General features: G+C 38.5%; 3 protein-coding genes, 2 long non-coding RNA genes and 1 pseudogene across 11 annotated transcripts; 4 read left to right on the forward strand and 2 right to left on the reverse strand.

The window, feature by feature from the left end:
* The first annotated feature begins 2113 nt into the window (after positions 1-2113).
* Positions 2114-3299, forward strand: LOC148854780 (cell number regulator 2-like). Its single transcript, XM_088941015.1, has 4 exons — positions 2114-2337; positions 2505-2576; positions 2696-2908; positions 3045-3299. Exons 1-4 carry the CDS (start codon positions 2202-2204, stop codon positions 3119-3121), a joined length of 498 nt encoding a protein of 165 aa, XP_088797141.1. The 5' UTR covers positions 2114-2201; the 3' UTR covers positions 3122-3299.
* Positions 3300-16223: 12924 nt separating this feature from the next.
* Positions 16224-17984, forward strand: LOC148854781 (putative carboxylesterase 6). The gene has a single exon (XM_088985203.1). It carries the CDS (start codon positions 16688-16690, stop codon positions 17723-17725), a length of 1038 nt encoding a protein of 345 aa, XP_088841329.1. The 5' UTR covers positions 16224-16687; the 3' UTR covers positions 17726-17984.
* A 4625-nt stretch (positions 17985-22609) lies between these two features.
* Positions 22610-29899, reverse strand: LOC148854782 (uncharacterized). Of its 2 annotated transcripts, XR_016094819.1 has the most exons (7): positions 29599-29883; positions 29306-29474; positions 23992-24340; positions 23848-23920; positions 23648-23694; positions 23461-23547; positions 22610-22827 (listed from the first exon to the last, which is right to left on the reverse strand). It is a non-coding gene; the product is annotated as an uncharacterized LOC148854782 (long non-coding RNA). The 2 variants fall into 2 exon arrangements; XR_016094818.1 differs by lacking the exon at positions 23992-24340 and having other exon boundaries at positions 29599-29899.
* LOC148854783 (pentatricopeptide repeat-containing protein At1g01970 pseudogene) lies at positions 25042-26075 on the forward strand (annotated as a pseudogene).
* A 13414-nt stretch (positions 29900-43313) lies between the features above and the next one.
* LOC148854784 (uncharacterized) lies at positions 43314-44630 on the reverse strand. The gene is made up of 2 exons (XR_016113050.1): positions 44216-44630; positions 43314-43764 (listed from the first exon to the last, which is right to left on the reverse strand). It is a non-coding gene; the product is annotated as an uncharacterized LOC148854784 (long non-coding RNA).
* A 269-nt stretch (positions 44631-44899) lies between these two features.
* On the forward strand, positions 44900-212834 carry SWEETIE (HEAT repeat-containing protein). Of its 6 annotated transcripts, none has more exons than XM_088985204.1 (49): positions 44900-45373; positions 45540-45747; positions 57016-57122; positions 61340-61576; positions 61721-61810; positions 61891-61978; positions 68510-68574; positions 69466-69570; positions 74394-74483; positions 74630-74710; positions 82861-82929; positions 97501-97626; positions 100116-100219; positions 109833-109965; positions 110046-110152; positions 129403-129543; positions 129635-129745; positions 129900-130067; positions 130201-130287; positions 130422-130515; positions 134072-134140; positions 134243-134365; positions 134458-134526; positions 134637-134741; positions 134917-135005; positions 135914-136070; positions 161222-161371; positions 161484-161533; positions 161711-161810; positions 161900-161956; positions 167284-167351; positions 168595-168688; positions 168837-169054; positions 169712-169856; positions 169964-170032; positions 182735-182791; positions 183000-183086; positions 183235-183363; positions 183541-183744; positions 183820-184278; positions 186004-186069; positions 202944-203041; positions 203168-203264; positions 203438-203573; positions 206782-207089; positions 207183-207329; positions 207411-207575; positions 207656-207781; positions 211489-212834. In XM_088985204.1, the coding sequence occupies exons 1-49, from the start codon at positions 45209-45211 to the stop codon at positions 211936-211938; spliced, it is 6468 nt and encodes a 2155-aa protein (XP_088841330.1). In that variant the 5' UTR covers positions 44900-45208; the 3' UTR covers positions 211939-212834. The 6 variants fall into 6 exon arrangements, with proteins under 6 accessions (XP_088841330.1, XP_088841334.1, XP_088841333.1 ...); XM_088985208.1 differs by having other exon boundaries at positions 129418-129543; XM_088985207.1 differs by having other exon boundaries at positions 61897-61978.
* Positions 212835-220503: the final 7669 nt, after the last annotated feature.

Consider the following 220503-nt stretch of genomic DNA (forward strand, 5'->3'; position numbering starts at 1 on the left):
GAGGGGGGTGTTTGTCTAACGGTAAAAGTTCATGGAATCTTTGTCGCAAATTAAAATATAGGGGTGTATTTGTCACTGACTCTATAGTATAAGGAGTCTGTCATTTATTCAAAATGTTTTAAAAAAAGTACGAACCGACCCAATGTAGATTTCTGAATTCCTCTATACTTATAATCATTCAAATTCTATACACAAATAATTCTGACCGGTGAATTAACATCAATTCCGAACTGGCAAATTTTTTTCATGGGTAGTGGCAAATAGAACTTAATCAATGAAATCTGATCAAAAGGAACCAGCAAGAGGAGGTTCTCAATTCCATATTTCTCAAATCCCTGGCAACCAATTGGGTGCTTCTTAATTTGCATTTGCACGTAGACGTAACCATCATCCGCTGAATCCTGGTCTGCTCCTCACAGAGCACAGCTCGCACCGACGTTACAGCCCCATCTCACCATATATATGGAGTATAATATAAATATGTATGATGCAAATCTTATATTTTGTATTATTTTATATCTATTTATAAATTACATATTTGTATTTATAATCTTTCTAAACTGAGCCGCAGAAGACATTTGAACAATTAAAGCATTTCCGTGAATTATATTTAATGAATACCGTTTGATTGGTCACATTTTGTATGACATCAAATGATTGGCTGTAAGTTTTCTAATTAGATGATTATTAATGGGCCCCCGTGTGATGCACGTGAGAACTCAAACCGATATGTTAGCTCGTTTAATTTCAGTAGAAATCCACTACTTGAATTTTTTCCGAAGCCTAAGGAAATTCATTATGATGGGCAAATCAACCAAGTCTACATCCCATGAAGAAGTCCATACTTTGCTAAACAATGTGCGGCTGAATTGGTAGAGTATAGAACAAATTGTGCTGAGCAATGGAATAATCTCTGAATGTAAGTTCTGCAATCGGCTATAACAGTACTTATACATCAAGGAGGAGGAGACGTAGTCTCCACCAAAGCTTTTATCACCATCAAAGCATCTCCCTCAACAATTATAGAAAATATGTGAAGTTCCAACAAAAACTACAAAGCTTCAAAGAGCGCCATAGCCTCAGCCTCGAGTCAAGAGCCAAACAAGGAGGTATTTGGAAAACGCGAGCATAGATAAACTGACCATTGGAGTCTCGAATAAGAAACCCTAGACCAGAAGAAGGACAGACAAGAAGGTTGTGTAACATCATCTATCTGAGCTCGTGTAGCCAACCTATCAAGCAATGAAATAGCTTCATCAGAAAGCTCATCATGATAAATCACAATCAATAAATAGATGTTGTAATGTTTGGTCGTGAGAATTGCAAAGTGAACAAACAGCTGCAATTTTATGACTGAGGATAATGTATAGGGTGACAACCATTTAATTCTTCAAAATACCTTCCATATGTAATATTGCCAATTAAATGCCGGATGGACTGAGGATGATTGACAGTTGGTAAGTAACATTTCCTTATAGGCTGTAAGTATACTATTCTCAGTTCTAGTCCAGACTAGGTTGTCTTCTTTGACTCATCGTACATTCCGGAATCCACGGACCAGTCATCGTATGGATTCCCCATCCATTTCCAACTACTAGTAAAGTTCCCCGCCCTCAGGTCCACGAAAATACACTGCTTGAATTTGTTAGCTTGTTTGATTTCTATAGAAATCTAAGGCATTGATCATGGAAGAAAGTAGAGATTATTTCATTTGAAAGATTGAAAATTTGGACTCATGCTAAGCAAGACCTTCCTTTATTAAATTACCAGGTTCGAACATGATACCAGAAGGACATCACACCAGAAAAACTTCACAGCCAAAATCAACTGGTATCATACGAGAGGTGTCCAATGGCCTACTCTCACTAGTTACTTGGAACAAAGATGTTCATCATACCTGGTTGAACTGTTCAGGGGTTAGTTTTTCCCATCATAACGGTCAAACAGATCTCAGCTAATCATCAACTGCCACGTACCTAGTGTTAACCGTTGCCAAACCGAACTTCTAGTTGGAAGAAACATACGAACGGTTGCGCCTCTCCAGCACATTCATATGATCTTCTCTTTCTAATACGAATCGCTGAAATCTCACTCTCTCTCCCTCTGCAACCACGTTTCCTGGTGGTGACATTCAGGAAATATCTGCTCCACTGCCTTCTGCACCTCCCCCACCACCCCATTTCGATTGTCGACCACCACCAATGGCAACCGGCGTCGCAGGAAGTAGTAGTACTGCAAGCCAAGTTAACCGTCCAAAAACCACTCTTCATATTCAACCCCAAACTCCAGCACCTTGGTCCACCGGACTCTATGACTGTTGTGATGATTTCTCAAGCTGTAAGTGCAATATTTCCTTGCAGATAATATAGATACAGCGTGCTATATATAATTACACTTCACAGTAATCTAATCTTGGTTTGATAACAATGTCATGTTCTAGCTTTTAATCAGTATGGTAATCCTGTTGATGTTGTTGATTGATGGGCGATAATCTATATGTACAGGTTGCTTAACGTGCTGGTGCCCATGTGTTACATTTGGACGAATTGCAGAAATTGTTGATAGGGGATCGACGTGTAAGTGTTGAGAAGAGCAAATGTTGAATAGCGTTTAAGTACTCTGTCCTAGTGTGAGGTCGTCTTTTATTTTGGTTCTAATATAATTGTGAAATTTATCTTTTGGTGCATGTGGGCAGCATGTGGAGTAAGTGGAGCACTGTACACATTAATCCTGTGTATGACGGGCTGTTCATGTTTGTACTCGTGTTTTTATCGGTCCAAATTGAGAGGGCAATTTTTCTTGGAGGAAAGTCCGTGCACAGACTGCTGCGTTCATTGTTGTTGTGGGGAATGTGCCTTGTGTCAAGAGTACAGAGAGCTCAAGAACCGTGGTTTTGACATGTCTATTGGTGCCCTCTCTCTCTCTCTCTCTCTCTCTCTCTCTCTCTCTCTCTCTCTCTCTCTCTCTCTCTCTCTCTCTCTCCCTTTGGACTGAATGTTTGTGTGTCAAATTTTCGTTCTGATATATTTTATTTGAATCTGCAGGGTGGCATGGGAACATGGAGAGACAGAACAGAGGAGTTGCAATACCTCCGGCGGTCCAGGGGGATATGAGCCGTTAAAGCGAACGATCTTTCCAAATATATACACATTTTTCATTGTGTAGATGGGCTGCTCTTGTCTTGATTCTTCCATGCTCATTTATGAAAGTATAAAGAACTCATCATTATGTTGAGTACCAGTCACAAATATAACTGCAAGAATTCTACCCTTTGTTTGGTACAAATGAAATTTCTCAAATCCATGATTCATGCAAAGGAGTATGTAATAGGCCTATACATCGCAGCGTTCATGCAACCAAAGTCGGGTCATGGCTAAACCGGAGTTCAATTCATGCTGAGATTCAGCGGAACCCTTGCCCAGCCTGAATCGATATTATTCTCTGTGCAATAAGTTCTAATACAATTCATAGTTGATACAAGGAATCTAAAATCTGTACTGCCATCCTACATAAACTATATCATATACCGTGCATACTTATAAGTTTGGAGCAGCCTAGGCCCTACCCAAAGCCATTTAATGTTGATTGGGCTGGGTGATATTGTTTGCACTATTTCAGGCCCAGAACTTTTATGCCAGATTCAGGTCCAGGCTGGGATAAGAATAATCACCATCAGGCCCATTTTTAAATACAAGCATAATCCTCAGAATCCACCATTCAACGATGCATTTATCTCATGCGGGAAATTTATTCTCGCCCAAAGACACTTTGAGCCCAATTCGGATTGTATCATCATAGTAACTTGAGAATGCAACACGAGGACTTTGCAGGAAATCACTCATCATAGTAACTATTCTCGCCCAATTCGGATTGTATCATCAACTTTGTGAAGTCCAACGTTGTGCTGAAGTGTTGTTGGATCCACTGAAAAAAGTGTGTTTCTCATTTATTTGCAGAAATTTATATTTGCACTTTATTTCTGTTATGCCTTGCCCCTCTGTTAAGAGGCTACCAAGCAGGATTCAGCTGTAGTGTTGATGAATTGGGTAGTCAGCAGTAGCTATTTCAAACATGAGTATGGTTCAAATCAAGGTTTATAAAATTGAACCGTGAATTGTTTTGGGTTTGGTTTCTGGGTTGAACGGTGTGACCATTCGGTCTGAATGGATAGCTCGTTCTGACAAAAAATAAAAAAAAAACAGTCAAAAATTATTGTTCAAGTCAATTATTCGATGATTCAACCACCTAAGTCAGTGATTCATTGACCAAATCAATGATTTTTGTCTAAAAAGCGATTTTTAGATTTTCTGGTCCAACCGTCCAATTCGATCAGATTTTGAAAACACTGGCTCAAACGGCCACTAACACTGCAGGTGTGTTGAACGGATCAAACTGTTGTCCCCTCATCTCGAGATGAAGTGCAGTGATTTCTGGACAGCCTATAAGCTGAAGTGTAGACCTTTAAATTTGCTAAACAAATAAAGTTGGGAAGCTCACAAATGGGCAAGTAAAATGCTACGCAACTTTATTGCAAGTCAATGGATAAAAAAAAAAAAGAAAAAATAGATAGGGTTTGTTTTGACAGGTATCACAGGGTATTAGAACGTGCAGACAAAATTATGGTGCTTGTTCTTTGAGCCCGGATTCAATTTGTTACATAGACATGTGAGATTCCTTTGTGAAGTGTGAGTGCCTATGCCTTTATATTCTAGTTACGGAATTCTAGCCTGATGCACAATTAATTAATTAGAGGCGGGACGTGAACGCTAGAATGGGAGAATCAATGTTTAAGGCATCTAAGGTGCTTGAATTTTGCCACCAATCAATTTTGGGGACCCTTGACATTTGTAGACGGTGGATATATGCTACAAGAAAGGCATATTCGTCCATTGCTTATTGCTTTCCTCTATACGTAAATTATCATACGATGCAAATACTTCTTATTGCTTTCATCTATACATGATACATTATTTCTGATGCATGCCACTCATTCGACGTCTTAATTACTCTCTTATTACTTTGTTGATAAACCCAAGGAACATATTGAGATGTCTTAGAAGAATCAAGAATGAAGTGAGTATAGTATTCGCTATTCGGATCAGTCTCGGTCTCCGTCTTTCATCCGCATTTCTTTCGTTTAATTATCCATTTATCCTTTTTCTCTAATCAAGAGAGGAGAGGAAAGGAAAGAATATTTGAATAGTAAAGATGTCAACCCTTGATTCGACTTTTCAATCAACGAGATAATCGAATGAAGTGGACCCTGAGATACTGACCGATACAAGGTCGTCCTTTGTGCCCAATTCAATCAACTTCCCAGGATGGGAATTTCATTTCAGCCCGAATTAATGCTTAGCATCAGCAATCCAGAGCAATAATAGGATATTCCCCCAACTATTTAAATCGCTTGCTTCACGTGCATTGGCCGACGTGGGGCGTCACCATTGGTTAAACTACCCTAACACAGCAGTGGAACTTATCGAATTTCCCTTGAAATTTGGAAGGAAAGTCATTCCTTTTAAAGCATGGCAATTGGCATACATGATGCGTAAGATAGATTAGACCATAATCCTCCAATGTGGAGTAGTGGGTCCGATATTATCCTAATCTCTGGTTTGGACCATCACGACACGAGGTTGGATTCTTGATTCTTAGCATCAGATCTCTAAGGTGGGACCTATTGAAGATTGCATGCACGTAATAATCTTTCTTTTTCAGGGATTAACTTTTCTATGTCGATAGGCCTATTTTGGGGAGAAAATACTACGGTTTGCATGCACGTATGGGCGCTTGAGTGTAAGGTTCTGAACCGGCCGGTGCATCGAGATTCGAGACCGGTCTGGATTCTAAAGAAAAGGAAGCCCTTCACTTGTAGTTGTAGCTACTGAACCCCAATAATTGTCCAACAATTGGCATGTTCAAAGGACTAAGGAGGTGTTTGGGATTGATGATGATTTTATGATAAGATTTTTTATAAAATTATACTAATTTTTGAGATTGTTGATTTTTTCAAAAATCAAAGAAATTGTTTGTTTAATACCATTGTTATTATGTCTTCCGTTTTTTTTCCATATTCATTTTTGAATTTGTTTGATAGTGATTATTAACAGTGATTCTCTCTTATCCACATCAAATGCCACATCATCCAAAATAATTCAAAATCGGCCTGCTCTGAATTCTGAGGAATCGGTATCAATCCCAAACACCACCTAAAACTTAATTTCCAATTTCCCATTGAACTGAATTCACCTGATAACAAAATAGTTACGTTTTCATTCTTCACATCTTGACAATGAATTAAAAGGAATCGAGGGTAGCCATTATTTTATTTAGCTTGGTGTAATGGCAAATCTTGAACCAGCAAGTATGAGATCGTGGATTTTGACTATAAAGATGGTTATTTTGTTAAAAAACAATTGTCAAAGATTAAAACCGTACCCAATTTATATCTCTGAAAACCCTATACCCTAGATAGCTTGGACCAACATTGAATAATATTTTTTTTAATGAATTAAAAGGAATGAATGGTTTGAAAATGTATCTGGTTGAGAAGAAAAAGGAAGAATATGATCTGAAAAGAGGCTCTGGTTGACCTGAAATATATTGGCTTCAGTGGGATATCAGCATCTTTCTTATGGGTCTAAACCCCCAATGACTACCCACTTGAAACATCTTTAGATGATCCGACCCTCTATTTTCATGGATCTTGGTAAGAGATTGCGTACCCTGAAAAGAGAGCTCGGCGATCTTAATTTTTGGATGAGGCAATCTCTCGAATGCGACCCAATGGAACTTGTGACGAATTATGGATTCCCAGAGGATAGCATGCAATATCTCAGAGCCACCACGGTTTCAACACGGTGACAAAAATTAATGTAAACAAGATGAACTCTAACCAGTTTCTGGATGCATCCATATAATTCCAAACGCGCTTTGGTAGAACGGTAAGTTAATGGAACGCGAAAAAAGGTGTCTGAGGTATGATTCGAAAATGCTCCAAAAGAGAATTAAATTAAAGCTTCTTTTTGTATGATACAAGAAAAACTTCAAACGGGGAAGAAGCGAGGAAGGACAGAGAGGTAGAACTTTCAAGTCGATGTATCCACGTGCCTACTTGTTCTGCCTCTCGTGCATCTTTCGAAACTACAGAAGAGAGTCAAAAAGAAGAAGAGTGGAATGTTGGAGAAGAATAAAGATGGCCACTTGCATGTTGTTTGGAAATTGGAATACACACTTAGATTTTGTTTACTGTTCCAACCATCAGTTTCAATTTGGATGGGAGGATAAGGACCATACTTTCCTTTCAAATTCCAACCCCATTTATGTAGATAGTGGGGATTGGATTCTTTGGTGTGAGATATCTTGTACTGAGGTGATTCGACGAGCGCTCTCTCATCAGGAAAGCCGTGAGCACCCTATCGTGTCCGTTGCTATTTGACTTTTTACTCTTAAGCCTAACAATGACTAACACGATATGGTGCTCGTTATTTTTCTCGACGAGAGTGCATTCGTTGGATCACTACTCTCTAAGTGCGTACTAACGGTACTCAGCTATTCTAGAATTCAGTCTCACAAAATCCCTTCTCATAGCCCTTTCAAGTTTCAAGTTTCAACTATCCATTGAAAATATCTCCCGACAAACACAAATATACATGTAGGAGACGTTCTCAATGCACGGCTGAAGAGGTGTGAGGACAGTGCAAGGATGAATTTTGAGAGGACAAAATCTGAATCAGCTAGCTCGTCGGTCATATCCTCAGCATTAGTACTAGTGGTGCAGAAAACTTTCCGCTCCATCCAATAACAATCTGACACTACGAAGAAAAGTAATTTTAATTTTCAAATTGAAAAGGACAATTTGGTGTTATGTATTGCTATTGGTTTGGTGCAGAAAACCTTCTTTGATGTGAAGGATGTGCTCAAGTACAAGCCTAGCCGAAGTTGGCAAAATTAAGCTCGAGCAGTTGGGCCTGTAGCATAATTTATCTAGGAGCTGAATTGAGGCACGCTTGAGATTGATGACCTGGTTGGGTTCGGTTAAGCCAAATTATGAAATTAGGTCCATTCAGGATCAAGTTTTGCATATTTAACCTATTACTTTTTGGGGTTTATATTTAAATTATGGGTAAATTATTTAAACTACCCTTATGGTTTAGTTAATTGACTAAGTGTACTCTTATTGTTTGTAAATTGGCTGACACTATCCCTAGTGTTTTTGACAATTGACTAATTCTACCCTTGTCATTAACATCCACTAGTATTCCATCAAAACCCGCATACATGTGAGACCATGTGACGTTTAAACTTCTTTTAAAATCCAATATTACCCCCTCCCTTGACCCCTTCCTCCTCATACCTCCGGTCTATTCTTTCTTACCTCTCTTTATTTTTCTCTCTTACCTAGGGTCAGAGGAGCAAATCTGGATTTCCTTTAGAAAATCAAAAAATCCTAGCACCGGTTGTTGAAGCTGGAATATATACACTTACTTCACTCTTCCACGGGAAGGCTCCACATAGGGAAAACACCAAAAAGGTCTTGATTAGAAACAAATCAAAGTTTGAAAATTTTAGTGTTGGGATTTCAATCGAAACTAATTGAAGTTTGAAAACTAATTTAGTGCTAGGATTTCAATCGAAACTAATCTGAGTTTATCCAAATGACTTGAAATCAGTGTTGGGATTCTAATTGAAGTTTGAAAACACCAAAAAGGTCTTGACTAAAAAGGCTCCGCATAGGGAAGACACCAAAAAAGATCCCTTATTTTCTTTTGCTAGATTAGACCTTCGAGCTATCTAAAAGATCACACAAGCAAAAGAAAAAACAAATCCGCGGGTCCAAATGATCGCCACTTTGCCAAAGCTTACTCTTTCATCTATGGAGGATGCTCTCCAGACATATACCAATCCACCTCAACTCCTTATTGTCTTCCATTGCCAGTTTCTCATCTCAGTCTGAGTACAACAGCCTTGTCGTCAGCAATTACAGCTCCAATCGACTGATGCAGTAGTTTATGGTTTGTACCAGTGCAGGGGTGACCTCAAGACAAGTGACTATTCTAGATGGCTCTCCTCTGGGTGGCTCCCAAATGACTTGAGTATGCTTCCAGTGAGTTTGTTTGATTGGAGCATTAGTATTTGCAGTATGTTAAGGTTTGCGAGAGAAGCTGGGATTTTCATGTTAGGGTTCTTCAGCCCGAGCTCTTCCACTAATCATTATCTAGGCAGTTCCTATTGTCAAGCACAAAACCTATCTCTCGGCGATGGGTGGGGATCTCACGTCTCTCTCTCTCTCTCTCTCTCTCTCTCTCTCTCTCTCTCTCTCTCTCTCTCTCTCTCTCTCTCTCCCCCCCCCCCTTCTTCTTCAACCTCACCTCCCTTGTTTTTCCTCCCCTACCATCACTGCTGCAACTCTTAGCAGTGGCAATTTGGATCGAACCTCCTTCATTGAACAACATGCATATGAAATCTAAACAATACAAGACGATCGTTTCAAATCTAGGTTTCAGATAAAAAACAAGTAGCTTTTTCTCTCAGAAACAATACAAGAGATCATTTTTTTCTTAGATCTCTATTGTCATCGATCTCTCCGATGGCTCCATCCGGTTGAATTTAATGGTAAAATGATCATTTTACATTTTTTGTCCATATTTAATGACCCTGGTAATGTTTAGACAATTGCCAAAAGCAGTAGGGGTAGCGTCAATCAATTTTCAAACAGTAAGAGTACATTTAGTCAATTAGCTAAACCATAAGGGTAGTTTAAGAAATTTACTCTTAAACTATTAAATATTGTTTATGGAGTGTTTGGGAACAAATCGATGTGTATCATATAATATGTATCAATGATTTTCTAGGTTGTCAAGTCAAAAGTTCAAAACAATAAAAATATAATAGAGTTTCGATTAATCAAATTTCTCAATAAGAAACTTTTTGGTATCGAGAGTATTTGAGTATTAATACTTTGTTGGTGAAACTATTACTGTCAATATAGTTTATTGTTAAAGTCCAAAAAATGTTCGATAAAATACTAACATAGAATCAGAAAATAGGCAAGAAGATCAAAACATGGAAAAAATGTTGCTCCTAATGAAGGAAATATTGCAATGATTGAGGTCCCAATTGTTTTCCATGAAGACAATCCTATTTAGCAATGTTTTCGAACTACTGTTGATACAGACGGTCGGACCGTTCGGCCCGGGAATCGTCTAGGCAACTGGTTCTGTTTTATCCCAAACCTAGAATCTGGTAAAAAACTGTTGAAAAAGTCAAGAAACCATTGATCTGAGCAGTCGAACCATCAACCCGCCGATCCGTTCAACAGTTTTTTACCATTTTTTATTTTTTTATTATTTTTTAATTTTTTTAATTTTGCTGTCAAAATGGACCTTCCATTTGAACCAGGAAATCGGACGAATGACTCGGAAATCGGTGCCCATAACGATTTTGATGAGGGTGGATTTGGCCCTCCAATGACATTGTGACACCTAGCATCTCGGAACAACTAGGTGACATCTGGAACAACTTAGGCAACAACTTGCCTTATCCAAGATGATGGTGTCCTAGCTGAAGATCTAGCATAGGTGCCAAACTGGCGGCTTGGCACAGGCGCCGACCTGGCAACCTGGCACAGGCGTAGACCTAGCGACCTGCAAGACCTGCTCGTCGACAAATTCGGCATGCATATCCCAACACTCCCACAATCCTTGAAAGTTGGCCCACGTACCGAACGATCTGGAGGGTGGTCAACGTGCATGGCGATTGCCTCCGGGAATCTTGGACCACTTAGGCGACCTCTCAAATCTCGGATGCGGTGCATAAAGCCACGCCAAACAATTCCTATATAAAGGTACCAACCCCTATGGCATAGGGGGGCAAGTAAGCATATTCTATCTCTCATACTTTATCATTTTTAGCTCACAATCTACTATGAGAGTACTGACTTAAGCATCGGAGCGACCTCGCCGGGTTAGATACCCCGGGTCCTCTAACATTGATTCGTTGCAGGTCTCTAAAGAACTACGAAGCTCAACAATCAATCTAACTCGGCCCTCTGGTAAGTTCGGCACTTGACCTGCCCAACTCGGCCCAGTCAATTCGGCACCTAACCTGCCCAGCTCGGCCCAGTCAGTTTGGCACCTAACCTGCTCAATTCGGCTCAATCAGCTCGGCACCTAATCTGCCCCCAGCTCGACTTGATCAGCTCGGCATCTAGGTCCTCATCCAGCAGAAGTTCTCCACTTCGACCTCTGAGTCATCGGCCACTTGAAAACAAACCAAATGACGAGATACTTAACCAAAAAATTGATACATCAGATTCTATTTCCAGGTCATTTTTTAAAACATTATTATTTAGAACCAAGCAATAAAAATACAAAGGGTTTCAAAACAGAAAAACGGCCAAAATCCGAATGTTTCACAATCTACTATGACAATTTTTTACTGGGATGATTTGATGATTGGTGTTAGATAGAAAAAAGGTGGCAGAGAAAATTAGTTTTTCTCATCATTTCAAAGTATAAAGAGAAGTTGAAGTAATACATACAACTGCTGACATCAAAAGAAAACAATGACCCAAATCAAGGTTGGGTGCTGGTGGAGAATAAGAAGGAAAAAAAAATACTAAATCTAAAGAGGTCCACAAGTCATGCCAATCAGAAGTTCGAAAATCGTCAAGAATAAACAAAGCTTATCATTCTCGTTATTCAGGATTTTGATTTGTTTCTTGATTTTTCTCTCGTTGGTTTATAGGGCCTTATGGTTTGTGTAATTCTTAGGGTCAGGCCTTATGCCCCGTGATCTTTAATAAAACCTAGCTCCTTTCCTTAAAACAATGGAAAAAAAAAAAAAAAAGTGAATAATAATAGTAATAACGAGTAATAATACTTTGAACCTTACTCGGAAATGCCAATAAAGCATTAGATGTTTGAGAAAAACAGCTCAGGTTGTCTTGGGGCTTCCTCGGCATGACACATCACTCCACTTAGTTCCTTATCTTTTTGGTCAAAAGAATATTAGTTGCAAACATTCTTTTACCCCACAGCCATGACAAAGTGCCATGCATAAGAGAAGCTCAAGCATCCAATAGGTTTTCCAAAGAGGATGCATCCTTCATGAGAGGAGAGAAATTAAACTCACATGGGGTGTTGGTACTTTTTTATTTGGTACATGTGATGCGGTTTTGGCCCTTACTAGGACCCTAGGACGGGCTGTGATATACAAGGCCCAGTTAGGGATTAGTGGGTTAATGGTGGATTGATGGCAGGGTAAATGTACAGGTCCACCGGCATTCATTACACAGAGGACCTGCCCTTTGGCAGATTTGAACACATGCTTCCTTGAAGGAGAGATGTCAATTGCCGATTGACCAACAATTGAACTAAGGGTCCTCAGAGGGCCGAGGGGTGTTAGTACAGAATTCTGATTTGCTCATCAGAAAATTGGTCCATACCTGGACTTCACGGCACTCTCAATAAAGCATTGGAAATATCTTTAAAACATACAAGTGCTGAGTTTGGATTTGCTCGGGATCCTCGCACCAACCCTACAATGCCTCCCAGCCACACATTGAGAATATCTTCCGTATTTAACGCTATTATTTATAAAGAGATGTTTCAATACACAGTGGGATAGGGCTGTAAGGTGCACTATGTGAGGAGAAAATCAAAACTTGCTTGTACCTTATTTTGAAAACCAAATATACTCGTTTTGATGAACAAAGATTTGCTATTCACATAAAACGGTGTAATTGGCTAACCAAAAAGGCATGTGTTTTGTAATTATCAATGCTTTTAAATTCGGACCGGACCAGATGGTTGGACTGGAAAAACCAGAAACCAGTCATTTGACTGGTCCCATTTTATCTCAAAACCGTTGATTTGGTCAATGAATCATTGACCCGAGTGGTCGAATTGTCAAACTGTTCAACTCAGAAACAGTTTTTGGCCATTTTTTAGGGTTTTTAAAATTTTAAATTTTTTTTATTAGAACGGACCATCTATTTGGACTGGACATTTGACTCAAGAAACGGATGTTCCCTCTCCGATCTAGTTTTAAAAACCTTCGTATTTATTACGATCATGTATATAGGTCCTTGCATTCATGCCCCAAGAGATGTTATTTTAGCCAAATCAATTATGGAGCTTACCACGTTTTACTGATATGAAGCTTCAGCAGTAGATATCCATGCTCCATTTTCATACCCCTATAATTGACATGTAATCTCTTTTGACGCCCAATAACCATATAGATTGGTCACATGTCGGCATTCCACTGTATTATCAAAGATTGTATCCTCCATTATTCATGTTTTGCCTGGTGCATTGTAAAATCTAGAGCTGACAAGTACAAGATGTTGGATGGAGTCTTAAAGCAGCCATTAGTAGGTTGCGAGGGAATTATTAATGTTCAATTTTTCGTAGTCTACCTATTGTTAATAAAATATTAATAGGGGTCATTTGAACATTTGATAATAGATCAAGGAGCTATTTGGTAGTATAGCTCAATAAAGCGTGATTGTTTCAATAATGGATTAGGCCCAGGGGCAGAGCCAGGGGTGGTGGACGGGGGCCATCCCCCACCAATCCTAGCTCCGCCCCTGATTAAGCCCCATTGTGGTGGATTGTTGAAACATACCACACTTTATCAAGGTGTTATACACTATAGTGTAAATGAATGCTTCTTATATCTAGGGGTGTCAATGGACCGATTTTGAGTTGACCCTTATCCAAACCAAAATCAACTTGAATAGATCGGACAGACCAATAAGATATATTGAATTGAATCGATCCAGACATAATAGTCTAAAGTATTTATTGGATTGGATTGGACCTCGTCCATCCGTAATGAATTTGTATTGAGTCAATATCTGATCCATTGATATAAGATAAGAATGTAGGTGTTAATGAACCAGATTTGGGTTGGAACGAATCTAAATTAAAACAAATTTGAATAAATTGAGTGGTCTAGATCATGGCTTTCAAAACTGGAACAGACTAGATAGTCAGACCGAAAAACCATGAATCAGCCAGGTGACTGGTTCCGTTTTTCCAATAAACCGGATTTTTCCCAAAATCGTTGATTTTGGTCAAAAACCGCTGACCCGGGTAGTTAACTGTTCAAACGGTTGACTGTTTTTTATTTTTTTATTTTTTTTGTCAGAACAAGCCGATCATTCGGTTCAAACAGTCAGACCATTCAACTTAGTAATCAAACCCCTGACTGATTCATTCTCTGGATCGGTTTTAAAATCCTTAATCTAGACATTAAATTGTACTAGTCCAAAATGATTCAAAATATTCATTATATTGGATTTGATCTAATCCATTTATAATGAATTCACATTAGAATGGATCATATTCGACCAAATCCAATCAAATTTGACAACCCTACTTATACCCTAACATGGATCCCAACCAAATGATTCAAGCTACCTTCAAAATAAACCACAGTAAAAACAACTTAATTGAATGACTTATTGCTTTGTATTTCAGTAAATAAGGTTGCCTTTTTAATATTTACGCTTTTAAGCTTTCTTTCCGGGTTAATTACAATAAAATCAAATATTAATTTTGTGATAGAAATAAATCATTCAGTTTGGCCACTTCAGCCGTTATCAAAGAGCTCCTTGGTCGGGCTTCAAACATATAAATTCTGTAACGCATATAACATCGTAACGTTTGAACTTTAAAGTTTAAGCAAGCCGAGCCCACCAAAGCACGCCTCAGGCTCGAGCTGAGTTGCAGCAATCCGCTCGGATATTGACATATTCCTAGCGAGATGCCTACTTGGGAAGTGGCAAATCAATGAACTCAAATGAGCCCAACAGGGTGAAATCAGCAAATTTTTCTCTCTATCTATTTGACTTTGGTTAGAATCATCAATTAGTCAATAGTTGGTCCATCCATGCGTACACGGTTCATTGACAGCCCCTAGTTTTGCGAAGGTGTGATGTCGACATGATACAGCAGTAGTGAGCTTCCATGGTTCGTAGCTTTCTCTGACATGTGGTTCTTCTACAGTTCTACTTTACGGAAGAATACAATTAATGGATCAAGTAGCTAATCTCTCAAGTGCATACTACGTGGCTACTGTAAGCAACATTGAATTAAAATGGGCTACTTCGGTCTTCAGGTAAAGGGTTTCCGATGAAATTCTGATATCATTTTACGAAGCAAGAGAGTCATCTGATCTGTGGGCCTTGGCCAATACTCAAAAGAATCCGGCCGGTCTGACATCTTTTTCTGTGTGATTTCTGATTTGGTTTGGTTTGGATTAGATGGAAAACTAATCGATCTGTGTATTCGGTAATGACTTTTCATTCTCTATTCTTTTATAGTTTGAATAGGTACAGGATGCATCTTCCTGGAAAAGACCGTTCACATGTCTGGTGTCTCGTGAAAAATGTGATGCCCACAAAAGGCTGTTGCTTTCACTATCTAACCGTCCATGTCTTAGACCACTCCATGGATGATGGATGACGCTTCCTTCTTTCTTATTGTTTGTTTCTTTTCCTGCCCACCACCTACTTTAATTTGACCCAAATTGTTTTATAGGTCACACTTTTGGTTTTGTAGAACATGGGACAGATCTGGGTAGATTTTAATCATAATTTTCCTTTTCTTTTCCTTGAATTCCGATGTAATTGGGTGCCTACCTAAAGACTAAAGTTGAGCTGGATTATGTTGGCTCTAATTCATCCAGAACTGAAATTAAATTATTAGTATGCAAAAGTTTTTCCACTTAAAATACATCTAATTTAAACCGCACATTAATGTTTGCAATTTCTTATGAGATGAGGCCTGAATGGTTGGTACCTCTTTAGATGAGCAAAAGAAGAAATAGAATCATTTTATTCAATTATTTGTTAATATCCGGAAGCACAAATGGATGTCCAAAAACAGATTCGTTGCACAAATGGATGTCAAGATCTTCATTAATGAATTTATTTTTGGTTTTGGGGTGTGTTTAGTTGGATATGAAATAAGGGAAAATGGATGATTTTTTTGGTCAGAAATGTTCAATCGGAAAATTAATCATATTTCAACAAGAAATTAATTCTCTCTCTCTCTATATATATATAGGAGTTTCTGCAGCTCTTGGAAATTAAACTTCGCCCCATAGAAACTAATGATGGAACCCATGAAAATTCATTTAATTTTTCCTTCATTTCCATGAAGAATCTAATCTATAATTATTAGCTTATGCTTTGAATTTTCAATGGAGAGGTTCAATTCCATGTGACTTCCTAGATGTGCCCCTTTGTAAGATGGACTATTATTCCACAAAGCCATGCATATATTATGCATCCATGATATATGATATCATCACAAGACGGGGCTAGTCGCTAAAGTAGGTCATGAAACATGACTTAGTGTGTCAACATATATTGTTTTCAGAATGGTTACTATCAATTGTGTAAAAGCGTTGAACAATGGGAACAAATAGAGAGGGCTGGAATCCAGTAAAGAGAAGGGGGATGGAACTCTTCATTCTTCACTAACTTTCGGCTTGGCTTATCTCTTCTCTCTAGCTAGCTACCTCTATATAAGGAGATCTCCAGGGCCAAGAGGGGTCACACAGCATTTGCACTACTTCAAGCTAGACAAGCCACAGCTAGCCATAGTGATCGAAAAGCATCGATCGATCGATCATTTTTCCTCTTTCCACAATTCATAGCAAGAAAAGAAGAATGGCCACCATTTCTCTCGATCCCAGGCTGAACCTCTCCATTGCAAAGGACCATCGCCAACACGGAGTTGTCACAGATGAGATTGAGGGGATCATCAGAGTGTACAAGGACGGGCACGTAGAGCGTCCTCCGGTCGTCCCAAATGTTGTATGCACAGTGGCTTCAGAACCCGACGTGGCATCTAGAGATGTAGCGATCAACAAAATCACTAACGTGTGGGCTCGATTCTATGTGCCCAGATGCCAGCAGGGGAAGCTCCCCTTCCTTGTTTACTTCCATGGCGGTGGATTCTGCGTAGGCTCGGCCGCCTGGAAGTGCTACCATGAATTCCTGGCGAAACTAGCAGCCAGAGCCGGCTGCTTGATTATGTCCGTCAATTTCCGATCGGCGCCCGAGAATCGTCTCCCGGCCGCCTACGAGGACGGCTGTAATGCCGTGCTGTGGGCCAAACAACAAGCGCTGAACGGGTCTAATGACCAAAGGTGGTGGTGGAGCCAGTGCAACTTTACGAAAGTGTTCCTCGCTGGCGATAGTGCTGGAGCCAACATAGCGCACAATGTGGCCATCCGGCTGGGTTCCCTCGAATCATCCGAGGCTGTACCGAAACAATTCTGTCTCAAGGGGACTATACTGATACAGCCATTCTTCGGTGGAGAGGCACGGACTCATTCAGAGATAAACACAGCACAGTCCTCTAGCTCGGCGCTGAGCTTGGCAGCCTCGGACGTTTACTGGCGATTATCTCTGCCCGTGGGAGCCAACCGCGATCATCCTTGGTGCAACCCTCTTTCCAAAAGCTCGACCAAATTGGAGGCCCTGAAGCTCCCCCAAGAAACCTTGGTTTGCATCTCAGAGATGGATATACTGAAGGACAGAAACCTGGAATTCTGCACCGCAATGGCCCGCGCCGGTCATAACGTGGAGCAGCTGATATGCAAGGGTGTAGGCCATGCTTTTCAAATTCTGCACAACTCTCACTTCTCCCAGGCTCGAACCCATGAAATGATCTCTCGTATCAGTGCCTTCATCAACCGGTGACAACCGACCCATGATTTGTTAACCTTTTTTTAAAATCTATATAGGCGTCTGTTGTGTAGATTCTTTAGGTCGAATGTTTGTATGTAGTATCTACACCCGAATATGGAGAATTTTCAAGAGAGAAGAAGGAGGTGGAGAGAATCAAGCTCTTGACAACCCAATAACAAACAATTACCAAGGAGTTGAAACTTGAAAAGAGACCCGTAAAGTTGTGCTTTCTCTTCAGTTCACAATGGATTCCAATCTCTTTTCCTTCTTCTTTTTCCTTCTTTTCCATGGACGGATCCTTTGAGATCTTATCTGAAAATAAGACCAATTGTACAAAGATGGTGTCCGGCTAACTTTTGACCAACTCTCTCTGTCGTGTTACAGGACTACTTGTGTGATACATATAAGGAATCTAAAACGGGTCACATTGATCAAATTAAAGCATCAATCTTACCCAGCAAAAACATTAAGGTTCAATTAATGGTTAGTATCAGATAAAACTGATGCAAATTAAAAAAGAAATAAATTCATCCATCAAGACTGATCGTAGAACTTAATTACTGTCATTTATTCTCGATCAGAAAATTATTATAAAAGCATGGATTATTCAAAAGCGGCCAACTATTCCTCACAAAGGGGAAATGGAGAATCTTTTCCAGGGTCTAAACGACAAATACGTTGCAGATAGAACTCAGTTACTCATAATGCACATCGGAAAATAGTAACTGGTATCTCAACTACAATGAGATTTTCAGCTACAATGGCATGGAATTTCAGTACAATGAGATTCTTGTAAGTGGGTCAATACCAGATCTGAACCGATTTTATTCTCTTTATTTATAGAAAATGAATACTTGTGTTTTTTGAGGCAAACGACCGGATCAGATCGGATGAGCTGGACTACTCCGTAGCATCCAAACCCAGTCTTACCAACCGGACCAGTCCAGGCTGGCCGGACCACCAAGAAGCTGTATTAAAGTAATTGAATGAACCGGGCCTGGTTAACCAAAAATTATTCCATGATAACTTATCATTTCTACAATAAGATAAATTAGTATTAATTGAGACTTTGCTTAGCCAGTACCAATATTCTTCCTAAGTAGAGCTTTAAATGAATAAAGCTGTATTGGGTTTGAAAGAAAAAATAAGTAAAGGAGGGAAAGGTAGGCAAATCTAGGTATAACCTACACTTCATTATCTTTTGCCATCAAATCTATGACCTCACTAAAGCCTTCCCTAGTTAAGCAATGCTTTCAACCTGCAGTCGAACCAACTGGTCAGACCAGTCAATTCATCACCCAACCAGATTTTTTGGTCTGTTTTATTCTGGAATGCCTACTTGCAAAAAGATTATTGACAATCAATGATTCAGTGACCCAACCAATTGAACCACTGAACGGTTTGACTTAGCTAGGATTGGGTCATAAATCATTAGTTCTCTTTTTTCTAATCATTCTATCAGCAACAATGATAATCTTTATTTATTATATTTGTTTTTATTTGATATGATAAATATATAATATATGTCAAAAACATATCTTTGATAAATCTCTATGAATTGGTGACCCACCCAAGAATATTATTTGTTGTGTGTGTCTAAGCCCTTGTGATTGGGTTATTTTTCTGGTTTACCACGATAATTTTGAGGCATCATGAACACTAGTAAATAGCAGTTTGTTTGTTTCCCCATTTGCAGACTTTATTGAAGGTTCTCTTGGTCCCTCTCATGTCGTCTCTTTCTTCAAGGACAAGTGAGTTTATTCTCCCATTTGTAAAACGTTGGTTTTGTTGTCTGCATGTTTTCGGTAAAAAAAAAAAGATACATCATCAAATTCAAGGCGCATGCACTAATGCCTTGCAGGGGTGGACCTCCCCATACGGCCACACTATATAATTCTGAGTACAAGGATCAGGTGGGCCATTTAGCCACACTCCGTGATAAGGATAGTCATTGTCCAAATCCGCCATGAAAGCTGCACATAATGTAGCCATATTGTCTTCTCGAATAGTGTGAACAAGTCAGAAATTGGAAAATGAAGGGAGGCGGCAATATCTCAGTCATTCTTGGGAGAATCTCCCATTTAATGAACCTGGCATGGACTCCGATTCAGTCTGGTTTGAATCATGGATCCTTTTTTTATAACATCCAAACATGCCTAACATGAGCATGGAGCAGGGTCATCATTATTATTATCAAGCCTTCTAACCCCTTCAACATGTAATAGAAGATTTTTTTTTTTACAGGTGTTGTTCTATGTATATGATCTATGTATATGATCAAACTATAAACTGTTTATAATTTATTTTGAATGATTTCATTTTTATTCCTCCTTTTCAGTTTTTTTTTTCACTCGCCTATCTCAATACATGCATTTTTATTACATTTGTTTTATGATATGATGTTCCTTGACTGCCCAATTAGTTTCATATAAGATACAAATAGCTAGCTTACAATTGTTTTATAAAAGTTTCTTTTCAATCTTAGTGGTATTCATCTATCACGTGTTTGGGTTATGGTTTATTTGGCCCGAAGTGTTATGTGTCATTTCTGTGACTGCTTTATTACTTTGGCCATGTTGGTACTATGTCATTTGGGTTATGGTTTATTTGGCCCGAAGTGTTATGTGTCATTTCTGTGACTGCTTTATTACTTTGGCCATGTTGGTACTATGTCATTGGATAGGCACGACTAAAATAGGAGAACATCATACAGATAAGAAGTACAGCTCCACCGGAGATTAAGTCTTATCTTGAAAACCTCAGTGCATAACCTCATCCCGATAATCCCAGAAGCTTTATTCGAATCGGGCACGGATCTTCCGCTATAAGTAGGTAACCCTCGTTCAAGATAAGGGACTTTTGGACTTTCTAGCATCTGTAATGTTACTTTGCTCAGACCAGCATTGCTCTCTCAACTGCTTGGCCTGATCACCCATTCTCTTCACTGACTTAAGCATCAGAGTGCCTATCCGGGGATTAACTCCTCGGGCCTCTAACTCTATTTTTGGTTTCAGATCTTGTTGTGTGGATTCATCCTTCCACCTCGACTTCGTCCAATTGGCAAAATTATCTGACTACGACCTCAGTTCAAAACGCCTCGGATCGAGCAGCATCAACATGTATAAGACTCTGATTCAAAATGCACCCCTCCATGTTTTCCATCCCACTCCAATTCTATGGGCAATATCCTCCCCAATCCCTCTTATTATGAATTATCAAACCTAGGTACCAGAAAAAGTCACGTTAATTGCATTATCTCTTGATCTCCAATATTCTTAATTGTGTTCTTATTTGCACTCCAATTATTATTAAAATTACATACCATATATCTTATTTTAATCCTTATTCTAAAACTTGTTTCTAAGGTATTTGTCCATAAACTTAATTTTGCATTTAATCCTTTATTAATTTAGTTAATTAAAACTATGTCATCATCAAACAACATGCACCATGAAACCTTCTTCTAAATATGATTTGTCAATTCATCTATATACAATAAAAATATGTAAGGGTAAAATGTTGAACTTTGATAAAGAACCATGTAATTGCAAAATTTAATGTCTCTCTCACAAGTATTCTAAAGTTGGAGTGTGGTGCTTTCCCAATTTGGCCCATTCCATTGCATGCCTTAAGACCTGATTGTAGATGATTGCTCTAGGTAAATAGGGGTGTCGATTGGATTGGATTTGGTCCTATCCGATCCAGTCCAATGTGAGTCCATTACGAATGAACCAGGTTCAATCCAATTCAATGAATAATTTGGACCATTTTGGTCCTATTCAATGTTGGGACCATCCAATTTGTTCAAATTTATTTTAATTTAGATTGATTTCAACTCAAACCCAGCCCATTGACACCTATATTCTTATCTTATATTAATGGATTTTGGACTGAATCGGTCCAATCCACTATACCTTTTTGGTCCGTCTAAATTGATTTTGGATTGGACGGGCGTCCATTGACACCCTTATAGGAAAACACACCACAGGTAGAGTGGTTGTAGACTCCAACACTGAAGGGCTAGTTGAAAACAATCACTACTATAAAACTAATTATTTATCATAAAATAATTTTGTATTGGGATAACTTTTCGGATTTATGCTTTTTCAAGCCCAAAAGCACAAAGCCCGAATTTAAGGACTATATTTTGCCCTAGTATGTTTTTCAAATTAACTTTTACCAAACGTCCAAAACAATTCTTTGTCTCAACCTTATCTCCCACAATCCAAATCCAAATGTCTAAATAGAATGCAGTAAGTTGCTAATTTATTAGTTGACAACTGAAACTGAAATTCTTCAATTACTATACCATAAACTATTAAATTATTTGGTTTCTCTCTCAAAATAAAGGCAAATCGAATACACAATCATTGAAAATAAATAGCATTACAATAGTATAATCTCCAATAATTATTGAAAATCTATAGTGAAAATACATAACTATTGGAAATAAATTTATAATGAAAATACAATACATTATTAAAAAAATCACCTACAGAGGCAATAAAAAATGCCTTTAAAAACAGAAAAAAAAAATGCCTCTAAAAAGAATCAGACACTCAGGCACATCTGATAAGTGCTTCCAAAAATGAGATATATATGCATATAATATTGCCTCTAAAACACTGACACAAAGCATTTTACAGGCATTTATGAATGCCACCAAATATACATTTTTAGGGGCATTTTAATTAAATTTGAGGCAAATTTATTTGCCTCTAAAAGTAATTTTAAGAATTTTATTTAAGCTTCATAGCAACACTTAAAACTGCCACTAAAGTATTATTTGGTCTTATTTAGAGGCACTTGTGACTGGCTCTAAAGATCATTTATTTGTGTTTTGAAAGTTGTTTTATCATATGCAAAACTTATATAAACCTATTTACAAACATTTAATTTTCTATCTAAAACAATTCATTCACATATCTATTGAAAGATGATCATTGTTTCTGAATATTGTTTCATATTGATTGATACAAATTCAAAGAGAAAAGAACAATCCATCTACAAAAAATATGGAATAAAAAATACAAAAAAGAATTCACTTCCTACTCTAAGAAAAGAAAAAAATGTATTTCATCTTGACACCATCTACATTCTCTTTCTTCTACAATCTGCAAGAAAAAATAACACAACAAAAAGCAAAAAAAAAAAATAGTCAAATTAGTAACTATAATGTTTCAAAAGCAAAAGACCTTTAACCAACTAATCACATATACATTGCATGATTTTTACCTGAATAACAACATTTGAAATGTAGCTTATTCATAGTCTTGCATTAAAACCTTAAATCCATACCCTAATATATGTCAAAGTAACTTTCCATACCTTGTAGTTAAAACTTGAACCAAAAACTTATAAACCACGAATCTTACTTAACGATCAGATATATTTGTTTTCTGATTGTTTAGAAGGATCAATCCATTAGTGCTACTAAAAGCAGTATTTGATAACCTTTTGATAGAAGTTTTCTCGCATTCTAGGAGTAAAAAATAGATGTTTTCTGTTCAGGAAATCCAAACTCTAGAAACGTTCCATTAGGAAGTCATCAAGTGCCACCTATATTGAGTAAACTATTTAATTAGACTGTGGCTCAATCACACAGATTGTATGACATTGTCCATATTTAATTAGACTATGGCTTCACTTACACTCTGGCAAGCAGGAAAGAAAAATTACCTCCCCTGACTTCCCATCCCAATTTAACCATATATCCAACAAAGTATGATAGACTTTGCCATTCGTACCTGGAACTGTTGCGGAACAAATCGAAAGTTGAGAAACTGGAAAGGTATCCAAAGTTGCCAATTTGCCAATACTGCAGAAAACCACTCCTACAAATGGTGAACATACAAAATATAAGTATAAAACAGAGGCAAACTTCCTTGAAAGAAACTAATGCAAAAAATAAAAACAGAAATGATAAAACTGCACCTGTTGAAGCTTTGGCACTACTTGTGATGGCCTCCCCTCTAGAGTAACTAGAGTAGATAAGAAAATCCCAATGAAAATAGGAGAGAAAAAGAACTGTATCAAGTTTAGAAAAAAAATATGTTCCAAACCAGCAATTATTCGTTATAAAACAGTAAAGCAATGTTATGGCAAGTACTATCTCAAGTTGAAGAGAGAATCACCTGATCAAGGAGAAGGCGTAAGAAAGCACCTGATGCTCCTTGGAGAGTCACCAATTTACTCAAGTGCAGGTACCTATAAACCCAAATTTGAATTTCTTCAATGAAATTTCAAAGTAACTAGGTCACAAAGGTGATCAAATATACCTGGATCAGAAGGGCATATGGAATAGAGCAGCAATCATTTCGGGCATATGGAATAAGAGAAATGAAAGTATTTAATGAGAAAAAGCAAGAACTCCACAACTCAACATTGATAGTTGCTACTTGGGCAATCCAGGTCCACCTGGATATGGAGTAATCAGAAATTATGAAAAGGAACTCCTACTTAGTTACTGCAGACCATCTGGATAAGGAAACTCTGAGAGCTGAAACGTTAGTTTCTCCATTTGATATCACACTGAGTAGATCAATGAGCTAGACTGATTTATCCATTAAAGGTGACCGCCACATTATGATTGGATAGCTCACATCAGAAGACAAAGGCCCATGGAACCTGAGGTATTTAATAAGAGAAATCAAGCTACTGGTATCCACAATAAACCACACATTCAAATGGATTCCCAGGTTTGCATACAACCTAGAAGATATGCTACTCAGGAGGAAGTAAATAAAGTTTTATTGGACTGGGATATGCCTTTTCCTGGGAGGGACTTGTACAAAAATCACTTTTAAAGGCATAAAACTTTCTTTTCAGCACTGAGTTGTTTGTACATGTCCTTTGTCCTGCATTCCTTTCTGGAATGTATGATTCTTTTACATATTAATTAATTTTCTGATACTGATAATAAAATATCCAACTTACAAATGTAAAGAAAATATAAGTTCTGAATCATTACCAGAAATGCAATGTTGGGCCCACCAATGCAAATCCTAAAAATATAGGTACTTCATTGTAATGGTATCGGAAAGTTGTTCTTCATTATGCTTTTTCAAGTAAACATTGAGCCTTTTGGGTCCTGAACTGTCACTATCATTTTCATCATTGATTCTGTCATCTCCATCATCTGATTCTTGTCACTTAACACTTTGAGTTTGGCTGAAGTTTCTTGTTCCATAATTCTAGTCTATCTCCATCATCTGATTATTATGGTCAAACACTTTTTCTGGGTTTTAAAACCCTTTGTGTAATTTGAAGATACAGAGAGAGTTCTTCTTTCATGAATACCTGTGTTTTGAATAGTGGTCAAATTTATAATGGCTGTTTCATTTGGCACCCATGTTTACAGTTCCACTTTAAGGTTCTCCCAGAAGTGTTTTATTCTGACCCATGAGCTTGTGTCAATTTTTGTGCATGCATGCAATGTATTATCAACCATCAATCACCTAAACCTTCCACTATTATTGCCTGAACCAAAATTCTATAGCACAATCAATGCATCCCAGGTAATGGAGCTTGCCCTTGTACAAGAATCATTTGAAGCTAATGTCCGCGACTACACCAAGATAATTGATGGGTATGGGAAGCAAAATCGGTTGCATGATGCTGAAAGTGTCTTCCAAACCATGAAGAACAGAGGCTTTACCTATGATCAGGTAATCTTAACTGCTATGATTCAGATGTACAGCAAGGCTGGTTGTCTTAGGCAGGCTGAGGCAACATTTGAGGAGATCAAGTTACTGGGCTTGCCATTAGATAAAAGAGCATATGGGCCAATGATCATGGGCTATGTCAGAACCGGAATGCTCAGCCATGAAGAATGTTTGCTTAGAGAAATGGAAGCTCAAGAAATCTATGCAGGAAGGGAAGTTTACAAGGCATTGTCAAGGCTTACTCCACAATTGGTGATAGAAAAGGGGCTCAAAGGGTGTTTGATGCTATAAAGTTTGCTGGAATCACCCCTGATATTAAGTTGTGTGCACTTCTTATCAATGCATATGCAGTGGCAGGGCAGAGTGATGGTGCACGCAATGTGTTTGAAAATCTGAGGAATGCTGGGATTGAACCTAGTGACAAATGTGTGGCTCTGATGTTGGCCGCTTATGAAAAGGAGAATAAGCTTAAGAAGGCATTAGACCTCCTTATTGACTTGGAGAAAGAGGGTATTATGGTTGGCAAAGAGGCATCTGAGATACTGGTTGGATGGTTTCACAGACTAAGGGTAGTTGGTGAGGTAGAGCTTGTATTGAGAGAGTATTCTGCAGAGGAAGTTAAATATGAAATACACTTCATACCAAGTGAAGTGCATTTGTGGAAAACCTTGCCTTGGGAGATTGGACAAAACTTTTGATTGGGATCAAAAGTTTCCATCAACTATTCTAGAACCAATTATCAGGTTCTATGCCTTGGGAGATTGGAAATCTTTTGAATTTGTATGAACTTGATTTATCTAATAACCTTTTAACTGGTTTTATTCCCCCCCAGCATTGGGAACTTGTCTAGGCTTGCCAATCTAAGTTCGATGAATAATCAGCTTAGTGGAACCCTTCCCCATGAAATAGGTAAGCTGAAAAGACTACTATTTCTGGACCTGAGTTTGAATAAACTTCATGGAAACTTGCCTTCATCTATAAGCCATTTGGAAAACCAAAATTCCCTCTATGTTCACTATAACAATTTCTCTGGTAATATACCAAAAGATTTTGGCCCCAGTTCTCTCGGAAGTGTAAGTTTTTCCATTAACAGCTTCACAGGCAAGCTTCCTCCTCAAATTTGTGTAGGTGGAAAGCTTGTCCACCTGACAGCTGATCAAAATATGTTTGATGAACCCATCCCTCCAAGCTTGGGAATTTGGTGGGGACTGCCAGCAACTAACATCCTTGAAACTCAACCACAACAAATTAAATGGGACAATCCCATCCAGGCTTGGGAATCTGGTGGCCTTACAGTCTTCTCTAGACCTCAGTCAAAATTCACTCACTGGAGGAATACCACCACAGGTTGGAAGCCTTAGTCAATTAGAAAAATTGAATCTTTCTAACAACAGGCTTCTGGTTTGGTACCTCCTGCCCTACAAGGTCTGAGGAGCCTTCAGTCTGTTGAAATATCGAATAACAATCTTAGAGGTCCACTTCCAGATAGTATCGCCTTTAAAAGAGCTTCTCCCAAGGAATTAGTGGGTACCCAGGTTTGTGTGGCGAAAATGTGCAAGGTTTGCTCCCTTGTACTTGTCATAACAGTTCTTTCACAAGCAATAACAAAAACAGTAGACAAAAGACATTGGTTATTGCTGTAACTGTTTCTGTTACAACTATTGCCATATTTCTTTTGGCTTTGCTTGGATTCTTCATTTTCCATTGTAAGACCAGAGGCAATAACAACCTCCATTTTTCTCAGCTACTCAAGTTCAAAACCCCAATTTCATCCTCTGCAGTAGGGGTGGTGGGAACTGGGGACAAAGATGATCGAGGCAGATCCAAGCAGTTGATCTATTCAAAGGCCTACTCTCGGGCTCTGTAGATTATTAGGGCTATGGAGCTGCTGCTTCTTTTACAACTGACAACATTATATAAGAAACTGGAAGGAAGTAGATGATTCTGCCCCAAGCAGGTCAATAGTACAAGTGTAATGGTGTCCACCACAGTCATCATATAGCAATCTGAATTTTGCCAGGCAACCTAGGCATCAGGCACTGTAGTGATTAGAAATCACATAACAGACAGCATGATTATATATTCGGAACCTATCAGTGTTGAGGATTCAATAGTACAGATCTAAAGGTTGTTTTGACAGGTCTGAAAAGGTCTAAAGATATGAAGTACAAAAATATAATAAACAAAGAGGACTCTAATCTCTTAATAGGTTGCTTTGTAAGTAGGTCTGCTAACAGTCTTGTAGATGAGTGGGAAAAACAGGGGAAACAAGGAATTCAATGTATATGGAAAATTATACAACACAGGATGAGGAGGACTTGTGCTTGATACTGAATCTCACAAGGTTAGTTAAGTCGAGGCTGACAATCCCTCGCGAGACCATGGCCATGGTCACAGCACAGAGAACTGCCGGAATCTCCGCGACGAGATCGAAGAGCTCATTCGCCGCAGATACCTAAAAAACTACATCCTACGCGAAGAGAAATGACAGGGGGACCGGCAGGGTGACCGAAGGAGAGACGCTCCAGAGTCGAGCAGACAGAACGAGCAGCCACCTCGGCAGCTACCAGAAGAAAGACCGATCCGCGGGATGATCAACATGATCACCGGTGGATCCATTATAGCGGGGTGTACTACAGCGGCAGGGAACACCTCAGTCAGAGAACTGAAGCACGAAGCAGAAAATCCACCAAAACAACCTCAGATATTTAGGTTAAGAGGCAATTTCCTAGAAACCACCAAGGCCATAAAAAGATTAGGTTATGAGGCACTACCCAACTCATGGATAAGTGTTAAAAAATTGAGAGAAAAAATAAACAAAAGAAGCGAAGCCAACTTTTACTACATATTTAGCATAAAGATGTAAGAGATATTAAGGGCTGGAGTTTCATGCAAAACCAAGCTTTGGCAGAAACTTAAGGATCAAATCAAGGCAATTCCCCCAACTCAACAAGACCAAGCTATACACCCTGACAGAAACTACACCATTGCTTTGGCAGTACACTGGTCATGGAAAGATCCTTCACTTCTTTTCCTTTTCATCCCTCACTTACCTTGCTCCCCTAAAATTCAACCATTTTTTTATATAAGTATGATCACCTAAATACTTGGTTAGCCCATAAAATACTTGGTGTCTGGCCTCCCAGGCAAAATTAGCCACTAAGTTAAATGGTGAATGTAGGCATAGACTTAAGAGATTGTATTGATAAAAAAAATAATAATAATAATAAAAAAATAGACTTAAGAGATGGCTAAGTACCTCTTAAGTGTAAATGGTACAAGGTTGCTTTGGAGGCTTGGTATTACTAAGGCCACATTAGTTTCACTGTTAAAAGAGAAAATAAATTTTCCAGTCCTTAAAATCTCTGTTTTATGGCCCTTCTACATGGAAACAAACACAGAGGCATTTCTCAAGCAATTATCAAGTGTGGTAATTTTTCTTTGCATGGACGGAGTAATTTGGTAATTTGGAATTTTGGGTTTTCTTTTCATCCCCTCCCTCAATTTTCCATTGTTTCCATGCATCGTTAAAGTTGTATTATCAGGTGTGGTAATTTTTCTTTGCATGCTTCAATTTGGGAGGGAGGAATGCCAGAGTCTCTAAATTCCTCTCTCCTACAAACCCAGTTCAGCTTATTGTAATCAAGGTAGATAACTAAGTTGTATGAGAGAGGAGCTTAGAGATTTCAGTATTAATGCTGTTGTGAGAGGATGGGCAAATGCTTCCTTACAGAGCAGGATTGCTTTTTTTTTTGACAGGTGCAGACCAGGATTACTTCTCCATTTAGATTCATCATTCTTAATTTTGATGGATGGTTTTCTGGAATACTAAATCTGGAATAAGAATTTGAAAAATAGAAATTCATATAAGATATCAAGCAGACAGTGCAAAGATGTGAAGGAATGAAGGAGAATTAAAAGAACTCACGGAGCTTCTTGGAGCTGTGCGTAGACAGAGATGTTAAGTCTGCAGATCCGAGATTTGGAATCCTAAACTAGCACCAGCGTCCATTCTTTTAATCTAGTGTCTTTCTTCAAGTCTGCTATAGATATTGCTTTGGCCTCATTCTGCATTACAGCTTCCTATCCGCTAAATCCTTTGGAATAGAAAATGGTTATTTGGAGGGGGAGGAGAAAGATATTAGAATCAATTTGCTCTCAAAAACAAACTTCAAATGAACTAAATCAGAAAGAAAAAAACTAAAATGTCCAAGCCCTAACCTATTCGCTGTTGTTGTGTTTGAGGTGATTCGTTCTTCTTATCCACTCAAATCTCAAAAGAACTAGCCAAATCGATGATTGTGAGAAGGAGAAGCCGAACTCACTGCTTCAATACTGAATGGAGGAGGAGAAGGTGAAGCCGAACTCACTGCTTCGATACTGAATGGAGGAGAAGGTGAAGCCGAACTCACTGATTCGATACTGAACGGAGGAGGAGAAGGAGAGGCCGAAATCACTGCTTCGATACTGAATGGAGGAGGAGAAGCCAAAGTGATTTTGGGCAATTGGGCATAATCGTGATTATTAATTGATATAAGTGAAACTAGTTTATAACATTATTTTATTATTTAAATAATATCATTATTTAAAATATTAAAATATTAATTATTATATTGAATTTAATAATCCATAAAATTATAATTTACACTATTATTACATAATTTTGTTATTAATTTTGTAAGATATTATTAAAATATTAATTATGAAATTTATTATAATTATTGCTACTTTTAAGAATTTTTTTAAATTCGTTACATAATTTCCTTATTTTAGCTATTTAAAATTTAGTTATGTTATAATATTTTGTTATTAAAAATGTTTAGTTATTTAAATATTTTAATTTTTTGTTATTTGAATTTTATTTATTTTAAAGTTATAATGTTAAATATTTTGTTATATAATTATTTAGTTATTCTTAATATTTTGTTATTTAATATATTTAGTTATTAAAATATTTAAATAATATTTTGTTTTTATGTTAAATTTTTATCATTTGAATAGCATTCTTGTAAAATTATAATTTATATTGTTAGTACATAAATTCGTAATGAATTTTGTAAAAATGAAAATTATTAATAATGTGAATATTATTAAATCTATTATAATTATTTTTTATGTTTTAAATAAATATTTTAAAGTTATTATATAATTTAATTATAATATTTTAATAGACTTTAAATTTGTTAATTCAAATTTTCTTTAGATAGATATAAATAAAAAGTGGGGGAGAGGATAAATAGGAATTAGAGATAATTTAGGAGAAAGTGGGGGATAATCATGCCACTTGGCAAAGTAAGGTTTTGAACTGTGTAGGGTGCAAATTTGATTTGCTTATATGTAGGGTGCAAATTTGATGCTAGAATTCTCTTGAATAAATGCTCACACGGAAATGGAACACTTTCTCAAAGATGATTAATGGATGGAAATTGATAATAGTTAAATCTATAACTGTGTTCTATTTGGAAGCCAGTTTTAGAATTCTTCTCCAGTTGTGTTTGGAAATTTAACTTACCTAATTGAGTTGATACCACGAACATCGAAATCGCCAAAGCTTGCTAGGCATAAGAGCTTACTTGTGGAAGGTTTTGAAGGAAATAGCAGACTTGGTAGGCATAAGGGCTTACTTATGTAAGGTTTTGAACAAAGTACTTGGTAGGCATAAGGGCTTACTTGTGACGGGTACATCTCTTGTACAAACCAAGAATTTATCAATTTGAAACTAAAACGTATTTGACTCAAAAGTTTTGAATAGACAATAGATCTTTAAGTTTTATTTGTAATTGATGTTTTGATTTTTTGTGTTTCATTTTAATTTAGATGAATATAGAGAAAATAGATTATTTTAAGAAAATTAGAAATAAATTAAAAAAATAGGTTATATATATAGAGAGATTTAGCCGTTTCCCGTAGTGTTTGTAGATGAATATCTATTTTTATACATTTTTCTATTAATATCTCATTTATTTTACATTTTCTAACAAATTATATGTTATTATTTGCAGGTTTGATCATTATGTTAAGTGGATTTTCATTCGAAGATGTGCTATATTATTCAACAAATCGAATTTTTTTAAAGTCCTTGTACTTTTTAGATCAATTGGATATTATATTTGAATAATTTGTTTTGGATATAAAAAAATTATTTTTTAAATTGAAACATTTTTGTTTTAAATTACATTTTTTTATTTAAGTTGATTTTATAAATCAATTGGCATGAGATTTGTAATAAATAGGTATTAATTAAAGTGTGAATTAATGAAAGTGCAAGTGCAAAAAAGTTGTTAGTACTAATTCGGTATAAATAAAAATAAAAAAAGATCTAAGCCTAAGCCAGTGCTCATGTAACTGCCGATTTAACCATAAATAACATCTAATTCAGCGGTCATATATTATCTAAGCCGACAGTTCAAACCACCACCTAAGGATACCAAAAAGAATGGCAAAAAGCGAAGGCATCGGTCTTAAACTACCTAAGCCGGCAACCAAAATCATCGCCATAATAACCCTAAGCCAACGGTTCTAAGTGATCGCCGTTGTAGAGCAATTTGAACCATCTTCAACTGACCATCTAGCAGGGCGGCGGTCATTTGTACTTAAGTCGGTGGTCTTGATCTAAGGTGGTGTCCGATGTGGGGGTGGACGCCTAACCGCCGTCTTAGATCTAAGGTGGCGCCCTTGACCATTTTTCTTGTAATGGAGAGAAGCAAAGGGTAAAATTGTCATTTGTGTCAATATAAGCACTTATGAGAAAAATAACTTATCAAACATTCCCACCCCAATAAGTGCTTAAAAATATAACAAGTGATTTGAAAATTGGATTACCAAACAACCTTAAGTGGTTGTTAAAACAAGTACTTCTAAGAAATACATGTTTTACAAGTACTTAACAAGTACTTAATCACCAAACAGGACCTTAAACAAACTGAACATTGAGTTGGACCGGCCCAAAATGCTCCAAGATATTCATTGGATAGGATTGGACCTGATCCATTTGTAATGGACTCAAATCCGATCCAATTGACACCCCTAAATCTCATCACCTTATAGTTCGGCCCATTTATCTGACACCGCTCTCTGCAAAGAAGTATGCAACCCCAGACAAATTATTAGTTACAAATGTATCCCATCACCTTATATTAATGAAGTTGGTTTCTGGTCATTGAATTCTACCTTTTCTATTATAATTATAGGGGAAAATTCCCAATAGGTACCCTGTAATTTAGGCCGAGTGCCAATTTAGTATCCAAACTTTAAAACCAACAATCTAATACCCGAACTTTCATTTTGCGACAATATAATACCCGGTGTTAACCAGCCATTAAGTGGAATGCAAAAAGATAAAAATGCCCTTCAAGTGTAAACTCCCAACTTTTCACAATTACGAACCATTCTTCCATTAATGTATCCTCCCGCATGAAGCAACTGTCTAAGAAGATGCCACCCCATTGTAGGGGAAACACTGGGGAAGGATGGTACAAGCCTCAGCATAGCACAATACATAGTCAAGCAAGGAGAGGTCCCCATGGCATTGGGAAAGGACGAAGTTAGCATCAGGTCCTGAGCCCACGACTGAGGTTACTAGTAGTCCGCATTTGGTTACTGATGTTCTTCATGGTGGCGACGAAGTCGGGGACAAAGGCTGTGGTACTACGCTCTTTTTTATGCCCGCAAAATATTTTCACTGTTTGGGTTCTTGGGTCTCCTACTGCTGTTTTCAGTAGTAGAGATACTATGAAAAAAAAGAGGAAAGATAGTGAATGAGCTAAGGCCGACTTCCTCATCTTTTCCTAAATTGAGTGCAAAGTGCTTTGCTTTCTTCTTCTTCGTTCTCTTTTGATGCTTTCGTCTGTGGCATAGACCAGAGAGAGAGAGAGAATAATCAGCCTAACCGAATCGATAATAATGAACATTGCTGTGTTTTGTGATCGATTCCTGTAATTGAATATTTTATACAAAAAAAAATCCTATTCAATCATCATGAAATTAGAAGAGTGATAACTATGCCATCAGCGAGGATGGGATTGAATTGTTGATCCAGGGTCCCTTCTCTGATAATTAAGGGTGTGTCAATGCTAAGACAATTGCTTATACAACCCGAAATTTATTTTTCCGTTGCTCATTAAAGTGGATTCAAGTTAAAGAGTAGTTGGACATTCCTCTCTATATATTTATATTTTTATTGAGAAATTTATTCTAAGGGTTTTGGGATTTTCCGTTCACATGGATTCATTCTTCTATATTCCGTGTTCATGGACTAGGCTCATCAACCCTAACTCAGAAACTAGATTTGTTCCTCACGGGCCACGCTTCACATCGATGGCTAAGTTGGCCTTAAGAGACACGTGGCCATCCACTTATCGCTCATTCACTTCAACCACGTCAGCACGGCCCGGCCAACTCCGTGGCATACACCGACTCTGCGGCCCCGTCTGCACTACGCTATTACTGTATCCCCCCATCCTATCCTCTCAACCACGTCAGCTATGCGTCATGCGGATAAGCACAACTACGGAGAGGAGGAGAAAGGAGGACAACTCCGCTGGGGAGTAGAACTCTATCCCAAAAACCTCGGCGGTTAACCTCATCCTGGCAACCCCGGAAGTCCAATTCGACCAGGACACAGATCTTCGGCTATAAAGAGGGATTCCCCGCTCAAGGTAAGGGATTCGAACTTATGACAACCAGACTGTTACTCTGCTTGGACCAGCACCCTTGTTGCTCGGCCCGACCATCCACTACCTTCTATTGATTTGAGCGTTGGAGTACCTATCTAGAGATAACTCTTTGGGCCTCTGACTTCCCTTTCTTGGTCACAGGTCTTGAAGCACAGTCTCGTCCTACCACCTCGACACCGCCCTGTTGGCAAGGACTCCCTGGTTACTCTCCTCAATTCGTGCACCACCTCAGATTAAGCAGCATCAATAACTAATAAGAATTTTGCATTCAAGTTGAAACAAGTAAACAAGACACGTTGAGAACGTGTTCGCTTTGCCGTTAGTGGAACCCTCGCCATTCTCACATCAATAAGCTCTTTGCTCATGACGATTATCAATCTTTATCATTTCTTGAATAATGGCCTCTCCTCTGAACCATTTGAACAATTTTGGAGTTTTAGCTTTCTTCTCTACCAAATTTTGTGTATGTGTTGTCTCCAACCAGAACTGGTGGACCATTTGAAGGTTTAAACTCAAATCTTATTGAAAGAGGACACTACGATAGGATTTGATTCAATTCATCTTTTTTTTCAAAACCTGTTAATCCAGATCCACATGCAGATAATGATGGTTGATGCATGGAAAGATGCACCATTTCCAGGAAATAGAAATTTTCTTGTTGCAAATCTCCAACCCTATAAATTCAGGACAGAGCTATTAGGAAACAGCTACCACCTCCCAGTTGTTGTAGAGGAAATGGCAGCATTTGAATCGTCACAGTTCTCCAATTGCATGAACAACTACAATTTATAGTTCCTTTTCTTTGAGTTCTCTCCAATTAATGTCTTCGTCTTAGAAGAAAAGGATCCTTTGTTCCAAAAGAGAAGTGTTGCTGAGGCTGCGTTTTGATCAATGTGGTGTAAATACTAGACCGGAGAAGTTATACAACATTGGAGTTCTGCACTCATTGGTTTTAAAAAAATAGCGGTTATAGATGTAAAGATTTACATTGTTTTTATGAGAGAAAATTTCCTCGATTGTCAATGTAAAATTTGACTTATTGTGGAGTCAAAATTTACATTGACAATCGAGGAAATTTTCTCTCATAAAAACAATGTAAATCTGGGAGAACTACACACACTATCTCTTGGGGCAAGATATGTAGACATAAACAACAAGGTGGACAGGACTTCAGATCTTATGGGATCATGAACAAGGCCATGTTTGGGAAACAAATTTGGCGGCTCTTATGTGATAACAAGGGTATCTGGAGCAAGCAAATAAAAGCCAAATATTTCCCTCATGCCTCTCTATTTGTTGCTCCAAAAACCAGAACTAGCTCATACTAGTGAAAACAAGCTCACTCCATGCTACCACAGTTAAAGACAAACTTACTGTGGTCAATCAAAGATGGCTGAGACACCCTAGCCATTACTGACCCGTGGATACCCACTTTACCGGGGCACATCCCAAGTCTGAACCCCTTGATATCTGAACCACAAGTCAAGAACCTGAAGGTCTCAGAACTCCTCACCCCAGAAGGTTCTTGGGACACTTCCAAACTAAACATTCTCTTCCAAGAGTCTGCAGTTTCTTGCATTTTGTCAATAACTCCAGATACAAACCAGTCGGTATATAAAGTAATTTGGAGGAAGAATAAATCGGGTGTATACTCGATGAAATCAGCCTATCAACACTTCTCCTCATTTGAAATCTCCAGTTTCGGTTCTCATTTCAATTGGAAACTAATTTGGAAGCTCAAAATACCGCACGGATTCCAGGTTTTCTTATGGAAACTAATATGGGATGGCTTGCTAGCTAAGCGGAAATGCTTGGCTTGGCTGTAAGAAGAGGACTGAATGTGCAACTTCTGTAATGTTTGTGAGGAGACAACCTTCCACCTGTTCTTTGAATGCACTTTTGCAAGAGCAATTTGGTGTGAAGCCTAAATTGGGTTAAATCCATCCACAATATCGGGAAATCAACCCCACACCATCATCACCGAATGGTTTACAAGCCAACACTAGGTGAGCAGCAGGCGCTTTTGTATTTTAGCAGATTCAGTATCATCTGCTACTTCATATGGAAAACAAGGAACAAAAGCATATTCGAAAATAGACAGCCTAATTCCTATCATGTCATACAGACAACATCCCAATTCCCCCTAACGCATATCATCCAGCATAGGCAAAGCCACCACAGTTCATGCCAACCCTACATGTTGACGGCTCCTTTGATCCTAATACAGGCTATGCAGGATGAGGGTTCATCATCCATCATGCGTAGCGTCAACTCTACATTGCAGAAGGGAAGTCTTGCTGGGCCATCAGCAGTTATGATGCCGAAACAAGAGCTCTCCTAGGAGGGCTGCGAGCAGCACAATCGCCTGGTATTAATCATCTTTTGGTATTCTCAGATAGTGCAGTCTTAATGGAGTTTGCTACTACAGATAAGCCAATCCAATGGTCCGATCATCTCCATAGAAGTTATTTGCAAAGACTGATATCATCTTTTGAAGTTATTAAGTTTGTACATATAAGTAGGAACAACAATCAAGCGGCTCATCTTTTTGCTTACATTTCATGTAAGGGCTGCATATCATTGCACTACGATGTAGCTAACTCCCCTCATGTAAGACTCTATAACTAATTTAAGGCTGTTTTATTATTAAAAAAAATGTAAAATTTGACTTATAAAGAGTTTTACATTGATTTTTTTTGATCATTTATTTTTCATCCAAACGGCTACAAAATCGGAATGAAGTGTAAAACTCCTCCATTCACAGCACAAACAATTGCAAGTATAGTTCCCTATACTTACAAATGATAAGATGATCACTTGGGAAATCTCATAGTCTACATACTGTCAATATCTTGTTTTGATCCCAATCATTCAAATGCTCACAATTTTGTCATTTAGATTGCATGTAAAGCGGGCATGGAAATCTGGGCCCACTTTGCATTCAATTGAACGGGATATTATTTTATTAATTATAAGGAAATTTCCCAAATAGTACCCTGTACTTTGGGCCTATTGCCATTTTGATCCCCAAACTTTAAAATGCAACAATTTAGTACCCAAACTTTCAAAATATGTCAATCTTGTACCTACTATTAACCAACCCATTAACCAACTTTTAAGTGGCATTTGAAAAAATACAAATGCCCTTCAAGTGTCATCTATTTTTCTTTATCAATTAGGGCTGCAAGTCGGGCCAGGTTAGGTCGGGTTGAGGCCAACCCTAGCCCAACCCTAACCCTAACCCTAACCCAACCCAACCAGCCCAACCATAACCCTAACCTTAATTAAATTCCTTCAACCCTAACTCAACCCAAACCAAAGTCAATTTCAGGTTGTTTGTTGACGTTTTTTTTTTTTGTTTTTTGGTACACAATCCAAAAAAAACAAGTGTTAGAAATAACTATAGTTTATTGTGAGTTATGGCTTATGATAGATCTTTCTTGAGCGGCAAACAACATAGAGGAGATGAAGAATAAAATTTTCAAAAAAAAAAATATTATTAAGGTTTTAGTCTTTCTGATTAGGATTAAGTGAAGTGACTATCTTAAAAGAAATACATGATACTATGTGGTGGGGGCTATACAAATATCATGTATCTAAACAAATCAATGTATGTTATACATTACATATAAGATATATTTATATATGACATGTACTATAGAGTCGGGTTCGGGTTGGATAAGGGGTCAACCCTAACCCAACCTGAAGTAAAATCGGGTTCATAAATTTCAACCTTAACCCTAACCCAAACATCAACCCGACCCAACCCAACCCAATTTTTTTGGGTTGGGTTCGGGCCAGCCTGGCACGAGTTGCAGCCTTATTATCAACCATCCAAACATTGATAAAAAATGTATTGTCCCAAATCCTTACCTCTTCTATTCAAGTAAGTTAGGGCCATCAAAATGTTCATTGAGATGTAATCCTAACTTTCTTGAATAGAAGAGGCAAGGATTTGAGACTTTTTTTTTTTTTTATATCAGCATTTGGATGGTTGATAAAGAAAATTAGATGACACTTGAAGGGCATTTGTGTCTTTTCAAATGCCACTTAATGGGCTGGGCTGGTTAGCATCAGGTACTGGATTGGCACGTTTTAAAAGTTCAAGTACTAAATTATCGCATTTTAAAGTTTGGTGACCAAAATGACACTAGGCCCAAAGTATAAGGTATTAATTGAAAATTGGATTCCATTCATTTTCTTCCTCACTTGAAAATAGTGGCAAACAAAAACAAGAGAACCGTTAAAGTTGTTCATGCTCTCTCTCTCTCTCCCCTCTCCTCCTCCTCCTCTTCCTCCTTGTTCCATAAACATATGATATCAAGGAAATGAACTTGAACACTAAAAAAAGGCACGCGCATATCTCTTTCTTGTATGGAACCCTTGCTCAGTAATTTCTTTCATGAACCCTTTCTCTTGACTAGCCGGCTTTTTCTTGTCTAATATACTCCATGTTCATGAGTTATAGGGTTTCCTTTTTAAAGTCGAAGCCCTTTTGATTGTAGTTTTTGCTTCTAATAAAGTTATGACGGAATGTGACTTCATTTCTCCTAACACTAGTTTCAAGGGTTTGATACTATTTATTTCAACAATGTTTACTTCCCTCTGAATTTTTCCATTATCTCATTGCAAATACATGCATTTAATTTTCCGTCAATGTATTAAAATATTAATGTTTAAGTTAAAACTTAAATATTGAAATAAGATGAACAAAATATATAAAATAATAATAAGAGAAAAATAGATATTACAATAGTCAATAACACAAATAGTAAAAGTAAAGTAAAAATTTAATAATTAATTAAAAACCTTGTTATAATTACTAATAATACAATTACAAAATTAAATATAGTTGATTAATTAAGTAGAATTAATTTCTCTCAAATAATTATCGTTATTCATTAAATACTTAATCAATTAAGTAGAGTTGATAATTAATTGCTTAAATAATTGTGGCTAATTAATTAATGTTAAAAATTACTATTAGTAATTGGTAATTAATTATAGTTAATTAATTACTAAACTTTTTGAAAAAGTAATTTAATTTTAAATTACCATATGTAATGAATTATTTAAATTATAATTATTATTTTAATTACTATATAAAATGATTTTATAATAATTATGGTTAAATTATTATTAATAAGTACTTAAATTATTAAGTAAGCATATAATTATTAATTATACTAACTATTATTGAAATTTGTCATAATTTATGTAAATTATGTTACTTAATTAGTTATCGAACAGATTGAAAAGGTAAGTATGTATTAATGTTATAATTCAACTAGGCTATAGTTGGGGTAAGGTCAGGTTGGGATCATGTTGTCAAAGGACTAGGCTAAGAAATCCCAAACATTTAGGCCCGTGCCCAACCCAATGACCAAAAATCCAAGCCCAACCCATGTAAATTTATGGGCCTGGTTGGTCTAGGTTGAGACCCATACTACATATGGCTCCATATGTTATAGAATAGCTGTAATTGCAAATTATTTAAGAGGCCCGTGCTTTAAGTTACCTATTTACTTGGGTAACTTATTTATGTGGTTAAACAATTCTAATTAAATTAATTAAGTTGTGTAATTATTAATTGTTATTAATAATAAAACTATAAAAGTTATAATTTTAATCCATTTAAGTCATATTAAAAATTATAAAAAGAAATTCAAAATTGTTAATAATACAAATAGTAATATAATTTGTGTTAATTGAAAGTCCAATTAAATTACTAGTATTATAAATAAAATTAATAAAAATTGTAATCTTATAAAATTAATTTTGATATGAGAAATTTACTAATTTGTATTAATTTAAATTATGTTTAAAATAATTACATTAATAAAGCTTTATAGTAGGCCTATAGCCTAACATGTCCCATGATTACACCTAATTAAGAATGTGGTGCTCTTTCTACTTCATTTTCTCTAAAAGAAAGTCTACACATAATACAAATTAGAGTATATGAGAATAAGAATGTCAACCCAATTACCCATAATCCATATATCAATTTCCAACTTAAATTAATGGCTCTTGAGTTTTGAAAACGTGTCACAAAAAATACAATTGAAAGACTGTGATACGACTTGGATTGGTATCAGGTTGAACCCTGTATCTTTAGGTGGGTCGGATGGATTTGACTCAACCCTAACCCAACCTTCTGCTTCCACTCAAACCTAACCCAACCTGATTGAATATTATGCAATTTTTGAACCTACCCTAACCTATAGGGTTAAAATCGATACCGACTCAACCCAGTCTTATAGTCTTTCAATTGTATTTTTTATGATACTTTTCGAATACTCAAGAGCCATTAATTTAAATTGAAAATTAGTTTATAGGTTTCAAGGTATTGCAAACAAATCATATATTTTAAGGTTAGAGATTAGAAATCAGACCAAATTACAAGATTACCCACCCAATGGGCAGGGGTTAGCCAAACCCGAATCCGGTTTTGGTTAAATTATTAAAACTCTAACCTAAACCTACACTCAGTTTGGGTTAAAACAAACATTGAACGAAAATCACAAACTTTAAGTTAGGGGTTAGAAGGCATACGAAATTACAAGAACACCCTTTATATGTGTATGGTATTATGATTTATGACTATGGGCCAAATCAGACAAAACTGCACTTGATTTTGGTTGAATAATCAAAACTCTAATCAGACCCTACACCCTAATAAGCCTGACCCTAACCTAACCATGTATGGGTGAATTAAGTTGAATTTACTGTTTAACTTGACCTATTGGCATCGTTATATGAAATTAGCCATTCTCACTAGGGATTCAATTTGGATTGTGGTTAGAACAACTAAACTTAACTCAAAAAAGAATGATACTTGAACTCGCTTGGATTGAATTGACTTAATTAGAAACGTCATTAGACTCTTTCTAGTTCAACTTTGCATAACAAGGCTTGTGTATTTCACAGGTCCCAACTAGTTGTTATTTAATTTTGGTTTTCTTCACCCACAACCATTGATTAATTTCAAATGGACTTATCAATTTCTTGGCTTCTATCTCATGTTAGGACAAGATGAAAACAATTAGTAAGGTCTGTGACATATGAGTCTTGAGCCCAGACCTAATATAAGGTTAAAGTCCAAGCTTGCCAACCTAAAGTGGGTTTGGACAGTCTTGGGTGGGCAATTCAGGTTTGGGGGTCTTTTACCTTTTTATTTGAGAACAAGTGATGCTTTTTCTTTGAATTTTAATTTGTTTATTTAGTTATATATAATCATTTATTTTATTTTTCATATATCATAATTACCTAAATACTATAAATATTTTATGATTTTTTGTTAAATTTTCAGTAGTCCTCTAAGCTTTTTTTATTAAGGCTCTGTTTGGAAGGAGTACAAATACAAATATGTAGAGTGCAAAATCTAGTATTTTGTATTTGTTTCTACTGTACATATTTGCTTTTGTACTCTTTCCAAACTGAGCCTAATTGTTATACTCATACCAATTTTTTTTTTTATTTATACTATTGCAAGTTGAATGGTCCCTCTTTGACTTTTTGACAATACTGAGCTTAATTGTTATATTATTTTATTTGTACTCTTTCATAGGGGATTAAGGAATGATGAAATTGAATCCCTTTTTGACTTGCTTTGTTGCCTTAATCAAGTTTGTTTGGATCCCTCCAAACTAGACAAAAGGGTGTGGGCTCCTAGGCCCAAAGGGACCTTTACTTGTGCTTATTCAAGTCCATATCTTGGTCTTTTGTCCAACAACTTTTCCCGCCAAAAGAAATTTGGTTCCCCCAAAGGTTATGGTTTTTTATTGAAAAATGTACTATGGGAAAGTAAACATTCTAGATACCTTACAAAGGAGAAGATCTTTCCTTTATATTTCTTCCAACTAGTGTAACCTCTGTAGAGCTCATGGGGAAGATTGTTACCATATATCCATTTTCTGCAGACCTATGGGCTTGATAATTATTCTTGTTGTTTAGGAGTAGTTGGAGCTTATCAACAAAAGTTTGCATAATCTTTGACTTCTCTACTTTCTCTTGGCCTACAAAAAGAGGGAGAATTATGTAGAGATGTGCTCGAACAGCCCTGATTTGGATGTTATGGGAAGAAATGAATGATATAATTTTTAAGAGAAGGAAAAAGAGCAATTAAGAACTAAAAGGCTATGTGTTGCATAGGGCAACACTTTAGTTGAAGACTTTGGAAAATTTTCACCAATTATCACATAATGACTTTTAGAGAAACTGGTCAATAGTAGTGAGGTGTTATTCCTTTAAGAACAAGACAGTTACAAGGTAGTGTCCTCCGTTTGAAAGCTCACCGAAGCTAAATTTTGATGGAAGTAGCTTGGGTAACCTAAGGTTATTTGGAACGGAAGAGTGTTTTGAGGAATGAGATTGGAAGATTGTTTTGCTTTACTCGGGTCTTTTAGGATTCAGAGATTCTATTAGGGCAGAGCTATTACCTTTTGTACAAGGGGTGCAATTTGCAAATCAATTGGGGTAGAACATTTAATAATTGAAGGGGATTCCAAGGTAGTAATGGGCTGATTGAAAAACCCTGAAGATGCTATATGGTGCTACAAGAATGAAATGAAGAAATTTAATTGGTTGACAAGAAATATATTGGTTTCCATACAAAGGGTGGGGAGATCAACAAATATTTTGGATGATGTGTTATCCAAGCAAGGGGTAAATAGGAAAAAATTGTTTTGGCCTCAACTTTGATTTCTATAATTTATTCCTAGTTCACTTGTAATCTTCTAGGAGGGGCTGCACTTCACGCCTCTCTATGGGATGTCGTACAAAATTACAATTATAATCCAGCTTGTGAATTAATAAAATTTTACTATTACTCATAAAAAACATATTCATTCTATTATATATATTATATACATTAATATATATTATTAACAATGCAATTAAACTTAATTTATACTTTGATCTGATTTCTAAAATTTACAAACCCGACTAAACTAGAAAATTAGTATATGCTATCAACCAAATCAAAAGAACCAAGCCACCAATTTAGTTTGGTTTTGTGCTGTTTGATGGCATGCATAAACTTTCATTTGGGTGAAACCGGATTCAGTAAGTGCAAGGTCCGTTCTAACAACTTTTATAGTCTTGCGTCGGAAATATCTCCCATGAAATAAAACACAGAAAGCATGGAGATGTTCCCAATGCAAGGCTGTAAAGTTCAAACAAGTCTTGCACTGATTGAAGCCGATCTCTGTTTGGGTAAAGCATTTCAAAATTATTCATCTTGCAAAGAACTCACCAATATTGGCATGTATCTTTGTGGTTTAGCAAATTGACTAAATGTGCCATCACATGATTATTATAACTTAAAAAATAATACCCAATTTACCCTTTTCTGTTCAAAAATACCCTTTTTGTTTTAGAGAGACAATTCTGGTATTAGCTTGAGAGGGAGAGAGGGAGGGGGCTCAAAGTTGGTTATCTCTGACACCTGCACCGGCATCTGCATCAATGTATCAACATGAGAAGGAATGAAATTAGAGAATGTTTCTCTCTCTCTCTCTGTGCTTGGTATGCAGCCTTTTGTTCATTCCCTTCTCTTGGAAGACCCTGCGGGATTGACTGGTTTGTAGGAAGAGGAGCCATATTGGAGAAATACTCATTTGACACGACCCCCCACTCCAATGGCAAGCTATGAGCAAGCGGTAGGTTTATTTAAGTGCAGAATTCCCTATAAGAAGCTCCATTAGTTTACCTGGTACAGGAGCAGGCCACGCAAGAAGCAATTTGCTTTAGAGCTCTCTTACCAATGTAAACAAAAAGAGGACTTGAACACATACGAGAACGGACAATAAGACAAAATGATCACAGACTTTTGCTCTCCTCGCTTTAGCCTCTCATCCAATGGGTACCACTCCTTAATGACCCGACCCTGCTCAAGATTGAACCTAATGATACAAAAAGCGACACCCCATCGCTTCAAAGATTTTGGGCCAACCTTACAACCGGATTCTGTCTTCAACAAGAAAGAAGGAGACCAACTCATCTCACTTCAGTCTAACACCATATATCATCGATTGAATACGTTGACAGGATTTAATAGAAGACCTAATCCTAACATCTTTGGTTACCTATTAAAAACGTTATGGGTTTTGAACGTCTCGGAGGGTTCGCAAGATAAGATCTAAGGAGGGTGTTTTGTTTACCTGAATCAATGCTTCAATCAAGATCGGAAAACAAAAGCTCGACAATGGATCAACTACAATCACAATACATGAGAAATGCCCTTTCTTCTTCTTCTTCTTCTTCTTCCGTAGAAATGGAGATTGTGGCAACATGCTCACTAAAATCACTGGCAACAGCGGTAACCACCGACGAAGAACAGCGTGGACCTGCCCTTCTCCTTTTTTTTCCTGTGCGTTTTGGCCGGACCAAGCAATAGATCGAGCAGCGGCGGATCTCCCCTGTCGTCTTGTTGAATCTCTCCTAGAGCCGACAGATTCGCCGCTGCTCTCCATCGCTTGGTCTGGCCAAAACACAGCAAAACAACGGCAGATTTCCTGTGTTCTGTTACTTTGTCCGTGAACCCAATAACGATGGAAAAAGGAGAGGGAAAGAGAGAGGCCAATGGGGAAAAATAATGAGAGAGAGAAACAAGGATTGAGAAAGAAACAGATTTAAAGGGTAAAATAGTCATTTTATCTTTTTGTTAACGGAAAATTAAGGGATATTAATGATAAGAGAAATATTAATCAACTGCCAAAAACAATAGAATTAACATTAATCAATTTTCAAACAATAATAATACACTTAAGTCATTTCACTAAACCATAAGAGTAGTTTAACAAATTTACCCTAAAATAAATTTGCATTTCGTTTGTTAGAGTACTGGATCTGATTCGTGTGAATAACCTGTTCCGTCCATCCAATTGTATAAGGTTCGAATTCAGAATTTCAGATTGCCTTGTTCGGTTCGTATTCGAATTCGAATTCGAATCAGATAACCGGATCATTTTATAAACCATTTGTTTGCAGCCCTAGCCCCGTATTGATTACAGGCGGTCAGGGGGTCGTTACTCCCAATTTTACGATCTACAACCCTCGCAAATGCAGTGAAGTTTAAGGTTATCTGTGTCGAATTGCTGACACTTCCTCGTCGTCACGGTGGAGTAGGTTTTGGTGTTCACTTCTCCACTTTAATGGCGAAGAAGTACGTACGAGAGAATGTTCCTCTTTCCAGATTCGGCGTTTTGGTCGCGCAGTTAGAATCAATAGTAGCTTCTGCATCTCAACAACCTCCAGATGCTCTGCTCTGCTTCGATCTACTTTCGGATCTTATCTCTTCCATAGACGAAGAACCTAAGGTGAACTTTTCTGTAATTCATCTGTTTCGTACACCCAACTTATTCGGATCCGAAATTCTTTCAGCTTTCCATTTGGAGTTTTCGCCATGATACAGTACAGGTGTTTGTTTAACATCTGTACTCGATTCCATTGTCAGAAGGTGATTTGGAAATTTATCAATTTCAGGAATCCATCATCCTGTGGCAAAGGAAATGCGAGGATGCTCTGTATTCATTGCTCATTCTTGGGGCTCGTCGGCCAGTAAGACATTTGGCATCATTGGCAATGTCGAGAATTATATCTGAGGGTGACAGCATTTCGGTATACTCTAGAGTAAGCAGCCTCCAAGGCTTTCTCTCGGACGGGAAAAGAAGCGAGCCCCTTCATGCTGCTGGTTAGTACCTGTATTAAGAACTGTCGTTACGCTCTTTATTCTCGCATTTTTTAATTGCGAATTGCCTGTGAACTTCTTATATAAAACCTTACTCTATGTTTTGGAGGAGTTTTATGTTTTAAAATGTTCATGCCTACCCCCTCCTAAAATCTTTCAAGCCACTAATATGGACACAAAACATTTCATCAACTTGACCACTCCAGAAAATATTCTTTATCCACCCTGTTGTTTGTTGTCTAAGTGTAGGATTTCAATCATTTTACATCATGCCAGAACCATGGCCTTGACTTCAATTACACCCTAAGCGATTGTCACGTCATTGAAAGATAAAGTTGGTTGGGATTGGGAGCTCTGTTGTCAGTAAATAAATGCTTTTTTTTCAACAAGAAGGAGAGAACCATACAGAGAATGCAAAATTAATACCTGAAAACTCCTGCTATCTTTAAACCCTTTTTAAAATGGATAACCATTAAACTAAAAGCCAATCCCAGACCATGGATACCCTTGGAAATTGGCACAAGCCTAAAAACATCCTTTTTAATTTTCTGTTACCGAAGGCCCAGCAATAGTCTTTTTCTACATCTAGTGGATGTATCTAAAGAGACAAATCCCAACAAAAAAAATTACATTTCTAACTTCAAAACATCTTCTTGGCCAAGATGTGAATGTATATGCTAGCTTCATTGATATTGAGTGAGAGAGACAACAATGATCTCTTATCAGTTTGAAGGAAATATTTTTATTGTTTATGAGAAATGAAGGAAGAAAGTGACAAGGTTGCAATGTATAAGTAGATATGTAACGTTTCCGTTATAATACTTGCAAGTTGCAACATGATACATCCATTTAGCACAACATATTCCATTATGGATAACGTGATCAACCATTAAAATCTTATGAAGCATTATTGGGCAAATGAAACCCCAATTGTTTAAACCATATTTCCTCGAACAATTTCAAATTGTAGACCTTTGTTTCAGTTGACTCTCGTGTGATCTAATAGAAGGCTCTCTTCCATTGCTTGAAGACATGCATCTTCTAATCACTAAAGCATGAGGTCAACTGACCAAGTTTTCTAATATGGAGGAAGTGTTTTTAAGAGATCAAGTTTTCTAGTTGGATAGATGAATCAAGTTTTCCAATTGGGTCCAAAAAATGCCCAATCTCTTCCTTTGTGGAGTTTCATCTTGGCAATTATAATGTATTGGCCTTCTGTTGGAATGCAACCCTAGAGCTAGGCATTTTTGGGACCTAATTGTTGAAAGATTAACACAAATACTAGCAGTGTGGAAAAGGAATTATATTTCGATAGGGTCCTGGATCAAACTAATTAATTCCACATTGACTTACTTGCTTGTTTATTATTTATCCATTTTTAGAATCTCTACATTTGTGGCAAAGAAATTGAAGAAAATAATGAGAGAGTTCCTTTGGGAACTAGGAAAGGATTAGTGAAGTAGGAAATAAACTGGCATAAATTTCTGTGGAGGTTACCTATGGAACTAGATAAACTGGCATAAATTTGTGGCCAATGTGCATGATAGAGGAATGGCTGGGGTGCTGAATTATCTATTAGAGAAACATTGGAATCCCCTTGAGGGCAGGAAAGGTCTGCGAGTGGGGGAGGTGGCATTTTGGTTTCAGAGCTTTCTGATATAGTTTGCAGATTCTTGTCACATTGTCTTTCTTTGAATACAATCGTTGGGCATGCTCCCAAATTTCCTTGGCAGTGTCCAGAAAAATGAGATTAACACTGAGTAACTTTGAGCTTAATGGTAGTTGACTGAGTGTTCATAAAGTCAGATTGCACTTCTACAACAGACTTGGAGCTATTACTAGAGGCTTCCATAGGGAGAATAAGACACCAAACAGCAAGGAATAACAACTTCAATCACCAACCACAAGAGGTAAAAAGCACTACAATAACTTTAAGCCCAAAATAAGGTTACTACAGTACCTTTCTATAGTAGTTTGTATCCCTAAAAACAACAAAACTCACGCCACCACTTGTAGGGAATCCAAAAAACTCCACACCATAGGAATTGAGTTCCCACACCACAACACACCAAACTCAACAGCACACACTGTTGAAAAGCAGCCGCACTACACATTACCTGTACTCATGTCTAGGGCTGCAGCAAGGGAGGCTTAGTACACCATCACAAACACCTTAAACCAGCCAACTTAAGGCACTGAAGTCTCTTTTCTGATGGACGATGAGTCCTTTTAAGTTCCTTTTGCTGCTTGTCTCGAAAAGGAGTTCTTAACTCCTAGGGCGCAGAAAAGAGGTGTGAACAGTGGCAGTCGAGTTCACAGCTCTGATACGATATTACAACTAGAGAATAAAGGGAGAAAACAGGAGAAAAAGAAGGGAAAATGGTCGAGAAGCTGTCTTGTACGGTAGGGAACAAGAAACAAGGAAAATAAGAGAGGAAGGGTCTAAAGGAAGAAGATATGAACTAGTTTCTTCTCCTTATCGACCTGCACTGTTATTTGCTTCTTTAGAACATGCCAAAGTTAAAAAAATGCCCCTGTTAAGTGATTCTTAACAGGGGAAATACAATGCTATATTGAGAGACTAAAATGCCTCTTATGAGCATACATTTCAACAATCTCCTCAAGGAAGTCTCAGTCCACAAGATAAGCATTAGCTGAATCCCCTTAAATGACTAGAGACGATTTCTGATTGTTTTGTTACATAAATGCATGCCCATTTGGAGGGCTTGCACCTCAGCCTCAGAAATCAGCATCTCCAAGGGGGTGTTATTGATGGCCAGAAAGGTAGTTTCTATAACTTATAAGAAAAGAGGTTGCTTCCGTATGTCTTGAGTAAAACTCCTCCATAACTGGTTGGACCTTGGTTTCATCTTTAGCTGTTTGAAATCTCCATTTTGGAGTGAGATGGGTTACTCTCTATAAGGTGGTTCTCAAGGTGAGGTCTAGAGAATTTCAGGTGGGTTCTTTTTTTGGCCAGTAATCAATGGAATTCATTTCATTATAAGGAAGAAAAATAGTACAGATTATGAGAAGCAAATCTTTTCAAAAGTTACAAAATTATTCCAATCTGCCCACAAAAGTTGATCCCTATGTACCCCTTGTTTTGCCAAAGTAGCAGCCATCCCATTTGCTGTTCTCTTGACCCACTTGAAGCTTGCTTCGGGATCCTTTGCTAAGCTCTTTATTTCTCTAATTAGATGTCTGAACTTCCACACACCTGGATTGCTGTCATTTATTCAGTAAATTACTAATTTTGGATCACCTTCCATTTCCATGTTCTTAAACCCCTGCTGTTTTGCTAGTTTCAGGCCTTGTAGTAAGTCTGTTATTTCTTCTCTTGCCAAGTCCCCTACTTCTATCAGTCCTGAAAATAGGGTTTCCACTTTCCCTTCATCGTCCCTGAACCATCCTCCTATTCATGACAGCCCAGGATTTCCTAAAGAGTTTCCACCAAAATTTCAGGTGGGTTCTCCCTCAAATTGTTGCTTGAAATTCCTCTAAATTCATCAATGGTTAACATCCAAGATAGGAGGAAAAGAACTGTAGTGAGAATGGGCCGAATGGGCCTTAGTGTTCTTTATTTCTTGTAGGTAGTATTTAAAAGTTATGTTTCTTAGTCATGGGCCTTCTTTTATTTTCTTTAATTATTTCTTTAGTACTCAAACTTGGAATTATTAATAAAAGTGATGAAAGGGGGCTAGAGAGAGAGGTCTGAATTCTTCTTTTCTCTCTTCCCTTCTTTTCTTCTTCCACAACCTATTGCTGAAACTTCTTTCTTCTTTTTTCTCTTTCTATATTTTCTTCTTTTCTTGCATTATCTGAATCACTGTAGGTGTAATTCAACTTGGTATCAGAGCAGGTTCTCACTTTTGACTTTTTTCTCATTTCTTTGCCCATACATAGTGTGTATGGAGAACTGATCGGTTAATCAATATGCATCCCAGTTAGGAAGGCTTTTAGAGAGTTTTGTGGAGGTTTTTCATCCTTAGTTGAAGCCCAGGACAGGTTCTTGGAGCTTTTTCTTGAAAATCCTAGATAACTGGAGAAAACTTGTTATAGGTCGTAAAGATAGTTTTAACCAGGCGCTTGGAGACCAAAGGTAAGCCTTTTGATTTCTATTAGGGGCAGTTTTGGTTGGATTGGATTTTGGAACCTCTGGAAGGGTTGGTTAAAGTTTCTCTCTTTCTTCCCATTCCATAGGACCCTGTGAAACCCTAATTTTGGAGGGTTGAAAGGTTGGTCTTTGCTTAACACAGTAAATTTAGCCTAGTAAAGCTCTAATTTGATTTTTATTTGCATCCGTTTACTCAATGGTGCAAACTGGAGGAGAGACCAAATATTCCACAGATTTCGGGTTTGGACATGGTGGGTTAGTGGAGAATCTTTTTGGGGCTATGACTACTATGAAGCTAGATGGGACCAATTATTTACTTGGTCTCAATCTATTAAGATACATGTTTGTAGTAGAGGAAAATGGAGTTATATTACCGGGAGCAAGAAGAAACCAGAGGAGGATGATCCTACCTATGAAAGGTGGATGTAGGAAAATTACACAGTAGTGGGTTGGTTAGTGAAATCTATGCAACCACACATTAGTAAGCATTACTCGTGGATGGAAACTGCAAAAGAAGTGTGGGATAGTGTCACAGAGACCTATCCCTAAAAGCTTAATGTTACTTGGGCCTATAAATTGAAGCATGATGTGAATAATCTTAGATAAGGGGAGAAACCCTTAGCAGCCTACTTCTTTTTGCTGAAATCTCTTTGGCAAGAGATTGATTTGATGGAGACTATTGTTTGGAGTTGCACAAAGGATGCAGAAACATATAGGAGGTTGATTGAGAGAAATCGGGTCTTTGAGTTCCTCACCGGACTCAACTCAGAGTATGATATTGTGAGGCAAAATGTTTTAGCAAAGGATGAGGTGACTTTGTCTCAGGCATATGCTATGGTGAGCAGTGAGGAGAGTAGAAGACAGGTTCAGCCTGTTGAGCCGTAGGTTGAACACTATGCTAATGCTGGGATGAAGCCGAAGGTTAACACTGGGAAGAAAGATGTTATCTATGAATACTGTCAGAAGCCTAAACACACTAAAGACACATGTTGGAAGCTGTATCCATAGCTCGTTCCTGCCAAATTCAAGAGAGAAAATGGTGGAAAAAGGGTTGAAATTGGAAAAGGTGGAAATGCAAATGTAGCCACCTCTTCACAAGGCCAACAAGGACAAGGTGGAGAGAAGTCAATGGGAGAACAGCTTGCAGCCGCTAGGGCTGAATATGAGAAGTATGGCCGAATCATCAGTCATTTGGAGTCCACTGCTACAACTCCTTCAAAGACTGTTCCTTACTTTGCATATGCTCACTCAGGTATTCGTGCCACTGCACATCATGCTTCTGTCTCAGGTACTCATAAAACCTCTTGGATAATTGATTTTGATGCTGACCATATGGCCAGTGTTTCACAGTTATTCACCTCTTACCAACTTCTTTCTGGTCGGGATTAGATATCCCTTGCTGATGGCTCCCTAGCCCCTATCATGGGAAAGGGAGACATTAAGACCTCTAATGCCTTGACTTTATCATCTGTCCTTCATGTACCTAAACTTAATACCAATTTGCTTTCAGTTAGTAATTTGACTAAATCCCTGAATTGTAGTGTGACCTTTTCATTCCATCATATTGTGTTTTTTAGGACATGGAATCTCAGAAGGTGATTGGTAGTGGCCATGAGGCGAATGGGATCTATCAATTAGACATGCCTGAGCAGAGCCAAGAACAAGCTAAGAGAATTGCATTTGTTTTAGAGTCCACTAGTCGTATTATATTATGTCATAGTTGTTTGGGTCATTTGTCCTTTTCTTCATTGAGTCAGTTGTTTCCAGAGTTATTTAAAGGAATTAGTCTATCGAGTCTTCATTGTGAGCCTTGTGAGTTCTCAAAGCATTGCAAGGGCACTTATCTTTCAAGTAATAAAATATCAACTATTCCTTTTAATATTGTTCACTTTGATGTATGGAGGCCTTACCTTTTACCATGTATGGGTGGGTATATATATGTCATCTTGTTTATTGATGATTTTTAATGATATACTTGGATTTACCTTATGCATTCTCGGGCTGAAGTGCCTAAACTTGTGCAACAGTTCCATGAACGCATACTCGCTCAGTTTAACACCTGCATCAAAATATTTCGGTCAGACCATAGTTCTCGAGGTGACGCCTAGGCGGATGCCTAGGTGACAAGGTGCCCTTTGAGGCTCGCCTCGCCTAATCGCCAAGCAACTTTGTACTATGTATTGTAAAATATTTTTCGTTCTTTATTTTTTGACATTATAATTATAAAATAGGCACTATTACACTAAAATATTCATTTTGTGTGTTTATATACTAATTTGTTTTCATTATTTTCTTATTTGTTAGGATTTAATCAATACAAACATTGCTAAATGCTGTATTGAACCCTCAAAGACTTTAAAACCTGAACTACTTTTAAAAAAAATCCATCGCCTAGGCGACAAGGCGACAAGGCACTCCTCTAACACCCAGCCTTGCCTTGGCGCCTTGAAAACTATGGGTTAGACACTGCTAAGGAATATTTTGAGAAGGACCTTACCTCCTATCTTGAGAAGTTTGGGGTTATTCATCAGAGTTCTTGTGCCCGCACTCCACAACAAAATGGAGTAGCGGAGAGAAAAAGCAGACACATTATGCAAGGAGCATTCGTTTTGCTACCCATGTTCTTGTGAAGTTTTGGAGTGATGCAGTTTTAATAGCTACTTACCTTATTAACCGGATGCCTTCTCGAGTCTTGGGGTTAGAATCTCCTTTTGGAGTCCTCTTTCTTGATGTTGAGATTTTCTCTATTCCATTGAGAGTCTTTGGTTGCACTTGTGATGTCCACATTGCCAGTTCCAAAGGACATAAGTTTGACCCCAAGGCTCAGAAGTGTTTCTTCCTTGGTTACGCCTCCACACAGAAAGGGTACCGTTGTTTTGATCCCATTAGTGACACCCAGTTTGTTTCCAGGGATGTCACCTTTGCAGAGTTAATTCCTTTTTATAGCCATCCTTCTGAGGGGGAGAGATCTCTCGACTTGTTTTCTTTATCCCTTTGCCAACTCCAGTTGAGTTTTGTGTCGAGCCCTCCGCAGTTACCCCCATTCCCATGGAGGGATCCTCTCCTTTGAGGTCTTCCCCTCTTGCTCCTCACTCTCCTCTTGCTAGTCCTCAAGTTGTTTCCACTCATCCTATTCTCCAGAGGTGGTACCAACAACAAAGGCTAAGGCAAACACAGGTTGATCCCATACCTCCAATTGAGTATCAAGCGCTCCCGATTGTTGAAGAGAGGACATGTCCATCACCTCCACCAACACCCTCGTTTCCATACCTTAACCTAACCATTTCTTTGAGAAAAAGTAAGAAGAAATGTACAACTCATTGTATTTCCAAACACCTTTCCTATATCTTGTTGTCCCCATCCTACTTTGCATTTCTAGCCTCCATTTCCTCTCAATCCATCCCAAAGTTTGTTTCAGAAGCTTTTGCCACACCTGATTGGAAGGATACAATAAGTATTGAAATAGAAGCCTTTCATAAAAACAATACCTGGGATATTATTGACTTGCCAGCTGGGAAGGAATCTGTTGGGTGCAAGTGGGTTTTCACTATCAAGTATCGTGTAGATGGGTCAATTGAGAGGTATAAGGCTCAGCTTGTTGCCAAGGGATATACCCAGGTATATGGGGTAGATTACATTGAGACCTTTTCTCCAGTTGCTAAGATGACTTCGGTGAGAGTTCTTTTATCCTTAGTAGTGAGATATGATTGGCTTCTATATCTATTGATGTTAAGAATGTATTCCTGAATGGTGATCTCACTAAAGAGGTTTATATGTCCCTTCCTCCTGGTATATATGACAAGGAATTGTAGGGTAAGGTGTGTAGATTGAAGAAATCACTTTATGGCTTGAAACAATCTCCATGTGCTTGGTTTGACAGGTTTAGGGCTGCTCTTGTTCAGTTTGGCTACACTCAGACTCAATATGATCATACATTCTTTGTTAAGAGAAAAGGCACTTTGGTGACATTTCTTATAGTTTATGTAGATGATATTGTGGTTACTGGTAGTGATATAGAAGAAGTTAGTGCTCTCAAGAAATTTCTCAATTCTGAATTTGAAATTAAAGATTTAGGGGAGTTGCGGTATTTTCTGGGCATTGAGGTTGCTAGGTCCAAGGAAGGTATCTTTATTTTTCAACTGAAGTATGTGTTAGACCTTCTTACTAAGATTGGAAAATTTGGTGCTAAACCTGCCTCTACCCCTATTCATATTTATCATAAACTCTCAGCTAATGATGGAGAACTTTTACTTGACAGGGGAGTGTTTAAGAGATTACTGGGGAAACTTCTTTATCTATGTATGACTTGTCTAGACATTTCATATGCTGTGAGTGTCATCAGCCAGTTCACGCATGCTCTTAGAGACACATATGGCTGCTGCAGAAAGGGTGTTATGCTACCTAAAGGGAACCCCCAAGCAGGGTATATTATTTGCTAAACATGGACACATTAAGGTAGAAGCATATACAGATGCTGATTGGGCAGGAAATGTGGATGTCAGGAGATCCACATCAGGATATTTTGCTATGGTAATTGGAAATATCGTTTCTTGAAGAAGCAAAAAGCAATTAGTGGTTGCTAGATCTTCAGTTGAGGTAGAGTATAGAGCTATGGCCCATGGTGTTTTCGAATTGTTATAGCTTAGATTTCTCCTTTATTAGATGGGCGTTTCATGTGATGAGCCACTGATGTTGTATTGTGATAACCAAGCTGCTATTAACATTTCTCACAACCCAGTTCAGCATGATAGAACTAAGCACATTTAGGTAGACAAGCAATTTATATGGGAGAGAGTGGCTTTAGGAGACGTTTGCCTACCTTTCATTGCATTAGAAGAGCAATTAGCAGACTTTCTAATTAAGGGAGTCCCAAAGGCAAAGCTTCAACATTATGTAAGCAAGCTGGGCATGATTGACATCTATGCTTAGTTTGAGGGGGAGTGTAGTGAGAATGGGCCGAATGGGCCTTAATATTTTTTGTTTCTTTTAAGTAGTATTTAAAAGTTATGTTTCTTAGTTATGGGCCTTCTTTTATTTTCTTTAATTACTTATTTAGTGCTGGCCACCCCATTAAGGGCATCCAAGTAATTGTACTCAGACTTAGAATTATTAATAAAAGTGATGAAAGGGGGCTAGAGAGAGAGGTTCAAATTCTTCTTTTCTCTCTTCCCTTCTTTTCTTCTTCTACAACCTATTGCTGAAACTTCTTTCTTCTTTCTCTTTCTCTCTTTTCTTCTTTTCTTGCATTATCTGAATTACTATAGGTGTAATTTTCAACTAGGTTTATTAGAGTCTAAAAGGATGGGTTTGTTGAAATGAGAGATTCTGCATTTCTAATTTGATAGCACTATGGCAAAACCTTTAAGGGTCATTTGAGTAATTTCACATACATCAAATTGCAATCTACAAAGGGATTAAATATCTTAGCTCAATTCAACTCTACTCAACTAAACCTTATTCCAATTATACACGAATCTTGTTCAACTATTCCATTGTGTTCAGTGCTATTGAAGGCATTATTTTTTAATCCAAATAATATTTAATAAATTAGAACTCAAATAAGTGGGTTGGCTAGTCTGCTAGCCAAATCATTAAAAATAAAAAGTATCCCGATTGGGAGTTCCCTCTCTTTAAGTGGGAGAGACAGGTGTTCATTACCTAGGAGGAGGAGGTAGTTATATTACTACCCCACTCCCTATTTAAGCTCCTTAAGGGGAAGCTAGAAAAACAAAGAGAGACTCTTCGGAGAAAATTTTCACAAGAGATTCTTAAGAAAAGCAAAGATAAGGAGAGAAGAAAAGAGAAGTGCTTAAGGGAAGGCAAGGAAGGAAAAGTCTCACTAATATAGGTAGAAAAAGGAAAGTCCTCTCTGTGAATACTTCCTATTTATGCCTTCTACTATGTATCCTTCTTTCTCTCTCTTTTATTTTTACTTTTGAAAAAGGAAATAGAGGGAAATAAAACATCTACAATCAGGTGCCTCTACTTGGTTGATTATGGTCCCTCTTTCAAGACAAAGTTAGGGGTTAAACCATCTATAGTCTAATTCTCAAAGGCTGATTATGGTTCCCTTCAAAGGAAAATGAAGAGTAGAGGGAAATAAACTATCTACAACTAGGTGCCTCTACTTGGTTGATCATGGTTCCTCTTTCAAGACAAAGTTAGGGTTTAAACCATTTACAGTCTGATTCTTGAAGGCTTATGGTTCCCTTCATATGAAAATGAAGAGCAAAGGGATGAAAATCGTCTACAATCAAATATTCAGTTTGATTGACTACGGTTCCCCTTTTCGTATGCAAAAATCCAAGGATTAAGGCTGTCTACAATCAGAATTCATCTGATTGACTATAATTTATTGTGAAGAAAGGAGTGGGAGGGAGATTTTCTTTGTATTAAAAAAAAGAGAAATATATTGCTGTATAGTTTCTCAATTGTATTTTCTTTTTCTTTCTTCCCATTCTTGTACACTTGATGTAAAAGAAAAGCAAATGAAAAGTTCTTTTTAAGTACCTTATTGTTCTTTTCTTTTGTTCTATGCATCCATTTCTCCAAGTCAGAATCAAAAGGTGTTCTCTACTTTCTTGTGGAGATGTAATTAAGGGGAACAATCCGTATGATTCCCTGAATGAGTCTTACCCAAAATAATAAAAACTCAATCACTTGATTGAGTGAATTATGTTGCATGAGAATTTATTAAAATTTTCACACCAACAAGTGCCAATGTTCATTATCTATTATTGAATTGCAGGCCTTTGAACCATTTCTCAACTCTCACTATTTTAACTCATGTCTTTTTTGGTCTTCCCTTTGCTCTTTAAGCCTTCCATCTTGTGACAGATTACTTTCTTGTCACTGGTGCTGTTGATGTTATTATTTGCAGATGACCAAACTATTTTAGTCTACTTTTCGTCATTTTAGCACCTATCTGAGTTACTTTGAATAATTTCATTTGTGATCCTATCCTTATTTTTCCCACTCATTCATCTCAACGTCTTTATTTTTGTTACATCATTTTTCTGAACATGTTGAAATGAATGAAATCTTTAATCTAACAAAATCGCCACCCCTTGGTGATTTTGGTGTTAACTTCTTTGGTTTTGTTTATGTTGTGATTTCTTCTTTGGTTCTGGTTTAATTTTCTTGTTATTATTTGATAGGAGCAGCACAGTGCTTGGGGGAATTATACCGACTTTTTGGGAGAAAAATTACTTCAGGTTTACTTGAAACAACAAATATTGCAGCAAAACTGATGAAATTTTATGAGGTAGTATTCTAATTCTTTCCCCTCCCTATTTTTCTCTCCTCATGCTCTTCGGTTACTTTCAGTTTTTGCATCTTTTACTTACATAATTGGATTTTTGGCCCTCTTTATTCTTTTGTATGAAAAAGTGTTTCATAACCTTTCCTTTTTTTATCTGGTATATTTTAAATTTTGGATCACTGGATATTTTTCCCATTTTTTAAGACTCGGCCCGGACCAGATGGTTGGACTATGAAAACCGTGAACCAGTGGCCTTTCTGTGTCCCAGTTAAATGACGGTTTTGGTGGATTGGACAGGCAAACCACGCAGTTAACCGGTAAAACTGGGACCCAGAGAGCATTCCAGTTTTTGCTCAGGTCTGAGTCTTAAAACATTGATTTTTTTTTCCATTACCACTCATGGGAAGATGATTTCTGTTCTCTTCTGCCTCCTCACTGATGTTCTTACATTTGAGCTGGTTTTGAGCAAGGATCTTCTTTATGATGTTCAAAAAGATAGGGGACATGCAAATCAAGTAAAGCTTAAGGATGTTACCTGAAATACTATTATTATTATTTATTTATTTATCTTTTGATTGGAAGTTAACTGAGGCACTATTATGCACTTGGGAGTCAAAATAATAGGGAAATGTGTGCAAAAAATAAGAGAAGGGGTGTCTATAGCTCACAAAAATTTGATTCAGTTTGTTTTTCATCCTTTCCCCCTTGTATTGTGTTTTTTTTTTCAGATTCATTAGATTAAAACAAAGAGATACAAAGAGAGATAATGGAAGAGATAAACTCTTCTAGTTCTCCCTCAATAGATAAATCATGTTACAAGTACAACAAAGCCCAAAATAGATGATTCCTTCCCACCCCCTGTTTAGCCAATGCATCAGTGAAGAAGTTAGCATCTCTTTCTTCCTTGTATTGTTAAGAGTAACATATGTCAAATCAGAATATAGAAAAGGACTAAGAGGACAAAATGCCCTCACTTGACAAAACTAATGCTAAACTTAACATGTACAAAAATGACTACCCAACAGAGAAATGCTGTCTCGTCAAAATATAACCTAGTTGAATGTCTTAAAATCCTTTGACATGAAGGTCCAGTTCATTACAAAGGAAAACTAAGAGAAGAGCATAGGGAATGTAAGCACATATATTTTTGTTTTTCCATGAATTCTGTTTTCAATTTTCTTTTGTCTTAAAGTCACTTGAATTATGAGTTCGCAGAGAAGCATATAGTCAGTCGAGGCATTAATTCCACATTCTTGGCCCTAGTTCCAAAGAAGGTTGATGCTCTCCGTCCTAACGATTTTAGGCCAATTAGTTGGTGACTAGTATTTATAAAATCCTGGCCAAGGTCTTGTCTTTAAGGATTAAAGAAATCCTCCCCTCCATTATTAGTCAGGCTCAAGGGGCTTTCATCCAAGGGCGTCAGATAATTGATCAGATTATGATTGCCAATGAATGTGTGGAAGAGATGAAGAGGTCCAAGCAGAGAGGCTTTGTTTGTAAGCTTGATATGGATAAAGCCTAAGATTTGGTGGACTGGTAGTTCCTACTAGAGGTTTTGAGGAAGTGTGGGTTTGGGGAAAGATGGTGCAGTTGGATGGCTGGTTGTGTTAGCTCTTGTCACTATTTCATCCTAGTAACGGGGTGGTGAGGGATTTTTTTCCAGCTAGTTGGGGAATCAAACAAGGGGACCCACTTTCACCCTTCCTCTTTACCTTGGTAGCTGATGTGTTTAGTCGAATTATCGCTAGGGCTGATAGGGAAAATGTGATAAGGGGTTGGAGAGTAGGCACAAACCGAATTCCAATTACTCACCTTCAGTTTGCAGATGACTTGATGATCTTCTGTGAGGGAGGTTTCAGTGAGAAGGTGGAAAATTTGAAAGAATTGATTACAGTTTTTTAAGGAGTCTCTAATTTGAAAATCAATCTAGGAAAACGCTGCATAGCCGGAGTAAATTTAGTTTTTGAGGAGGTTGAGGCGATTGCACGCTGTCTTGAGTGCTCCATTTCCTCCTGGCCTTTGTCTTACTTAGGGCTTCCGTTGGGAGCAAACCCTAGGGAGAGTAGGTTCTGGACCTCAATCTTGGAGAAGTTAGAAAAGAGACTAGCTGTTTGGAAGAAAAATTATATCTCTTTGGGTGGGAGGATCACTTTGATAAAAGCTACCCTCATGAATCTACCTACCTATTATCTCTCTGTCTTTAGGATACCGTCTAGGGAAGCGAAGAAGTTGGAAAAATTGATGAGAGATTTTTTGTGGGAACCGGGAGAAGGTAAAAAAGACCATTTAATTAAGTGGGGGGGGGTTGTGGGTAGAAGCAAAGAGGAGGGAGGGTTAGGGCTCGGGAATGTGCTTAAAAAGAACACAGCTCTGTTAGGGAAGTGATTGTGGAGATGGCCTCTGGAGCGGGATAGACTCTGGCACAAAGTAGTGAAGAGTATTCATGGATGTTCAGAGAGTGGTTGGGATGCTGGTGCATCAAGGAGGGCTAACCTAGCCACACCTTGGAAAGCAATTCACAAGGTTCTTTTGCAGTTCCTTAGCTGTGTCAGGTATAATGCTTGTTCAGGTTTTGGGAGGACATTTGGGTTGGAGATCTCCCTTTGAAAGACCTTTTTCCTTCATTCTACTCTGTTTTCTTGTATAAAAATGAGGTGATCTCAAAATTCCTTCCGTCGAATTTATCCTTACCAACTTTGTCTTGGGATTTTGGTTTCCGTAGAGGATTAAGGGTTGAGGAAATTGAGTGTTTGTCTATTCTTCTAGGTCTCCTTGATAAGGTTTGGTTGGATCCCTCGAAATCTGATAAAAGGATTTGGGCCATTCACCCCAAAGGGTGGTTCCTTTTTCAAGTTCCTCTGCCAATCTCTCTCATCAGAGTTTCCCTTTCAAAGAAGTCTGGTGTAGGCCGGTCCCTCCAAGGTTATGTCTTTGTGTTGGGAAGTGTGGCGTGGTAAAGTAAACACGATTTTGGAAGGATTGGAAGTAAACATGATGTCTTTATGCCATTTTGTCCAGGTCTTTACATTGGTTAAAGACTCTAGAATTATTTACCCATTTTACTTTTACTGATTGTTGGTAGCAAGCTGTTCCTCCTACAAGGGAAGGGCAGTGACTAGCTGGGTCCCCCCTCCTCTTGGTTCTTTGAAGCTGAATTTTGATGGGAGTAGCCAGGGTAACCTGGGTCCCTTTGGGATGGGAGGTGTACTGAGGAATGAGGCTGGATAGGTTGTCTTAATCTACTCTGGCCCTTTAGGAGTTGGGAACTCTATCTGGGCAGAACTGCTAGCTGCAATACAAGGAATACTTCTTGCAAAAGAAGTGGGCGTGGAGCAGCTTCTGATTGAAGGAGACTCTAAGACAGTGGTGGACTGGTTAAATAATCCAGAGGATGTTACTTGGGGCTACAAAAATGAGTTAAAGAAATTCAAATGGCTGACAAGAAATATGTCTATAACAGTACAATGGGTTGGGAGATCAGCTAATGCTTTTGCTGATGTCTTGGCAAAACAAGGGATAATTAGGTTAACATTGTTCTGGGCACAATTGTAACTATTGTTTTAATTTAAACATTCATGTTTTCTCTGTTGTAGTTTGTGTATTTGCTTTTTGGAGAGGCTGCTTCTCGTGCCTCTAAGGGGATCTTCTTGTATCTATTCATTATTTTAATGGAATTGATGTTATTTATCAAAAAAAAAGTCACTTGAATTATGTTTTCAAAAAGTATTTTTGTTTTTCTCCTTCTATAAATTATATTTTCTTGGTCTATCAGTTATGGCTCTTAAGTTATTTTATTTTCACCAAAAACCAACATGCTTGGTCAATAGCAAAGCTTTTTATTGATCTGATGAACCTTCTATTTTTTACCATGATGTATGGAATTTTTCTCATACTCCTATTTGAACTTTTATTCTTTAAAACCTTCACTGTTAACAACATTTTATTTTGATTGTTGTGGAGTTGATGCACTGAAGAGTGTATGGTTCTTCTGTTGGAATCCTTGTTTTCTCTTTTCCTTCAAAATTGGTGTCGTTTTTGTTCCTAATGAAAGTTGTAAGTGGTATACTTCATTTTTAGTTAATAATTTACTTAATGGTTTTGTAGTCCAAAGTTGATATCTTTTGATACCAGATAGTTATTCATTCTCATCTTACTATTTTTTCTTCTTTCTTCTTATTCTTTTTTAAAGTTTTGCATGATGCATATATTTGCAATTTCAGGACTTTGTGAGACAAGAAGCTCTACAAATGCTCCAGAGTGCATTGGAAGGTTCAGGTGGTAATGCTGCTTCTGCAGCATATTCTGAGGCTTATCGTCTCATCATGAGGATAGGTGTTGGAGATAAGTCATTTCTTGTTAGAATTGCAGCTGCTAGATGTCTGAAGACATTGGCCAACATAGGGGGGCCTGGTCTGTCAACTGCAGAGCTTGACAATTCAGCCTCTTATTGTGTCAAGGCAAATCTTCATCTACATTTCTTTTCCTCTGACCCCTCTTTTTTTGTTTGTTTGTGTTGATTGAATTCTGTTTAATTTTATTAAAATAGAGGTCCATCTTTTACACATTGGTTTCTCGTCTTAATTAATGCCTTGTTTCACTAGGCTCTTGAAGATCCTGTCTCCTCTGTCAGGGATGCCTTTGCTGAAGCTCTGGGGGCTTTGCTTGCTCTTGGAATGAATCCTGAGGCACAGGTATATGTTCTCAAGTGGATCTTAACTTTCAAGGTATTTTGTTCTTTTGGGTTTGTGTTCTTATAGTTTGTTCTTACTAGGTTCAGTCAAGAGGAAAACTTAATTCTACACCATCAAAGAAACTGGAAGGTGGCTTGCAAAAGCATTTAACCATGCCATTCATGAAAGGTATAATTATGCCTGGATTTTGGGGATAGATTTTTGGAAATTCTTGAGTTGCAAAATTGCAATTCTGAGTGTATTTTGTGAGTAATTGTGTTTATGCCTTGAGGTGTTGCTTTAACACCTTGTTTCTGGTTGTAACCAGAATTTTTTTTTTTAATAAAATTCCTTTTATATATAATTTGAAAGTGTGTAAGGAAGATATAAGTGCAGAGCTCCTAGGCTCAAGAAGAAATGCATACTGTCTGATTGAGTGATTGTGCATTGATGTGTTCCTATTCTAGACCTTTCATCCCTCTTTTTATTTTTACTCTTCAAAAAAAGGGATAGATCTGTAGTTTTTTTGCCAATAAGTCCCAACACTATTAGTGTGGATCCCATATGCATGTAGATTGACCAAAATACCCCTGCTATCTCAAATTACAAAAAAGACAAGTTTTGGAAATTCCAAATTTGACTCTTTGGATCCTGTACCAGAGACTGTATCCTTTCCCCTCTCTCCTGGCTAATCATGCTTTAAATGATTGAGTTCATTTGGAATCTACCTCAAGGAAGTTGGAAAAAGCTCAGGTTTTCTCTTTATCTTACTGAGATAGTGAGCTAATCTCCACAGGCTTTATTGGAATTGGCTGAACCCTCACATACAATTGAGTAAATGAGGTTGTGTTCTTTTAGCCATGCTAGACCTGGTCAACAAGGCTGGTACTTCTGCTTTGAGTGCATCTACATCACCTATGGGACCACTATAAAACCAGATAGGGGAGCCTCTTGAATCACTAAAAACTCCTCCATTCTAGGTGGCCCTAGATTTTCCTTGGAGCTACCATCGGTAGGGATAACTTTCCTCCTAGGAGTGGTAGAGGTGGGCCTCTTGGTTGAGGGGCCTCTTGGTTGAGGTCTGAAGTGTAAAGGACCTCTGCTAGGTTTCTCTAGGTAATATTGAGAAAATTATTTTAAATTGTACATTGTTCACAGTGCATGAATTAGCCATGTTTGCTGAAATAGTGCTGTCGAATGAGAGAAGAAGAGGAACAGAAATGAAATGGGCGGCAGTAAACCATTCGGCCAGCCCTAATCTATTATATATAAAGGCATTACATAATGTTACATGAATGGACAAGACTGCCCCTGATTAGTGATGGGACACCTAGTCGAAATAAACATTAAGTAAGATTAGGCCCAGTAACAAGGCCCACTAACTAATGACTTAAGACCCAACAAAAGGTAAACATACAAACTAAGACAGCTGAACCAACACTTCCCCTCAAGCTAAGCATGGATGTCAATCATGTTTAGCTTGCCAAGTAAGTCCATGAATTTCACTGTAGCTAGCCCTTTAGTCAGAACATCTGCAATCTGCATCTCGGAGGGAGTATAAGGAATGCAGAGTTCTCCTGAGACAATTCTTTCTCTAACAAAGTGACGGTCTATCTCAATATGTTTTGTTCTATCATGTTGCGTTGGGTTATTTGCAATGTTGATGGCTACCTTGTTGTCACAGTACAACCTGAGAGGGCACTCAATCTTTATTCCATGTTCACCAAGCAGGATTTTCAGCCATAAGAGTTCAGCAACACCATGAGCCATAGCTCGGTACTCAGCCTCTGCACTAGATCTTGCAACCACATTTTGTTTTTTACTCCTCCATGTAACTAAATTTCCTCCAACAAAGGTACAGTGCCCAGAGGTAGACTTCCTGTCCCCAACAGAGCCAACCCAATCTGCATCAGTATATCCTTCAACTTCAATTTTACTGTTTTTCCTGAACAGAATCCCTTTCCCCGAGCAAGACTTCAAATATCTGAGGATCCTTTCCACAGCTTTTATGTGAGGGATCTTAGGAGTGTTTATGAACTGACTGACAACATGTACAGCATAAGCAATGTCAGGACGAGTAAGGGACAGGTAAATCAATTTCCCCACCAACTTTTGGTATTTTTCCTAATCAGGGTAGTCCTCTCCTACTGACACCTGTAGACCATGATTCTGTTCTATTGGAGTATCGGCTGGCCTACACCCCATCATGCCTGTCTCTTGAAGAAGATCAATGATGTATTTCCGTTGACATATATAGATGCCCTCTTTGGATCTTGCAACTTCAATCCCAAGAAAGTATCTTAGTTGGCCCAGATCTTTGATCTCGAATTCAGCAACCAAATACTCCTCTAGTCTTTTAATCTCTTCCTGATCCTTCCCTGTAATTACCATATCATCCACATAGACAGTAAGTGCCGTAAGTTTGCCATTTCTCTTCCTTATGAATAGGGTATGATCTGCTCCACTTTGAGTGTAACCCCCTTTCTTCATGACTCCACATAGCTTCTCAAACCAAGCTCGAGGGGACTACTTAAGGCCGTAAAGGGCCTTTCTCAGTCTACATACCTTCTTGCCAAAGACATAACCTGGTGGAGGAACCATGAACACCTCTTCATGTAGGTCGCCATTCAAGAAAGCATTCTTCACGTCCAACTGATGTAGCTCCCATGAGAAATTTGCAGCTAAAGATAATAGAACTCGGATTGTATTGAGTTTTGCCACCGGAGCAAAGGTTTCTTTGTAGTCAATCCCTTCTTTTTGAGTAAACCCTTTTGCTATCAGTCTAGCCTTGTACCTTTCAATGGACCCGTCCTCCCTGTGCTTCACAGTGAACACCCACTTGCATCCAATAGTGCCTTTCCCTTCTGGTAGATCCACTAATTCCCAAGTCCTTGCTTTCATTAAGGCTTTCATTTCTTCATCCATAGCCTCTTTCTATTTTGGGTCAGGTACTGCTTCAGTATACCTGGTAGGAACATGCACAGAAGATAGAGCAGACACAAAAGAACAATAACGAGGAGACAACTGTGAGTAAGACACAAAATCAGCAATGGGGTATTTGATAGTACAAGAACGAGTAGACTTACGAAGGGCAATAGGAAGATTTAAGTCAGAGAAACTGATAGGATTACCTTGAGTTTCTGAGCCAGGTTGATCCGAGTCCAATTGGTCGCTGTCATGAGTTAGATGACCCTTCTTCCTTCTGTTGTAGGTGATTCTGATATCTCTTTGCAGCTTGCCGGAGTCTTCAGTAATATTTGCAACATCACTAGTAGTAGCTGGTACAATGGGAGTCTCACTAGATTCACCCGAGATACCACAATTAGGTGGATCAAGGGGAGAAGATGGAAGACCTGAGGTCGAGAGAGGTACAAAGAATGGGAAAACAGAAGAATCCTCTTCCATCCCACTAGTCTCCCCCTGAATAGGATTCTGGGAAGAGTGAAAATAGGATTGAGACTCAAAGAATACCACATCCTTTGTGACATATTTTTTCTTCTTGATTGGATCATAACACTTGTATCCCTTTTGAGTAGGGGAGTACCCAAAAAAGATTTCCTTTGTAGCCCTAGGATCCAATTTGGTCTTCTTCGGATCCTTGACATGTATAAAGCATAACAACCAAAGACTCTCGGTGGAAGAGAAAAGTCAGGAAGATGGGGGCAAAGAACAGAGAAAGGAGTTTTCATCCCCAATACCTTGGATGGCATTCGATTTATCAGATATGATGCAGTAAGGATTGCTTGAGACCAATAGCTTTTAGGAACTTTGTGCTGAAATAGTAAGGCTCGAGCAGTCTCCAATAGGTGCCTGTTCTTGCGCTCAGCAACCCCATTCTGTTGGGGGGTACTAGCACAAGATGACTGATGAATCATTCCAGCATCCTCCATAAACAGATTCAAAGACCTTTCAAAATATTCTGCAGCATTATCTGACCTGAATTGTTTGACCTTCGTACCAAATTGTGTTTTAATCATTTTGCAAAATGTCATGGTTACCCGCGACACTTCCTCTTGAGCTTTTAATAAGTATATCCATGTGCATCGAGAATAGTGATTAATAAAACTGATAAAATATCGAAAGCCATCAACAGAAATAATGGGAGAAGGACCCCAAACATCAGAGTGGACTAAGTCAAAAGAAGCTCGAATTTCATTACTTGAAGTTGAATAAACAGTTCTACATTACTTTGATAGTTGACAGACTTCACAAACTAACTCTTGACTTGAAGCACTTTTGAATAGTTCTGGAAACAATACTTCTAATGATGAAAAAGGTAAATGACCTAGCCTAGCATGCCATAGATGTAACCTAGCTATTGACTCCACATTGGACTGACTACACGTAGCAGATGTTTGCAAGGCCGAACTGATGTCTATATTAAGGTAGTAGAGACCTCCACACTCATGACCGCTCCCAATCGTTCTCTTCGTCAAACTGTCCTGAAAGACACAGTGAGTAGGAAAAAAGGTTATGCTACAATTCAAATTTTTGGTAAGCTTGGTAACAGATAAGAAATTTGAAGAAAGATTGGGAACATGCAAGACAGATTTTAGTGAGAGGTCCTTGCTTAGGTCAACCACTCCCTTCCTAGAGATGGTAGAGAGAGAACCATCAACAACCCTCATTTTATCTTGGCCAGACATTAAATGATAGGAAGAAAATAGAGAAGACATGTGTGTCATGTGGTTAGTTGCACCAGAATCAACAACCCAAGAGGCAGGATCAATAGAACTAGTGGCACTAAAGGCAGAGACAATACCTGATCTGGCAAGGGAGGAGGATGGAAGAGAATTGGTCCTTAGACGGGCTAGGGCCCGGCTAAGTACCTCTATCTCATCGGCAGTAAAACCCAAGGACTCGGTTCAAGGGGAATTAGAAGTCTGTCCCATGGAAGAGGAAGTAACTGTAGATGTGTGTTTTGAACCATCATCACTTTGACCCATAGCCAAATTCACACTTGCAGATTGACCCTTCTGATGCTTCTTATCTTTCCTCAATGTAGCTGGCTTCAGATGCGGATGGAGAACCTAACTGTAGATGTGTGTCTACTACCTTGTGAGGAATGAAGAGGTGAGAAGAAAAGAGATGCAGGTTGATACTCAAACAAAACTAGTTGAACAGCCTGTGGAGCATTCGGCCCTAATCTCTACAAATCAAAGGGGAAACAGGTACTCTGACAAGAGACATCTGAAGTGCACCCATCACCATTAGAGTGTTACATTGGGTGAAAACACTAAAATTATTTGAGGATGTTTTAGCTGTTGATTTGATGCGACGTTGGAAGTGGCTGATTCTGTTCCTTTGAAAGCTGTAACGAGGCTATCTTGGTCTCCTTTCCGCGGCTTCATTAAATTGCACTTTGATGGTAGCAATGAAGGAAATCTGGGTCATTCAGGCATGGGAAGAGTATTTAGAAATGATGAAGGTAAAATAATTGCTCATTTTTCAAGTCCCTTAGGTGTGGGAGACTCACTAAGGGCTGAGATTTTAGATGTCGTGGAAGGAGCTCAAAAAGCCAAGGATTTGAATATCTCAAAACTGATAATAGAAGGGGATTTGAAAGTTGGTTATAAATTGGCTTCATAAAGAGGAGTTGGGCTGGTGGGATTATATCAATGAAAAAAGGAAGTACAAGTGGCTGACACAAGGAATGGAACTGAAGCCTATTTGGGTGAAAAGAGAAGCTAATGGCTTTGCGGATGTGCTGGCTAAACAAGGGGTGGAAAGGAATCAAATGTTCTGGTCCATGTTGTGATCTTGTTTACTGTTTTGGGGAGAGTTAAGAGAGTTTCTCTCTCCTTTTTATTTGTAATACTTTAATTTTAATAAATGAATTTTCAGTTATTGATTAAAAAACATATTTGTCCAAGGATTGTATAGAGTATTGGTGCTGATTAAGGTTGCTTCCCCACCTGTTGGTGTTCAAGTCATGGTCGCTACTGATAGTGGCTGCCCAACAGCTGGATTACTTGTGAGGGAACCTCCAAAGCTATTTACCCATAAGTCCATTTTTTTCTTCAGGACACACATCCTAGACCCAATCCCTCATCTTTCTTGGGCTTCAAACTTCTTTCCATCTAACCAGGTGTTCCTCTTCCCCCCACCTTGCCCCATAAGAAATTTCTCTGAATTTGTTCCATGTGTCCTAACCTTTGCCTTCAATTTGAAAGAAAAAGAGGAAGTATACTGGGATATTGGTAACAAATGTTTTGATTAGTGTGACACAACCTCCTTTAGATACATATTTCCTTTTCTGTGAGGCTATTATCTGTTCACATTTCTTAATAACGAGATCCTAGAAATAGATGGGTTTTGGATCTACTCCAAAGGCATGCCTCGGTATAACTAGCCAGTTTTCCACTTTTCGGCCCAAGGTTTCCTCGTAATTCTCCTTCCCTTCTTCCATATGATTGCCGAATAGGCAGCTATTTGTTAGGCTTACTTTCAATCATATAATAGCTTAAATGCATCTTATAACATTTTTAGCATTCAAAATATTTTCTTGGGTTGCTTCTAGAAATATGTGTGTTTATTTTGATGTAAAAGATTATTTGTTAACTTTCACTTATGTTGAATGGGGACATTCATTAGTGAACAATTGCTAAAGTTCTATATTTTTTCATTACCAATATTTTTTATGTTGGTCCATCATACCTTAGTGAAAGTGTTTATGGCTTTTGGTCTTCAAATATTTCTTATAATTCATTCAATTTGCAGCAAGTGGTGCCCACTCAAAGGATATTCGAATTGGACTGACATTATCATGGGTATCCCTTTTACAGGTAAATGCTAATGTCTTGGAAAACAGTATGCTTACTATTTATTTTTCAATTGGTAACTAATCTGATCTTTGTTAGAAAATGATGGAAAAAATAAATTCATAAAAGAGGCATATAGTCCTCCGGAAGGTGGAAAACAGTTGATCTCTAACCTTCTTGCGGCTCACCCCTCGCCTTTTATGTTGTCTACTCTGATTATATAATTATACTTCAAAACATGAAATTAACATACATAAGTTGGACATATTCCAACACCCCAAACAAACAGAAAGTTTTATAATTATGCCGAGTAAAGTGCTGCCCAAGTGCCCTTGCTTGGCTAAGGAGTCTGCCATTTCACTCGCAGTACTCAGCCATCCGAATGTGCTACACATTTCCTTATATATTTTATATCACATCAGTCCTTCTACCAGGGGCTATCTTAAATGCTTCAAGCAACTTGCATGTTTAAAAGGATGCATGGCATTATCTTAAATCAGTAAAAAGAACCATAGACAAATAAAGCTAGAAAACAACTTTGTGGTTGACTAGGTTGATTAGCCATATATCAACTAAGTTGATTTAGTTGATGCTTAGTTGTCCCGGTGCCTTATCATGGTTACCAATTGACTGGTTACTGATGCAGTTGACATGGCCTACAATTGATAATACTGTCTTATAGTTCACTCCTTTCTGAGGGCAATTATTACATCCTTCTTTGTGTTGATGTTGTATTATTTGGAATTGCAGTATGTCTTGTATGAATTTTGATTCTTACATGTCTTTGAATTTGCTGCATTACCTGCAACTTCTATTAATAGAGTAGAATTATTCTTTTTCTGTTTTCATCAAGTCCTTTTGTTTTTTGACAATGCACTTTACAATTTTGGCTTGTGCTCTTTTTACATCTCTCAGGTCATTCGACTCAAGTATCTATATCCAGATACCGAGCTTCAGAGCTTTGCCATACAGGCTATGGAAATGCTTCGAGGTGATTCTTCTGTGGATGCACACGCGATGGTATCTCCTCCCTTACATCTGTGATATTGAGCCTTACAGTGGCAATTTCTTTTTTTCATCCTCTAGTTTTCTAACTGGTGATCTGTCTGATAATTCATTTAAATCCTTCTCAGAAATAAGAGGAAAAACAGAAGAAAAGGGAAGCAAGGATAAGAATAGAAAAGAATAAAACATCATAATAGCTTACTGTATTTATTTGTTCTCTATAGTTTCAGGTGCCACATCATCTGTTACCCCAAATTGTTAAGGCTCTGTTGATGGTGGCTTCGACATTCATTTTGTATTTCATTTCTATTTACAATTGAGGTTACCTTTCAACATAGCGCCAAGTGCTGGGTAAATTGCAAGGAACGGAATTGCATTGTAAAGCATGGTTTTTAAAAACGAACCGTTGACCGAACCGGTCAGACCGTTCGACCCGAACGACTGCCCGTTCTGACAAAAAAAAAAAAAATTAAAAAAATTGGAAAACGGTCAAAACTGTTCGAACGGTTCAAACGGTTAACCGGATGGTTCAGTGGTATGCTGACCAAAATCAACGGTTTTGGAGGAAAACGGAACTGGTCAGGTGACCGGTTCCCAGTTTTTCCGGTCCGGTCCGGTTTTGAAAACAGTGTTGTAAAGTATACCCTGCTAACCATTGTGTTTCGAGTTGGCCATGTAGCTAGCATTCAATTTTATGTTGTATAAGATCTGCATGTACTTGTCAAGCAGTACAATTAGAAAAATAAGGTTTCAAAGTTATCAAGTCAAAGAAAAATAGAAGGGAAGAGAGTAAAGAAGAGAAGAGTGCGAGAAAGAAGTAAAAAGAATATTCTGCTGCCCCCTGAGATAGGGAACAGGTTTGGACATGTGGAGGACACGTGGAGGGTGAGATATGTAAGTCATTGGAAATTCAAAGGTCGAGTGAAAGGGTCGGGGGAGGAGATAGGGAACAAGCGATAGCAGGTGAGATTAAGAATAAAGGTAGGGGTGGGGACAACTTTTGCAAGAATTTGAAAAAGGATTTTAAAGGGAGGAGCCAGAATAAAAGGTTAAAGGTAGTAAAAAGGAGGGTTGTTTTTGCAAAGGTGAAGTCTCTCTGAAAGAGTTTGAAGTCCCACAATGTTAGTGAAAACAGAAGAAGGGTGGGGACCTCAAAGGAAGAGTGGATTTGGGTTGTAACAAGGTTTGAGAAAGGGTGGAAAATTTTAGTGGTAGAAAGGAGAAAAGCTAAAGAAGAAGGGTGACTTCGAAGGAAAAGTGGATTTGGGTTGTAACAAGGTTTGAGAAAGGGCAGAAAGTTTTAGTGGTAGAAAGGAGAGAAGCTAAAGACAAAGTGACTCTCCTTGGATAGAAGAATTACAACTGGATGGAAACACAATAAGATCTAGAGAAATTTGTCGATAGAGGAGCAACCTCTGAACATCAACATCAATGTTGGGGCGGTAGGCTTGAGTGGTGGTGGATTCATAGATGTGGAACAAGACAGAGTGAATAAAATGCATCTGTTGCAGCTATGAAGGATAATGCGGAGAGACGTCTGCCAGGTTCAAAGCTCTTGATTTAATATCTCGATTGAATACAAACATGAGCTCTGTTCCTATTGCTTCTTCGCCTGTACTTGGTTGAAGAGAAAGTTCTCTAGTGTGGGTAATATGGTTGATCAACAACACAGGATGTATAATAGAAAGAGAAGAGCCTCGATATAGGGAGGTGGAGGGATTGGGGTTGAATGGTGAGAAGTAGAAGATCATGAGGAGTTGGGGGTAGAAATAAGGGGGGGGGGAGAGGTGATGGAGGGTCTCAATGGGGAGGATGGTTTAGGAACAAGAAGGGAGAACATTAACAGATATAGGGTGCGCATTGAACAAATAGTGGAGAGACAGCTGATGGTAGTAAAATCTCTTGGTTTATTCAGCTTCAGCTGCATTGTGGAAGCCAATAGTTGAAAGAATTGAAAGAAGATTGGATGGCTGGAGAGCAAAATATTTTTCTTTGGAGGGGAGGATAACACTTGTTAGAAATGTTTTATCAAGCTTGTCAACATATTATTTATCCTCGTTAAGGGTGTCATCAGAAGTTGCAAAGAGGGTGTAGAAAATCCAAAGAGATTTTTTATGGGAAGGAGTGGGGGGGGGGAGGGAAGGCAGGAAGTTCCATTTGGTCAAGTGGGAAAGAGTCTATAAGCCAAAGGAAGAAGGGCATTTGGGGTTTAGAAGGGTGAGGCAGTTATTTAAAACGTGCCTCAAGTGCGCTTAGGCACACAGGCGAGTCACATTTTAGGGTATGCGCCTCGCCTAGGTCCTAGGCACAACACTTTCAAAAGGCATGTGGTGCACCTTGCGCTTTAGCCCAAGCGCACGTCTTTTGAAAATTTACGCATTTTTCTGTTTTTTTATGCCTAGCAGCTGTGCTTGGGTTTCCGACCCTGGACCCCCAACCAAGCCCCTTGAGGCAAGCCTAAACAAGTCCATATTGGGGCCTTAAATTCTTAAATCCCTATAAAAAAGATTTTAAAATTTTAATTGTCTTTTAAAAATATCTTTTGTTAGGAAGATGATTTGTGTGGGGTTGGAAAGCTTTGTGAATTATGTCCAAGGCTATATAGGCTGGCTGAATCTGATGTGACTTTTATAAACTGCTATGAAAGGAGTGGGGAGCAATTGGTTTGGTGCCCAAGATTCAGGAGACCGTTGCTTGACAGAGAAATAGAAGTGCATTATTGGAAAAGTTGGAGAATGTGAAATTTCCGACCACTCAAGGGATGCGATGTGGTGGAAGGAGTGTTCAAATGGAAAATTTTCTGAAAGTCATTTTACTTGGCCTTTTGCAGGAACAAATTGGATTCAAACCAGGCCAAAAGCGTTTGCGGCAACCCGGTCTCTCTGGGGGTGGAAGCCTTTGCTTGGCTTGTTGCTATGGAAGTGTGGGTAATCTCTTGACTGTGGACCATTTGAAGAGTAAAGGAGAGGATTCAGCATGGCTAGCATCTGTTACCTGTGAAAAGAACAGAGGAATCAATTAGGCATCTATTTATACCTTGCATGATTACTGGTTTCATATGGAATCTCTTCACAGCATTGTTCGGTGTAAGAACTTTCATCCAAGGATTCCTTCAGAGATCTTTTCTTCATGACCAAAGCTCAGAGGCATTAAGAAGGCCAGGCTGATTTGGAGGTGCATACCTTTTGCTATTTTACTGGAATATATGGAAGGAAAGGAATAGAAGAGTGGTTGAATAAGGCCTGGAGTTTGGATAGGATGGTGGTAGTTGTTGTTACCTTGTTGGTAAATCTGTTTCAGAATTCAGATTGGGTTTTGGTGTTGCCAGAATTTGCACGAGTCAATAAAGAGGATACTAGGGACATGCTTTGGGATGTCTTGGGTTTGCAAATCTGTAATTTGGATGGTTTATTCTGGTTTGGATTTTATGTATTTGTTTTGTTTGAAGGTGTTGCCTTAACACCTTATCAGCTTGTACTAGTTTTTATTTTTTAATGAAAAATTTCCTTTTACTATCAGAAAAAAAGGGCTGGGATACCATTGAATCAACTCAGCCTTATGGTTGCTCAGTGTGGAGGGCTATTTGCAAAGCTTTCCATCACTTTATAAAAGGGGTCAGATACAGAGTAGGTGATCGCTGTAAGGTTAGTTTCTGGAGAGATAATTGGTGCTCTGATATCCCTCTCAAAGATCTGTTCCCTTCCCTGTGTATGGCTTCTTGAAACAGAGATTGAATAGTAGCAGATTTCTTGGATTTAAGTTAATGGGGAGGTGGTGTGGTTCCCTTGTCTAGAAGAAACCTCAGCGACTGGAAACTGGAGCTTGTGGCTGAATTGCTTCTTTTGCTTCACAATCAGCAACCAAACGCCAGGGTTTTGACAGTTTGAATATAGATGTGGGATCAAGGCAGAGAGTCCAGTGTTCAATCTCTCTTCAAACATCTCACCAGTAAAAGCTGGAGTGACTTTCCTTTTTAAATCAACTTGTGGGGGCTTCACGTTCCAGGGTTAAGTTTTTGGTTTGGACAGCAGCCATGGGTAAATGTCTGATGGTGGATAACCTCAACGTGACAGGTATGGCCTCAATAATATCAACCTTCCACTTTGTGAACAGGCTGAAGAGAACTGTAACCACATTTTCCTTCATTGCAATTACACAAGCAGAATCTGGCATCTTTTTCTCAGTGCTGAGCTATTGGTCTGCTTCAAATTCAGTGGACCTGATGTTGAGGTACTGGCAGACAAAAGGATCTAAGAAAAAAAGCAGGTTCTGTGGGCTTGTATTTCTTGCACTGTTTTGTGGGTGGCTTGCTTGGAAAGAAACACTCACTTTTTTGAACAAAAGAAGAGTCCTGTTGAAGCAGTGATTAATTCTTGCATTGAGCTGCTGTCTTCATGGCTTACAAATACATGTTTTATGCCTTTAATCACAGGAATGCGCAGAAATGTAGTCTTTTGACTATTTTTTGAACTTTTGGCACTTCACCCTGTTTGGTTTTACAGATTCTCATGGTATTGGGCTGCTTGTACAGTTTATTGAGTAATGCCAATACTTTTACCTTCAAAAGTAAAAAAGAAAAGAAGATGGGCCTTATCTACAAATGCTCTTTCGGAAGCGCTATGAGTCTTGATATGAGTGCAGAACTGCAGAAAAGTTACTTGTTTTATTTCTAAATTTTGTGTATGGGATCCATGCAGAAGTTTTCGAATGGCTAAAAACTAGAATATTCATTATCATCTCTGCATCATGTTGATTTTTTTTTTTTGTTGAAAGCATTGAGTTAATTGCGTGGTTTAATATATATTGAGACAATTTATCATATTTCCCTTTTTTTGAAGGCATGTGTCCTATATATTCTTCGGGTTGGTGTAACTGATCAGATGACTGAACCTACTCAACGAACCTTTTTGGTTCTTCTTGGAAAACAGGTATGCTGAAATGTCCCCATTTTTCATACACTCTCAGTAAATGAAGCATATTTCATATGAACTTCAAATGGTTAAAACACAAGAATATTTGTTTCAATTTTTTTTTGTTATATATGCACTCACAGAAGTGTTCTGGTATTTCACAGCTTGAATCTCCTGACATTAGTCCCTCCATGGTAGTTGCTGCCCTACGTACCCTATCATATACATTGAAAACTTTGGGAGAGGTAAGGGTGGTTAAGTTGAGCTTTCATAAATATCGGACTCTACATCTGGCTTGTCTCTTGCTTTCATGAGTTGGCTTACTATTGTTGTTCTGTGCCTTCAGTTTGTGGCTCCTTTTTGGTGGGTCTTGTGATGTGTTGGGTATCTTTTTGTATGGTTTGGTTTCTATAAAAGGTGATTTCATATCTGTGCGATGTATGGATTGGTGTGAAAATGCGCCATATGATTAGATTCAGTTTCCTAACAAAAAATACACTGAATTGGTTGTGGGTGAGTTTAAGCAGCCCTATATTTAATGTTTAAAAAATTAAAAACAAAAAATTTGGAGGAGTCATAGAGACCATAAAGGAGTTGTGACAACCAACAAAAATCCCCAGAGGCCCTAGGGTAGTAGCTTCCTTAACCTTGGAAATGATTTTATAGAAACTGCAGGCAAGACTGATTGGTCAAAAATCCCTAGAGTGAGTAGCTTCCTTAATCTTGGGTACTAGAAGCACAAAAGTTTGCATTAGCCCCTGCATTGATAATTACCCTATTAAGATAGTTCCCAAAAACCTCCATTAAATTATTCTTAACAATATGCCAATAGTCTTGGAAGAAAGCTTCAAAAAATTATTTATCAAAGAGTAAAAAGCTATCAAGAAACCATTAGGCCCAGGGGCTGTGTCTCTCTCCATGGAGAAGATTGCCTTTTTATCTAGCTCAAAGGGGGTTACCATTTCCTTTGCCAACTCTTTACTCAATGTAGGCCAATGCAATCTGTCTACCATCTATTTTTGCTGCGAGGGTGTGTCAAATTAGGTGATGATTTAATTTTAATATCATTAGACATCTAATCATATATTAGTTTGTTATAGTAAATAAAATTTCTAATATTTATAAATAGAGCGTTGAATTAATACTGAATAAAATTAAGAAATAATTAATGGGGGTTTCTATTAATGACAATTGAATTTATAGTCTTTTTCAATTAATGACAACTGATTTCCTAACTCCTTTTGTTTACTTTTATTTTTTTTTTGAATTAAAAAAGAGGGAATTTTAGAGGATCATGATGCTGCTAACATGGACCCAGTCCTTTTATATATATATATATATATATAATGTAGACTAGGGAGGAGATTTTGATATTATTATCATTTACAAGAAGTTCCTTCAATGTAAATATATATGTTTTTGATAAACGATGATAATTTTATTAAATTAAGGATAATAATGGATACAAGTGTCCCATGGAGAGGCATGAGCTGTTACCTCTCCAAGCAAGCAAATCAACAACAGATTACAAATATGCTCAATACAATCGATCCCTATTTGTCCCTTGCTTATCAGCCATAGAGTTAGCTGATCTCCCCACCCACTGTATTCTGACACACAGGTTCCTTCTCGGCCACTTAAATTTCTTAAGTTCATTCTTAAAGCACCAAGTCACAGATTATGGGTTCTGTAGCCACCCCACAACCACCTTGGAGTCTCCTATTAATAGGTGTTGCACAAATAAATAGAGGACAAGGTGACCTCCGACTATTCCATGGAGCATTAGGCAAAAAGACAAAATATAGTATATTTACTTTGATGAATCACAATTTACTCCTAATTCCTATTAAAGTTAATCTGGTTTATTTCTTAATCTTCTTTTATATCAATTATTAATCTTTTCTCTACTGGTTTTTACACAACAACTGAGTCTCCCGATAACAAACAGGCTTAGAAAAAGAGTTGTTTAATACCCTTCTACCTTTGCAGGATAAGAGTTGTAAACAAGAAATCTACAATTTTGTTTCTGATACCACTAAGAGGGCTCAACTGATTTGGGAGTTTGAATTAATAATGTTGGTTTGATTGTGGTCTAAAATGCATCTGGAGCTAATCAGGTGTGGTTCTATGAGACTGATTTATCCCAGCTAACTTAATGTATAAATTGCTGATGAAAACTTGGAAGTGATGGAAGAAATTGAATAAAAGAGGGCAGATGGCATATCTGCAGTTGCATTGTTTACTAGAAAAAGAAGTGATTGTTCAGCCTGTCAAACTTTAGTTGACTTGGCTAAAATTTGGTGGAAGTAACATACCCTTATGGTGCTTAAGACTGTAAATTTTCAGTTCAACCAGATGTGGTAGTGCCCCAACTGAAGGCTTCAGAATGACTGATTTGGGTTCTGCAGGTCATGGCCAATTTTGACCAGTGGACCCCACTGGTTGTTTTATCTATAGCAATGGAATCTTTTTGTCATGTTTGGTTCATGTTGGTTTTATCATTTGATAAATCTCAGCCTTCTAGAAATTATAGTATCTTTTGGACTTACTATTTTATTTAGTTCCCATTGTTCTTATTGATACTCTTCTGTAGTTACTATTTGTAGTGAGATTATGATTTATTATTTTTTGTAATTCTTGATTTCTTACATTAAGTTGGTTCTGTTAAGGGCCCAAGAATAGGATCTCGTCACGGGTCGGTCCACGGGGAAAACCTCCTGTTTTCCCTTGTTCCTCCCTTTTCTTGAGGAACCTATCTTGGCGCCTTAATGGTGATTTGTTCAAGAGATCACCAACTCTCCTTGCTTTTTCTTGACTGAAATTTTCGATGCCTTTTATTGAATAATATCAGCTCCTTAAATAGGAGATTACAAGAGGTAAGAGTCCTACTTTTAGGAAGACTCCTTATTAATCTATACTACTGAATAGATAAGATAAGAACACTGAATAGATAAGACTCCTTACCAATCCCTACTACTGAAACAGATAAGATAAGAATACTGAATAGATAAGGTAGAATTGTATCTAGCTAGAATTAGATAAGATGAAAACACCAATTTACTGCTGCTGCCGAATTGGATAAGATGAGAGCACCAAATTACTGTGCTGCCAGTGGCGGTATTTCCTTCCAATAAACGCGTCCACATCATTACTCCCCTCCTGGACTAAGAGCTTGTCCTCAAGCTCGAACTCAGGATGTGTCTTGGAACTCAGTCAAGGGGATCTAGGTGGCTTCGGCTATTGGTAAGCTGTTTCATTCCACCAGGACTTCAAGAATACCTCGATTGATTCTGGAGTAAACAAGAGCCCGAGTTGGGGAATGAGTTTGCCTTCTTTAAAGGGTGGCAAGGGGGGAACTTGGTCAGGAGGAACACCCTTAAATGGCTTGAGCAAGGAAATGTGGAAAATATCATGGATCCTGTTGTGCTCTGGCAGTTCCGGCTGGTACGCAATAGTACCAATTCGCCGCAAAACCTTGAAGGGGCCATAAAATTTAGGGGCTAATTTAGGAACAGCCCTGTGGCTCAAGGAGCGTTGCTGGTAGGGCTGAAGCTTCAACCAAACAAATTGTCCAGGGTCAAATGACAATTCTCGGTGATGTTGGTCATAGGTATGCTTCATGCAGAGTTGTGCCTGTTGTAAGCGAAGAGATACGTCAACTAGAAGGGCATCGCGCTCTTGAAGGGAACGATCAATCTCCCCCAAACGAGTAGAACCAGGTTCTTAGGATAACAAGCGATGAGGGTCCCGACCATAGACGACTCGAAAAGGAGTCATGCCTTGGGAAGAATGATAGGCAGTGTTATAACAGTATTCGGCCCAAGGAAGCCAATTCACCCTTCGTCGTGGTTGATCTCCAACAAAACAACAAAGATACATCTCGATTGTACGGTTCACCACCTCCGTTTTTCCGTCGGACTGAGGATGATACGTGGAGGAAAAAGCTAAGGTCGTACCATGTAGCCGGAAAAATTCCTTCTAGAAGGCACTAGTGAAAACTGGGTCCCTGTTGCTGACAATAGATTCTGGTAACCCATGTAAACGGAAAACATGCGTAAAGAAACTGTGGGCGACTGAAGTGGCACTGTACGGGTGTGACAGAGGGATGAAATGGGCATATTTAGAGAAGCGATCCACCACGACGTAAAGAACTGATTTTCCGCCAGTCTTGGCTAGTCCCTCGATGAAATCCATGGAGATATCAACCCATATTTGTGTTGGAATCGAAAGGGGCTGAAGGAGGCCGGCCGGGTGCAGGTTTTCCCATTTGTGCTATTGACATGTGGAGCACTTTTGGATAAAGTCCCTAATAGAAGCCTTCATACCTTGCCAATGGAAATCAACTTAGACGCAATGCAGTGTCTTCTGAATGCCTTCATGGGTGGAGTTATGAATACTGGAGGTGATGGAAGGAATTAAAGAGGAATCCGTTGGAAGATGTACCCGACCTTTATACAGTACCAACCCGTCATGAAGGGACCAATTGGAGTCGGCGGCTCCGGACTGAATTTTCTGCACAAGGGTCGTCCATTCTGGTGATTGTGGCATCGCCTTCTTGATGTTGTCTAACAAGGTGATTCGAGGATGGGAAATTCCACACAGAAGCATAGTGTCCTCATCGCGTCTAGACAATGCATCAACGGCGCGATTCAAGGATCCCGCCTTGTAGTCTACCCGGAAATCAAAACCAAGCAGTTTGCTAACCCAATGTTGTTGAGGAGAAGTGGTAAGTCATTGCTCCAACAAGTACTTGAGGCTGTAGTGATCGGTTTTGACGACGAAGGACCTCCCCCACAAGTACGGTCTCTAGTGCTGGACGACTCTAGCTAACCCAATCAGTTCGCGCTCATAGGCTGATAGTTTTAAATGTTGGTCAGCCGGTTTACGGTTGAAGAAGGCACTCGGGTGCCCTTTTTGTTATAATACGACTCCTATCTCTATTCCGGATGCATGGCACTCGATTGTAAACTCGAGGTCGAAGTTCGGTAATTGCAGAACTGGGGTGAAGAAGAGGGCATCCCTTAAATCTGCAAAAGCCGCATCGGCTGCGTCGTCTCAATGGAAGGCATTCTTCTTTAGCAGGTTGGTTAGCGAGGCCGCCAACAGGCCATAATTCTGCACAAATTTGCAGTAATATCTTATCAAACCCAGGAACCCGCGTAGAGCCTTGGCGGATTGGCGCTTGGGCCATTCCTTGATTGCTTGAATTTTGGAATTATCCACCGTTACACCTTGCCCGTTGATGACATGACCCAAGTAAAGAACCTGGCGCTCCCCAAAAGAGCACTTGGACCGTTTAAGGAAGAGCTTGTGTTGGCGCAGGTGCTCAAAATACGGTCCGGAGATAATGCACATGTTCTACCCACGATTTACTGTAAACTAAAATGTCGTCAAAGAACACTAAAACAAATTTGCGCAGGTGGGACTGAAATACCTCATTCATTAGGGATTGGAATGTGGATGGGGCGTTTGTGAGACCGAACGACATAACCAAAAACTCAAAGTGGCCATGATGAGTTCTAAAGGCAGTTTTCTTGACGTCTCCGGAAGCCATTCGGACCTGGAAGTATCCCAACCTAAGGTCTAATTTTGAGAAGTACTGGGCACCATGAAGTTCATCCAACAACTCGTCCACAATGGGAATAGGGAATTTATCTTTGACCGTCTGGTTATTGAGCTCTCTGTAGTCAACACAAAACCTCCAAGTTCCATCCCGTTTTGCTACCAGCAGTACCGGCGAGGAGAAGGGAGAACGGATAAGGCGTATGATCCCCTATTTCATCATTTCAGCACATTGCTTTTCTATCTCGTCCTTCTGCAGATGAGGGTAGCGATAAGGCTGGACGACGACTAGTTCTGAACCCATCACCAGAGGGATCCGATGATCGCACGCTCGGGAAGGAGGAAATCCCTTGGGTTCTTGGAACACATTTGAAAAATTGGTGAGGAGCCTTTCCATAGTCGTCGTATGTGTCGTTTCTCCCTGAAGCGCATGAACTTGTGGTTTTCTTGCTTTTACCCTATTACCCGCCAAGTAACTTGCTTCCCATTCAAGCGGAATGTCATTGTTAGGGCGCTGAAATCCCATAAAATTGGGCCTAGGGTGATCAACCATTTAACCCCAAGAACAATATCAAGTCCATCCAAGGATAGCACAAATAGATCAGCAGAGAAGGATTTAGATTCGACTTGTATTTGTACGCCCTTATAGATTCCCGGACTGTGAACCCTTTCACCGTTTGCTACGGCTACCTGCAATCGTGGTCTGAGTTCCATTGGCAGTTCCAACAGGAGGGCAGCGTGCTCACTTACGAAATTGTGTGTTCTTCCTGAATCAACGAGTATCCGTACTGGTCTTCCTGCTTCCCGTGCTTGCAGCTGCATGGTCTGAGAGGTTTTTATTCCGATGATTGTGTGGAGGGGAATCTCGGGTTTGAACGCTGAGGGTTCATCCTCGTCTTCCTCTTGTTCATCCACCAGGAGGTAGAAGAGTCTCTTGCACCTGTGTCCCGCCAAATAAAGATCGTCGCAGTTGAAACACTGTCCCCTCGCCTGGCGTTCTGCCATCTCGGCCTTGGACAAGCGCTTAATGAGGGGAGCCACTATGCTGCTTCCTACACTAGATGTTGATCTGGGAATGTTGCTCGTATGAGATTTCTGATCTCGGCTGGCTAAAGAAGAAGGGGTTTCTCCGAGTGTTTTCGGGGATGCCCATGATGTCGGTGGCCGCCCTTTACTGAAGGTCCCACGGCTGAGTTGCAGCTTGCGTTCAAACGCATGGGCTAGATTCATGGCCGTAAGCAGGTTGGGGGGATTCTGCATCTCCACATCCACCCTCAGGGGTTCTGCTAGCCCTGCGGTGAACATGTCTACCTGCTGGTCTGGTCATACTGATGATGCTCTGGTAAGGAGGGTCTGAAACTGGCGCTGATATTCAGCCACCGTTCCCGTCTGTTTAAGGTTGATCAATTCGCCTAAGGGGTTGCTTGTCAATGGGGGCCCAAACCTGAGAAGGCAGTAGGATTTGAATTGGGTCCAACTGGGCTTGGGTTCTTCCTATTCCAATCGATAAAACCAGAGCTGCGCCTCCTCCGTCAAGTGAAATGCGGCTAGACTTACCTTGTCTCTGTCCTCTGTCCGTTGGTTGCGGAAGAATGCTCACATCGGTACAGCCACTCCAAGGGATCACCCGCGCCGTTGTGCGAAGGGAACTCCAACCTGCTGTATTTGGGAATGACCGCGGCTCCCTGGGTGACAATCTGCTGTTCGCCAGATGACTCCGCCATGTCTGGTCGGCAGTCGTTAGTGGTTGCCACCCCTTCTGGGTTCCTCTCCTTGTTAGAAAAAAATAACTCCATCAAGGGCCGTAACTCTTGGACATAGTCCTTGATTTTGCGTACCTCCGTGCTGTTCTCCACGAGCCGGTGCTCCAGTTCGTGGACCCTTGACGTCAACTGCTCCATATCACTTATGACGCCTTGCTCTGATACCACGTTGTTAGGGGCCTGAGAATAGGATCTCGTCACGGGTCGGTTCACGGGGAAAACCTCCTGTTTTCCCTTGTTCCTCCCTTTTCTTGAGGAACCTATCTTGGCGCCTTAATGGTGATTTGTTCAAGAGACTAACTCTCCTTGCTCTTTCTTAACTGAAATTTTCGATGCCTTTTCTTGAATAATATCAGCTCCTTAAATAGGAGATTACAAGAGGTAAGAGTCCTACTTTTAGGAAGACTCCTTACTAATCTATACTACTGAATAGATAAGATAAGAACACTGAATGGATAAGACTCCCTACTAATCCCTACTACAGAAACAAATAAGATAAGAATACTGAATAGATAAGGTAGAACTGTAACTAGCTAGAATTAGATAAGATGAAAACACCAATTTACTGCTGCTGCCGAATTGGATAAGATGAGAGCACCAAATTACTGTTGCTGCCGGTGGCGGTATTTCCTCCCAATAAACGTGTCCACATCAGGTTTTATGGAATTAGTAGAGTTATAAAGGTGTCATAGTTTGAATAAGAATTTTTTTTTTTTTATAGTTTTAATACAAGTTGGAGTTAGAGTCCAATTACAAGTTGGAAGTTTCTGATTTTGGGTCTACAAAGGAGTCTCATCAGGTCTTGTAAAGAGCATTTTATTATTGCTTTTCTTTCTGCTAAGGTGTAAATAAAGTGTTCTTTTCTGTTTCTACCATTGCTAAATGCTATAGTAGGAATTATTATTGCTTCCTCTTCATTTTCTCTTCTTTATTTTCCTGTTAATACTTGTGGCTGAATCCTACTACATATTAGGAGTTTTCTGCTTTAATAGCACTTTTGGATTTCATACAAGATATATCTTTCTTAAGATTCCTTGAGTTATCATATGAACTTTTGTTTAAATTTACAGGTTCAATTTGAGTTTAAGGAAGTCCTTGATGACACAGTTGTTGCAGCCTTATCTCATTCATCAATACTTGTAAGGCTTTAACCAGCTAAGTTCTGTACTACAACTTAAATTTTTCAGTAACTTAGATGCTTTTCTTTTAACCATCAGGATCATCTAAGCCTTGTCCTAACTATATGGGATTGGCTACATGATTTCTGTTTTGCCATTCTATTCTGTTCAGTGCCATATCCATCATTAAATTATAGGTGCTTAAATCATTTCTTACTACGTCCACCCAAGTCCTTTTTGGTCTGCCCCTTGCTCTTCTAGCTCATTATACTTCTAACTGAACTTTTCTTTTTCCCTTTATAATTTGGTTGAAATTCCTTTATGAGATTTGTAATTTTGTTGACTTGTATTCATATAATTTTGCAAAAACAAGTGGTCATTGCAACAATAGCATAATTGTACTCATCTATTAATGTTTTTGGCCCTTTATTTGAAGCTATTCCATTATATGTATTATCTTGGTAGGAAGTCAATAAAATGTGGGGAAAAGAGAAGAGAGGAAAATGAGGAAATTCGATTGTTGACCCATTACATCACTTGCAGCACCAACCATTCAATTTATAATAAGGGCGACCTAATACAAATAATAAAATGGAGAAAAAGACTATTGTTCCCTTGCAGCATATGGTTACAAATTGTTCATACTTAACACTCCCCCTCAAGTTGTGACATAGATGTCAATCATGCAATTCATGCGCAACTTGTCATGCAAGTGATGTAGACCCTTCGTGAAGATTTCTGCAACTTGCTCTTCAGAACTAACATATGAAGTGGACACTTTCCCACTCACAAGCTTCTTGTCGATAAAGTGTTTGTCCACTTCAATGTGTTTTGTTCTATCATGGAGTACAAGGTTGGCTACAATATTGATGGAATCTTTATTATCACAATAAAGTGACATGGGGTTATCAACTATAAACATGAGTTCATCCAACAAATCTTTTATCCACATGATCTCTGCAAACCCATGAGACATAGCTCTGTATTTAGTTTTTAGACTGGACTTAGTCACCACACTTTGTTTCTTACTTCTCCACATGTCTAGTTTTCCTTTCATAGAGGTACAATATCCACTAGTGGATTTTTTGCCATCTACTGATCTAGCCAAACAGCATTTGTATACACTTGAACCTTCAAATGCCCATGGTTCTGGATCAACAAACTGGCTCTTAAAACTTCTTGAGATACCTTAGAATCCTCTTGAGAGTGGCCTTAGGGGTGTGCATGAACTGGCTAAGAACACCCACAACTAGGGGTGAGAGAACGGTTTATTTGGTTAAAAACTAAACTGAATAAAGCAAAATTTTTAAAACCAAATTCATGAAAAACCAAAGTAAAATAAAACCAAGAAAACCAAAACCAAAATTTTTCGTTTTAACCAAACGATTCTCACCCCTACCCAAGACATAAGCATTGTCAAATTTGACCATAGACAAACATTAGAGTTTGTACAAGTTTTTGGAATTTCTTCACATCTTTTCTGGTTTCCCCATAACAATCACCCAGCTTTGTGATTTGGATCAATGTGAGAATTAGTTGGCTTCATTCCTAGCTTGCCTGTATTCTATAATATATCTTGGATGTATTTTCTTTATGAAATAAAGATCTGTTTTTGTGAGATGGCAACTTCAATTCCATGGAAATAGCATAAGGGGCCTAGATCATTCATCTTAAACTAAGTAGTTAAGAACTCCTTTAGCTTTTGAATTCCAGTTGTCCAATCACCATTGATTACTATGCTATCAACATACCATAGTTATCAAGGCGTTGGCTAGGCGATTAGGTGTCCTTGACTAAGCACCTCGCCCAAATGCCCTAACTTATAGTAACAAGGTGTCCACCTACGCGACAAATGACAAGGTAGGCACCTTGTATTATATCATTTATATTCTTATATCTTATTATATGCTATATATATCTATATCATTTATACTTTGTTTTAATGTTTTTCTATTGAAATTTAAAAGATGAGAGGGTTTTGAGGAGAGAAAAAGAAAGAAAGAATGGAAGTATATAGAGTTTTTTTTTTCCTGTTCCCTCTTTCTCTCTCTTTAATTAAATAAAACAATAATTCCATCCTTGTTTTTTTTTTATTTTACTTCTTGAATATTTATCATATAAAGTTAATAACCTTTTTTAGCTGCTAATTGATATGAAATTGCTCTATTAATTATTTATTATAGTAGTATTATTTTTGAAAATAATGAAATTAATATATGAAAAAAGATTTTTATTTTTTAAATGTGGTGATCTGCCTCATTTTTAGAGGAATGTTCTTAATACAAAACTAGGAAACTAGCCAATATTAGTTCTTTATATTATAAAATTATTATCACCTAGGTGCTTGCCTCGATGACTAGTTACCCTAATGTTGCCTAGAATCACCTAGATGCCTTGAAAACTATGCAACATACACTATTAGGGCCACAATTTTACCTTCCCCCCTCTTAACAAACAATGTATGGTTGAACTGACACTTCTTGAAGTTTATTTATTGTACAACTAAATGAAACCTACTGAATGAAGTCCTTAGTGATTGTTTTAAGCTATACGAGGATTTTTTTTAGCTTGCACACTTTTTGCTCATTGCCTTTTGTACAAAAACTAGGGGGTTGAACTATGTACAACTTTTCTTCTAGATCACCATTCAAAAAAGCATTATTGATGTTTAACTAGTGAAGGTCCCAATTAAATTTAGCTGCCAATGAGAGGAGAACTTTAATAGAATTCATCTTAGCTATTGGGGCAAATGTTTTTGCATAATCCACTCCATAGACCTGTGTAAACCACTTTGTTGCCAACTCGACTTTATACCTTTTGGTTGTACCACTAACTCTATTTTTTTCACGATAAACACCCTCCTACATCTTGCCATGGTTTGTAGTTTCAATATAGATGTACATTTCGCCATATAGAGTGGAGATATTTTGGTAATTTTGCTAAGATATTTGGAAAATCTAAAAAAATCAAACGAATTTTGAAAAACATGGAATTAGTTAGTAAACTTTCAAGAGATCATTAGAGGAAATATGTTGTACATTTAAGGCTCAAAATCATAGCAAAGAATTGTATAAATCAAATAGGAAAAACTAAGAGATTGTAATAAGTATGTTTCTTTGTCTCCCTTCGAGTCTTTGGCCATCTTCTCTTCTCTATTTTTGTTAATTATTTTCCATTTAAACTTTTGTATTTATTGTTACTATATGTTTTGATTAGATTGAGAGTACTCTTTTATATTCATATACAATTTTCTTTTTCTTTTAAATTATAGTGACTCGGTAAGTGAATAATATCTGTAGAGAACACTGATGTGGGTCCCACTGCAATGGTCCCCACTGTGTTCGTAGGACAGCATGTGTAGTTATTTGTTCCAATTATAGTAGTGTCAGTTTGAGTCAGTTTGTTAATTCAGTTGTTATTTATTTCAGTTTTTATTTACTTTTTTTTATTATGTAAGTACTAAGGGCAGATGTGTCATTTCCATTATGTACTAAACATAACCTATAAATAATAAGAAAGTGGCGGCGGTAGATTAGTAAGAATCTGTCCCTCCTTTCAACCACTTGTGTTCTCCTGTTTCTCTTCTATTCTCTCTCCTTTTTCTCTCCTTTTTTTTCTGTTTCGTAAACCTAAAACCTATTAGGATTCAAGACTGATTATGGTCTTGATCTTCTACTTCGTATCAGAGCCTATCTAGGGCTTCTCATGTGTGTCTAGTCCAGCCGACCACATGAGGACTAGCTAGGGCTGGAAGCTTTGAAGAAGTATTCGGTGGCAGAATCTTGGAGATTACTAGGAGAGGTTCGCAACAGTTGAAGATTTGCCACAACTTGTAGAGAGTTGGTAATCAGGAAGAAGCAATGAAGGTTAGGGTTCAGGTAACTCTAGAAGACAGTAAACCGAGGTACATAAGTAAGTTTTTTTATTGAGTTTCAGAGACTGCAATCAGTCGAGATAGGTTGGACCTATCTAGAAGTAGGGGCCGAACTATGTTCAAGTTTGTTTCTAGGGTTTGACTTGCCGAACTGTGTTTAAGTCTGTTTCTAGGGTTTGACTGTTGGGCCGAACCCCTTCCCTCTCAGAGGTGATTAGTTTTTAGGGTTTCATATTGCCCTACGACAAGTCCCACTTGTGCGGATTGCTTGGAGAGTGCAGCTGAGCACTTATTTCAGACCCACGGTTGAAACCCTAATTTTGCTCTCGCAATAGTAGGCCCCACAGCAGTGATTTCAGAAAATAGCATCTCAGATTGATTTCAGATCAGATTTGAGTTGATTCGTTGCCTATACTGTGATAGGCGATTGATTTCAGATCAGATTTGGGTTGGTTTCAGATCAGATTTCGGATGAGATCAGATTTCAGATCAGATCAGATTTGTGTTGGTTTCGGATCAGTTTTCAGACCTGCTTGTTTGACTCTGTTTTCTGGTATAGTGACTCTAACAGTTTGTAGCCACTGAATCTTGATCAAAGATGGAGTTTAAGGGTCAGGGAGAAAGTAGTTTTGGAAACCACAGTTATGGTAGTGTATCTGAAACCGGGTTTCAGATTACAACTATGAGATTTGATGTGTCAAATTATTTGGAGTGGGCTCAATCAGCCATGATGGCTATTGGAGGAAGGGGAAAACTGGGTTACCTCTTGGGAGATGTGAAAGAACCTTCCAAGGAGGACCCGACATACACCAAGTGGGTTCAAGAGAACTATTTGGTTATGGCGTGGCTGTGTAATTCTATGCAGCCACATATCAGCCGAAATTACTTGTGGGCAAAGACAGCCTAAGAGATATGGGATGTTGTGAAAAAAACCTATTCCCAACCCCTTAATGTTGCCAGAGCCTATGAACTGAAGTGTGAGGTAAACAACCTTAAACAAGGAGAGAAGCTAGTTTCTGTCTACTTCTCTACCTTGAAATCCTTGTGGCATGAGATTGACCATCTAGAGACCCTTGAGTGGGAAAGTCCCAAAGATGCATAGACTCACAGAAAGCAAGTCGAGACGAATAGGGTATTTGAGTTTCTAGCTGGTTTGAATTCAGAATATGACATTGTGCAACAACAGATATTGACAAGAGATAGTGTGACCCTTTCTCAAGCATACTCCTTGGTGCATAGTGAAGAGACTAGGAGGAAAGTCATGATGCAGCCTCAACCCTCTTTCCCAGCCTTGACAGCTATTAAACCTAAGCCAGGGGGTGACTCAGAAAGGGACCGGAAGAAGGAAGATAAACGGGATCTGGTATGTGAACATTGCAAGAAACCCAAGTACACAAAAGATACTTGTTGGAAGCTACATCCTCACTTGGTCCCAGCAAAACTAAGAAATAAGAAGGGTAATGCTCATGTGGCTGTGAACACTGATTCAACATTCTCATCAGGCACATCCCTAGAGACTTTAGTTGCTGTTCTGGCTGCCCTCATACAGCTGGAAAAGGAAGTTGGGAGTTCAGCTCAGCCATCTCAGTCACCATCAGCTCCTGCCACATCTGCATTTGCACATTCAGGTACTCGAGCCTCAACTTACCATGCTTCAGCTCCAGGTAATATTGACCACTGCTGGGTAATAGATTCAGGTGCATCTGACCATATGACTAGCTTGCCATCTTTGTTCACTTCTTATCGCTTGTCCCATGGCTGAGATAGAGTATCCATTGCTGATGGCTCTCTTGTTCCCATTTCGAGCAAGGGGGACATGAAGCTATCGGATACTATCTCTTTATCTTCTGTCTTGCATGTTCCTAAGCTTGAAACTAACCATCTTTCAGTTAGTAGTATTACCAAACACATGAACTGTTCAGTAACCTTTTTCCCTGACCGATGTGTTTTTCAGGATTTAGAGACGAGGAAGGTGATTGGGACTGGCCGTGAGACGAACGGGATCTATCTGCTTGGAGAGGGTTCTCGTCGGGAGGAGTCAGTGGATAAGAAGTCTTTTCTTTCCCAGTCTTTGAGTTCGGTTATGCCAAAGCATAACCGATTAGGTCATTTGTCTTTTAAGTCTTTGAAGAGTCTGTTTCCTGCTTTATTTGAGTCTGTTGAGTTATCAAAGTTGAGGTGTGAGAGTTGTGAGTTTGCCAAGCATTGTAGAACCTCTTATTCTTTAAGTAATAAAAGGAGTAATTCCTCTTTTGATATTGTGCATACTGATGTTTGGGGGCCATATCATATCTCTTCTATGGGTGGGTACAAATATTTTCTACTGTTTGTTGATGACCATACCCGTTTTTTTTGGGTCTATCTTATGCGTTCTCGGGATGAGGTTCCTGCTCTGACCCAAAACTTCCATCAGATGGTTCTCACTCAGTTTGGGACCAAAATCAAAGTCCTTAGATCTGATAATGCAAAGGAATACTTTGCTCAGCCATTGACCTCCTACCTTCTCAACCATGGAGTTATTCACCAGAGACTTGCCCTTATACACCACAGTAGAACGGTGTTGCCGAAAGGAAGAATAGGCATATCTTGGAGGTGACTAGAAGCATTATGTTTACCTCCAATGTACCTAGTCGCTTCTGGGTTGATGCTATCCTTACGGCAGTTTATCTCATTAATCGATTTCCTTTCCGGGTTCTTGATATGAGAACCCCCTTTTCTCTTCTATACCCAAACGGGGAGTTGTTCATTGTTCCTCTTAAAACCTTTGGTTGTACCTGTTTCGTTCAGCTTCTCGGGCTTCATCATTCCAAGTTTGAACCTAAGGTCTCCAAATGCATTTTCCTTGGTTATGCACAAACTCAAAAGGGTTTTTGCTGCTTTGATCCGGTTTTAGGGAAACGGTTTGTCTCCATGGATGTCACCTTCTTTGAAGAGGCACCCTATTATCCTAGGGTTTCTCCTCAGGGGGAGAGCAGTAAGAGTGGGGCTGTTTTGAGTTTCTTTCCTCAGGGGGAGAGCAGTGAGAGTAGAAGTGGGGCTGTTCCTTTACCTATTCCACTGGATAATGAAGGCTGTAGTGGTGAGGGTGGTCAGACGGAGCCGAAGTTGAGAGTCTATCACAGGCGATGCAGGCAGGTTGATCCTAGTCATCGGTAGTCCCGGCCAGCTCCAATTCCTTCCACGGCTCCAGATCTAGAGCCTATTGAGATACCTCTCACTGTTGCCACTTCCCCTCTTGTGGATGACCTTGATCTCCCTATTGCCATTCGCAAAGGGAAACGACATTGCACCACCTCTACAGCTCACAGCATCTCACAGTTCTTATCCTATGATGGTTTGTCTCCATCTTACTGATCCTATCTCACTTCCATTGCCGATGTCCCTATTCCAAGAACAGTGCAAGAAGTCTTATCAGTTCCAGAATGGAAAGATGCAATGCAAGTCGAAATGGATGCCCTGTTGAAGAATAATACTCGGGCACTGGTTGACCCACCAAAAGGAAAGAAACCGGTGGGATGCAGATGGGTGTTCACTGTGAAGCATAATGTTGATGGCTCTATTGAAAGGTACAAAGCCCGGCTGGTTGCAAAGGGGTTCACTCAGACTTATGGTATAGACTACTTGGAGACCTTTGCCCCAGTAGCCAAGATGACCACCATCCAGTTTTGTTATCCCTTGCAGCAAATCAGTCTTGGCCCCTGTTTCAGATGGATGTTAAAAATGCCTTTCTGAATGGAGACTTACAGGAAGAGGTTTACATGCAGTTGCCTCCTGGATTCTATGATACAGAGACAGGTAAGAAGGTTTGTCGACTGAACAAGGCATTGTACGGTTTGAAGCAGTAACCTAGAGCCTGGTTTGATAGGTTCAGATTAGCCCTTGGAAAGTTTGGTTATGTACATGCCCAGTCAGATCATACACTATTCATCAAAAGGGTGGAGTCCTCTCTGACACTACTTGCAGTATATGTTGATGATATTGTGGTGACAAGAAATGACAGTCATGAGATTGAGTCCCTCAAACAGCTCCTTCATCAAGAGTTTGAGGTGAAAGATCTTGGTGCACTACGGTACTTTTTGAGTATTGAGGTTTCTAGATCCAATATGGGGATTTTTATCTCTCAGAGAAAATATGTTCTAGATCTGTTGGCGGAAACTGGAAAGTTGGGTGTTAAGCTGGATGATACACCTATCGAACAAAATCACAAGATTAGTGCAGAGGGCGGGGAGCCTCTTGAAGACAAAGTTATGTTCCAACGGTTGGTTGGAAAGCTCCTATTGTCTGCCTCACTCGGCCGGATATCAGCTATGTAGTTAGTGTTGTTAGCCAGTACATGCACTCCCCTAGAACTTCTCATCTTCTTGCGGCAGAGAGAATATTAGCATACTTGAAGAGATGCCCGGGTAGAGGTATACTGCTCAAGAACAATAATCACATGAGGGTGGAAGTCTTTACAAATGCCGATTGGGCTGGGAGTGTTGATGACAGAAGGTCTACCTCTGGATATTGTGCCCTTGTGGGAGGTAACCTTGTCTCTTGGAAGAGTAAGAAGTAGAGTGTTGTTTCCCGCTCCAGTGCTGAAGCGGAATACAGGTCAATGGCTAATGGAGTGGCTGAAATCTTGTGGCTGAGGTCACTACTTGAAGAGTTGGGTATTGACTATGAAAAGCCCTTAATGCTGTATTGTGATAATCAGACAACTATTAATATAGTCCACAACCCAGTGCAGCATGACAGAACTAAACATATCGAAGTTGATCGACATTTTGTGCGAGAAAGGGTCACATCACAAGAAGTGTGTCTTTCGTACATCACATCTAATATGCAACTCGCGGATATCCTCACCAAGGCTGTACTAAGGAAGAAGTTAGAGACAAACCTATCCAAGTTGGGAATGATAGATATCCACTCCCAACTTGAGGGGGAGTGTAGAGAACACTGATGTGGGCCCCACTGCAGTGGTCCCCACTGTGTTTGTAGTACAGCATGTGTAGTTATTTGTTCCAGTTATAGTAGTGTCAGTTTGAGTCAGTTTGTTAATTCAGTTGTTATTTATTTCAACTTTTATTTACTTTATTTATTATGTAAGTACTAAGGGCAGATGTGTCCTTTCCATTATGTACTAAACATAACCTATAAATAATAAGAAAGTGGCGGCGGCAGATTTATAAGAATCTGTTCCTCCTTTCAATCACTTTTGTTCTCCTGTTTCTCTTCTATTCTCTCTCCTTTTTCTTCTGTTTTGTAAACCTAAAACCTAGTAGGATTCAAGACTGATTACAGTCTTGATCTTCTACTATATCAAAGTAGTAAACTAATTATCCAATTACCAATTCCTTGTTGGTTCTTCTAGGAAAACATTAAAAAAAATTATGATGATTTTAATGAAAGATTGAAAAAATTTTGATAATATTCTAAAGTTTTAAATGTTAAGTATATAGTCAATCAATGAAATCGCATTGACGGGAGCCTCTTATTCTTGGTTGCCCTAGTCTATCAATGAAATCTAAAATCTCACCAACATATTGACAAAATATTAGGGATATTTGGAAAAAATGATTCCTAGAAGATTTCATATTGCCACCTAGCAAATGCTGATCTTTTGGTGATGTATTGCCAAATATTGCTGATATTGTGAACCATGCATCCTTTTGGATCTTTTCCTTCATGAAGATCCACAAACTCCCATGCATCCTATTGGAAGTAGTCTTTTGCATTGTCAGACTAGAAGATTTGGATTTCGGTCTAAAATAGGGTAACTATCAGACTATAAAATATTGTATTCCAGAAACATTAAACAACAAGGCATAGTGTTGAAAAGAAAGAGAGAAAGAGAGAAGAGAAGAGAAAAGAAGAGAAGAGAAAAGAAGAGAAGAGAGAAGAGGAGAAAACCATCGAACCATCTTTGAGATAGATTAGAATGTCTTAATTGCCTCTTAGCAGTCGACCCAGCTTTATATTAACTTTAAATAAAGTTGAGAATACGAGTATGCTTTTAATTATAAAAAAATAGTGTGCTGTAGTGCCCTTATTCTAAAAACTAAATTGGTCAACTACCTGTTGAGTGGACTGATTTTGACTCAAAAAGGATGAACCTCACTGGACAAATTGGTGTAAAATTTAAATCTTTAATCGACCCAAGAAAGGTGAAATTGAATTTCCTTGGAGAAATAACTTTTCTCCTAGAATTGATTTTGGATAACCAAGCAAATTTGATGTCCAAATTAGAAAGGGAATGCTACTTGATCTGGATGGCATAAAGACAGCTCCCAAAATGGTGATACACAAGCTGAAGATGACATAACCCAAGTGGCAAGAACTCGATCTGGTCTTTGTATGTGAATCAATGTGCACTCCAAGTCTTCTATTGAATGCTGATATTGATCACTTGAATTGTCTTTCTTTTTGCTGGAAAAATTCAGAGAGAGAAGAGAGAAAATGGTTCTCCTAATAGCCAATTCTGTCCTTCCAATCCACAATGAGTGCAAAACCTGACATTACCATTTCCTGCGTTGTCCATGGTCACCTCTACTACCATTATCACCTCTACTACCGAGAATTCCTGGAGAACCATGACCACCATTTCCACATCCTTCATAAGTTCCACAACCTCATCCACCACTTCTAGATACAACTAGTGCCGCTTGATCAGATGACTGGGTGGATTTAGATAACTTTGCACTTTGAAGTCTAGAAAACATATCCTCTATGTCAGGTAACTTTGAATTGTCCAAAATCTAAGCTCTCACTGATTCATACTCAGGTTTGATTCCTGAAAGAAACAAAGCTATATATATTTCTTTTCTTTGCTTCTCCATAACTGTAACATCATTGGTGATAGGTTGGTATATATTAAGTTCCTCACAGAGACTTGCCATGTTTTATTATAGTCCTCAAGAGACTTATCTCCCTGCTGTAGGCTTAAAAAATTGAAACAGAATATATCCGAGTAATACTATCACTTCCTTAATACATCCTCTTCACAACATCAGTCGCTATTCCAAAACACTATCACTAGTCACCTCCAAAGCTCACTAAATCTGGTCTGATCCCCTATGGCAGTGATTACCAACCTTCCAAAAAAATCCCTAGATGGATCGACTTTGAAAAGAAACCCTAACAGATCTCCTTCACGTCTCTTGCTTTAGTACCATGTAAAATATGGTACTGAGACACTAAACAACAAGATATAGTAATGAAAAGAAAGAGCGAGTGAGAGAAGAGAAGGAAGAGTAGAAAACCATCGAATTGTTTTTGAGAGAGATTAGAACGTCTTAATCTCTTCTTAGTAGTCAGCCCAACTTTATATTAATTTTAAATAAAGTAGGAAAGTTACTAGTATGCCCTTAATTAGAAAAAAACAGTGCACTAGAGTGTTTATTCTAAAATCAGAATTACTTAACTACCCTGTCACCCATGCACACCCAAAATAATGCTTTTTCAACACATATGTTGGAAATCTTTCACAATTTTTCATACTTCGTCTCTAGATCACATTGGATACACCCATGTATATCTAGAGTAGTCAGCAATAAGTGTAATGATGTACTTATAATCAACCTTGAATGGTAAAGTAGCTGGTCCCCAAACATTAGGGTAAACAATATGAAAAAGAAATTTAGATTTACTATTTCTTGAAGGCAAAATGTCTCTACAATGTTTTCTTAACTAACAAGTTTGACACTTCAATTCAGACACTGGCACGGACTTGAATGTGGTAACAAAATTTTCAATGACTCAAAAGACAAATGACCAAGATGAATGTGCCATAAATCGACCGACCCAACTCTTACTGGACTAACTCATAGACTCTATAGCTGCAAGGCGATCTACCATACTACTACTACCAATTGTCTTCCTTGAGGTCAAATGACTCAAATCCTTTATCACACAACAAGGAAAAAAAGGATGCTGAGTTCAATGAATTAGTAATGATAGAAAGTTTAAGAAAGGGCGATACATTAGAAAGAGTATGGCTAAAAGGGAGAAGTGATTTCTTAACCAGCTATGGGGGAGAATGAGCCATCAACTAGTCTCACTTTATCCCTCCTAGAGAGAAGGTTATAATACTAAAACAAATTTGATTTACCCATCATGTGGTTTGAGGTGCTGGAATCAATTGTCTAGGCAGATTCTGAAGTATGAAAGGATACATGGAAGTCTGTAGGAGAGTTACTTGGTGTAAACGCAAAGGAAGGGAGTAGGGCCAGAATCCATACGGTTGAGTGCCCTACCATATAGATCCAAATGGTCATGGAAGGAATTGATGATATCTTCCTTGGGACCGGAACCAAAAGAACGTTGTTGTTTCACAGTAGAGTTGGATGTTTGAGTCTCTTAAGTGGCCCTGTTTGCTGAATTGTACTTGTTTTGGCCCTATTGGCATGGCTTCTTATTCTGATATAATGCTGATATCTTACTTAACTCCTAAGCCCAATTCTGACTTCCCATTGGAGATCCAAATAGGTCTCACGAGTGTGCCTACACCTCTGGCTGCCAAAGCAACTAGCTCTCCCTCTTGGACTAAGGGGGGGCCTTTTCCCAAAATTTTCACCCTAATAGATTCATATACAGGATTCAGCGTCAAGAAAAAAACAAACACCTGCTGTTGGGAGACAGAGATTTGTAGGTTTTTGCATCCTCATCACATTTCCTATCCACATTTTGATATTGGTCCAATTCCTTCCAAATTGAATTCAAATCTGAGTAACACACTGGAAGACTTATCTCCCCCTACTTATAAGTTGAGGATTCAGCCTGCAACTGGTAGCTCTTTGCATGGTGCCACTGCTAAGAATAGTTGGACTTAGCTTATTCCCAAATTCATAAGCGGTCTCAGTGCACATGAAGTTTCTTATCACCTATGGAAGCATAGATACTAGAAGCCACGGCATCACCATACTAATTTTTTTTTGTCGTATTTGTCATGTTCAGCACTTTCAGGTTTTAGCTCCTTCACCTTACCATTAACGTAGCCTATCTTCCCTCTTGCAATATTATAAAGTCTAATTCCCATAACCCACTTTAGGTAATTAAGTCCATCTAAGGGATTAGAGGAAACTCCAGAAGTAGCAGAATCTTTGGAAGACATGGTAGACTTCATTATTCAATCACAAGAAACATGTCTAATACAGGCCAGCACTATAAGAATCAAGTACTACTACAGTCCACACAAACTCTTTCAAAGACTGAAACACAAAAAACAGCGCTGCTGAACCCAAAAACAACAATCTGAAGTCTTCTGAAACAATTCCAGCACCTAACCAGGTTGTTTTTCAAGTCAAACCAGAACCAGCAATCACAAACCATCCCTACCGAATATATACTACTGCAGTTACAGCAGTCATACTAGACCTACAGATACCACGTACCTGGTCACAAAGGATTGTGCGGTCAATGTACAGGCGTCGGAAAACTGTTAAAACTCTGTCACAGCGTCCTGCCGCCACAATCTTAGGAGTTTTCCTTGGCACATGACCAAGAGGAAGAGAATAAAAAACAGAAAACTTCTCCCAGATCAATCGAAGAAGTGTTTCTTGAATCTCATCTGAAAAGAAAGCAAGAGATGAAGAGGAACCCATGATCGATCTGTCCTCAGACCCAAAAATGCACTCAAATACCGTATTATCTTGGTAGAAAGTGAATAGAATGTGAGGAAGAGAGAAGAGAGAGTTTGACTAAGAATCAGAAAAGTTAGGCTGGCGGCACCAGCCATTCTATTTATAATAAGGGTGACCAATACAAATAATAAAAAAGAGAGACTGTAGTGCCCTTGTAGTACATGGTTACAAAATGTTGACAGTTAACAATTTGCATCTTAACTTTGGTGTGAAATTTGTCTTACAGAATGGATAACCTAAAATTTGTTTTTTTGTTGTCTTTTATCTTTGTAAGTTGAATATATCACAGGCACATCTCAACTGCCTCCATGGTGGAGTTTATTGTCTCGGTATCATTTTGCTGCTTTTTGATGTCATTTTTTTTGACTGGTAGTTTTTCATTGTCTTTTTTATGAATGAAGATATTTTGTTGATTGAGAAGTTTCTATTTGGTGTCTGTGATATATGCTTAAAGAATGATTTTAGATCTACTTTTTCTTCTCTTTTCAATGAATTCTTCATTTAAGGTAATGATTTGGTCCTTTGTCTTCCTCCCAATATGATACGTGCTTGCACTCTATATGGTTGAGAATGAAGAAGGGCAGTAGAATTTTGCATTGCTTTTCTGATGCAAATTTTACAATCCCATGAAGATGAAAATGGTGTGGTCTGAGTTTAAATTTTACACCTAGAGGCTAGAGGTATTAAAGGTATTTGCAACACAAACAAGGGAAACAAATGAACCTGTGGCAAAATTTACACCCTGTTCACTTAAGCACTCAAAACAAAATGCAGCCGTAATGACTTTAGTTGAAGTTTCTGATTTGAAATTGACTTTTGTTTCTCTTGCTTCTCTTGGTTTTAGCTTATTTTTACTGACTTGTTCATTCACAGACATTATAAATAGGGAACATAAGCCTTTATCTTATTTGGCACTGAAGATTAATATTTCCTGAGTTTTATTTTTTGATAATATCAATAATGTCTGAGTTTGGATACTATTGTCAATGTCACTACATTAGAGAAAAATACTATTGTGTTAATTGTCCTGGTGTCCTGGTTTATGTATTGGTAAAAGTTTTTACTGAATTAACATATTAACTAGGAACTTCATACCAGGTGCGCATTGAAGCTGCTCTAACATTGCGTGCAATAGCAGAGGTTGATCCAACATGCGTTGGTGGATTGATTTCTTATGGTGTGACGACATTAAATGCTTTAAGGGAAAGTGTTTTGTCTGAGAAGGTAGACATGAACTAATGAATGTAATGTCATAGTGAGTTATTTTGGATTTTAAATGTGTTGCTACTTGCTGCTTATTTTTTACATAAAAAATTATCTGCTGTATCGGTATCTATATGTGACAAAAAACAAAAAATTCTGAAATCTTTTATATTTTGATCAGCAACTATCATAATTTTATTAATTTTGATGAAAGGGAAAGTGTTTTGTCTGAGAAGGTAGACATGAACTAATGAATGTAATGTCATAGTGAGTTATTTTGGATTTTAAATGTGTTGCTACTTGCTGCTTATTTTTTACATAAAAAATTATCTGCTGTATCGGTATCAATATGCGACAATAAACAAAAAAATTCTGAAATCTTTTATATTTTGATCAGCAACTATCATAATTTTATTAATTTTGATGAAAGAATAAGTGAAAACAAACACTATGTATGCAATGTCAGGTTGGTAGAATGAAGTAGGTCACAACATGCCTAACCTTTTTTTTCTCCATCTTCTTATGCCCTTAAAATCCTGTTTCCCTTTTTTCCATTTTATCTAATTCTGGGATTTCATGGGAGTTTGGTTTTAGGAGAGGCTTAAAGTATTTTGAATCTGTGGAGGAGGTAATCCTGTGGATCAGTGCCACCAAAAATAAGGGATTTTCCATCTCAAAACCAGCACCTGTGATACTCTTCAAATGTCAAAACCCAACTGGTGCTTATTGTCACACATTCGTTTTCTATGTAAGTCAAAACCCAACTTGCCACCTGCTAATCTCATGCTCACCTGTAGCTAGTGTTTGGGGGAGGTTCTTTGCTCTCTTTGGTTGTTGGTGGAACTCTCCTAAGGTGGAAGCTCTCCTTAAGAGTTCCTTCTTTTCACAACTGTAGACAAGGGGGAAATTATCATTAAGATGTATGAGGGTAGCTATTCCTTGGTATATGGGAAGAAAGGAACAACAGAACTTTCAATTGGAAGACTAGATTAAAGGAATCGTGAAAATATCAATGAGTGGTTCATTGGACCAAGACGTTGACCATGTTTAATCAATTCTCTGGAGATGATATCTTGAGGGGATGGTACTGGGTAGCCTCAACCTCTACTTACAGGCCTTGGCCTCCATGTCAGTAGGATCCACTAAATAGTGATCAAGTGACTAGGCAACTCAGGAAGATCAGGCATAGGAGTCGTTAGAGATTGTTGTGGTTGAATATTGACAATTTTCTCTGGTTCCCATAGGGGTGGGGAACTCCAAAGGGCTGAAGTGATGGCAGTACTACAAGGACTGCTTATAAGGAAACCTTTGAACCTGAAAAATGTTTTGGTGGAAGGGATTTAAAAGTTGTCATACTTTGACTAAAAACATTGAGCAAGGAACATGTCACGGTAGAATTCTTATGATAGTGATTTTTTCATTTGCAAGGCAGCTGGAAGAAGGTTTGTCTTGGCCCATAGATTGGCAAATAGATTGACTGGTTCCATGGGCAAACAGGTGTTCACAGGCAGAAAATATTTTGGGAAAATATGATGGAAAATGTAATGTAAACTGAATGTGGGAGAGGTGGCCATAGGCCATCCTCTTGGTGGGCTGTTGAGATACTTGTGTATATCCATTTTTTATAATCTAACAAATAAATCTTAACAATTACTCATCAAATAAATAGATAATATCATTGGCTATTAATACTCACTGTGTATGCAATGAAAGATTGGGCAGATAATAGATAATATCTCTCTGCATCAACCAATGACTGTCCATCTTGGTCCCCTAAATGATGATCCTGCTCAGTAGGTGTCTAGTTGGAATTGACCTTGGATATCTTGTCTCCTTCAGAAGATCTAAAACATCCATTTTAAAGTGAAGATACCTTTTTTTGATTTAGCAATGAGCAATGAGCACCTCAAATTCCTGTGAAATACTTTTGAGGGAAAAAAATTAAATAGGTTTTGGAAAACAAATGCTATGGATTTTGCTTTCTTGTCTATTTTTCCTAATTATAAAGCTGCTGCTTAGTAAGTTGTCATTTCCATTGTTATTCACTGAAAGTGGAAGAACATAATCTATTTTTTGAAAAGCAGAAGAAAATAATTTATGGGTACTCATGTTAGCCTGTATCCTTTGATGGTTCTTTCATTTACGTATCTCTGAGAACACAACCATGCGATAGTGAACCTTAGACATAAGGGGCCATTTGTCTATAAAACTTAATTATTATGAAAAGGTTTTGTTGCCTAATTTGCATGCCATGTTTTTTTGGAATGTTTCATTTGTCAGACTGAACATCATATTTATTATCCTTCTACGGATGTTAACATGATTGGTTTGAATTTGGCGAAATACATGGCATAATTTTCCTTGGCTTTTTTCTTATCAACCATTATAGTTTTCACGGTGGAGGTGTGTTTAAATTTACTGATTTCATTGGTTTTGATATGTGGAAATGTACAATGATACTCCTGGTGACTAGTCAAGATAATTAAAAATGGTCTTATATTTTCTTTTAGGGAGGGAATTTTAAAGTTGAGCTTGATTCATTGCATGGACAAGCCACAGTTTTAGCAGCTTTAGTGTTCATATCACCTAAGCTTCCTCTTGGTTATCCAGCAAGGTAAATGCTTCATTTCTCTGTATGGGGCTGCTGTGATGCATTCCTATTTAGATTTTCATGTTGTCTTATTTACCATTTAATTATAAAACTTAATTTTTTTTGTAGTTTGTGGATTCATTTGTCTAATCAAGTCAACTAACTTAACAAAAGTCTTATTCAAGCACAGGGTTTGTGAATTTTTTTCATCTATACAAGTAAAAAATGAAGTTGGCCCTGTTGTGTTACTGTTTTGGAATTGGTCAATTTTAATACGCTTGATACTTTTGTAGGGATACTGTGCTGAATGGGCCCTAGTGCATCATTATGCTATATTTTGTTTTTTAATTGTTATGTCTGTTAATGGGCCTATTAACTGTTCCTGTTTTGTTTTAAGTATGATTATAAGCTGGCAGCCTCTCTAAGGGCAGATTTGAAATTGTTCTTGTTGAAATAATTGATTTTATTTTGTTAGGGTCTGTTTGGCTGATTAAAGCTTTTTTATTTTAATCTGTTATTGTAACTTTACTTAGTAGGGGTACAAGGGTCATTTCCCTTCTTATTTTTTTGCCCTATATATTACAATGAAGCTGGCGCCACCAGCACTGTTCCATTGCCTCTAAACCTTCTCCTTTCTTCTCTTCTCTCATCTCCTCTTCTACTGTAATCTTCAATCGGATTTACTGTCAAGATGGTATCAGGGCCACTTTGACCAAGTGGTCTAGTGTTCGATTCTCATCACCCTCATTATAATTAATTAAGTTTCAGCACAAGGTATGGGTGGGCCTGTGCTTGTTCACGCTTCAAGCCCAATGGGCTTTCATGTGAGGGAGCATGTTAGAGAATAAAACCCATTTAAGGACCTCACTTAAGAGCTTAAGCTTTTAGGTTGAATGGTTCTTTGAGATGGTATCAGAGTGTGGCCATTGAATCTGGGGGATCAAGTGTCTTCTCTAAGCTGCTGAATCTGGGCGGAACAGAGGAGTAAATCTGGGCTGATCAAACCAGATCTGCAACTGGTACCACCCCTTTTTTCCTGTGTTTCTTTCTTCCGTTGGTCGTGTACCAAGAGGAAAACAAATGGATCTGAACCACTGAATGTCGGCAGACCCTTGTGAGGTTTTTTACCTCTGTTTTGGATCGTGTGATCCTGTACCTGTGAAAGGTGGCTGTAGGTTACGTATGACCTGTTTTCTCTACTTGTTGGCTTGATGTCTTGTGTGTAAGGATCTCTTCTTGTGATTAATGCTTGTAGACCTTCTGGAAAACTAGTAGGCTGGGACTATTATTCCGTACAAGTCTGAAAATCAGATGTCATATTAATTTTTTTTTTGGAAATTGGTGCTGGTCTTGTCCACAGATTAAGTCCAAAAAACTGAAGTGTGTGTGGACTGATCACTTGTTGTTTGTGGAGCCTTTTGTTCTGATATAAGGAGGGATTCTAAGTTGAGGTTTTAGATAAAAAAAAAAAATTCTGTGTTGACCATGTCGTTTGAGAATTCTGCTACTTCAGGGATTTCTGAAAGTCAAAATGGAGTGAGTGGGGGAATGGATATGAGTTTCCCCATGGCTGTTATTCCCTTTGATGGTCTGAGTTGCCTTGAATGGTCTAAGGGAATAAAACTCTACATCACTGCTAGGGGAAAAATAGGATACATCAATGGGAAAGTGAAGGAACCGAAGAGCGGAAGTGCTGAATATAATGGATGGAACCAAGAAGATAGTATGGTGATGTCATGGCTCTTGGATTCAGAGCAGAGACACTATGCCAAGATATAGTTAACTGGAAGTGTGATGAAGATGCAAAGGCATACAAATCACTTGTATCTTAGCAATGGGTATTTGCCTTCCTCTTGGGGCTGAATCCTTCATATGAGTCCATCAGGGTGCAGATCTTGGGAAGTAAAGACTTGCCATCAGTTCAGGAGGTTTATGCCTTGGTTCAGTCAGAAGAGAGTAGAAGAAATGTGATGAATTGTATAGAGGGGGAGCCAATTGCCCTAGCTGTCCGGGGAAGTTCAAATACTAATGTCGGAGGTGGTTTTAAGAAGGGTGACTCTCAGAAGAGAATAGATGATAAGAATAAGCTTTGGTGCACTCACTGCTAGAAGACAAGAAACACTAGAGATACATGTTGGGATCTCCATGGAAAACCTAAATGGCCACAGGATTTGGGTAAGAAGTCAACAACTAATCATGGAAAGAAACCAAGTCAGCAGAATCAAAAAAAGTATAACTCAGCTAATATGGCATCTCAAGAGATCGGTCCCATGGTGTTTTGACCCTAAGGAAGAGATCATCAACTCCTTCCATGACCATTTGGAGTTATATGGTAGGATTCTCCGCCCATTGGATTCTGGTCCTACTCCTACCTCCTTTGCGTTTGGGTAACACTGCCACTGCCTTCCACGCGTCATCTCATACCTCTAATTCTCCTTGGGTAATTGACTTCGGAGCTTCAAACCACATGACCGGTAAGTCAAATTTATTTCAGGCATACAATCTTCTCTTTGGGAGAGATAAGGTGAGACTAGCTGATGGTTCTTTCTCCACCATAGCTGGCCAAGGAACCATATATCTCCCACTCGGCCTTACCCTTTCTAATGTACTATATGTTCCTAAATTACCTATAAATTTGCTTTCCATCAGTAGTATTACTCACTCCTTGAACTGTTTAGTTACTTTTTATCCATCTTCATGTGTGTTTCAGGATTTGGCCTTGGGGAAGATGATTGGTAGAGGAAGTATGGTGGATGGTTTCTACGTGTTGAAAAATAAAGTTGGTCTTGTGGCTACAGAGTCCTTGAGTTTGTCCAGTGAGAGTCAAGTCTATATTCTTTTAAGCCGTTAAAAGTTATGTTTCCAAAGTTGTTGTCTTTGTCAGTGAGTCAGTTGCAGTGTCAGACATGTCAATTGAGTAAACATTGTAGAAGCTTTTTCCTTTGAGAAGAAAAAAGATCTGAATTTTCGTTGCATATTGTTTATTCTGATGTTTGGGGCCCTGTTACTCTACCTACTGAGGCTGGATATAAGTACTTCATTACCTTGATCGATGATTACTCTAGATACACCTGGGTTTACCCTATGCGATCTAGAGATGAAGTGCCTAAAATTGTGAAAGACTTTCAATGCATGGTGTTCACTTAATTCCAAACTGAAATCCATATTTTCCAGTCGGACAATGCAAAGGAATGCTTCCATAGCGATCTTACAAAATTCTTTGCTTTGAGTGGATCACTTCAATGAAGCTCTTGTGCTAGGACACCCCAACAAAACAGTGTTGTTCAAGGAAAAAAACCATCATCTTCTTGAAGTGGCTCGTGGCTTGTTAATCCATATGAATGTTCTGAAACACTTTTGGATGGATGTTTTGTGTGCTACGTACATCATCAACCGTATGCCATCTCGATTACTAGAGTATAAGGCCCCACATCAGCTTTTGTTTCCTACAACTCTGTTGTTCCCCATTCCAATGTGTGTTTTTGGGTGTCGTTGCTTTGTTCATAACTTGTCACCTACTCGGGTTAAACTTGATCATCGTGCTATTCCTTGCGTCTTCCTTGGTTACCCTCTATCTCAAAAGGGGTGTCGTTGCTATGATCCCGCCTCTTGTAAGTACTATGTCTCAATCGACGTGTCCTTCTTTGAGAATCAACCTTTTTTCTCGGTTTCTCCTCAGGGGTAGAGTAGGGTTGAGGAGAAACAGGCTCAGATTCAACTACCTACTCTACTTGACCAGAGGTTGATGCTTCCCGTCAGCCAGGTACACTTGCTCCTGTTGATATTCCTACTCCTCTTAATGTTGATTTCCCTGTCATTAATGATCTTGATGTTCCTATTGCTAAGAGAAAGGGTGTTAGATCTTGTGCCACTAATCATCCTATCTCTCATTTTGTGTCCTATGATCATATTTCATCTTCATATCGTGCATTCCTCTCCTCTGTTGGCAGTATCCCTGTTCATAAGAATGTGGCAAAAGCTTTATCCAAACATGAATGGATAGATGAAATGAAGGAAGAAATCGATGCATTACACAAAAATGGCACTTGGGAGTTGGTGGATCTTCCTAAAGGGAAAGAACCAGTAGGGTGCAAATGGGTGTTCACAGTGAAATACAAGGCTGATGAACTGTTGAAAGGTACAAGGCCAGATTGGTGGCAAAAGGTTTTACACAAGTATATGGAGTGGACTATGCTGAGACTTTTGCCCTAGTAGCCAAGATGAACTTTATCAGAATTCTCCTTTCACTAGCGGAAAATCTTGACTGGGAACTTCACCAATTGGACATCAAAATTGCTTTCTTGAGTGGTGACTTAGAAGAGGAAGTGTACATGACCCAACCTCCAGGTTTTTGTGACAAAGGCAGTGAACAGAAAGTGTGCAAGTTAAAAAACTCTTTATATGGGCTGAAACAATCTCCTCGGGCTTGGTTTTGTAAGTTCCACTTAGTAGTTCAACAGATGGGGTTCAAACAATGCCAGTTAAATCACACACTATTTGTGAAGAAAGGCGAAGGGAAAATTGCAGCTCTAATTGTGTATGTGGATGGCATAGTGATCACAGGAGATAGGGAGGCTGAAATGAAGAGACTAAAAAAGTTCTTAGCCACTCAATTTGAGGTGAAAGATCTAGGCCCCTTACGTTATTTCCTTGGATATGAAGTTGCTCGCTCTCACAAGGGCATCTTTATTTCCCAACGGAAATATGTACTAGATCTACTAGAAGATGCAGGCAAACTAGGGGTGAGACCAATTGACTCACCAATTGAACCTAACCATCAACTGGGAGATTGTCAGGGAGAGTTATTGAAAGATGTGAAGAAGTTTCAAAGACGTAGGGAGATTCTTGTATTTGTCTATGATTAGGCTTGATATTGTTTATGCAGTGGGTGTTCTTAGTCAGTTCATGCACAATCCTAGGGCAACTCATCTTGAAGCTGCAGAGAGGATCCTCAGATACCTTAAGAAGTTTCTTGGAGCTGGTTTGCTGTTCCAGAAACATGGACATTTAAAGGTTGAAGTATATACTGATGCTGATTGGGCAGGGGCAGTTGATGACCGGAAGTCTACCAGTGGATATTGTGCCTTTGTAGGGGGAAACCTAGTCACATGGAGAAGTAAGAAGCAAAGTGTGGTGGCTAGATCTAGTGCTGAAGCAGAATACAGTGCTATGTCTCATGGAGTTGCTGAAATCATGTGGATAAGAAATCTGTTAGGAGAACTGGGTTTTATAGTTAGCAACCCTATGTACTCTATTGCGACAATAAGGTTGCTACCAACATTATAGCTAATCTAGTCCTCCATGATTGGACGAAACACATTGAAGTGGACAAGCATTTTATTAGAGAGAAACTTGTAAATGGAGAAGTGTGCACCCCATATGTCAGCTCAGAAGAACGACTTGCAGACATCTTCACCAAAGGTCTTCATCATGTGCGGCATAATGATTTGTGTGACAAGTTGGGCATGATTGACATCTATGCTCCAACTTGAGGGGGAGTGTTGAAATAATTGATTTTATTTTGTTAGGGTCGGTTTGGCTGATTAAATCTTTTTTATTTTGATCTGTTATTGTAACTTTACTTAGTAGGGGCACAAGGGTCATTTCCCTTCTTATTTTTTCGCCCTATATATTATAATGAATCTGGTGCCACCAACACTGTTCCATTGCCTCTAAACCTTCTCCTTTCTTCATTCTTCTTCTCTTCTCTTCTCTTCTCTTCTCTCCTCTTCTGCTGTAATCTTCACTTGGATTTACTGTCAAGAGTTCTTATTAAGTTGAGTTTAATAAAGGTTAGAGGAGAAGAGGAGAGAAGTATCGAACTATCTTCTTTCTCTTCTTTCTTCTTCTTCTTCTTCTTCTTCTTCTTCCTTTGCTGCACTGTTTCTCTTCTTTCCTCTCACCTTTCCACATATATTCTGAGATTTATTTTTCTGGTATACTGGACTGAATCACATCTATTTTGTTGCATGAAGAAGAAGTGAATGCCATTAGTTTGTAAAAACGTTATAGTTTCTTTGTACAATATAATTGCTTGTTTCTTTCTAGCAGCAAATAAGAACTGGAGAATATAGGTAAAGAAGTTAAGAGTCTCAAGTAGGTGCCTTTGCAATTGATATAAGCTAGGTTAATATTTTTAGTTGCAGTTCAGGTACTAGAGCGATATGTTAGTAAGGCTTGTTTATTGATATCCAGGATGAACAGTTTTAGTTGATCCCAACTGTGGCTAACTCATTATTTGATAGCTTAACATGTAACAGATGTGGGAGAAGTGAATTGTGTTGGGTTTCATTTATGGAGAGTGTAGTGTAACTCCTTATTTGACAGCTTTTTCATCATGCATACTTCCTGTGTAAAAATGAGAATGGTTCTCTGGAGATGTATGAGAGCTTACATTTTTGGAGAATTTCTGAAGGGAATAACCAGATCTTCTCTTACAGGGACTAGAATCTCTGAAGTAGCTGATATCCGTTAAGAGTGGCACATAGGGCTAAAATGATGGGAGGGTTTTAACAATTTCACCACTGCTGACATCGTTAGTTGGAATTTTACTGCTGCTTCATCCACAAGAGGAGTTCCAGAACACCAGAAGTGCGATCCTCCACCTTTTGGTTCCACTAAATCAAATTTTGATGGCTGAAGTTTGGTTAATCTGGGGAGTTCAGGTTTTGGTGGAGCTTTTAGGAACAACCAATTATAGATTCTGGTGGTTTACATGGAGCTCGATTCGGGATGAACTTGTCCTTACCATTAATGCTTTGATACTTTAATAGTGATTAATTGGATGGGTAAGGAAAGGTCTCCCGGACTGAGGCATTGTGGCACTCTATATAGGAAGTTAAATCTCTTGCCAACTCCATGAACATCATTACCAGATGGGTACAGAGATCAGACAACTCTTTGAATACTGGGGGTTCTTGGATTTAGTAAAGTAGGTATCACTTTTATCATCCTTAAAAGCAAATTAGCAAACAGAATATCTTTGAATTTAAGGAGGTAAGATAATTTCATCATTTTTTTATGAGCTATAGGCCACTGCTAAAATCAAAATTTGAACAGGAGTCAAATAGAATGGTTACTAAAAAGTAAACAGGGGTATTTTTGAAGTTAGAAACATCTTATAGTCCTGTACTTCTCAGAAGAGCCCCCACCAGAGTTTCTAAGGTATCATCTTTTTGTACATGCTTTTGATGGTGGCTCACCCTTCTTTCATAATGGCAATCACTTTACACTTGCCTATTAAAAAGAGGCGCTTTGTAAGGAAGCCAAAAATGGGGAAGAATCATATGTAGAGTCACTAGAGTAGCTGTGATTTGGGCAGTTTGGGAGCAGAGGAGTAGCAGAATATTCCAGGAGAAGGTGAAAACCAAGGAGGCTATTATTTAAAATATAGTGCACTGGGTGAAAACCATAGATTTTCTTAAGGATTATACAGTGGATGTCATTTTTGGGGAACAAACAGTAGTGGATGCTTCTTCCATGCAGAGACCCACCTTACTTGAGGTTTGAACTCCAGGCACAATAAGCTTAAACTGAACTTTGATGGCAGTTATAGTGGCAACCCAGGTCCCTCTGCAAGAGATGAAGTGTCCAGAAACCATGAAGGCAGATTTATGGCTTTGTGCTTGGGACCAATTGATCATGGAGACTCCTTGACGGCAGAAATTGTAGTGTCCTGTCAAGGTTTGAGGATTGTAGAACAGCTAGGACTCAGTGGTTTTAGGTGGAAGGTGATTCATTATTAGTTGTAGACTGGGTGAGAATGGACAGATTAGGCATTTGGAGTCACAAACTAGCTAATGAGAGAGGTGAGGCGCCTAGCAAATGAATTGGTAGTCAGCTTCAGATGGGTTGGAAGATCAGAAAATGGCCGGGGTGATACACTTGTTAAACAAGAGTCTGCAAGTGAATTGGTAGTCTAGCAGACATCGAAAGGATGTCTGCAGAGGGTCTAGGAGAGAGGCTAGTCCTCCTAAAAGATGTCATGCAAGAAGAGCTCAGGACCTGCACTAAATTCCTCACCTTGGACCTTAATGTCACACCTATCCATCCTTATAGTTGCATTTGACCTATTAACTAAAGTCTCATACTTGTTTCTAATGATAGAATTCTGTAAACTACAATTCTGTCTATGGAATCTTCTTAGCCACTTCCAGAGATGGATTTCTATCTCTCATTCTCTGAGTTTCTGGGCCTCCCTATTCTTTTTTGTAGATGGTGCTTTCTTAATGAAATGAATATTTTTTAGATTTCCACTGTTCCCACAGAATTCCTTTGTAATTGCCTTTATGCTCTTTTCACCGCTTTTGCTGGAGCCCTAAAATAAAGTGTTAAAAGGCATACTAAACAAAGAGGTTTTGAGAATGTAGATTTGATCAGTGTTATTATACAACCTAAATAATTATAATTCTTTTTCTTACAAGGTAATTTCTTAGCAAATCTTTTTTGAAAAAGATAACAGATTTCATTTAAAGAAAGGGAGGAATGTACATGAGGAGATAAATTTAAAAAAACATCAAAGCCCACTAGTTACTTGACATTATATTAGCACCATACAAACAGTACCTTCCAACCCAGATTTTGCTAGAAAGTCAGCTACTTGGGTTTCGTTCTCTGGGAATCCATCAGAAGCTACAGTGCGTGCAATAGGAAATCTGACAAATTTCATCCATAAAATGGGAGAACTTCCAAGGTTCAGAAGCCTGTCCCTTGAGTCCCCTTCCACAGTGGAAGAAACCTCACAAATTTCTTCTACTGTATTTTTGTACATCTCTCTCTTTTTGGTTGAATAAAATAGTTACTTTCTTAAAAAAATTACTAGAGAGTATACAAAATGAACCACAAAATCTATACTGCAGCAATAGACCAAATATGCAACAAGCTTTCCAAACATATAAACACCTGCATATGCAAAATATAATAAAGACATCTGAGCTGACTTGCTAAACCGATTAAATACTGTATCACTTCCTACCTCTCCCCGCCCGACTTCTTCGTCTTGTGCAACTAATCTTCCCTTCCTCGGCTACCCTCTTCCGTTCAGTGTTTTTCCCTGCCCATTGTCATCTCAAAATATCTGCTTGATTGTTGCATCATCACATTAGTGAAGCCAAATCTTTCCATGTTGTATGGCTGCTCATTCAGATAGATTCCAAGGACAGCTAATTTATTCTGTAATAACCTGGCTAGGATGGAACTTTCACATTTGGGTTCAACTATTTCGAATGAGCCCTTTTGGAGTTTCTACTATTGCCATATCATTCTTTGTTTTCTTGCTGTGGGTGGAAGTTCCGTGGTTAGCAATCCTTGGTTGTGCTGTCCTTTTTATTACACTTTTTATATCATTATCAATCAAAAGAGAAAAAAGAAAAACATTGATTCTATCAGCATCATCAGCTTCATATTGTTTTAGTTTACTGCACAATCCTGACACTGTTAAAATCCCATGCTCCATAAGGTTTATATGGTGTATTAGCATTTTTTTTTAATCAATTCTTCTGGCTGCTTTATAATTTTTCTTCAATGTTTAGGTCTTTTAGATCATTGTGCTGTTTCCCATTTGCTGGAGATAATGATTCTTAGTACTGTGTAATATTCTACTGATTATAAGCTGTAACACTATCATTTTCATGCATAGGTTGCCCAAGTCAGTTCTTGAAGTTTCAAAGAAAATGCTAATGCAGTTCAGTCGGAACCCTATTGCTGCTACTGTTGAAAAAGAAGCTGGTTGGTTGCTTTTGGCATCACTAATATCCTCCATGCCGAAGGAGGTATTTAGATATCTGATTTCCTTCTTTTGGTAAACCTATCATGTAACGTTTATTATATCTGCTACTTGTGATACATGTAGGATCTTGAAGACCAGGTTTTTGACATCCTTTCCCTGTGGGCTGACCTTTTTAACGGAAATCAAGATTATCAAAATAAGCAAGCTGATGATCTGACATCTGAAATATGGTGAGCCATTTTATTAGTTTTGTGCCACCTATTTTATTACTTGATATGAGTTATATTGAAGCATTTGGTTAAAGAGTATTTTTCCCTGTTTTGCTCGATAGTAAAATGGATGAAAATGTAATGTGGAAGCCTCCTGCTGAAGAATTTGTGAAACTAAATTTAGACAGAAGCAGCCAAGGCAACCTAGTCCCCTCAGGTATAAGAGGGGTGTTGAGAGACAGAGAAGGAATTGGTCATTGCTTTATTTTTGGGTCTAGTGGGAGTGATCCATTAGGGTGGAACTGCTTGCTGCATTGAAAGAGATATAGATTGAAAGTGAGTTGAGCGTGACAAATATGGAGATTGAAGGAGATTCAGAATTGGTGGTTGGTTGGCTGAAGGATCCAAAGTCTATAATTTGGAGCTTCAGGGAGGATATGAAGAAATTTAAATGGCTTACCAGAAGTATGAATTTGAGGATAAATTGGGTTAGGAGGTCAGCAAATTCAATAGCAGATGCTTTGGCTGCAAGAAGTTAATAGGGATAGTTCCATCCTAGCCCGGTTATCGCATAAGTACCTGTGATTCTTCTTTGTTCCTCCCATTACGAGCAGGAAATCACTCTTTTACTTGTTTATGTGGATGATGTCTTCATTACTGGTGATGATGTACAAGGTATTCAGCAGTTCAAGTCTTTACTTGGAGCTCTTCCAAGATGAAAGACCTTGGGTCTGCGACTTTCTTCCTTGGTTTGGAAGTTCAATCCTCTCCATATGGGCCTTTTGTGAACCAATGGAATTATACATTCTACCTTTTTTTTTTTCTGATAGGTACATTGTACCTCAATCATCTTGCTTATCTCACTTACTTAAAGCAAGTTGAGGCTTCTATGGAACAAAGTGTGAAGTTTTCTCATGATGGGAGGAACTTCTACAAGATCCTTCATTATATTAGTGACTTCTTGGCAATCTTATTTACCTTACCTTGACACATCCTAATATTTTTCATGTTGTCCAATTTACTCAGATCATCTATGTAAAAATATATAGATTATTTTCTGGGTCATGTCAACACATTAGACGCACCCATACGCATCAACCTTTGTCCATCTTGACTTGCTTCTGGCATGGTATCAGAACATGTCAGATCCTAGGATTTTGAGGTTTCAATTGAAACTGTCTCTTAGATTTGTTGATGGTTGTTTGAAGGACAGTTCATTAGATTGGATGAGCATTTTCTGCTTTTTTGTTTTTCGTTTTTTGTTTTTTTTTTGGGAGTTATTTTGATATTGTTCTGATTGGATTAAGTTCCTGAGTTTTTTTCTTTGGTTCATGCAGTCTATTCTACCTCCAATTGTTGTTCTGCCTGGTAGGAGATTGGATTCCCTTTAAAACAGCAGGCTTTGTTTCACTCACATCCTTTACCATCTATTTTTCACTTATCTAGGACCAGATCTGATTTGGAGAGGTTTAGATCCTCTCTTCTTGCCCATAATAATGCCATTAGCAACCATATGTTTTTATCAATAACTCACTGATTTCATTAAAATTAGAGAGAAAAACACAGGTACAGAAGAGAGAGATAAACTCTCGTCTCACCTAATCAAAACAAGACGAGAAAATTACAAGATAGCCCAGAACAAAGAGTCCCTAGATGCCCCTTGTTTAGCTACCCCATCAGCAAAGGAGTTAGCACTTCTTTTAACCCAACTCATCTTCACCTCAATATTCTTGGTTAACCAATTAAATTTCCTCTTCTCATTGCTATAGTTCCAAAAATTAGCAGCATCATTTCTCAGCCAATCTACTACCAGTTTAGAATCGCCTTCTATGACCAATTTGGTGATATTCAGTTCAGTTTCCCTTTGAGTTCCTTCGATAACATCTGAAATCTCAGCTCTAAGACAATCACCCATTCCAATTGTCCCCCAAAAGAGAGCAATTATCACTCCCTCCTCATTTCTTAAGACACCCAATACCTGATGGACCCGGATTACCCATGCTACTTCCATCAAAATTAAGTTTGATAAAACCACTAGGAGGAGTCCAAGAGGGTAGGGATGTGTCTTTAACCGGAGCTGAACTTGCAATTTCCTTCCAATTTCTGAAAAAATATCCATTGACATGTCTTTAAAAAGAGCCAAAGACTTCAGCCAGCATACCACTCTGATCTGAATCAGCTCCAGAATTTCTGGTATTCTTCTTTCCCTATCAGAGAAAATTCTCCTATTTCTTTCTTCCCAAATAGTCCAGCAGACAGCAGCCCTGAGACATCTCCACATAACTTTTCCTCTTTTTTTTTAGACCAGCTAAACATGGATGGAGCAAAAAATCTCTAGACATCTGGTGGAAGAGACCATCGGCATCCAAACAAAGATGAACACCACTCCCAAATGTAATTGGTAACAGAACAGGAAATCATTAAATGGCAACCAATCTCACCTTCAGCCTTGCAAAGAACACACCAGTGGGGAGATAAACAACTCGTAGGCCTCTTTCCAGGATTGCTTCCCAACAGAAACTCCCGACCTTCAGAGAAATCGGTTTTCACCAGACTTCCTTTACTGGAAAAGGCTGCCCTAACTGACCCAATGGATGAACTAGAGCTTTGAAGTTAGAAGCACAATAAAAAGTTCCAGAGGCTGATAAAGTCCAGACCCTTCTATCTGATTTAGTGGGATCTAAGGAAATACCTTCTAGAATGTTAAGAAGAGATAAAGTACTATTCAGTTCTGACTCTCTAACTGCTCTTCTAAAACCCAAGTTCCACCCAAACCCTGAGGGAGCTTTTGAAGGCACCAAACTGGATATAGGCTTATTTTTCAAATCAGACAGGGCAAATTGAGAAGGGAATTGATCCTTCAAGGGAGAACCCCCGATCCAGACTTCTTCCCAAAATTTATACCAGAGTGCAAATCATACCTTGTCCACAGAATGAAGAGAGGCAAAGAAGCTTGGATAGCTCTCCATGGAGAAGCTCTTGTAGTCCTAGCCAAAATTCCAGCATCCCATCCATTGCTTGTGTGCCCATGAATACTCTCTACGATCTTTACCCACAACCTCTCTTTCTCTAGGGGCCCGACAAGGCCACATTCCTCTTCTGAATATCCCTAACCCTAGGCCTCCACTCTTTGCTCACTAGATCCCACCTAACCCTATGATCCTTTTTCTCCTCACCTTGGTCCCATAGAAAATTCCTCATTAATTTTTCCAGCCTTTTAGAAATCTTCCTTGCATTTTAAAAGCTGACATAAAATATATCGGAAGGTTGGCATGGGTAGATTTTATCAATGTGGCTCTCCCCCCCAAGGACAAGTAATTTCTCTTCCATGAGGCTAACCGCTTCTCAAATCCCTCTACCACCGAATCCCAGAAGTTCAGTCTCATTGGTTTATCCCCAAGAGGCAACCCCAAGTACTTCACTGGCCAATTGGATACCACACGCTCTAAAATGTCTGCACGACTGCACACTCTTCCACCTCTCTCTCCTCAAGATTCACCCCTACTATATAGCTTTTGTCAAGGTTCACCTTTAGATTAGACATTTGCTCAAACAGCTGTATGCTAAGTTTCAAATTCTTAAACCATATGCAATCACCAGCTTCACAAAAGAGGATTGTATCATCCGCGATTGTAGATAAGTTAGAGGTACCCCATCCTTACCAACTCTCCAGCCTTTTATTAGGTTCCTACAGTCTGCTCTAGTGACCAGTCTTCCCAAGACATCTGCTATCAAAGTAAACAAGAATGGAGATAAGGGACCCCCTTGCCTTATTCCCCTTATTCCCCATCACCCACTTACACCATCTCTCTCCAAAACCAAAGTTCAACATTACTTGGAGCAAAAATGACCAATCCACTGAATCAAATGCCTTTTCCAAGTCCAATTTACATACCACACCCCTCTTCCTAGATCTTTTGAAATCCTCCACACTTTCATTTGCAATCAGAATTTGATCAATAATCTGTCTACCCTCGTCCCTCAACTTTCATTTACAGTTACCTTTTTTGGCCTGCAACGGAATCTGGTGTTTTGGTTGATTTTCTTGAAACTTGGAGTTCAGATTGAACTGAATATTGATCTGTTAGCAGTGTTAGTTGTTATTGGAAGAGTTTGGTGCCTGTACACATCTCTGTTTTGTTCTATCGTAGATAATAATATTCTAATAAGGGAGTTGTTCTACTGTTTCTTTTTCTGAAACATTTCCTGAGACTCTGTTGAGGTTGTTGGGTGCTGCTTGCTTGTCTCATGGTGCTATTCACTGTCAGTTATTGTTATTACCTTAGTTTGAGTTGTGTTTTAACTGCTGTAATGGTTTCAAAAAACAGTGAAGTTCAGCCATTAGATTTGATGGAAATAATAACACCTTGTGGAAGTTTCATTCTCAGTTTTTTGTAGAGAGTAATGGTAGACCTAATGTGTCAGATGCTGTGGCTCTAGAACTATGGTAGATATTTTTTTTTTGATAAATGATAGAAATTTTATTAGAGCAGAACTAAATATCACATGATTACAGAGTACATCCAGTGGAGGCATGAGATGCTGCCCCAACCAGAAAGACAGATTACAACTGATCCCTGAATAATTCAGGCTTATGCACCCCCTGTTTTCCAAAGAAATCAGCCATCCCGTTAGCTGACTGCCTTTTCCATTGGACTGAAATTGCCATATCTCTGACCAGCTACTTAAATCTTTTCATATATTTTTTGTATTTCCAAATTACAGTTTCAGATTCCCTCAACCACCCTATTACCAGTTTAGGGTCACCTTCAACTAACAGTCTTTCATAATTTAATTCTCTAGCAATCTGTATTCCTTGTAAAACAGCTTGGAGTTCTGCAAAAACTGAGTCCCCTACTCCAATTGGACCTGAGAACACAGCAATAACATGACCTTCAGAGTTTCTAAAAACTCCCCCTATACCAGCCTGGCCTGGGTTCCCTAGGCTGCTGCCATCAAAATTCAGTTTGATGAATCCTTCATCTGGTGGTTTCCAGCCTACAACTGCTTTAACCCTTGTAGCAGAACTTCTAGCTACAGCTTCCAAATTTCTCCACATATCATCAAAGGAGAAATCAGAAAATAGCTTTAGGGACTTGGCCCGCATTAAAGCTCTATATAATATGCAATCCAGCACTGCTTTTCTTTCTTTATCATTGAATACTCTGCCATTCCTTTCCTCCCACACCGTCCAAATCAATGCAGCCCTGATACATCTCCACAAAATTTTATCCCTTCTCTTTGGCCAACCGAAAGTCATTGGTTCAAAGGGGCTTCTAATCTGAATAGGCAAGCTCCACCGTGACCAAGAAGTTCAAAAATCTTTTCCCAAAGACTAGCAACAGAAGGGCTGGATATCAGAAGATGGTTGCAGTTTTCTCCACTTGCTTTACACAAGGTACACCAGTTAGGGGACAGGCACATAAAAGGTCTTCTTTTTTGCAAAACATCCAGAGTGTTTATTTTCCCATGGAAAACTTCCCAGAAAAAACAAAGCAGACATTGCACCACAGAGGGTCACAATATAGCCTAGAACAGCTGCTGCCTATGAACTCCCTGTTTGACTAATGAATTAACCATCCCATTTGCAGTTATCCCGGTCCATGTGAATGAGGCATAGGGGATGTCTATAAATCCAAGGAGCATTACCTCTTGAATTAGCCCATGATATCACTACATTTGAGTCCCCTTCTACCTCCAAGTTCATAAGATATGCTTGCTTGGCAAGTTTTAACTTCTGTAGCAGAGCTAAAAGTTTAGCCTTTAAAGAATCACCTTCCCCTAAAGGTCCTGAATACATAGCTTAGAAGCAATCTCTAATCACACCACCAATTCCTACCAGTCTCTGGTTTCCAATAGAGCTCCCATCAAAATACAGCTTGACTTTGTTGAGATCTGGGGACTTCCACTCCATCACCTTTATTTCATTCTTCTTAGAAGAGTGCTACTTCATTCCATGCTCTTATATATCAGTAATCGAGAAACTTTGAATGAGCTCAAGTGTTTTCACCCAGTGTGCAACTTTTATCTTTATGGCCTCCCTCCACTAGATCTTCATTGACTTGAACTTCTCATTGAAAATTCTCGCATTCCTTTTCTCCCAAACAGTCCACACCACTACTGCCCTAACTGATTTGCACATGACCCTTCCTCTTTTTGTTGGCTACCTTAGGAACTCTAGGTTGAAGAGGCTTATTACATCTTGGGGAGTACTCCACCTGCAACCAAATAGAGAACAAAAAGATTCCCAAACAAAGAGCAAAGAATACACATTTGAGGGGAGAGGTATTTATTTGGCCTCCCTTTTAGAAGCATGTCACAAGCGTTCACCTTCCCAAGAAAAACCTCCTAGCACATAGCTTGAATTTTGGTGTAATGGATTTCTCCAAGTCTCTTTCACTGGGAAATTCTCACCCCAACAGGATTTTGCACCAGAGTATTAAAAAAGGAAGCACGAGTAAAGGTGCCATCTGGTGAAGTTGACCAAACTCTAGTGTCCTCCAAAGATTGAACCAATAAGGCATAGTTGTCAAGGCGACGCCTAGGTGACAAGGCACCCTTGGAGTCTCACCTCGCCTAATCGCCAAGCAGTTTTCTATAGCGTGTTATAACAAGCTTTTATATTCTTAATTTTTTGAGGTTATAATTATAAAACTGACATTTTTAAATTAAAATATTCATTTTGTGTGTTTATATACTAATTTCTTTTTGTTATTATCTTATTTGTTAGGGTTTAATCAACACAAACATTGCTAAATGCTGTATTGAACCGTCAAAGACTTCAAAACCTGAACCAATAAGTAAGAAAGAGCATGAAATGTTGTCCAATCAACACATTTTCTTCTTTTTCTTTACTAATTTTGTGTTTTTATATACTAATTTTTTTTCTTCCACCTTTTCTTTTCTTCTTTTCCTATAACAGAAATAGGGGTTCAGCCCCTATATTTTTCAAAATTTCTTTTCTTTCTTCTTTTTCTTCTCATGAATTTGTTGGAATATGTTGATTTTCTATACTTCAACATGAAGCTTATACTTTTCTTATGAAAATTATGGATATTTATTAAGGAAATATGATTATGGAACCTAGGGAACTACCATAGGATACATGCTTTTACTTGAAAAAACCCATTGCCTAGGTGACGCCTAGGCGACTAGGCGCCCCTTGTTGCCTAGCCTTGCCTTGGCACCTTGAAAACTATGCAATAAGGGACTCACTCATTATTCCCTCAAACCCCTTCTGAAAGCAAAATCCCAATTTGGACCAAAGTAAAAAAAAGTGACACAACTTGATATAGGTTGTAACTTGTAGTCAAAAACTGAATAAAGTTTAGGGAAATGAGAACAAAGAGGAATATATCCATCCATAGATCTTCCCAAAAGATCACCCTAGAACCACAACCCAAATCAAATCTAATGAGACTAATAAAGATTGGATATACCTCTTGTATTGCTTTCAACGAAGAGCTCAAGGATGATGTGGGGACTACCTTTGCATTCCAACCATTGTTCGTTGTTTGAATACTTCAACCCTTGTGATTAAGTCATTGGTTGAAAGAAGAAGAGTGAAAGAAAGAAGAGGAGGAAGAGAAAAAGGGCCCAGCCCCTTTTTTTATTTTTCTTTTCCTTCTTTTTCTTCTCATTGATATGCTGATTTTCTATACTTCAACATGACCTCTATACTTTTCTTATGAAAATTATGAATAATTATTAAGGAAATATGGTTACGGTACCTAGGGAACTACCCTAGGATCTATGTTTTCTACATAAAAAGATCCATCGCCTAGGCGACTAGGCGACTAGGCGACAAGGCACCCCTCCTGTCGCCTAGCCTCGCCTCGCCTTGTCACCTTGAAAACTATGGGCATCATCAATTGGAACTAAAAGAGGAACCACTAGAGAACTGTGAGAAGCATCAACACTAATAAAAGTAGGAACTGACTCAAAATAAAGGTAACATCAAGACAAACAAATGATCGCTGAGTAAGAGGATTATAGCACTTATATTCATATGGTGTAGAAGGGACTCAAGTAAATCACTATTCTTTTTTTCAATCACCCCATTTTGTTGTGGAGTGTATGTACAAGAAGTTTGATGAATAATACCGTGATGCTCCAAATATTGCTAAAACAAAGTAAGAGCGTACTCTTTGCCATTATCAAAACGAAGAATTTTTATTGGAACACCAAACTAATTGCAAATTTCAGCATCGAGCTTTTGAAAAATAGAGAATAATACACTTCTTTCATAAGATAAATCCATGTCATCCTTGAATTGTCATCAACAAAAATTACAAAATTCTTGTAACCATTATAGGACACAATTCTATTTGGAACCCGAACATTTGAATAGACTTAGGAAAAATGACTCAATACATGATGATCAGCTTTAGGACTGAAGGAAACCCAATGGTGTTTCCCATACTGGCACGACTCACACTGTAGTGATGACAGTTGATTCAATGACGGATGGCCAAGTGTGCAATTCCATTGGAGAGGTGTAAGGGAGGACTGGAATGCCATTTGAGAGCTTTTCACCCACCATCAAGATACTACAATCCTCTTGTCTCACTTCCTCATCTTGAGATCTTGAAAGACATAAGATGGGTAAAGAGTGATGGAACAATTAGGGAATTTGGTTAATTTACTAACTGACATAAGATTAAAAGGAAATTTAGGCACATGCAAAACAGATGATAAGGATAAAAATGCAACATCAACATTACCAACACCACAATGTGTGAGGTGGAGGGTTGAGAGAGGGAAGAGAACACACCTGGAGTCCTAGTCATATGATTAGAGGCTCCAAAACCGATAATCCAAGGAGAGGGTTTGGATGCCAAATAAACCATACTTAAGTGAGCAAGAGTAGTTGTGTTCTGCTGGGGCATAGCCTAAAGAGACCTTTCATATTCATCACAGGGAACAATCATCATCTCCTTCCCAGGAATAGATGTAGAAGATGCCGGATCAAATTGGTAGTTATCACCTGCTTCACCACCATTTGTTACATAATGATTGGCTCATGTAGATCATAGCAAAAGTTCACTATATGTCCCTCCATACCACAATAGGTGCACTTCCTAGGACCATTGCCTCATCCTCTACAACAACCTCTCGCTGAATCGCAACCATCACTACCTCTACCACCTCGGCTAAACATAGGACCACAATAGCCTCCTCTAACTCTACGACTACCACCTTGATTACCACAACCTCCCTCTCCTGCTACAGAAAATGCTGACCTATCAGAAGTCATAGTGTTTTCTGTAGGTCCAGGCGAAATCCTACGAAGTCAAGCAAACACCTCAAGAGAGAGATGAGCAGAACCCCCATATTTGTACTCTATCTTGCTCATTTTCCGACTTCAATCCCACCAAAAATATAGTCACCTCAAGTTGCTCCCTCTATTGTTGTTGAACCTTAACATCTGGAATTAAGGGATGGTAAATATTGAGTTGATTCCTGAGGTTTCTCATATTAGCATAGTATTCTTCAAGATTTTGATTTCCATGTTGCAAACTGAAATACTCTTGGTAGATTTGGGTATACCCTTGTAGTGTTATTTTGACTAGAGTAGAGTTTCTTAGCATGACCCCATATTTCTTTGGCTGTATCAAGAAACATAAAGTTAACATTTATTTTGGGCTCCATACCATTCCACAGCCATATCATAATCTGAGCATCTTCCCATTCACACTCACTTAATGTTGGAGATTCAGTTGAGGATTTCTCATTCTTCACATGATTCACCTTTTTCTTAGTCCTAAGAAAACCTCCACTGATTTGACCCATGGCACATAATTCTGACCATTAAGTTTGATTGATGTCATTCTTACACTTAGAAAATCAGGGGTTATCATCACATTTGATTTTTGATCACCACTAGTCTCTCCTATTGTTGCCATAATGCTGTCTACTGAAAGCTATCAACACTACTATTCTACTACCAACTCACAAAAACTGATTGTCACATACAAAAGAAATATTACCTGGTTATTACAGCAGTTCACCCACCTCCTAACAACACCTTCCAAATTCCATCCCACATAACATATCAAGGAGAGACATGCAAGAACCACACCTGGAATACATTCTGCAGCTTTCTCCACCACAAAGTTCAGCCACAGTTTCAGCCAGCATCAGTACTGTCAAATTAGGGTTTAAACCACCATTCGACCACTAGGACTGTCATTGTGACGGCAGTTCATAGGGTGCTGAAATAGGTTGCCGCAGCCTCTTCAGTCCCTTAACTCACTTTGTAACCCAGAAAAGATAGAAGGGAAATGAAAGGAGAAAAAAAACCACAGCTGTGCCTTCTCTTTTACAGCAGTCGTAGGTTGACAGAAGAGAGAAAGAAAGAAGAAGAGGAAGAGAAAAGAGAGAAAAGAGAGAGAAACTATGGTCTGGACTAGAGAGAATTAGTTCTCTCCTAGCTGACCCAAGCTTATATAGATGTGATAATATTACAATGACTAATATGTCTCTATTTAAGTGTGAGGACAGTAACTTAAAGTAAGACAAAACTGACAAAGCATAACTTAATAAGAAGATAAAAGACCAAATCACTCCTGTTTAGTCAATTCTAACAACTGTTATTCATCATCCCATGGATGCATTCTATAACCTTGTGCCACAAACTGTCTCTTTCCAATGGAAACCTCCAAAGCCACTTTCACTAAGTTCCGCAATCCTCAACCTCCCTTTGTAGGTGATCCCTCTTTCTTCCCTAGGTTCCCAGTGAAAATCCCTCATTAGTTTTTCTAATTGTCCTACTACTCTAGCGGGAATTCTAATTTTTTTTTGATGAATGAATGATATTTTATTAAATAGAGATAGAAATAGTACAAGCATGAAGCACCCTAAGAGGAGGCACAAGGTGTTATCTTCCCATTAAGGTGGTTCCAGACCCAACTCTTTTCAGATTGCAATTACAAATTAGCGAAAAACAGAGAATCCCTTGAAGCCCCTTGTTTAGCTAAAGAATCTGCCAAAGCATTTGGCGATCTACTAACCCATTGAAAGCTAATTGACATGGTTCTCATAAGCAAGGTTTAAAATGTCGATGTCGATGGAAATGTCGCTTACCAAAATATAGGACATATGTCGGAAATGTTGGAAATGTCAAGGGGAAATATTGTAAAAATTAGAGACATTGTGGAAATATTATGAAATATGTGGAAATATGCAAAGATATTTTCTAAAATGATAAAAGAAGCATTAATACATATTTCTAGATTATATAAAGCTAAGAAACTAAGATCAATAACAAATTAGTAAATGGCGATTTACTGATTTATTATGCATTTTGATGTTTTTACAAGGTTATCTGATATTTTCTTTTCTTATTTTTAATTCTGATTTATTATAATCTCTAATATATTTGTTTCACACTAGTAAATAGAAATACATTTATTCTGACTTTTTAAACATTGAAGTTATAATGCATTATGTTTAATTATAAATTTAATAAACTGATTCTCCTTTTTGTAGTATTAAGATTATGGTAAATTCTGATTTCTTACAAAACTTAGTGAATTTATTATGATTTTTAATACTAAATTTATAATAAATTATGATTTAGTATAAAATTTATTAAATTTATTCTGATTTTTTATATTAAATGTAGAATATGGTTTATTATAAAATTTAATAAACATTTTCTGATTTTAATAAGTATTTTAAAAAGTACTAACTAGTTAATATTTTATTACTTGAAAAACATTTTATGTTTTATATTGTAAAGTAATTAATTCATTCTTTTGTTTTTATATTTTGTTAATTCTTTTTATAAATTTTTTTTGAAATTTTAAATAGAAATTATTAATGGAATAATCTATTATTAATATACTGTATTATATTAATATAATATACTATTATATTATATTTTTAATGTACATTAGTCGACATTAGTCAACATCTTGTCGACATAATAGGAAAAACTGTATTTTTTTTTTGTTATTTGGACCGATTTGGTCGACATTTCCGAAATATAGGAAATGTGGACCGACATAATGTAATTTTTATATTACCATCCATTTTCATGTCGGCGAGCTTCGACATCGACATATGTCGGGCAACATTAGCGACATTTGGCGACATTTGAAACCATGCTCGTAAGCCATTTGACTTTTTTGATTATGTCCCTTTATCTCCAAACAACAGTTTCTGGGTCTGACATCAATCCCACTATCACCTTAGAGTCTCCTTCTACTATCAAATTAGTCACTCCAAATTGGTTGGAAATCTGTAGTCCTTGTAGCATAGCTAATATCTCAGCCCTTGTAGAGTCTCCATAACCCACTGGACTTGAGAATAAGGACAAAATATTGCCATCCTTATTCCTCAAGATCCCTCTAATACCCGAAGGTCCTGAATTGCCTTGACTGATCCCATCAAAGTTCAACTTTACAACTCCTTTCGGAGGGGGTAACTAACTTGCTTGTGTTCTGATTTTCTTGGATGATGTGGAGGCCACTGCTGCCCAACTCCTTCGAAGGTCATCACTAGAGTAATCCGCAAAGAGAATAGCAGTTTTTAGCCAAAGAATTGCCCTTGTCAGTATACAACCCTCTATTTCAGCAATGCTTCTCTCCTTCTAGAAAATTCTGGTATTTCTTTCCTCCCAAATGGTCCATAAGAGGGCTGCCCTAATACATTTCCACATTACTTTCCCTCTCTTTGTTGGCCAACCAAAAAAAGAGGGATCGAAAAGTAGATTTATTTTAGGAGGCAGGTTTCACCTGTACCCAAGCAACATAAAAACCCAATTCCAAATATTTACTGTAAAAGAGCAAGAAATCAGTAGGTGATAACAATCCTCATTCTGCACTTTACATAAAATGCACCAATTGGGGGACACACATGTATAAGGTATCTGTTTTTGTACATTGTCCACAATATTAATTTTACCATAATACACTTACCAACAGAAACCAGAAATATTATGTGGAATTGGCCTTGACCAGACTTCTTTAACTAGGAACAACAAAGGGGAAGGAGTAGAGCATATGGACTTAAAGAAGGAAGAACAAGAGAAGGAGCCACTCGAGGTCAAAGACCAAAATCTTCTATCTGGTTTAGGAGGATCCGAACAAACAGAATCAAGTAAAAGCAAGAGCTTAGAGGCAGAAACTGGTTCTTCATCCCTCAACCCTCTACAGAACCCAAAATCCCAGTTAAGAGACAATGGGAGAATGGGGGGAGGAAGTAACCTTGAAACATGCTCCTTTTTATAGAGGGGAATAGAAGTCTTTTAATGGTTGGTTGCCCACCCAAACATCTTCCCAAAAAAGCACAAAATTACCATTGCAGACATCATACCTTACGAACTTGAGAAATTTTGGGAGGATGCTGAAATCACCTTTGAAGGTGTAGTGAGTGTGGCCCGTCGAGATACCCCAGCATCCCAACCGGATTCAGAACAGCCATGGATACTAGCCACCACCTCGTGCCACAATCTCTCTCTTTCTAGAGGCCACCTCCATAACCACTTGCCCAAAAGAGCTTCATTCTTATTTACTAGGTTCCCTAACCCTAAGCTCCCTTGTTCCTTGCTTCGACTCACCACCTCTCATCTAACCAAATGGTCCTTTTTCTCTGCACTTGGCTCCCACAAAAAATCCCTCATCAACTTTTCTATCTTCTTGGCTTCCCTAACAGGTATCTTAAAAATAGACAAACAGTAGATAGGTAAGTTTGCTAGTGTGGCCCTAATCAAAGTTATTCTACCCCTAGAGAGATATAGTTCTTTTTCCAAGTCACTAGTCTTTTTTCAAACTTCTCTACCACTGGGATCCAAAACCTACTTTCCTTTGGATTTGCACCTAGGGGAAGTCCTAGATAGGTCAAGGGCCAAGCAGAAATAGGGAATTCTAAGCAGGCAACAATAGACTCCAACTTCCTTCCCTCCACATTTAGCCCCACCACACAACTCTTCTCAAGATTTATTTTCAGGTTAGAGACTTTCTCAAAGAGGGTTATTAGATTTCTCAGATTTCTTGCCCTCAACAAATCACATCCCTCACAAAAGATTATGATATCATCTTCAGGTGAGTAACTGAAACTTGATTTCTTCTTAATCACCATCCTCTTATCAATCCAACCCTATCTGCTTTTGACAAAAGTATACTAAAATCATCAGCAACCAATGTGAAAAGGAAAGGGGACAATGGATCACCTTGTCTCAAGCCCCTACATGCTGGGAAAAAAAATCCTTTACTACAATTACTAAAACTGAGTAATGGCAAGATGTCAGACAACCACTTATCCACTTGCACCATCTATCCCCAAAACCACACTTTTTGAGCACCTCTAGCAGAAAACCCCAATCCACTAAATCATAGGCCTTTTCAAGATCCAATTTCTAAACAAAACCTTGCCTACCCAATCTTCTCATCTCTTCCACACTTTCATTTTCTATTAAAATTTGGTCAACTATTTGTCTACCATGAACAAAAGCACCTTAAGCTTGACTTATGATGGGGGGAAGAGCCTTTTTTATCCTCAAAGATAAGATCTTTGCCAGTATCATGCTTTTTACCAAACTGTTTGGCATAAAGTCTTTGGGATATTTGGCCTCTTTCTTCTTAGGGACTAGGGCTAGGAAAGTGGCATTTACTCCACGGCTAATGATAGACTATTCCTCAAATTCTTTAAAACTTCTAACAAGTGTCCTTCAATTATGTTCAAACAATCTTGAAAGAAAGCCATAGTAAAGCCATTTGGCCTTGGTGCCTTAGATCTATCCATTGAAAAAACTGCTTGTCGGATTTCCTCCTCCTCAAAACTCCTTCCCAACCACAATTTCATCTCTTTAGACAGTGTAGGCCAATCCAACCCAGCCAACTCCATTCGACTAGCTAGAGGTTTCCTTAAGATAGATTTGAAGTGCACTACAAAACAATTGGCTATTTCCTCTTGAGAGTCCAACTCCACACCATCCACTTCAAGTTTAGTCACCAAGTTTTTCCTTCTTCCATTGGCTATCTCATGAAAAAATTTGGTATTCCCGTCACCTTCCTTTATCTATTTATGCCTACATTTCTGTCTCCAAGATATCTCTTCTCACAAAAGAACCTCCTCTAATTCCTTTTTCAACCTCCACCTTAGTTCTCTTTCCTGAGTATTCATGGTCCGGTGAGATTCCTTCTCATCCAGGTCCTTTATTTGGGTCATAAGATTGGATTTCTGTTCCTCTATTCTCCCAAAAAGGTCCTTATTCCGTTCTCTTAAGTTCCCCTTCAAGCTTTTCAACTTCTTATGAAACCTTACCCCTTTTCACTTCACCCTCCTCATATCTTGATTCTATCATTCCCCATTCTTTTTTTCAAAATCTGGATGTGTCAGCCACATATTTTCGAATTTAAAGGGTTTGGGTCCACTCCTGAAAGGTTCTTGTCCTAGCTCAATGGGACAATGGTCAGAGGTAACTCTAGGTAGAGGTTTGGATAGCAAGTCTCTCCAATGATTTTCCCAACTTTCATTAAAAAGGAATCTATCAAGCTTTGAGCAAGTTGGGCTTTCTTAGAAGTTGGACCAAATAAAAAGGCCATGCACAAGAGGAAGCTCCTTAAGCTCACTACAATTAATAAAATCATTACATTTTCTCATACTGGTTATAATGAGCTGTTGGGGGTTGTTTGTCTCATTAATGTAGCGTTGTACATTAAAATCACCACCCAAACACCAAGGACCCTCCCATAGTCCTTAGATTCCATATAACTCTTCCCAGATTTCATTCCTCTCTCTATAGATATTAGGGCCATACACATTGGTCAACACCCAAACAAAACCATTGTTCATCGACTTGAACTTTACAGACATCGAAAAGTTTCCTATTAACTCCAACTGATGATTTACAGATATTAGGGCCATACACATTGGCCCCTCACATTCCAACTGATGATTTTCATGGGAAACAAAATTTTAGAGCCCAACTAAGGTTAAAGGTTCCTACTTGGGAGTGTTTCTTCTTCCCCTTCTGCCACTAAACTCAATGTCCCCTTCTATATCTGAAATCAGCCTCTCTACCTCAGTTCTTTCTTTTTCTTTCTGTTATTTCCCACTCCCCTGGTGCTTGGATAATTCACCCAACCCCTCCCTTTGCATGTACTCCTCTAGGAGAGCACATATTAGATTCCAGATTCTCTGTAACTCCTCTTGCTTTTTTCTCATCTGAAGCTTTCTCTCTTTTTCAACACAACCATTAGCTATGCCCACACCTTCCCCTCTAATAGCTGTTCTTTCTGGTTGAAAAGCTGAGATATCTATTTCAAGCACAGAACCCACATCAGTACCAAAAACCAAATGAACAGACATACCTATACCAATATGGGTCGAGGACGAAGGTTCTGAAGTCCCAGAAAGGTAATCAGGGGCTGCCGCCAAACCTTGTGTCTGAGGAGAAAGTAGAAGTGTATTTGGTTCTATTAAATTTGTGTTGACTATAACATCCAAATCCACCTTAGCATTTTGTCCCCCAACCGCTGAATCTATGTTCTGTGAACAAAAAGATTCATGTTCCTCTGATTCGATGAAGAGAGTGTGTTGCTCTATTGGGAAGGAAATAGGCTTCAGGTTAAGTGTCTCCTGTGTTTCCTTTGTAGGTTCTGCTGGATTTACCACCAATTTTGGTGACTTGAGAGTTTGCAAAACTTCCTCCTGGACGTCTTCTGTTGGGCCCAAGGCGTCATCTTCTAAGAAAAGCAAGTCTGTGTGAAAGCTTTCATCCTCTAAGATCAACTTTGACAGCGACAGATCCACACTACCAAGGACAACTATGTCGTCTATGTTAGACTCTGAAGAAAATTCCTCCTCCTTGGAGTTGTCTTCCTCCATTTCTAACTGACTACATCTGAAACGTCGGGGATTGTGATGGTCGGATGAGAGATTTTGTAGCTTCTTCCACTGTGAAGTGCTCCCATTCTGGGTTGAGGCTGAAACCTGATTTGCAGGGCTTGAGGAAGAAGATAGACCACAGTTAGTGTCTATCGAAATGTGACCCTTTGGCATGTGACTACTTAAGTGATCATGTGCCTTTGAGGCTGGTGTGCCTTCTAGACTTGGTCCATTTGCCAATTTGACAGATGGGCCAAGTGGAATCAAAGTAATTGGGTCATTTCCTTCTGGAAAAATTGGCCCACACAATTCTGCAGGCTTATGAGTGCTAATATGGGCCCTCACATGACAACTTAAGTTAGAGGCCCCCCTGGTTCGCCCTTAATTGGAGACTCCCTTGTCTTTTCTGCAGCTAGATTAAATTTAAATTGTTTTCCTTTTGAGGAAAGACCCCCTAAAGTGTTTAAAAGCCTGTTCTTGGTGCCTTTAGCTGCCACCTGGGCATAGGTCTTTAAATAAGCCAGCCCATCAACTTGGTCTTCACGTTTTTGACTTTTTAATCTGCCCACTTCTTTTGGAGGAGCTAAAGCCTGCTTATCCATTTTTGTGAAAGTTCTGTTAAACTTCTGATCTTCCAATCCCATCCTTCTGTCAGACCTCTGAACTTCCAATCCTAACCTTCCATGTAGCACCTGTGCCTCTACTTGTTCATCTTTTCCCTCCACAATGCAGCTTCAATGGAGGAAACCAACCACACTGGGATGAACAGTCCACCCACACAAAATTATTTTCCTAGGGATCTCCTCTGGTTTGACTTCCACTCAAGAGGAGGGCTGCTGAACGAAGATCTCCCCAAAATTCACCATAGAAACGTGCGCCACAAAGAACAGCAATGAGAGAGGCTACTTCATGTTTCCATAGATGAAAAGACAGCCCTAATACCTGAATCACCACTCCATCCATAATTGAAAATGTCTTCGTGTTAGATGAGGGAGTCGAATGAAACACATCAAAAGGCCCCCAGGCTTCTTGGAAGTTCTTAGCAGAAACATCCACCAAATTATCAAGGGGATCGAGTACTGCTTTAAAACTGTCAAAAGGAGTTAAATATGAAAGTATTTCTTAACCTCAAATTATGTTGCATAAGATCAGCAACTTTCTTCCAATAGGAGACTGGACTTCTACCTTCAACTACCAGCATCCTTTCCCACACTTCTCTCCTGAAATTGATGTTCACTGTAGGGGTGGCTGTACTTTGAGCCAAAGCTATAGGGTCATACTTGGAGCCCAAAGGTTCAGAGGGAGCTTTCAGTACTTCCACTCGAGAGATCTCCTGTTTTTCTTTCTTTCAGTTAGTCAGAAGAGCCTTAAGAATTTCAGCAGCCCCCTGTCAACCTTGGCTATCCTTTCCTTCTGGGAAGCATACCAATTGTTTCTTACCCTAGGCAAAGAACTCTTAAGGGTAATGTAAAATCCTCTATAGTTCCTTCTGCATTCCAATATGTACCTTCTTCCTGTTTCTGTAACTCTTTCTTTCCAACTTGCGTTCTTCCCTTTGGTTGCAGACTCAACCAGAAAATCTTTGAGCCATTCCACTGTTTCTTTTCCTTCTACCAATACAGTTGCCTTCTGCTTCTCCCTTATCTTCAAGCTAAGTTGTCCCTTGATTTTTAACTCCTCGAACAGAAAATTCTTGGCCTCCACTTTCAGTAAGTGTCTCCACCTTGATGTCGCCATGAAACCTTCAGACCCACAGTCCATTTCCCCCCCTGTTCTCCTAAAATGGAGGGTGCATTCAGAGTCCTTCTGAAAGGAATGTAACTCTCTGCTAAGAAATCCTCAATATGTCTCTCCTAAGCGAACCAAAGGTCCTGGATGACTTGGACTGAAACAATGCAAACTCTTCTCAGTCGTTGGTCTTCTGTCTTCTCTTTTCAGTCACCTGTCTTCTCGGTCTTCTCTTCTCAGTCGTCAGTCTTTTCTGTCTTCTCTTTTCAGTTGTCGGTCTTCTCTTCTTAGTCTCGGTTTATAACCCAAACCCAAAAAACTTGTAACATACTCATAGTTCTGAAGAATCATCCGAGGTGACGTAACGACGAAGAAAGATGAATGGATGGATTTGAGTGGGCGAGCAGGGTTTCGGAGATTGAGAGAGAGATCTGGAGTTTAGGCGGTTAGATTGAGGAGGAGAGTAATGGGCGGGAGAAGAACATCCCGATCTCCAACTTTTCTTCTGGTAGAATTTTCTTTTGTTTTTGATAAGTAGGATTTTCTCTATTATTACCACCAAAAAAAAAAAAAAAAACTGAATGTTAGCCATGCTACTCTTATTTTATGCAACTTCCCAACCCAACAACCTAAGTACATCATATATTAGTTGGTGATGTTAGGCCCCCAATACAATTCTATCTTATGTATCATTCTAGCTGATGCAGCCACTATAACATCAGCAGATCGCAGACCTTGGCACCGTCTGAAAGGAGGCCTGCATGTTGTGTACCTAGGATCAAACCAGAAAGAAAGGAGAAAGGGGTTGTATTTATGTGCTTTTGTCTTGTAGGTGAAATTCCATCAGGGTAGGATATCAACCAGATTAATTCTTGAAGTTACAAAGTTGATATTTATGAGTTGGCATCAGTTGATTGAACTTCTGTTTTCCCTTTGTAGTGTATGGTCTGCTGCAGTTGATGCACTCACAGCATTCATAAGATGTTTTATTTCTACAACCACCATCAATAATGGGGTCTTACTACAGCCAGTGCTAGTATACCTTAGCAGGTAACATGAGTTATTTATTTATCCATTTTTGTACAGGATTATTCTTCCTTTGTTCTGTTTCACTGATAGGATTTCCAATTTACATTTACTTTTTCATGTTGGACTTATTTTTTTGTTGTAAGAATTTTATGTAGTAACCTATTATAATAAGCAGGGCCTTGTCATATGTATCATTGCTAGCAGCCAAACAACTGCCAAACATGAAGCCTTCTATAGACATCTTCATCATCAAAGTTTTAATAGCTTATCAATCACTTCCTGATCCAATGACATATAGCGGTGATCATTCCCAGATTATTCAAATCTGTACTGCCCCTTTTAGGTAAAGCTAGTTTTTACATTTATGTATATAAGTTCTCTTTTTATTCTGATTCTTGGTAAAAAATATACAAGTAGGGAGTTTTTGTTCCCTGACTCTGGTTTCTTGTCCTTTTTATTATGGTTGCTGATTAAAGGGATCCTTCTGGCTGTGAGGAAAGCTCGTGTCTGAGGCTACTTTTAGACAAGAGAGATTCATGGTTGGGTCCTTGGATCCCTGGGAGGTATTTTTTTTTTTTTTTTTGGACTTGCTTTCCTCTTTTTGTTGCCTTTTGAATATTGAGTGCACTTTTATTTGTTCTCTTTTGAACCTTCTCTTTTTGTACCCATCTTGCTCCCCCTGTTCATTGATTTCCAGGGATTGGTTTGAAGATGAACTTCGAGCTTTCCAAGGTGGAAAAGATGGCCTGCTGCCTTGTGTATGGGACAGTGAACTTTCTAGTTTCCCACAGGTGTCAGTCGAGCCCTTTTACAGAAAATTGTGGGTTTTTCTTCAAATGTGTGTTTGTTCATCTAATTGCCTCTCCATTTATTAGTTCATTTCAGTTATGATTGAGAAATTCTATTTAATCTGATTTCATTATTCTTCTTCTGTTATTATCGTTATTGTTATACCACTACTTATTTGATTCTTACAGCCTTCATTCATTGGTCAATATAGTCAATGCAATTGTCCTTAATACTGTACTCCATGGGTTTGTGGATTCATTGTGGTTTGTTTTTTGTACTTGGTAAACCTTATTCCTTAATAAATTATCCTACATTCTACACATTTGCATAGATTACTGTTAAGTCCTGAATTTTTCTGGACTGGGAGCATGTTATTAAAGTACTTCCAATCACAGCTTAAAAAAAAGAAAAATAGGCCTTTTTTAAGTTGGTCTTCTAAGCCTAGTTGTGTGAGTGGGCTGAAGTAATTTATTTAAGAAAGAAAGGGGCCTGCTGTCCATTTTAGCAAACAGCAGGCCCTAAATTAATTTGGGCCTTAATAATGAATCATTAAGCATTTAATGGGCCTGCAGTAGCAAGCATTTAATGGGATAACATGGCCTAAAAAATTAAATTTATATTAGTTATGAAAATATAAAGAGAGGGTTCTTTTCCCTCCTTTGGCCATTTAAGTGGGGTGACACATGGTACCCTAAGAAGAGAGTTTTTTCTCGCCTCAAACCGGTGACACGTGTCACCCTAGGAAGACGGTTATTTTCCCTCTTTTAGCATTTTAAGTGGTAGGACACACATCATCTTAGGAAAAAGAGTTAACTTTTCCCTCCTTAGGCCATTCTAAGTGAGGTGATACCTGGCACCATAGGAAAAGAGGGGTTGAGAGTTACCTAACCACCTCCCTCCTCTATATAAACTCCTCTGCTTGTAGGGCTAATGCCATTGTGTTGGCTAATACTATTCTACTTCTAAAATTTCTGGCAACAAGAGACAAGTGAAAGGAGAAGAGAAGATTGGGACATGAAGAACATAGAAGATAGAATAAGATGAAGGTAGGGAAGTCTGTCTTCCTCCTACACCTCTTTATTATGATATTCCTACAATCTCCTTTATGAGAAGGACTATATCTATTCCTCCTACTCATCTCACCTCATTTTTTCTTTCTTTCTTTATTTCTTTTCTTCATTATATTAGATTGGAATACACATAAGGAGATAACCATCTACAACCTTGTCTATGAAGGTTGATTATTTTTCCTTACTCCATCTTATTCCATAAAATCACTATTTAACATGTAAGGAGATATCCATCTACAACCTCATCCAGGAATCTCTTTGATAGCAGACTCTTTATCAATCTTCAACCTTGGTCATTGCTTTTTCAACAACTTTAGCAAAAAATGGTGGGTTAGGGTGTTGGGAGTGCCCATGCTCTGTGACTGTGAGTAGTAGTGGAAGGTGAACAGACATATACAAGAGAAATTTCAGGGTGGGGATAAGGCCAAGGGAGAGTGGCTTTTTGTTCTCAAGATGTTGAGGCATAGAGAACTAGAGGTCTATGATCTTGGCCTCTCTTACTGAGGTAAAGATGGAAGACCTAAAGTTCCATGAAGAAGAAGGGTTGCCAAGAAGAGTATCTCAAGATCTGTGAGAATTGAGAGGTTGAAGAAGGTGATGATCAGATGATGCGGACTTGGGGTTGGGTCCCTTAAGTGACATGCACCTGATGATAAATATAGGCTGTATGGTATTGTTAGGAGGTATTTAAATAAATTAGGGGGTCTTGGTTTGGAAATGTAAACCAGACATCAAACATGCGGATAAAAGGTTTCAAAGGGACAGGTTTTTCCAGAGTCCTCCATTGAATTGAGAGGACCCAGAAATGGTGGCTCATCTACAACCTGCTTGACTCATAATCTGGGGTTTCAGGTATGCTGGTTCAAAGAAAGGTTCTTGTGGACTTTGGCAGACTTTGGCAATCTATTTTTGGTATACTGATTGCTACAGTTCAGGAAAGGTTTTAGATTATTGAAGATCTGCAGGCCTAGGTGTGAGTTACTAACTTCAGCATGCCTGAAAAAGATCCAAGGGGACTGAAAAATAAGTTAGGTTGGCCAAACAATACAAAGACTATTGCTTCCAAGCTTGTCATTATTGCCCCTGACGATCTGGAAGAGGATACTGCTCCAATGGCTATCACCTTCAGCTGATGAGGAGCCCGGTCTGGGGGATAAATTTGATAGTGTGACAGTCCATAGGATAGATATGGTGGATGCAGTGCAACATTGTGAGAATGCTACTATGAGAATTTCAATGAGGATGTGGCAGTCAGAGATGTCAGCAATAACTATGTGAAACTGTGATATATGTGGATTTTATCAAGGTGTAGCAGGATGCCAAGGAAAACATCAATGGTATTGAATCCAATGTGTTAAAATTTTACAATTTACAATATGATTCATGATTTAAATTCTAAAAAATATTATGAATTTTGTTTGAATCCTACAGTTTGATTAGTGAGTCTTGCGATTTATGCATGTTGTAATTAATAATTATAATGCTCTGGACTGCCTAAGTGTTTCTTCTGCTCATTTTCTCATGAGTTTCAAATCAACTCAAATCTTATAGTTTTCCAATGTACAGCCCCTAGTTGTAAAAGTGCTTTTTGTTTAATTTTTTACCAATACAATAAATTATCTTATCAAGTTCTTTAATTTGTTATTTCTTTCTTTTTTTTTCAATTTAGTTTTGTCAAGCAAGACTTGTTTTAAAGCCTTTACTAGAAAATGACTTAATGAGGTTATTCAAGACCTTTTATAAATAATTGTGTTTATTTTCTATCTTATGTAGGTTAAAGAGTCATTGTATGTGGATTATTTTATTTTCAAGTCAAGTTTACCTAGATCATCTTGGTTTCTAGTGTACAAGTGGTAATACATGACAGATGTGGATTATAAGTAGGGCAAAATCACTTTTGTATATATTATTTAAATTTTAGTATATCTACTTCCAGTTTTTAGACAAGTTTTTGAAAAAGAAATAATCTTATGATGTATGATAGATTTATTTTTTAAGAACATTGATCGAATTGAACTGAGATTATGTGTCTCTATGCCAAGTGGTATAAATATGCTCTGAGTCTTCTCTGTAAAGTTTGCAAATGAATTTCTTAATGAAGCATAGAGAACTTGGGAGAAATTTTGCTTGTGGGCAAGAAGAGCCTGAAGTCCCTTCGTTGACATTATCCAATTTCAGTTGGCACAAATAATTATGTGACCACTGGATCATCTATAATGCAGTTGATTTTATTATCTAATAGTAATGGCTCCTTTGCTTTGACTGAAGACTAAGCAGCAATGTTTTGGTTAAGTGTGGTGTTTCTATTTAGTCTAAATTTTATTTTTAATGATGATGTGGACACTTTTTCTTAAATTGTTGAGCTGAGTTGTGGAAGCTTTGTTTTAAATACCTTTGTTGATTTGTTCTTCCCAATACCATATTGGTTGTTTTTACCGATATTTGCTGCATTTAGTTTCAATTCTAATATTTTGATTTGACCATGAAGCCGGAAACCATAGGCAAAATGCTGGTAAATCAGATGCTCCTTTGCTTTGGAATAATTTTTGCCACTCAGGTAGGTAATTGCAGTCATTGGCCTCCTTCTTTCTCTCTCTTATGTGTTTGTGGTTGGTTTCACGTCTACATATTGCTAAGAAAACTTAATGTACTATCCCAGGATAGTAGTGGGATGTTGTTACTGCTTGGCATGATTGAGCAGTGTCACAAAACTGGCAAAAAACAATCCTGGCATGCGTCCAGTATCACCAATGCATGCGTGGCCTTACTTGCAGGGTTTAAGGTTGTTATCATCCCCCATTTGTTCACTTGAAATTTACATTGTGTTGTTTTACTTGTTACAGTGCCTCATAATAGTGTTCTGTTCCTACTTAGGCTTTACTTGCTTTAAGGCCCCAACCTTTGGGAGTGGAAGTATTAACTTGTGCACAGGCAATCTTTCAGGTAGAGATGTAATTGGTGTTAGCAAAATCTTATTAGCTGAGTTTCTTTATTTATTAAACATTTTCTGGAATTTCACCTTGTCTCTTTCCATTTTTCTATCTCGCTTTTAGAATATTCTGGCCGAGGGAGACATTTGCTCATCACAACGGAGGGCATCATCTGAAGGTCTTGGTCTGTTAGCTCGACTTGGGAATGATATCTTTACAGCTAGAATGGTTTGTTCATCTTTTTTTTTTTTTTTAACAATATTTCTCAGGGCTAGTTACCATGTGTCTATTTGTGTTTTCGTGTGTTTGTTGTGCTGTTAACAAAATTCAATATGCTTCCTCTGCAACTTGTTACCCTAGTTTCATTTTTGTTTTTGGCTGAAGTTACTTTTGTTATGGATAGACACGAACACTTCTAGGCGATCTAGCTGGGGCTGCAGATTTGAGTTACAGAGGATCAATAGCTCTTGCACTTGGCTACATCCATCGCAGGTAAGGTGTTGACAATTCTGTTGGGACTTGTTTGGATTTGGGTGGAAATGGAAATTGCAGATTCACTGCTTTACAGATTTCACTCTTTGGATTGAAAAATAGAACTGAAGAATCTTTGCCACATTCTTCCGTTTTAGTGGGTTCTCAAATATGCAAGGGGGGAAGTCATATTAAATCCATTAATTTTGTAATTCTTTCATGCATTTCTAACTCTACCGGTCTACCCCTGAACCTAAGTGTGGCCCTGTGAACTTTTTCTTCAAAACTTAATCATTAGAGAAGGGCTTGGCAATAAAGAAGCTTATATGTTCCATTTTACTTGGACGGAATGAACCCAGGTACTAGAGTAATACCTATATTACTGATTTTTTTTCTTCATTTTAGGAGCTGGTAAATGTTCCTGCAAAAAAAATATAAATATAGCTAGTTGTATCACAGCAAAGGAATAAGTTACTCCAGCTCTTTCTTTATTATTTTATTTTTTGTTTGGTGAAATGACTATTGATTAGAACAAAGAATGAATAAAATATTTACAGATGTCAAACATCCCCACTTAGACCAACCGAGGTTTCCTACCCTTTTTTTGTACCACCGATATTACACAATATACATTGCTATTTTGTAGTTTTCTCCAAACAAATTTTCCTCTATCCATTGTCCTTTTTGCCTACACATGAGCCAATTTATTGGATGGTTTGTGACTCCAATTGTAGCTGAGAATTAGGTTCCTTGCCAGCAATCTTAACTCTCTCATAGTACTCCTGTATTGCCATTTGCCATTGGATTAAGCCATTATTTTCAGTCGAGTACTCTCTGGACACGCTCATTTATCTTTGAAGCTCACTTTTTATTTTTGTCCCTTTTTATTTCTCATACAGTTGATTTCATTTGATCCATCTTCAATGCAGCGCGGGAGGAATGGCATTGTCAACTTTGGTGCCTGCCACTGTGAGCTCAATTTCTTTATTGGCTAAAAGTGCAAATGCTGAATTACAACTCTGGTCTTTGCATGGGCTTCTTTTGACTATTGAAGGTGCTGGCTTGTCATATGTGTCTCATGTTCAAGTAAGTTGGAAATTGGTGACGAAGTTCTACTATGTACATTAGATTTGTATACATAAAGGCATCATACTTGCAATCATGCTGTATTCTTTTTTTTTTTCACACAAGATAATTGTGGAGAGGCCCTTATAGGGCAACAGATATTATAGAATTTACAAAGAGGCCCTTGCAGGGATGAAGAGAAAATAATAAAACAAGAGATACAATACAATATGAACTACAATAATATGGTACATCAAGGAGTTTCTTCACACTCCCCCTCAAACTGATGTAGAGGCATGTGCATCAGTTTGCTTGCTAGAAATAAGTGTCTAGACCTCGTCATGGCCTTTGTGAAGATGTCAGCAACTTGCATATCAAAGGCAACATGAGGGAGAGAGATAGAGTTCGCAAGAAACAGGTCGCGGATAAAGTGGCAGTGCACCTCAATATGCTTTATCCTTCCATGAAAGATAGGATTAAAGGCAACGTTAATAGCACTAGTGTTGTCTGCATACAGAGCAATGGGTGTAGGAGTGGAATGACCCAACTCCTAAAATAAAGATTGAAGCCAAACAACTTCACTACAAACAGATGACATTGCCCTATACTCTACTTTCGTAGAGGACTTGGAAACAATCTATTGTTTCTTGCATTTCCATGATATTAGAGTCACCCATGAAAACACACCACCTGGTAGTGGAGCGGCATATGTTAGGGCGTCCAGCCCAATCATAATCAGCATAGGCCCTCAGTTGGATAGAAGATGAAGAGAAGAAACGACCCTGCGATAAAGAGCCCCAAACATAGCTGATGGTTTGATGCACCGTAGTTAAATGAGTTGACGAGGGGTAGAGACAAGCTGACTAACAACTTGAATTGCATGTGAGATGTCAAGACAAGTCATGGTGAGATAGATGAGAGACCCTACAAGTTGTCGATAGAGGGAAGCATCAGGAAGCAGGGAGCCTTCTGATTTGGATAATTTGACATTCAGCTCCAAGGGAGTATCAACTCGTTTATCATCAGTAAGGTTGGCCAACTTAAGAAGACAAGAGGCATACTTGTGTTGGCAAACAAAATAACCCTGGGAGCTCCGTTGAACTTCAAAGTCCCAAGAAATAGTTAAGAGGGATGAGATCTTTCATGTGAAAGGAACTGTGTAGAAGAGACTTGAGGTCCTGAATTCCTTCTATTTCATCTCCAGTCAACAATATGACATCCACATATCTAAGAAAATGGTAAGGCCTTGAGACCTTTTCCGGACAAAGAGAGAGTAGTCCGACGGACTTTGGCTATACCCAACTTGCACGACAACATCTCTAGTTTTTTTCGACCAAGCTCGAGGGGCTTGCTTTAGCCCATAGAGGGATTTTTTTAGCTGACAAACGAGGGAGGGATCACTACAGTACCTGGGAGGAGGTTTCATATATATTGCTTCCTGTAAATGCCCATGTAAAAAAGCATTTTTCATGTCTAGTTGAAAGATAGTCCAAGAGTGTGCAACAGAGAAGGCTAAAAGAACACAAACAGTAGTAATCTTGGCCACTAGATCAAATGTCTCCTCATAGTCAATGCCATACTCCTATGGATATCCCCGTGCCACAAGCTTGGCTTTGTAATGGTCCAAGTACCCATCCAATTCAGCTTGATGGAATAGGCCCATTTTCTCCCAATAATAGAGCCATCTGAAGGTGCTAGGACAAGGCCCTTGGTGTGATTCTCATGCAAAGCTTGAATCTCTACATCCATGGCATCTCGCCACTAAGCTGATAAGAACGGGGAATATCTGTAGAGGACAAAACAGTAGAGAAGGAGCTATGGTTTGAAGGAAAACCATGGTGGTTAGGTGGTTTAGAGATACGGGTAGAACGATGCAAAGGTACAAGAGGAACAATTAAGGAATCTAAAGTTGGAGCGTTACTTACAGGGTTGTCTGTGATGGGGAAGGATCCAGACCAGGAGGAAGAGGGGTCGTAGGCATTGGAGCTGGACCACGAATCCGCTTGCGAGTGAAGATGTGAAGATCCTTCTCAGTAGTGGACGACAGAGTATCCTGTGTTTCAAAATCATGCAAAACTAAAACAAAGGGTGCAGATAACTTGGCAATTCCTAAAGAAAAGGAGATACGCTCAAGAAAAATCACATTTCGAGAAATACGAATACGATGTGCCGAGGGATCATAACAAAGGAATCCTTTGTAGTTAGGGCTATATCCCATAAAAGTACACATGACAGATTAAGCTGAAAACTCTGAACGTTAACGAGGAGGAAGATGAACAAAGCATAGACACCCAAAGACATAAAGATGGGAAAGATTTGGGGGGGGGGGGGGGGGTTCCAAACATCTTTTGATGAGGAGATATGTTAGCAAGAACAAAAGATGGGATACAATTGATCAGATACATTGTCGTGCTAGCAGCCTCTACCCAAAATGTGGGAGGCGCATGCGACTCTTGTAGAAGAGTCCTTACAACATTGATAATGTGGCCATTCTTTCTTTCTGCCACACCATTTTGCTGAGGAGTGTTCGGACAACGTCATTGGACTTGTATGCCATGATGCTTTAAATAAACCAGAAATTCTCCGTCATTGTATTCTCCCCCTGAGTCTAAGTGTAAGGTCTGCACATTCGCTTGAAACCGAACTCAAACCATGTTATGAAATAACCAAAATGTTGGAAAAACTTCTGATTTGTGTTTGAGACAGTAGATCCAAGTGTACCTGGTACAGTCATCAATGAATAACACCAAATACTTGTATCCCATTCGAGAAACAACAGATGAAGTCCAAACATCACTATGAATAAGCAGAGGATGATGCTGATTGTGATTTCTCAAACTCCAACACAAACAAGTGGCCCATCCTATACCCCTTCCCTTTCACCTTCCTAGTGCATTGGTACTGAATAAAACAACCATAAGAGGAAAAGGTTAAAATGTGACCATCATCAACTAGTTGACCAACGAAATAAGGTTAGCAATAAGTTTATGAACAAGGAAAGTTTTAGCAAGGGACAAGGAGTTTGAGGGGGGAAGTTTGATACACAAATCATCACTCCCAATGATGTCAAGTTTCTCACCATTAGCAGTGACAATATGTCTATGGTTGGTCTCAGACGGTTTGTTTGAGGGTTCAGGATAGGCCCCAGTCATATGATTTGTAGCATCGGAATCAATTACCCAAACGTGAGAGGGAGAAAAGCAATAACCAAAGAACTTACCAGATAGGCCAATAACAGAAAAGGCAGATGAGATAGAAGAGGATACCAATTGTTGTATCTCTTCCTTATTCATGGAAGCAGGGGATTCTCCCTTGGCAATAGAGGTATCAGACACTTGTCCATATCCTCTTACATTCATAGCATTGAGTTAGAAGGGTCTTTTCCACCAGATTTCTTATTCCCTCATACAAGAAAAACAGTATCAGTCCTAGAATCAAAATGTTTCTCTTCTATGTTTGCAGCAGTTAGGAGTCTAGTTTCTTCCCTCAGTAACTCTCCCATCACAGAGTCTAAGTCTTGAAGAGTTCCCCTTCTCAAAATATTTGACCTAATCATTTCATACTCAGGTCTCAGCCTCATGAGAAACTGGTTCACTTTTCTATTTTCAAAATGCTTCTGCAAATACTTGACACACGTAATGGGACCAAAAGGTTCAGTATGAACTAGTTCATATTCAGCCCAAAGATCAATAAAGCCTACATAGTATTCTTGTATCTTTTTGTCCCCTGGCAATAGGCAAAGATCTCAGTTTCAATCTGGTATTGCCGTGACATATTGGACTGATGATAAACCTTCTTCAGAACATCTCATAGGCAGTTCTCAGTCTTCTCATGGGAATACTAATGTGGAGCACAATGGAGCTCAAAATCCAGGAGACTAACTTTCTGTTGTCTAGCTTTGATTGTGTATAGGTTTTACTATCAGCCCCATCAGGTTTACATACAGTTCTATTCAAGTAACCTTCAAGTCCATTTCCCTCAACATAGAAATCGAAATGGAACTTCCACATATTGCAGTTAGTTCCATCAAATTTTAAAAGGAGAAAGTCAATCTTTTCAGCCATCATAAATGAGCAAAATCAACCTAGGGAAAAGAATAGCAGCACTGATGTTTGCAATGTTAATCAGTTCACTTAAATCAGCAATGAACAAGGCAATGAATTACTTCATCCGAACACTGTATTTCTCAAAAGGAATTAACATCAGGGCTGAAGCATGATATGCAAACAACACCAATCTAGAAAAACATCAGCAAGAAAACTTTATAGAGGAATCAAAATCCTCCAATAAACAACCCAGAACAACACAAAACTAGGGCAGCACAAACTAGGGTTCCAAGGACTGGTAACCGAGAGAAGAAAGTACCCTAGGGCAGCACAAAACTAGGGTTCCAAGGACTGATAATAGTCGATTAAGACAATAATGTTGATACACCAACCTGAAATGAGAAGTTTTCCAAATCAGCTTGAAAAAATGACCTTATGTCTGTTGAAGTTCCTCAGTTCGAAACTGCTGCTGTTGAAGGAGAAAGAAGGCAGACTGTTGAGATTTCTTAGTCTGCTGCTGTTCAAAACTGAACCATAAGAAGCCAGGCTGCTGCCGCCCTGGAGGAACCAGTTCACAGTAGGATAAAGAAGGCTGCTGCCACCCAGGAGAGAAGGTCAGAACTCCCCCCAAGACTTTTCGGATCCCACAGATCTTCTGAGTGAGAAAAAACAGATCTGGGCACAGCCCTAACACTGGACAGAAGCCTCCACAGAGAACTAGGATTACAGTTGAAGAGCACAGCCCTAACACCAGTCGAAACACCCAGAAAACAGTACCCCTGATATGGCCAACGAGTAAGCAAAGAAAGAACAGAAATTACCGAGCAGCCTGCTTTGATACCATGTCAACAAACCCAGAGGAGAATACAGAATTCTGGGGTGAAGAAATGGATACTTCAACCCTACCCCAAGGGTCCTTTATATAGATAATGAAATTAGAGAATTTACAGAGAGGCTCTTGTAGGGTAACAGATATTAGAGAATTGATAGAGAGGCCCTTGCAGGGCTGAAGAGAAAATAATAAAATGAGATACAATACAAAAAGAACTACTGTAATATGGTACATCAGGAAGTTTCTTCACTGTTTATATGTTTGAGTGACCAAGATTTCAATTGATATTGGTCATTCAAGTAATTTTTGAAAAAATCAAAAATAAATATTGTAGAGAAGATGGGCCGAATGGCCCATAGGGTTTTTATCCTTTTTATCTTTTATGATCATTGCTGTAATGGGCCTTAATCTGGGCTTTATTCTTTCTTATGTTATGATTTTTAATTTTCTGCCCAACTAGGGGCATCTCTGTAAATTACTAAAGTTTAACTTAATGAAATGGAATTAGGGGCGTAAGAGAGAAGGTTATGTTCGAAAATCTCTCTCTTTGAACCCTAGTTGCCGCCACCTTCTTCTTCTTCTTCTTCTTCTTCTTCTTCTTCTTCTTCTTCTCTCTTATTGAAACCTGATTTCTGCTACTTACTTTTGATTTTCTACAACTTTTTAAACAGTCCTTTCTTTTCAAAAGGTTGTTTTTCTTCTTGGTATCAGAGCAGGCTCGACTTTTCCTTTTTTCACCTCTTTTTTCCCATACATAGTGTGTATGGAGAACTGAATTGTATGAATAGTTAAAGAAACCTATTTCAGCCCAGTTGTTGGTGTTTTTTGGAGAGAAGGGGACTGGTTTTGTCGTCCTCTTGACTGATTCAAGTGTGTTGCCCTAAACCCTAATTTTCTGGAGAAATCTGACTCCAAGCCCCACAGGGAGTTTGACCTGGGCGCTCAGTGACTGAAAGTCTTCTCATCCTTCATCTTGAAGATCGATTCAAGTGGATTGGTGTTCTGTGAAGTCTACAAGGAGCGGCTGAGATTTTTTTGTTTCTCCCGGCTTTCGGGTGTGACTCTGGTAACTGGTACGACTGCATAGAGTTTGACTCAATACAATTTTATTCTGTCTTCATTTGTTGTTATTCGAAGTTGTTAGAAGTTATTTTCGAAGTATTTTAAGAAGATGAACCCTTCAAAAGTTGAAAACAAGCATGTTGCTGAATCCAGACAGGTTCCAGGAGCCTCTGTAGACTCTATATTGGTTGTGACCACAGTCAACCTAGATGGAACTAATTATCTAGCTTGGTCACAATCAGTAAAAATTCATATCTGCAGTAGAGGCAAATGGGATTTTATATCCGGGAGCAAAAAGGCTCCTTCAGAAGATCCATCATATGAAAAATGGATGCAAGAAAATTATGTTGTTATTGGATGGCTTGTGAACTCAATGCAACCGCAGATTAGTCAACACTATTTGTGGATGAATTCAGCAAAGGAAATTTGGGATAGTGTTGCTGAAACCTATTCCCTGAAATTAAATGTGGCCAGGGCTTACAAGCTAAGGAGTGATGTGAAGAATTTGAGATAGGGGGAGAAACCTTTAGCTGTTTATTTCTCAATACTGAAGTCTTTATGGCAAGAAATTGATTTGATAGAAGTTGTAACCTAGGACACCACTAATAATGTTGAGACCTACAGGAAACTTGTTGAGAGAAACAGGGTGTTTGAGTTTTTGACAGGACTGAATCCAGAGTATGACATCACTATTGTAAGGCTTATTTAATTGTTACTTTATAGTTGTTGTTAGTAGGCTGACTTCTTAAGATACTACTGTCAGTTAGTTGTCTTTTTTTCTTATTAGTTTGGTTCTAGGGTGTGCTACCAGGGGCATACTTGTAATTTCTATTCTTTTTATTAAATTAATATAAATAGAGAACTGGCAGCAGCCAATAGTATCATTTTTCCCTCTCAATCGCATCTCCCTTTTCTTCTCTTTCTCTCTCTCTCTCTCTCGTCTCCCACTCTCCATGAATGATTACATGGTATCAGAGCAGGTTTTCTAGGCTGTAAAAGGCCTACGATCCCTCCTGTTTTGAGCAAGGTTTCCTTCTTTAAATTCATGGACGTGGAAGACAGAGAAACCCTAGTAGGTTATTGGCTGAAACCCTAGCAGATTTCTGACGGCACTTCTTGTGTTTTTTTCTTGGTCGTAATACCAAGGAAACCCTAGTCAGAGAAGGGCAATGCTGATAGAGACTCTCTTCCTTCTCTGTTCGATGCTGTGAAGTTGATTTCAGGTTGGCACCTTCGTACAGGTGCTGGACAGGTGTGTTCTTGTTTTTGTCTTCTTTGGCCAATGGTACAAAGGGCTTATTCCTTGGTTATATATACTTGTTTGGATGTTGGATTGTTAGACTATATGAGCTGCAGTCGGACTGATAGCAATGTCTGCCTTGGTTGTGTTAAACTAATTACCGGGCTGGTTTAATGACTGAACCATCTCAGAGTTGATTTCAGTAGTGTCTTGTTCTCTTCCTCACATCCAAAAAGTAAATTCCTTCAGGGTTGGTATTTTGTTTGTGGCTGTTGTGTAGTTGTGTGGTGTTTAGACTATTTTTCAGCAGCATCCCATGGCGAATTATGAATCAACCTCATTGGGGGTTACACCAACCCGAAAGACAGCGGGTATGGGAGGTGAAACATGATTTTTCCCATGCCAATTACCCCTTTAAATGGTCTGAACTACCTGGAGTGGGCTAAGAGCGTAAAACTCTATGTAATGGCAAGGGGTAAAGCTGGTTACATTAATGGAAGGGTGAAAAAACCCAAGGGTGAGACAACTGAACACGATAGGTGGGACCAAGAAAACAGTATGGTAATGTCTTGGCTCCTCGCAGCCATGGAACCTGATGTGAAGAACTTTATGTGGGCAGACACCGCTAGTGAGATCTGGGAATAGGCCAAAACTACTTATTCTGAGCAAAGACATTATGCCAAAGTTTACCAGTTACAAGCTGAATCTTCAACCTGTAAACAGGGAAACTGTAGTTTGTCTTCATATTATTCAGCCCTTACCTCCATATGGAAAGAATTGGATCATTATCAGGCTATAGTGTGGAAACATGATGATGATGCTAAGGCCTACAAGAAGCTGGTCTCTCAGCAACGTGTGTTTGCCTTCTTGTTGGGACTGAACCCTACATATGAACCTTGAGGGTTCAGATCCCAGGAAACAAAGAGTTGTCGACGGTTCACGAGGTATACTCCCTTGTTCAATCAGAAGAAAGCAGGCGGAGTGTGATGGTTACAGCTGAAGGGGAGCAACATGTTGCTTTGGTTGCAATGAATAATAACTCCACGGGGAAGAAAAGTGACACTAAGAAGACTGATGATAAAGATAAGTTGTTTTGTACCCACTGTCGGCGTTCACGGCATACACGTGACACTTGTTGGGACATCCACGGGAAACCCAAGTGGGCAGTGAAGAATCAAGAACAGGGTAAAAGTCGAGGTCAGAAGAAGATGAGCACAGCACAAAATGCAGCACTTGGCAACCCAAGAAACTCAGGTTGTCGGTAGTACCCGGGACCACCCTAATAAGTCTGACCCCAAGGAAGATATAATGAATTCCTTCAGAGAGCACCTGGAATCTTATGGTAGGGCTTTGCGAAAAATGGACAGCTCGGGTAATACGACTTCTGCATTCCATGTCACTCCCACGGATTCCCCTTGGATCATTGACTCAGGGGCCTCCAACCACATGACCGGTAAGCCGAACTTGTTTCGAACTTATAGCCTTTTGTCAGGAAGGGATAGAGCGAGACTTGCAGATGGTTCTTTTTCCTCCATTGCAGGCCAAGGATCAATATCTCTTCCCCATGGCCTAAACCTGAATTGTGTATTGCATGTCCCTCAACTTCCTATAAATTTGCTTTCAATTAGTAGTATTACAAGCTCTTTAAACTGTAGTGTAACCTTTTTTGCTGACTCGTGTTTTTCAGGACCTAACTTCTGGGAGGACGATTGATAGAGGGAGCCTAGTGGATGGTCTCTACATTCTCGACAACAAATCTGGTCTCTCGATGTCATCCTTAGGGTCACATAGTTAGTCAGATAAGAGTCATTTTTTTGTGGCATAGTTTAGGTCATGTTTCTTCCGAAATAATAAAGTCTTTGTTTCCGGTTTTATTTAAGTCATGTTCAATGTCAGAGTTCCAGTGTCAAACGTGTCAGTTGAGCAAACAATGTAGAACAACTTTTCTCTCAAGTAATAAAAGATCAAATGTTCCTTTTCATGTTGTGTATTTTGATGTATGGGGGCCTACCAATGCAATCTCTGAGGGCGGATATAAGTACTTTATCACATTGATCGATGATTAATTTCGCTATACATGGGTAATTCCTATGCATAGTAGAGACGAAGTTCCAAAGATTGTGAAAGACTTCCAGAGGATGGTATTTATGCAGTTCCATGTTGAAATACAGATCTTCCAATCCGACAATGCAAAAGAATACTTCCATGGGGAGCTCAATGAGTTCTTTGTCTCCCACGGATCTATTCATAGGAGCTCATGTGCCAGAACACCACAACAAAATGGTGTTGCCGAAAGAAAAAATAGACACCTCCTTGAGGTAGCTCGCGGGATGATGCTACATATGAATGTTCCAAAAAGGTTTTGGGTGGATGCTATACTTGCAGTTGCTTATGTCATCAATCGCATGCCCTCCAAAGTGCTGAACTACATGGCCCCTCATCAGTTATTGTACTCTCAGTCTCCTTTATTTTTCATTCCCATGAGAGTCTTTGGTTGTTGTGCCTTTGTCCATGATTTGTCTCCATCTCGAGGTAAGTTAGATCCTCGGTCCATTCCATGTGTCTTTCTGGGGTATCCCTCCTCTCAAAAAGGGTATCGGTGCTTTGATTCCGTTAGTCGTAAGTTTTTTGTGTCTATGGATATGTCCTTCTTTGAGTCTGAGCCATTCTTCCCTGCTTCTCCTTAGGGGGAGAGTAGTAGCATGGAAGAGGAGAAGCAAGTTCAGGTATCTCTTCTATTCCGGACCTTGTTTCCTTTCGTGTCTTCCAACGTACACGTCATAGAGATCAGTGATGTGATAGAGATGTGGAGCAACCAAACACTGAGCAACCGACACCGTTAGACTCCCAGGAGGTAAGTCCACTCTCTAACCCTACTACTGTGGATGACCTTGACATTCCTATTGCTCGACGAAAGGGAGTCAGGTCATGCACTACCAAACACCCCATTACCCATTTTGTCTCCTATGATCACATTTCCCCCTCATACCGAGCCTTCCTATCTGTAGTTGCATCCCTGTTCCCAGGAATGTTGAAGAAGCCTTAAAATGCCCTGAATTGATTGTTGGAAAACGTGGGATTACTAGTGTAGATGCATATTTGGTAGTTAGCATTTATATTTGGTAATTGTGTAAAAATAGAATTATGTGAATATGTATTCCTAGGATTGTGGAAAAATATAATCCCTTAAATATGGGGATTAAAAAGGTTAGTCCCTTAATTATAGGGATTGATTAGTCCCTTAATTATAGGGATTGATTCCCTTAATTATAGGGATTTACAGAGAAAGTTTTTTCTATTTATTGCAGTAGCTTACTGTATAAATATGCCGATTGGCAATGGAATGAAGCAGATCAGTTTTCTACCATTTAAAACATGATATTAGAGCTCTAGGTTTGCCAACCATGAGAATTTTTTTTGGCCTCCATTGCCAGTTTTTTCTCTTCGTGTTTTTCTAGTCTTCAGTGTTGATCTGTAACCAGAAGTGTTTCTTTATTCTCCTTTATTCTGGCTAGTTCTTCCCTTCTTTATTCTCCTTTCCTACTGGCCTTATTCTTCCTCCATTAACAATGTCCGACGTGACTATAACAAGTGCTCCCATCCAAACCGATAAAGGAGCAATGAATTCTCATCCTCACACCGGTTATTTGCAGAATATTTAGGCAACATATAGACTGAATGGCCAGAACTATTTGAAGTGGTCACAACTAGTGCGTACATATTTGAAGGGAAAAGGAAAAATTAGTCACCTTCTTGGGATAGGGCCAAAGCTGGGGGAGTCAAATTTTGATGCTTGGGACGAAGAGGACTCCGTGATTATGTCATGATTGTGGAGTTCAATGACACCCAAGATCAGCGAAACTTGTATGTTTCTTCCCTCTGCAAAGGCTATTTGGGACGTTGTCCGACAAACCTATTCCAAAGCCTATGACGCTGCTCGTGTCTTTGAGGTCAAAGTGAAGACGGTGGCGGCCAAACATGGAAGCAGAAGTGTTACAGAGTATGCAAATCTGTTGCAAAATTTATGGCAAGAGCTTGATCATTATCGGGTCCTTGAGACAAAGTGCCCCGATGATGCTGTGATCTTGAAGAATTTTATTGAAAGAGATAGGGTGTATGATTTTTTGGTTGGACTGAATGCTGAATTTGATCAGGTCCGAATACAAATTCTCGACAAAGAAGAAGTGTCTCCATTGAATGAAGTCATAGCCCTTGTCAGAGCTAAGGAAAGCCACCGTGGAATATGCCTGAGCCTAAAGATCCCGAAGGCTCAACCATGGTGGCAAGGGGAGGAAATTACAGTGGTTCAAAGGGTGAGAACAATCACAACTTGGCTCGTGACACAACCACCCGTGACTCTAATGATAACCTCTAGTGCACCTATTGCAAGAAGCCCAGACACACCAAAGATCATTGTTGGAAACTTCATGGGAAACCTCCCACATCCAGCAAGGAATGGGGAAATCGAGGAGTTTCGAAAGCAAATCAACAGGCCCATAATGTCTCCACAATCCCGTAGCAAAATACTCAAGTCAGGGGCCATTTAATGATGAAGAAATTGAAAGGCTAAGGAGTTTCCTGAAATTCTTGAAACCAGGAAGTGGTTCTACCTCTCTTGCTCTCTCAGGTGAGTCTTTATCTCTAGGATTACATGTCTCGGCTAGTTTTTTCCATGGATTCTTGATTTTGGAGCTACTGACCACATGACACCCCCTTCACTACATTTTCTCACCTATACACCCTGTCCTAGTAATAGAAAAATTTCTGTTGCTAACGGTTCTTTCACCACAGTGGCAGGGATTGGGAATATTCAAATTACTCCATCCCTATTACTTAAAAATGTGCTTCATGTTCCTAAGTTATCCACTAGCCTTATCTCTATACATAAACTCACCCAGGATGTGAACTGCAATGTTGTGTTCTTTCCTTCTTACTGTGTATTTCAGGACCAGGTTTCGGGGAAGAAGACTGGACTTGCTAGGGAAAGAGATGGACTCTACTACCTTGAAGAAACCATCAAACCATCTCACACTGTTATGCATGTCACACACGAGTCATCCTTATCTACCTCCAATAAAGATTTAATTTGGCGTCATCACTTTCGGTTCGGTCATCCTTCATTTCCTATTTTAAAAACAATGCTTCCTTCCTTGTTTAGAGGGATTGATGTTGAAACCTTTCATTGTGATGTTTGTGAACTTGCTAAGCACAAAAGGGTTTCTTTCCCAATCAGCAATAAAAAATCTTCAACTCCTTTTTATTTGATTGGTTTGGATATTTGGGGCCCTTCTCAAATTCCTAACATTACTGGTTCTAGATGGTTTGTCACCTTTATTGACGATTGCACTAGGGTCACATGGATCTTTCTTCTTAAGTCTAAATTTGATGTGAGTACCATTCTTCCCAACTTTCATAACATGGTCCAAACTCAGTTTGGGGTGAGAATTAAAAGGTTTCGATCTGATAATGCTACAAATTATTTTAATCAGAATTTGTCCCCTTTTTTTCAGAAAGAAGGCATTGTGCATGAATCCTCCTGTGTTAACACTCCCCAACAGATTGGAATAGCTGAGAGGAAAAATAACCATCTTTTGCAAACCACCCGAGCCTTTCTCTTTCAAAACTGGGTGCCAAAACAATATTGGGGGGAAGCTGTCCTTACTGCTGCATACAACATAAATAGACTACCATCTAAAGTTCTTGACAACCGAAGCCCAATACAAGTCCTTTCTCAATTCTACCCTAATATTCGAACCTCAAATAATCTCACCAAGAATTTTTGGCTACAATGCCTTTGTTCATGTCCATAATAAGGGAAAATTGGATCCACGAGCAATCAGGTGTGTCTTCTTGGGATATTCCCCAACTCATAAAGGTTATAAATGTTATCATCCAGCCACCAGAAAATTCTTCACCTCCACCAGAAAATTCTTCACCTCCATCGATGTCACATTGAAAAACTGTCCTTCCAGAGATTTTGAGATAAGACTTGGGGAGACTAAAGTATTTTCTCGGAATTGAAGTTGCACATTCTAAACAAGGCATCTTTATCTCTCAACAAAAGTATGTCGTTGATCTTTTGAGAGAAACAGGAAATATGGCATGTAAACCAGCTTCCACGCCTATAGATCCCAATCATAAACTTGGAGAAGCCAGCGAGAATGCAAGTGTAGACAAGGAGATGTTCCAAAGATTGGTTAGAAAACTCATTTATCTTGCACATACACGGCCAGATATTGCGCATGTTGTAAGTGTAATAAGTCAGTTTATGCATAATCCTAAAGAAGTTCATCTGCAGGCTGCTCATCGAATTCTGCACTATTTGAAAGCCAATCCAGGGAAAGGAATTTTTTTGAGAAGAAATGGGGGACTGGCTCTTGAAGCATATATAGATGCTGATTATGCAGGATCTCTAGTAGATAGACGGTCCACTTCAGGTTACTGTACCATTTTGGGAGGAAACTTAGCAACTTAGAGGAGTAAGAAGCAAAATGTAGTGGCTCGGTCGGGTGCAGAGGCAGAATTAAGGGCTATGGCACAAGGAGTGTGTGAATTACTCTAGTTGAAGATAATTTTAGAAGACCTGGAGATTCCACGAGAAGAGCCTATGAAACTATATTGTGACAACAAGTCAGCCATCAATATTGCTCACAATCCTGTTCAACATGACAGGACGAAGCACATCGAAATTGACCTACACTTTATAAAAGAGAAATTGGACAGCAAGTTGATTTGCACTCCCTATGTATCTACAAAAGGACAACTGGCCGGTGTACTTACTAAAGGGCTCAATAGTACAGACTTTAGAAGAATTATAGCCAAGCTGGGAATGGAGGATCTCTATTCACCAGCTTGAGGGGGAGTGTTGGAAAACGTGGGATTACTGGTGTAGATGTATATTTGGTTGTTAACATTTATATTTGGTAATTGTTGAAAAATAGAATTATGTGAAAATGTATTCCTAGGATTGTGGAAAAATATAATCCCTTAAATATGGGGATTAAATAGGTTAGTCCCTTAATTACAGGGATTGATTCCCTTAATTATAGGGATTGACTTAGAAAGTTTTTTCTATTTATTGTAGCAACTTACTGTATAATTATGCCGATTGGCAATGGAATGAAGCATATCAGTTTTCTACCATTTCAAACATGGACAGATGCCATGAAGGAGGAGATTAATGCTCTTCGCAAAAATCAAACTTGGGAATTGGTGGATCTTCCAAAGGGAAAAGACCCCGTGGGGTGTAAATGGGTGTTCACGGTTAAGCACAAGGCAGACGGAACAGTTGAAAGGTACAAAGCAAGATTAGTAGCCAAAGGGTACACACAAGTATGCGGGGTTGACTATGATGAGACTTTTGCTCCAATAGCTAAGATAAACTCAATTAGGGTTCTCCTGTCCTTAGCTGCTAATTTAGACTGGGAATTGCATCAATTGGAAATAAAGATTGCTTTTTTGAATGGTGACTTAGAGGAGGAAGTATACATGGTTCAACCCCCTGGATTCTGTGCCAAGGGAAGTGAAAGTAAGGTGTGCAAGCTGCAAAAGTCTCTTTATGGCTTAAAACAGTCTCCCAAAGCCTAGTTCAGTAAGTTTCACATGGTGGTTCAACAGATGGGCTTCAAACAATGTCAGTCTGATCATACACTCTTTGTGAAGAAATGTTAGGAACAGGTTGTTGTATTGATAGTGTATGTGGATGATATCATCATTACAGGAAGTTGGAGCTTAGAGATACAAAAATTGAAACAATTCCTTGATCTATTACAGGATACAGGAAAATTAGGTGCAAGGCCGGCAGATACTCCCATGGATGTTGACCACAAGTTAGGTGACTATGTTGGTGAACCTCTGAAAGATGTGAAATAGTTCCAAAGGTTAGTGGGAAAGCTTATTTATTTGTCCATGACCCATCCAGACATTGCCTATTCCGTTGGGGTCCTAAGCCAATTCATGCACTCTCCTAAGAAACCACACATGGAGGCAGCGGAGAGAGTTTTTAGATACTTGAAGAAATATCCCGAAACAGGTCTACTATTTAGTAAACACAATCACCTAAGGGTGGAAGTCTTTACAGATGTTGATTGGGTAGGAGCTGTGGATGACAAAAAGTCCACTAGTGGGTATTGCACATTTGTGGGAGGAAATCTGGTGACCTGGAAAAGCAAGAAACAAAGTGTGGTAGCAAGGTCAAGCGCTGAAGCTGAATATAGAGCTATGGCACATGGGGTGGCTGAAGTCCTTTGGCTAAAGAATCTTCTAGGGGAGCTTGGAGTTGTTATTCATAGTCCTATGTCTCTTTACTGTGACAACAAGGCTGCAATAAACATCGCCAACAACCCTGTCCTACATGAGAGGACCAAGCACATTAAGGTGGACAAACACTTCATAAGGGAAAAATTGTAAAAAAGGGAAGTTTGCATCCCTTATGTCAACTCCAAGGTACAACTTGCTGATGTCCTCACAAAGGGGCTTCCATACTCGCAACACAATGAATTATGTGACAAGCTGGGCATGATAGACATATTCAGCCCAATTTGAGTGGGAGTGTTGTAAGGCTTATTTTATCGTTACTTTATAGTTGTTGTTAGTAGGCTGACTTCTGAAGATACTATCAGTTAGTTACTTGTCTTTTTTTCTTATTAGTTTGGTTCTAGGGTGTGCCGCTAGGGGCATACTTGTAATTTTTGTTCTTTTTATTAAGTTAATATAAATAGAGAACCGGTGGCAGCCAATAGTATCTTTTTTCCCTCTCAATCGTATCTCCCTTTTCTTCTCTTTCTCTCTCTCTCTCTCTCTCTCACATCTCCCACTCTCCATGAATGATTACACAAAGCAAAATATTTTATCCAATGATAGTGTTTCAGTATCTCAAGTCTATGCCTTGGTAAGTAGTGAAGAAAGCAGGAGACTTGTCTAGGTTTAAGGGGCTGGTCTAAATGAACACTTTGCTAATATGGGAGTAAAACCCAAGGGATTTGCATGGACTCCAAGTAGCTCAGGGAAGAAAGAAATTATTTGTGAGTATTGTAAGAAGCCAAAACACACTAAAAACAAGTGTTGGAAATTGCATCCTGAGCTTCTTCCTCTTTGGTTTCAAAAGAAATCTAATAATATGAAGGCAGGGAGTGCCAATATTGCTGCTGGTCTAGATAGTGACAGTACTTAATTGAAGAGATGACTGCTAGTGAGCAGATAGCGGCTATGAAGGCTGAGTATGAGAAGTTTTGAAGGATGATCAGTCACCTAGAGGGTGTGGCCTCTTCTTCCAATCCTCTAAGAAATTCAACCTCTTTTGCGTTTGCTCATTCAGGTATACGGGCTTCTACTAATCATGCAACTATTTCAGGTAATTGTAGGATTTCTTGGATTATTGATTATGGTGCTTCTAATCATATGACCAGCTTTTCCACTTTGTTTATTTCTTATGATTTGCTTCCTGGCCATGACAAAATCACCTTAGTCGATGGCTCTGTTGCCTCTATCTCCGGCAAGGGAACTATCAAGGCTACAGATTCCTTGGTACTTCCTTCTGCTCTTCATGTACCCAAGCTAAATACAAATTTGTTATCTATAAGTAGCCTAACTAAGTCATTGAACTGCTGTGTAACCTTCTTTCCTTCCTATTGTCTTTTTCAGGATCTGGAGTCTCAGAAAGTGATTGGGAGTGGCCATGAGGCGAATGGAATATATCTGCTGGACACTCTTGGACAGAGCCATGGACAACCTGAAAAAACTACTTTTGGGTCTACATCTACAAAGTCCATCAGTCGAGTCATGTTATGTCATTTTCGTTTGGGTCATCTTTCTTTTTCTTTATTAAGTCATTTATTCCCATAACAGTTTAAGGGAATTAGTCTGTCCAATCTTCATTGTGAGTCATGTAAATTGTCAAAACATTGTAGAAGCAGTTACCCTTTGAGTAATAAAAGATCTTCTCCATTTCATATTGTGCATGCTGATGTGTGGGGGCCTTATCACTTACCTTCTATGGGTGACTACAAATATTTTATCTTGTTCTTTGATGACTTTTCTCGGTTCACTTGGATATTTTTTATGAAGTCTCGTGATGAAGTTCTCAGACTTGTGAGGCAATTCCATGAATTTGTTCTAACCTAGTTTGATACCAGAATTAAAATTTTTAGATCCAACAAAGAAAAAGAATATTTTGAGAAAAACTTGGCCTGCTATCTTACTGATTTGGGGGTTATTCACCAAAGCTCCTGTATTAGGACCCCATAACAGAATGGAGTTGCTATAAGAAAAAATCGGCATATTGTTGAAGTTGCAAGAAGTATCCTATTTATTAGACAGTTATGCCCTTAGCTCCAATCAAATTCATGTATCTTTTGACATTTATTGTAAATGAGTAAAGTACATAATTGATTCATGTCATTGTGGTGTGTTTCTATGTAATACCCTTAAACTGGACACTTATGAGACTCGTGTTAGTTTAGAATCTTCATAGCCGTTGGATAGATCTAGGGAAATTTATCCTGTCAAGGCTGACACTGATGTGCCGCCAAGTTGGTTGGGATGGCTTGTCTCATCTACCAGGGTGAGACCTAAGGTACATGCAGTTTGGGTTTTCTTGAAACCCTAAATCGTACCAAATTCCAGTATTGCCCTGGACCGTGGAGATAGATGGGCAAAACTGGAATGTTGCACCTAACCCCTAGACTCGATTATGATACTACACTAGGTGTCGGATTGGGCTGTTTTGATATGCCAATCAGGGAGATCCTTAGAGGTGGTCAAAACCTAGGTATGTTGGGACAGTCCGAGAATTCACCTGAGTGGATGATCATAGTGACAAGATCAGCCCCTTTGTCGAACAAAGTGAATGATAAGGGCTGCACTCTCTCTGATGGAAACCAAAATTGCCCGCAGTCGATTTCAACCGTTGAAATTTGTTTTGCAAAACATATTTATATAGAGATATACATATACATTATGGTTTCAAAATGTTTGCAAAAGGTTTTAATTCCCGGGATCCATGTGAGTAGAGAGTGTTGTACCTTGCAGTAGAGGGAGAGGTCCTCTCTTGTCGAGTAGTGTTTGATCATTATGGGTTGAGAAGTTAAGTGTAAGACCATTGAGGGTAATACCTAATGGGCTAATCTTGCATCTGCCCACAGTTCTTGGGGTTTCATAAGGTGGCTGGATCCAAGGCCCATTAAGAGCCCATGGTGATGGACTCAGGGGTTCACTGTCTCCTACAGTGAATTCGGCCAGGCCTTGTAAGAAAAGTTGGGTTGAACCCATGTGGCTAATGTGTAGATCGATGTAAGGGTCCCACGCCATACAAAGAAAGCCAATTGGGCAACAGGTTAAGGAGTAAGTGAACACATAAGCTTAATGGGCCTAAAGACCAATTCGAACTGAGCTTAAGTTAGTTAATTAAAAGGGGTAAGATCTGATTTATAATCTGATTAGGATTAGTTAAAGGATAAGATAAATCTTATCCATTTAAGATTCCAGATCCAAATATCAGATTTGGATCAAGAAACTCTCTCCTAATTAGACTAGAAGGTTGATCCAAAGAAGACTAAATAGGGGACGAATTCCTCAATTTTATACACAACAATCTGTAGAGTTCTCTCCTATTCTTGCCATCTCTACCCAGTTCGATCTTCACTTGTGGATCTGATCAAGAAAGGTTCTTGATATTGTTTCTTGGCTGAAGAAACAATCTGAAGTAATGCTCAGCAGCCCTTGTTTCATTCTTGTTGAAGATTTTCGGTTCTTATCGAAGAGTCGTCCTGTCGGTCCTACTTCACCACACACTGTGTCATCTTCAGTGGAGGCGGGTTTTGGTCTTCTCCTTGTGCATGAACACCTTCATTGGGAGTTATTGTTACTTCATATCAGGTATATCCATCTCCTCCCTTTTGGTTTTAGATCTGGTTCGGTTTTGGATTCAAGAACGAACCTTGAAAATGCAGTTTTCTAAATTAGGGAATGCGATTCCCGAATGGGAGAAAAGAAATTTTTGAAATTTCGCCCAACCTTCCTGTAGGGTTCGGCCATCCATATGATGGATCTCCCATCCCTTCACTATTTGCCTCACATGTCCCTACAAAATTTTGGGGTGATGTTGTTCTCACTGCAACCTACCTAATCAATCGTATGCCATCCAAGGTTTTGGGGTTTAAGTCTCCCTTCAGTTTTCTTCATCCGAGCAAAGGTCTTTTTCCTATTCCTCTCTGTTTCTTTGGGTGCACTTGTTATATACATATCCCAAGTGTCTAGAGAAATAAATTTGAACCAAAAGCCCACAAGTGTATCTTCCTTGGTTATTCTCCCACACAAAAGGGTTATTGCTATTTTGATCCGAAGACCGGCACTTGGTATGTCTCAATGGATGTCACATTTGATGAGCTCTCTTCCTTTTATGATTCTTCTCAAGAGAGGCATTGTCCAAAGGGGGAGCATTCGTCACAGTTGTTTGCTCTCCCCCTTCCTGTCATAGTTAAGTCTTCTGTTGAGACTCTTCCTCCTTCAAATGAGTCATGGGAGGACCAGTCCTTTCATTCTCATTCCAATGTTCCTATCCCTCCTCCTTTACCTCCTCGTCTTCTTTTTAATCCCAAGTTGTATCAACGACAAAGAACCAGAAGTGAGCAAATTGTTTCTCCTACAGCACATGAACCTCCTACACTTCCAGTCACAAAAGAGACAACAGGTACTGATACAGCCCCTTTGGAGTCATCATTTCCAAATCTTGATATCCCTATTGCTATTAGGAAAGGAAAAAGGAAGTGTACTTCACATTGCATTTCCAAACACCTTTCTTATAGATTGCTCTCTCCATCATATTTTGGCTACCTTTCTTCTGTTCTTTCTAACCCAATTCCCAAGTCTGTGTCAGAAGCTCTTACTATTCCAGAATGGAGGGATGCTATGAGAACAGAAATTGATGCCCTGCACAAGAATGACACTTGGGAAGTGGTCAATTTACCTAAAGGGAAGGATCCAGTGGGCTATAAGTGGGTTTTTATCATCAAATATCATGCTGATGGCACCATTGAACGGTACAAGGCTAGGCTGGTTGCTAAAGGTTATACACAGACGTATGGGATTGATTATCTAAAGACCTTTGCTCCTGTTGCCAAGATGACTTTTGTGAGAGTTCTACTATCTCTGACTGCACATTCAGACTGGCCACTTTATCAACTAGATGTAAAGAATGCATTTCTGAATGGAGAGTTACATGAGGAGGTCTATATGTCTCTTCCTCCAAGGGTGTATGAAACAGATATGAAAGGGAAGGTTTGCAAGCTGAAAAAATATCTTTATGGACTTAATGTTAGACAGTGTATGCCCTTAGCTCCAATCATAATGATGTACATTATGACATTTATTGTAAATGAATAAAGTATATATTTGATTAATGTTATTATGGTTTGTTTTTGTGTAATACCCTTAAACTGGACACATATGAGACTCGTGTTAGTTTAGAATCTTTACAGCCATTGGATCGATCTGGGAAGATTTATCCTGCCAAGGCTGACATTGGTGTGCCGCCAAGTTGGTTGGGGTGGCTTGTCTCATCTACCAAGGTGAGACCTGAGGTGCATGCAGTTTGGGTTTTCTTGAAACCTTGGACCGTACCAGAATTCTAGTATTGCCCTAGACCTTGGAGATAGATGGGCAAAACTGGAATGTTGCACCTAACCCCTAGACTCGATTATGATACTGCACTAGGTGTTGGATTGGGCTGTTTTGATATGCCAATCAGGGAGATCCTTAGAGGTGGTCAAAACCTAGGTATGTTGGGACAGTCCGAGAATTCACTTGAGTGGATGATCATAGTGATAAGATCAGTCCCTTTGTCGGACAAAGTGAATGATCGGGGATGCACTCTCTCTGATGGAAACCAAAATTGCCGTAGTCGATTTCAACCGTTGAAATTTGTTTTGCAAAATATATTTATATAGAGATATACATATACACATTATGGTTTCAAAATGTTTGCAAAAGGTTTTAATTCCCGGGATCCATGTGAGTAGAGAGTGTAGCACTGTACCTTGCAGCCGAGGGAGAGGTCCTCTCTTGTCGTGCAGTGTTTGATCATTATGGGATGAGAGGTTAAGGTGGCTTGACCCAAGGACCTTGGATTTTTATAAGGTGGCTTGACCCAAGGACCATTTAGTGTAAATGTTAGGCCCATTAAGAGCCCATGGTGATGGACTCGGGGGTTCATTGTCTCCTATAGTGAATTCGGCCAGGCCTTGTAACAAAGGCTGGGTTGAACCCATGTGGCTGATGTGTAGATCAATGTTTGGGTCCCACACCATATAAGAATAGCCAACTGGGTAGCAGATTAGGAGGTTAAGTGAGCACATAGCTTAATTGGCCTAAAGCCCAATTCGAACTGGCTTAATGAGATTAATTAAATAGGGACGATTCTGGGATTTAGATAGCAAATAGGATAAGGGATTATCCCTATCCACTCAGAGAGTCCAGATCCAAATAAAGATTTGGATCAAAAAACTCCTAATTTGATTAGGAAGGCTGATCTTTATCTGCAGATAAGATAAGGGATTATCCTTATCTCTTAAAAAGAGTCCAGATCCAAATACAAGATTTGGATTAGGAAACTCCTAATGGGATTAGGAGATCCTCTCTTTAAAGGCTATAAATAGAGGAGCAAGGCGAACCTCCAAAAAACACAACAAGAAAACAGAACAAGAGTTCTCAGTTCACAAATCATAGAGAGAAGAATTTGCAGTTTGACGGCTCCTGTCTTCTGCTCTTGCCACCCCTGTCAGATTGATCTCCACCTGTGGGAGTGATCAAGAAAGGTTCTTTATATTGCCTTTTGGTAGAAAAGGTAATCTGAAGTCATGGTCACCAGCCCTCCATCACATTCTTGCTAAAGAATTCGGTTCTTGCTGAAGAACCGTCCTGCTGATTCAGCTTCATCCTGCACCATGTCATCTTCGGTGGAAGCAGTCTTTGGACTTCTCCTTGGTAGTGAACACCTTCGTTGGGGGTTTACCATTACTCTATATCAGGTATATCCCTCTCCTCCCTTTTGGTTTCAGATCTGGTCCAGTTTGGTTTTAAGATTGATCCTTGAAATTGTAGTTTTCTAAAATAGGGAATGTGATTCCCACATGGGAGAGAAATTTTTTAAATTTCGCCCAACCTTCCTGTAGGGTTCGGCCATCCATATGATGGATCTCTCATCCCTTCACTTAAATAGTCCCCTAGGGCATGGTTTGAAAGGTTTAGGGCTGCCCTTGTTAGCTTTGGCTATGAACAGACACAGTCTAATCATACCCTCTTTGTGAAGAGGAGATGATCCTTGGTCGTTTACCTGATTATGTATGTTGATGATATTGTTGTGACTGGTAATGATGTACCAGAGATTAATGATCTCAAATCTTTCCTTCATACAGAGTTTGAGATCAAAGATCTGGGGGAATTGAGATACTTTCTTGGCATAGAAGTTGCTAGATCCAAATATGGGATCCTTATCTCTCAGAGAAAGTATGTACTTGATTTGCTCTCTGAAACAGGGAAGATGGGTGTTAAACCAGTTGCTACTCCTATTGATATGAGTTGTAAACTCTCTGCTTCAGATGAAATATTGTTGAAAGATAAGGGAGTCTTCTAGAGGCTACATTGAAAACTTCTCTATCTATGCATGACTCAAGCTAGACATTGCATATGCTGTCAGTTGCATTAGTTAGTTCATGCATGCTCCCAGGGATACTCACATGGCAGCAGTAGAGCGGATTCTGTGTTATTTGAAGGGTTCCCTTGGAAAGGGAATTCTATTTGCTAAGCATGACCATATTAAACTTGAAGCCTACACAGATGCCGATTGGGCTGGAAACATTGATGACAGAAGATCTACCTCTAGGTACTATAGCTTGGTGGCAAGTAATATTGTCTCTTGGAGAAGCAAGAAACAATCAGTTGTTGCCCGATCTTCAATCGAAGCTGAAAACAAAGCCATGGCTCATGGAGTTTCTGAACTACCGTGGCTTAGATCCTTGATGGAGGAACTGGGTATTGAGCATGATAAGCCAATAATGTTATACTGCGATATCAAACTGCCATCAACATTGCTCACAATCTAGTGCAGCATGACAGAACGAAACATATTGAAGTTGAAAGGCACTTCATTCGAGAAAGAGTGGCTTTTGGAGAGGTGTGTCTACCTTTCATCACTTCTAAAGGACAATTAGCTGATTTCCTCACCAAGGGCATTCCCAAGGCTAAACTTCAGCATGATACTGGCAAGCTTGGCATGATTGACATTTATGCTCAGCTTGAGGGGGAGTGTAGAGAAGATGGGCTGAATGGCCCATAGGGTGTTTATCCTTTTTTATCTTGTATGTTCTTTGTTGTAATGGGCCTTAATCTGGGCTTTATTCTTTCTTATGTTATGTTTTTTAATTTTCTGCCCAACTAGGGGCCTCTCTATAAATTACTAAAGTTTAACTTAATGAAATGGAACTAGGGTTGTAAGAGAGAAGGTTATGTTCAAAAATCTCTCTCTGAACCTTAGTTGTCGCCACCTTCTTCTTCTTCTTCTCTCTTCTTGAAACCTGATTTTTGTTACTTCCTTTTGATTTTCTGCAACTTTTTAAACAGTCATTTCTTTTCAAAAGGCTGTTTTTCTTCTAATATATCCATGAAGTGATGTGCCAATAACACACCTAAACCTGGGCCAACAAGGTTGCATCCTAAGATCAGTCAACTAATTTCAACAATTCAAATGATGGAGCAAGATTTAAATTCACCAGTGGGATTCTAATGGCTTTCTTTTATGGTTAATAGTGAAAAATGTTCATTAATATAAACAATAATGTACAAAGAATATGAAAGGGGTGAGATTACCCCAAATAATACAAAATCACTGATGAGCCCAATAAAAATGTTTCCTATCAACCCCTTGCATAGCTAGAAAATCTGCTCTCCCATTTGCCTCCCCTGGAGCCCAATGAAACATCACTAATATTCCCCTCAAAAGCCATAAGATTTTCTTAAACCCTTCCCGGTGAACCCATGCTGCCTTCTTTACATCCTTTAGCAACTAATCACCACTTGAGAATCTCTTTCACAATCAGCCTTTCCAGGTTTATCTCTTTTTCTATTCGAGCCCCACACAGGACAGCAAGCAATTTGTCTCTAAAGGAATACCCTAAACCAATAGGGCCCGAATAAATGGCTAATATATTCCCTTCTCCATCTCTAACTACTCCCCCAATGCCTGAGGGGCCTGGATTGCTGAGACTGCTTCCATCAAAATTAAGTTTAATAAAGCTTTCTGATGGAAGTGTCCACGGTTTGTTGATTTTCTCTTTTCTTGTAAATGAAGATGTCACTTCCCTCCAATTTTCTTTAGATCATCAACGGTATAAGGTGAAAACAGTTCTAATGATTTGACTCAATGTATCACCCGTATTAGGATACAATCCATAAGAGCTTCCAAATACCTTTTGTCTTCCTTGATGATTCTTGCATTTCTTTCTTCCCAAACAGTCCACAGTACAGAAGCCCTAGTGCACCTCCATAAAACTTTTCCTCACTTCCTTGGCCATCTGAATGTTGCACCTGCAAACAAGGTTTCCAAACTTGTAGGTGTAGTCAATCTGCAACCAAAAAGAGAGAAACACCAATTCCAAATAAGAGGTAACAAAGGGACAGATGATAAAAAGGTGTTCAACAGTTTCACCATGTGTCTTATAGAATATGCACCAGTTTGGGGACAAACACACATTTTTCCTTCTTTTTTGTAAGATATCCAGATTACGATAAAATATCCATGCATTGCATTCCAACTGTAGTTGCCAAATGATAAGGCATGGGGTGACTCCATGTAACCTGCAAATTGAGAACCATTATCATAACATGATATAGTCAGCATTGCATACTGACAAAGATTGATGGGTTGATTCATTACTTTCTTTATTTATATCGTAAACCTTTATTTATTCATTACTTTCTTCTGTGAATATTGTTTTTGTAGGCAACACTGTTGCTTGGTATGGAAATTCTTTTGTCCGAGGAGAATGGATGGGTTGATCTTCATCAGGGGATCGGCCGCCTTATAAATGCTATTGTTGCTGTTCTTGGTCCCGAGCTTGCTCCTGGGAGTATTTTCTTTTCACGTTGCAAGGTTTTTCGATATGTTAATGAACAATTCTTCAGTTGCTGTCAACTTTCTGATTGGTTTTTTAGTGTGTGATTCATGCATATAGTCTTCATACTGATAATGTATGTCCATGCAGTCTGTTGTTGCAGAGATAAGCTCTGGGCAAGAAACATCAACACTTCTTGAGTATGTTACCTAGTTATTCCTTTAAATACTGTTTTATTTTCTTTATCATTTTCTTTGTTTTCACCTTAACTTAAACTTTTATATGCAATTGTGAAGAATTATATGGTGAATATTTGATAAGGTGGTTAACTTTTGTGTTGGGTATTCCAATGGGACTAATTACCATTAACTCTCCAGGAGTGTGCGATTCATGCAACAACTTGTTCTTTTCGCCCCACAAGCTGTGTCTGTGCACTCCCATGTGCAAACCCTACTCCCAACACTGTCCTCCAGACAGGTTCTGTTTACCATCTTGAATTGAATTTCTTTGGCAGTTATCTTAAAATTTAACATCTTTAAAAATATATATATGTTTTTATGTTACAGCCAACTCTTAGACATCTAGCTGTTTCCACACTTCGACATCTTATTGAAAAGGATCCGGTGAGGAACTAACCATTTTTCTAATCTGCACCCTTTTATTTTATCTTTTCCATCTCCTGTTCTTGTAACCTATGATACTATGATACCTGTACAAAAGTACCATATTGTGTCAGACATAGTGTAAATCCTGTATCCAATGCTTTGTCCAGCCATGTTTTTGCTGTATCTCAGTAACTGGTTGTGGCATCATATTAAATACCCAATGCTTGAATCCTTTTATGCTGTTGAAAGTGACTGCAATGCTATAAGGTGTAAGTTAAAGGGTATCTATTATAATGAACTATTTAGACAAAGTCTCTTTGCTAAAACACCCAATGAAGGGTATCTGCATAACATCAGCATTGTCATGTTTGTTTTTTTCTAGTATTGCTGATCAAAAAAAAATGTTTCTTTCTAATATTAATCTTTTCTGATCTGAGAAAGGTAAGTACTTTACTCTTTGCAACTCTTGATTTTGTTTTACATTCTCTTTTCTTTTTCCATGTCATAATAATGTATTAGAGCAGATTGATAAACATATTATAGTCCCTGCTTAATTTGCATAAATATTGGCCTTAACCCTGAGGTGACCATGATAAACATATAATAATCCAAGCAACTGCTGCTAAGCGAGGCAACCTAGGTTGATATTTACTAACCACACTGACAACACAAGAAATGTCAGGTCAAGTGATACATAGATGTAGTCTACCAACTTGTCTCTGGGGCATTCCCTTTGTCCAATGCTATATCATCATTATTCCTACATTTCTTGTGGTTGGGATTTATAGGAGTGTCAATTGGTGTGTACTGTGTGGCTACAAGTTTCCCTGTATCATTATACAGGTCCAGAATATATTTTCATCCAAAAATGTATATACCCTCTCTATACATTGTTATTTAATTCCCATATCCCAAGACATATCTGATCTCTCCTAAATCGTTGAATTCTAACTCAAAAAATTTTTGTGATGTTTCCTGTAACAGATATATAACCAACATAGACAATCAGAATGGTCACCAAACTACCATGTCACTTTGTAAAATATTATTATCATGTGACTATTATAAATCCAACCCTCTGAGTAGTTTCTCTAAATCTATAAACCTGGCTCTAGATAGCTGTTTCTAGCCATAAATCAACTTCTTTGACTTACAATTATGCCCCTAAATTCCAAGAATAGATACACTAGGTGGTACATGTAAACTTCTAGAAGGTTCCAATTAAGGAAGGGTGTTGACATCTATCTGACATAGAGGCCAAAAATCGGGCAGCAAGGGATATGAGAAATCAAATGGAGTTCATCTTGGCCTCAGTAGTAAAGGTTTCTTGATAATCAATTTTACTATACCCATTTACAAAATGGGCCTCATATCTTTTAATGGAACCACCGGCATTGTATTTCACAGTATAAACCTAGTTACCACCAATAGGTTCTTTACCCAAAAGAAGTTTAACTAAGGTGGTGTTCGGTAGCACTGGCTCAACCTCTGAACAACAAAATTTTTGTTTTTCGATGCTTCGGGGTTGTTCTGTAGCACCTCCGAACTCACCCTCTAAAATCTGAAAACTCCTCAAAATGATTCAACGGGTCTGCTACCTCCAAACACGCTCAGAGGTAGCTGACGATATTTTTTTCCCAAAAATACACATTTATAATTTTTGAAAAACCTATTTTACTCTGTATTAGTCTTCTTCTTCCCTCTTCCCTTTCTCCTCTGTTCCTCCCTCCACAAACCAGAAAAGGACCATGAAAACACAAGATCTCAAGAACCCAAAACGACAAGATTTCATTGACCACCTTCTCAATTTCATTCAAAGAGAAGTGAAAACATTAAACTAACCATATCCCAGATGTAGAAATCACCCTGAAACTCTGAATTTTCAAAAACTAGAGCTGTAAGGCCCAGGAAGCCCAAGACCAGGAATGAGTGAGAAGAGGGAAGCGGAGGTCATCATCCAGAATCCAGAGAACTATGAAGACCCCAAACAGTACAGCGGCATTCAGGAGAAGAAATCATTAACAGAGGAAGCCGTGTTTGGGAAGGAGAAGAGACTTGAGAGGAGTGGAAAGTGGAATTATTTACCTTCAAAAACTCCTCCGAATAAAAGGAGAGGCTGGTTACTATTTGTTTTATTTTATTATTTAATTTTTATTAATATTTTTATTGCTTTCATAACTTCCTATTATTTTATTGTTTAATATTATTTATTAATATTTTTATTATTTGTATAATATTAATCATTTAATATTATTTTTTAATTTTTTTATATTTAACTTTTTATTATTTTATAGTATTTTATATAATATTTTAATCATTTTCATTTATTGTAATTTAAATAACAACTTGAGGGATAAATTTGTAAAATAAACATTTTTCAGACGGCATAACATTCAGAATCTCAGATTACCTGACAACTCCACTATATTCAGACGTTTGCAAAAGCAAAAGTGTCAATTCTCCACTGAATGCTTTTAGAGATTTTCCAGAGGTTTTTTTGTGCTTTTCAGACTTCAGATTTACTGAATGCAACCTAACTCACAAGTTTGATTCTTTTCAGGAGCATCCATCTCCTAGCCCATGACATCTTGAATACTTAACAACTTTGACATTTTAAGACATAGCAATAGAAGACAAAGTGGAAAGAAAGGCACAATAGGATGGAGATAAGTAATCATAAGAAACATTAATTAAAATAGGATAGGATATGTTGGTAGAAGGATGGGTGCATTGCCTTTATCCTTCACTAAGAGTAATGGGTAAGTCAAGATCAATTGAAGTAGCAAGTAATGGGCCAAAATCAAAAGGAAAAGAGGATAATGGATACCTGAGCCTGAGGAACTAAATTGTAGTTGATGTTTAGCCTCTAGAATCTTCTTACTCCTAGTGTACACCTGTAGATCTTTTCCTCGCATATCAGAGGAAACACTAAGAGGCAGTTGAACAATAGTGGAGTTAACAAAGGCAGAAGACTCAATCACAAGCACAAGTATAAGAAAATATTAATTGGAGAGAAAAAAGGACTCCTAAGTTCTTTTACTTTTACACTCCCCTTGTCCAATGCTATATACTTCCCTACAAGGCTAATATATTCTAGTTATGTTCCTTGCCTATGAATAAGTGCCTGATTGGAGGGCACTACACAGAAAGACTTTAAGCTATGTTTGGTGAAAAATCCGGAGAACCTAAGTCAGCTTTCAGTCGGTCATTTTTTGGGCTGTCTGCTTCAGCCTCTTTAGATAACTTTTCAAGAGAACCTCAAAGCAACTGGACCAGCCTAGCTGAATGTTCAGTTTAGCTCTCCCAAGTAGGCCTTATCTTGTACTCAGCCTGTCCTAGATGTGTTTGGCAGTTGACAACAGCATTTTATTCGTAGCAATCTATAGCTGCACAGAACTAACCAGTAATTACTATTGGATTTTCTTATTGTTATCTCAAATAAACTGGATCATCAGATTGGAAGGTGCATGCTTGAGACCACTCCATTTGATTTACTTCCTCCTAGTAAGGCACCACATCTTCCTAGTAATCTAATGGCAATGCCATTAGATTTACTTTCTCCCTAGTAAGATACCCCATCTTTCCCCACCCTCCCACATAAAACTTTGTTGATTGAGACCACTCCAGAAAATCATTCCCGTTCAGTTCAACATTCATGATTTAAACATTGGGACATTCACCAGCCCCATATAATTTCTAGATCCACTCTTCTGATCATTAGATGCCAATGGCATTAGTCTCCTCCTATTGTTCAAATATTCTAGGCAAGAATGATTTCTCCAAGGCAAGTGCATACTTCCCGAGATAACTGTCCCTTCATCTACAGCCTTTTAAACCAGTGACAGCACTCTAGATCTGGTCATAAAAGGATTATAGGTTGCAGGAAGACCAAGTCAACTTCTTACACAACCCAAAAAGTGGTCGTACATCAGCTGATGTTAAATATGGCCTGGAGAAATTAGTCCAAGACTTTGATTGCTACACTCTCTACAAGTTGAAGTCACAGATCACTAGCAAACACACCATCAGAAAACGATGAAACTGTAACTTTGATTTTGTTAGAGATTTTCATAGAAAATTATGAGAAGTAGATGGTATTCTTCTAAAGAACCATATCTTAGAACTAGTTAATCTTCCAAAAGACATGGAATTCATAGGGTGCAAGTGTATCTTTACAGTCAAATATAACTGTTTAATGTTGATGGTACTGAGAGGTACAAAGCTAGGCTAATAGCTAAAGGATTTACTAACAGTTAATTTTTCCTCTTGTTGTATAGACGAATTGTATCTATATGCTCCTTTCTCTTGTAACAACTTATTTCTGCAAGTTGTATTAGCTATATGTCAAGAAGGTTTCCTTAAAGGACATCTTTAGATGGAAGTTTCTGGTGAATGCCAAGTGGATAGGGCCAATACCACATAAGATAAGGGCATTTGTTGGGGTTTTTCCAATTAAAATAAATACTAGCTTGCAAAATAAAAAACAATTTTAGTCTCTATCACCACACTTATGCCTCCTTTGCAGGTAAACATGAAAACTCATTCCATTTGCTAATATCATGTCATTTTCTGTATTGTATTTGGAATTTTCTTTTTCTTTCTCTAGTGCAAATGGTCTACTCTCGTGGATTTGAGGTTGCTCCTTAATTCTCATTTCTCCTATTCCAAGAAGAGAGGGTTTTAGGGTTTAGGGTTTTAGGATTTGGAGTTTAGGGTTTAGGGTTTGGGTATGGAGTTTTAGAGTTCAGGGTTTGGAGTTTTTAATGTTTAGGGTTTGGAGTTTGGGGTCTTAGGGTATAGGGTTTATAGTTCAGGATTTGGGTTAAGGTTTAGTGGTTTAGGGTTTGGGATTTAGAGTTTAGGGCTTTGGATTTGGGGTTTAGGGTTTAGGTTTTGGTGTTTGGGCATAGGTTTAATGGTTTAGGGTTTTACATATTAAGGGCTTGGGCAGAGTTAATGATGTTTCCAACTCTACATTTCACCATATCCACCCTCCTCACCAAATAGTGTATATATGGGATGAATTCATTATATAATCTCATTATCCCATTCAACATGTTCACTCCATAAATATAGGGGTGGCCCTATAATTAAACTAAATTGTATCACCTATCTTTGTATATGTTTTTTGTGGGTCCCTGTTTTTATATGTGTTATAATTCTCTTTTTGGTTTTTCTCTCTTTTTTTATATCTTTTTATTGATTTAGCCAGAGCATAAGTTGGAGTTAAAGCTTTTCTAACATACTTTTACTCGCGTATTCAATTAATTGTCTGTTATCATTTATGTTTGAAACTGAAATTTTTAATCTTTGTCTGACCTAAACACTGGCATTATTCTTTTCAGGATGCAATTGTTGATGAGAAAATAGAAGAGAACTTGTTCCATATGCTTGATGAGGAAACTGATCCTGAGTATATCGCAAACTCATCATTATTCTTTTTGCATTTCTTTGTTTTGAATGGAGTTATATCTTGATGAATTATTTTCTGATCTATATACTATATGCCATAGTTGTCTTTTGGTGTATGAGGTATTTCATTATTAATTTAGTTGTCTTCTAGTTCCCATTTGTATCTTGTTCTGCGGTGCTAACAGTATTTCTTTTAGTCATCAATTAGTTATTATTAATGAAAAAATGAAAAATCTATTCTAGGGTGCTATATTCCTTTTGTTAAATTTTATTAAAATTTCAATGCAACAAGTTCTGTTTTTTATTTTATTTTATTTTTTGATAAGCAATAGAATAGGTTTAAATGTTTAATGTGTTCTTTATGATTATTAGAGTGATCCTTTGGTGAAAACACTAAAAATCTTTGAGGATATCTCTGCTGTCGATTTGGTGAGAAACTGGAAGGAAGTGGCTGATTCTGCCCCTTTCAAGGCTGCCATGAGGTCATCATGGTCTCCACCAATCAATTGATTCATTAAGCTAAACTTTGATGGAAGTAGTGAAGGAAATCCAGGTCCTTCAGGCATTGGAGGAGTTTTGAGGGCTGAAATTCTAATTGTCATTGGAAGAAGTTCAAAAGGCCAAGGGAATATTCACAAACTGATAATTGAAAGGGACTCAAAGCTGGTTATAAGCTGGCTGCAAAAGGAGGCTGCTGGTTGGTGGGATTACATTAATGAAAAAAGAAAGTTTAAGTGGTTGTCACAAGGAATCGAAGTCAACCTGCATTGGGTGAAAAGAGATGCTAATTTTTTTCTGATGCGATGGCTAAGGGTGGGAAGGAATCAACTATTTTGGGTTATGTTGTAAACATGTCATACTGTTTTGGGAGGGTTAAGAGAGTTTACCTCTCCCTTTTCTTTGTATTTCTTTAATTTTATTTAATGAATCCTTTTCAGTTATTGATCAAAAAAAGGTGTTCTTTATGAAAGACTGAGACATGGTACCATGTCTGTCATAAGTACCATCTGTCATAGTGTCATGTATACACAATTAACCATGAGTTTGTCACTTGTAGATTATTTTCTTGGTCATAGTTCATTAGAATGAAATTTATAGGTTGGACCACATAATAGCATGATTTTCATGATATTGATCATGGAATTTTAGGCTTATTTCTCTATTGAATTGTTTCATTCATTTTATGATGTTTATTTCCTTTAGCCATTTGCAATGTCATTGATTAAATTCTATAATTCTTCTAGGATTGTGAATTTGGTATGTGCTACTATTACTCGATTGCTTTACACATCCTGCCCTTCATGTCCATCACGTTGGATATCAATATGCCGTAACATTGTAAGCCTCCTAATTTTTGAATTAAGATGTATTATTTTCCTATTGACATATTAGGCTTGGCTTTGGCCTAACTTGACATGACATTGAACTTATTTGCAATGCCAGGCTCATCTGTGCTTATTAACATGTTTCTTGAAATTTCTATTAGGTTCTTGCTATGTCAGCAGGACAAAATGGTCCTAGGAAATTGGAACATGATACTCTAAATGGTCCAGATGGTGATGCAAGTTTATATTACGTAGATGATGAAGAAAACATGGTTCATAGCTCTACTGACAGGCAGATACAAGGTTCCACCAATGATTCTTCCCATGTTCCTAAAAGAGAGAAGCATCTCAGATATCGGACTAGAGTCTTTGCTGCAGAGTATGTGCTTTTGTTTCCACAGTTGACTTCTTAAACTGTTTATTGTGATGCTTGTTCTCTAATTTCCTTCACCATATGGTACTTTATATAGGAATTGGAGTATTGCTGTAATAGACAAAAGGAAAAGAAGAGAAAAAGAGAATTATGAGAGAGATTAATTAATTCAATTGGAACATGTCATTTTATGAAAGAAATAAAGAGTGTAGCATGACTATCTTAATATTATATACTCAAAATATAAAAGTACAACAATATTATAAAAATTTTGTGTAAGTTGCATATACATCAATTGCGCTTGGGCAAGGCAAGCCCCAAAAAGCAAATTGAATCATCATATCATTGATATCACCATATCTTATTGACATTTTGTCTTCTTTTGCTTATCATTGAGTGTACCTTAACCAAGTAATTAAATGATTTTTGGTATTCAGGCTTATTATTGATGTCTATCATGCTATATCAATTTTCCATTTTTTTATTGTGGTCCTTGTCATTTTTATGACTTTTAAACTTCAAAATCATTTTTTCAGTTGAGCCAACTCAATGTTCTGATTTTGACTATTACTACTATGTTCTCTTTATTCTGATTGACTCTGTTTTCATCTTTATGCACAAATTCTGTGAAATTTAACTAAAACACATTGTTTGAAAGCATAGGTGTTTAAGCCATTTACCTGGAGCTGTTGGAAGGGAACCTGCTCATTTTGACTTATCTTTGGCAAGAAGACAGTCTACTATTGAACAATCTTCTGGTGATTGGCTAGTTTTGCACATACAAGAGCTAGTTGCACTTGCATATCAGGTCCTTAAAAACAAAGAATTGTACATTAAACCCCATGGATACCTCTACACCAAAGTTCTTATCTCATTCATGGATATTGATAATCCTGTCAACTCTGTATTTGATAGATAAGTACGATTCAGTTCGAAAACATGCAGCCAATTGGTGTGAGACTTCTTAGTACCATTATGGACAAGGTAATTTTGCACTCTGCAATATTCTGGGGAATTTTTATTTCTTTAAACAATTTATTCTGTTATTCTATTGTTAATTCACCTTTAGAATGAAATACTTGGCTCATAAGTTTATCATTGCATAATATTATTCTTGTGAATTTAGGGTGTACATTGTATTTGTTTGTCTATGGATATAGAAACCAATGTTTGAAAACATAGAGGTATGAGGCAAGGTGCTAGGATCTTTAGACCATGAGGCCTATTGATTCTTAAGAAAAACATCAAACTAATATTAGGAAAAGTATAGAAACATGCATAAGCAAAGTGTATTTTTATGTCAGAGAAGCACATAAGTGAATAAAATGATTGCATTAACAATGAAGTTGAGAATATTAGGAGCTTTAGAGAGAGCTATCACATTCTTTAAATATGCTAAATCATAGATACAAGCTCATACACAGAGATGTTTGAACATGCATACATATAAAAGAAATGTTCTTTACACTTTCAGGTATGATTGTCAAGGTTGAGCCTTGAAGCATTTTTCTTCAGCCTTGCTCTGAGGGATGGATCAAGGCATAAACCTTATTCATTTTTAAAACACTGATAGAAACAAGAAATTATTGGTCGCAAATCGGAAAAAAAAAAATGTTTGTGAAAATATAATAATTTTGAAAGGGGGAGACGGAAGGATTTGGAAAGCTTACTGTTTTCTTAGTAAAAGTTAAATAGCAGTAGAAAGAAGTGAGAAGAGGCAAGAGAAAAGGAAGAAGAGAGGAGATGGGATGGCAGCGCCAGCACTTCTATTTAACTTTTACTAAGAAATGCCCCTACGGCAACATAAAAATATAGATACAATGACAGAAATGCCCCTACGGCATAGTACTTCTACTGTTAACACTCCCCCTCAAGTTGGGACTAGATATCAATCATGTCCAACTTGTCACACAAGTTATTGTGCCATAGGTATTGAAGGCCCTTTGTGAAGATGTCTGCAACCTGTTCTTCAGAGCTGACATAAGAAGTCATACTCCCCCACTTACAATTTTCTCCCTGATGGAATGTTTATCCACTTCAATGTTCCTGGTTCCATCATGTAGAACAGGATTGGTTGCATTGTTGTCACAGTACAATGACATAGGGCTGTTAATAACAAATCCCAACTCACTTAACAATTTTTTTATGCACAACATTTCAACAACGCCATGGGACATGGCTCTGTATTCTGCTTTTGCAGTAGATCTTGCAACCACACTTTGCTTCTTACTCCATGTGACAAGGTTTCCACCCACAAAAGTGCAATACCCGCTAGTGGATTTCCCATCAATTACAGGCCTAGCCCAATCAGCATATGTATACACCTCCACCTTCAAATGTCCATGTTTCTGGAAGAGTAAACCAGCCCTTAGACACTTATTGAGATACCTCAGAATTCTTTCTACAGCATCCATGTGAGCCTTAGGGGCATGCATGAACTGGCTAAGGACACCTATTGTGTATGCAATGTCTAGTCTAGTCGTAGACAAATACAAAATCCTTCCCACAAGTCTCTCTGTCAGCATCACTCAACTTGTGATTAGGTTCAATAGGAGAATCAGCTAGCTTCACTCCCAGTTTACCTGTGTCTTAAAGATGTAGCATGTATTCCCTTTGAAAAATGAAGTTACCCTTCTCCAAGCAAGCAACTTCAATTCCAAGAAAAAACTTCAAGGGGCCTAGATCTTTCACTTCAAACTGAGTAGCTAAAAATTTCTTCAGCTTCACAATTCACTTATCCAATCTCTAGTGATAACTATCTCATCAACATACACAATTACTGCCACAATTTTTCCTTTTCCTCTCTTCACAAATAATGTATGATCTGACTGACACTGTTTAAAACCAATATGCTACACAACTAAGTGGAACTTACTGAACCAAGCCCTTGCTGATTGTTTCAATCCATATAGAGACTTCTTCAATTTGCACACTTTCTACTCACTGCCTTTAGCACAAAAGCCAGAATATTGGATCATATACAGTTATACACTTCTTCCTCTAGATCACCATTCAAAAACAGCATTCTTAATATCTAACTAATGAAGTTCCTAGTCAAAGTTGGTAGCCAAGGAAATGAGGAACCTAATGGAGTTCATCTTGGCCATCGGGGCAAAAGTCTTTAGCATAATCAACTCCATATACATGTGTGAACCCCTTTGCCACTAACAGCTTTATATCTTTCCACTGTGCCATCAGCTCTGTGTTTCACAGTAAATACCTACTTACACCCTATTAGTTCTTTTCCTTCAAGAAAGTCTACCAACTCCTATGTACCATTTTTATGTAGAGAATTTATTTCCTCTTTCATTGCATCTGTTCACTCAGGTACTAACATGGCATCTGCTACATTCTTAGGGATAAGGGCACTGTCTATGGAGGAAAGAAAAGCATGGAAAGGTGAGATGTCCTCATAGGATACAAAATGGGAAATAGGGTATTTGGTGGAACAACATCTGACACCCTTTCTTTTAGCAATAGGAAGATCAAGATCATCAATAATGGAAGTGTTTACATCAATAGGTTCAGGCATAATGGGAATAATGGAACCCGGTAGGAAAGGATCTGCCTTTGGTGACTCCAATGATGTCAATGCTATAGCTTCAGGTTGCTCTACTGCTTTTGAACTCAAGTGGTCCTTTCGGTGACGAAGAAATAGACGGAATGGAGGAGGATCAGGAAGAGAAGGAAGATGCACTCACTTGTGTTTCTCCTCAATCCTACTCTCCTCCTAAGGAGAAACAGGAAAGTAAGGCTCATTCTCAAAAAAAGACATCCACAGAGACAGTACTTTCAGGAAACGGGGTCATAAATCATAACAATGGTAACCCTTTTGAATAGAAGGGTAACCCAAGAAAACACACGGAATAGCATGACCAACTTCAAGAAGGTGACGGTTTTTCTTTCTACAACCCCATTCTTTTGGGGGCTTCTAGCACATGAACTGTGATGAAGGGATCCATGTGAAGTGAAGAACTCAGTGAGACGAGAATGGAAATACTCCTTTGCATTGTCAGACCGGAAGATTTGGATTTCAATTTGAAATTGGGTAAATATCATACGTTGAAAATTTTTTGCAACTTTTGGAACCTCATCTAGAATGGTCATCAATAAGGGTAATAAAATATTTATAGCCAGTCTCGGAGGATAGAGTAGCAGGGCCCCAAACATCATAATGAATAATACGAAAAGGAAATTCAACTTTATTACTCTTTGAAGGAAAATGATTTCTACAATGTTTGCTCAGTTGACAAATTTGGCATTTCAATTCAGACACTGGCACTGACTTAAACAAGTCTGGAAACAAAATTCTCAATGACTCAAAAGACAAATGACCAAGATGCCATAGATAAACCTGACTCATACTAGACTAACTCAAAGACTATAGTTGCAAGACCCGACTCTGTAGCTTCTGAACCAGTTTTATTCTCCAACACATAGAGACCATCGACCATACTTCCTCTACCAATCGCCACCCCTGAGATCTAATCCTGTATAATAACACAAGAGGATGGAAAGAAGGTTATTGAGTAGTTCATTGAATTTGCAATGCTACTAATGGAAAACAAGTTTATGGGAAGTTTAGGTACATGCAATACATTTGAAAAACTAAGGCCCAATGGGAGAGAAATAGTTCCATGACCAGCTATGGTGGAGAATGAGCCATTAGCAAGTCTCACCTTATCTCTCCCAAACAAAAGACAATAGGACTGAAATAAGTTAGACTTTCCCTTCATATGGTTCAATGCACCAAAGTCGATAATCCAGGGGGACTTTGAAGTAAGAGAGGAAGCATGGAAGGTTGTAGCAAAGTTACTGTTGGAAAACGTGGGGTTACTAGTGCAGATTTATATTTGGTAGTTGTGTAAAAATAGAATTGTATATATTTCTAGGATTGTGGAAGGATTGATTTAGAAAGTTTTTCTTTCTATTTCTTTCTTTCTATTCTTGTACTTTCTATTTTCTTTTCTTTCTATTTTTCTACTTTATATTTTCTTTTCTTTCTATTTTTTTCTTCTTTCTATTTATTGCAGCAGCTTACTGTATAAATATGCCGATTGGCAATAGAATGAAACATATCAGTATTCTACCATTCCAAAAGATGGTATCAGAGCTCTAGGTTTGCCAACCTTGAGTTTTTTTTCAGCCTTCATTGCCAGTTTTTCGTGTTTTTCTCTTCTGGCCTTCAGTGTTGATCTATAACCAGAAGTGTTCCTTTATTCTCTTTTATTCCAGCCAGTTCTTCCCTCCTTTATTCTCCTTTCCTGTTGGCCTTATTTTTCCTCCATTAACAATGTCCGACATGACTGTAACAAGTGCACCCGTCCAAACCGATGAAGGAGCAACAAATTCTCATCCTCACACTAGTGATTTTTAGAATATTTAGAAAACATATAGACTAAATGGCTAGAACTACTTGAAGTGGTCACAACTAGTGCGTACCTATTTCAAGGGAAAAGGAAAAATTAGTCACCTTCTTGGAACAAGGCCAAAGTTGGGCGAGCCAAATTTTGATGCTTGGGACGAAGAGGACTCCATGATTATGTCATGGTTGTGGAGTTCAATGACACCCGAGATCAGTGATACTTGTATGTTTCTTCCCTCTGCAAAGGCTATTTGGGATGTTGTCCGACAAACCTATTCCAAAGCCCATGATGCTGCTCGTGTCTATGAGTCAAAGTGAAGACAGTGGCAGCCAAACAAGCGAGCAGAAGTGTTACAGAGTATGCAAATCTGTTGCAAAATTTATGGCATGAGCTTGATCATTATCGGGTTCTTGAGACAAAGTGCCCTGATGATGCTGTGATCTTGAAGAATTTTATTGAAAGAGATAGGGTGTATGATTTTTTGGTCAGACTGAATGCTGCAAAATTTGCCACCATGCCCTGATGATGCTGCCTCCATTGAATGAAGTCATAGCCCTTGTCAGAGCTGAGGAAAGCCGCCGTGGAATCATGCTTGAGCCTAAAGATCCCGAAGGCTCAGCCATGGTGGCAAGGGGAGGAAGTTACAGTGGTTCAAAGGGTGAGAACAATCACAACTTGGCTCGTGACACGACTACCCGTGACTCTAACAATAACCTCTAGTGCACCTATTGCAAGAAGCCCAAACACACAAAAGATCGATGCTGGAAACTTCATGGGAAACCTCCCACATCCAGCAAGGAATGGGGAAATCGAGGAGCTTCCTGGAAACTTCCCTCTCCACAACCCCGCAGCAAGAACACTCAAGTCAGGGACCATTTAATGATGAAGAAATTGAAAGGCTAAGGAGCTTCCTGAAATCCTTGAAACCAGGAAGTGGTTCTACCTCTCTTGCTCTCTCAGGTGAGTCTTTATCTCTAGGATTACATGCCTCGGCTAGTGTTTTTCCATGGATTCTTGATTCTAGAGCTACTGAACACATGACACTCTCTTACTACATTTTCTCACCTATACACCCTGTCCTAGTAATAGAAAAATTTCTGTTGCTGATGGTTCTTTCACCACAGTGGCAGGGATTGGGAATATTCAAATTACTCCATCCCTATTGCTTAAAAATGTGCTTCATGTTCCTAAGTTATCCACTAGCCTTATCTCTATTACATAAACTCACCTAGGATGTGAACTGCAATGTTGTGTTCTTTCCTTCTTACTGTGTATTTCAGGGCCAGGTTTCGGGGAAGAAGATTGGACTTGCTAAGGAAAGGGATGGACTCTACTACCTTGAAGCAACCAGCGAACCATCTCACACTGTTATACATGTCACACACGAGTCATTCTTATCTACCTCCAATAAAGATTTAATTTGGCATCATCACTTCCGTTTCGGCCATCCTTCATTTCCTATTTTAAAAACAATGCTTCCTTCCTTGTTTAAAGGAATTGATGTTGAAACCTTTCATTGTGATGTTTCTGAACTTGCTAAGCACAAAAGGGTTTCTTTCCCAATCAGCAATAAAAGATCTTCAACTCCTTTTTATTTGATTCATTCGGATATATGGGGCCCTTCTCAAATTCCCAACATTACTGGTTCTAGATGGTTTGTCACCTTCATTGACGATTGCACTAGGGTCACATGGATCTTTCTTCTTAATTCTAAATCTGATGTGAGTACCATTCTTCCCAACTTTCATAACATGGTCCAAACTCAGTTTGGTGTGAGAATTAAAAGATTTCGATCTGATAATGCTACAGATTATTTTAATCAGAATTTGTCCCCATTTTTTTCAAAAAGAAGGCATTGTGCATGAATCCTCCTGTGTTAACACTCCCCAACAGAATGGGATAGCTGAGAGGAAAAATGGCCATCTTTTGCAAACCATCCGAGCCTTTCTCTTTCAAAACCGGGTGCCAAAACAATATTGGGGGGAAGCTATCATTACTGTTGCATACACCATAAATAGACTACCATCTAAAGTTCTTGACAACCGAAGCCCAATACAAGTCCTTTCTCAATTCTACCCTGATATTCGAACCTCAAATAATCTCACACCAAGAATTTTTGGCTGCATTGCCTTTGTTCATGTCCATAATAAGGGAAAATTGGATCCACGAGCAATCAGGTGTGTCTTCTTAGGATATTCCCTAACTCAGAAAGGTTATAAATGTTATCATCCAGCCACCAGAAAATTCTTCACCTCCATCGATGTCACATTTGAGGAGGGACAATCCTTTTTCACTCAACCTTATCTTCAGGGGGAGCCCTCATTAATGGAAGATAAGGCCTTGGATCTACTCTCCTTAGATGTATTACCCTCCTCACAGTCATCCAACTGTCAAGAATCACATCCCTCTAAGTCGCAATCCTCTGAGCCCCACATTCCCAAGTCTCAACAAGAGTCAAACAACCCGACCATTGAACCAAATTCAGACACTGTTAACCCCACCAATGATGTGTATGATGATGTGAGATATATGCAGGTTTACTCTAGGAGAAGAAATCCAAATCCTCAACTTGTGCAAGTCCAAGATTCAACTCCTAATCCTGGAACTGAGGGATATGCAGAACCTGAACCTGCACCTTCACAGTCTGAGTATGACCTACTTATTGCACTGAGAAAAGGAACCAGAGAATGTACCAAACGCCCATTGTATCCTTTAAGCAAATCTGTGTCGTTCCAAAGATTCTCTAAATCCCATAAAAGTTTTCTAGCCAGCCTTAACACCATTCCAATTCCTAATACTCTAGCTGAGACACTTTCTAATAAGGAGTGGAGAAAAGCCATGAGAGTGGAAATGGAGGCACTAGAAAAGAACAACTCATGGGAAGTTGTGGATCTACCAAGAAACAAGAAGACTGTAGGTTGTAAATGGGTGTTCACAATTAAGTACAAATCTGATGGGTCGTTAGAAAGGTACAAAGCACGACTGGTAGCCAAGGGATATACATAGACTTATGGGGTATCAGGAAACTTTTGCCCCAGTAGCTAAAATGAATACAGTAAAGGTGTTGTTGTCTTTGGCTGCTAACTATAATTGGGATTTGCAACAGTTTGATGTAAAGAATGCATTTCTCCATGGTGATCTAAAAGAGGAGATATACATGGACATTCCACCGGGTTTTGGAGAAGGCATTAAGGGGAACAAAGTTTGTAGGTTGAAGAAAGCACTATACGGCCTCAAACAATCTCCAAGAGCAAAGTCAAGGTGACCACACATTGTTTATCAAACACACAGCCTCAGGGGGAGTTACTGCACTATTAGTCTATGTGGACGATAGAATCGTTACTGGGAATGATAAAAAGGAGAAGGAAGCATTGAAAAACTGTCCTTCCAGAGAATTTGAGATAAAAGACTTGGGGAGACTAAAGTATTTTCTTGGAATTGAAGTTGCACATTCTAAACAAGGCATCTTTATCTTTCAACAAAAGTATGTTGTTGATCTTTTGAGAGAAACAGGAAATATGGCATGTAAACCAGCTTCTACGCCTATAGATCCCAATCATAAACTTGGAGAAGCCAGCGAGAATGCAAGTGTAGACAAGGAGATGTTTCAAAGACTGGTGAAAACTCATTTATCTTGCACATACACGGCCAAATATTGCATACGTTGTAGGTGTAATAAGTCAGTTTATGCATAATCCTAAAGAAGTTCATCTGCAGGCTGCTCATCGAATTCTACACTATTTGAAAGCCAATCCAGGAAAAGGAATTTTATTTAGAAGAAATGGGGGACTGGCTCTTGAAGCATATACAGATGCCGATTATGTAGGATCTCCAGTAGATAGACGGTCCACTTCCGGTTATTATACCCTCTTGGGAGGAAACTTAGTCACTTGGAGGAGTAAGAAGCAAAATGTAGTGGCTCGGTCAAGTGCAGAGGCAGAATTCAGGGCTATGGCACAAGGAGTGTGTGAATTACTCTGGTTGAAGATAATTTTAGAAGACCTGAAGATTCCACGAGAAGAGCCTATGAAACTATATTGTGATAACAAGTCAGCCATCAATATTGCTCACAATCTTGTTCAACATGACAGGATGAAGCACATTGAAATTGACCGACACTTTATAAAAGAGAAACTGGACAGCAAGTTGATTTGCACTCCCTATGTGTCTACAAAAGGACAACTGGCCAATGTACTTACTAAAGGGCTCAATAGTACAGACTTTTGAAGAATTATAGCCAAGTTGGGAATGGAGGATCTCTATTCACCAGCTTGAGGGGGAGTGTTGGAAAACGTGGGGTTACTGGTGAAGATCTATATTTGGTAGTTGTGTAAAAATAGAATTGTATATATTCCTAGGATTGTGGAAGGATTGATTTAGAAAGTTTTTCTTTCTATTTCTTTCATTCTATTCTTGTACTTTCTATTTTCTTTTCTTTCTATTTTTCTACTTTCTATTTTCTTTTCTTTCTACTTTTTTCTTCTTTCTATTTATTGCAGCAGCTTACTGTATAAATATGCCGATTGGCAATAGAATGAAACATATCAGTATTCTACCATTCCAAAACAGTTACCTAATGTAGATGCAAAAGAAGTGTGAAGGGAGCAGTGCCAAAATCCATTTGACGAAGTGTCCTACCATACAGATCAAGATGATCACAGGACAAGTTGATGGTATCTTCCTTTGGATCAGAACAAGGAGGGCGGTCTTGGTTCAAAGTAGGACCTGAACTTTGATGCTCTTGTGAAACCATGTTTTTGAATTGTACTTCTTCTAGCCTTGCTGAATTGGCTTCTTATTCTGTTCTTGGACTGATTTCTTACTCAATTCTTGTGCCCACTTAGGTTTTCCATGGAGATCCCAACAATGTCTCTAGTGGGCCTAGATCGTTAACAATGAGTACCCCACAACTTTTCTTTGCCGTCCACCCTTTTCTGTGAATTAGTCTTCTTAAAAGAATTTCCAATACTTGTATTTGCACCTCCCCTAACAGCTAAAGCAACTGGCTTCCCCTCTGGACAACTCATAACATTCCTCCTGCTTTCTTCTGACTGTACAAGAGCATATACTTACTGCACTGATGGAAGCTCTTTTCTTCCCTATATCTGAACCCTAATAGATTCATACTTCGGGTTCAGCCCCAAAAGGAAGGCAAAAACCCGTTGCTAAGAGGCCAGAGACATGTAGGCCTTAGCATCCTCATCACATTTCCAGTCCACATTCTAATAGTGGTCCAATTCCTTCCAGATGGAGGTCAAATCTGAGAAATATGTGGAGAGACTCCTCTCCCCTTGCTTGCAAGTTGAAGAGGCAGCTTGCTCCCATATTTCAAAAGCAGTTTCAACCCACATGAAAGTTTTTCTTACTTGTGGCAGCATAGACAGCAATAGCCATGACATTACCATGCTGTTTTCTTGGTCCCACCTATCATGTTCTGCACTTCCTGACATTGCAGTTATGCAGAGTTTAATCCCCTTCGACCATTCTATGTAATTAAGTCCATCAAATGGGATTACAGCCATAGGCAAATTCGTGTCTCATGCCCCGCTCATTCCACTGTGGCCAGAATACTCAGATTCACATAAACAGGAAACCACTGAATCCTCAGAAGACATTGATAGAAAGGGATGATAGCACTACTTTGGTCACAAAATACAGCAGGAAGTAAACAAAACTATTTACCACTGTCACAAGAATACTCAGATTCACATAAGCCTGAACTGTAGGTCAATTCCTTTTCAATCAAAAAACAAGAATGCACACCACTACGCTGCTGAAATAAATTCCAGAGAAGGAACAATTTTATTTCTGGTCTGGACAGTCCCTACAAGGACCATTACACTCTATTTAGGCCACAAGAGCACTCCAAGCACCACAAACAAATCATAAAACCGCTGTTACAGAAGTCACAGGTCGTCCAGACTAGCACAACCCAGTTACAGGGTACAAAACAAGATCGCATAATGCACATAGAACTGAAAACACTCTTCACGGCATGAGTTTACCCCTTTTCAGGGGGGGTCTTGGCACACAACCAAGAAAGAAAAAGAAGAGGAACTTACAGATCAGTCGAGTTTTTCCCCACTGACTTCAATCAGAAGAAGAAAACTGAAGAGAGAAATTTATCACCATTAATCTCAGAATTGATGGTCTGATACCATGTTTTCTTAGTAAAAGTTAAATACCAGTAGAAAGAAGTGAGAAGAGGGAAGAGAGAAGGAGAGGAGAGAGAAAGGTTTGGTCAAAAAGATGGGCTGGCAGTGCCCGCACTTCTATTATATTAGGGTGGCATAAAAAATATAGATACAATGACAGAAATGCCCCTGTGGCATAGTACATCTACTGTTAATATTGGGGTGTGCAGATTAAAGAGGCAATAAAGAAAGTGGTGACAGAAGAGGCTGATTGCAATGCCGAAGGATATGTTTGGAGAATGGCAGTTTTCTTCCCTAAAAATAAGGCTGCAATGATGGCTCAAGAGGATGACGGGGATGGAAAAAGAAGTGCGGAAGAGAAGGGGGAGACTCAGGTGGACTGTGAAGACAATCATATGCATCAAGAGGAAGGGGAGGATAATGAAGACATACAAGATGTCACTGATGTTGAGAGAGGAATTCAGGAAAGACATGAAAGGATGATTGGGGAGAAAAAATGGTGGTAGGAGAAGAGAATGGCAGAAAGACGATTGAGCTTTTACTGAAGAGGGATGAAAGTAGAGCAGAAGAAGAGGGGGGAAATCATTCAAGGAGATGAGGTGATTGGGTCTTTACGAGCAAAGGAAATGAGAGCTGTGGCAGAATTAGTGGGGAAGGGAGCAGGAGAAGTGGCAAAAGACTTAATTGAGAAGAAAAGAAGGGAGCAAGCATTAGGGATTGAGGAAAAGGGAAGGGAGGAGGAAGAAGATAAGATGGGAGATGGAGTTCGAATTTACAAAAGGAAGAAGTACAGAACTTTCCCCTTAGAAGAAAGTAGAGAAGGAAGTTCAGGGAAGGCTAATGAAGAACTTATGATGGATGAGGTCCATGAGGTAGAGAAGAATTGTGATTTAGAGAAAGAGAAAAACAAGGAAGTGGAAGTCAGCAAAATTCTGGGGCTGTTTTTGTTAGAAGGGGAGGAGTTTGCCAAGGAAGCATTCAGATAGGTAGAGGAGAAAAATGGGGAAAAAGAGAGTAGTGTCATTCCAATGCTTGATGGCAATTCCGACAATTCTGAAAAGGAAGTGATCGTTGGAGATGGCAGGGATGCTTTCAAGCAGGTGGATTTATCTGAGGGATGTTGGTTTCAAATAGCGGTCAAAAGCCAGAGGGGAGTCTGGAAGAAGCCATGAAAACACTTAATACAATTAGGAGACTCAGATCTCAAAAGAGTAGAAAAAGTCAGCAGCAAGTTCCAGTTGCAAAGTCTTTGCATGGATAAAAGGAGGCTTATATGGCATTGGGCCTAATAAGCTTGTCAAAAAACACAAAAGATCAGAGAAAAGGCAACTATAAGATTGTTCTCCAAAAGCTGATAAGTTTCGAGTGGGAGTCTTGGTTGGGATTGGGCAGTAGGTGTGGGTTTCCAGCAGGTGTCAATATTGGTTGGTAGGGTCTGGGTTTTGCCCTAGTGTTGCAGTGTGGTTTTTTCTTTTTAGCTGGGTCACAAGGATTATTCTTGTTTGGGGTGGTTTTCTTTTGGGGCTTGGGGTTTCTTTGCTTGGGTCTCTGTTTTGCTTCCCCTCAGGTGATTGCTTATCACCTTCCTTGTAATTGCTTTTTTTATTTAATAAAATTTTTATTTTATCTGAAAAAAAAAAAAACTTACCAATTGTCCCTTGCTCGTGAGATCTTTCAATTGTGAATCAACTCTCTGGGAGATCATGAGAAAGGGAGTTAAGGGGCAGCCCTGTGCAGCACAAGGCTCCTGTCAATGTGGGGCCTGGGGAGGGATAGATGTATGCAGCCTTACCCTTGCACATACAGAGATGTGGTTTTCAAGATTTGAACCCTGGTCACCCTGGTGGCAATGGAGCAACCCAACCGCTGCATGAGAAAGGAAGTTAATTAACCTTAAAAGTCAAAGCTTATTTGAATGGCATACAACACGAAAACTAGTATAAAACTAATATTCAATACTCTATATAGGAATTGAAACAACTGATGCGGTATGAATTAATTTCTTAGTTATTTAATTAATTAATTTGCACATAAGTAGTGTTGGATGAACTAGGCTTATCTTATTATCTATTTAATTCCAAGCAGGGGTTTCTTCTAATTTTTGCCAGATTTTGTGATTTCACTAACAAAGGTTCTTACATATATATTTTTCTTTCTCGTTTCAGTTTGTAACTGTACCAGACCCAGAGCTTCCTGGACACCTTCTATTGGAACAGTATCAGGTCTATACATGCATGTATTCTAAATGTGTATCACTCTTTTGCATCATGAAGGACTGATGGTACAAAATTGTGTTCTCAAACTGATTGATGCATTTCTTCAAACAAATTTGGGAAAATCTAAATTGAGTTTAAAGTATTGCTTTTTTGATTAAGTATATATAGTACTAATGAGCTTCATGTAATTGATCAACTGTGCCATGGAACTCAGGCCCAACTTGTTTCTGCGGTTCGTACTGCCCTAGACACATCCTCTGGACCTCTACTTTTGGAGGCAGGACTCGAGCTAGCTACAAAGGTTTGAGTACAGATGCATCTTATCTTCTCCAATCTGTCTCTTTTTTAGAAAGTATGCATATGATTTTGGATTTTATGACTGTAGCTATATTCTTTCATTTTCTTTTCTTTTCTTTTCCTTTTTTGATTTGATGTTATGACTTGCTTAGGTTCTAACAAGCAGCATTACTAGTGGGGATCAAGTTGCAGTTAAACGTATATTCTCATTGATTTCACATCCATTGAATGACTTCAAGGACCTGTACTATCCATCATTTGCAGAATGGGTTGCATGCAAGGTGTATTCTTTGATTATTTTTTATTTAAATTATATGTTCTGCTTGCAGTAGCCCAAGACTTCAGATTCAGGGATATGTTTTCCCTTTTATTTATCAAGTCTTCTGGTTCCCAGTATTTTCTTTCATACTTGGAATAGGAAGGTCTCATCTCATTTGCTTATTTCACTTCTTTGTTAGATCAAAATAAGACTTCTAGCTGCACATGCCTCTGTCAAATGTTATACATATTCATTCTTGAGGAGACCAAACAGCATAGTTCCAAATGAGTATCAACCATTGATTCCACTGTTTTCAAAAAGTTCCAGCATTCTGGGGGATTACTGGATACGGACTCTGAAGGATTACAGTTGTATTTCTTTCCACTTCCAATCTAAGACTAATGTAAGTATAATATTCAGAAAACCTGTAGATGTTTCACTGCACAACCCTCTTATGGTTATTGCTTTCCACTTCTAGTGTGAACCATTTCTGGATGGAATTCAATCGCTGCTGGTTTCATCGAAGCTGCAGTCATGTCTAGAAGAAGCCTGGCCAGTAATTCTTCAAGCAAGTACACTTGATGCAGTTCCTGCAAAATCAGGAATGGGTGGATCTCCCAAAGCAACTGGTGAGGATTTTTCAGGGAGTTGTATATCTGGATATAGTATGGTTGAACTGGGACCCAAAGAATTTCAGTTCCTTTGGGGGTTTGCACTACTTATTCTTTTTCAAGGGCATAATCCAGTCAAATTCAAACAAGCAATACCACTCAATCTTGGTAATGCTAAATCTGCCGGAGATTCACCAACTGAAGAGGCCAACCTCCCGGGTTTGAAGTTATATGATGCTGTTCTTCAAGTATTTCAATTTCTCTCAACAAAAAGCTTTTTTAGAGCAGGATATCTTACTGTTGATATATGCAAAGAATTGCTGCAGGTAGTGATGCATTATCTCCCCTTTCTCCTTATTTTTTGTTAAGATTTCTTGCTTGTTGCTGAACTGGTCAAGTTTCTTAAACCTGCACTCTACATATCAATTCAAACTAGTTCTTCTGTTCTTTATCAAATTTTATTAGATAAATATCAGTTGTTAAATTATGGGCACTTAAGCCATTTCTAACTCGACCCAAGCCCTTTTTGGTCTACCCCCCCCCTTCAACTTGCAATAAATCGCTTGTCCTTATAGGTTCTGTTGGTGTTTTTCTATGCATGTCACAGACTCACGGTTCTAAATAATTAAATAATATTATTAGTCTGTATATGCTAGAAGATATAAATTTAAAATGGTAAAATAAGAAATAAAAATAAATAGAAAAAAACTGAGAGGGTGAAAAATCTGATAGGGATTTTTTTTATCTGTAAGGTTAAAAGATAGGGGTTTGTTAGCAAATCCAAAGAAAGAGTGAAGATTAAGAAGAGAGAGAGAGAGAGAATGAAGGAAAAGATCCAACCAGTAGTATGAGAGAGATGGATGAATGGATGAAGGGAGGCATACCCATACACCCAACGGACGGATAGACAGCATTGGAAGCAGTGGCAGCAGTGATGGAAAGCTCCTCTTTTTCCTTCTCTCTTTGTTTTACTGCAAAGAACAAATTAGAGACATACTTCTCATAAGTCTAATATCCCCATCCAAAGGATGATATAATTAGAGCTGTCAATGGGTAGGGTCTGGTTTGGGACAGAATGGATGTCCCAAACCAATTATTAATAAGTTCTATAAGATAGGCCCAGAACCAAACCAATTATTAAGCAAGATAAACGGGTCTGACCCATTTAGACCCAATTATACTTGACATCTATAATTACCTATGATAATTACAATTTAGAACTTCATTTTTGTAGAATATAACCTTAATAAAAATGAGAGTAAAATGGCAAACTGTTTTTATGTTGATAAAAAAAAGTATTTTTTAAACAAAATTATTATATATCTATCTATGAAATTTTCCTTTTAGACATAAAATATAACAAAGTTACAAGAAAACCAGAAGGCCTTTATTTATTATTAACTATATAATTGATTCAAGGCATAAGTGGTTCAGAACAGTAAGAATCAGTCCCAACCCAATTATTAGTCAGGCAGACCTGACCCATTGACACTTAATTCTTGCAATTGCTGTTACTAATCAGACGTGAGTTTTTTTCTCCTTTTCTTTAGCATGTTTTAACAAGCTGAGCTATATTTATCTCTCATAACCACATTCTAATCATTTGAGTATGTAATTCTCTCAATCCAACTGAAATGATTCATCTTCTTATTTTACGTTACCAAATGGGCTTTGTAATAACACATCATTTCATCAATAATATTGTCATGCAACTTAATTTTGGATGTTGTCCAGGATTTGCATTCCATGTTTTCCTGCAAGGATGTATTTCCATACCCTCACTTCCCATAAATCAGTTCTATTCTTACACACCGTGAATATGGGAAATGCAAACCCAAGTTGTGAGAATAGAACTCATATGAGTGGGCAATGGTCATACGAACCTTGAATTAGTCTAATCATTTGTGGATCTGTGTTTAATGTTTCTGATATTTAAGATTTACTACGTCCATTATTAATGAACATAATGATATTGTTTCTTCCAAAAATCTCTATTTCTCCCTCCCCACCCTTCTCCTATTGATGCAACTTATATTATTTAATGAATGTAGGTGTTCTCATATTCTATTCACATGGAGGATTCATGGGACAGTCTTGTGATATCTATATTATCACAGGTACAACACAACCTATACTTAATGAAATTATTCCCATTTGTTACTGGGGACCTGAAGTGAATTTTATACTTCTATCTATGTATTTTGAAATTAACATCCAAAAGCTTCTACCTTTTACATGGAGTGTTGCATCTCATTAACTCAAATATATGATGCTCACTGAGGGCATTGTTCTATGTGAGTGGGTGAGGTGTTTTCCAGCCAAATCTGTTGCTCTCAATTGGATGGTCATTCTCTTCAAATGCAATTCATTGTTTTCAAACCAAGCTTGGTATAATGTTGAATCAACTTTCTATTTCTATGTATGACTACATGTTTTTAGAAGTCAGAATTTTGCAAGCATCTAAATATTTCTATATTAGTTTAATGTTTCAATTTTTATTTAGTGAAGAAGGGTTGAAAGTGTATACTTGAAGCTGAACTTATAAATTTTAAATTTTAAATTTTTGTAATTGTTGGTCCAATCAAATGATAACACAAGATTCGCTCTACTGCTGCCATATGAGTATCCCGGGGAGCATGCATGAATTGGCTGATGCAATTGACAGCATATGCAATGTCTGGCTGAGTCATGCATAGATACAAAGTTTTCCAAGAAGTCTCTGGAAGACTCATTTGTCTTCTAACAATGTTCCATCTGAAGCAGAGAGTTTATGACTCATATCAATAGGAGTAGCAACTGGTCTAGCACCCATCTTCCCTGTTTCAGAGAGCAAATCAAGAACATACTTCCTCTGGGAAATAAGAATCCCATCCTTGGATCTAGCAACTTCTATGCCAAGGAAGTATCTCAATTCCCCCAGGTCTTTAATCTCAAACTCTGTGTGGAGGAAAGATTTGAGAGCATGAATTCCTGAAACATCATTACCAGTCACAACAATATCATCTACATACACAATGAGGTATACTGGTAGAGGTCCACTCCTCTTCACAAAAAGAGTATGATCAGACTGTGTCTGAACATAGCCAAAGTTAACAAGTGGTGTTCTAAATCTCTCAAACCATGCTCAAGGGGATTGTTTGAGGCCATAAAGGGATTTCTTCAGTCTGCATACCTTTCCTTGCATATCTCTTCCATACATCCCTGGAGGAAGAGACATATAAACCTCCTCATGTAATTCACCATTCAGAAATGCATTCTTTACATCCAATTGACAAAGTGGCCAGTCAAAGTGAACAGCCAAAGATAGAAAAACTCTCACAGAGGTCATCTTGGCAACAGGAGCAAAGGTCTCTAGATAATCAATCCCATATGTCAGTGTATAACCTTTTGCATCCAGCCTAACCTTGTACCTCTCAATGGTGCCATTAGCATGATATTTGATAGTAAAGACCCACTTACAACCAACTGAATCTTTCCCTTCAGGCAAATCAACCACTTCTCAAGTGTCATTCTTGTGCAAGGCATCAATTTTGGATCTCATAGCATCCTTCCATTCTGGAATATTAAGAATTTCTGACACAGACCTGGGAATAAGGTTAGAGGCAACAGAAGAAAGGTAGGCAAAATATGAAGGAGAAAGCAAACTATAAGAAAGGTGTTTGGAAATGCAATGTGCAATACACTTCCTTTTTCCTTTCCTAATAGCAATGGGAATATCAAGGTCAGGGAAGGATGGCTCCAAAGGGGATGAAACAGTACCTATTGTCTCATCTGTAACTGGAAGTGCATGAGGCTCATGTGTTGTAGGGGAAACAATCTGCTCATTTCTGGATCTTTGCCTTTGATACATCCTAGGATTAAAGAGAGGACGAGGAGGTAAAGGGGGGAGGAACATTGGGACAGGGAGAGTGGAATGATTGATCCTCCCTTGATTCATTTGAAGAAGAAAGAGACTCAGTAAAAGACTCAACTGGGACAGGAAGAGGAAAAGAAAAGACCTGTGACAAATCCTCCCCCTTTGGACAATGTCCTTCCATAGAGGAACCATAAAAGCAAGAAAGCTCATCAAATGTGACATCCATTGTGACATATCGAATACCAATCTTTGGATCAAAGAAACAGTAACCCTTCTATGTGGGGGAATAACCAAGGAAGATACACTTGTGGGCTTTTGGCTCAAATTTATGTCTTTTGGACACTAGGAATATGTACACAACAAGTGCAGCCAAAGACACGAAGAGGAATAGAAAAAAGCTCCTTGTCCGAATGAAGGAGACTGAAAGGAGACTTAAACCCCAAAACCCTAGATGGCATACGGTTTATAAGGTAGGTAGCAGTGAGAACAGCATCACCCCAAAACTTTGTAAGAACACGTGAGGCAAACAAGATACTTCTTGCAACTTCAACAATATGTCTATTTTTTCTTTCAGCAACTTCATTCTATTATGAGGTCCTAACACAGGAGCTTTGATGAATAACCCCCAAGTCAGAGAGATAGCAGGACAAGTTCTCACAATATTCTTTTGCATTGACAGATCTGAAAATTTTAATCCTGGTATCAAACTGGGTTAGGACATATTCATGGAATTGCCTCACAAGTCTGGGAACTTCATCACGGGATTTCATCAGGAATATCCAAGTGAACCGAGAAAAGTCATCAATAAACAAGATAAAATATGTGTAGCCACCCATAGAGGGTAAGTGGTAAGGCCCCCCAACACATCAGAGTGCACAGTATTAAAAAGAGAAGAAAATCTTTTATTACTCAAGGGATAATTGTTTCTACAATGCTTTGACAGCTCACAAGACTCACAATGAAGACTGAACAAACTAATTCCCTTAAACAATTCAGGGAATAAATGACTCAATGCAGAAAAAGAAAGATGACCCAAATGAAAATGACATAACATAACTCGACTGATAGACTCTGTAGATATAGACCCAAAAGCAGCTTTTCCAGTTTGTCCAGGGCACTGTCCCGGAGTATCAAGCAAGTATATTCCATTCGCCTCATGGCCACTCCCAATCACCTTCCAAGGCTCCAGATCGTAAAAAACATAGTAGTAAGGGAAGAAGGTTACACAACAGTTTAATGACTTAGACTACTTACAGATAACAAGTTTGTATTTAGTCTAGGTACATGAAGAGCAGAAGGTAGGAACAAGGAATCTATAGCCTTGATGGTTCCCTTCTCGGAGATAGAGGCAAGAGAACCATCGGTTAGGGTGATTTTGTCACGTCCAAGAAGTAAATCATATGGAACAAACAAGGTAGAAAGGTTGGTCATATGACCAGAAGCCCCTGAATCAATAATCCAAGGGATCTTAAGATTACCTGAACGGGTTGCATGATTGGCAGAAGCCCATATACTTGAATGAGCAAATGCAGAAGAGGCTGAATTTTCTTAAGGGTTGGAAGAAGTCACACCCTCTAGGTGACTAATCATCCTCCCAAACTTCTCATATTCTGCTTTCATGGCTGCTAACTGCGCACAAGTCGTCATCTCTTCAGTATGGTACTTGTCACTATCTGGACCAGCAGCCGCATTAGCACTCCCTGCCCTTTTATTATCATGCTTCTTCTGAAACTGAGGAGGTAGAAGCTCTGGGTATAATTTCCAGCACTTTTCTTTAGTGTGTTTTGGCCTTTTACAGTACTCGCAGACAACCTCTTTCTTCCCTGAGCCACTAGGAGTCCCTGCAACCCCTTTGGGTTTCACTCCCATGTTAGCAAAGTGATCATTTAGACCAGCCCCTTGAACCTGGACAATCCTTCTGTTCTCTTCACTACTTACCAAGGCATATGCTTGTGACAGTGAGACAATATCCTTGGATAAAGAAGAAAAGCAGTCTTTGAGAGTGTGGGACTGTTTAGGATAGATGTAGAAATCAAAAGGAATAAAAAACTACAGAGAATAACCCCCATGTCAAAGAGATAGTAGGATAAGCTCTTCTCAAAATATTCTTTTGCATTGTCAGATCTAAAAATTTTAATCCTGGTATCAAACTGGGTTAGAACAAATTCATGGAATTGTCTTACAAGTCTTGGAACTTCATCACGAGATTTCATCAGGAATATCCAAGTGAATCCAGAAAAGTCATCAATAAACAAGATAAAATATTTGTAGCCTCCCATAGAGGGTAAGTGGTAAGGCCCCCACACATCAGAGTGCACAATATTAAAAGGAAAAGATCTTTTATTGCTCAAAGGATAATTGTTTCTACAATGCTTTGATAACTCACAAGATTCACAATGAAGACTAGACACACTAATTCCCTTGAACAGTTCAGGGAATAGATGACTTAAAGCAGAAAAAGACAGATGACCCAAACGACGATGACACAACATAATTCGACTAGTGAACTCTGGAGAAACAGACCCAAAAGCAGCATTCCCAGGCTGATCAGGGCATTGTCCCGGAGTATCAAGCAAGTATATTCCGTTCGCCTCATGGCCACTCCCAATCACCTTCTGAGACTCCAGATCATGAAAAACACAGTAGGAAGGAAAGAAGGTTACACAACAATTTAATGACTTGGTTAAACTACTTATAGATAACAAATTTGTATTTAGTCTAGGTACATGAAAGGCAGAAGATAGGAGCAAGGAATCTGTAGCCTTGACGGCTCCCTTGCCAGAAATAGAGGCAAGAGAACCATCGGCTAAGGTAATTTTATCACGTTCAGGAAGCAAATCATATGAAACAAACAAAGTAGAAAGGTTGGTCATATGATCAGAAGCACCTGAGTCGATAATCAAAGGGATCTTAAGATTACCTGAAGTGGTTGCATGAATGCAAAAGGAGCTGAATTTCCTGAAGGGTTGGAAGAAGTTACACCCTTGAGATGACTGATCATCTTCCCAAACTTTTCATACTCTGCTTTCATGGCTGCCAACTGTGCACAAGCAGACTCAACTTCAGTATCTGGACCAGCAGCCACATTTGCACTCCCTGTTCTTCTACTATCATGTTTTTTCTGAAACCGAATAGGAACAAGATCGGGATGTAATTTCCAACACTTGTCTTTGGTGTGCTTTGGCTTCTTGCAGTATTCACATACAACCTCTTTCTTTCCAGAGCCACTAGGAGCCCCCACAACTCCTTTGGGTTTAACCCCCATATTCGCAAAGTGATCACTAATGCCAACCCCTTGAATCTGGACCATCCTTCTGCTTTCTTCACTGCTCACCAAAGCATACGCTTGTGACAATGAGACACTTTCCTTGGATAAAATATTCTGTTTTGTGATGTCATATTCTGGGTTTAGTCCGGTTAAGAACTCAAACACCTTGTTTCTTTCAACTAGTTTCCTGTAGGTCTCTACATCATTAGTGGTGTCCCAAGTTACAGCTTCTATTAGATCAATTTTTTGCCACAGAGACTTCAGGGTTGAGAAATATACAGCAAGGGATTTCTCCCCCTGCCTTGAATTTTTTACATCACTTCTCAATTTATAGGCTCTAGCCACATTTAGTTTCTGGGAATAGGTTTCTGCAACACTGTCCCAAATTTCCTTTGCTGAATTCATCCATAGATAGTGTTGGTTAATCTGTGGCTGCATTGAGTTCACAAGCCACCCAATAACAGTGTAATTATCTTGCATCCACTTCTCATAGGATGGATCATCCTCTGGGGGAGCCTTCTTGCTCCTGGAGATAAACCCCCACTTTCCTCTACTACATATATAAATCTTTACCGATTGTGACCATGCCAGATAGTTGGTTCCATCCATCTTAACTGTGGTCACAGTCAATAAAGAATCAGTTGGAGTTCCCTGAACTTGTCCAAATTCAGAAACATTCTTACTCTCAATCTCTGAGAAGTACATCATGTAAACACTTCAAATAGGGATTCATGTAAACAGTCCATCATGTAAACATCCATAGATAATGTTGGCTAATCTGTGGCTGCATTGAGTTCACAAGCCACCCAATAACAGTGTAATTCTCTTGCATCCACTTCTCATAGGATGGATCATCCTCTGGGGGAGCCTTCTTGCTCCCAGAGATAAACCCCCACTTTCCTCTACTACATATATAAATCTTTACCGATTGTGACCATGCCAGATAGTTGGTTCCATCCATCTTAACTGTGGTCACGGTCAATAAAGAATCAACTGGAGTTCCCTGAACTTGTCCAAATTCAGAAACATTTTTATTCTCAATCTCTGAGAAGTCCATCATGTAAACACTTCAAATAGGGATTTAGTCAACTTCTACTAGTGTACTGAATGAGGATGAGTTAGGACTGTTAAATCAGCCTCAAACACAGCAATACACAAGGCCAAACCACACCCAGAAGCTGTGAGAACCAAGCTTGGCAGCAGCACCTTGTTGTCTACACGAGACACTAAATGGCTTGGTTCAGCCTTCAAGAAGTAATCAACAGACCTCCAAGCACTGTGCACCCAATTGAAGTACCTTTTCTAATCAGGGATTCTAGGTACTCACCAACAAGTGCCCTAAAAAGAGCAAAAAACAGTCTATAGTGATTAAGGGGCCTTTTTACGAACACTATGTGGGCAGAAGAGAAGACCCCACTGTCAACAAGTGAAACACCTCAGGAGCAGTCCGTACAGGTCCAAAAAAAAAAAACAAACAGAAGCAAGAACTCGCACCACTGAATCCAAAGAGGTTTCGGCAGCTTGACAGTCCAAAAAAAGGGAGAAAACCAACCCAGAAATCTCTAGGTTAAACCAGATTAACCACAGCCGAACAGCTGTACAGTTCCAAGGGAAATTTGAACACTTCAACAGTCCCCAAAACAGAAATATAACTCAGGAATAACTGAGTGCAACTTACAATCTCATCAATCTCTTATTTGAGCTCCATATCAAGAACCGAACAGTCCTTTTCTCTGGTTCTTCCTGGTCACCGAACCACTCTCCAAGAGATTAGAGTCTTGGGCACCCTCCAATGACCTCCAAGAATCAGGCGAACAAGCTGAAGCTTCCAGCCCTAGGACACCCTCATGCAGCCGGCTGGACTACACCCACATGAGAGCCAAGCCAAGTTCAGGCCTACTCTGATACCAAGAAGAAAAACAGTCCTTGAGAGTGTGGGACTGTTTAGGATAGATGTAGAAATCAAAAGGGATCAAAAACTGCAGAGAAGATTGCTTCTATTGAGTAGAAGATGAAGAGGGAGATGGCAGCAAAGAGGGTTAGAGTATGAGAGGTTCGAACTTCACTCTCCCTCTAACACCGTAACACTATTTCATTAAGTTAGTTTTGAATACTTACAAGGGGCGGCCCTTGGTTGGGCAAGAAATTACAAGAACATAACACAGAAGAGGATGGCCCAGAATAAGGCCCATTACAGAAAGGAACATAAACAGTAAGAAAGAATAACAGCCTATGGGCCATTCGGCCCATCTTCTCTACAGATAAAATATTTTGTTTTGTAATATCATACTCTGGGTTTAGTCCGGTTAAGAACTCAAACACCCTGTTTCTCTCAACTAGTTTTTTGTAGGTCTCTGCATCATTAGTGGTGTCCCAGGTTACAGTTTCTATCAAATCTATTTCTTGCTACAAAGACTTCAGTGTTGAGCAGTATATAGTTAAAGTTTTCTCCCCCTGTCTTAAATTCTTCACATCACTTCTCAACTTGTAAGCTCTAGCCACATTTAATTTTTGGGAATAGGTTTCAGCAACATTTAATCACTTCTTTGAAGATGAGCCATTCTTTCCTGTTTCTCCTCAAGGGGAGTGTAGGCATGAGGAGAAACTGGTTCAACTTCCTCCTCTTCCTACTACTTCTCCTTCTCCCCCTTCTCATTCTGATCCTCCACCTTTCCGTGTTTTTTTCTCGTCGTCATAAAGGCCAACCAGGTTCAAGAGTTGTGGAGAATCCAGAAGCCATACTTCAAGTGCCATCAAATTCCTTGGGAGAAGATCATACTCACTCAGGTAACTTGACTCCCAACCTCCCTGTTGCTAATGATCTTGACCTTCCAATTGCCCACAGGAAAGGTGTTAGGTCGTGCACCACTAAACATCCCATTTCCAACTTTGTTTCCCATGAGAACATCTCACCTTCATTTCGTGCTTTTCTTACCTCCATTGACAGTATCCCTATTCCTAAGAATGTGGCAGAAGCTCTCTCAGTACCAGAATGGACAAAGGCCATGAAGGAAGAAATTGATGCCCTTAATAAGAATGGCACGTGGGAACTTGTTGATCTCCCTAAGGGAAAGGATCCAGTTGGATGTAAATGGGTGTTCACTATTAAGCATGGGGCCAATGGAACCATGGAGAGGTATAAAGCTCGTTTACTGGCAAAGGGTTTTACTCAAGTATATGGGGTTGATTATGCAGAAACCTTTGCCCCTGTTGCCAAAATGAACTCTATTAAAGTCCTTTTCTCTCTTGCTACCAATCTGAATTGGGATCTACATTAGCTCGACATCAAGAATGCCTTCTTGAATGGTGACCTTGAAGAGGAAGTTTATATGGTTCAACCCCCCAGTTTTTTGGCTCAAGGAAATGAACAAAAAGTGTGCAAGTTAAAGAAGTCTTTCTACGGGCTGAAGCAATCACCAAGGGCTTGGTTCAGCAAATTTCATACTGCAGTTCAGCAGAGGGGATACAAGCAATGCCAGTCAGATCACACACTGTTTGTAAAAAGAGTAGACGGTAAAATGGCTGCCCTAATAGTATATGTGGATGACATAATTGTTACTGGTGACTGGAAGGATGAAATTCAAAGTTTGAAGGGCTTCCTTGCTGTAAACTAAGAAGCTAAACTCGAAGTAGTAAAGAAGAGGATGAACTTCTTAGATGCAGAGAATGTCGAACTGTGTTAGCAGTCGACCAGGCCTTTATTTAAATATAGTGAAATACAAAGTACAATAAAATTACTGGTATAACCCTGATTAGTAATGAGACAACCAGAATACTTGAAACATAAACAGGATTAGGCCCATTAGCAAAGGCCTAGTTATAAGATAAAATTAACATAAGAATGGGCTAATAGGAGACCCTATCATCCGAACACACTCTAGCATTCTAACACTCCCCCTCAAGCTAAACATGGATATCAATCATGTTCAGCTTGCCAAGTATGTCCTTGAACTTTGTAGTTGCCAGCCCTTTTGTTAATACATCTGCAATCTGCATTTTTTATGGAGTATAAGGCACACAAAGTTCCCCTGAAACAATTCTCTCTCTGACAAAGTGTCGATCAATTTCAATATGTTTTGTCCTATCATGTTGCACGGGATTGTTGGCAATGTTGATAGCTGCTTTATTATCACAATACAACTTGAGAGGACCTTCAGTCTTGATACCAAGCTCATTAAGGAGAGTTCTGAACCATAAGAGTTCAGCCACCCCATGTGCCATAGCTCGGTATTCAGCTTCTGCACTTGATCTAGCCACAAGATTCTGCTTCTTACTGCGCCATGTAACTAGGTTTCCTCCCAAGAACGTACAGTAACCTGAGGTTGATTTTCTGTCTCCAACAGACCCAGCCCAATCAGCATCAATGTAGGCTTCAATTTCAAGTCTGTTGTTATTCTTGAATAGAATTCCTTTCCCTGGGCAAGTTTTCAAGTATCTGAGAATTCTTTCCACTGCTCTCATATGAGGAGTCTTTGGTGAGTGCATGAATTGACTGACAACATGCACTGCATAGGCAATGCCTGGCCTAGTGAGGGATAAGTATATCAGTTTTCCTACCAATTTTTGGTACCTTTCCTTATCACAGTATTCCTCACCCACTGATTCTTGTAATCCATGGTTCGGTTCTATTGGTGTGTCTGCTGGCCTGCACCCCATCATGCCTGTTTCTTCTAGGAGATCTAGCACATATTTTCGTTGACATATGTAGATTCCTTCTCTTGATCTAGCAACTTCAATCCCGAGAAAATATCTCAGATTTCCCAGGTCCTTGATCTCAAATTCTGAAGCTAAGAACTCCTTCAGCCTCTTCATCTCTTTCACATCATTTCTAGTAATCACCATATCATCCACATAAACAATGAGAGCTGTAAGTTTTCCATCTTGCCTCCTTGTAAACAATGTATGATCCGCACTGCTCTGAGTGTACCCCACTTTTCATGGCTGTACAAAGTCTCTCAAACCATGCCCGGGGAGATTGCTTCAAGCCATACAAAGCTTTCCTTAATTTACACACCTTCTTTCCAACATTATATCCAGGTGGAGGTTCCATGAATACCTCTTCATGTAGATCACCATTTAGGAAAGCATTCTTTACATCCAGCTGATGGAGTTCCCAAGAGAATTTTGCAGCTAATGACAGTAGAACCCTGATTGTGTTGAGTTTTGCTACCAGGGCAACGGTTTCCTTGTAGTCAATTCCTTCCTTTTGTGTAAATCCCTTTGCCACAAGTCTGGCCTTGTATCTTTCAATTGACCCGTCTTCCTTGTGCTTTACTGTGAATACCCACTTGCACCCAACAGTGCCTTTCCCTTCTGGTAGGTCCACCAATTCCCACGTTCTTGCTTTCATTAGGGCTTTCATTTCATCATTCATGGCTTCTTTCCATCTTGGATCAGATGTCGCCTCTGAATATCTGGAAGGGACACATACAGAGGAAAGAGCAAACACAAGGAATGATAGGCAGGTGATAAATGTGAGTAAGAGACATAATCAGCTATGGAATGCCGAGTGGTACAAGAACGAACAGGCTTACGGAGAGCAATAGGAAGATCCAAATCTGAATTGAGAGAGTCAGAAATACCTTGGATTGCAGAGACAAATTGATCTGAGTCCAACTGGTTGCAATCATGAGGCTAAGGGCCCTTCTTCCTTCTACTGTATGTGAGTATCTCTTTCTCTTGCCTGTTGGAGTCATCAGAAGCATCAGCTGAAGCTGAAGTCTCACTAGGTTGACCCGGAATGTTACAGCTAGGTGATGAAGGGGGAGTGGAAGGTGATGAAAGGGGAACAAGGGAGACTGAGAATCCTCTTCCATTCCACTAGTCTCCCCCTGAAGAGGATTCTAGGAAGATTGGAAATATGGTTGAGACTCAAAAAAAACTACATCTCTGGTGACATATTTTTTCTTGGAGACAGGATCATAACACTTATACCCCTTTTGTGTAGGAGAGTACCCCAAAAATATTCCCTTTGTAGCCTTAGGATCCAGCTTGGTTTTCTTTGGATCCTTCACATATATGAAGCATGTACATCCAAAAACCCATGGGGGAAGAGGAAAATCTGGAAGAGTGGGACATAACACAGAGAAGGGGGTCTTCATACCTAGTACCTTAGATGGCATCCGATTTATCAGGTATGATGCAGTGAGGACAGCTTGAGACCAATATTGCTTGGGCACATTGTGCTGAAAAAGTAAAGCTCGAGCTGTTTCCATTAGGTGCCTGTTCTTGCACTCAGCAACTCCATTTTGCTGAGGGGTATAAGCACATGATGACTGATGTAACATGCCTTCGTCTTCCATGAATGAGTTCAGGGATCTTTCAAAGTATTCAGCTGCATTGTCTGAATGGAATTGTTTAATCTTTTTCTTGAATTGTGTTTCAATCATCTTGCAAAACATCATAGTTATCCGTGGAACTTCTTCACGTCCTTTTAACAGATAAATCCAAGTGCACCGAGAATAATGGTCAATAAAACTGATAAAATAACAGAAGCCATCAATAGAAATAATGGGTGAAAGACCCCAAACATCAAAATGGACCAAATCAAAAGAGGCATGTATTTCATTACTAGAAATTGGATACATTGATCTGCACTGTTTTGACATTTGACACACATCACAAACTAAACTTTGACTCGGAATTCCCTTAAACAACATAGCTAAAGAAGAAAAGGACAAGTGACCTAGCCTAGCATGCCACAAGTGTAGCCTAGCTCTTGACTCCACACTTTCTGGACTAGTAGTAGCAGAAGCTTGTAGTGTTGAGCTGACATCCGCATCAAAATAGTAGAGGCCCTCATACTCACGACCACTCCCAATCGTTCTCCTCGTCAATTTGTCCTGGAAGACACAGTGAGAGGGAAAAAAAGTTATACTGCAGTTCAAGTTTCTTGTAAGCTTTGAAACAAACAATAGATTTGATGTAAGACTAGGAACATGTAAGACTGATTTAAGAGAGAGATCCTTGCTTAAGTCAACCACTCCCTTTCCCGAGATGGTAGAGAGTGACCCATCAGCTACTCTCATCTTATCCTGGCCAGACAACAAATGATATGAGGAGAATGATGAGGACATGTGTGTCATATGGTCAGTGGCCCCTGAGTCAATCACCCAAGAGCTAGAATTAATGGAACTAGTTGCACTAAATGCAGAGGTTGTACCTGATTTGACAAGAGAGGTGGAAGCTAAAGGATTGTTCTTCAGACGAGCTAATGCCCGGCTGAGAACCTCTACCTCACTAGCTGTAAAGCCCAAGGTACATGGTCCGGCAGAATCAGCAACCTGCTTTGTGGTGGAGGAAGACACTGGCTGAGTACTCTGTGAGATGTCACTACTGCTGTTGGTGGCAAGATTCCCACTTGTCGTATGGCCCTTATGTTGCCTTTTGTCCTTTCTCAGAGCAGCTGGCTTCAGATGAGGGTACAATACCCAACATTTCTCCTTTGTGTGTTTCTCACCACCACAATGGATACACTTGAGGGTCTTCTTGTCTGAAAATCTGTTTCCCTTAGTGGAGACTAAAGCTGAATGTTCTCCAGATAGTTTTGTTGCTTGTGTCTGGGAATCAACTTGCATCTCCTTTCTCCTTATTTCTTCATTCCTCACCAGATAGTAAACATGATGAATTTCAGGTAATTCGTCTCTCCCTAGAATCAGTGACCTTACACCTTCATATATAGGGTCTAAGCCTGCCAGGAACATGAAGGCTTTGCCCTCCTCAATCTGCTTGTCATGCCTCTCCTTATCCTTTGCATTTTCCCAATCCAATATCAAGTGATGGTCAAGCTCTTCCCAGAGGCCTTCCAGTGTTGCAAAGTATGTTGCCACAGACATGTCTCCTTGCCTTAGGGCTGCAATGTCTTGGTTTAGCCTGTAGATTCTGGCATTGTTCTTCTTTTGGCCATATGTCTTAGATACTCTTTCCCAGATTTTTGCGGCTGTAGGGAAGTGATGAACAGTTTTGGCCACCCGAGGAGTCATGGAGGCCAGCAACCAAGACATGACTGTGGCATTTTCCTTGTGCCACACAGTGTATTCAGGTCTGCTGATTTCTGGTTCCTTTTTGTCTCCATCCAAATAGCCTGTGAGATCACGAGGGGTAATGAACAGTCTTGCTGAGACTGACCATTCCCTAAAGTTATACTCATCCAATAGCACACTTGTAATCTGCAAGCTATGCAGATCAGGACTCTCCAGGTTTGAGGACCTTGTAATAGATCTATTATCTCTAGAAGAAACTTCACCAGAAAGTGATGACATCCTAACTTCGGTCAAAGAGTTTGTTCACAGTGCTGTAAGTGGTTCTGGTTAGGGCTGGCCGAAGTGGTCACAGGGTTCACAGTGCTGGTAGCACACCGGATAGGTTTCACTTAAGACTAAACCAGTTCGGGTACAGTAGCAAATGAAGGTCTGTAACTGAACCAGTTCACAGAGCAGAAGTAGTGTTGATACCAGAAGAAGGGCTGATAACCGACCTGGAAATGATCTGTAACTGAAGTCGCCACAGTTCTGTAAAGGTCTTGCTGATGCACCGATGCTGCAACTGTAGAGGAGGCTATGCCTTTACCACTGTTCTGCACAAATCTGGCTGGAGCACCAAAGTTGTAACTGTAGAGGAAGCCCTCCCCCTTTCGGCTAGTGCTAGGACTGCTGGAATCAATCCTCAACTAGGTCTGTCTTGTACAGACCTCTCTTAGTAGCCAAATAGCTACTACTTGATAAAAAAATTCTAGTAGGACATCTACTTCTGGATCTTACTTCCCTTGAATTCTACAACCAAGAGAAACCCTAGTTTCGAACTTGCTGAGTTCCCTTACACTCCTAGGTCTTCACTGCAGCAACCCAGAAAGAAAGGAGAAGATGAAGGAAGGCAGCAAGAGAAGATAGTGCACCGGTTGAAAACCAGGAAGGAGCTAATGCTCTGATACCATGTAAACTAAGAAGCTGAACTCGAAGTAGTAAAGAAGAGGATGAACTTCTTAGATGCAAAGAATGTCGAACTGTGTTAGCAGTCGACCAGGCCTTTATTTAAATATAAGTGAAGTACAAAGTACAATAAAATTACTGGTATACCCCTGATTAGTAATGGGACAACCAGAATACTTAAAACATAAACAGGATTAGGCCCATTAGCAAAGGCACAGTTACAAGATAAAATTAACATAAGAATGGGCTAATAGGAGACCCTATCAGCCGAACACACTCTAGCATTCTAACACTTGCCACTCAGTTCGAACCCGCCAAATACTTCCTTGGAATTGAGGTTGCCCGGTCAAAAAAGGGTATCTTCATCTCTCAAAGGAAATATGTCCTAGATTTGCTTAAGGACACTAGAAAGATTGGGGTTAAACCAGCTGACTCTCCCATTGACCCCAACCATAAGTTAAGTGACAGCCAAGGTGAACCTCTTAAGGATGTGAAGCAATTTCAAAGGCTTGTAGGGAGATTGTTGTACCTCTCTTTGACTCGTTCAGACATAGCATATGTTGTTGGTGTCCTCAGCCAATTCATGCATGCACCTAGGTTCACTCATCTTGAAGCAGCGGAGAGAATACTGTGATATCTTAAGAAGTTCCCGGGTGCTGGCTTATTATTCCAGAAACATGGACATTTGAGAGTTGAAATTTACACAGATGCGGATTGGGCTGGATCTCAAAGTGACAGAAGGTCTACTAGTGGCTATTGCACCTTTGTAGGAGGGAACCTTGTTACTTGGAGGAGTAAGAAGCAAACCGTGGTAGCTAGATCCAGTGCTGAAGCTGAGTACCGTGCAATGGCACACGGAGTAGCCGAAGGTATGTGGATAAAGAATCTATTGGGAGAGTTGGGTTTTCCAGTTGACAAACCCATGACTCTACTCTGTGACAACAAGGCAGCTATATAAGTATCGCTGCCAACCCGGTACTACATGATAGAACAAAGCACATTGAAGTTGACAAGCACTTTATCAGAGAGAAAATCATCACGAGCAAAGTATGCACTCCATACATCAGCTCTGAAGACCAACTAGCAGACATCTTTACAAAAGGGCTAAACCATTCCAGACACCAAGGTCTCTGTGACAAGTTGGGCATGATTGATATCCATGCCCCAACTTGAGGGGGAGTGTTGACAGGTGTATTATATGTACTGTATGCAGGTTTAGTGCCTGTAGGGGTGTTTTTGTAATTTTGTAGACCTCTTGTGTTGTATGGCCAGTATAGTATAAATACAACTGCTTCACTCGACTGAAGCAGTTCTTTTGAGGCCTTAACTCAGTAGCCTCTTCTTTCTTCTTCTTCTTCTTCTTCTTCTTCTTCTTCTTCTTCTTCTTCTTTCTTTTCTTCTTCTCCTGCTCAACACAACACTATCCCAGATTTCCTTTGCTGAATTCATCCACAAATAGTGCTGGCTAATCTGTGGCTGCATTGAGTTCACAAGCCACCCAATAACAGTATAATTTTCTTGCATCCACTTCTCATAAGATGGATCATCTTCTGAGGGAGTCTTTTTGCTCCCGGAGATAAAACCCCACTTTCCTCTACTACAGATATGAATCTTTACCGATTGTGACCATGCCAGATAATTAGTTACATCCAAGCTTGACTGTGGTCACAGTCAGTAAAGAGTCAACAGAGGCTCCCGGAACCTGCCCGGATTCAGCAACATTCTTGTTTTCAATCTCTGAGGAGTTCATCTCTTTAACCACTTCAAAAAAATTTTCAACCAACTTCAAAAAAGGACACCAAATGAAGATGGAACAAGGACTGTGTTAAGCCTACCTCAATACAGCAGAACCACAAATCTGAGTCACACCCAAAAGCTGTGAGAAACAGAAACAGAAGCTGCACCTTGCAGACTACACGGTACACCAACCAACTTGGTTCGGTCTTCAAGAAAGAAAATCAGAAAAAATTCCTTTTCTAAACAGAAATTCCAGGTACTGTCCAATCAGCATCCAAAGGAAGCAAAAAAACTAAAGAGACTTTTTCACAAACACAAGGTGGGCAGTAGAGGAGACCACACTGTCGAAAGATTAATACAGCCCAGAAAATAGTCCGTACAGGTGCCCTAAACAGTCCAAAAGAAAAGGCCAACCAGCAGTATTGATTCCAGAGATATTTCGGCCACTTGAAAGTCCAAACAATATGAAAACAACCCAAAATTTTCTGGGATAAAGCAGTCTAAAAGAAAAGCCAAATAGCAGTACTGATTTCAGAGAAATTTTGGATACTTTAACAGTCCAGAAAAATATAAAGAAAACAACCCAGAAATTATTGGGCACCACTCTCAATCTCTGATTTAAGCTCTAAATCAGGAACCAACCTGTTTCTCCGATTCTTCCTGGTCACCAGACAGCTCTCCAAGAGATTTGAATCTTGGGCACCTTCTTCAATCCCTAATGACCTCCAAGAACCAGGCGACTCAAGCTGAAGCTTCTAGCCCTAGAACAACTCTCATGTAGTCGGCTGGACAACACCTACATGAGAGCCCAAGCCAAGTTTGGGCCTGCTCTGATACCAAGAAGAAAGACAGCAGAAATCCTTCTTCTAAGGAAGAGAAGATGAAGAAGAAGATGGCGGCAATAAGGGTTCAGAGGAAGAGAGTTTTGAACCCTTAATCTCTCCTCTTACCCCTTAACACTATTTTATTAAGTTAAACTTTAATAATTTACAAAGAGGCCCTTAGTTGGGCAAGAAATTAAAAGAACATAACATAGAAAGAATAGGCCCAGAATAAGGCCCATTACAGTAAAGAACATAAAAAATCAGAAAGGATAAACAGCCTATGGGCCATTCAACCCATCTTCTCTACATGCTGTATAGCAATAATTATTGGGTGCTAATCAAACTTTATGTTGTTGCTGTTTACTTCTTGTTTGAACAGTTAGTGCAGTTTTGTCCTGAAGATTACTTTGAAACTGATACTTTTGCATTCCTGGCAATGGAGCTCTGTGTATCCTATCTATATAAAACATTTCAGAGGTAGACTTTCTTCCATAAAAAATCTACTTTCTCTGTATACTAACTTGTTTAAAGCATCTAAAGGACTAGCCCCAACATCATTTCTAACAGTAACACCTTGACTGGGGGTTTCTATAATTTTTGCAGAAACAATGCAGCTTCAGTAGAAGATCCAATATGTAAAGATTTAGTTTCTGAATTATTTATTATAGCTGAGACACTAGTAAGGCGATTTGAACTTAAGGTATGGTAGGAGCTTCCATTCTTGTGTTGTTCTTTTTTAACTTAGATCTATCTCCAGATTAAATTCTCCTCACATGTATTCGTGATATTGCATCTTTTTTCTTGTTATCACTTGTTATTGTCTCAGATATCCATTGATATCTCATAAATAAACTTTGCAATTTTGAGGCACAGAACAAATTGAAATCAATGCTGGGATTTGAGTTAACTAGTTACAATTGTCTTAGAGGAGCTTCAACTGAAGCTTGCTTTTCAAAAGTTAATGACTTCATCCAAAGTACCGGTTCATTATTCAAGAAATATGTTGAAGGTAAGCATCTAACCAAATGCATTACATCCTTTGTTTTTTGGCTATTTAACTGATATTGCTGCTAGTGTTGCATGGATTCTCCTAAATGGATGGAGTCTTTGTTGGGCACCATTGGATTCCTATACTTCCTTTATTTTAATCTCCTGGTTTATTTCTTATATCTATTCCTCATCCTACAACCATGGTTAATGTGCTTGAAAAACGTAAGAGAGATGTTCTATTGCTCAAGCCTGAAGAATAAAAGAAGTATCACTTGGTTGATTGGAAATAAGTTTGTACTGTCAAGGACAATGGTAGGCTTGGTTTGCAAGCCATTAGATTAATAGGAAAATTATCCAAGACAAAACAGAGATCTCGGAGGTTCAATCCGCCCTCATCGCCAGTGAATGCCTACCATCATCATCAGTGGTGTTACCAGCAGCGGCAGATATGTTACTGGCAGCAGCAGATCTAGTAAAGGTAGAAGGGCAGAAGGCAGAAGATGAAACCAGCAGCTCCAGATCTGTTACCGGCAGCGGCAGATCTAGTAAAGGTAGAAGGGCAGAAGGTAGAAGACGAAACCAGCAGCGGCAGATCTAGTAAAGGTAGAAGACGAAATCAGCAGCGGCGATTACCAGCATATGCATGAGGGAGGATGCAGATGATCTGTTACTGGCGGTGGTGGCGATTACCAGCAGCGGTGATGAGGATGAAGACGATCTCAAGTTTTTCCACCAGGGTCGCACGGTTTTGGTGCGACCCCGAATCCTTGATTTTGGGATCTCGCATCCCACCTTTTTCTCACCCCATCCCCCTCTTTCCCTCAAAACAAATATGAGAAAAGGGAATATTTTTGGAATATTCCCTTTTTCTCATCCCCATCCCGCAAACCAAATGGAGCCTTAGGGGTTGAACTTCAACTTTTTGGATTGCAATAATACTACTTTTAAGCCCCTAGGCAAATTTCTGTATATGATGTGTATTTGGAATTGATAACAGGCCATACTTATTTAGGCCCTTTTTATCCATTACTATTAATGGAAATATACTTTACCTACCAAAAATAAAAGAGGATTATTTGATACTTGGCTAAGAAAAAGGCTGTAATCCAAGAAACCAAGTAGTCTGTCGAGGAACTCAAAGCCCAAAAAAATAAATTTGCTTTCCTTCGTATGAAATTATTATAAGAAATAAAGATCCAAGTACTTGTTATATAGTAAAAGAAAATTTCATTAAAAAGAAAAAAGTGATACAATCTAAATATCTGCTAAGGCAACATTTACAAACAAACTAAAGCAATACAATTCGCCCATAGGCCAATCAGTGTGAGTAATCCAAAATACAAATTTGAGCCTGAAACTCCCTAGGTTGACCCCCACTGATCCTCTTGCTTATTTGTCAAGCTTTGCCTATTTGACTAAGAAAACCTGAAGCCAGTTCGACCTCCTCCATCTTTGCTCTCTTCAATCTTCAAACATGCCCAGATACCAATTCCATCTTAAATTTTCAGCCATCTCCTTCTTCCCTATTAAATTTTCCAACTTCCTTTCACTCTTGCTCAGCAATTTGTTCTTCCTTCCCTTCTCCTTCCTCCCATATCTCACCCCCTTCTCCAACTGCTTTCTTTTTGCTATATTATTCCCTTCTACTTATTTCGAATTGTTCAATTGCCTTCTTCACCATCCCTCCCCCCCCCCCCTCCTAGAAAGAAGATGCCAAAAGACTTCCTAGTCGCCACTTATCTGTCCACTAGCTGATCAATACCCACCTTCCCCTTCTCAGTGTTCTCTTCCCCTGTAACCTCTGTAGCTTCAGTTCCCACTATGGCTCATTGTACTACCGACCTTTTCTTTCTATTGTAAAGCCTCTGTTGATCGTCCTCCACTTTTTTTCCTCTTTAAAATCCTTCCGCCTTCATCCCTGCCATCGTACCACCGACCCCCCCCCCCCCCGAATCTTCTTCCCTAACAGAGCCACCCCCACTCCCAAGTACTTATGGGGGTTATTGCTTGATTTAATGGTAAAAATCTCGGGCTGACAATCTGAGAACATGGGTTTGAGTCTGAGAGCGGTCATTCTGTGTGATAAAAATCCAAAGGTTAGGTCCATATCCCATCTACCTCCCCCCCCCCCCTCCCAAAGATCCCAAATAGTTGGGCAAAATAGAAATCTTGAAAAAGTCATTTGACTGTCTTAGTTTGTATATTTAAGAAAAAAAAATGTGTAATCAGAATACAATTTTTTTCCTTTAACAAATTAATGAAATTTTATTTCTACGAAAGAAGAGAGGTACCTTATGCTAGTTTTACTGTAGGAGAGAGCATCCTATGAGGTATTAATACAGATTTTTGCATTTATCAAAAAATTAAGAAATAAGAGAGATAGAATAAAAATAAAAATTGCTATAGTGATACAGCTAGCAAGGCCCAGCATTTTGCATTCCCAAGAATATGTAATCTAATTACAATTTCCGAGCCCTGCAGCATGCCCCAATAGAGAACTGCTATAACTGCTTCTTCTCTGGCTGAGGATTCTGCTGAGGAATTTGCAGACATTTGAACCAATTGAATGAGGTTTTCCTGCTGGATGTCACAGAAGCTAACTCTTTTTTACCTTCCAATTTTGAAAGTCCAGGTCGTCCTTAGAATATGTCCATGGGTCCTTCACTCTCTTGATGACATAGAATTTTATCTGCAATTTGATGATATACTCATTTGGATTGCCTCATTATTTCAACTTCCGTTATGTTTGCTTTATTAGTTCACCTCATGTAAACCATCTTCATCTATGCCTTACCCAACTATACAGGTCGGGCACATGAATCGTGTTTTTTCATTCCATTCTGTTCAGTGCTGGTATTTAATTATTTTTTCCCTGATGGTTCTGTTGGGTTTTTTTTTTTGTGAATATAAACTGCATTTAATTTATTTCTGTCCTGTTTATTGTACCTAATAAATAGGTGTTCTTTTGACTAGACTTCCAACATTCTTAGTTATAGCTTTAATCTCAGGGCTAGTATGTAGCCTATTCCATTTCATCTACAATTAGTTTTCTAGGTCAAAGAATTTGATGTTTGTAATATTACAACTTTAAATGAACTGCTTGTTGAGAGTTCCACAATATGATAGATTTCCCCACTCGTGTGATTAAAATTGATTTAGATTTCATCTTTGATCAGCTTATCTTAATAAGTCCAATGTCTTTAAGTTGGTATAATATCTTAATGCAGACGGAGTGAAACATTGTGATGATATTATCAGCCACTTGAAAACAATTCTTGGAATATGGTACAACTCAATCATTGGCTTAACCAGGGACTGCATCAGGGGCATACATTTTCTAGAGAATAAGAGATCTGGCACATGCAAACTGTTGCAAACGAAGCTTGCATTTTGCTTTGAACAAACATTTTCACTTGCCAAACTGGTTCGTGAAATTGAAGATCTTGTAGAAAAAAAGGATAATGACATGTTTTTGACTATATACAAGCATTGTACCAAGTGCATCCAAAGTATCATTACCAACTCTGATATACAAGTAAGCTTTATATTAATGCTTTTGATATCCAAGATGGATTGCTTTCATTAGCAAGCATTCAAGGGCATCTGTTAGAAACATTGCTGCTTACAGGTTCAGGTGGTTGGATTGCAAGCTCTGAAAAACATTGCCCAGAGAGAACTTGGCCAAGTGTCAGACACTAAAAAGACTTCCTTTCTCATGTTCTTCACAGGAGAAGTGTTTTCTGATATCTTTACCCTAATCCAGAAGATATTGAAGGTATTTTCTGTTTGAAGTTTACCAGACTGCTACTTAGATTGATAAAGGGCCTCTGAAGGTGATTGCTTTTTCTCTTGACAGAAACCCATAAGCAGGGAATCAGTGGTTATAACTGCTGAATGCTTGAGATTGTTAGCCCTCCTGCAGACACTGTCAAAGACAAATGAATGTCAAAAATGTCTTATGAGTCTACTTATGGAAGCTATAGTCATGGTTCTTTCTGTTACAACTAATGATCATTCACAGGTAGCATTGACATTTCCAACAGAACTAATTTGCTTGTGTCTTTTATGCCAACATTCATTTCCTTGTATGTGCAAACCCAGGAACTCATTGAAATAAGAAACAATACAATGAAGCTTGTTTCTCATCTTGCTCAAATCCCTTCATCAGCAATTCACTTCAAGGATGTTCTGTTGGCAATGCCCATGGAACGTAGGCAGCAACTTCAGGTGCTTTTTTTTGCTAACAAGTTTGAACATATTACCTACTTGCAAATCTAGATCAGACAGTAGTGAAATAAGTTTGCGGATTTTCTAATCTAATTCTATTGCATGATTGATGCTGTTTAGCATATCAAAACATAATATTTGAACCAAAAGAACCCCGTAATTATGACCTAGTATTGAGCTCCATTTGACCTCCAAAAACCTCATTTCTTCTAATGTTAAAGGAGGCAGACGAAAGTTTACTTCGATATATTCTTCTTTAGTTTCTGCTCATTTTGTTTGTTTTCACCTCCTACATCAAAACAAATGCAGCCTAAGAGTAAAAGCTACAAAGAAGTACCACATAAATTATTCACCAAGGGGAACACACCGGGGGCAAGGATAGGCAGTATCAATGGGAGTTCATTCCGGCAAGGAGAATAACGGGGGGAGTACTATTGGTTTGGGACCTATCTGTGCTGGTGGCAAAGAAGGTAGAAAAGGGGCAGTTTTCTATCTCTGCTCAGTTTCTTCTGGTGGAGAGTTTTAATTGGGTAATGACTGGTGTGTATGGGCCAACAGAAAATGGGAGGTCTCAGGATTACTAGGAGGAATTGAAGAAGATAAAAGAACTGTGGGATTTTCTCTGGGTGACTGAGGCGGATTTCAACATGATCAGGTTTTTACGGCTCTGTTTGCTGCATCTTTCCACGTGGTCTTTCAGCTGTTTACAAGCCGGGTGGACCGCAGCGTGGTCTTTTTCCATTTGGTTCGTAAGAGATCTAGCCGCCAAAAGTCGGTGCGCTGGAAAGATGCAAGAAGCCCATTTTGGGCTGATTTTGGGAAGCTCCAAATGGAGCTTTTCGCATTTTTCTCACTTTATTCTCATGCAGAAAGACACGGAAAGACATGCGGTAGACAAACTAGCTTCGGGCTGCTCAGATCTTCATGCAAAAGCTCAATGCATCTTTTGACTATCAGAGCAACCAGAAGATCTTCCCAAAAAGACTTGCCAAATGGCCCTTACATGAAAAGAGGGGAAGGTAGAGAAATTGCAGGGGAACAAGAGGTTTTGCACAGTTCATGAGCCGGTGAGAATTGGTGGATTTACAACTTATTGGGGCTAGATATATGTGGTCAAACAACCGGGATGACCCCATTGTAGAAAAGCTGTATCATTTTGTTGTCTTCACAACCTGGGAAGATTATTTTCCTCGCTTGTCCCAGGAAGCCTTACCTGACCACTCCCCTATTCTACTAAATTGTGGAGGAGTCTCTTCTGTTAAAATCCCTCCTTTCCGTTTTGAACATATTTGGTTTGAAGAGGAGGGTTTGGTTGATAAATTGAAGAGGTGGTTGGAGGAGTATCAAGTAGTAGGGACAGCAAGCCATATTTTCAGTAGGAAGCTAATAAACTTGAAGACAGAACTAAAGGAATGGAGCAGGCAGACTTTCAAAGCAGTGGGTGAAAAGAAAAAGGAGTGCCTTGAAACAATTTCAAGGGTGGATAGGCCTGAAGAGATAGGGGTATTGACAAGTGAAGAGAAATTGAGGAGGATCAATGCTTAGAAGGAATTTGACAAAATCTGTTATCAAGAAGAGATAAAGTGGAGACAGAGGTCCAGGTGTTTATGGTTAAAAAATGGGGATAAAAATACCTTCTTTCATAAATTGGCAACTGCAGAAGAAGACAAAACTGTATCAAGATGTTAGAGGTAGAAGGGGAGGTCAGGGAGGTCATTGAGGAGGAAAATAGGCTACAGGGGACACTGAAGACAAAACTGTATTAAGAACTCACTCTGTTCTTGCAGCCAAAGAATGTGTTGGAAGGTTAAGAGCGAGGACACTGAAGAAATTTGTTTTGGATTCCTGGAAGGTGAGAACAATGTTTTAAAATGCAGAGGCGTGACGCGAGGCATTCCACTACCTAGAGGCATGAGGCATAGTTCAGAATGCAAGAGGCATAAGCCTCCTTAAGGGGAAGGGGGGGTAAGGAGGGAGGAAGGGGAAGAGAATGAAGAGGAAGGGGGGATCTCATTTTTTCTTTATTTTTAATAAGAATCTTTTATATTAAGAAGAATAAAGATGCATAACATTAATTGAAAGCGTGCCTCCAGGCGTACGCCTCCCATGCCTTTTAAAACACTGGGTGAGAATGAGAAGATTAGAAGAAATGCTTCGATTTTGTAGGGGATGAAGTGAAGGAAATCTTTCATTTTGCGAGGAAGCATTGATGCTCTATTCTTCTTTATCGTCTGCAGAGGTGAGTTTGGTTCTGTTCATTAGCCTTCCTCCGTTAGATGGTCAATGTAAAAAAAGCAAAGAATAGATTTTAGTGGGGCTGAGTCCTATCTGTATCTTGTAAATTCTCAATAAACATATCAAGTTTCTGTTTTTGTTGTTTATATAAGAAATCTTCATTTTGATCATCTGAATTGCCAATCAAGGAAAGAAAAAAAATTGTATTCCATTGAATTGTAACTTATCTTATTTCCTAAAGAAAACAAAAGAAAGGAAAGACAAATTAAAAGAGAAAAACTGAAGACAGAGAAACTGTTCTGTAAGACTTCTGAATAATTGTTTTTATTTCTTGGAACACCATAGACAAAACTTAATTCTAACTGAGCTGCACAAGTGCTTGATTACCTAGACTATGATCAATATTAATTGTTTGCTCTGGAAATTCACCTGGGTATCCAAGACGAAGGGAAGCTTAGGTCTTGGTGGGTGGAGTTTAGCGTCCAGTTCTAAATATCCGTTATTCATTGAAGCACTATGAAGAAGATAAAAAACAAGTGCACTAGAAATGCAATTCTTTCCATGAGCACATCTCTGTTTTTCTCAAGAAAACAGGGGTCATTCAAATTTGAAAGATAGAGAGATTTAGACCTCAACGTTCGTTGTATTAAGCATTTGGAATGCATGAACGAATCAGAAAGGGGAGCAGGGGGAAAGACAATAAAGAGTATAAAAAAGTAAGATGATTTCATAAATTAAAGAAAAGGGTAGTTTGGGCATTTAGAAAGCTTTAAATAGTCAGACAAGAATCTTTTTTGAAGTTAACTGACAGAACGTTAACGGAGGGGGTATTTGTCTACCGGCTAAAGTTCAGGGGGGTCTTTGTCAGTGACCCCATAGTACAAGGGGGGTCTTTGTAATTTACCCTAATTTTTATCTTTTTTACTTTGAGGCTTACACCTTGCCTCTACAAGACCTGAGCGCCACGCCTCCGCTTTTAGCCTTCTAAAACCTTGCCTATAATACAGTACCCCACTCCCCTTGTATTGTTTCAAATTCCCCCACCTGTCACTATTTCCAACTGTAAAACAGAAAATTCGCCCACTATCTATCTATGGTACTCTGTTTTCATTTTTTTTATAATGTAATGGGTACAAGCATTTAATCCCAGATAGTTGAGCCAGTAAAACCATTGGAAAGACAAGTGGTCCAGCCAACAGTTGGGTTTTAAAGTATTCTTTAAAACAAAAAGTTGGAAAATTTATTGCAGTAAATGTTTGCTACATAATGGTGTTCTGTTACAGTTTCTTCTCCTGTTCGAATGCTGATTGAGCCTTTATACAATTTTGTAATCCAAGCTAGTTAAACTGTTAAACAGATCAGTTATAAAGTTATGAAATAAATGAGAACAAACTAGGCAGCTCTCTTACTAATTCTTTTAGTATTGGCCAATAACCAAAACAAATCTTTAACCCATGTAAGTATAATTTCAGGACATTATTCGCGCTTCCGTTACAGAGGATCAGAATGCATCACAGACAAAACCCACAACTTCACCACCAATCATAAAGTTACCACTAAAGACAGAGCAAGGTATAGATAAATGCTCCCAAGCTTTTTCTTTAGCATCTTTTACAACACGATCAGACAAGGACAACATGGAGGAAGAAGATGATTGGGATTCTTTCCAGTCTTTTCCTACTGCTACTGAGTCTTCTGCTAATTCCAAAGGTGATGGCACTGTAGAAGTGCCTACATTAGTTGACAATTCTTCTACTTTAGATTGTAATTTTGACGCAAAAAATGATCTTCAAGAGCATTCCAGTTTTCGTTCAGTAGAGGATGTGAAAGAGATCACCACTGAGGGTGTGGATTCTAGTGAAGATGAAAATGGTCCTGTAGAACCATGCAGCAGTCACCATCAGGAGGTAATAGAAGAGTAGCAAGAAGCAAAAATGAAAATATTCTGGTGTTATCTGATCTTCAACCTGTCAAAAATGAATAGTAATCAAGAGAAATCTAGTTCCAGGAAGGATGATGATAACCATCACCAAGAGAAGGGTTCTAGTCTAGAAGCTGCAACAAAGCAAAATGAGGGAATGAAGGTAGTGATCAAGAACCAGTCAAAAAGCATAGTATTTAATTATAAATTACCAAAACCAGGAAATGTTTGTTTTTAGTGGACATTGTTATTACCCTGGGCACCTAAGAAAACATTCCTCATCACACTAGAAGGAAAGGAGAAAGGTTATGCGATCTCTTGACATGCTTCTTTCTGGAGGGAGTCTCAACCAAATATATTCAACTAAGATGCAGCAGTAATTTGGTAATGACGGTATTTGTAAAAATTCAGATCTTTTGGTGCCGTATTCTTTCTTGTGAACGGAAGTATATTGGATTTTGGGCCTTGGATTCTGTTTTCCATCCAATGCCTTTTAAAAAAGGACTGAGCTAATTCACATGAAGAGCTGATGGCCGATTAGTCTCTCTTGACCATTAAAAGTGCAGATTTAACTTGCCTGAAGGATGCAACTTTTGAGATCGAATCCATCAACTTGAACAAATCGAAAAGATAGAATGAATCTGCAAACTCGAGGAGAAATCGGGAATTCAGAGTCAATTTTTTACATTAATTCTCTGAATGTTTGTTGTATTTTTATTGCTTTACTGTCTCTGTTGTTTGATAATTTTTAGAGACACGACTCCACGTGTGAAGTTGATTAATTAGTTGTCAAAATAATCAATATTTACATAGTTTACCTTTTTCCTCAACAATAAACACATTCGCTATTTTGAAAGTGTAATAACAAAAAATGCTTAATTTTGTTTTAGATGTTAATTTTGGTTTTTTTTTAATAAAACATTATAAACAAAATGGTAGCCAATTTAGGTCAATTAGTCCAGTCTAGACCAGGTTGAATGATCATGGGTCAGGCCCAGACCAGGCTTAGCACTTATATAATATTAATGTATGTTCATTTTTTTATAAAAAATACAAAAATATATATTTTTTATTTTTTATTATTTAATTTATGAGATAATAAAAGTTAATTATTTACCAAGAGGAATGCAATTCCATTATATTGTTTGAACATTGGTTTTTAATATTGTGGTCAAATCAATTATTTATAAATATAGTATATATATTATTTTTATATAATATATATTATTTATTATTTATTTATAAATATGTTATTTATATTACATTTTTGTAAACTTTTTATATGATAGAAATAGTTGAAAATTTGTTTCATATTTTTTGTACTATTTATTTTAAAAAAATTATTATTGATTATACATCACGGGTTATAACCTATTTGACCTAAATGGTTGAACCACTAACCCACCCTCTAAATATGAATATGGTTTAATTTCCCATCGGTTTTAAGTTGTATATTGGATGTCCATTATTAACAAAATGATGTTTATTTTATCATAGTTATTTTTTAATATGACAAATATATAATAATAGAAATGTGTCCAATTTTTTTTCTATATTTCTTGTATTTCTTACATTTCTAAATTTCTATTATTTATTTATGACATCATTAAATTATCCACTTTACCTAAATGGTTGAAGTACTTACCCACGACTTAGATGGAAAATATGATTTCATTTCTAGGTTTATTTTAAAAATATATAATTTTATTCTATTAATAATTATTGTGTACGGATTTATTAATAGAATTTAATGATGATAAACAAAAGTATTTTTTATATTTCTAAATTTGTATTATTTATTTATGACATCATGAAATTACCCATTTGATCCAAATGGTTGAACTACTTACCCACCACTTAGATGAAAAAATATGATTTCATTTCCATGTTTATTTTAAAAATATAAAATTTCATTATATTAATAATTATTGTGTATGGATTTATTTGTGGAATTTAATGATGATAAACAGAAGCATAAATGTTGGATTCAATGAGAGACAATGTCATTTATTTAATGCCTTAAATGTGAGACTTAATGATAGATAATTGAATATACTTAGTGGTATTCTTTTAATTACAATTTATGCCCTTTCAATAGAGATAAACTAAATTCAAGATGAGGGGTATTTCAGTAAAGAACATTTATAGAAGTCAATACCCCATCATTCACACTTTTATAAGTAGTATAGATATTATATATGTAAACATACGTCTATATATTAATATTTTTAAAAATATGTATAAATTTTTTAATGGGATTGTAAATTTTAATGATTTTATTTTTATTTTTTAAATAAAATAAAAGGCAAAAACAAAATAGTTGGCATTACAAAAAATCACGGGGAGTGGGGATCGCCGCAAAGATGGGGATGAGGATAGGGATTTTCGTGTGAATGATGACCACCCCACCCCATTGTCATTCTTATACCCAACTTCACATAGCACTCCAGATCTGCTAACAACAAATTGTTCCCACATCTATACCCACATAACACCACCGCCGTGTATTGAGAACTAAGGGTGTCCACAAGCCGAGCCTTTCACAAGCTATTCAAGCTCAACTCAATTTAAACCGAGCTTCAAGCCTAATATATAGGCTCATTTGCTAATTGAGCCAAGCTCAAGCCCAGTGAAGCTCAGGTCGTGAGCCTTGTGAGCCTAGTATTAAATAAATAATTTTTATTACATATGTACATACATACATACATGCGTACGTACATACATATAAATATATATATATAATAAATCATTTTATTATATATACACAATATTTTTATTTTTCATGTATAATAGTAAATAATTTTTGTAATTCTTATTTTTTGTCTAAAAGATAAAAAATAATTTTTAACATTTAATTTTTATTTTTCAAAAAAAAACTTGACTTATAGTCGAGCTCGAGCCGAGCCAAGCTCAAACTTGCAAGTTTTGAACCGAATCAAACTCAAGCTCAAGTATCTACCTCAAATCAAACTCGAGCCTAATACTATTCCTTCAAACCAAGCTCGAATAACCAAATATTCAGCTTGGCTCGGCTTGAATCCACTTCTATTGAGAACATCTCCCCATGAGTGACAAAGGAGATATTCCCAATGTATAGCTGTAATGTCTAGTGGGTAGGGATGTGAGAACAACTCATGGGAATGTGTGTTTCACGTAACCTTTTAAATTTTTTAAAGCATAAAAAAATTATCGTTCTAAACATCTTAGTTCTTATTTTTTTTCTTAAAAGGGTTTTCTTTGATTGGAAGTATTTGTGAGAATTTTCACTTATCATATATGACTTCTACACCATACTACATGTATGCACCCTACAAACCTGAAAATCAAAAAGAACTTATTCTAGTGAAAATATAAATAAAAAGCAAAAAAGCCCTACCACATGTGCCAAAACAATGGTGGTAAACTGGTTATATGACCATTTTCGTATCGTCATTAGCACTACTTAGCATGTGAAAAACTTGCGGGAGGGGGTGGTATTTGAAGCTTTTCATAATTTAGGTAGTAAAGTAACATTTCCCTCATAATGCAATGATATATTTATATAAAGTTATTTTTGAAGCTTTTTCATAATTGAGGTAGTAAAGTAGCATACCCCTCATAATGCAATGATCTGAGTAAAATTTGGATTCAAGTTTTAAATAATTAGATTGAAAAAAATGCTGCTGAATTCATCCAAATCCAACCCTAACCCTAATCCTATGTGAAGTTTTATTTATTTTTTTTATAGAACAAGTTAAATTGGGTTCATGGTTTTAAACTTTAACCCTAACCCGAGCTTCAAATTGACCCAACTCAACCCAAAATACCATTTTGGGTTGGGTTTGGAACCTTTGGACTACCAAGCGAAGGTTGCACCCTGAATAAAGATACCATATGGGTTAAATATAGAGTAGAATAATTATCCAACTCTAGATCTACCACATCCACGTCCAGTTAGAGATAAACATATTTTAAATTAGTGGGGACCAATGCAAAGCATGAATTTTGTTAAGCGAAAGATAACAATAAAAATACATAAGAGTATATAATTGTTTTATATTTTAAATTTATAATAGTTAATCCGATCAAATTCGATCCGAGTTGGTCGGTTTTCTAACATTTCCAATTGGCTTTGATTCAACAATTTTTCAATCCAACCAACTTAGGTCAGTTTCAGTTTGGCCATTTGTAAACCAACCAAAACTGAACTAATCACCTGACCATAGTTTAAAAATATGATTTTTTAATACGATAAAGTCAGAAAATTCCAATATTTCATAGTCTAAAATATTTTATATCATAAATTTAGTTTTTAATAATACCACTATAATTTATTAAATTTAAATTTAACTTTTAAGTTTAAATCTTTTGATCAAACAAACCAAACTAAAAATATACTCAAACTGATATAAAACCGATTTGGTAGATTTTCACTAATGGTTAGTTGGTTTCGGTGACAAACTCCCGACCTCACCATGTTGATTTGGTTTGTGAAATAGCTTGCAACTGAACTAAACCTACCCTTGAACACTCCTAATTTCAACTAAATTAATAGTCTAATCTCTAATAACTAACAATAATTTAATCTCCAATAATTATTAAAAATTTATAGAAAAAATATATAAATACTAAAAATAAATTTATAATAAAAATATAATAGATATCTAATAAAAATACAATTACAAAAGTACAATAAATATTGAAAATATGTTAAATTAGTCAATAAGTAGTGTAATCTTAAATAATAGTCCAATCTTTAATAAAAATTAATCAATAAATTATAAAAATACATAATTATTAAAAATAAATTTATAAAAAATACAATAAACTAAATTTCAAAAGTTAAATAATAATTGTTTAACCTCCAATAATTATTGACAATTTTCTGTTAAATAACAAAAGAAAAATAGATTTATAAATAATTATTCAAATCATATTTATCAAAAAATACAATAAATAATTACTAAAAATATAATAAATATTAATTTTAGTATATAAATATATAATGAATATACACTATTATTATAAAATTATTACTAATAAATATTAACTTTTTAAAATTATTTTCTATAATTGTTAATTGATATAAGTGAAATTAGTTATTTACAATAATTAATTTGTTATTTAAATAATATTTTTATTTAAATTTTTAAAATATTAATTATTTATTGAATTTAATAATTCATAAAATTATAATTAGTACTATTATTACATAATTCATTATTAATTTTGTAAAATATTAAATTATTATTATTAACATGAATATTATGAAATCTATTATAATTATTTTTCTACTTTTAAGAATTTTTTTAAATTTATCACATAATTTCGTTATTTTTACTCTTTAAAATTTAGTCATGTTAAATGTTCTGTTACTTCAATATTTAAATGATGTTTTCTTTTTTAATGTTAAAATTTTATTATTTGAATAGCAATTAAATTGAATAATTCATAAAAGTATAATTTATATTGTTACTACATAATTTTATGATGAATTTTGTAAAAATACATAATTATTAATAATATAAATATTATTATATCTATTTTCATTATCTTTTGTGTTTTGAGTAAATATTTTAAAGTTAGTATATAATTTCATTATAATATTTAAATAGCTCGGAAATATTTTAATTGGAACTTTCTTTAGATAGGTGTAGATAAAAAGTGGGGGGTGATAAATAGGAATTAAAGATAGTTTAGGAGAGAACATTTCTACTAAATTAGAGATAATTGGAGAGATAAATAGGAGGTAGACATAATTTATGAGATAAATAGGAATTATAGACAATTTAGGAGAAAGTGGGGGGAAGTGGTGCCACTTGACTAAACATTATAGCAGCATATCCCTCTTTCTTTATGGTTGTTAGAAATAGTACTTAAGCCTATTTTATTTTCTTATTAATTCAATGGGTAATTATGTGGAATTAAAAAAAAATCAAGCAAACAGGAAATTAGCAAGGAGAGGCATGGTGACGTGGACTGTCTTGCTATATATATACTAGTGGGGCCCCGTGCGATGCACAAGATTGGGTACTCCTCCCTGTCCCTCGCCCTCATAGTCAAGACACTCCACCTCATCCCCGCCCCGTCTCCGATGGTGAGGCACCCATTACCTATCGGGGATAAGGAATCCCCAAATTTTCCCCACCCTAAGGCAACCAACTAAAAAATAATCCAATTTGTGGATATTTTACAAATAGGATTATGGGAATTTGGGGTATTTTAGGAATTGGATTATGATAATTTGGGGGTATTTTATAAATAGAATTGTGGGATACTAGGATTATAAGAATATGAGGAAAACTTAGAGATATTTTAAAATCAATATTAAATCTACTGATATTTTACTAATTTACCATCGGGCTTAGGGAATTATATACAAACCCCGTTCCTGATTTGGAGCAAAAATATTTTTCCCATCCCCACCCTATCTCTTCCCCATCCCTATTTAAAATTTGAGAAAACTCGCCCCGTTTAAGGTGGGGTAGGTTAGGGCCCTACTTTTACAAGGAATATTGTCATCCCTACAATTCTAATAATTTTCTATAGCTAATTAAGTAATAGTAAATTAAATAACAACCAATTACAATATTTTATGATGCTTTCCAAAATTTATTGAAATTGTTGTGTTGCACTTCGTAGTTAGCTATCTCAGTCGTGATCACTATGGCATCGCCATGCAGGGTTTGGACCCCCTCCCCCGAGGTCATCTTTAGTGAACGTGATTAGATCCTCTTGCCTATTTTTCTATTCCTTATTGTCGATTTCAAGTAGCTGCACATATCTCTTTTGACCCAAGCTGCTCTCTCCTTCGGAAGCCATCCCTCCTGAGATTACTACAATGGCCCCGCCTCGAGGAGCTCGGCTTGGGGGTCTAGAGTACGGTTCTTCTTTCGGCCTATCCTCTTTGATGTCGATGAGGCCCCCAAGGTAGTCGCGTCGAATTATGTCCTCGAGGTGGTGCTTTAAGTCATGACAATTGTCGGTGTTGTGGTCGTAGTCTCGGTAGAACTCGTAGTAGTTGTTGTGATTCCTCTTGTTGCTTTGGGTCTTCATCTTCTCAAGCCATCGAACATACTTGTTGTCATGGATTTGCATCGGGATTTTCAGACCATGGTGTAGTCAGCAACATGAAGTTCCTGAAGGTCAGAGGCAGTGTCCTCAGCCTTCTCTCTGGTCGTTGGTCCTATTGCTTGATGTCCCGGTCTGCCCTCTTTGTCTTATGTTCCTTGGGATATCGTCTCTTCCTATTGGGTCGTCCCTCTTCCTCGTCTCTTTGTTGTGTCCGTGCTTCCTCCATGTTGATGTATTTTTAAGCATGGATCATCAGCGTTAGCCACAGTCGGAGGAGGGCTCTTTGAGATGGAGAAGTTGAATGGGGAAGGGTGCAGACCATGCTGGATGGCTGTGACAGCTACTGACTAGTTCAAAGATTATTTAAGGAGCACAAATCAAGCATTTGTACACATACAAATTCGAAAATCACTTTGTCTCTCTCTCTCTCTCTCTATTCGATCTGCTACAGTCTCACATAAGGTTTCTTTGGAGACTCTTCAACTTTGTTGGTTGCAGATTCTCGACCAAGGTTCTGTTGTATCATTGGAATGGATTTACCTGTAACCCAACAACAAACTTAGTGAAACTGAATGGGAGAAAATAACGTTCTAAAGACAATGTCTTTAGACGTGCCTCAAAGCTTCTCCTCCAAGTTTTAGTGACCCCATTTCCCAACACATCATGCATGCATGTTTGACACAGGGGGGTTGTTAACTACCGTTGCCAAGAGTTGCAACATGGTGGTGGGTGGATTTGAGAAGACAGGGGAGAGAGATTCGAACAAGAGAAAGAGAGAGATGAGGCCTATATCTATACTACTTTAGAATATTTTTTGAATTTTTTAAGGACCAAATTTACCCTCTATATTAAATTTATTTATAAAAAATGAGGGTGAATAGGGTAATTAGTAATTGATATTAAATGAGTTTAAAAGAGGAAATTTTAAGATATTCAATGCATTCAAATCACTCTCATTAAATCCAACATTTAAGGTATTAACTTGCATTCGCCTCCATTAAATCATATATTTAAGGCATTTTTGTTTCTTCTCATCATTAAATTTTATTAATCAAATTCTTACATAATAAATAAGTGTTTTTATTTAAATTGTGGTAAGAAATTAAACTATTTTGGGTCAAATGGGTCAATCCATGTTTCATAATTAAATAATAAAACCTAAAAATATATGAAATACAAAAAATATAGAAATTATAAATTTTGGGAATATTTTTAACATCATATATTCGACATATTAAACAAAAATAAGTACGATAAATAAAAATTATTTTTATTAATGGTGGAAAAGGAAGGTAAAATATATTCTCTCACATTAAACATTGTATAATATATTTTACATATTAAACAATCTCATATTTAAGGTATATTCTCTCATTAAATCTTATATTTAAGACATATTTTTCAAATTACTAAATTTTATAAATTAAATCCACAACATTAATTTTAATAGTATAGAAATAAAAATTTTGAAAAGTAATTTGAAAACAAAACATTTTCTTCCTTCCCAGTGATG

This window comes from Nelumbo lutea, chromosome 4, assembly GCF_056320005.1.
Source record: "Nelumbo lutea isolate HS-2025 chromosome 4, American lotus-T2T, whole genome shotgun sequence".
Classification (NCBI taxonomy): Eukaryota; Viridiplantae; Streptophyta; class Magnoliopsida; order Proteales; family Nelumbonaceae; genus Nelumbo; species Nelumbo lutea.

Bases quoted from the DNA above. Each gene is read 5' to 3' on its own strand.
- LOC148854780 (XM_088941015.1), top strand. From the start codon at position 2,202: ATGGCAACCGGCGTCGCAGGAAGTAGTAGTACTGCAAGCCAAGTTAAC. The intron at 2,338-2,504 runs GTAAGTGCAATA...CTATATGTACAG, and splicing joins TTGTGATGATTTCTCAAGCT to GTTGCTTAACGTGCTGGTGC. The intron at 2,909-3,044 runs GTGCCCTCTCTC...TTGAATCTGCAG, and splicing joins TGGTTTTGACATGTCTATTG to GGTGGCATGGGAACATGGAG.
- LOC148854781 (XM_088985203.1), top strand. From the start codon at position 16,688: ATGGCCACCATTTCTCTCGATCCCAGGCTGAACCTCTCCATTGCAAAG.
- SWEETIE (XM_088985204.1), top strand. From the start codon at position 45,209: ATGGCGAAGAAGTACGTACGAGAGAATGTTCCTCTTTCCAGATTCGGC. The intron at 97,627-100,115 runs GTAGACATGAAC...ATTTTCTTTTAG, and splicing joins AAAGTGTTTTGTCTGAGAAG to GGAGGGAATTTTAAAGTTGA. The intron at 100,220-109,832 runs GTAAATGCTTCA...TTTCATGCATAG, and splicing joins CCTCTTGGTTATCCAGCAAG to GTTGCCCAAGTCAGTTCTTG.